The sequence below is a fragment of the Scyliorhinus canicula genome, chromosome 20 (assembly GCF_902713615.1).
Source record: "Scyliorhinus canicula chromosome 20, sScyCan1.1, whole genome shotgun sequence".
NCBI classification, from domain to species: Eukaryota; Metazoa; Chordata; class Chondrichthyes; order Carcharhiniformes; family Scyliorhinidae; genus Scyliorhinus; species Scyliorhinus canicula.
Genome location: NC_052165.1, coordinates 43,540,752 through 43,760,508, shown reverse-complemented (window position 1 = coordinate 43,760,508; position 219,757 = coordinate 43,540,752). Strand labels below are relative to the sequence as shown.

Below are 219,757 nucleotides of genomic sequence, written 5' to 3'. Positions count from 1 at the left end.
TTTGAAGAAAGGCTTTGAGAAGTGAAGTCTGACCTGACAACCCTTGTTTTCTTGAGACCACAAGTAAAGGCAGAGAGGCAGTGAGTTTGGGGAAGCTTTGAGAGAAAGAGAAGCTGAGTTCCAATTTGCCTGACTCTGAGTCCACAATTCTTTTCCAAGCAAGATAGTTCACAAAGTGATACTATTTTGAAGGCAGAGCAGCCTTGTCTGGAGTCAAGGGAAAGAACAAAACAAATCAAGTGAAGCAGCCATTTGAAGACCTTCAGATAGTGTAAGAAAGGGTTCTCATAAGAGCCAGAATCTGCTTTGTAATGAACGTATCACTTTATGGGCGGCACGGTGGCACTGTGGTTAGCACAGCACCAGTGACCCTGGTTCGAATCCAGCCATGTATGTGTGGAGTTTGTATGTTCTCCCCGTGTCCGCGTAGGTTTCCTCTGAGTGCTCTGGTTTCCTCCCACAGTCCAAAGATGTGCAAGTTAGGTGGATTGGCCATGCTAAATTGCTCCTTAGTGTCCAAAGATGTGCAGGTTGGGTGGGGTTATGGGGTAGGATGGATGAATGGGCCGAGGTAGTGTGCTCTTTCAAAGGGCCGGTGCAGACTCGGTGGGCCGAATCGCCTACTTCTGAAATATCGAGATTCTATGAATTCTCTAAGGACTTTAGGTCTTAATTGTTTAAGCTGGATTGAGAGCTGTATGTGTATTTTCTTGTTGTTTAATGGGAAATTGAATAGTAGTTTTAAGGTGTATGTATAAGTGGTTCTTTTTGGGTTTGAAGTCAAAGAGTTTAAGATTGTAGTTGTAATAAAATTTTGTTTTAAAATAACCAACGCAATCATTCCTGGAATGAAACGATCTTTCCACACAGTCTTAAAAAAGAAACTAAAATATTGGGGTTTCTGGTCCAGATTCTTAGCTACTATTGAGGTCTGGTCAGAGATCATAATAGGGGTTCCATTATCCTCAGAGAAACACCCTGTTTTCATTCCTGTCAGTGGCTAACTGCACATTCCCAACCAGCTTCTAGGTTTGGATCCATTTTAAAATATGAAACTCGGGTCTGTTTAAAGTCCAATACTTCTTTGTATAATTTCATGGTTTTCTTTCTCCATCATCATAACATGGGTACAGATGTTAAAATGGAGGATCACCTGTCCATTTATCTAAGATGCAAAGCTGTGAGCAATGTATAGAATTTAAAACACGCGTGCCCATGACAGGAATGTGGCAGGTGGGTTCCCAATGCATTTCCAGCACTACCCACTTATACCACCTTTACTAACATCAATTCAGGCAGGGGAATAGGTCTACTTCACCTTGATATGTCATGGCCCAATAATGTAATGTAATGTTCTTGTTGGATGGCCTGATTTATAGTACAAGAACACTCATAGCTATATGAACTATATACAAAACAATAGATGAATAACAGTATTAACATGCACAAACAATCTCTCTCTTCCAGCTCCTGAGTCAGTCTGAGGTCACCTGACTCTAACATTCACTTATCTACTAATGAGTCTCCTAGTGATCAGGCGGTGAATTATAACACAACCATGATATCACCACAATGTCATCAATAATTCAGCCGAATTTTTACTTCTGGAATTGGAAATGCTGAAAACCAGTCTCAGGTGTTGTAGATTTGACAGAGCTGGGAAATTTAATCTGGAGACTCCTTGTGAGTGAGGAGCAGCAGAAGTGTTCACCCTGCACCCTCTAAGGACTTCAGAGATTTCTCAGCCCCATCCCTTGAATCTCTTTCTCAGTGCTGGAAGCCTTGGCTCCTCTTGCTATTGCCCCAGCATGGTCCGATCACAACCCCAGTTTAAATCAACCCTGAACTCGCAAATCCCATTAAACAGCTTGCCATGTTTTGCCACAAGAGTCACATTCTCCAATCATTTCAATAAATCTAAAACAATCCCTTATTTTAATTGCTCCACCATTGGTGGCTGTGCCTGGCCCCTAAGCTCAGTACTTTCCTCCGTAAATTTTCTAACTTACTATCCTCCTTTAAACTGCTCTTTAAAGCCGATATCTTTGACCAAGGTTTAGGTCATCTGTCTGAGATCTCATTATGTGTCCTGGTGTCAAATTCCTTTGATATTGGCTCCTGCGAAGTGCTTTGGGATGTTTTACTATCTTAAAGATGCCAAATGCAGGTGAGAGTGACTATCCTTGATATCAAGCTGCATTGACTGAGTATGGCATCAAGGAGCCCGAGCAAAACAGGATTTGATGGGAATTAACGCACAGACACTCTGCTGGTTGGAGTCATACCTCGCACAAAGGAAGATGGTTGTAGTTGTTGGAGGTCAATCATCTCGGCTCCAGGACATCACTGCAGGAGTTCCTTCAGGGAGTGTCCAAGGTCCAACCATCTCCTGTTGTTTCATCATTGACGCTCCTTCGATCATAAGATCAGAAGTAAGAATAATGTTCAGCACCAATTGTGACTCCTCAGATAATGAAGCAGTCCATGTCCAAATGCAGGAAGACTTGGACAACAACGGGAAGTAACATTCATGCCATACAAATGTCAGGCAAAGACCATCTCCTACAAGAGACGATCTAACTATCTTCTCTTGACACTCAGTGGCATTACTGAATCCCCCAACATCAACATCATGGAGGTTATCAGTGACCAGAAACTGAACTGGACTAGCTATATAAATAGTGTGGCTACAAAAGCAGGTAAAAGGCTAGGAATCCTGCAGTAAATAACTCACCTGACTCTCCAAAGCATATCCGACATCTACAAGACAAAGTCAAGAGTGTGATGGAATACTCTGCACTTGCCTGGATGGGTGCAGTTCCAACAACACTCAAGAAGCTTTAAACCATCCAGGACAAAGGAGCCTGATTTGTTGGCACCATATCCACAAACATTCAGTCCTTCCCCATTGGCGTCTACAAAATGCACTACAGGCATTCACTAGGCTCCTTTGGCAGCACCTTCCAAACCCACAACCTCTATCACCTAGAAAGACAATGATAGGCGATACCTGGGAACGCCACCACCTCTAAGTCACTCACCATTTTGACTTGTAAATATATCGCTGTTTCTTCGCTGTCACTGGGACTCCCTCTCTAACAGCACTGTGGGTGTATCTACACCACATGGACTGCAGCAGTTCAACAGATAGCTCACCACAACCTTGTGCAATGAATGCTGGCCAAGCCTGCGATGCCCACATCCTGTAAATTAATTTTTAAAAATAATTCAACTGGTCCAATAAACCCAAGTGAAAGTAGAGAAAAATTTGAATTGTAAATAATATACAGGCTCCAAAGTCCAGGGTGCATATTTAAATGGCATGCAGTCACTGCAGGCCAAGACCACTGGACTGTATTTCAAAGATATTCAGGAGATGACTAGTACCTCCAGGCCCCACGGTTCAGCAATGCCTCCGTGGAGATTCTCCTCCAGACCATAGAAGGAAGACAGGAAGTTCTCTTTCCAAAGAATAAAAGCAGAGGTCCTCCGATCTGACCACATCAGCCTGGGAGGAGGTTGCCAGAGAGGTAAGCATCCGTGAGTTCCAAAGACAGACCTCTCTGCAATGCAAGAAACGGATAAATTATCTCATCTTCTCCACCAGGGTTACTCAAACCTTCACTCATTACAAACTCACACTCTCATAGCGGCATCAGGTTGTCAAAGAGTTAGAGTCCACAGTGATGTCGTACATGATCAGCACTCAGTGTGTCATAGCTATTTCATGGGTAAGGACAGCAGCCCTCATGGTAGAGTCACATGAGTGTGAGTACACTTAGTAAAATTGTATTTTCAAAACTCAAACAATAGCCACTGAAAGCTTATCATCTCATGTAAGCCCTGACACAAACATCATCTTGATCCCTTACTGGGGAGAGCTTAGTGCCCACACTCAGTTTTAATGCAGGAAAAGAATGCCCATAACAAGTGAGAGAGAAACAAGGCCAAAGTGGGTTCAGGGTCCTCATCCAAGTGAGGAGCAGACTGCAGAGCTGGCAGGAAAAAACACCGATGGAGCCTTCACGGAAGGAGAGGCCAACTTTCTCGGAAGCATCCATTTTCCAGCAACAATATATGGAAAATGAATGTGAGTGATCTGTAAAGTTTGAGCCTACCTAGCCAATCACTAATTCTCTCTCTCTCCTTTCCAGCTACCAGCAAGAAGAGAAGGACATCGGCCTCCACAAGAGGTCCAGCCACCGATTCCCACAATTATTTCAAATAATGTCACCCAAACTGTAGTACTTTCTCACAAACCTTATCGCTACTGCAGATATCTTTCTGGCCCCTCAAGCTCCAATGCCTTTTCAACTCTCTGTGACTTTACTGAACAGTAACTTGTTCAGGTCCTCAGTTTCCTCTGTGCTCTTAATCCAGTCTTTTTGCAAACTTCTCTTAATTCCTCTACTTTCTGTAACTAGCTCCACTTTAGGTTCCCGGCATTTGTTGTCTTAACCATTAATCCACAGTATGACTTTTCTACTAGCAATACTGAGACTGGTGTTCCCTGTTTAGCTTTCTAAAACCAGCTGTCTATAGCAGAGCTGTGAGACCTGCTTTCGCTCTCTCTCATCTATCTTCAACTGCAATCAAATTAATTACACTGAAACATAAAAGCTTCTCTGCCTTACAACGTCCCAGTTGCTAAACAACCAAGTACTGGTTTATTTACCCTTCATGCCATAGCCCTCTCTTAGCACAATAGAATAATATTTGGAATTGAAACTATCCCCCATGCATACAAATATGTTTGTTCTGTTTTTTATTTGTTCAAGGGATGTGGGCATCGCTGACCAGGTCAGCATTTGTTGCCCATTCCTGAGGGCATTTAAGTGTCAACCACATTGGTCTGGAGTCACATGGAGGCCAGACCACATAAGGATAACAGATTTCCTTCCCTAAAGGACATTAGTGAATCAGATGGGTTCAATCGACCATGGTTTCATGGTCATCATTAGACTTTTGATTCCAGACATTTTTTTTTAATTATTGAATCAAATTCCACCATTTTCCCTGGTGGGATTGGAACCCAGGTCCCCAGAGCATTACCTTGGGTCTCTGGATTACAAGTCCTGTGACAATACCACTACGCCACTACCTCCCCTCTAACCCTCCAGGCTTAGAAACATTTTTTTAAACTTTTAAACTTTATATCTAATGTTTACCAATACAAATTTAAATCCCTTAAAATTACCTTTATTTGCCTAACACTCATCAAGCAAATTGATTATCCTGCTGATGTCACATTAATCACTGTTTTTCCGTGGCTGCCACGTCTAATGATACTATTGGCTCCCCTCATTCATAGGTTGCAATTGCGTTTACTTTATGAGAGTAAGTGTTTGGCAAAAGTAGTATCAAACATCAAACACCTCAGGTTTCCATGCCTCTCTGCAGCTTGTGATCATCCCCATTTTAAAGCTAAATGTCCTCCATTCTTCATCCTCACCTCCCTCCATTCAGGATTCTTGATCCCTTGTCAATCATGAACATTCACCCAGTTGGATGGAGGTTTGGTGTCACGAGTTGGCTTTCCTCCACAGCTGTGCTCCTTGGAGCCACCCGCCTCTTTCTCTCCTTCCTCCCCTTCATCCCAGCCTCTGACTGCAGCTGATGCCAAATGGCACAGAATGAATGAGAGCTTGGCTCTCAATGTTATCTGTCACGTGAGTCAGGAACAAACCTGTTTGCAATTCGGCCTCCACCACAGAGAAAAGAACATAAATAAACATGGTTAACATTCAGTTGACTACGACTTCAGGTGCGGCGGCATGGAGTGACGGCCGCATCTCGGGTGGCTCCCGTGCAGGCTCAGGCACTTTGGGCTTATCTGCCCAATCGAAGGGGAACTTTTTATTTAAAAAAAAAATCGGATGTCCTCAGCAGAAAAACTGGCCGTTTTTGGGGCCCAAGCCCTGCGGCGAGGGACCAGAGGTGCCGATAAGTGGGGCTCAGGCAAGTTCAAGCAGGGCACAAGGCGGGCCAGTGTGGAGCTCAGGCAGCCAGATCAGGAACACCAAGTTCACCAACCTCCCCGAGAGAAAGAGAAGAAAAGTATTTAAGTAAACTAAATAAGACTTTCGGTGGCGGCCACGCGTGGGTAGGTTGCATTTCCAGCAGCTCCCGCTGCTAACGGACTAATGGGCCCTTTCAAGGAGCTTTGACAGCCCCCTTTCAATGCAAACCGGCGGGCAAACAGCGCTAGAAGGATCTCCACAGCAGTTTATGGAGGGGACCGTAAGCAGCGCGGCCAAAAAAACGACCAGCGAGAAGCGGCAGGAACGGGCGCGGGATTAGAAAATGGCGGGCGGCTTGGATCAGGCAGCGTGGGTCCAGGGGTTCCGGGAACACCAGGAGTTTCTTAGCAGCTGCTTTGCTGATGTGAAAACGATGATGCTGGTTCCAATGAAGGCCTCTATGGAGAAAATGGTTGAGACCCAGAAAATGCAGCAGAAGGCGATCAAGGAGATTGAGAAAAAGGTCTCGGATAACGAAGACGAGACACTGGGTGATGCACGATCAATTGCACAAAAGACTCAGATTGGTACAACTGTGGCTTTATCACAGTCAGATGCGTGGCCTCCTGCTGCAGCTGGTGAAATGGCTGGTCAGGAGGAGGTCGTGCATATTTATATGGCTCCTTGTGGGCGGAGCTAGCTGGCAGGGGCTACTGGCGAACCTATAGTGCAGGTCCTACCTTATATCCCCTAATACAGATGCACACAGTGGATCACCACATTCACCCCCTGTTAAAAACGAGTCCGGCGGGGTTGGCGTGGAACTATATACAGATTTACACATAATTTACAGAGGGGAGGGAAAAAAATATATGTCCATCTTGTAGTCTGGTGCCCGTCAGAGGTTAAGTCTGTCCAGTGGTTTGATGGTTCGCTGGGAGCGACGTAGCGGTGGTGGCGATGTCGGTGCTGGCGGTGTCGGCATCGATGACTTTGGTGCTGGCGGTGTTGGTGCTGGCCAGCAGTTGGATGACTCCGGAAGCATGCCAAAATCTTCCTCGTCCTCTAGCGTGGGCAGGGGAAGGGGGGATGGACCTGGTGGGGCTAATGCTGGGAGCGCCGGGGGAGGGGAGGGTGGCGCGTGGGTGGGGAAGTGTGTGGGAGTGGAACCTGAGGGAGCCAGGTCCCTGAGTGAGACTGTATCCTGGCGGCTGTCGGGGAACTCCACATAGGCGTACTGGGGGTTGACGTGGAGCAGGTGTACCCTGTCCGCCTTGTGGAGTCGGACATGCCTACGTAGAAGAACTGGTCCTGGAGCTGCGAGCCAAGTCGGGAGCGACACCCCTCTGGACAGCCCATGTGGACTTCCTAGGGAAAATAAAAACGTTCATGGGGTGTATTATTTGTGGCGGTGCACAGTAGAGACCGGATGGAGTGCAGTGCATCTGGGAGGACCTGCTCCTAGCGAGTGGCTGCGATGTTTCTGGACCGTAAGGCCAGCTGGACGGCCCTCCAAACCGTCCCGTTCTCCCTCTCTACCTGCCCGTTGATTATAACTGGTCGTCCTGCTGGAGGCGATACCGCTGCTGAGCAGGAACTGACGCAGCTCATCGCTCATGAATGAGGATCCCCGGTCGCTGTGGATGTAGTCGGGGAAACCGAACAGAGCGAAGATGGAATTGAGGGCCTTGATGATGGTGGCAGACGTCATATCGGGTCATAGGTTGGCGAAGGGGAGTGGCCCTTTGAAATCCACGCTGAGGCGTTCAAAGGGGCGGGACGCTTTCACCAGGCACGCACGGTCCGGCCGGTAGAAGTGCGGCTTGCACTCCGCACAGGACTGGCAGTCCCTGGTGACTGTCCGTACTTCCTCGACGGAGTAGGGCAGATGCGGGCTTTGACGAGGTGGTACAATCGAGTGACCCCCGGGTGACAAAGGCTGTCGTGCAGGACACGGAGTTGGTTTACTTGTGCGCTGGCACATGTACCTCGAGAGAGGGCGTCTAGGGGCTCGTTGAGTTTGCCGGGGCGATACAAAATCTCGTAATTGTAGGTGGAGAGCTCGATTCTCCACCGCAAGATTTTATCATTTTTGATCTTGCCCCACTGTGTGTTGTTAAACATGAAAGCTACCGACCGTTGGTCAGTGAGGAGAGTGAATCTCCTGCCGGCCAGGTAATGCCTCCAGTGCCGCACCGCTTCAACGATAGCCTGGGCCTCCTTTTCAACAGACGAGTGTCGAATTTCAGAGGCATGAAGAGTGCGGGAAAAGAATGCCCCGGGTCTGCCTGCCTGGTTTCGAGTGGCGGCAAGGGCGACATCTGAAGCGTCGCTCTCTACTTGAAAGGGCAGTGTCTCATCTACTGCATGCATCCCGGCCTTGGCTACGTCTGCTCTATTACGGGTAAAGGCATGTTGTACCTCGGCCGTGAGGGGAAATTGAGTGGACTGTATAAGGGGCGGGCCTTGTCCGCGTAGTTTGGGATCCACTGGGCGTAGTAGGCGAAGAACCCAAGACAACGTTTGAGGGCCTTGGGGCAGTGGGGAAGGGGGAGCTCCATGAGGGGGCGCATGCGGTCGGGATCGGGCCCCAGGAGTCCGTTTTAGACAACGTAGCCGAGGATGGCTAAGCAGTTGGTGCTGAACATGCACTTCTCCTTATTGTAGGTGAGGTTGAGGAGAGTGGCGGTGTAGAGAAATTTGGCACGGTTGGGGTCGTGGTCCTGCTGATCGTGGCCGCAGATGGTGACGTTGTCCAGGTACCGAAACGTGGCCCGCAATCCGTACCAGTCAACCATTCGGTCCATTTCTCTTTGGAATACCGAGACCCCGTTAGTGAAGCCGAAGGGAACCCTAAGAAATTGATAGAGGCGACCGTCCGAATTGAAGGCAGTGTATGGACGGTCCGATTTACGGATGAGGAGTTGGTGGTAGGCGGATTTAAGGTCAATCGTTGAGAAGACCCGGTACTGTGCAATCTGATTGACCATATCAGATATGCGAGGGAGGGGATATGCGTCGAGCTGCGTGTACCGATTGATGGTCTGGCTGTCGTCCACGACCATTCTGTGTTTCTCCCCAGTTTTAACCACTACCACTTGGGCTCTCCAGGGGCTGTTGCTGGCCTCGATGATACCCTCCCGAAGTAGCCGCTGGACTTCGGACCTGATGAAGGCCTTGTCCTGGGCGCTGTACCGTCTGCTCCTGGTGGCGACGGGCTTGCAATCCGCAGTTAGATTGGCAAAGAGGGAGGGGGGGTTAACCTTGAGGGTCGTGAGGCCTCAAACGGTGAGTGGAAGAGTGAGCTGAATTTGAGGGTGAGGCTCTGGAGATTACACTGAAAATCCAGACCCAGCAATTGTGCAGCACAGAGGTTGGGTAGGACGTAGAGGCGGAAACTGGTGAATTCTACACCCTGGACAGTGAGATTGACCACACAGAAACCTCGGATCGAGACAGAGTGGGATCCGGAGGCCAGGGAGAGCCATTGATTGGCGGGGTGAACTGCGAGGGAGTAGTCCCTTACAGTGTCCGGGTGGATGAAGCTTTCGGTGCTCCCGGAGTTCAGTAGGCAAGAGGTCGCGTGACGGTTGATTTCCACTGTCGTCGAGGCGGTGGCCAGGTTGTGAGGACGGGACTGGTCCAGTGTCATTGAGGCAAGCTGCGGGTGGTCGTCCGAGGATTCAGATGGGGTGTGTCGGCGACCTGGATCCAGCGTTCCAGTCCCGTGGGGGAGACAAAATGGTGGCGGCCGGAGGATCTGTTGATGAGAAGATGGCGGCGCCCATGCAGCGCACGTTGTAGGGACGGGGCAAGATGGTGGCGTCCATGGAGTGCACGTTGCGGGGGTGAGGCAAGGTGGTGGCGCCCATGGTGCGCACGTTGTGGGGGCGGGGCAAGATGGCGGTGCCCACGGGCCGCACGTAGACCTGGGGGGAGAAGATGGCGGTGCCCATTGTGGGATCGGCTGGGGAAAGGGGGCGATTGCAGGTGTGATAGCGGCGACTGCGCGGGCCTGGCACACTGCCGCAGAGTGGCCCTTCCTACCGCAGGATTTGCAAGTGGCAGCGCGGGTTGCGCAGCGCTGGCGGGGGTGCTTCTGCTGGCCACAGAAGTAGCAGCGGGGACCCCCAGGGTGCGTGGTGTGGCGGGCGGTGCAGGCATATTGAGAAGGAGAGGCCCCAGCCGGGGGGGTCGGTTGCAGGATCCAGGAGGGGCAGAAGGGGTGGGCCGCGCGGCAAGTGGCGTAGGATTGGATGTTGCGAGATGCGACCGTCATGGAGAGTGCTAAACCTTTCGTCTCTGCTAGGTCGAGCGTGGCCCCTTCCAGCAGTCATTGTCGGATGGGGCCCCACGCAATCCCCGTCACAAATGCATCACGCATGAGGAGATTGGAATGTTCAGTGGCCATGACGGCCCGACAGTCACAGTCCCGTACGAGTGGGATAAGAGCCCGCCAGAAGTCTTCGATCGACTCACCAGGTAGTTGTGTGTGAGTGGCGAGTACGTGCCTTGCGAAGAGTGTGTTTGTCTTCTGAACGTAGTTCTCTTTAAGGAGTGCCATCGCTTCCGCGTAACTCGGGGCATCCTGGATCAACGGGAACACGCTGGAACTCAACCTGGAGTATAGAACTTGCATCTTCTGAGCTTCCGTCGGCGTGGGGGTCGCAGCGTTGATGTAGGCATCAAAACAAGCCAGCCAGTGATTAAAGTCCTTTCTGGCGTCTGACGAGTGCGGATCCAGCTGCAGGCGATCTGGTTTGATCCTGATGTCCATAATGTAGAAAAATCTGACTGTAATAAATTGATGCACTATCAATTGCATGAAAGACTCAGATTGGTACAACTGTGGCTTTATTACAGTCAGATGCGTGGCCTCCTGCTGCAGCTGGCGAAATGGCTGATCAGGAGGAGGACACGCATATTTATATGGCTCCTTATGGGCGGAGCTAGCCGGCAGGGGCTACCGGTGAACCTGTAGTGCAGGTCCTACCTTACATCCCCTGATACAGGTGCTCACAGAGGTTCACCACACTGGGCCTGACCGTCAGGGTGGAGGCACACAACGCCGTACACAAGAGGTGGCAGGAAAGCCTGGAAGACCTTGAAAACAGGTCCAGGAGGCAGAACCTGCACATTCTGAGCCTGCAGAGGGGTCGCATGCAAGCACATTTGTGACCACGTTACCGGGGTCCCTGATGGGGCCAGAGGCATTCCTTCCGCCTCTGGAACTGGATGGAGCGCACAGAGTCCTTGCAAGGAAGCACAAAACGAATGAACTGCCGAGAGTCGTGGTGGTACGGTTCCATCGCTTCTCAGATAAGGAACGAATCCTGCGATGGCTAAAAAGGAGCCGAGCAGCAGGTGGGAGAACAGCATCTACCAAGGCTGGGGAGCAGAACTGGCCAAGTGGTGCGCTGGAGTCAACCGGGCTAAGGCGGATCTCCACAGCTAAAGGGGTGAAGTTCGGACTGCTGCATACGTATCAAGATCGCCACCATTACTTTGATACACCGGATGAGGCGTGGAATTTCATCAAGCAAGAAACGTTGGACTCGAACTAAAGGACAGCCACACTGGGACGGTACTCTGGTGGGGATGGTAATTTCCGTGTAGTCGGAGGCAGCGACATTATGCTCTTGTTTTTAATTGTTCCCTGTTTCTTTGGCCATGTTTTCTACTTTTGTAGAGCTCGGCCGCAGAGGGAGGAGGGGGCCCTACACGTGGCACTGCTCTCCTGGCAGCTAGGGCCGTGTCTTTGAAGGGGCCAGGTTTGCACCTGGGGTTGGCTGTTTGTTTTGCTGGGGGGAGGGGGAGGAAAATGTTCTTTGGGGGCCGCTGAAGCAGATAAGTTGGGCTTTCCATAGGGCGTGGCCCGCAAAATGAGCCATCTGAGTAATCGGAGGCAGAGGCGGGAGCGGCCGGGGTCAGCATGGGTCAGCTGACTCACGGAAGCATAATGGGGGGAGAGCCAGTGTCAAGCGGGTGCTTGACTTGGGGGTTTGGAGCACGGGGCTGCTGGGGGGGAAGGGGGGATGGGATGCTGCTTGGCTGGCAGAAAAGGTGCCAACTTGGGGGATCAGAGGGAGAGTCGGGGGGGGGCCTCCAATGGGAGGGCTCGAGTAAGCGGGGGACGCGGGCTTGTGGCTGGCCGAAAAAGGAAGATGGCTAATCAGCAGGTGAGGGGTGGGGCTAGGCCCCCATCCAGACTGATTACGTTGAATGTGCGGGGCCTGAATGGGCCGGTGAAGAGGGCTCGTGTGTTCTCGCACTGAAAGGGGCTAAAATCAGACATAGCCATGCTATAGGATATGCACTTAAAACATGCTGACTAAACAAGATTGAGAAAAGGGTGGGTGGGCCAGGTGTTCCATTTGGGGCTGGATTCAAAGACCAGTGGAGTAGCAATCCCACTATGGAGGCTAAATGTGGGGCTGCTGGCAGATGACGAGGTTTGTGGGCAGATAAGGAGGACCATCAAGAATTACCTGGAAACTAATGATATGGGGGAGGTAGCGGCGTCCACGGTGTGGGAGGCCCTGAAAGCAGTTATCAGAGGGGAGTTGATCTCTATCAGGTCTCATAGAGAGAAGAAAGAAAGTGCGGAGGGAGAAAGGCTAGTCGGGGAGATACTCCGAGTAGACAGGTGCTACGTGGAGACCCCCGAAACGGGGCTACTGAAAGAGCGCCGGAGGCTGCAAGCGGAATTCGACCTGCTGACCACTAGGAAGACAGTAGCACAGCTGAGGAAGGCCAAAGGGGCTGTCTACGAATACGGGAAGAAAGCAAGTAGAATGCTGGCGCACCAACTTCGCAAGAGGGAAGTGACCAGGAAAATTAGGGAAGTACGGGATAAGGAGGGCAACACGGTCATAGACCCAGAGGGGGTGAACAAAGTCTTTAGGGCGTTTTATGGTTAATTGTATGAGTCAGAGCCCCCGCCCGGGAGGGGGAATGAAACAATTCATGGACCAACTGAGGTTCCCAAAGGTGGAAGAGGATCTGGTGGAGGGACTGGGGGCCCCGATAGAGCTGGAGGAGATGGTAAAGAGTTTAGCGGACATGCAGTCGGGCAAAGCCCCGGGGCCAGATGACTACCCTGTAGAATTCTATAAGAAATTTTCGGAACTGCTGTGTCCACTCCTGCTAAGGACCTTCAATGAGGCCAAAGAGAGAGGGACCCTCCCCCAACAATGTCACAGGCTTCGATTTCACTCGTCCTCAAACGAGAGAAAGATCCGCTACAGTGTAGATTTTATAGACCGATATCGCTCCTGAATGTAGACGCCAAACTGCTGGCTGCTAAGATTGAGGACTGTGTCCCTGGGGTGATAGGGGAGGATCAGAGAGGCTTTGTCAAGGGCAGGCAATTGATATCCAATGTACGGAGGGGCCTAAACCATCATGATGCCCTCAGAGGGAGGGGAGGCAGAAGTGGTGGCGGCAATGGATGCGGAGAAAGCCTTTGACCAGGTGGAATGGGAGAACCTGTGGGAAGCGCTAAGAAGGTTCTGATTCAGTGAGGGGTTCATAGGTTGGGTCCATCTACTCTACCAGGCCCCAGAGGCAAGTGTGTGCACAAACAGGGTGAGATCGGAATACTTTAGGCTCCACCGGGGGGGCAAGGCAGGGGTGCCCCCTCTCCCCCTTACTATTCGCCCTTGCGATAGAGCCACTGGCTATAGCGCTGCGGACTTGGAAGAACTGGCGGGGGTTGGTTCGGGGGGGGGGGGGGGGGGGGGGTGGAGCATCGGGTCTTGCTTTATGCGGATGATCTGCTCCTGTATATTTTGGACCCACTAGAGGGGATGGGAGAGGTCACGCAGATTCTGAGGGACTTTTGCAATTTCTCGGGGTACAAACTAAACGAGACGAAAAGCGAGATGTTCGTGATCCAACCTAAGGGAAAAGGAACTGGGAGAGCTTCCGCTGAAATTGGTGGAGAAGAGCTTTCGGTATCTAGAGATACTGGTGGCTCGAAAGTGGGATGCCCTCCACAAGCTTAATCTATCACGGCTGGTAGAGCAGATGGAGGGGGACTTCATCTAGACTATCTCTAGTGGGGAGGGTGCAGACCATTAAGATGACGGTCCTCCCCAGATTTCTGTTCATCTTCCAGTGCCTTCCCATCTTCATCCCCAAATCCTTTAAGCAGGTGAACAAGATCATTTCGGGATTCGTACGGGCAAATAAGGCCCCGCGAGTAAAGAGACTGTACCTGAAAGTGCAGTCAGGAGGGAGGGGATGAAGGTTGCTGGCGCTGCCGAACTTTTGCAGCTACTATTGAGCGGCTAACATAGCCATGATTAGGAAATGGGTATTGGGGGAAGGGTTGACGTGGGAGTGGTTAGAGGCGGCCTCATGTAAAGGTACCAGCCTAGGGGCACTTGCAACGGCACCTCTGCCGTTCTCGCTGGCTCGCTACTCCTCTAGTCCGGTGGTGGTGGCGGCATTAAAGATCTGGGGTCAGTTGAGAAGGCACGGGGGGTGGAGGGAGCCTCAGTCTGGACCCCGATACACAACAATCACAGATTTGTCCCGGGTAGGATAGACGGAGGGTTTCAAAGCTGGCATAGACCAGGCATTAAAAGGATGGGGGACCTGTTCATAGACGGGACCTTCCCCAGCTTGAAAACGCTAGAGGAGAAATTCAGTCTGCCCCCTGGAAACGCTGTCAGATACCTTAAGGTACGCGCCTTTCTGAAAAAGCAGGTGGTATCATTTCCGCTGCTACCCCCACGCAGGATACATGACAGGGTTGTCTCCGGCACCTGGGTAGGGGAGGGGAAGGTTTCGGACATGTACCGGCAACTTCAAGAGGCGGAGGAATCTCCAGTGGAGGAGCTTAAGGGCAAATGGGAGGAGGAGCTACGTGGGGAGATGGATGCGGGCCTGTGGGCGGACACTCTAAACAGGGTCAATTCCTCCTCATCATGTGCCAGGCTTAGCTTAATCCAGTTTAAGGTGGTCCACCGGGCACACATGATGGCAACCAGGATGAGCAAACTGCTCGGGGTTGAGAATAAATGTGTGAGGTGTGCGTAAAGCCATGCAGATCATGTCCATATGTTCTGGGCATGCCTGGCTCTTAAGGGATTATGGCAGGGATTTACTAAGGCAATGTCCAAGATCTTAGGCACGCAGGTGGTGCCGAGTCCTGAGATAGCGATCTTTGATGTGTCAGACGATCCGGGAGTTCAGGAAGCGAAAGAGGCCAATGTTTTGGCCTTTGCTTCCCTGGTAGCCCGGTCGGATCCTTTTAATGTGGAGAGACTCGAAACCCCCGAGTGTAGAGACTTGGGTTAGTGACATGGCTAGGTTTCTCAGTCTTGAGAAAATAAAGTTTGCCTTGAGAGGGTCCATGAGTTCTCTCGGAGGTGGCAGCCGTTCCTCGACTTTCTAGGAGAGCAGTAAAGGTCAGCAGCAGCAGCAGTATCCCGGGGCGGGGGGGGGGGGGGGGGGGGGGGGTAATCGGTACGTTATATTGTTCCTTTCTTTGTACATATGGTCAACATTTTTTTCTCTTTGTTCTGCTAATTGTTGCACACGGTTATGCAAAACTTGTTTTTTTGACAAAAATTTTAATAAAAATTTTTTAATAAACTTTCAGTTTACTCAATTATTAGGGTGTCCCCTTTAGTCAGCCACTGTGCTGACCTTGACCTGCACCCACATGAAATGATCCTCCTCCTATTTCAAGGAATCTCAGTTACTGACAGGCTCCGGGGTCAAGGTCAATTCAGAAAAATAGTGCATTCAAACTCAATCCACCACCTTCTACCCACCCCCTGTCACCCACCAACCTCCACCCCATCACCCTTGACCCACTCAATATTACCATTCCTCTTCCCTCTTTCTCCCTTGGACCTCCCCCCATTACCCTGAACCCTACCACAATTCACACCCACATGCCTCCTCTCCCCTCAGAGTCTACACCTGTTACCATCCACATGCCCACCCTGACCCTGCCCCCTTGCATTGCATGAGCCACCCATCTTGTTCCACTCTGTGACTCACCCGATGATACCTTCAACTGTCAGACCCACACCCCTAACCTGCCACCTTACCACATCCCACTCCCCCTTTGACTGTGACTGTTCTTCCCTACCACCAGTATCCTGAGTTCTCCCCACAAAAAACTTACCATTCACCCCACCCATCTTGTCCTCTAAGACATCCAACTCTCCCCATTCCGTTTCCCTGGACCCATGCTGTTCCCCTTCCTTGTACACTCTCCCCTCCTCTTCCCCTTTTTGCCTGCATCCTGTGTCTAGCCTCTGCTTCACTCTTCCACCCCACTTCCAACCATTACCGGCCTCCTGGTCACAGCCTTGGCACAGCTTTGGCTACCATACAATATGAAGCAAAAGCAGCATCTGCTGACCTGAACGTCCAGGAAGAAGTTTCCCTCCCCAGGTGAATACCACTGATGTATAGTCGTGAAACTGAATGTTGTAAATTCCCAATGACTGAGAGCTTAATTTGGAGAGGGATTAAGATTCTGATGCGTTCACATTTAACAAGCAGTCACTTTGGGAGAACAAGATTCTCAACTAATTTTCTGCCATTGGGAAACAGACCTCCAACCAAATCCCGCTGTCACTCCCGCCACGATTCCCACTGCTGGTGGAAGTGGAAGATTCTGCCCTTGACGTACATCCTTAATTGCCCTTGAAAAGATGGTGATCAGACGCCTTCTTGAAATGCTGCAGGAGGTCTGTGGTGTCTGGTACGAGGAGGATTATTAGGGGTCAAGGGTTGGGTGGGAGGAGGGCGATGGGTTGGCACTGAATTGGAATGGAGGGAACATAAAGACATGGAAGGAGAATAGTGGCATTGGTAAGACATTTTGAACTCATTAAGGTCCCTGAACCACTCTGTTTTTATTCATTTAAAGGATGCAGGCATCGCTGGCTAGGCAAGCATTTATTGCCCATCCCTAGTTGCTACCTTAGGTTTAGCTATACCCACAGTGTTGCTAGGGAGGGAGTTCCAGGATTTTGACCCGGCGACGGTGAAGGAACAGCGATATATTTGCAAGTCAGGATGGTGAGTGATGAGGGAGGGTATCCTCAATGTGAAGATGGGACTTTGTCTCCACAAGGACTGCAGTGGTCACTTGTACCAATACTGTTGTGGACAGATCTGTGGCAGGCAGGTTGGTGAGGATGAGGTCAAGTATTTATTTCCCTCTTTTTGGTTTCCTCGCGACTTGCGGTGGTGGTACTATTGAGCCAATCTTGGTGATGGATATTGGAGTCCCCCACCCACAGTACATCCTCAGTGCTTCCTCCAGGTAGCGTTCAACACGGAGGAATACTGATTCATCAGCTGGGGGAGGGGAATGGGTGGCAGGTGTACGTGGCAATCAGCAGGAGGTTTTCCTGTTGACTTTTGACCTGTTGCCATGAGACTTCATGGGGTCCAGAGTCGATGTTTAGGACTCCCAGGGCAAATCCCTCCTTACTATGTACAAACGGGGACCAAGTGGAACAGCATTTGTGGGGGGATATCCCAGGCGGTTTGAAGCCTTGGGTGGTTGGCCTCGTGCCAACCTGGCACCCTGACATGGCTGGTGCCACCTGGGCACTGCCAACCCAGCACCCTGGCAATGCCACCTGAGGGGGGGGAGGGTCCACACCAGGGACCAAAACAGCAACAAAGTGCCAATAGATAGTGGGGTCCTTCCCAGCAATGACCCCACTAAACCCGCTCAGAACGGACTCTGATTTTTAAAAATTAAATCATGCCCAATGGCTTGGTGTCAAACTTTGCTCCACAACTGTGAAGCACCTTGGGATATTTCATCCTGATAAATGCGCTATAAAAATATAAGTTGTTATTGTTGCAAGAAGGGAGGTCTTTTGGCGCAGTGGGTAGCGTCCCTGCATCTGAGCCATAAGCTCCGGGTTTGAGTCCTACCGCAGGACTTATTGGCCAAGGAAGGTGCCTTCATAATGTGGCCAAACAGGTTGTGTGTCAACCTGTAAATTTTTCCAACCCGCCAATGGCTGGCAGTAAGTGTGGGAGAGTGCCCTGGTGAGCCATGCTGATATGGAGTGGCGCCCTTCAAACTATGAGCCCCTGGAGACAGATTAGCAACCTGTTCCGGGAATTGCTAGCTATGAGCAGGTGGAAGTCTGCCTTAGTGCACCACTGTTGGAATTGTTGCCAGATATAACCAACACAAGAAATGACAGCATGTAGAATGTGAAGCTGTTTATTTCGCATTTGTAAAGCACATCTTCATGCAATAAAGATATCGCAGCACTTTACAGCAGTTTGTAAACTCTCTCATTTGTAATCTGATTTCTTTAAAGAAATGCAATGGTACATTATAACAACATGATTTGTAAATGTCAGCCACTGACAGTTCACTGAACAGAAGCAGAGGTCTCCAATAGGGTGTGTGCACAGCAAAAAAATCTTTTCGACAAATTACCATAGAAATATCAAACTAGGGCCAAGATAAACAGGTTTGTTAAACAGTTCCTCAAATATCAGTGCCGATCTTCACATTTAATTTTTTAAAAAATCAGTGATTGCCAATATGTAACTCAAATGCATGGTTATTGGATTGTGACATTGTCAGGCAGAGAAAAATTTGTAACTTTGGACTATTGAAGTGAATAGAGAATAGGTTGTGGGGGCATTGCAATCACATCTCACTTACAATCATTGATAATCAGCACTCAACCTGATGTTTGGTATCACATTAATGGCTGCATTGATTTTCAATTAGAAATTACTGGCGTACAAACAAACTTACGCCCAAGAAGAAATCATCCAGTTTTGGTTAAGTGTGTCGTTGTTGATATGTTCAAACCCTGCTCAGAGCATCAAATAACTTTATAGATCATTCAGGTTCATTGCAAGCCCGGAGCATTGCAAAGTGGTATTGCCTGCACATTGGAAAGCAGTTGTCAAACTCTAACAATAATCTACAATCACATTCTGATCTGAGAACAGAAACAAACACAACTCATGTTGCACATTGCGATGACCACCCTTATTTTGGGGGTAAAATAGGCTTCAAGTTCCTGTATGAGTCAATGATAGTCAGAGGCACTCCCTGCATCAAAAGTTCCTGCAATGAAAGGCCACCTAAATGATATGAAAAGAAGGATTAATCTTTCCAAAATGGACAGGGATATGTGTGACAAATAGTTTATTCAGAAATTATCCCCCAAAAATGAAATGTTACGGCAAATATGCTCAGAATAACAATGCGTATTTTCCAAAGAATTACATACTATTTGCAGCACAGGAATTGTCCATTCGGCCCATCAGGTCTATCATGGTGTTCATGCTCCACACGAGCCTCCTCTCAGCCACTCTTCATCACTCCCTCTCAGAGCAAACCCTTTTATTTAATATTTTCTCCCCCAGTTCTAAAGAAAAATCTTTCATTGAAGGGCGAGTTATAATTATTTTGTAATCCAACACCTTTGTAATATTTTAATGTTTTAGAACCTCACACAATTTTTTCCCATTATTTGAACTTCACTAGATTTTCATCAAATGAAACAATGCCAGCCGTGTTTACTATCTCCAAGATGCACTGCAGTAACTCACCAAGGTTTCTTAGGCAGCATCTTCCAAACCCACGACCACTACCATCTAGAAGGACTAGAGCAGCATATACCTGGGAACCCCCTGGAGGTTGCCCTCCAAGTCATTCACAACCCTGACTTAGAAATGTATTGCCGTTGCTTCACTGTTGCTGGGTCAAAATCCTGGAACTCCCTCCCTAACAGCACAGTGAGTGTACCTACACCTCAAGGACTGCAGCGATTCAAGAAAGCAGCTCACCACCACCTTCTGAAAGGCAATAAATGCTGGCCTAACCAGCGACGCCCACATCCCGTAAATGAATATTTAAAAAAATTTAAAGCAGCGATTATAAACTTCATCACTAAAAGATTTGATCAAAACTCGCTGATAAGTAAATCCGTGAGATTTACTACTTAACCTCGAATAATTTTCCAATGATGGACATATTTTTAATCGGATGGTTTGGCATGGGAGAACAATTATGAATTTGGCGAGGAATTTGTGGTACAGAAGTGGACAGGAAAGAACTTGCATTTATATAGAAACTTGCACATCCTCAGTACATCGCTAAGTTCTTCAGAGCAAATTAAATATTTCTGAAGTGTAGTCTCTGTTGTAATGCAGAGAATGCTGCCGCCTGCTTGGTCCTACAAACAGCCATGAGGTAATGACCAAATAATCATCAGTTTAACGTCTCAGTTGAAAGACAGTACCTCTGACAATGCAGCACTCCCTCCGTACTGCATTGGGGGGTGTCAGCTTGGATTGTGTGCCCATCTCTGGTGCAGGGATTTGAACCCACAAACTTCAGACTCAGACGGGGTTCAGCCAGTTTTAATATATCAATGAATGGACATATTCAAAGTACTCCAACACAGGAGTTTTAGCTGAACTGATACATATTTTTCTATGGCAAGATTCATTTTAATGGGTGTTATATTTAGCTATTATAAGCTATAAATTGATGCGGCAGCTATTGTTTGGGATTCCTGCGTATTATTTTAATTGGAGCATCAGCTTATTTTCAACATTTGTCATGAGGATGCAAGCATTTTGCCTATTCCTAATTGCCCTTGGGAAGGTGGTGGAGCGCCACTTTCCACAGTGCTGTTCAGGAGGGAATTCCAGGGTTTTAACCCAGTGACAGTGAAGGAACAGTGACACAGTTCCAAGACAGTGATTTTGGAGTGTGGACTGGATGTGGATTTGGAACTTGGAGGTGATGGTGTTGCCATGCCATTATTACTCACTGTAATGGGGGTCGCAGGGATGAGAAATGCTGTTACCCTGATGTTTGATGCGATACATCCTATAGACAGTGGTTATTGGAACTAGTGTGCTGGTGATGGAAGGAGTGGCTATACCGGAGGTCACACTAATCAATTTATTTTGAACAGGTTAATTAGCTCTATTAAAATATCGGATGGAAGATTACTCACAAACATGTTAAGCATTTGTCACCTCATGCTGCCAAATGACATGTCTGGCCTTGCGTCTTTGAAGGATATGGTTTCATATTATAGAAATTCAGTTTGGTCAGTAGAGCAAGTTGAGATGAATAAATTGGGAAGAAAAATGTCATCCGTGTGGAACTGCGTGGAGATATGTATTTGAGTGGCTATTCCTCATCACCCTCAGGGATGTAACCCTCGGGGCAGCACGGCAGCACAAGTGGCTAGCACTGTGGCTTCATAGCACCAGGGTCCCAGGTTCGATTCCCCGCTGAGTCACTGTCTGTGTGGAATTTGCACGTTCTCCCTGTGTCTGCGTGGGTTTCCTCCGGGTGCTCCGGTTTCCTCCCACAGTCCAAAGACGTGCAGGTTAGGTAGATTGACCATGATAAATTGCCCTTAGTGACCAAAAAAGGTTAGGAGGGGTTATTGGGTTAAGGGGATAGGGTGGAAGTGAGGGCTTAAATGGGTCAGTGCAGACTCGATGGGCCGAATGGCCTCCTTCTGCACTGTATGTTTTATGTTCTATGTTCTATGTAAGAGTGTGTGTGCCAATTGGCATCAAACCTGCGCCGGCCAAAGTTGAGAGGTCTCTGAATGCTTGGCCTGAGTGCACTGAAGGGTAAAGTGGACATGCGTCCATGACCTGGTTCTCAGGGATGGTAGTCCAGGCTGGAATGGTGCTTCAGGGAGAGGGAGCACCAATGATGAAATCAGTTCTTCCCTTTCAGGAGTGAAGCGATATTGTGCTGGAGTACTGAAGAATGGCCTCAGGGGATTCCAATCTCCTCGTTCTAAGCCACTACGAGATGGATGCACCCGAGCTCAAAGGCCACCATGGAGCTCTTCCAACTAGTCATGGTGAGCAGATGTCTTGGAGGAAGGTGCACAGTGCACAGATATGAGAATGACAGGAAGTGCAAACATCACAGGGTCTTCTCACCTGAAATGGAAATACCAATGCAGCAGTGCACATTAATCCCTCAATCTAGATGGTGCCAAGTTGCAGTTTGCCATTGATCTCATCAGCCCGCCTAGCAAGCACGTTGACTGTGATGATTGAATGTATTAACATACTGCAAATTTGCCATCCGCAAGAGGTTACAGGGACCCCTTTAACCCCAGAGAGGAAACACTGACAACTGCACTCTCATCACACTCTCTCGTGCTAACAGACACCAGCACAGATACAAGCACATCGGTGTGCATTAGGCCATCAGGCCAGGTGGTAATGCACAGTGGGGAGGGCCTGACCTGCTTGAACCAGGAGCTGGCAGAGGCAGAGAGTGCCTCTGGTGCTGGAAGCTGGAGGACTGCAGGAGATCAGACCCATACTGAGTCCACAGCTTCTGGAGTTCTCAATCAGCTGATGGATGCTATTTGTCCAGTGGGATGTGTGGGGAGATACGGTGGAGATCCCTGAGAATCTGTGTGCTATGGCCTCTGTCATGGAGGAGTCCATGTGGAGTGTGAACACTGCATTGATCCCAGGAACCGAGCACACAGCCTCCTCCACTGACAGTGTGGCAACTCTCATGGAGAGACAGCTGCAGAAACAGAATGGAGTTGCCTCGGACTTGCAAACCCTCACACAGGCAATGACCTCAGGAGGTCACTGCCAATGTGAGATGGATGAGGCACATGGGACTGAATTCACCGATTTTGAGGCTATGACCGGAGGAAGTGTCTGGTTTTATGCCAAAAAGGTTGGCGTCTCCCCCGCACCGATGCTCCGACTGGCGAGGGGCGCGCAACCGTGCCACGTAAAATGCACTGCCTTTCTGATATAAACGGCTGGAGAATTGCCGGGTGTGTGGCTGCACACAGCGATGACTTGTAGCGGTTGCACCGTACTACATGGCACCGGCCACTTGCGGATCGGATCTACCAGATAGTGCTTCCCTGGACACACCCTCGCCACCCCCCAGCCCTCGCTGAAGACCCCTGGCCAGCAGCATGGCTCCACCATCACTTCCCCCCCCCCACCCCCCCCCCCCCCATCCCCAGCCCCGCCCCGACTGTGGCAGCGCTGGACACAATCTGCAGCCACCACGCCAGGTTCACGAAAACTGAGAGCATACATGTATTGCGCCGTCAGGAACTAGGCCCTTCAGGGGTGGCACATCGGGGAAGGGCCTTCAGGTAATGTCCTGAGGCCGTCCCAATGGCATGCGGCGTACTCCACAACAATACCGTTTTGAAGGGGGCATCCGAAAACAGGCGCCTCCCCCGATTCGGTCATAAACAGGGATTCTCCGCCTGATCGCACATTACAGATGTCTTGTAAGAAGGCAGTGCCTTTAGCATGATCTCTAAATCGATGTCTTGGCAGCTGAGGTGTGCATCATCAAGGCCCCTCAGGTGTCCCTGAAGATTTCTGACATTTGCCTTCATGTTCTCACCTTGTGCCTCCCCTCATCAGACCCATCAGTAGTCATCCTCCTTGGCATCTGGAGCTGCTTCATGATTCTCTGCTTGAAGTGGGTCCTGCCTTGCAAGGGCCAGATTGTGTGAGGTGCAGTGCACTATGACAATAAACAACACGCATTCTGGAGGCTATTGCAATGCTCCTCATGATGATTCCAGGCATCTGAAACATATCTTCAGCAGTCCAATGGTCCGCTCTGTTACTGCCCTTGTGGAGGCACGACTCCTGTTTTACTTCTCCTCCACCTTTGTTATTGATTGCCGGAGAGCCACCTTTTCTGGGGATAGGCCTTGTCACCTAGGAGCCATCCATCCAAATGAGCAGGATGAAGAACTGCCTTGGCAACTGTGAGTGTCACAGGATGCAAGCATCATGTGAGGCGTCAGGTTAAATGGACAGACTTGCAAGATCTGTGTCTTGTAGCCATAGAAGATTTGAATGTCCAATGAATGGAAGTATTTTCTGTTCGTGAGAACTCCTGGTTCACCTGCAGCTTGATGGCCTTAATGTCATTGATGATGCAGCCAATGGCATCCTGGATATGGGAAAGCCTGCAATTACTGTGAAGCCTCCGGCTTTCTCAGCTTGGCTGTCCTCGATGGTTTGGTAATGGGTGAATATCATGGCCCATCTGAGAGACCGTCAGCTATGAGCTTGACATAACTGTAGACATTTCCCCCACTGACCCCTGGAAAGACACGGGCAGAAGGTGTACACCCACGCTGTTGGAGGTGATCTTCGGCCCAACCACCTTGCAGATGGTGGTGACAGTGTCAATAGAGAAGAGGAGCCTCTCTCGGTACTGGACCTCGGACATGTTGAGGAATTTGGAGCGCTGCCTGTACACTTTGATTGCAGGGTGGTAGTATCTTCTGCAGACCCTCTACCACCTAAAAACGTATTCCAAAAGGAAGCCATCCATCTTGGAGTGCACTATGAATCATAGAGAAACCCCTCAAATCATGTAGATTTCCAACTAGAAATCTCTAATCTAAACAGGCAGCACCTTTGCTTCAGACGCCTTTTTCTCTTGGATGACAACTCGAAGGAAACATGTTGACCACCTACCAGTGTTGTCTGTGCAAGAACAATAAATTATGAGCAATGTAAAATTGCATTGATTCGGGGAATAAATGACCATAATTGGGCACGTTCCCGACTTCTGTGCATGTCCATTGGCCGTGTTATCATTTGTGGCACCATTGGATTGGATTGGATTGGATTGGATTTGTTTATTGTCACGTGTACTGAGGTACAGTGAAAAGTATTTTTCTGCAAGCAGCTCAACAGATCATTCAGTACATGGAAGAAAAGGGAATTAAACAAAATTCAAGAAAATACATGAGAATACATAATAGGGCAACACAAGATATACAATGTAACTACATAAGCATTGGCATTGGTTGAAGCATACAGTGTAGTGTTAATGAGGTCAGTCAATGAGGGTCATTTAGGAGTCTGGTGACAGTGGGGAAGAAGCTGTTTTTGAGTCTGTTTGTGCGTGTTCTCAGACTTCTGAATCTCCTGCCCGATGGAAGAAGTTGGAAAAGTGAGTAAGCCGGGTGGGAGGGATCCTTGATTATGCTGCCTGCTTTCCCCCGGCAGCGGGAGGTGTAGATGGAGTCCATGGATGGGAGGCAGGTTCGTGTGATGGACTGGGCGGTATTCACGACTCTCTGAAGTTCCTTGCGGTCCTGGGCCGAGCAGTTGCCATACCAGGCTGTGATGCAGCCCGATAGGATGCTTTCTATAGTGCATCTGTAAAAGTTGGTAAGGGTTAATGTGGACATGCCGAATTTCCTTAGTTTTCTGAGGAAGTATAGGCGCTGTTGTGCTTTCTTGGTGATAGCGTCGACATGAGTGGACCAGGACAGATTTTTGGTGATGTGCACCCCTAGGAATTTGAAACTGCTAACCATCTCCACCTCGGCCCCGTTGATGCTGACAGGGGTATGTACAGTACTTTGCTTCCTGAAGTCGATGACCAGCTCTTTAGTTTTGCTGGCATTGAGGGAGAGATTGTTGTCGTTACACCACTCCACTAGGTTCTCTATCTCCCTCCTGTATTCGGACTCGTCGTTATTCGAGATCCGGCCCACTATGGTCGTATCATCAGCAAACTTGTAGATGGAGTTGGAACCAAGTTTTGCCATGCAGTCGTGTGTGTACAGGGAGTAGAGTAGGGGGCTAAGTACGCAGCCTTGCGGGGCACCGGTATTGAGGACTATTGTGGAGGAGGTGTTGGTGTTCATTCTTAATGATGCTCACCTAACATCTTCTTGGGCGATATCACATAAGTTCAGGCCAAGGGCATACCCATTTTCATCACGTAAACTTCTAGCCATAGAACCTAGAATCTAATTGTGCATCAAGTAAAGTTGCCAACTTTTAAATGTATTCTGGAGGTTTCATCACATGACTTCACTCACACACCAGCCATTAGTTGGCCAGCTCACAGATCCTTGTGACGCACTGCCTTCCAAGGCCAAATGGAAAGCAAAAAGACTCAATGTCGGTCAGACAAACAGCACTTTCCCCATTTTCAATGAAGATGAAATGCTCAAAGAAAATGACAAAATAAACAATAATTTTTAATGTCTGGAATTTTTCTCCAGGGTTACACACAGTACTGTGCTGGAGGTTGATCTTCAATTCCTAGAGGCTCCAGGCCAATCCTGGAGGGTTGGCAACCCTAGCATCAACTCAAGGGAACAAAGCTATGAGCTCCTCTGCACTTCAGTGTGGCGAAAATTTGCAGTGCTAGTGACTTTTACAGAGTTAAGAAAGATGCTTCCACTCATCCACTCCACAGAGTCAATGTATGGCCAGAGTTTGCAGCTGGATTGCAGTCGACATAACAATTTACAGCAGCAAGTGTCAGCCACAAAAGATGAAGGGGCTATTTGATAGAGATGTTCAAAATTATGCAGAAACATGATAGAGTTGTTTTTAATTATTGGGCCGTAAGTTGCGAGTTCCCCAGGGTTGGAATTTGGGGTTACGCCAAAGAGGCGCTTGGGAATTCCTCTCAGAGCTTCCCAGGATTTTCACGGCAAACTGCCTCTGGACAATTGTCCTGCACTGGGAACCATCCAAAAATTAGAATTAAATCGCAGAACCAGAGATGCTTCCAACAAGGTTTCACAACAGTTGATCAGGAAAAGTTAGAAGAATTAAAACCACTTCTAACCCATGGATAACGTTTGTAAAGACACAGGCTGACGTCACCCCTCCCACACCCAAAACCCTTTCAGCGGACTCCCCAAGCCTCCCCTGGCTATCCACCCTCTCAACCGTATTTAACCCTCCATCAACCCCCACATGCAATTCACTATCACTCGCACAGGACTCCTCCCCCACACCCTCCGAGGTCCGACCCCACCCGACTTGACCCCTCCCTCGAACTGACCCACACACCCAATCTGAACCCCCCATCATACCGGGCTGACCCCACCTCCCCCACACGACTCCCCCCCCTCCCATGTCCGATCCCCCCATCAGGATCCGATCCCACTCCCAGACCTCCAATCCCCCGAACCTTATAACTAGCATGTCCATCTCAATGGACATTGAAACCTATCGGGTTTATAGCAGCTATTGATACACCACAGAAGGGTGTGCTCCTTCAATCCAAGGGAGCTGGACCTCGATGCCGGGCCTCAAGGACGAGCTGGATCTGGCAAGGGCAGCATTTGTTGTACATTCCCAATTCCTCTTGAGAAAGTGCTGATGAGTCCCTTCTTGAACCGCTGTCATCCATCTGCACCATGTGATAGAGTGAAATGGGAGAAACCGTTTCCCAGTGGCTGGAGGGTCAGCAGCCAGAGGGATACAGATTGACGAGAACCAGACGTAAAACGAGATTTTGTTTTTTACACAGCAAGTTGTTGTGATCTGGAACGTGCTGTCTGAAAGGTCAGTGGAAGCAGATTCAATAATAACTTTCAAAGGGAAATTGGGTAAGTACCTGAAGGGGAAAATTTGCAGAGTTGTGGGACTAATTGGATTGCTCTTTCAAAGGCACAAGGAGCTGAATGCTGTATTTATCATTCCAGGATCTATGAAAAGCTTGACCAATCATGATGGTAACAGATATATGGAGAGGAAGTGTGCACCTTGTATAAGGTTTCTAATTACATTTAATGATGTAGAGGAAGGAAAGCTCAGGTCAATGTACAGAATCATTTTTCTTCTGCTTTCCCATGTATTTGAACAATGAGTTTTGAACAAAATGCATAAACAAATTCACCATAGACTAAGAACTGCAAAACATCGGAGTCCAATTCCTGTCAGTTATGCATAGTTTCCATGTTGTTTAAGTTAAGCTAAAAGTGCTAATGATTGATATTAGTTCCAATGAAATGTTAAAAGATGATGTAGATGATGATATTACAATGTCATCTCGCTCCATCATTGGTTACCTCATTAGCTGTGACAATGATGGGCTGGCCATACTCAATAATGTAACAGTTTAACCAATTCTCCTCTCATTTCACAGGTGCAGTTACTACTTAAGCCAATGTTAAGTGCCAACAAATGGGTGCAAATAGAGATGTTCGTCTCTGCACAGGGTATATTCTGGCCAAGAGCCCTATGTGATTGCTATTGGCTATAAAATGGGGTGCTAAGTCACCATGCATTAGCATCTTGTATAACTAACACATGATCTGGCAAAGCAACACATTTTAACTTTTTGGCATTTGTGAATAAGATCAACCAAGAGTTGATCTCCATAAATGTTTGGCAAACCGTTTTTAAAAATTGTTTCTTTACAACAACATCTGGATGTAAGGAAATAAACAGCTGGCACTCCCAGTTCGTCCAACCTACCAAAATGGTAAATGGGACTGAGTGACTGGTCCTTTAAGAGACTCGCATAGGTACGATGGGCTGAATAGTCTCCTGCTGCATGTCAACAAATGGCTTCCTTCTGCACTATAGAGATTCTATGATTTCCATTAAAATGAAGAAGTACTTCCTGACATTATCCTCGAATGGATAAGTTCAAATTTTAAGGTTATGTTCTTGTTCTGTACTTTCCCCCACCAGAGGAAGTAGTTTCTTTCTGCCTACCAGATTAAATCCATGAAAACTCATTGGATCACCCCTTCATATCCACATTCAAAGGTATTTTAGCCCAGTCTATACAGCGTGTCCTGATAATTTGACCCTTTAAGATCTGATATGATTCTGGCGACTCTGCTCTGCAGTGCTTCCAAGGCCGATATATACCTCCCGAGTTGCAGCACCCAGAACTTAGTGCAATTACTCAGGTTCGGGTCTGGCCAGAGGTTTATATAACTGAAGCATAACTTTCCCCTTTTTGTACTCTAGCACTCTAATGAAAAAGGTTAAAATTCCATTAGCCTTTTTATTATTTTATTGTCTATCCACTAGTTTTTAGTGATAGCAGTCCAGGTTTAATACATTGCTATCATTGTCTGTGAAAGTTGAGGTGTACTTTAGCCTGAAACAGGTAGGGATGAATTTGGAATTGGTTTGTTATAGGAGAACTTTGGCAACAATAACCTCCACAATATACATTTCGGGACATATGATGAGGAAACATGTGTTTTTACAACCACAAAGGCAGGTTTTTGCCCCTGCGAAATCTCTTATCACACTTCAGAACACTGCACCCTGCTTTGCCTGAACAAGAGGAAAATCAGACTAAGTATGGCAATGAGGTAACTCATAAGCTTCATATGCTTTGGTTCATATGAAAGCTTACCTGGATGAACATATATAAATCACAAATCCTTACTGCGAAACTAAGGAGAAAAAGAGATAAGCAGTGAGACTCTTGCAGCATTGAAAAGTCAGAACACATGAGCATAGAAACAGAATGCTACAGTTTCGTTATTAAACAGAGCAGCGTGATTCTACAGAACAATTGACTAACATGAAATATGAACAGAAGCAGCAAGCAGAAAGAACAACTGCCCAGGAGAATAATGCATTCAGGCAGTAAGTTAAGGAATAAGTGGAGATTTTGGTTAAAGCATGCAACTGTAATCAAGAGAAGCCAGGGACAAATTGTATTTGTCAGTTAGTGAAGATACTGAAGTACAAACCTCTGGAAAGTCAGTGGATATACAGCACAAGGAAGTACTGTAATTATCTTTAAGGACCAATTTTCTGCATGAACCCTCCCAGAAGGCAGCTTTACCCAGAGAGAGCATATGTCAGAAGGTTGTGAGTTCGTTCTGGACATTGGTGTCAGCCCTCCTGCCCATACTGAGAATAACTAAAACATTTTGGAAGCATTAAAATGTGATTTTCACTTTATGGGGTATCAACTCACCATTAATACAACTAGGAACAAGAGGAGGCCATTCAAACCTGAGAGCCTGTTCCACCATTCACTGAGATCATGGCTGATTTGTATCTTAACTCCGTCTATACACTGGCCTTGCTCCTTGGACATTAAACAATTCTAAGTACTCACGATTGCTTCACTGTCCCTTCTTTTCCCTTGTACGCAGTTAGAGACTTTCAAAAAGATATTCCAACAATTCTGTATGACAGAAATCAGGTGTACATTAAATTGGTTCGCAGTGATGTGAGGGAGCTGACCTAACAGATGTAAGTGGACTGTGCCCACTTACCCCTGAGGAAAAACTGTCCTGCACAGTGGCCAAAGCTCCTTACTCAAGGAATTATATCAAATTTTCTTTTAATTTTTTCCAATTAAGGGGCAATTTAGCATGGCCAATCCACATACCCTGCACATCTTTGGGTTGTGGGGGTGAGACCCATGCAGGCATGGGGAGAATGTACAAACTCCACATGGACAGTGACCCAGAGCCGGGATCGGACCTGGGACCTCAGCGCTGTGAAGCAGCAGGGCTAACCACTGCGCCACCCTGCTGCCCTTGAACTGAGAAAGTTGACTCCTATGCCCAAATATAGGCCCCCAATAATTGCAAACTCGCACTAGGATTTATGAATACCTACACAATGACAACAGATAAAGTCCACGTCTGTTCCCCACAGTTGTGGTACTTTATGCATCTGGACAAAACTATATGGGGGAAGAGAATAACCAGGTAAAAAACCTGGCTAATTTGTGTTGAAAAACAAATCTGTAAAATTTCTCTCCAGAATTTCTTCGGCATTGGAAACAAGTCCAGGAGATGATTGTGGTCCTGATTAGTGTTCAGAATTCCTTCCTCCTGTAAAAGGTGATGACCTCCCCATAAGTGTTCATTACACAAGAAGACAACCTGTTCCAGAGATTCATTATTCCCCAGGGAAAGAACAAATGCCTGACATCTCAACTAGGTCTACCTTCCACCAGTGACTCCTTCATCGTAACTAATCCATTTAATTGTAATAAAGTGTCGACTTGAACACAACCTCCTCCTTTTATTATCATATAAAAGGTCTTAATTTGGGAACTTTTATCCTTCACAGATCAAATTTTCATGAAGATCATTTGTGTTCCAGTTTAAAACAAATCTAAATAGGGACATTATAATGCTATATTCCCCAGATTGAACTGGTTGCTGTAAAACCTGATTGGGATCTTTCATATTAATTGAACCATTCCTTGTAACAGTGCCGTTGATTCTAAGCACATGGTCAATAAGTCTATTATTGACACCACTGTCTAAATTACTAGTACTGTTTACGTTACACCAATGCTTAAACATACCTAGAGTATACAAGAAAGCTTCCATAAAGCCTTACAGTAACAATGAACTTTGGACCTGCTACAGTTCCAGAGGTTTAGCACAGACACACACATGTTCATTAGAATTTATTAGCAAGCATGAGTGGAAACCATGAAGAGAGTCCAATGCAGCATCACTTGTCATTCGTTTTTGCCACAAGTTTATTTATCTCAATGCGTGCTCATAGGTTCAGCTAACTCAGTGACCAATTCACTTCTAAGCAAGTGCTGTCCCACAGGTGCTCCGATGCATGCAGTACAGTGTAAACGTTGCAACTTCCAACGTGTGGGGTGGTATCCATGCCAGAACCAAGCAAGGGACCATCACATTCATAACAGTTTCCAAATCTTCAGCTTAACATTTCCAAATCAAAACACACATCGAGGAAAGCACTTCAGAACACGGTGCCCCAACACACTGTCCACCACAACATATCCATTGCATTTCAACAGAAATATTCCATTTTATGTTCTTACCTTATTTCGAGTGATGTCAGTGGATATAAACAAAAGGTACAATATAGAGGAGGGGGCAAAGCTCACTATCTAATGGGCTGGAATGACAGGACTGGAGGCCAGATAACACAGAGCAGATGTTGGTGGAACTTTACTTGATGTTATTGTTCGTTGAGAAAGTCAAGTGTGTGACATTCCAGAGCCACCTGAGCCAACAAATCTGTACAAGTTTATAAACTAAGTCACTGACTAAAATTGGTTTTCTGTTAGATCTTTTCAAATAACCTATTTGCTACAGAAATCTATACCCCAGCCTGAGAGCAGAATGGGGTGAAGAGAATATGGGTTGTCAGTAGGGCTGAGAGAGAGATTGACGGACGAGTGAGGGAAGAGTGAAAGTGCATGGGGGGTGGGGGGGGTGGGGGTGGGGGGGGGGGGGGGGGGGGTGAGTGCATGGGGGGGGGAGATTCCTTGGGGAGGGGGACGAGTGCTTGCGGGGGGGGGGGCGGGTGCATGGGGGGGGCGGGTGTATGGGGGTGGGTGATTGGGGGGGCTAATGAGTGAGGGGGTGAGTGAGATGGGGGGAAAGTGAGTGGGGGGCAGGTGAATGAAGCAGCGAGTGAGCGGAGAGTGAGTAGGGTCGAGTGAGTGTGGGGGCAAGTGAGTGTGGCGGCAAGTGAGTGTGGTGGCAAGTGAGTGTGGGGGGAAGTGAGTGGGAGAGAGGGAGTGAGGAAAAAGTAAATGAGGGGAGCGTCAGTGGGGTGGAGGGTGAGTGGGGAGATGAGTGAGGGGAGGAGTGAGGGGAAAGTGAATGTGGGGAGCGTGAGTTGGGGAGAGATTGGGAGGAGAGGGAGTGGGAGCAGAGGGATTCAGGGTGAGAGTGAGTGGGGGGAGAGTGAGTGGGGGGAGAGAGTGGGGGAGAGTGAGTGGGGGAGAGTGAATGGGGGGAGAGTGTGGGGGAGAGTGTGTGGGGGAGAGTGAGTGGGGGGAGTGAATGGGGGGAGAGTGTGGGGGAGAGTGTGTGGGGGAGAGTGAGTGGGGGGAGAGTGAGTGGGGGAGAGTGAGTGGGGGGAGAGTGAGTGGGGGAGATTGAATGGGGGAAGAGCGTGGGGGGAGAGTGAGTGGGGGGAGAGTGAGTGGGGGAGAGTGTGTATGGAAATGGGAGGCGAGTGGGCTGATAGTGAGTGGGGTGATAGTGGGTGAGGTGATAGTGAGTGGGGGGAGAGTGAGCGGAGGGAAGAGTGAGCGGGGGGAAGAGTGAGCGGGGGGAAGAGTGAGCGGGGTGATAGTGAGCGGGGGAGAGTGAGTGGGGGGAGAGTGAGTGGGAGCATGTTGAGCAGGGGAATAGTGAGGTGGTATTTATGATTGCTGAGGTAATGGGTAATATGTATACAAGGATGGTATAATGTTGTTGGGCTGAGAGCAGTTTGAATGGCGAGTTTCAATGCAAGGATTGAGATGGTGAGAATCTCTCTTTGCAGCTCTATATCTGGAGAATGACACATTGTTGAACTCACTATTGTCTCTCTCTCTCTATTTTGAGCGCAGTGTCCCCAGTTATTGGAATCTTGCTGCATAATTATTTAAGTTAGGATAATACATAGATTTGATAAAGATCATCACATGAAGAACAAAATAGAACTAATTTACATTTTGAAAAGATATAGCTCTTAACTAGTCATCAAGCCATTGGAGAGTCACGCGTGCTAATTTTGTTAATCTAACCTTCTGAATTATCGGATTATTGAAATGTGAAACTATTTTCTCTTGCACTTTTGTGATAACCTGATTGTCCGGGGACATCGGATAAGTTTTGAAAAATCACACACATTCTATCAGGTGAAGCAAATGAAAACTATTTGTTTAAATATGTACTCCAGCTACCAAGAAGATGCACAATGTAACTTAGGCCTTACTTTAAAAGAATTGCTGCTTCATCTTGCAGTCTCATAGCACAGTGCCCGTGTATGCAGTTATTTTATTTATCATACTTCTTCAATTAAAAATAATGATTATTAAAATTATGAAATTAAAGGAAGATTTTTTTTGTGAATCTGAGTTCTTGGTTCTAATAGATATAAGGAGGTAATGGTGGTGTATTGGTAATGTCACTGGGCTAGTATTCCGGAGAGCCATGCTAATGCTCTGTGGGTTCAAATTCCATCACGGCAGCTATTCAATGTTATTCAATTAAATTTGGAATTGAGAAGTTAATCTCAAGAATAATGGCTATGACTATGACATCCACCAATGATTGTTGTAAAAATTTATCTGGTTCACTAATTTCCTTTAATGAAGGAAATCTGCTGTCCTTTCCTGGTTTGGCCGAAAAGTGGCTCCCTACCCATGACAATGTGGTTGATTCTTAACTGCCCCTCTGAAATAGCCGAGTGAGCCGCTCAATTCAAGGGCAAGGAATGCTGCCCTGCCACCGACATCCACATCACATGAAATAATTAAAACGTGGGATGGGTGTTCAACAGACACATTACCCCTACTATCCTAATTTATAACTCCAATCTTCATCGCTCAGCTGTTAGGAGAGGGGTGGGGAAGGAGGAGGACCTCCTCGTGAAGCTGTTTTTCGGCCTGACCGAATTTGCTGTCACCAATCCCCGGCAGCGGGCAACCGAGGGGGCTCATCCGACCTGACTGTCTACCCCTCTACCGCACCTACATTCACGGCCGGGTGTCCCTAAAGAGGGAGTATGTGACGTCCACTGACATCATCGAGGCTTTTGTTTCCCTCTGGGCACCGCAGGGGCTGGGGTGGCTTATTGACCTTTTAAATCACATTTTAATTTGATGTTTTAAATTTCATTTGGGAATTGTTTCTGTTTAAGGCAGTGTCCCTTTAAGGGGCTGCCCCTTTTAATTTGTCCCTCAGCTCTTTTAATTTAGTTTATTGTTTTTCATATAAAATAGTTGGGGACTTCCCAGTGCAAATGGATAGCATTGCCTCTAATAGGGACAGATAGGGATTACTGAGATGAAGTTGGGGGGGGGGGGGGGCTAATTCCTGACGTTATCTAGTTTTACTTGAAAAGTTGTCATGGATGTAATAGGGGGCCATGAAATGTTACACAGAGGAATAAGCACGTTGACTCTGCTCTGTCATGGCAGACATGCATCCGAACTTTACTGGTCCATTCTCAGTTCTCAAATTTTCAACTGACCCCGCAGCCTCAAGCTTTTTGGGGAGAGCATTCCAAACGTCCACCATCCATTAGGGACCATTAAAGTCTCAAGTATTGAGCAGCGACTTTATCTTGTGGAATGATTTTTTAAATCCTGTCAATCATTCAATCATCGGCAGCATTGAGATCCTGTGAAATCCTTCGGATGACTGAAGCCCACATATGCTACTGGAAAGGATTGCAACAATGTGTAGGCCACGCTTATTTTAGTTTACGATCCAAAACAAGAAGTGATGATTTAAACAAAAGCATGATTGAGGGACTTGCCTGTTGGGGCCTGTTGGCAGCAAAGTTGGTCAGGCCAAGAACAGGTTTGTGAGGATGTCCGCCTCCTTCCCCTGTTTAAAAGGAATCGGGGACTACCTGAATTAAAATAGTGGACGGAATGATGCAGAATGGAGAGGGCCCTTAAAGGGGAGCCCCCTCATTCAGTCTTTTTCCAGGTGAGCTCCCTCAGAGTAATACTCCCCTTTGGGAGCAGCAGATTGCACAGCTACCCTGCCTGCCATTTGCTAATATCACCCAATTGTAATTTTTATTCTAATGTGATTTCACGCTGTGAAAGATAATAGGTAGATGTATTAATATACTTATTTTTAAAGGAAGCGAGTGCAACAGCCAATATCCAAGCTGGTGTCTGGATCACCTTACCTCTGACTTCCATTTTACACTCCACCTCGTCCTCACCAAGAGCATTGATTGCTTTACAACTATACAGCCCACCATCATATGGACTGGGCTTGCGAATCTCCAGAGTGCAGACTCCCTGATTGGAGAACATCCGATATCGAGGGTCATTTTCGATGATCATTCTGTTCTTCATCCAACTTATTTTAGGCTAAATGGGGAAACAGATAAAATGAAGTGTAAAGCACCTGTTCAAGAACAAGCAGCAACATTGATCTGTATGTTAAAGCGGCTCCCACCTTCGATACATGGCCAATGCAGCAGCCAAACCAGACCAAATAGCCACTGATTGATTGGTCTGATGTCTGTAGCAATATTCTCAACCTCAGATGCCCCAAAGCACTTTACAGCCAATGAAGCTTAATTTTGAAGTGCAGTCATTGTTGCAGTGCAGAAAACATGGCAGACACTTTTTTCTTTTTTTATTCTTTCATGGAATGTGGTCCTTGCTGGTTGGCTATCATTTTTTGCCCATCCCTGATGCACTATCAATTTTGCAAAGACGAGAGTAGGATGTAATCGAGGCTTTATTACACTGAGATGTGTGGCCTCCTACAGCAGCTGACGAAATGGCTGCTGTACGGGGAGCACACATATTTATACTCCACCTACTGGACGGAGCCAGTGGGCAGGGATCTACCCCCGTACCTGTAGTACAGGGGCCTTACCATAAAACACATATATATACAGTATATATATCAGTGGTGACTACCACAATCCCTAATTGCCCTTGAGGGGCATTTAAGAGTTGTTGGAGTGGATTCTCCATTCCTGAGACTACAGGCAGGTTTCTCCGTGTGCGGCTCACTGTCGGGAAACCCCCGGGCTGCCGGCAAATGGAGAATCCCGACGACGGAGAATTCAGCCCTACATGTCGACACCGGGGCAGGATTCGTGGGGTTTCACAACAACAAAACTGCCGCCGAACCTGGACCGATTCTGTGACTGTGGAGGGGCTAGCACCAATGCCACGTGGAACATAATCGATTCCAATGAAAACGGTGTTGGATTCGCCGGGTCCGTGATTGACACTCGGGAGGCTGACAAGCTGCAGCCGCACATACACATTACACTCCCCACGCACACTTATCCCAGCCAACAAAAAAGCACTGGTTGTGCTGGAGCGCACCCATACAACTGATTTCATTTCATAGAATTTACAGTGCAGAAGGAGGTCATTCGGCCCATCGAGTCTGCACCGGCTCTTGGAAAGAGCACCCTACCCAAGCCCACACTACCCTATCCCCATAACCCAGTAACCCCACTCAACCAACACTAAGGGCAATTTGGACCCTAAGGGCAATTTAGCATGGCCGATCCACCTAACCCGCACATCTTTGGACTGTGGGAGGAAACCGAGCACCCGGAGGAAACCCACGCACACACTGGGAGGACGTGCAGACTCCACACAGACAGTGACCCAGCCGGGAATCGAACCTGGGACCCTGGAGCTGTGAAGCCTTTGTGATAACTTCTATGCTGCCGTGCTGCCGTGATGGGTCGGCTGGGGCCAGTGGGCACCTAGGATGGCCTGGGGGGGGGACACTTATACGACCCATGGCCCTAGGCACATTGCAGGCTGTTAGCACCGTGCTCAGCTGCATGGCTGCATTTCCAGCAGTGGCAATGGTGTTATGTGCCTGTCTACCCCAACCCCACAGCCCACCTCCTGGCCACTCCCTGCTACTCCCCCGGCCCTGGCGGAGACCCCTAGCCAATGGAACAACTGTCCGCAAACTACAGCGATGTTGGACACTTTCCGTACACGCCCTGTCTCCCTAACCAGTCACGACACCGGTTTCATGATTTTTAAAGCACAAGTGAACCGTCGTAATTTTGGCGTCAGAACCTATTCTCCGCCCAATTGTGTTTCCCGATTTCGGGGTCAGCCAATGGAGAATATCGGCCGTTATGTTTTAAGGGGTTTTGCTTTTACTTCACAGTACAATAAAGGATAACCAGGTTGCCACGCCACAGACTACTTAACCAGTTGACAGACATATTTACAGAGGTGTTACTTGTTCATTGTCTAAGGTGGAAGAGAGGGAAAATCTCTCAAGTGCCTCTGATGATGCCAATCGTAATTATAGAACATAGAACAGTACAGCACAGAACAGGCCCTTCAGCCCTCAATGTTGTGCCGAGCCATGATCACCCTACTCAAACCCACGTATCCACCCTATACCCGTAACCCAACAACATCCCCCTTAACCTTACTTTTATTAGGACACTACGGGCAATTTAGCATGGCCAATCCACCTAACCCGCACATCTTTGGACTGTGGGAGGAAACCGGAGCACCCGGAGGAAACCCACGCACACAGGGGGAGGACGTGCAGACTCCACACAGACAGTGACCCAGCCGGGAATCAAACCTGGGACCCTGGAGCTGTGAAGCATTTATGCTAACCACCATGCTACCCTGCTGCCCCAATTATGTGACATACTATATAGAGAGGCATTAATTACAATACATGACACCCCTTTACTCCTGTAGTCTGACAATAAATGGCAACTTATACTTTTATTTATGGTAAAAAGTGATTATTTCACCAAGTATTATTATTATTATCCAACTATATATATATCCGAGAGACTTTTAGTTGGAAGTCAGTTCGGCTTAGGCAGAATCCATCGTTCAGGAGTCTTTGTTTCCACACTCTTGGTAGTCTGTTCCACACTTGGCTCAGTCACATCATCTGATAAAGTTGGTTCTTCTTCAGCTTCTACAGATGCTGTTGGTTCAACTGGTGTAGAGTCTTGAATTCAACTCTGTCATAATCAAGGTTCAGGGATTTCCAAACCTCGAGTGTCAGAGGTTGGCCTTTCAGATACTACTCTGCAAATTCTCTTTTTGAAGGGAGGATTTAATCTGTGTGCTCCTACCAAATTATCTCATCATCAGTTTGCGAGTAATGTCGCAGGTACCCACTTCTCACTTGAAGAGTACGTTCTTGCTAAAACGCTTTCTCCTTGCTCAAAACCTCTTGGTTTTGATGTCTGTTCTGGGTGAGTAACTTGGTTTTGTTGCTGTCACTCTACAATGTAGAAGTGTCAGGTGGTGAGAGAAAATCAAACTTGGTCCTTAACTTCCTTTAAAAACAATATTGTCGGTGGGTGTTTCTATAGGATATGAGGAAATTGTTTACTCTTTTAGTTAAGGGTTTCATCCTTTGATGACATTCTTTAATGACTGTACCAGCCTCTCCGCCAATCTGTTTGTGGAAGGATGATAAGGCACAGTTTTTAGTTGCTGTCTGGCATTGTTTCAAAACTAGGCAATTGATTTCTTTGAGGTGAACTGGGCTTTGTTATCACTAACTGGTTGTTCCGGTTGCCAAACCGAGCAAATACCCGATTCTAATAATAATAATAATCGCTTATTGTCACAAGTAGACTTCAATGAAGTTACTGTGAAAAGCCCCTTGTCGCCACGTTCTGGTGCCTGTTCAGGGAGGCTGGAACAGGAATTGACCCCGCGTTGCTGGTCTTGTTCTGCATTACAAGCCAGCTGTCTTAGCCCACTGTGCTAAACCAGCCCCTAGTTTCTCAGCCTGATTGCGTTTCCAGCATTGCGAGACAGAGAATTCAGTCCTACGTCAAACAGTTTTAATGGTATGCTCTTGAGCTTCTGGTGGCACAGATTTTCAGTGATGAGAGATACAGCGGCTCCTGTATCTGCTTCCATTTTAATTTTATTCCCATTCGATTTTGGACAGACTCAAAATCTTTTGCATCGATAAGACAGTTTAGTTCTTTGATCTCTGTAAACAATGTGGCTTCCTGGGAATTTTCTTCGTCTTTGGTCATTCTGTAGACTTTTTTGTGGATTTGGAAGCGTTCTTGCATTTACCCATCTTCGAAGTTTGAGGATTCTGTCTGGCCCAAAATCTTTTGTTATGTGACCTTTATTGCCACACTTCTGACATTTTATTATCTGGACACAAACATTCATGTGGGGCAGCACGGTAGCATTGTGGGTAGCACAATTGCTTCACAGCTCCAAAAAAATTTTTTCCACAGCTTACACCTTTTATTTCTTTACTTTGTTTGTTTTCTAAGAGGGTTTGAGCCCACCGATTGTTTTAATTGACTAGTAATATCGTCAACGTTTTGCCAAAAATAATAGTTTTTTCTTTCAACTGTTATAACCAGCACGAGACCTACTGGGCTGGAGCGATTATTCTCCCTGTGAGCCTCATTGAGTACAAGCTCCTCCGCTGAGGGGTGGGGAACCCATGGACAGAGTAATAGACTTTGATATAAAAGTCAGCCAGACTTGGAACCGACACGTCAGACCCAGCTGGGATCTGAAGAGTATCGTACATATTATTACTTTGTGATAAAACAAATTCCTCTTTATCCAGTCGAAACCGTCTGTGGTCACTAAAGTCTTAAAAACCCACCCTGTTCAGTACTGTTCTTCAGGGAAGGAAATCTACCATCCTTGCCTGGTCTGGCTTACATGTGACTCCAGGTCCACAGACTTAAAAAAGCCCACTGAGATGGCCTAGCAAGCCAGGGAAATTAGGAATGGGCAATAAATGTTGGCCTAGCCAGCGACACCCACATCCCATGAATGGATTTTTTTAAAAATTGAAAATATTCAAATGTAGGAAGCTTTTGCAGATAGCCAACATTGTTGAGAGTAATATTTAATATTGAGCAAGGATTAAGACTGAAGACATGTTTAATATTGAGCGAGGATTGATTAGATTAGGCAATAGAAATTAGAACAATATAATATTAAAGGAATTTTGATTTGAGTAAAATTTGAACATTTTTCCACCACAAAATGTGTCAGTACCTTGGGGTTGCCCCTAACACTGCAGTTCAAGGTCGCATTGTATCCAGCCACAGCTACAGTATTGATCAGAGGATGAGTAAACTTTGGAATCTCCTGAAAATCAAAGTCATTGTACTTGGGAGGTTTTAATGCCAAACCTACAAGAGAGAATATCAGTTAGAACATGGCACCTATTGGAGCTGCGTTGCCTCAGCACCAAAGTTCAGTGACATTACAGCAATAACTTGTTTGTACAGAACACCTCTAGGCCCTTCACAGGGTCAATTATCAAGGAAAGTTTGACACTGAGCCACATAAGGAGATATTAGGAGAGGTGACCAAAAGCTTGGTCAAAGAGGTGGGGAGGTAGGTTTGAAGGAAAGTCTTAAGGGAGGAAAGAGGTGGAGATCTGGAGAGGTTTAGTGAGGGAATTCCGGAGCTTAGTTTCCAGGCAACTGATGGCACGGCTGCTAATGGTAGAGTGAAGAAAATCGTGGGGTGGGGGGGGGGGGGGGGGGGGGGGGGCGGCGGCTAGTTGCATTACACAGATATTGTCCTGTTTTACTGGCCAGAAAATCAGGAGCAGAGCCCTGACAAGTGGGAGGAGTCCAGGAAAGGGGGCAGCATCTTCAGGAGGAAAATCAGGATGGACCATTTCACACCAAGGTGAATGACGCTACGGAATTCTTTCCTCCCGAATGTTGTGGATACTGGAGGTCAACTGAAATCTTTCCGACAGGATTGATAAGTTTGTTTTGTCGGGTAAGGTTAACAAACGGCTTGGAGCAAAGGCAGAAAAAAGGAGTTTGGTCTAACAGAGCGGTGAAACGAGCCTGAGAAGCTGAGTGGTCTCCTTTCTTAAATTATTCTTTTGAAGGAAATGAGCATTGCTGGCAAGGCCAGCATTTATTTCTCATTCCCAATTGCCCTTGTGAAGGTGGTGGTGAGCTGCCTTCTTGAACCACTGCTGTACATTCAGTGTAGGTGCACCCACAGTACTATTAGAGAGGGAGTTCCAGTATTTTGACCCAACGACAATGGTATATTTCCAAGGTAAGATGATGTGTGACTTGGAGGGGATCTTGCTGATGGTGGTGTTCCCATGCGTCTGCTGCTCTTGTCCTTCTAGTAGAGGTTGTGTGTTTGGAAGGTGCTGTCGAAGGAGCCTTGTTGAGTTGTTGCAGTGTATTTTGTAGGTGGTACACACTGGTTACTGTCTGTCAGTGGTAAAGGGAGCGAATATTCAAAGTGGTGGTTGGGGTGCCAATCAAATGGGCTGCTTTGTCCTAGATGGTGTAAAGCTTTTTGAGTGTTACTGGAGCTGCCCTCATCCAAGTAAGTGGAGAGTACTGCACACTCCTGATTTGAACCTTGAAGGTGATGGACAGGATTTTGGGAATCAGAAGATGATTTACTCTTTGCAGAATTCCCAGCCTTTGACCAGTTCTTGTGGCCACTATATTTATATGGACAGTCCAGTTCAATTTCTGGTCAATGTTAACCCCAAGATATTGATATTCCTGGAGTGATGTCCTGTGATGTCTTCCTGTTCCTATATTGCAACTAGTGTAGAGACTTAACAATAATGAGAATTAATGATAGGTCAATATAAATGTAGAATGGACAAATGATTATGATGAGAAATTCCGGGCTGGAATCTCCGTTTCAGGGACTAACAGTGTCGTAAAAACTGTGGTCTTTTACTCCAGAAAAACTGGCGTCAAAAGGCCACATATTCACAGCGCTGCAGGGGGCTAGCAGGGACCTGTCGTGAAGCTTGCAGCTTTAGCAACAGATACGGACTCCCGTACTTCAGACCAGAGGCGCATGCGCACGGCAGCGGCCTCCAGCGGTCTCATGGTGCTCCATGGCTGAATCAGACCGCGGAGCTAGACCTTGTAGATAGTGTCCCCGATCGGCCGCGCACCCGACCAGGATCACCCGCCCAAAAATAGCCCGGTCCCTTATGAGGCCACCCGCCCTCCGATTGGCCCGCCCCCGACCATGGCGGCCGCGGACTGAGCTCGCAGCCGCCACGCGAGTATCCCAAAAAGCTGAGACCATATTATAAATATGCTGTCAGGACTTCGGCCGGTCAGGGGTGGAGAATAGCAGGGGGGGGGCCTCGGGCAATGGCTGCTGGTGGGTGATATGCGGCACAGCGTACTTCCCGGGTACGCCGCTTTTCGGGGGCTGGAGAATCGAGGAACCAGCGCCGGTCCCGATTCCAAAAGTGGATTTTCCGCCCCGGCACCGGATGCGATTTCGGCTTCGGGGTGTGGAGAATCCAGCCCTTCATCCTTCAATTAATTGATTAATAAAAGGCAATTGTCATCTCTTCCAGACTATGGGTATTTTTTGCGAGCTAAAGGAGAACCTCTTTAAATGGGACCGTGGACCAGAGATAAGGGAGGGGTCAAATTTTCATGCTCAGAGCAGCCTCTTACGAAACGATTATGAAAGGAATCATTGCATGAAAGCATTTAAACAGACCTTCCTTCTGAATCAGAGCACTGTTCTTTGTTACTGTCGCATCATCACTCAGTCCACACATATTCTCGGAAAAGACCCTGAAGTAATACTCGTTTCCGATGATAAGTTCAGTTATGACGCAGTTGGTTCTGTGGTAGTGCTCGATCACTGTGTACCAATCCTAGAGAGGGAAAGGAATTATCACAGCATTAAATATATTGCTGACTTGTCTGTTCTGTAACGGTCCAGGCGTATTAAACTTTTGCATTAAAGGATGCGGCAAAATGAGGATCATGGACGCGATCGGCACATTGTGCCCGAAAAGCAGCGCGCCACGGCACAATGTGGTCGACAGAAGTCAGGAGACCCCGCTCCCGCGATCTACCGGCTTGAATTGCTTCATGAGATCTAATGCAATCTTGTGAGACGTTGCGATGTGGGCGGGATTAATTTTTGGCAAATCTGCATATTAGAGCGAGACAGCGAGCCTCACTCTAATATGCAGTTCCCCAAGGCACCCAACACATTGGGATCTATCCCCTTCAGAGACCGCGGGCGAGTGCAGTTCAGTACTGGTCCACAAATGGGGACCAGCTGGAATGGAACTCGAGGGGGTCTCGCGAAGTATTGGAGGCCCTCAGGTACATGCCTTTTTGGAAGGTGCTACACTGGCACTTCTGGTGTCACCTGGGCACCCTGGTACTGCCAGCCTGGGGGTGTGGAGCAGTGTCCATGTGTGCGGGGGGTGATATTGCCCATGGATGGGGGTTGCGGGGGACCCACAAGCTCACTTAGAGACCGAGGCACCGTTTCAAAACGCTGCCCCGACCTCTGAGTTCAGCTTCCCAATGCTAAAAAAATTCGAAGTGTGGCTTAAACCGGTGAGAAACTCCCCAGTGGTGGGGAAACTCACCGGCAGAGCCAGCAGGAAACTCCCTGAGAAACCCGCCATAAATTAGCCAAGAACGATTTTGGGAGAATCGCGCTGGTAGAGACATCTTTCTTTCAACAGGTTTATGAGTGTTTGGAATTCTCTTTCCCAAAAGGCAGTTGAAACAAAGGGCGGAATTCTCCATCCGCAGGATCCTCCGCTCCGCTGGCCTCGCCAAAGTCTATGGGCATTTACATGGCTCACACGCCCTGCCAATGGGAACCGGCCACAAGGTGCGACTTTGCCAGATCCAGATGATCCCGCTAGGGGTCAGGAATATTGTTAAAGCAGAATTAAATAAATTCTTGATTATCAAGGGAGTGAAAGGTTATCGGGGTTAGGCGGAAGGTTGCAATTAAATCAACCATGATTCTATTAAATGGTGAAGCAAGCTCGAAGGACCAAGTAGCCGCCTCCTAATTTGTATGTTTTGCAAAACAATTATAATATTTGTAAGACAAACCCTTGACTCCCCTTGCGTCTGCTCATTTAATCAATATGATCATAGTTGATCATCTCTGCTTCATTTTTCTGCCCTACCCCATATCCTTTCAGGAACTGGGGGCGAGATTCTCCGCAAATGCGGAGAATCGTAAAGGCTGCCGTGGGACAGTCCGTGGCCCACGGCAGCCTTCACGCCCTCTTCCGGGGCCGATTCTCCCCCCCTCGGGCAGGGCTACGTGCGCGGCCCTGTGTATCACGGCGGCGCGGCCTTGACGATGGTCGTCAGGGCCGCACGCCAAGCGTCATGCCGGCTGACGTGGCCGATGACGTCAGCTGCACATGCGCAGGTTGGACAACGGCAACCTGTGCATGCGCAGTTGCCGTCTTTTCCCTCAGCCGCCCCGCAAGACATGGCGGCTTGATCTTGCGGGGTGGCGGAGGGAAAAGAGTGCGTCCGTTGCGGACGCACGGCCCGTGATCGGTGGGCACCGATCGCGAGCCTATGCCCCCCTTGGCACGGCCGTGGTACTGCCGTGCCAATCGGGCCCCCAGATGCACCAAACAGGCATTTGCCGCCCGTTTCACGACGGCAGCAAGCAGGTGTGTTTGCTGCCGTGTTGAAACGGGTGTGAAGGCCCGGCCGCTTGGCCCATCTGCTTCGGAGAATCGTCGCTCGCCGTAAAAAACGGCGAGCGGCGATTCGAGGAGTGGGTCTGGCGTGGGGGGGAGAATAGCGGGAGGGCGTGAAAAATGTCAGGAGGCCCTCCCGCTATTCTCCCACCCGGCCTGGGGGGCGGAGAATCGCGCCCGTCTTCTACTTTCATGAGTCACCTGGAGTCTCACAGGATCCCATAACCTGAAAAATCCTCCAATTGTTGATATCAACAGATCTTGAAATGCTGATTTAGGGATGTAGCTGTCATTTAACAGCTCTACAAACATCTCAGCCCAAGAAATTCAAACCAGACAAATCTGAGTGTGAGAATCTGAATGTGTATTCGGGACTGAGTTGCTATGCATTTTCTGGGATGAATCTCCTTTCATCTTAAAGCACTTTGTGTAACCGGTAGTTTGAACATTTTTGTTTATCATTAATTGTAGGGTGAGATTTAGTAAGCACTCAGGAATTTGCTTATAATTCAATGTTGGTTGTGGGCGTCACTGGCATGGCTGGCACTTATTGGCCATTCCTTAACTCCTTAGAGGGAGCCAAGGGCAAAGAGGAGATTTAAACAAGGTTTTCAAAATCACGAGTGGTTTTGACAGAGTAGATGGAGAGATACAGCAGAGAATGGAAATGAGGGATGGGCAACAATGGCTGGCATTGTCGGCGAGGCTCACGACTCATGAGAAACAAAATTGAAAGCAGTCATGTGGTTGTAATAATTTTTCTGAAATGAAGGGCGGGATTCTCCAATCCCGCGGCAGAGTGCCCAGACCGTCCGACGGCGTGAACGGGCCGCTCCCACGACTAATTCTGGCCCATCCAACGGTTCACGCTGCTCCAGCAGCAGATCCCGGCGCGAACTGTGCGCTGCGGGATCCACACATGCGCAGTTGCACCAGCGCCAACGAGGACATGCGCAGTGGCCTCCTTCAACGCACCAGCCCCGACGCAAAACGCGCAGGACTATAGGGGCCGGCGCGTAGGAAAGGAGGCCCCTAGCCACAGAGGCCGGCCCGCCGATTCGTGAGCCCCGATCGCGGGCCAGGCCACATCGGTGGCCCCCCCAGGGTTGGACCTCTCCCCCCACCCCCCAAAGGCCACCACCCGACCCTTAAACGGCGAGGTCCTGCCGGCCCAGAGTAGGTTAGAACGGCGCCACGGGACTCGGCTCTTTTCTTACGGCTGCTCGGCCCATCCGGGTTGGAGAATCGGTGGGACGGCCGCGTAGAGTGGCCCGCGACCAGCGCCATGCCAACCATGCCGGCACCAATGGCGCTGATTCTCCGCTCTGTGGAGAATCCCGCCCAAAACGTTTGGAGGCATGTGGGGCGGGATTCTCCGACCCCCCGCCGGGCCGGTGAATTGCCGGGGGGTGGCTTGAATCCTGCCCCGCCGCCCGACTCAGGCTGCTGGATTCTCCGACGCCGGTTTTTCGGCGGGGGCGGTAATCGCGTCACGCCAGTCGGGGGCCGTTAGCAGTGGGCCCCCCGATGAACCTCTGCTCCGATGGGCCGAGTGGCCGTCCGTTTTCGGCCAGTCCCGCCGGCGTAAATAAAACAAGGTCCTTACCGGCGGGATCTGGCTCTGCTGGTGGCTTGCGGAGTCCTCGGGGGGGATCTGGCCACGGGGGGTGCCCCCACGGTGGCCTGGCCCGCGTTTAGGGCCCACCGATCCGTGGGAGGGCCAGTGCCGTGGGGGCACTCTTTCCCTCCGCACCGGCCGCTGTAAATGTCCGCCATGGCCGGCGCGGAGAAGAACCTCTCTGCGCATGCGCTGGGATGATGCCAGCACACGCTAGCGCTCCCGCGCATGTGCCAATTCACACCGTCCGGTGGAGGCCCTTCAGCGCTGGCTGGCACAGCGCCAAGCCCTTGAGCACTAGTTGGTTCGGCGCCAACCCCGCCGGCGCCGGCCTAGCTGCTGAAGGTGCGGAGGATTCACCAGAGTGGTTCACACCATACCTCGGCGCCGGTACGGCCCACCCCGCGGTTAGGGGAGAATCCCGACCGTGGTGATTCATGTCAAATAGATAGTGTGCGACAGAGAGTGTGCGACAGACAAACAGCGATTTACTGAGAGTGACAGAGAGAAAGTGACAGCAGTGAGACAGTTACAGATCAAATGACAGAGAATGACATGCAGAGTGACAGACAGACAGAGAGAGATTGACAGAGTGAAAGACAGAGAGAGAGTGACAGAGAGAAAGACAGAGAGATAGAAAGAATTATAGACAGTGACAGTCTGACAGACTTTGACAGAGGGACAGAGACAGAATGGGAGACAGAGAGAAAGACAGATGAGGGAGCGAGAGTGTGAGAGATAGAGAGAAACAGAGAGAGACTGAGCCAGCTCTCATTTCACACTCACCATGGTCTTTTTATCAGCTTTTTGAATCGTGTATCCCGTAATAGCAGCATTCCCATCATCCTTTGGTGGTGACCACTCCAAAGCCACATTAGTGTCCCAAGTATCGACAATTTTCACTGTCATAGGTGGACCAGGTTTCTCTGTGGAAAAATCACTAAATATAAACTTTTCGATTTTTTTCAGGAATCATACATTTCTCGTTTACCTGCTTATCCGACCATAATTTCTCCGTCTTACTTTCTCCCTTCAGTTGTGATGTAACTCATATTCTTATCCATTGTCACAGCCACTCATTAGAATATCATTCACTAAATAAAAATCGTACTTTTCATAGAATCCCTACAGTGCATAAGGAGGCCACTCGGCCCATCGAGTCTGTACCGACCCTTCGAATGAGCTCTCAATCCATGTCCACTCCCAGGAACACCCCTACCCCTGCACATCCCTGGACACTAAGGGGCAATTTATCACGGCCAATCCACCTAACGTGCACATCTTTGGACTGTGGGAGGAAACCGGAGCACCCGTAGGAAACCCACGCAGACAAGGGGAGAACGTACAGACTCCGCACAGTCATCCAAGGCTGGAATTGAACTCAGGTTCCTGGTGCAATATTGCTAACCACCCACGCATCCAAAGACCCTGGAGATTTCTTCTAGCTTCTTGCACCACATCTCCAAAATATAGATTGTCTTCCACAAGGGATGTAAGATAAAGCCTATATCCATCTCAAGACTAGCTCCCACCCTATATTTTTATTATTCATTCACAGGAATGGGGCAGCATTTGCTGCCTATGTCTAATTGCACTTTAGGAGGTGTATAGCCAAATATAACCAAATGGCTTTCTCGGCCCTTTCAGAGGGCATTTCAGAGTTAACCACATTGCTATGTGTCTAGAGTCACATGTAGACCAGAGCAGGTAAGAACAGCAGATTTCCTTCCCTGAAGGGCATTAGTGAATCAGATGGGTTTTTATGACAATCAATGACAGTTTCATGGTCACCATTATTGAGACTAGCTTTCAATTCCAGATTTAATAATTAATTGAATGCTGTGGTGGGATTTGATCTCGTGGCCCCAGAGCATTAGCCTGGGCCTCAGGATTCCTAGTACCGTGACATACCCCACTATGGCTAAAGATAAACAAATTTCAGCTTATTGCCCAAGATACCACTTTCTGGGATATGGGAGATCCATGCATGTCTACCTTCTACTAATATAATAGATCCAGATCCTGCTACCAGCTCTGATAAGGAGAAAATCAGGTGGAAATTCACTGCACTAAATTTACTCTTCTATTGCTAATATAATCACATTCAAAAGAGGAAATAAATCTTTACATAATTTGTCCAATTAATTCATGTTAACAACATGGCTTCTTCCAGAGACATTTCGAAGGATTCACAATCTGAGTAACAATCTGACAGGGTGTGAGGTAAACAAAGCTTCATCAGTGCATCGGTCAAGTGTGGATAGCGGGGGAGTAGTTATGAAATGGGAGAGTTTCAGGGGCTCCATCATTTGGATATAACCTCCCAATTGTTTCCTATTGATCAGAAAAATCACAGGTTTGTGTGAGTGTGAAATTCTCTAGCTCACCGTTCACATACCAACTATTTGAATGACAATTGTGGCTTTGTCCTGAATCTTCTCCACTTGGACTGTCAGCTCATAATTGCCTGAGTGTTTGCGTTCAGTCTTGCGGATGAACAGCACTGTGTCGGCATCCGTGTTGCGGATGTTGACTGTATTTGTATCCAAAGGATCTCCATCCTTTGTCCAGCTAACCTTTGGCCGAGGTTTACCCTAGCAAAAAATGTTAATTATATTAACAGTGCATTACCCAACTCTGATTTAACACTCATTTTGTAGCGATGGACAGAATCAGCTCCTTCACGTTGTGACTGCTGGAAGGTCATAACACAAAAGGAAGGAACATTTTTAATTTGTTCTTAGGACGAGCGTGTTGCAAGCTGGGTCAGCATTTATTGCACATTCCTAATTGCCCTTGAGGGGGCAGTTAAGAGTCAACCACATTGCTGTGGGTCTGGCGTCACATGTTGACCAGACCAGGTAAGGACCACAGATTTCCTTCCCTCACATTAGTGAACCAGATGGAGTTTTACAAATAAACAATTGACAATGGTTTAATTAGATGTTCATCATTAGACTTTTAATTCCAGATTTTTATTAAATTTAAACTTCATCATGTGCAGTGGCAGGATTTGAACCTGGGTCCCCAGAGCATTACTCTGGGTTTCTGGTTTACTAATCCAGTGACAATACCTGTAATTGAAAATACAGAAAAATGTGTCATTTGAAACATGGAAGTATGGCAATATCTGGTCTGAGAGGGTACAGGGAAAGAACCCACAAAAGGTTAATAGCAGCTGCAAAGTGCAGGATTATAAAATGCAGATTCTTGCTCACAAGCAGGCTTAGCAAACACACAGGTTTCCTGTGGTAAGCTAAAACAATGGCTCACACCTTCATGGGATGTAACTATCTCAGGAAGTATCTGAAAAAGCATGGATGAGAGTTTCAATTGAATTAAGTGACGAATGTTTAAAGCAGGAAGGTCTTTCAAGTCATAACCAAGTTAAATTTTAGCATACAGCTAAAAGCAAAGTTTCACACCTTAATTGAAATAAACTCTCTTAGTAAACAGCTGGAAAGGATCGATGATGCTCAGTCGAATTTGGTGTCAATTCTAAAGTGTAAAATTCTACGAACATCAAGTCAATTAAAAGAAAATTGGAGATCACCTGTCTACGAGAGACATCATTTAAAGTCAAAATCAAAGGCAAAGTTATGAGCTGGGGACAATTGGAAAATTAAACGATTCGAAATCACAGAAATAAAAGTTAACTATTGAAACTAAAGCATTTTTTAATCAGATCTGAGAGGAGACATTATGCCCAAAATGAATAATTAGTGGTATTAAAATGTTTTACATCAAAGATACTTTTTAACTATCAAAGTGAAACAAGCTCATTTACGATAAAGTCGTTAAAACTTAATAACTATTCGAAAGAGAATATAAACCCGAAGAAAGGGGACAGCCAGCAGAGCCAGAGCCAGCTCTCACAGCTCGGTACATGGGAAGGATAGGACACAGCAACCGAGTTCACCAGCGAATGCATCTAAAGAAGACCAGACTTTAAAGAAGATTGATTGTCAAGGTGGGCCTGAAGGTCCCTTCAACCAACAGGAAGGATCCAGAAGCAAGATCTTTTTACTTTTCTATTAAGAAAGTGTTTACAGCTTTAAAAAAAAATTATAATAATAAAATAACTTAAAAGTTTTAGCCTGAAACAGTGGTTATCAGCCTACTTTACTTACTTAATAACGCAGGACCCAGGACATCGATGCTACTAAGGGGTAAGTAGGTAAAATTCTTCGATGAAGATATGGTTTATACCGGGGGATAACTTGAAAATATAATTTGACCTGAATAGCACCCACCGAAGCCTGCATCGGAGTCAGGGAGTGAGAATCCCTGTTCACCATTTAGAATATCGACCCTTTTTTGGTATAGAGGGAATTCTAAGAATAGTGGTGAGTTTTAACTTCAACCGCTGTGCCAACGCATCTATATCGGACTTTCCAAAACTCGGGGCACCGCCACAGCCAATTAAGTGCTTTTTGAAATGTTGTAATGAAGGAAACATGGCTGCAAATCTCCACATAGCAAGCTCTAATAAACAGCAATAACTCGAGAACCTGTTTCTCATGATCTTGGTTGAGGAATAAATAACGGACAAGACTAAAATTCTTCCAGATTTCTCTTCACTGCATGCAGTTTATTTGTCGGATTATGTGAAGCTTTAAGATTACTACAGTCAATCGTAAAGAAAAAATTGGTTGTGTGTGGCCTGTTCCCCACACAGTTAAATTCCAGATTATCGTGGGGGCATATTACCCAAGACACTGGGGAGAACTCCCCTTGCTCTTCTCTGAACAGCACCAAGGGGATCATTGACACCCACCCGAGAGGACAGACAGGGGCCTCAATGTTAGTCTGTATATATCCTGTCACTTATTTGTTCTTCATTTTCAAATGAACATGACACTTGACCAAGAAGAACTCATTTTCAATAAGGCAATCATTTCACTATGCTCCAATATTCACATATTGCCGCGTTTAATAGAAAGCATTTGCGAACATTTTGTGGATCAACAGCTCAGGCAGAATCCGCAGTTTTCTCATTCTTTCACAGAATTTGGGCACCGCTGGCAAGGCCAGCATTTGTTGCCCATCCCTAATTGCCCTTGAGCAAGTGGTGGTTAGCTGCCACCCTGAACCTCTGAAGGCCATTTAACCAGCACCTTCATACACTCGGGGTGCTTGGCATCACCTATGGGTGGTTTGGTCAGAGGAGGGGGTGGATGGGCTGGGGGGGATCTTAGTTTGCTTTCTCAGAGGTTATGTAGGGCCCAGACTCTGAATTTTTACAGCAACATTAAGGCTGGTGTGATATGCAAACACTTTAACGATGCTAAAGCTCTCTCAGAATGCCACCTCAGGTGACAGGCCGGGGCTCCAGCCCAAATATTCCAAAAATTCATTTTTGTGGTTATTTTCTTCACCGGGGCATGGAATTAATCACAAGCAAGGTTTATTTGGAAGGACAGTAATACGCTGAATGCTGGCTGTACATTTATAGGTTTTGTGTTGATTTATACTTTTTAAAAAATTTTTAAAAATAAATTTAGATTACCCAATTATATTTTCCAATTAAGGGGCAATTTAGCATGGCCAATACATCTACTCTGCACATTTTTGGGTTGTGGGGGCGAAACCCACGCAGACACGGGGAGAATGTGCAAACTCCACACGGACAGTGACCCAGAACCGGGATCGAACCTGGGACCTCAGTGCTGTGAGGCGGTTGTGCTAATCACTAGGCCACCGTGCTGTCCGTGGTTGATTTATACTTTAAGTGTTTGGTTGGAAATCTGCAGGAACAGAAAGCCTACTCCTCAAAATCATGGAAACAATGTATGTTTATTGAGCACATTTCACATCCTTCGAGCACTTCAAAGTCAATTCAGTTTTTTATTTTTTAAATGTAGTCACTGTTATAGGAAAACAGCAACCCAATTAGTGCACAGCAAGCTCCCTCAATACTTTTTTAAAAAATTATAAATTTAGAGTACCCAATTCATTTTTTCCAATTAAGGGCCAATTTAGTGTGGCCAATCCACCTAGACTGCACATCTTTGGGATGTGGGGGGGAGGCGAAACCCATGCAAACACGGGGAGAATGTGCAATGCGCCCTCAATACTGACCCTCCAACACTGCAGCTCTCTTTCAACACTGAGCCTCATATACTGTAATGCTCCCTCAGTACTGATCTTCTGACACTCAGAGCTCCCTCAATACTGGCCCCCTGACTGTTGAACACTCCCTCAGTATTGACCTTCTGACAGTGCAACTCTCACTCAGTCCTGACCCCATGACTGTGCGACACTCCCTCTGTACTGACCCTCTGACAGTGCAGCGCTCCCTCATTACTGACTGACCCCATGACTGTGCAACACTCCCTCAGTACTGACCTCGGACAGTGCAGCACTCCCTTAGTACTGACGGTCTGGCACTGCAGCACTCCCCTCAGTACTGACCTCGGACAGTGCAGCATTCCCTCAGTACTGACGTTCTGAGAGTGTAGCACTCCCTCAGTACTGACCCTCTGATAGTGCAGCACTCAGTCAATGCTGCATGATGTGTTTAAGTATTTGGAGCGGGCTTTGAACCCATAAACCTCTAATTCAGAGGTGAGAGTGCCACCCACTTAGCCACAGCTGACAGCACAGGATAGAATGCACATGGATCCTACAACAAGTGGCTGAACCACCAGGTTTGTTCCTGAGTGGTAAAGACAAGGATTATTCTCAGTCCCTTTCTTTTGCAACTTGTTATATTTGAAATAAAGTGAAGCCATGTTGGAAAAAGGGGCTGTTTAGCACAGGGCTAAATCGCTGGATTTGAAAGCAGACCAAGCAGGCCAGCAGCACGGTTTGGTTCCCGTAACAGCCTCCCTGAATAGGTGCCGGAATGTGGCGACTAGGGGCTTTTCACAGTAACTTCATTTGAAGCCTACTCGTGACAATAAGCGATTTTCATTTCATTTCATTTCAAAAATGGAAAATAGTGGTAGATCCTGACTTTGAGAGATTGTGTGGAATGAAAAGTGACTTTTCTCTGTCAAAGTCAATACGTATAAAATCGGTGTGAGGGGTGAAGTAATTGTTTGACAAAGACTCATTCAGACTCAAAACATTAGTTCCCTTCTCTCTCCACAGATGCTGTTGGACCTGTTGCGATTGTCCAGATATTCTGTTTTGTTTCAGATTCCAGCATTCACAGTAATTCACATTTATCTCTGTGAAGTGATTCTCTATCATTTGTCCAATCCTATTGCACAATCATCTCTATCAAGGACGGTCACCGCAGCACTTTGCTTTACCGCAAGCCCACGGATAACCTCATGATGCTCCACTTCTCCAGCTTCCACCCTAAACACATTAAAGAAGCCATTGCCTGTGGACAAGCCCTCCGCATACACAGGATTTGCTGAGGTGAGGAGGAACATAACAGACACCTACAGATGCTGAAAGATACCTTCGTCCGAACAAGATATGGCGCTCGACTCATCGGTCGACAGTTCCAACGCGCCACAGCAAAAAACTTCACCGACCTCCTCAGAAGACAAACAGGGGCACAACCAACAGAGTACCCTTCGTCGTCCAGTACTTTGTACTTCTCCCGAGCGGAGAAACTACGACATCTTCTTCGCAGTCTTCAACACGTCATCGATGAAGACGTACATCTTGCCAAGGTCATCCCCACACCACCCACTACTTGCCTTTAAACAACCGCGCAACCTCAAACAAACCATTGTTTGCAGCAAACTACCCAGCCTTCAGAACAGCGACCACGACACCACACAACCTTGCCATGGCAATCTCTGCAAGACGTGCCAGATCATCGACATGGGGACCACCATTACATGTGAGAACACCACCCAACAGATACATGGTACATACTCGTGTGACTCGGCCAACGTTGTCTACCTCATAAGCTGCAGGAAAGTATGTCCTGAAGCCTGATACATTGGCGAGACCATGCAGACCCTGCGACAACGGATGAACGGACATCACGTGACAATTGGCAGGCAGGAATGTTCCCTTCCAGTCGGGGAACACTTCAGCAGTCAAGGGCATTCAGCCTCTGATCTTCAGGCAAGCGTTCTCCAAGGCAGCCTTCAGGTTGAGCGACAACACAGAATTGCTGAGCAGAAACTTATAGCCAAGTTCGGCACACATGAGTGTGGCCTCAACCGGGACCTTGGATTCATGTTGCATTACATTCATCCCCCCCACCATCTGGCCTGGGCTTGCGAAATTCTACCAACTGTCCTGGCTTGAGACAATTCACACCTCTTTAACCAGTGATTATCCTTCTCTCTGGATCTGGAAAGACTTAATTACCTGCAAAGACTTGCATTCAAAGTATTGTCTTGCATCTTTGACTTTGTCTATAGATATGTTTCTGGAACCTACCTCTTCTTTCACCTTAGGAAAGAGCAGTGTTCCGAAAGCTAGTGATTCAAAACACACCTGTTGGACTTTAACCTAGTGTCGTAAGACTTCTCACTGGAAATATATCGGCATTCCTTCACACTCACAAGGTCAAAATCCTGGAACTCCCTCCCAAATAGAACTGTGGGTATTCCTACCTCAGGGACTGCAGCGGTTCAAGAAGACACCTCAAGGGCAATAATGGATGGACAATAAATGTTGGCCTCGCACCACATCCTGAGATCGAATACATTTTTAAAAATTGAATCCTCAGCACTGAAATGCATTGCCTACCTGGAAAGGGATTAAAAGATTCAACGGCTCACCAACTTTGCGAATGTATGTTTGCTTCAGCTGCCGAGGGATACGGATCTTTGGGGGTTCTGAGAGATGAGGGTTAGAGAACAGATTAATTAGTAAGTTATAGTAATATCTGTGTATGTGAGGATCACACACAAACAGGCATACATACACAAAAACAAACACAGACCCACAGGCACACACATACACAAACACATATGCACTGGCAGCACTACACATGCAAACACTTATGCACAGGCACGACATACACATAAACACATATGTACACAAACACACATGAAAAATTATAAAAATTCACATAATTGCATACATATGGACACCTAAATATACACTCAGAGACATCCAACATTACCTCAACAGCCTAATATAGACTAAGACATATAGCATGACTAGCCCTTTCCATGATCAGTAATTCCTGGTTCCTGGCAGCGAACACCAAAATAAACTGGCCGGGTTCTCCCAGCCTTGCTGCCCAGAAGGTCGAATTTTTCAATGGAATCTCCTCCTCATCGGGGCTGGGTTACCCTTGGCCTTGACTCCAGGATAGCTAACGGTTGATGATTCATTGTCAGACGGAAAGAACAGCTCACCTACAACTTCTTTGACTAGAATGGCCGTTGTCATGCTGATCGGAGGGCTTTCACCAGCCACATTCACAGCCTTTACCCTCACATAGATTTTCTCCCCAGTTGGGAGGCCGTTAATCGTGTATTTGGTTTTATCAGTCAGCTCACTGTTCGACACAATCCACTCGTTTGCTGGGTTGCAAGAAAAAAGAAAAAATAACTCTTTGTTATGCAGAATGAAGACTGTGATTAAATAAAATGAGCGGCACACCTCAAGAAGGATATTTTGACCTGAGAGAGAGAGTGCAGCACAGATTGATCAGAACGATAGCAGCTCAGGGGATTACATATTGATGCACTATCAATTACAACGAGACGAGAGTAGAATGTAATGGAGGCTTTATTACACAGAGATGTGTGGCCTCCTACAGCAGCTGGCGAAATGGCTGCTGTTCGGAGAGCACACACATTTATACTCCGCCTAATGGGCGGAGCCAGCAGGTAGGAATCTACCCCCGTACCTGTAGCACAGGAGCCTTACCGTAATACCCATATATACAATATAATACAACAGTGGTGACTACCACACATATTACAGCTAGATTTGCACAGACTAGGTTTGTATTCCCCTTAGTATAGAATAAATGATCTAATTGAGGTGGTTAACGAGATTAAAGGAGTTAATGGGGTAGATGGTGATAAACGATTTATTTCCATTGATGGGACAAGTCCAGAAAAAGGGGCAGAACAATATTAGAAATAAAACAAAAAATTGCCGGGCCAAAATTCAGGTCAGGCTGTTCAGGGGTGATGTCAGGAAGCACTTCTTCACACAAAGGGGAGCGGAAATCTTGAACTCTCTCACAAAAAGCTGTTGAGGCTGGGGTGGGGGTTAAAAATTCTCATCCTTATTTAAAAAAAAAAAAATTTGGAGTACGCAATTCATTTTTTCCAATTAAGGGGCAATTTAGCGTGGCCAATCTATCTCGCCTACACATCTTTGGGTTGTGAGGGCGAGACCCACGCAAACACGGGGAGAATGTGCAAACTCCACACAGACAGTGACCCAGAGCCGGGATCGAACCTGGGACCTCGGCGACGTGAGGCACCAATGCTAACCACTGCGTCACCGCGCTGCCCTCTCATCCTGATTTTTAAGTCCCTTATTGATCTCACCCCTCCAGCCTCTATAACCCTCATGAGAGGTTTGCACTCCTCCATTTCTGGCCTTCAGTATTTACGATTTTAGTCATCCCACCATTGGTGGCTGTATCTGGAGCTGTCCAGGCTCCCAGCTCTGGAATTCCCTTCCTACACCCACCATCTTGCTTTCCTCCTTTAAAATAACCCTTAAAACCTACCTGTTTGATTAAGCATTTGGCTGCCTGTCCTAATATGTCATTTGGTGCTCAGTATCACACAGCTATGTTGTGGAGGGGATGCCATGTTAAGGATGATATTTAAATACAAGTTGTCATTGTTGTTCATACTCAAGCATTCTAATGGTCCTGCAATTCCAATGAAGTCAAATGGAAGATGTTTAAATTGAACCATCCAAATAGACCGAAATCTGCCGTTGAAAACTAACCAAACGTCACACATAATGGTAAAGATCGAAAATGGTTTAAAACATCCATCAAGGCTGAACTGATTCAGATAATTTACTATTTTGGGACGCAATAATTGAAAACATCGGCTGATGTGCTCCGGCTCCCCCCCCCCCCCCCCCCCCCCCCCCCCACCCCCGTGGAGGGGTTGAGTCATTGACCACTGGCGAGATCTTTTGGTCCTGTCGAAGTCAATGGCTGTTTCCATGTATTGCTGACCCCGCCACTGGGGAACGCCATGGGTGTCACCCTCAGAGGGATCGGAAGAGGGTGGGAAGGGCTGGAAAATCCCACCCAAATCAAATCTTCCTACCACTGGGATTTTTTCTTACCATGTCTGGATCTGTTACAGATTCATTAATACCGATTGACCACTGTGATTGGTCAATGACTCCTTTATATCATGTGACTACCAGGATGGTAAAAGCTAAACTTGATTAACCTTGGTCTATTTTTGTCTAGAAATTCTTATATACATTATTTATCATAAAGTGCTTTGTTCTCTTTGAAACATTTATGGAAAAGACGGGCTTACATCCTTCAAGGCAGTACTCAATGCGGTAACCGTTTAGCCCTGCTGCTCCAATACGTTCAGGAGGCCTCCACTTGAGGGATACGCTGGTGTCTGTCACGCCATCGCAAGAAAGGAGCGTGGGTTCACTGGTTGGTGCTGGAAAAAAGAAACACAAGACAATTACAGTATTGAGGTATTATCAATGTAAAATCATCCCGGAAACTGAGGACAGAGATTAAGAGACTGTCTTTTTGATGTTGGAAAACTGGTGAATTAGAGACCTATGTGAGGCTTTTCAAATTCGGCACATGAGCAGAACAGGTATGGCCATGCCATCTATCTGACAATATGGAAAATTAGCCAGGTGACGCCAATCCTTAAAGAACAAGATAAATCTAGCTCCCAGAATTCCTATCAGCTGCCTCCTTGTCTGTAAAGTGATGGATGGCAGGAGTCATCAACGATGCCATCAAGAACACCTCGCTAACCAGTAACCTCCTCAACAATGCTTAGCTGGGGTTCTGTTTGGGCCACTTAGCTCCAGAACACTTCACAGCTTTGACCCAGATATAGACAAAGCAGCTGGAGACCAGGAAGTGAAAACACTCCCAGCTGGAATCATACCTGACACAAAGGAAGATGTTGAGGTTCTTGGAGTTCAATTATCGTAACCGTAGTACATCACTTTGAGAATCTTCTTCAACCCAGCAATATTTAGCACTGCATTGTTACCCACTGCCCTTCCATCAGAAAATCAGGAGTGAGGTTGATTTAATTGGCCTGAATGTTCAGGATGGCGGGGGCTCTGTGGGGAGTCAGTGAGGAATACATTTTCTCTGAGAACGCCGCTGCCATTTTACACTCTAACGATCACTGATCGGCAAAGGGAGGGACGTCCCCCACCCAACTTAAGAGGACATCCCGCCTGAGAGAGCTGCCAGGCAATCTGATTGGCTGGAAGATCTCCAATTCCTGGATGAGGTTTTCTGAGTCTTAAGTAGCGGAAACTGGAGAAAAAGGTGTTAGAGGTCCAGGTTGGGGAGTGTAGGGAAGGTCAGGGGGTTTGTGAGCTGGGTAATGTGGGATAGGTTAGGGTGGTGGGTGGAAGGAAAGTCTGGAGATCAACAGGCCTTAAGGGGAGGGTGGCCCAGTCAGAAGGGCGCTTCTGATGGAGGCGGATCCCCCCCTTCCCGAGATCTAACTATTCGTTTCCGGTTTTCCTCCTGTGAGCTATCATCTTCCAACCAGTCTAAAAATTGAAGCTGCACAAAAAACGGCCATAATTGGCACTTAAGGGCCCTAACTGAAGCAAGGGTGGGCTTCCGGGCTGAGGCTTTGCCGGCCCCCCCATGCAGAATCACTGCAAGGTTGAGGGAGCCAAAGGGAATCCTGTCAATACAATTTCATGCTGCGCCTCGCCCAACATCAGAACCCACTGGGGATGCGGAGGAGTGGGGGTGGATGTGGAGGGTGTAAAATTCTGTCCATAATATTCAGCTCCACTCACAGCACTTGCAATAAGCAAGCAGCTCCTTCCATACTACAGCAGCTGTGGATAACATCCAAGCTTGAGCTGGCATAGTAATGCCACATAATGATAATCTCGAATAAGAGAAATTGACGAGAAACTGGATAAGGTATGTCAATAAAATCAGGGTAGAAACTGGGTACTCCAGTGACAACTGATTCACTTCTGAACCTCTTGAAGTCTTTCTACCATCTGCAAGGCTCAACTCAGTAATGTGATGGAATACTCACAATGGTCTGGAGCCCCAGCAACACCATCCAACACAGAGCAGCTTAGTAGCTCTACCACTGGACTCAATATCCACCTTCTCACCACTGACACACAGCGGCAGCAGAGCATACCACCTGATCCACTGCAAAACGTACCAAGGTTCCCGTGACAGCACCTTTCAAACTCACAACCTCTACCAGCTGGTAGGACAAGAGCAACAGATGCACAGGAACATCACCACCTTTAGGTTTCTATGCACACCATCCTGACTTTGACATTTATCACTGCTCCTGGGCACTTTCCTGAAAATTTATCTATCACCAGGAGTTCCATCACCATCCGAATTGATGGAGAAAATTCGCCATTAACTTTTCTGGGGCAACTAGAGAAGGAGAATGTAAATTCCACCTTTGCCAACATTACCCGCATCCTGGAAACAATAAAAATAAAGCCAGAAAACCAAACTTTACTTAATCTTACCAAGAGGGACGAATGCCTTTGATGGCTCACTGGGTTTAGACATTCCAATGGCATTGATAGCAAACACTCGGACTTCATAGGGAATCCCTTCAATCATGTTCTTGGGTTCAAAGGTCATTTCTTTGCATACGTCAAAGTTGAGTCGCATCCATCGAGAGCTTTGCTTCTTTTTTCTCTCGATGACATAACCTGAATATAATGGAGAATCGCACCCGAAAAAAAACATGATTAAATAGCAGCAACTCACCACTCAACTGATTAACGGAACCCTGTCCTTCTCACATAGCCCCACCCCATTTACAACGCCCCACACCCATACGAAAGTGCAACTCCGGTAAATTTATTGAATTCATGTCAGAAATTATTGAGACAGAAAGCAGAAGGTCTTCAGTGAGGTTGAAAGAAAGATAATAAGATGTTAAGACTAGTTACAGAAGTAAGCTGTTCGGCCCATCAATTCTGCTCCGCCATTCAATGAAACCATGACTGTCCTGATATGATAATCCTCAGCTCCACTTTCCTGCCCATAAGCCGTGATTCCCTTACTGATTAAAAATCTGACTATCCCAGCCTTAAACATACTTCAACATAATGACCCAGCCTCTGCAGCTCTCTGTAGTAAAGAATTCAACAGATTTGCTACCGTCAGAGAAAAACTTCCTCCTCATCTCTGTCTTAAGTGGGTAACCCTTACTCTGAGCTTATGCCCTCTAGTCCTAGACTCTCCCAAAGGGGAGACAACCTTTCAGCATCTACCCTGTCAAACCCCCTGAGAATCCCATATGTCTCAATAAGGTAATAATAATAATAATATTTATTAGTATCACAAGTAGGCTTATGCATTAACATACAGCTATTTATGTGCTGTTTTAAAGTAGCCAATTTTCAGATCTCAAATATGTTTTCGAGTCCGCAAAATATTTTCTTCTCATTATAACGTTGCTGTTTGCGGGAGTTTGCTATGCACAGATTGGCTCTGCACATTCTAAACAATACATACTTCAATACATACCTCATTGGCTGTAAGGCACTTGGGTGCAGCCTGAAGCTTGAAAAGGAGCTAAAGGGTAGCACGGGAGGCACAGTGGTTAGCACAGTTGCTTCACAGCTCCAGGGTCCCAGGTTCGATTCCCGGCTTGGGTCACTGTCTGTGCGGAGTCTGCATGGGTTTCCTCCCACAATCCAAAGATGTGCAGGTTAGGTGGATTGGCCATGCTAAATTGCCCTTAGTGTCCAAAAGATGGGGTGGGGTTACTGGGTTACGGGGATAGGGTGGAGGTGTGGGCTTTGGTAGGGTGCTCTTTCCAAGGGCCGGTGCAGACGATGGGCCTAATGGCCTCCTTCTACACTGTAAATTCTATGAAATCTGTAAATATTATGAAATATACGAAATCAACTTCACTCTAGGTATCATAAGACCAAAGGACCAGGTTATAAGAGCAAAATTAGGCCATTCGGCCCATTGAGTCTGCTCTGCAATTTGACCATGGCTGATATATTTTTCATCCCCATCTCCTGCCTTCTCCCTGTATCGGCAACTTGCTGTGTATTTCCATTTTCCCCTAGTTTCAAATGGAACTTTACCTAGAATTGGGGAGCTTCCATCGTAATCGGGAGGATTCCACATCATCGAACACCAGTCACCTCCAACTTCAGTAACTATCGGTGGGGCAGGTGGATCTGGGACGTCTATTGCAAAACAAAAACAGATCCGATATTACTGCTATGTTCTCGCAAACTATGCCCTCTCAACATTCTGCAGGATGATTTTATACTGGGCTCATCATCAAGACACTGAAAGTTCCCAGACACTAGCCACAATGAGCAGATTCTTATGGAGGCCGCCAGCTGCAGACCGCCAGCCGCCAGCTGCAGACCAGGCAATAAACACACTGGAAAGCTTGTTGCATCATGTGTCACTCAGGCACTTAACAGGCCTGTGGCCCAGGATCAGGGAGCCCGGGGTTGAAAGTACTGCCTGCTGAGAGGTCCACAGTTCTATTGAAAGGCAGTGCCAGCAGGGAGGCAGTCCTTGCTGCCGGTATGACACCCACATGATGCCGAAGGTCAGAGCTGATTCCAGGCCATTGGTGAGCAATTGCAGGAGAGAGGTTACATGGTAGGAGCTGTGGGCGAATGGGGTTGGCACAACACGGGCAGATGGTAGCTCTCAACAGGCCCCTTTCCCCATCTCCTGATTCCAGATCCCTCAATCAGGCGCTGAGTGCCTTTGAATGAGCCCCCACCCTCCCCCCACCATTCCCACCACCCCTCCCCACACACAACCCAGGAGCCCACACACAATCCTAAAAGGTTTTACCTGTTGTACATACGACACAGTGAGTCTCCGCTGGCAGGATTCTCCGTTGCACCAGCCGTGCATCCAAACCCCTGGATTTCCCGGCGGCATGGGGTGGCCACAATGAGAAATCCCATTGGCAGGTGATGGGAACAGAGAATCCCGCTTCCAGCAAGGACGCGCCACCCAAGAAAACATGGCTGGCAGACCGGAGAATCATGCCCTTGAAGTTGGGCTAATACTAACAGCTGTGGGATGGGCCCTTAAGTGGGCATTAATTGCATTCAGGGCATCAATTCATGGTGGGATGGGAAGGCCGTCCATAAGCCCTCCTGCCATTAACCTAACTGGGGTGGAAGTGGTGGGATCCCCTCCTGCCACCTTCCCAAATGATTAAATGTCTCCCACCATCAAATTCGACATGAGGAGAGGCACACGATTCCACTGCATCCTCCTGACTTGGAAATATTTCACCATTCCTTCACTGGGATAAAATCCTGGAATTCCCTGCCTAATAGCACTGTGGGTGTACCTACACCAGATGGACTGCAGTGGTTTAAGGTGGTGGATCACCACCACCTTCTCAAGGGCAATTAGGGATGGGCAATAAACAAAATAATATAAAACAGTACAGCACATTAAGTCTATTGAACACATCTCTGACAGAGAGCAATCCTTTTCTCCATATCTTGGCAACATTTTGTCCTTCAAATATTTATGCACTTTCCCTTTGAAATCTATCGCTGAATAGAAAACCACCATCCTATCAAGCAGTGCATTCTAAATCCTAACCACACAATGGGGTAAATTCCCTGGTCCTGCCTGCCTCGGGAATTGTCATGGGCAGGATGGGAAATTTGAAACACCATTTAAAGGTCCGTAGCCCTTAGGTGGGAATTTCCAGTTTGGGAGCCGGCATGATCAGAAAATCCTATCCAAGTAGGTTTGTCCTGATGCTGCCTCTTATTCCATCATTTGATCCTTCAGAAAATGGAGACAGTTTCCCGTTATTTAACCACCTAAACCCGTTAAGATCCTTCGAAGTAATGACTAAAAACACAGTGGTCACTTACCGACTACCTTTATTTTCAACTGAGCACTGTCCTCCCCGGCTTCATTTTGTACCACAATCTTATAAGGTCCAGAATCATCTTTCTCAGCCATCTCAATGACCAATGAGGTGTGATCGGGGAATGATTCAGCTTTCACCCGGCCCCCTGTATCCATAATAACCTACAGAAATGAACAGAATGGGCGTAAATGATCCCTTACCATGCAATAACCCTTTAAAACATAATTCATGTGATTCGCCGGCTGGCCCAGCATTTATTGCCCATCCCTGAGGGCATTTTAAGTGTCAACCACATTGCTATGGCTCTGGAGTCATACGTAAGCCAGACCAGGTAAGGACGGCAGATTGCCTTCCCTAAAGAGACATTAGTAAACCAAATGGGTTTTTACGACAGCTGACAATGGTGTCATGGTCACCTTTCGACTTTTAATTCCAGGTTTTTATTGAATTCAAATTTCACTATCTGTACTCCCAGTAATTTGGGGGATGTCATAGGCTGTGAAAAGTTTGAAGAGGAGGGGGATGATGCAATGGCCATTGTGACAGATGGTATGGTATTTGTGAATTTAGGGTAGTTTCACCAAGTGTGACACAGGTGGGGAACTGATTGGACAGTTCTGAATGTGGATTTAAGGTCAGATTTGGGTGATGACGACACATGCAAAGACTTTGGAGAGGAAAGTGGGGTTAGTTATGGCATGATGGTTTACAATGACAGAATGAGAATGGGGCTTCTTTTCTGAGTTTGGCTGGGTGTTGTTGAGCCAGGGGGACTGCACCCAAAGAGTGAGAACCATTTAAATTCAGGAAAGAGAAAATTGGATGGCCCTCAGCCTAATGTGAATGGAGTCAAGGGAATCTCATGGGAAAAGTGAGCTTGGAGATGGCATGAAGGAGGTGGTACAGAAAGTGGGAAAAGATGTCAGCACTCAGAATGCCTCTAATTCTTCCTAGCACATTATCAGCTGAACATGGCACGTGTTTACAGCCCCCCATATTGAGGCATCAGCTGGCCTAGTAGCACCATTTAAAGAAATATTCGTTCATGGCATGTGGGCATCCTTGCAAGGCCGGCATTTGTGTCCCATCCCCGAGAGGAGCAAAGAGTGGACCACATTGCAGTGGGCTCGTGTCACATGTAGGCCAGACCAGGTAAGTGGAGTGGATGGGGTGACATAGGTGGTGGGGAAAGTGAATGTTTATGGATGGGTTGACAATCATGCGGGCTGTTTTGTCCTGAATAGTGTCAAGCTTTTTTGGGTGTGGTTGGAGTTGCACTCATCCAGGCCAGTGGAGAGTCTCATTTGCACTCCTGACTTGTGCCTTATGGTGGACAAGCTTTGGGGCGTCAGGAGGTGAATTCTTCTAAAAGTGACTCGCAGCCTCTGACATGCTCTTCTAGCCACAGTATTTACATACATAGAGGGCGCGATTCTCTGCTCCCCACGCCGGGTGGGAGAATCGCGGGAGGGTCGGGCGAATCACGACACGCTGCCCTGGCACCCCCCCGCGATTCTCCTACCCCCCCAAAAATGGCGTGTCGCGGAATCGCCGCTTGCCGTTTTTCACGGCGACCGCCGATTCTCCGGCCCAGATGTGCCGAGCGGCCTGACGAACCCGACCGGTTCACGACGGCCCCAACCACACCTGGTCGCTGCCGGCGTGAACATCGCGCGACAGGTAAGTGTGGGGCCTGTGGGGGGCGGAGGGAGGATCGAGCACCACGGACGTGCTCAGGAGGTGACTGGCCCACGATCGGTGCCCACCGATTGTTGGGCCGGCGTCTCTAAGAGACGCACTCTTTCCCCTCCGCCGCCCCGCAAGATCAAGCCGCCATGTCTTGCGGGGCAGCGGAAGGGAAGATGGCAACCGTGCATGCGCGGGTTGGAGCCGGCCAACCTGCGCATACGCGGCTGACGTCACTTAGGCGCCGCCGTCGCATCATTCTCGGCGCGCCACTTTGACGCAAGCGTCAAGGCCCGGTGGCCAAGTTTTTCACAATGCCGCTCCTAGCCCCCTTGGGGGCAGGGGGCTGAATAGGGTGCGAGGAGCGGCCTCCGACACCGTCGTGAAACTCGGCCGAGTTCACGGCGGCTTTCCCGATGCCGCGCGGCATCGGAGAATCGCGCCCAGAAAATAGCAGGAGGAGGCCATTTGGCCCTTCAAACCTAGCCCGCCATTCATTATGATCATGGCTGACCATCAAATTCAATACCCTGATCCTGCCTTCCCCATATCCCTTTAGCCTCAAGAGCGATGTAACGGGGCAGCACAGTGGCATAGGGGTTAGCACTGGGACTGGGGTCGGGTTCGAACCTTGGCCCTGGGTCACTGAACGTGTGGAGTTTGCATATTCTCCCAGTGTCTGCGTGGGTTACATCCCCACAACCCAAAGATGTGCAGGTTAGGTGAATTGGCTGCGCTAAATTGCCCCTTAATTGGAAAAAAAAATAATTGGGTACTCTAAATTAAAAAAATATATAAATAAAAAGAGCGATATAACAAATTCCTTTTTGAAATCACGCAACGTTTTTGCCTCAACTACTTTTTGTGCTAGTGAATTCCACAGATTCACCACTCACTGGGCGAAGAACTTTCTCCTCAGTCCTAAAAAGTTTAACCCTGATCCTCAAACTAGATCCCTAGTTATGGACTACCCCACCATCAGGAACATTCTTTCTGAATCTACCCTGTCCAATCCTTTTAGAATTTTGTAAGTTTCTAAGAGATCCCCTCTCACTCTTCTAAATTCCAATGATCATAATCCTAATTCCTAATTGACTTAGTCTCTCCTCAGTCCCGCCATCCCAGAAATCAGCCTGGTGAACCTTTGCTGCACTCCCTCTACAGGAAGATCATTCTACCTCAGATAAAGACACCAAAACTGCGCACGTTACTCCAGGTGTGGCCTCACCCTATACAATTGCAGTAAAACATTCCGTTAAAATTTTTTTTTAAGAGTACCCAGTTTTTTTTTCCAATTAAAGGACAGTTTAGCGTGGCCAATCCAGTGTGCAATTAATGTGCAAATTCCACATGGATAGTGACCCAGGTCTGTGATTCAAACCCAGGTCCTCAGTGCTGTAGGCAGTAGTGCTAACCACTACGCCACGTGTCGCCCTGCAGTAAAACATTCCTAATCCTATACTCAAATATTCTTGCTATGTAGGCCAACATACCTTTTTCCTTCTTTACTGCCTGCTGCATCTACTTTCAGTGAATGATGCATGAGGACACCAAGGTGTCGCTGAGTATCCACTTCTCTCAATTTACATCCATTCAAATAATAATCTGCCTTCCTACTTTTGCTACCGAAATGGATAACCTCACATTTATCCACATTGTACTGCATCTACCCACCCACTCTGCCTGGTCCAAATCACCGCCGCCTCCTGATGTCAGCACTCCGACCCAGGAAAAGATTTTTTTAAATTCAGTTCAGTCTTCCTGCATCTGTCCTGAATATTCTCAATGGCTGATCCTGCAGAACTCTCTTTGATAGTGAATTTTAGAGATTAAAATGATTCACAATCCTTTGAGTTAAGTAATTCCTCCTCATCAATGTCTAAAGTTGTCGCATTATAATTTGAAGTCTATATCCCAAGGCTGTAAACTGCCTATCTGAGGAAAACTTACATTCTGCATCTGCTCTGTAGAGTCCTGAGAGAATAATGCCTGTTTCAATGAGGTCATTTCTCATTCTTCGCTACTCTAGACTATAGAATATAAGCCCAGGCTCACCTCTCACATTAAAGTTAAGAGAAAATGGTGGGCCACGAAGATCAGTGGGCATGCGCTGCGAAGGTCGGCTGGCGTGGGCTGCGAAGGTCGGCTGGCGTGGGCCGCGAAGGTCAGCGGGTGTGGGCTGCGAAGGTCAGCGGGCGTGGGCTGCGAAGGTCGGCTGGCGTGGGCTGCGAAGGTCGGCTGGCGTGGGCCGCGAAGGTCAGCGGGCGTGAGGGCTGCGAAGGTCAGCTGGCATGGGCTGTGAAGGTCAGCTGGTGTGGGCTGCGAAGGTCAGCTGGCGTGGGCCGCGAAGGTCAGCTGGCGTGGGCTGCAAAGGTCGGCTGGCATGGGTCCTGAAGGTCGGCGGGTGGGTCCCGAAGGTTGGCTGGCGTGGGTCCCGAAGGATCGCTGGTTGGTAAAAATGGGTCCCGGGCAAACAAGTTTGAAAAACACTGGCGGGATTCTCCGACCCCACGCGCCGAGTTGGAGAATCGGCAGCGGGCTGCGCGAATCGCGCCACGCTGCCCGACGTCGGGATGCGATTCTCCGCTTTGGTTCCATTGGGGCCGGCGTGGTGGGCGCGGCGCCGGTCCGGGGCTGCTCTACGGGGCAACCCCTCAATTCTCCGGCCCGGATGGGCCGAGCGGCTGAAAAAAACCCCAAGTCCCGCCAGCGCCGTTCTAACCTTCTCTGAGCCGGCGGGACCTCGGCGTTGAAGGGTCGGGTGACGGCCTGTGGGGTTGGCGATGAGGGTCTGACCCCGGGGGGGCCTCCGATGTGGTCTGGCCCGCGATCTGGACCCACTGCGCATGCGTGCATCCCTTGGCGCCCATTCCACAGCTGGATCAGCAATTGGAGCGGAGTAAACCCCTCCAGCGCCCTGCTGAACCCCCTGTAGGGGCCAGAATTGCTGATCCTAGGACCGTGTTGACACTGTTGGGAAACATGACGCCGTTTCCGATGGCGTAAACACTTAGCCTCAGGATCAAGGAATCCCGCCCAACGTTCTAGATGGTATTAGTCATGGGTTAGGGAGGTGCTACAGAAGGAACCTTGCTGAATTCCTGCAGTGCATCTTGTGGATGGTACACATAGCTCCCTCAGGTTGTCGGTGTAGAGATTGCATGTTTGTGGAAGTGGGAGCAATCAAGCAGGCTGCTTGAATGTTGTCGGAGTTGCACTCATCCAAGCAAGTGAAGATTATTCCATTACACTCCTGACTTGTACCTTGTAGATGGTGGACAGGCTTTGGGGAGACAGGAGGTGAATAACTCACTGCAGGATCCCTGGTCTTTGACCTGCAAACAGTATTTATATGGATAGTCCAGTTCAGTATCTAGTCCATTTGGTAACCCCCAGGGTGCTGATAGTGGGGGATTCAGCGATGGTAATGCCACTGAATGTCAAGGGGCGATGGTTATATCCTCTCATGTTGGAGATAGTCACTGCTTGGCACTTGTATGGTGTGAAACTAATGTGGCAGGGGGATGGGAACCGATGCAGAAAGTCGGAAGGAAGTAAAACGGGGCCAGAGACAAAAAGCAGTTAGGGGGAAAGTGTAAGGCAGTCAAAAATCAAAAAGGGCCAAAGTATAGGGTACAGTGACTGAGGAGAGTGTGAAAAGGGAGGTGGCCAATGCAGGATTGAGGGAGTTGTACATAAATGTGCGCAGTATATGGAACACGGTAAATGAGCTTGTTGCGCACATTGAAATTGGACGGTACGATGTTGTGGGCATCACAGAGATGTGGCTGCAAGGCAATCAGGGCTGGGATCAAAATATCCAAGGATATATGTCCTATCGAAAGGACAGGCAGATGGGCAAAGGGGCGGGCTTGCATTGTTAGTAAGGAATGAAGTTAAATCGATAGCAAGGAGCGATATAGGATCAGAAGGCATAGAATCTCTGTAGGTAGAGTTGAGGAATCGCAAAGGTAAAAAGACCCTGATGGGAGTTATGTATATGCCCCCTAGCAGTAGTCATGATGTGGGGCAGAAAATAAATCGGGAGATAGAAAAGGCATGTAAAAAACGCAACATTACAATAATCATGGGGAACTTCAATATGCAGGTGGACTGGGAAAATCAGGTTGGTAGTGGATCCCAAGAAAGGGAATTTGTGGAATGTGTAAGAGATGTTTTTTTTGGAGCAGCTTGCGACAGAGCCTACTAGGGATCAGGCAATTCTGGATTTATTGATGTGTAATGAGGCAGACTTGATGAGGGAACTTAAGGTGAAGGAACCCTTAGGGAGCAGTGACCACAATATGATAGAATTTACCCTGCGGTTTGAGAGGGAGAAGCTGCAATCAGATGTAACGGTATTACAATTAAATAAGGGTAACTGCAAAGACATGAGGGAGGAGCTGTCCAGAGGTGATTGGAAAAGGTGCCGAGCAGGGATGACAGTGGAACAGCAATGGCAGGAGTTTTTGGGGGTTATTAGGGAGGCACAACAGAAATTCATCCCAAGGAGGAGGAAACATGCTAAGGGGAGGACAAGGCATCCGTGGCTGACAAGGGATGACAAGGACTAAAGAAAAAGCATACAAACTGGTGAGGATTATTGGGAAACCAGAGGATTGGGAAGCCTTTAAAAGCGAGCAGAGGACAACTAGAATAGCAATAAGGAGGGAGAAGATGAAGTATGAGTGCAAGCTAGCTAGTAATATAAAGGAAGATAGGAAGAGATTTTTTCAATATATAAAAGGTAAGACAGAGAGGCAAAAATAGACATTGGACCACTAGAAAATGTGGCTGGAGAAGTAATAATAGGAAACAAAGAAATGGTAGATGAACTGAATAGTTACTTGGACCGGATGGACTACACCCCAGGGTCCAAAAAGAAACAGCTGAGGAAATTGTGGAGACATTAGTGATGATCTTTCAGGATTCACTGGAGGCAGGAAGGGTCCCAGAGGACTGGATGATGGCTAATGCAACACCACTGTTTAAGAAGGGAGGGAGGCAGAAGACGGGAAATTATAGGCCGGTTAGCCTGACTTTGGTCACTGGTAAGATTTTAGAGTCTGTTATTAAAAGATGAGATTGCGAAGCACTTGGAAGTGCATGTTAAATAGGACTTATTCAGCACGGCTTTGTCAAAGGGAGGTCGTGTTTGACAAATCTGTTTGAGTTCTTTGAGGAGGTAAGGAGAACCAGTGGACGTGATTTATTTAGATTTTCAGAAGGCCTTTGGCAAGGTGCCGCATAGGAGACTGTTAAATAAGTTAAGAGCTAATGGTGTTCAGGGTAAGATCCTGGCATGGGTAGAGGATTGGCTGACTGGCAGAAGGCAAAGAGTGGGGATAAAGGGGTCTTTTTCAGGATGGCAGCCGGAGACTAGTGGTGTGCCTCAGGAGTCTGTGCTGGGACCACAACTTTTTACAGTATACATTAATGATCTGGAAGAAGGTACTGAGGGCACTGTTGCTAAGTCTGCAGATGATACAAAGATCTGTGGAGGGACAGGTAGTATTGAGGAAGCAAGGGGGCTTCAGAAGGACTTGGATAAGCTAGGAGAGTGGGCAATGAAGTGGCAAATGAAATACAATGTGGAAAAGTGTGAGGTTATGCCCTTTGGAAGGAGGAATTTAGACATAGACTATTTTATAAATGGGGAAATGCTTCGGAAAGCAGAAGCCCAAAGGGACTTGGGAGTCCTTGTTCACGATTCTCTTAAGGTTAATGTGCAGGTTCAGTCGGCAGTTAAGAAGGCAAATGCAATGTTAGCATTCATGTCAAGAAGGCTAGACCAGGGATGTACCTCTGAGGCTGTATAAGGCTCTGGTCAGACCCCATTTGGAGTATTGTTAGCAGTTTTGGACCCTGTATCTAAGGAAGGATGTGCTGGCCTTGAAAAGGGTCCAGAGGAGTTTCACAAGAATGATCCCTGGAATTAAGAACTTGTCGTATGAGGAACTTTTGAGGACTCTGGGTCTGTACTCATTGGAGTTTAGAAGGATGAGAGGGGATCTTATTGAAACTTACAGGATACTGCGAGGCCTGGATAGAGTGGACGTGGAGAAGATGTTTCCACTTGTCGGACAAACTAGAGCCAGAGGACAATCTCAGACTAAAGGGACGATCCTTTAAAACAGAGATGAGGAGGAATTTCTTCAGCCAGAGGATGGTGAATCTGTGGAACTCTTTGCCGCAGAAGGCTGTGGAGGCCAAATCACTGAGTGATTAATAAGGGGATCAGGGGTTATGGGGAGAAGGCAGGAGAATGGGGATGAGAAAATATCAGCCATGATTGAATGGCGGAGCAGACTCGATGGGCCAAGTGGCCTAATTCTCCTCCTATGTCTTGTGGTCTTATGGTGAATGTTACTTGGCACTTGTCAGCCCAAGACTGGATATTGTCCAGATCTTGCAGCACTTGGATATGAACTGCTTCAGTATCGGAGAAGTTGCGAGTGGGCCTGAACATCCCCACTTCTGACCTTATGATGGAATGAATGTCATTGATGAAACAGCTGAAAATGGTTGGGCCTAGAACACTACCCTGAGTAATTCCTGCAGTGATGTCCTGGAGCTGAGATGTTTGACCTCCAACTACCGTAACCATTTTCCTATGTGTCAGGTATGACTCCAATCAGCAGAGAGTTTTCCCCCTGATTCCCATTGACTCTAGTTTTGCCATAGCTTCATAATGCTATACTTGGTCAAATGCTGCCTTGATATCGTGCAGTCACTCTCACCTCACTTCTGGCATTCAGTTCTTTTCTCCATACTTTTACTAAGGCTGTAATGATGTAAGGAATTGAATGACCCTGGCGCACCTAAACTGAGCACGTGTGAGGAGGTTACTGCAGAGTAAATGCCGCTTGATAGCACTGTTGATGACCGCTTCCATTACTTTGCAGATGATCGAGAGTGCGGTAATTGGCTGGGTTGGGTTTGTCCTTTTTGTTGTGTACAGGATATACCTAGGTAATTTTCCACATTGTCAGGTAGATGCTAGTGTTGTAGTTGTACCGGCACAACTTGGCTAGGTTTGCAGCAAGTTCTGGAGTACAAGTCTTCAAGATTATTGGGGTGGCAGGTGGCACAGTGGTTAGCATATCTCCCTCAAAGTGCGAGGGACCCGGGTTCAATTCTGGCCTTGGGTGACTGTGTGGAGTTTGCACTTTCTCGCCATTTCTGCGTGGGTTTCTTCTGGATGTTCCCATTATCCAAAGATATGCAGGTTAGGTGGATTGGCCGTGCTAAATTTCCCCTTAATGACCAAAGATGTGGAGGTTAGGCGAGGTTACAATGATAGGGCAGAGGAGTGTACCAGGGTAGGATGCTCTTTAGGAGGGTTGGTGCAGACTCAATGGGCCAAATGTTTACACGCATCAAAGAGAATTAAGTGCATTCAATTTCCAGCTTAGCACTTCAGCATCACTCAAGCATGAAAAGGCGTGATTGGGGGAGGTGGGGGAGGTCTCCCTAGTTGGGACATCCTGTGGGATCCATTTAGCTAGGGGTCTCTGATTAATAAGGGGGGGGCTCCCAGTTCGGAGCTCCTTAGAGGGCCTCACTATTAAGCTGGTTCTGGGGGGAAGGTCTCCCTAGTTAGATGGTCCCTGTGAGGGGGGGTCTCCCTTGTTATGGGGTCACTGGGAAGGTCTTCCTAATTGGGGGGTGCTTGGGGAGGGGTCTCCCCATTAAGGGTGTCCCTGGGGGTTCTCCCATTTTAAGGGGTCTCTGGGAGGAGTGGTGGGCAGGGTGCATTGTGAGGAGGTGGCCCTCGGATGGCCTTTTGGGGCAACTCCCTTAAGGAGTTACCCGCTTGGCCCACCGCAAGGTCCTCTGCATCAGGCTCACGTTTGGTTGACACCTGTTGTAAATCCCGCCCACGTGCTTCCTGGTCCAGGGGACCGGAGAATAACGCAGGGCCAGAGAATACGGTGCCCTGTCTACTCAGTGGATGTAAATGACTCATTAGCATCCACCTGCTGGCATGTGGGCGTGAACCCCAATCCCAGCTGCCAGTGGGGGCCGGAGCATAGCGGTCGGTTCGGCACCTGGCGCAAACTTCAATTTCAGCCGGGTGCCCAATTTTCCGCCTATCGTGATTCACAATCCTAGCGCTGATGTGTGGAGCACTTAGCCCTTTATCTTAACTCAAGAATGCCTGGTTAAATTAGCCATGATGTGGAGATGCCGGCGTTGGACTGGGGTGAGCACAGTAAGAAGTCTTACAACACCAGGTTAAAGTCCAACAGGTTTGTTTCAAACACGAGCTTTCGGAGCACGGCTCCTTCTTCAGGTGAATGGAAAGGCTTGTTCCAGAAATGTTTATATAGACACAGTCAGAGATGCCCCGGAATGCGAGCACCTGCAGGCAATCAAATCATCAAAGATGCAGAGAGAGAGGTAACTCCAGGTTAAAGAGGTGTGAATTGTCCCAAGCCAGTTCAGTCGGTAGGCCTCTGCAAGTCCAGGCTTGTTGGTGGGGGCCGAATGTAATGCGACATGAATCCCAGATCCCGGTTGAGTCCGCATTCATGCGTGCGGAACTTAGCTATAAGTTTTTGCTCAGCAATTTTGCGTTGTCGCGTCTCCTGAAGGCCTCCTTGTAGAATGCTGACCCGGAGATCAGAGGCTGAATGTCCTTGACTGCTGAAGTGTTCCCCAACTGGAAGGGAACAGTCCTGCCTGTTGATAGTCGCACGATGCCCGTTTATTCGTTGTCGCAGTGTCTGCATGGTCTCGCCAATGTACCACGCTTCGGGACATCCTTTCCTGCAGCGTATGAGGTAGACTACATTGGTCGAGTCGCACGAGTATGCGCCGCGTACCTGGTGGGTGGTGTTTCCACGTGTAATGGTGGTGTCCATGTCGATGATCTGGCATGTCTTGCAGAGATTACCCTGGCAGGGTTTTGTGGTGTTGTGGTTGCTGTTCTGAAGGCTGGGTAATTTGCTGCAAACAATGGTTTGTTTGAGGTTGTGCGGTTGTTTGAAGGCCAGTAGTGGGGGTGTGGGGATGACCTTGGCAAGATGTCCATCCTCGCTGATGATGTGTTGGAGGCTGCGAAGAAGATGTCGTAGTTTCTCCGCCCCAGGAAAGTACTGGACGACGAAGGGTACTCTGTCAGTGGTGTCCCGTGTTTGTCTTCTGAGGAGGTCGGTGCGGTTTTTTGCTGTGGCGCGGTGGAACTGTCGATCAATGAGTCGAGCGCCATATCCCGTTCGTACGAACACACCTGGAGTTACCTCTCTCTCTGCATCTTTGATGATTTGATTGCCTGCAGGTGCTCGCATTCCGGGGCATCTCTGACTGTGTCTATATAGTAAGAAGTCTTACAACACCAGGTTAAAGTCCAACAGGTTTGTTTCAAACACGAGCTTTCGGAGCACGGCTCCTTCTTCAGGTCTTAGTCACCTGAAGAAGGAGCCGTGCTCCGAAAGCTCGTGTTTGAAACAAACCTGTTGGACTTTAACCTGGTGTTGTAAGACTTCTTACTGTGCTCACCCCAGTCCAACGCCGGCATCTCCACATTGTGTCTATATAAACATTTCTGGAACAAGCCTTTCCATTCACCTGAAGAAGGAGCCGTGCTCCGAAAGCTCGTGTTTGAAACAAACCTGTTGGACTTTAACCTGGTGTTGTAAGACTTCTTACTGTGGTTAAATTAGCACCTTTTAAAACATAGCTATTGGGTCTAGAAAGTATCCAAGAGAAAGGGAACCTTCTTAGATTGAACCTTGTTGCTACCAGCATTGGGTCGTTTGAATAAAGACATATGGAGCCAGTTATCACCCGTGTTTGTAACTATTTGGGGGTACCCCATCAGATGGTGACCAATTGAGGGGTCTCACCCAGATCAATAACTTTTAGGGAACTCACTTGGGGCTCATCATAGCAAGCAAATGCCTTTTTGAAAAATGTAACTTAACATGCTTCTTTCAGGCAAGGCAATTGAATTCTGATTTTAACATTCAATCCAAGTAAACACAAACCATTGCCTACCAAGAGAGTCTACTGGAGAAATTAGTCACGCGCACCCTTAAATCATCCATCCATTTAACAGCAAAAACTCCCATTTACTTGCTGCCTTTAACATCCCTAAGTGTCTTCAACTAATTGATGGATGAGAAATTCCAGAACAAGCACATCAGTTCCTGAAGTGTGTTGGGAAATCGGATATTGCGGAATTTATCCTGTCCTCACCTCTCCTTCCTCTGAAATTGAAACACTGGTGCCATTCCACCGATCAACAATCTAGAACCTCCCAGGTGGAAGTGTTGGAGCTTTTAACCCAGGGGTGGGCAAACTACGGCCCGCGGGCCGCATGCGGCCCGCCAAAGGTATTTCTGCGGCCCACCAAGTCATTAAAAAAAAAAAAAAAAAATTTTTTTTAAAAATTTTTTTTTTTTTTTTTTTTAATTTTTTTTTAAAGGTTAATGGGTGGGGGGGCTGTTGGGTTACTTACTGGTATAGGGTGGATACGTTGACTTGAGTAGGGTGATCATTGCTTGGCACAACATCGAGGGCCGAAGGGCCTGTTCTGTGCTGTACTGTTCTATGTTCTATATGAGGCGCCCAGAATCATAACCGGGTGACGTAATTATTTTACTTAATATACTATGCGGCCCTTTGTGAATTGTGAATTTCTGAATGCGGCCCTTGCACGGAAAAGTTTGCCCACCCCTGTTTTAACCCTTTCAAGTATTTTTCTAAGACGATGAAGGGATTGTGTTTGAATTGCTCCAATTACTGGTTGGTTTGTGAATGATTGGGAAAATTTGGACAGGCTGGGCCTTTATCTGCTAGAGCTCAGACGAAGATCCTGAGGGGACTTGATGGGGTGGATTCTGAAAGGATGTTTTTCCTAATGGGAGAAACTGGAGCTAGGGGACACGGTTTAAGGGGTCTCCCATTTGAGATGGAGATGAGAAGATTTTTTTCTCTCCCAAGGGTGGTGGATCTTTCTCAGAGTCAAGTGGGGGCAGAGTCAATGAATATTTCTCAGGCAGGGGTAAATAGACACTTGATTAACAAAGGTCAAAGGTTATCAGGGGTGGCCGGATATGAAGTTGAGGCCACAATTGGACCAGCCATGATCTTATTGGCGGAGCAGGCTTGAGAGGCTGAATGATCCACTCCTACTCCTGTTTGTATTTTTAATATGTATTATTAGGACATTGTGATAACATGGGAACATAAAACATACAATAATTGTGTTCTGGTGGCTGTAAGTTTAAAGGCAAAACAAGCTATTTTTTAAGATGGAAAAGAGACAGATTGTCTGAGTTGATTGATATGCTGAGTAGCATAGCATTATTGAAAACAAATTTTACCTCAGGCAAGTTTGGTAACAATGGAAGATGGGGGTGAATTTCATATTTAAATTCTGAAGGGTTAGCTCATGTAATAAAGGTAATTAAGAGTAACTTATGAGAAGATTAGTTCAGATAAAGGAAGACCAAAAGAAAAGACAGTACATCAATGGCAAATTCACACCACATTCCCTATGGAGGGAGCTGTTTTTAGATCGCAGCCCACATGGCAAGAAGATGTGACCACTCCTGACAAGTTCTGTCTAATGAAAGCCTATTTTGAGAAATCAGGGGCGGGATTCTCTCAGCCTGGGGCCAGGCAGGAGAATCCCCCCGACTGGCTCTACGCGGCTGGCCCGCCGATTCTCGGCCCGGGATGGGCCGAGCAGCCGTCGTAAAAACGGCGAGTCCCTCCGACCCCCCATCCACACCTGCTCTCAGACAGCGGGACCTCAGCGTGGAAGGGTCGGGGGGGCGGCCTGTAAGGGGGAATGGGGGGGTCCGGCCCCGTGGGGGGCCTCCGATGTGGCCTGGCTCGCGATCGGGACCCACCAATTGGCAGGCTGGCCTCTGTGGCTGGGCCCTCGCTTCTTCCGCGCCGGCCCCCTGTAGTCTTGCGCCATGTTGCATCGGGGCCGGCACGTTGAAGGAAGCCACTGCGCATGCGCGGATTGGCTCCGGTGCCACTGCGCATGCGCGGATCCCGCGACGCCCAGTTCACGCCAGGATCAGCAGCTGGAGTGGCTTGAACCGCTCCAGTGCTGTGCTGGCCCCCTGTAGGGGCCAGAATTGCTGATCCTGAGGCCGTGTTGACGCCATGGAGAAATGCGATGCCGTTTCCGATGGCGTCAACACTTAGCCTCAGGGTCACAATTGTCTCTATTCTAAATCGGAAGCAACACTGAAAGATATAGGTACTGAGTGTGGTAACTATTGCTGGGATTTGCTAATAGTTTTAAAACCTATAGGATGTTGTTTGGGGAGTTTTAGCTCTGAGGTTGGGACAGAGAGGGTGTGGAACTGGGTAAATTTATAAGTATTGCAAATAGCCATTCACTGTATTTTGAATTTAATTTATTGTGTGTTTTACTGTTTAATAAATATTTATTTTGTTTAAAATTATCAAAAAAGAGTCTGGATTATCCTCCACTGGTCTTTACATATTTCCTTACATTATAACAAATTGCAAAAGTATAGTTGGGAGCAGGCATTCCAAAGTTCCCTTTTGGATTTTTGGAATATCCTAGTATTCAACATGACGTGTGCTCTTAACAGTGTGTTGGTAAATGGGTTAGGGAGGTCACATTTTAAAATTATGCTAGGTTGAAAGGAGGTCTTATAGTGCAGTGTGCAGTGACCCTGTCTCTGAGCAGGTTTCCAGTCCCACCCAGGACTTTATGGCCAAGGAAGGTGTGTTCATAACACAGCCAAACAGGTTGAATGTCAATATGAAAATCCTTCCAACATGCCAATGGCAGGTGGTAAGAGTGGGAGAGATTCCTGGTCAGTCATGTGATGGAAAAAGTATTTGAGGCTCTACCATCACTAACAATAGCTCCAGACTACAGCATGCTTGTAAAAGTATCATCCCTTGAAACCCGGACTCCTGAGTGACTCACCACCACCATATCTAGGTTAATTGCCATGAGGCGATTTCTTTATGAAAAGAATAGTGAACCTCTGGAACAGGCTGATGATTCTGAAGTGGATGGTGATTCCTTACTTTAGAGCTGGACCTGTTTCTGTTTCAGGCATAAATCACCATGTGCAAGTGGTCAGCAATGCAAGGAATCGAAGGGGAGTGTTAACCCGGACAAATTTCCATCACTAACTGGGATTGGAGAGGTATTTTTCAGATATCCGCTGTAATTTTTTTTTTTTGCATCTCCACATGGTTACTGGAAGGGGTGAGGAGTGCCTATTGTGATATACAAGGCGGGACAGGTTGGCTGAACCAGAGGGTCTGTTCCGGTCTGTCATCATCTGTATATATTCGATAAGATGCACTTCAACAACTTGCCAGGCTTCCTTTTATACTGCCTCCCAAGGCAGTGATACCACCATCTAAACGGACAAAGGCAGCAGATACATGGGAACACCATCACCTGGAAGTTCCCCTCCAAGCCACCTGACTTGGAAATTTATTGGCCATTCCTTCAATGTCACAGGGTCAAAATTCGGGAACTCCCTCACTAAGAGCACTGCAGGTACACCTACACCGCTCCAGTGGCTCTCGAAGACCATCACCACCACCTTCTCAAGGGCAATTAGGGATGAGCAAGAAATACTGGCCTATCCATTGACACCCACATCCTGTGAATGAATAAATATTTGCTTTTATGTAAAATGTTGAACATTTAATTAGATGAACAGGAAGCCCACACCTGCCCCCTGAGAGCTGATGCCTCAGGGGCGGGATTCTCAGAAATGGAGGCAGAATGTCCGTGCCATCGTGAACGCCATTGCATTTCATGACGGCGCAAAACGGGCTTGGGCACTAATGATTCTGGCCGCCACAGGGGGCCAGCATGGCGCTGGAGCGGTTCACGCTGCTCCAGCCTTCCTTCCCAGCGCCAACCTGCGCATGCACAGTGGTGTTGTGCCAACCTGCGCATGCACAGTGGTGTTGTGCCAACCTGCGCATGCGCGGGGGACTTCCTCAATGCACTGGCCCCGATGCAACAGAGCCCCGATCGCGGGCCAGACCCCATCGGAGCCCCCCCCCCCCCCGGTGAAGGAGCCCCACCCCCCCCCCCCCCCCCCCCCTGCTGTGCGCAGAGTTCCCGCCGGTTGCATCATGGCCGCAGAATTGGCGGCCCGGTGCGGACAGAGGCCTGCGACTGGCACCGCGCCAAATGTGCCAACGCAAGTGGCGCTGATTCTCTGCTCCTCGGTGAATCGCGTGCCGGCGTCAGGGCGGCTTGGCGCGGTTGCGGCAATTCTCTGGCCTGGCGCGCGGCTCGGAGAATCCCACCCCTTTTATGTTGGATCCAATCTCAAACATATGCAACTGGAAAGAGCACTTTGAAATTGCTGGATATATGGATTACCTTGTCGCTAAGGGAAATGACTTACTTTTTCACCTTTCATCCACACAATTTTTGGCATTGGTTCTCCTGTGACAGGGATGTCCAGTCGCAGTTTGTTTCCAGCCACAACCACAATTTCAGGCGTCTTGGAAAGATGGTCAAGGTGGAGTTTGGGAGAATCTAAAAAGACGGTTGAAAAGAGGAAAATTAGACACAGAAACCTCTACCTGAGTAAATGCTGACATGCAAGTGTGGATTCAGTAACATCTGTAATGTGTCTTGGTTTACTACCAGAAAGCCTCATTTCTGAGGGTCTGATTGGAAAGGGAGAAGATTCTTTGTTACTCAATTGATGATTCTTGACTCTCAATCAAACAATTTATCTTCCCTATCTCCACCTCCATTATTTTATGACCAATAAACAAAGGGCGCAATCCATGCTTTGCCACTAAAGTAGCTCGCTGCGGCACAGCGTAACCGATGAAAGCTGGGGGACCCCGCATCTGGGATCTACCCGGATTGCCACGCCTCGCGAGATCCAATGCGATCTTGTGAGATGTTGCGATGTAAATCACACCCATTGTGGGTGGGATCACTTTTTGGAAAATCTGCATCTTAGGCCGAGGCAGTTAGCCTCACTCTAATGTACAGATTCCCGAGGTACCTGGGCTTTGTCTCAGAGACCTCGGGCGAGTGCCGTTCAGCACTGATACCCATAAATGAAGGGGATTGGAGGTCCCCAGCTGCATACCTTTTAGGCAGGGTGGTGCCCTGGCACTGCTGGTGTTACCTGGGCACCCTGACAGTGCCACCTGGGTGCCAGCTTGGCACTGCCAAAATCAGGCCTCAGAGATCAGGATGGCATTTAGAAATGGCATCTCGATCTCTCGCTACACTGGGGAGTTCTGGCGAGCAGAGCTCCCCACTGTACAAAACGCGGCTATGTGTGGCCTTGACCATGCGTTCCCCGTTGGGACCCCTAACACAATGTAAGTCGTGCTGAATAGCCATGTGATTCTTGGAAATGCGAGTGCAAGGAAACGCGGCTAAATGCACTCGCTAGTGGGCTTTGTTCCCTTTTGGGAGAATCGCGTCCAAAGTGTTTGAAATAGCCCATGTTATTTTTCTCCCAGGAATTTGCTGTCAGCTTAGTCCTGGACATCGATCACTTCACAACTTGAAGATTTCATGATAAAATAGGGGATAACCAACTCTTGATGCACTGTGTGTGCCACAGAGGAGATTCTGCTCTCCTTGTGGAATCACTGTTGGTCAGTGGGAATGGGAGGCTGAGATTGGCTGGTGGAGGTTAATGAAGTGGGGAAGAGAGGAGTGAGAGTAAATACCTTCTCTTGGGACGGTTCACACTGGATCTGCAGCTGCCAATTCTTCATTCCCTACAGCTTGCCAGTTCGCAAATTGCCAACTTACCCAATGGCACGCAGAAGAGGCAAGGCTAGGGTGTGAGAATCACAGAATGGTTACAACACAGAAGGAGGCCATTCAGCATGTTGTGTCCATGCTGGCTTGCCGAAGGGGCAATTCACATAGTGTGACGCCCTGACCGTCTCCGTAGTCCTATACTTTTTTCTTCTCCAGATAACAATCTGATCTCTCTTGAAATCCTCGATTGAATCTACCTCCACCACACTTGCAGGACAAGCATTTAATATTAGTAATAATCTTTATTAGTGTCACAAGTAGGATTACATTAACACGCAATCAAGTTACGTGAAATCCCCTGGTTGCCACACTCTGGCGCCTGTTTGGGTACACTGAAGGAAAATTCAGAATGTCCAATTCACCAAACAAGTACGTCTTTCCATGCTTGTGAGAGGAAACCGGAGCACCCGGAGGAAATTCACGCAGACATGGGGAGAACGTGCACACTCTGCACAGTGACCCAAGCCGGGTGTCAAACCCGAGTCCCTGGCGCTGTGAAGCAGCAGTGCTAACCACTGTGCTACCATACTGCCCTTTGGATCCGAACCACTTGCTTTGTGAAAGGATTTTTCCTCATGTCACTGCTGATTTTTTTAACCACTTACCTTAAATCAAAGCCCTCTCATTCTCAATCCTTCCACCAAAGAGAAGAGTTTTTCCTGTAATCAGGGTAAGGGTGCAAGATTGTTTTGTGGAAAATCGCTTTCAATTTATGACTTTACAAATGATGAAATGTTTCTGAGTTCGTTTTGGTCATTCATGGGTCAGTTTGCTGCATGACAGGGCAGCACGGTGGCGCAGTGGGTTGGCCCTGCTGCCTCACGGCGCCGAGGTCCCAGGTTCGATCCCAGCTCTGGGTCATTGTCCGTGTGGAGTTTGCACATTCTCCCTGTGTTTCGCCCCCACAACCCAAAGATGTGCAGGGTAGGTGAATGGGCCACGCTAAATTGCCCCTTAATTGGAAAAAATTAAATGGGTATTCTAAATTTATTTTAAAAAAGAGGTTGCTAGATGACTGGAAAATTGCAGTCACAGGGTGTGGTTTTCTGACCCACCCCTTCCACAGCAACATGCCTTCCAGCAGCAGAGGCCGCCAGAGTGATCTTCCAGTCCCGCCGAAGCCAATGCCATTTTGCGTTGTTCGCCAGCCGTGTTGCCAGCGAACTCACCGCGGTGGGTTGCCATTAATGGGGCCAGTTTGTGCATCTTGAGTCCCGACTGGCCTACCACTCATCAACTTATGAGCCCAAGTATGAACTAAGCTCAAGTCAAGAGCTCACTATCACTGCATTCCTATCAGGCAGCTGCCAGGGCCACCTATTAAAAAGGCCACAGAACAATTTACCATTGGCTGGAATTCCAGTGTGTGTAGGCCTCAGCCCTGCTAAATTGGTCATTGTTACATCTGGTTTGACCTATAAAAAGGGGGAATAATCATATTTGTGGAGTCCAATCATTGACGAGCTCGGCCATTCAGCAGATCTCCACTCATCGAACCAGAGACAGTTGACACGTTGCAGCATCCAATCGGGTTTAAATGATTCCAGTTTTTCTTTTTAGGTCAAACTGCTCAATCGGGGATCCTCTACCAATGTGTCTGTCCCGCTGTGTGTGAAGGAATCATAGAATCATCGAATTTACAGTGCAGAAGGAGGCCATTCGGCCCATCGAGTCTGCACCAGCCCTTGGACAGCACGCTACCTAAGCCCACACCCTAACCTATCCCCACACCACCACCCTATCCTCGTAACCCCACCTAACCTTTTTGGACACAAAGGGCAATTTAGCATGGCCAATTCACCTAACCTTCACATCTTTGGACTCTGGGAGGAGGAAACTGGAGCACCCAGAGGAAACCCACACAGACATGGCGAGAACATGCAGATGCTGCACAGACCCAAGCTGGGAATCGAACCTGGGACCGTTGAGCTGTGAATCAACTGTGGTAACCATTGTGCTACTGTGCTGCCCTTCTGATGTCAGGGCAAAGTTGAGCTGGGACAAATAAAGAGTGCTCAAACCTCTTTGAACAGAGGGATCAGGATAAACAAAATTTATAAATCAGAGACACCGGTTAATAAAAAACAGACAAAGCACTGGGAATCTACATCGTTGGTGCAGTTCAAGAAGGTGACTCACAACCACCTTGTCAAGGACAATTAGGAATGGACAATAAGTGTTGACCTGGCCAGTGAGGCTCACATCTCAGAAACAAATAGAAAGAGTGTACTCCAGGTGGCAGGTTGCGGCAAATGATGCTTTCCAGGAATCTGTACTGGGACTCTGGTTTTTCACAGTACATACGACTTCGATAAAGGAATAGAAAGTTGGTAGATGAAGCTCACCTGGAGGTGCAAGGACCCCAAGGAAAATGACTCTTATTTCGGTCTAAGTGCTCAATTGGCTGCCCGCCTTGTTGGTGCGGATTGCTAATGTTTTCCTCTATCCTTCCCTGGGAAAATCCTCTGGAGGCAGGGCCCTGTCAGGGAGCTGTCCCGACATCCCCCCTTCCACCACAATATCCCATCCCCCTACCCCATCCGCATGGGGGGGTGGGCAGAAATATTCAGCCCAATGAATCTAATGTCTGCTTTATTGTTGTTAACCTCCATGGTTCAACAGGTGTGCACAGTTGCCATGGTTTCACTTACCAATCATGCGAACTTTAGCTCCCAATTGCATTGAGTAACCATCTGGGACGAAAGTGTATTCTCCATCATCATCCAAAGCCATCTTTTCTACCACCAACTTGTGTACTCTTCGAATACAAAACACAATTCATTACGTTTTTGCCAAGTTCTCACACAAATTAACTAATTGAGAAACTATAAAGCAGCAAATGTTCCTATCATTTAACATAAAAGTTATGTTAAATTTTTGAAGAACCTTGGTTCACTCCTGCAGAAGCTTGGTTAAGCCACATTGAGAGCGCTCTGCATAGATCTGGTTCCCGAATTACGACAAAGAAGAAGAGGCTGTGCAAAGGTTTCAGAAAACATTACTTGAATAATACCAGAATTAAGACCTATCATGAAAGACTTAACAGGCTGGGGATCTTTATCAGGCCATCTTCATCCTTCAGAGCAAAAATGGACCGGGCACGATTCTCCTCTCCCCACGCGGCGTGGGAGAATCGCGGGAGGGCCCCCCGACAAAATTCACAACCCCCTCGCTTCTACCCCCCCCCCCCCCCCCCCCCCCCCCCGCTCAGAAGAATCGCCGCTCGCCGTTTTTCACAGCGAACGGATGGGCCGAGCGGCCTGCCGTTCGCGGCTGTTTCACGGCGGTGGCAAACACACCTGGTCGCTGCCGTCGTGAAACGAGAGTGAGAAGCCCGTTTGGGGCTTGTCGGTGGCCTAGAAAGGAAAGAGCACCACGACTGTGCTCGGGAGGGGACAGGCCCGCGATCGGTGCCCACCGATCGTCGGGCCGGCGTCCAAATCGGATGCACTATTTCCCCTCCGCCGCCCCGCAAGATCAAGCCGCCACGCCTTGCGGGGCGGCTGAGGGGAAAGACGGCCACCGCGCATGCGCGGATTCGTGCCGTCAGCGTCATGACGTCGGCAGCGCATGCGCGGCTTGGAGCCGCCCAACCTGTGCATGCGCGGCTGACGTCATTAGGCGTGCCGGCCGCGTCATTCTCGGCGCGAAGCCCCCACGGCTGTGATTTACGGAGTGCCGCTCCTAGCCCCACCGGGAGGGGAGAATAGGGGGCGAGGAGCGGCCTCCGAGGCCGTCGTGAAACTCAGCCGAGTTCACGACGGCCCTCCCGATTTTCCCCGGGAGCGGGGTATTCCGCCCCGAGGTTTAAAATTATGATCGGGTTTGATAGTGTGGACAAAGAAGATATTTCCAATTGCTAACAAAGGAGACAAGTTGTCAAATCTTTTCAATTTGCACTCGTCAGTACAATTCACACGAGAACCCTTGGGGATGATTGACCATTTTATGATAGAATTATTTATCAAGGTGAATAGTGAGTTAGTTGATTCTGAGACTAGCATCCACCAATTCCTTTTTATTTCCAGATTTTTGAACCTGAATCCAAATTCTAAAACTGCTGTGGTGAGATATGGACTTAACCCCTGTTTAAAATGCTGGGGTGATGGATTTGAAATTTCCTAACATCCAACTCAACGATGAGCATTTTGCCATTTAAACTGACAATAAATAAAGCTTAACACAGCTACAAAACTGGAATGTGCAACTTGAAAGCGCAATGGAAACAGATTTAATAGTATCTTTCAAAATGGCATTGGATAAAGACTTAAAAAGGAAAGTTTCTGCAGGGCTATTAGGAAAGGGCAGGAGGAGTGGGACTAATTGGTCTTTCAAAATGGCAATATATGCATGATGGGTTGAAAGGCCTCCTTCCGTGCTATCTGTTTCTTTGATTTCAGAATGAAGATTCGTTAAATGGTTGTAAGTGGCCGTGAATCTCACTTTTTCCGGTGAGTTATTTTGACGCGTTCACTTGCGTAGATCATTTGACCATTCTTGTACCACTTTCCACCCACATTTGCTTCCGACAATTCACACTCAAGCACTGCCTGTTGACCAGCTCGGACGACTTGGTCAGTTAGATTCTGCAATATCTTCAGAGGTTTCACTGGGAAGCAAAGGGACAATGTCAGTTCATTTCAAGTATTTTGTAGAGCACAAAACACTACTTGTTTCCTGAACTACTTGTTCACAAACCTTAAAAACCTTAATTGCGTTCAATTATGCTGAGTCAGTTGGAACCAATTTTCCTGGGATCAATTATCATCCTGATGGTTTCCGGTTCAAATCTGAGCTCAAGCACCAAGCTTACTGGTGTGCGACTTGAGCCATGTGTAGGCCCAGGCTTGGTAAAATGGAAGGTTTCCTTTTCCGAAGGAAAGAGGAAGTTTTCACGGGCTGGGAATTTTCCTGCATCTACTCAGTGTAACTTGACTGGAAGTGCAGCAGAAAGTGAATTTACAACCAGACTCCCACGGCCCAGGCTGGCATGGGAGCAACTCCAAGGAAAGTAATGGTCAAGGCTGGTAGTTTATGATGGTAGAATGAACAAATTGGTTGCATTCAACGATTTGCCATGACAGGGTCTGAATGAGGGGCCTCTCCATTTTTTTTAAGATGTGGAGATGCTGGCATTGGACTGGGGTGAGCACGGTAAGAAGTCTTACAACACCAGGTTAAAGTCCAACACTCTGGACTTTTTCAAACACTAGCTTCCGGAGCACTGCTCCTTCCTCAGGTGAATGAAGAGGTTTTTTTTAAAAGTTATTCATTCTTGTGATGTGGTGTCCTGGGGGAAGACTAGGGTGTTTATTATTCCTCTCCCAGCTGTGATCCAGAAGGCAGTGGTGAACTGCTGTCTTTTGTTTCCAACAACTGACTGATTTGCAAGGCCATGTCAGAAGGCAGTAAAGAATCAATCACATTGGTGTGGAGGCTAGGCCCAGGGAGGTAATAATGGCAAGTTTCCTTTCCTGAAGGTACATTAATAACCCAGTTAGGTTTTTAATAATAATCCGACAGTCATGGTCACTTTTACTAATATTTTTAATTTACTTTTATAACTGAATTCAAACTACACCAACTGCCTGCTTTTTATTTTTATTTATTTATTTTTTTAAAATAAATTTAGATTACCCAATTATTTTTTCCAATTAAGGGGCAATTTAGCATGGCCAATCCACCTACTCTGTACGTTTTTGGGTTGTGGGGGCGAAACCCACGCAGACACGGGGAGAATGTGCAAACTCCACACGGACAGTGACCCAGAGCTGGGATCGAACCTGGGACCTCAGCGCCGTGAGGCAGCTGTGCTAACCACTAGGCCACCGTGCTGCCCGAACTGCCTGCTTTTTCAAGGTAAATGTGCTGGTCTGTTTTTAAATACAGCAGCTTTTATTATCTCACCCCAAAAAACCTTGTATAAAAAAATGAGACATACTATCAACTTTCATCACTGCTTGAGATTGCCCTCCGGTAGTCTTCACTGAGTATGTTCCGGAGTCAGTCTTGGATGCTTCTGGAATGATAAGGCAATGTTTCTTTCCTTCAGTCCTAAATCGGTGCTTGGGTGAAGCACCAAGTTCAATCCCATTCTTGTACCTGAGGGAGGGATGGATATCTCTGATTAAAATGGCAAACCAGATGGTTTATTTTAAGACACCTAACATGCCACAAACCATAGAATGATGCAAGGGCCATTCTCTCTATCATGCCTGTGTGTGTTCAAATATTCTGTGTTGGATTATGTCAGTCTGTTTACTATTGATGCTTACTGTGCTTGATTGGTTCAACCTGGGTGTGGACTCAAGAAAAAATAAAGTAAACAAACTGCAGAAAGAGCTGGAAGCCTGAAGTGAAGCATCGAGCAGACGTTTTAAACCACTATAAATAAAATCTGTTCCACACATGCGGGGTAAAATTTCTGGTCACGGTCATCTTGGGAATCACCGCGGGAATAATCGCTGGCGGGATGGAATATTTGACCAACCATTTAAAGGCCCATTGTTCTCGGGAGGGAATTTCCAGGTGGGCCACCATGGGAGGGTGGGGGGGGGGGGGGGGGGGGGGGGGGTGGGGGAGGAGGTATTGTGGGAGCAACTGGGGGGCAAACGCTCATGGCACCACCAGGTCAACCCTTGTCCCCACCATGCCAACCCTTGTCCCTACCTGCTTTCCCCAATGACCACCGGTAACTCCCACCGACTGCTGAGGCCTCTGGCCATGCAGCTGAAGACTATTGCTGATAAGGAATTGGCAGTCGTGGTTAAGTGAGCACTTCACAAATGCCAAGTGGATTCCCATGGGTGGGCGGACCAGGTAGCAGTTGAGAATCATTGCCTAGCATCCCAATCACACCTTAATGCCTGGACGTTGCGCTTGAACAAAGTGGGGGCAACACCACTAAGGAAGTTGAAGCACTTGTCAAGAGGAAGAAGAAGGCTTATGTTAGGATGAGACATGAAGGCTCAGTTAGGGCACTTGAGAGTTACAAGTTAGCCAGGAAGGACCTAAAGGGAGAGTTAAGAAGAGCGAGGAGAGGACACGAAAAGTCGTTGGCGGATAGGATCAAGGAAAACCCTAAGGCTTTCTATAGGTATATCAGGAACAAAAGAATGACTCGGGTAAGATTAGGGCCAATCAAGGATAGTAGTGGAAAGTTGTGTGTGGAATCAGAGGAGATAGGGGAAGCATTAAATGGATATTTTTCGTCAGTGTTTACACTGGAGAAAGACAATGTTGTCGAGGAGAACACTCAGGTTCAGTCGACCAGGCTAGATGGAATTGAGGTTCAAAAGGAGGAGGTGTTAGCAATTTTAGAAAATGTCAAAATAGATAAGTCCCCTGGGCCAGATGGGATTTATCCTAGGATTCTCTGGGAAGCCAGGGAGGAGATTGCTGAGCCTTTGTCCTTGATCTTTATGTCGTCTTTGTCGACAGGAATAGTGCCGGAAGACTGGAGGATAGCAAATGTTGTCCCCTTGTTCAAGAAGGGGAGTAGAGACAACCCTGGTAATTATAGACCTGTGAGCCTTACTTCGGTTGTGGGTAAAATGTTGGAAAAGGTTATAAGAGATAGGGTTTATAATCATCTTGAAAAGAACAAGTTGATTAGCGATACTCAACACGGTTTTGTGAAGGGTAGGTCATGTCTCACAAACCTTATTGAGTTTTTTGAGAAGGTGACCAAACAGGTGGATCAGGGTAAAGCTGTTGATGTGGTGTATATGGATTTCAGTAAGGCGTTTGATAAGGTTCCCCACGGTAGGCTATTGCAGAAAATAAGGAAGTATGGAATTGAAGGTGATTTAGCGGTTTGGATCAGTAATTGGCTAGCTGAAAGAAGACAGAGGGTGGTGGTTGATGGCAAATGTTCATCCTGGAGTTCAGTTACTAGTGGTGTACCGCAAGGATCTGTTTTGGGGCCACTGCTGTTTGTCATTTTTATAAATGACCTGGAAGAGGGTGTAGAACGATGGCTTAGTAAATTTGCAGATGACACGAAGGTGGGTGGAGTTGTGGATAGTGCTGAAGGATGTTATAGGATACAGAGGGACATAGATAAGCTGCAGAGCTGGGCTGAGAGGTGGCAGATGGAGTTTAATGCGGAAAAGTGTGAGGTGGTTCACTTTGGAAGGAGTAACAGGAATGCAGAGTACTGGGCTAATGGCAAGATTCTTGGTAGTGTAGATGAACAGAGAGATCTCGGCATCCAGGTACATAAATCCCTGAAAGTTGCCACCCAGGTTAATAGGGCTGTTAAGAAGGCATATGGTGTGCTAGCCTTTATAAGCAGGGGGATTGAGTTTCGGAACCACAAGGTCATGCTGCAGCTGTACATAACTCTGGTGCGGCCACACCTGGAGTACTGCGTGCAGTTCTGGTCACCACATTATAGGAAGGATGTGGAAGCTTTGGAAAGGGTTCAGAGGAGATTTACTAGGATGTTGCCTGGTATGGAGGGAAGGTCTTACGAGGAAAGGCTCAGGGAATTGAGGTTGTTTTCGTTAGAGAGGAGAAGGCTGAGAGGTGACTTAATAGAGACATATAAGATAGTCAGAGGGTTAGATCGGGTGGACAGTGAGAGTCTTTTTCCTCGGATGGTGATGACCAACACGAGGGGACATAGCTTTAAATTGAGGGGTGAGAGATATAGGACAGATGTCAGAGGCAGTTTCTTTACTCAGAGAGTAGTAGGGGTGTGGAACGCCCTGCCTGCAATAGTAGTAGACGCGCCAACTTTAAGGGTATTTAAGTGGTCACTGGATAGACATATGGATGAATATGGAATAGTGTAGGTCAGATAGGCTTCAGATGGTTTCACAGGTCGGCGCAACATCGAGGGCCGAAGGGCCCGTACTGCGCTGTAGTGTTCTATGTTCTATGTTCTATGCAATATCTGAACATCCAGGGGATGGGACACAGCTCCGGGGACATGTCCATGGCCAGAGGGTGGGTGAGCGCCAAGGGGAGGGAGGGAGAATGCTGAAGAGATGGGCAATGGATCCGGAGGTCGGTCCGCATTGCGGAAGTAACTTACAGAGGCATCATAATGGTTGTGCAAAAAGGTGTTTAATGACGGCACGATTCCCGCCCCCGGCAAATCCCCAGCGCCGGAGAATTAGGCGGCCGGCGGGAGCGGGATTCACACCGCCCCCCGGCGATTCTCCGACCCGGCAGGGAGTCAGAGAATCCCGCCATAGTGTTGTATAATGGAACAGCCTTCACGAGTATTGAATTTTAAAAATTCACCTCCTTAAATGTTATCAAGCACATCAGGACTGCGCTGAATGTGCAGTCCAAATTTTCAAGCTGGGCCTTAAGAAGCAGTGAGAGGGCGATGCTAGAGACCAGAATCACATGATTTCTTCTGGACTATAGAAGCACCCCACACTCTTTAAGGGGAGTGCCGCCAAGAGATGTCTTAGGACCAGGCCAAGCCTGGTTTTCCTGAATTTTCCAGGTAGGGTAGAGGCCAGTCAGTGCAGTCACAAGAAACATCATGATTCAGGCAAATCTACAAGGTTGTTTTCAGTGGAGGAAGCTGTGCGTGTCATAAATTTTGCGAGTGGCTCAAGTTGTATCCCGTGATTTGTTGTAAGTGGATGTACAAGAAAGAATCGTCTGTAAGCATGTTGAACATTTATGTGGACGAGAGTTGTCCCAGCAGCCATGTTGCCAGCAGGAAATGTTGTTGACTATCCAAACAGTGAAGTACCAAGCCAGCCTGTGACAGGTAAATCTGTTGTCTCCATGGAAACAGATGAAGCTAAGTTACTGGTACCTGAGGAGATGCCGGGTGTAGTGGTTTCTGCAGAAAGCACCCCAGTGGAAGCACCCCTAACAGAGGAGTTACACCGCTCCACTAGAAAACGGAAACCACCTGAGAGACTCAATTTATAATGGACTGATTGCATATGTTTACTTTTCTAATTAATGGGGACTAAGCAACTTAATTATTATCAATGTATAAAAGAAATTAGAGAGGGAGGAACGTTAGGCTGATTCTCCGATTTGCAGACTAAGTGCTGTGCCGGTGTGGCAACAGTGGCGTTTTACACCAGCAACAGCTGCATCGATCCTCCATCCGGTGGGGGGCGAGCAGCCGCGCAGCGTAAAGCCCCCGACTTTACCTGCGGTTATGGCTGGAGAATTGCCAGGACCGTGGCCGCGCATGCAAACGACGGCGACCTGCGGTGGCCGCACCGTGCAAAATGGCGCTGCCGCACGTGCTCCTGGCCTGCCAAATAATGTCCCGCAGTAACCCCCCTCGCCACCCTTGGACCCCCCCACCAGTTCCCCCAGCTCCCACTGAAGCCGTTCCTGCCCGCAGAACGGCTCCCCCTCCGACTGTGGAGGCGCTGGTCATAGTCCGCAGACGCCACGCGGGGTCCACGGAAATAAAAATGTGTTCCCGCCACCAGGAACTCAGCCCATCGGGGGCGCAGCATCGGGAGAGGACCTCAGGTGATGTCCTGAGGCCATCCATGCGGTGTGTAGTGTACACCTCGAGTACGCTGCTTTTGCGATGCGCAGCCCCCAATTTTGGGGCAAACGGGGATTCTCCGGCCGATCACCGAACGCGATTGAGCTTCGCTGACTGGAGAATCCCGCCCGTGGTGTTTTTCACCTTTAACGTGTGATCTGCAAAGAGGTTCAAGTGGCCCGTGCAACCAATCAGGGACCAAGGTGGGGAAATCGCCCTAGTAAGCGCAGGTTTCTGTATCAGTTTGATCTTGGAAGTTGATTTACAGACACAAGGCTGCAGGCTTCTGCATTGTAGTTATATATTAATAAACATTGCAGTTGTTATATGCCTCACTGGTGAACCGGAAGTACAATCTTTCTTTTGCTTTCTCGTTGCTTCTTTCTTTCTTACCATGGTCCATATCTTAAAGGTGCAGTCCGCTTTAGATCATAGAATTTACAGTGCAGAAGGAGGCCATTCGACCTATCGAGTCTGCACCGGCCCCTGGAAAGAGCATCCCACCTAAGTTCAACACATCCACCCTATCCCGATAACCCAGCAACCCCACCCAACACTAAGGGCAATCCTGGACACTAAGGGCAATTTATCATGGCCAATCCACCTAACTTGCACATCTTTGGACTGTGGGAGGAAACCGGAGCACCCGGAGGAAACCCACGCACACACGGGGAGGACGTGCAGACTCCGCACAGACAGTGACCCAAGCTGGAATTGAACCTGGGACCCTGGAGCTGTGAAGCCATTGTGCTATCCACAATGCTACCGTGCTGCCCGTGCTTTGAAGGTGGCCTCCCTATCTCTGCAACCTCTTCCAGCTGCATGAACTCTGTGCCCTAATTGTTGACCTCTTCAGCATCTCCAGTTTTCATCACCCCACAATTGACGCTGCTCCTTCACGTCCCAGGTTCTAAGCCTCCCCAGCTCTTTATCTCTCGTTGTTCATTTATGGTGTCCGTTATATGTAGCTTTTGAGCAAGATTTTACCATTTGTCCAAACATCCCTTATATGTGTCAAAGTGTATTTGAATACGCTTCCCAGTAGTGCCTGAGGATATTGTACAACATTAGATGTGCTAGAGAAATACAGGTTGTTGCTGTGGACTGCAGAATTAATGGATTAAGCTAGCACCTTCCCTGTCTTCATAAAGAATAGCTACCATGAATGTTATGCATTAAAACAAGGAGGTACTTTCTTATTGAAGCAAAATGTCCACAACAGATGAAAAATATTTGTTTTTAAAAGTTTCAGTAAACTAAACATCATAAACGTCTGTGGCGAGGACGATACATTCGTTCATAATTCTAACACCTGGTATTATTATTGTATAGTTTCTCAGGAAAATGTCCGGGCCCAACCATCTTCAGCTGCTTCACCAATGAACTTCCTCTCATTATAAGGTCAGGTGTGGATTTTCATTGATAATTGTACAACATTCAGCACCATTTGCGACTCCTCAGGGACTGAAGCAGTCCATGTCCAAATGTAGCAAGACCTGGACAATATCCAGGCTTGACTGACAAGTGGCGAGTAACGTTCGTGCCAAACAAGTGGCAGGTAATGACCATCTTCAAAAAGAGAGAACCTAACCATCACCGCTTCACTTTAAATGGCATTACCATCACTGAATCCCCCAATGTCAATATCCTGGATGTTACCATTGACCAGAAGCTGAACTGGACTAGCCATTTAAATTCTGTGGTGACCAGGTCATGTCAGAGGTTAGGAATCCTTTGGCAAGTAAATCACCTCCTGACTCCCCAAAGACCACAATCTACAAGACACGGGTCAGGATTGTGATAGAAAATCCTCGCTTGCCTAGATGAGTGCAGCTCCAATAACACTCAAGAAGCACAACACCTCCAGGACGCAGCCCACATGATTGGCAACCCTTCCACAAACATTCACTCCCTCCACCACCAACACACATGCAGCCGTGTGTACCGTCTGCAAGATGCACTGCAGGAACTCAGCGAAGCTCCTTAGACAGCACCTTCCAAACCCACGATCACTCTCATCTAGAAGGACAAGGGCAGCAGATACAGGGGAACACCACCAGCAAGTTCTCTTCCACATCACTCACCATCCTAACTTGGAACCAAATCGCTGTTCCTTCACTGTCGCTGAATCAAAATCCTGGAACTCCCTCCCTAACAGCACAGTAGATGTACCTACACCACATGGATTTTATCGGTTCAAGTAGGCAGCTCATTAGTACCTTCTCATGGGCAATTAGAGATGGGAAATAAATGTTGGCCTAACCAACGATGCTCACACCCCATGAATGAACAATAGAATAATTGAATGATTGAACATTACAGCACAGAAGTAGACCATTCGACCCATTGTGTCCTTGGTCACCCTTTGGCAGGGCTATCCAATTAATAACATTGCCTTACTCTCCATCCAATCCCCTGCAAAACTCTTCCCTTCAAGTATTTATCCAATTAGACTATGTCTTTGCAGGATTCACACAATGTAACTCGCCAGTTCTGCTTCTCCTCGATTTATAATGAATGTGTTCAGTTTAATCTGTATCATACTCTCAGTATTAAGCTTAATTATTATACTCTTTCATTCCTATGACAGATATTTGTAGAACTTTCTTTTTTAACAGACAGGGTCCGGGGATTCCCATACCATTTCACTTGTGCATTTTCTTCTGACACTTCGCATTCCAATTCCACCCTCTCACCAACCAGCTCATTTCGATCTTCCAGCGCGCGAGTGATTAAAACAGCAGGCTCTGCAAGAAAACAGCACAAGGTAGAAGAATGAAAGGGTCATTCAATAGCCAATCTGGCTATTCCGACTCAACCCTACCATCTCAGAGACACATCTTTTAAGTTATACTGTCACCCTTAAATCCCCCATGGGGAAGGGATTTCAGACAATATCAGTGCTGTGCACAAAAAAATGCAGTGAGCATTTTGGCCACTCAAGAGTACCATATGCATATATACCAGCAGAGGGTGTCTGCTAGAAAGAGAGGAGGGATCATGTTTAACAGCTCATGCAGTTCTTGTACTAAATGTCTCTTACTGAACAGATAATCATTTCTGTAACAGGAACTTTAAAACCTGGTTCCTAGTATTCAATGAGATACTCCAGCTATGACGCATGCTTAGCGAAGAAAAGATTAATTTGTTGATAATTCATGACATAGCTATGGACAATCATTTAAATAAAAATAAATCATGAAATAACAAAAGCAGTTAATTTCCTAAATATGAACTTTTCGGTATGCAAATAATGGTAATGATTACAAAATTCAGGTCTCCATAATTTATTGAATAGAAGTGAAAGATCTTCGGCACTCTGCATTCTGTATTGAATTCCACAGATCATGGGTGGGATTCTCCGGCCTCCTAATTGTGGGTTTTTCGGCAGTGGGAGATGGCGCACTGTTCGTTGGTGGCGTGATTCTCTGCTCCCACCACTGTCAATGTGATTTCTCATTGGGCAGCACGGTAGCATGGGGGAGGGGGAGGGGGAGGGGGAGGGGGAGGGGGAGGGGGGGATTGTTGGGTTACGGGTATAGGGTGGATACGTGGGTTTGAGTAGGGTGATCATTGCTCGGCACAACATCGAGGGCCGAAGGGCCTGTTCTGTGCTGTACTGTTCTATGTTCTATGTTCTATGAAGCCGCCCTATGCCGACGGGAGATCCGCATTCGTGAGTGTGTTCCTGGCAGGAGCAGAGAATCCCTGGACCAGCCAGGAACGCACTCATGATTGAGGCCTCCATCAAACGGCCAAAAATCTCTGGCCCATATGTTATCAGATTGGGTTAATTGAATTCTCAAACATTTATATATTATTCATGAGTTTAATAAAGTTTGGGATTGGGCTGTCTTGTTGTCTATTTGTTCTGTATCTTATTTGCAGAATATATTTTCTCCTTAATTCAATCGCACATTTACCTTTCTATGGTTGTGAAACTGAAGGTGGGATTCAGGATTACAAATCAGAAACCAGAGAGTCGGGAGTTAAAGGTAGTTACTTAGATTGACAGCCTGAAGATATCTGACCCCGAGGTGAACTTGTGGTCACATGTCTACTCCATTGCCAAGTTTCACAGGAAACCGTGCTGGGACTCCACTGTCATTCACTTGCAATTGCAATTTCATAATTTGCAGATTACACCAAATTGGGAGACTGTATTTAATGTTGAGGACAACACGACAAAGTACAGGACAACACTAATGAAGTTGCATAATGGGCCCAAACGTCCTGGTAAGAAATAAATTCCAACTTCTGGGGGCTTGTGCCAAAATTGGGAGAGCTGCCTACGACCACAGCCTGAGATGATCATACTGACAGAGTCATATCTGTAATACGGACACCACCACCCACATGGTAGGTAGGCTAGCTTTATAATTCCAGATTTATTAATTGACTTTCAATTCCAACAGCAGTTTTTCCGGGATTTGATTTTCTGCCCTTAGAGCATTAACCAAAACTGCCAGATTACCAGCCCAGTGGCAGTGCCACTAAACCATCTTCTCCCCCCATACTTTGTACCGTTCTGATCTTATTCCATAAAGGACATGGAAGCTCTAGAGAACATCGAACATTTGTCACAGGGAAAATGTTAGGAGATATTAGTAAAGACTTTATAGAAGGAAACGTAGAAAACTTCAAGCCAATCAGGCAGAATCAACGTGGTTTTGTGCAAGGGAAGTCACGTTTATCCAATTTGATATTTTAAAAATTAATTTATGGGATACGGGCATCACTGGCTAAGCCAGCATTTATTACCCTTCAGACAGTGGTGGTGAGATGACTTCATGGCTCAGTTCATGTGGTGCAGGTGCATCCACTGTGCTGTTAGGGAGGGACTTCCAAGGTTTTGACCCAGCGACAGTGATGGAATATTAATATATTTCCAAGTCAGGATGGTGAGTGACTTTGAGGGGAACTTGCAGATGGTGGACTTCCCAGGTATCTGCTGCTTTGAGGGGAACTTGCAGGAGGTGGACTTCCCAGGTATCTGCTGCTTTGTTTATTGATATCACATGGGGTGAACCGATTGGCTGAAGATTGACATTGCAGATGCTAGGAACCTCCAAAGAGGCCAAGATAGATCATAAAAGCAAATTACTGCGGATGCTGGAATCTGAAACGAAAGGGAAAATGCTGGAAAATCTCAGCAAGTCTGGCAGCATCTGTAGGGAGAGAAAAGAGCTAACGTTTCGAGTCCGATGACTCTTTGTGAAAGCTAACAGACAGAGAGAGTGGGAAATATTTATACTGTGGAGTGAGAATGAAAGATGAGTCATAGCCACAGAAACCTAGGGAAACTGGGTGCTAATGGCCACAGATACCAAGAGGAAAGAGTGTTAATGGCGGTCCTCAGAGAGGACAAAAGATGTGAAAGGTCAAACAGCAGGGAAACTAACATCAGAGGATGAACGGTAGGTGTGGGGGGGGGGGGGGGGGGGGGGAGGGGGGGGAAGCAAAGAGGGGAAAGGTGGATAAGATTGGGGGGGGGAATTAAATGTATATTAAGAAAGAAAGAAATGGTAAAAGACAGTTAAAATGAAATTAAAACAAATGGGTCGAGGTGGGGTTGATCAAGATAGATCATCCACCTTATCTTTTGCATTAATATGCTACCCCATATTTGTGGTGCCTCTTCATCCCGTGAATTGTTTAATTGTCCACCACCATTCACAACTGGATGTGGCAGGACTGCAGAGTTTAGATCTGATCCATTGGTTGTGGCATCTCTTAGCTCTGTCTATTACTTGCTGCTTTAGTTATTTAGCACGCTAGTTGTCCTGCGTTTCAGCTTCACCTGGTTGGCACCTAATGTTTAGGTATGCCTGGTACTGCTTCTGGCAGTATGGTGGCGGTATGGGCAGCACGGTGTGGAGATTGTACGTTCTCCCTGTGTCTGCATGAGTTTCTTCTGGGTGCTCCAGTTTCCTCCCACAGTCCAAAAATGTACAGGTTAGGTAGGTTGACCATGCTTAATTGCCACTTAGTATCCAGGGAAGTGCAAGTTAGGTTATGGGGATGAGGGGGGGGGGGGGGGGGGGGGGGGGGGGGAGAGTGGGCATGGGTAGAGTGCTCATGCAAAGGGTTGGTGGGAACTCGATGGGCTGAATGGCCTCCTCCTGCACTGTAAAGATTCTGTGCTCTCCTGTACTCTTCATTGTACTGGGGTTGACACTCTGGCTTGGTGGTAATTGCAGAGTAGGCGATATGCTGGACCAATGGGTTACAAATTGTAGTTGAGTACAATTCTGCTGCTGTTGATCATCATCATAGTCACAGAATGTACAGAACAGAAGGGGGCATTTCGGCCCATTGAATCTATACCGGCCCTTGAAGTGCACCCTACTTAAGTCCGCACCTCCACCCTATTACCATGACCCAGTAACTCCACCTAACCGTTGGACACTAAGGGGCAATTTAGTGTGGCCAATTCACCTAACCTGAAACTTTTTGAACAGTGGGAGGAAACCTGAGCACCCGGAGGAAACCACGCAAACACGGGGAGAAAGTGCACACAGACATTGACCCGAGGCCAGAATTGAACCCGGGTCCCTGGATCTGTGAGGCAGCAGTGCTAATCACTGTGCCACCATGATGGCCCACAGCACCTTATTGATGCCCAGTCTGACATTGCTAGATCTGTTCAAAGTCTATCCCATTTAGCGCGATGGTAGTGCCACACAAGATGGAGGGTATCCTCAATGTGAAGACAGGATTTTGTCTCCACAAGGACTGTGCGATGATCACTCCTACTGATATTTTCATGGACAAATGCACCTGTGACAGGCAGTTTGGTTGAGAATGAAGTCAAGTATGTTTTTCCCTTTTGTTGGTTCCCTCACCACCTGCCGCAATCCAAGTTTAGCAGCTTTATGACCTGGCCAGCTCGGTCTGTGAGGTACTACTGAGCCACTCTTGGTGATGGACATTGCAATCTCCTACCAAAATTACATTCAGCACCCCTGCTACCCTCAATACTTCCTCCAAGTAGTGTTCAACATGGAGGAGTACTGATTCCTCAGCTGAGGGGAGGGGGGTGGTGGTATCTTATAATCAGCAGGAAGCTTCCTTGCTTATGCTTGACCTGATGCCATGAAACTTCATGGGGTACAGAATTGATGTATACCACTTTTCCACCAGCTCTGCTGGGTCTCTGCTGCCGTTGGGACAGGCTATATCCATGAATCGTGATGATAGTGTCTGAGACATTATCTGTAAGGTATGAGTTTCAGGTTCTTTGAAGAAGTAACATGCGCTTCAGACAAAGGGGAACCAGTGGATATACTGTATTTAGATTTCCAGAAGGCATTTGATAAAGTGGCACATCAAAGGTTATTACGGAAAATAAAAGCTCATTGTGTAGTGAGTTAACATATTGGCAGGGATAGAAGGTTGGCTAGCCAACAGGAAACAAAGTATAAACATGTATTTTTTCTGGTTGACAGGGTGTGCCACAGAGATCAGTGCAGGGGTCTCAACTTTTTATAATTTATATCAATTATTTGGATGAAGGTACCGAATGAATAGTTGCTAAATCTGCTGATGACACAAAAATAGGTAGGAAAGTAAATTGTGAAGAGGATATAAGGAGGCTACAAAGGCATATAAATGGGATAAGTGAGTAGGCAAAGATCTGGCAAATGGAATATAATATCGGCAGGAAGATTAAAAAAAGCATACTATCTAAATGGTGAGAGATTGCAGAATTCTAAGATGCAGAAGGATCTGGATGTCATTGTGCATGAATCGTGAAAGTTTAGTTTGCAGATATAGCAAATAATTAGGAAAGCTAATAGAATGTTATCATTGATTGTGAGGGGAATTGAATACAAGAGTAGTGAGGTGATGCTTAATTTATAGAGAGCAGTAATGAGGCCATATCTGGAATACTGTGTGCAATATTGGTCTCCTTATTGAAAGCAGTTCAGTCAAGGTTTACTGGATTATTACCAGGAATGGGTGTGTTGCCTTATGAGAAAAGATTGGACAGGCTAGGCTTGTATCCACTGGAGTTTAGAAGAGTAAGAGGTGACTTGATTGAAACATATAAGACCTTGAGGGGTCTTGACAGGGTGGAAGTGGAGAAGATGTTTCCTCTTATGGGAGAATCGAGAACTAAGGGCCACTGTTTAAAAATAAGTGGTGTCAGCAGCACTGCCCAGAGCTGCAGACTGGCTGTCCGACCTCTCGGAATCTCTCCAAATGGAGAAAATCAAATTCGCCATCCGAGGGTCAGACGACAGCTTCCACAGAACATGAGAGCCATTCACCCAATTGTTCCGGGACCTGTTTGTGGCCAACATACAAGAGGAAAAATAGTCGGGTGGCCAAAAATCAGGGGAAAATGGACGGGAATCGGGGGAAGGTAGCCGGGAAGGGGGGGAAGAGGGCTACGGGTTCGTTATGGGTGTTTGATGGCTAGCTAAGGCCCAAAACCAAACTGTAAATAAATGCCTATAAACATGTGCCTCGGCCATATTGGGGAATGTAAAATATGTATGCCGGCTAAAGGGGGCAGCCACAGTTGTTACTATGAAGATGCTTACCTGTAAATATACATGTTAATTTTTGATTGTTTTTTTTTTCTCTCTCACAATTTGTAATTTGTTGGATATAAAATATGAAAACTCAATAAAAAACATTTTATAAAAAAAAAATAAGTGGTTGCCCATTTAAGACTAAGATGAGGAGAATTTCTTTCTCTTAGAGGGCAGTGAGTCTTTGAAACTCTTTTCCTCAATAGGTGGTGGAAGCAGAGTTTTTGAATCATTTTCAGGCAAAGATAGATAGATTCTTGATAAGCAAGAGGGTGAAAGATTTTCAGGGGTATGCAGGAATGAGGAGATGAGATTAGAATCAGATCAGCCATGATCTTATAGAATGGTGCAGCAGGCTGAAGGGCCGAATAGCCTACTCCTGCTCCAAATTCATCTGTTTGTAATGCAAAAAAAGGTTGGCTAGAATTGAGAGGTTATACCATCAGGAAACAACAGATTCGGACTCCTCTGGGGAAGAGCTCCTCTGGGGAAGAGCTCCTCTGGGGAAGAGTTGGACGAGGAACGGCCTGATCAGGATTTCATGCAAAAATGTTAAAAATGTATTTGATGGATTTGACAAATGGAAGATGTTTACAGTTTCCTGAAGCAGGTGGCCATAAATATGAGATGGTCACTAAAAGATCCATTAGGGAATTCAGGAGAAACGTCTTTACATAGAGAGCGATGAGAATGTGGAACTTGCTACCACAGGCAATGGTTGAGAGGAATAGCATCAATACATTGAGGACAAAGTTAGATAAATGCATGACTGAAAAGGAATGGAAGGATATGTTGGTGGTGTGAGATAAAGAAGGGTTCAAGTGGATCATAAACATCGGCATAGACCAGAAAGAGTGAATATCCCATCTTCATGCTGTAAATTCTATGCCACTTAAAATCTAGGAAAGCAGCAAACATGACTGAGAAAGAACACAGAGGAATAGTACAGAATAGGTTTTCTGATTTATTTACCTTTGACAAACAATTCTGTCGTACACTTCTCATCCCCGGCCGATACCTGATAAGCTGCGTCGTCGGCCATTGTGCAATTTTTGATTGTCAACATACGCAAGGTTCCCTTGTGTTCAAAGATGTATCTGTTAAAAATTACAAAAGGTGACTTCACTGAACATGAACTCAACAGTCGAGTTCGCTGTGAGTTCATTTGGAACATTGGCGTTTCAATTTCATCCCTCTCCTGAGCTTCCCACTCACGTTGAAGTCAAAAGTGCTGAACCTTGCTTAACTCTCAAACTCTGCATCCTATCCATCAGCAAGATTTCCCTTCTCACCTGGGCAACATCCCACCGCCTTATGTTCCTTTTCTGCCATCATTACTGAAATCATTGTCTCATTCACACTTGGTCACTTTCACTTATTCTTGGAATGTGGAAAACACTGAGAATGCCTCAATAAAGCATACGGAAAGTTTGCCTTCATTAGACGGGGCATCGAGTATAAAAACTGGCAATACATGCTACAGTTGTATAGAACATTGGTAAGGCCGCACATGGAATATTGCGCACAATTCTGGTCGCCACACTACCAGAAGGGTGTGGAGGCTTTGGAGAGGGTACATAGCAGGTTTACCAGGATGTTGCCTGGTCTGGAGTGTGTTAGCTATGCGGAGACGCTGAATAGACTCGGACTGTTTTCATTAGAAAGACGGAGGTTGAGGAGTGACCTGATAGAGGTCTACAAGATTATGAGGGGCATGGATAGAGTGGATGGGCAGGCACTCTTTCCCAGGGTGGAGAGGTCAGTCACCAGAGGGCATAGGTTTATAGTCCGTGGGGCAAAGTTTAGAGGAGATGTGCGAGGCAGGTTTTTTACACAGTAGGTGGTGAGTACCTGGAACGTGTTGCTAGGGGAGGTTGTGGAAGCAGATACATTAACGACATTCAAAAGGCATCTCAACAAATACATGGATAGGATGGATATAGAGGGATACGGCACGAGGAAGTGCTGAGGATTTTGGCCAAGGGTGATATCATGACAGGTACAGGCTTGGAGGGTCAAAGGGCCTGTTCCTGTGCTGTATTGTTCTTTGGTCTCTTTGTTCGTTGTAGTTTCCCAAGTGAAGGTGACAATGGGCCTTTCTGAACCACTGCAGTAGAGGTTTAATAGAATGAAATGTTGAACTAGACCACTCTCGACAGCTGCAGTCTGTGAGGTGATGTTGTTAGGTCGGGAATTCCATTATATGGGCCCAGGGATGGCAGAAAAGCAGCGCCCAAGGCAGCGCGGGGTGTAGTGTAAATGGAGAACTGGAGCTGGTAGCATTCCCATGCAATTGCTGCTGTTGATGGTTGAGGTTGTAGGGGAGGGAGATTCTGTGGAAATAAACTTCCAAACCAAATTCAACACATCCTTTCGCAGCATCACAACATCTACCTTACTTAATCTGCAATTCACCCAAAATTCATGTTACTTGCATTTTATCCCACAGTACTGAGGGAGTGCTGCATTGTCAAGGGGTTCAGTCTTTCCAAAAAGACATTAAACTGAGGCCCCCCCCCCCCCCCCCCTCCCCCCCACTTGCCGGCTCCTTAAAAGATCCCATAGCATAATTTCAAAGAAGATCATGTGTGGTCTCTCCAGTGATCTGGCCAATATTAAACTCTGAACCAACACCACTAATAAACACAAATCTGGTCATTGTCTCATTGTTTTTTAATGGGTGCTTGCCTACGAATTGGTTGCTGCATTTCCTACAAGTCTTTCTTTATATTCTGACTGAAAGTGAGATGGTTCAACATTAGCGCAGGAATAGAATGTTAAGACAAAATACTTACTTTGGACTTGGCCGGAGTTCTTGACCATTGCGATACCATTTTAGATCAACGGTTGGATCTGCCAAATCCACAACAAACCTTATCTTGTCACCTTTCTCCGCTTGGTACGCAGGCTCCAGGATCTTCGCAAAAGCTTTGTGCATAATTGATAGAAAAATTGATTTAAAAAACAAATGCGAAGCAAAGAGGTGATTTGGATTGTTATCTAGATTTTATTTATGAGGGAAGACAATTAAATAAAATTTGATATGATCCAGTAGATCAAGCCATAATCAATCTGGAGTACTGCATCTAGTGCGGGGCACCACACTTTAGGAAACATGTGATGGCATTAGAAAAATGTTGAAAGAATTCACAAATTTTACATTTACTTTTACACTTTTTATTGCTGTTATTTAGGTGGGCTCTTCAGCTGCCTGCAAGACCCCACAGATTGACATCTAAAAGTGTTCCAGAACTTCAATTATGTAGATTGGAGAGGTTGAAATTGTTTCTCTTGGCCAGGTGAGGGTTGAGAGGAAGTTTAATAGAGGCATCCAAAATCATGAGGGGTCTGGACAGAATAAATAGGGAGAAATTGTTCCCATTGGTGAAAGGATTGAAAATCAGAGGAGTCAGATTTAAGATAATTGTCAAGAGAAGCAAGAGTAAAAGACATTAGGCCATGATTGAAGTACGATTTTGGGCTTCTTATAGAAAGAATACTTTTCATTTCTATTGTTAAATTGGGCTGTTAATTTGCCAGCAGGACACCATAGATTAACATTGTAAATGGCTAGCTTCTGAGAGGGCAAGTAACCTATTCATTCTTAACTGACTACCGACCCGGTTTCCAATGGGCGGTCAGGATTAATTGATCCTGATGGTTCCAATTAATACCAGAACTGAAACTCAATACCTCGCTACGCATACTCTCTGCAAAACTATGAAGGAACTGTGTTACAGTGAAAGACATTTAAGAAGGGAATATTATGGTCAGGATCCGATTATTCTTGGTTAAGGTGTGAAAGAAATTGTCCAGCGATGAAGGACTTTAGTTATGTGGGAGAATTTGGCAGCAGAGGCAGTTCAGGGAGGATCTAACAGAGATTTGAAAGTTCCGAGGTGTTTTGATAGGGTAAATAAGGAGAAGGTATTTTCATTGGCAGGTGGGTTGTAACCAGAAGATACATATTTAAAGTGATTGACAAAAGAACCAGAGGAGGAGATGAGGAGAAGTTTTATTTTTATGCAGTGAACTTTTGTCATTGTAACATGTGCTGCCTGAAAGGAAGGTGGATGTAGATTCAAAAGGGAATTGGAAAGGTGATTGAAAAAAAACTGCAGGGTTTTAGGGAAACAGCAGGGTGTGGGGGGGAGAAGGGGTTGGGGAGTGGGGACTAAATTTGATAGCTTTTTCAAAGAGGTCATGATGGGCTGAATGGTCTCCTTCAGAGTTGTATTGTTCTATGATTCATTCATAGTGCATAAGTTCATAAGATATAGGAGCAGAATTAGGCCACTCGGCCCATTGAGTCTGCTTCGCCACTCTACCATGGCTGATAGGTTTCTCATCTGCTCATCATAGTGGCAATGAAAAAATGAAGCTGAGCCTCTTACATCTGAGCTTTAACGATACTTGCCGGCACTTTTTTTCTCTTCCCTCTTTATCCTCTTCAAGCGTTTCAGTAAACCCCTGAGGTCAGTGATTCCATGTTCAAAAGCTATTTTTTCATACTGGCTGGGTTGAGCATTTTTCAGCAGTTCCCAAACATCAAAATCAGGTTCTGTGCTTTCTTCCTTCATTTCCCTAACAATAAAAACAGGGTAAAAATACTAGTTTCAAATCCTTTGTTTCAGAGCTCTCCATGGCCTCGCTCCCTCTGTTTCTCTGTAACCACCTCCAGCTGCACAACCTTCTGAGATCTCTGCACTCCTCCCATTCTAGCCTCTTGGGGATATATGATTATCATCGCTCCACCAGTAGAGGCTGCACCTTAAGCTGCCTGAGCCCAAGACTGGCATTCCTGCCTAAACCTCTCTCCCCCCTCTCTGGTTCTCTACGATGCTCCAAACCATCAGTCACCTATTGTAATGTTTCCACACATGACTCTGTGTAAAACGTATTTGAGAACACTCCTATGAATATTTTGGCACTATGCAAAAATTCTTGTGCATGGATCTCCAAAGGATCACCGCCAGATTTGAAGGGCTGCACGGACTATACTTAGTCGACATTCTTTCTTGGCTATACGGCACTTTAGGAAAGCCCTAGCCTGTGCAAGATACTATATGTGAGATGTTCTTTCCAGATCCAGTTCGGTGCTAAGGTGTATTTATAGGAAAATCCATTGCAAGACAAATCCAGATTGTCCTTATAAAAGACCTTGGTGAGACTTCAGTTAGAATACTGTGTTCACTTTTGGTCTCTTCATACGTTGGGTGATATCGAGGTTTTCGAAAGGGGTACAGAGGAAGGCCACCAGACTAATCATCAGGTTGAAGCAAATTGTTAGCCAGATAGGTTCAGTGGGCTGGAATCATAACCATCAGAGATGTGTAGATATTTTGCCATTCGTTCCTCTCTCTCAAATTGGCAGGACTATTTAAATGAGGCTGGGTGATGTAGTGACTGGATTTCTATCATTGATGTCACGTTAATGCTGATGGAATATGATGGGCAAAATTCTCCACCTCACGACACCGCAAACACAAACCGCGGTCGGGAGACTGTTTAAAACTGAGGTCCATGCCCAGCGACAATTCGGACACCATGTTCCAGTCCCACGCTGGTAGCGATGACAAGGTTTGGCCCTGCGCCGGCGGTGGCATGCAAAACCGGCATTTTGCATGCATTTACATATGATTAGCATGTTTGACCCAGTATGCTCTGGGCCTCCGTGATGTAGCGGGGGGCTACTTGCTGACGGCTCCGTGGATTCGGGGTGTTCCCCCTCAGGATCAGGGTGGCCTGGCATGCGCCAGGTTCAGGAGGTGATTGATGGCCCACAAGCCCCCCTACAAGCACTGGCTCTTCAGGGGGTGCCCTTCATCAATTGGAAGAAGTGCTTCCAATCCCTGGATGTGCAGTTGGTGTGCAATCACAAGCTACACATCATGCACGTCTGTGCCCGATACCCAGTTGGGTGCTGAAGGGAGGGTAGAAGGCCGCTTGGAGAGCTGGGGGGGTGGATGTTCGTGTGGGGGCGGAAATGTCTCGGGGGTGCATTTGTGTCAGCTTTCCCGTGCTGTCCCATGTAGGTCATTGGCCTTCTTGCGACACTAGAGGCGAGTCCTCCTGGCCACGCTTTCCGAGCTGACGGTCGCTGCCACTTGGTTTCAGGTGGCACTGGTTGCCCTGTGGCTGGCTGCCTTGTGGCTCACCCTCCGGGACCTTCCGGGACCCTCCGGGGAACAGGGCATCCTTTCTGGCCTCCACAGCATCTAGAAGCATCCACAGGTCCACGTCTCCAAATCTTGGGACCGGTTTTCACGGCACCATGGCTGTGAGCTGAGTGTGGCTGGCTATGTAAGTGCTGTTTAAGTGCTGTCTGACCTTGTTAATGGGAGGCCGATACACAGTTCTGGTAAATTGTCTGGTGACCCTTCATTTGCGGCATGAAGACCTTGGGGCCTCATTAAGTGGACCAATTAATAAGCCGAGCGCCGGGAAGCTCGCGGCAGTTCCAGCTCGCTACCACACTCAGAAATCCTTCCGGAGAATAGCAGTCTAGGTGTCATTGAATAGTGGTGGGGAGCTCGCGGCAAAGTGGTTAGCACTGCTGCCTACGTGCTGAGGACCCGGTTTGATCCCGGCCCTGGGTCACTGTCTGTGTGGAGTTTGCAGATTCTCCCCCACAACCCAGAGATGTACAGGTTAGGTGGATTGGCCTGCTAAATTGCCCCTTAATTGGAAAAAATAATTGGATACACTAAATTTATTTTTAAAAAACAAATGAACTTAGAAATTTTCCACTGAATTCCAGCCTTTAGTTTCCCAAATGGAGAATCTCGTCCGATGTATTAAAACTGACCCTTAACTTTACTAAAGGTAGAGAGGTGCATTAACAAAGCGTTCTCCAAAAGGATATTTCCTCAGTTGATTTCAATCAACTTTTTCTTTCTTAGTTCAATTCTGGTGATGGGTTCACTGTCTGTCTTTCGACAATCTGTAACTTCTTTACTTTTCATTTCTCTGAAGGCTCCCAGCGGAACTCCACGCAGGTCTTTGGGTGAGCTTGTACTTGCTAATAATTAGATTTTATCTACAACGGTGGTATCATAGTCATTTACACCACTGAGACACAAGGCCCCAGGGCTTGGACCCTGCTCCAGTTAGTCCCAAAGATCCAGCTTGGAATTTTGGGGTTACAACCATAAGACCATTAGACCATAGGATGGCAGCAGACTCATGTCCAGTTGGTGTGGATGCCCCCTCCACCTGCCATTGTATGTGTACTGGGATCCCATTAAACCCTCGCTAAATTCCCTTTCAATTGTTGTGGTTTCTTATGGCCACAGAAGGTGTGTTCACATTGCCGACTGTTAAATCAGCTCACAAATCCTTCCATAGCTTCACACCATTCTTCAAATTAAAAAAAAATTCCAAAATATTAGGGTCACCAAAGTAACACCTATAATTTACTGAAACTGAAATATCTTACCGGTGTTTTAGCAATCCGCTGAAATCAAGTTCTCCTGCATCATCTTGACCATCACCGCCACTTTTAACAGAGAAAGGAAAAAGATTGAGGCTTTTTAGAATCAGGTCAAAGAGAAATCGAAATAAGAATAAATAAAAGGTTGACTGATTTCCATCTGCTCCGTTCCATCTCAGTTGGTACGCACTTGGCGTGCTAAAGAGAAAATTAAATAGCAGATTCGAAAGTTAACGTGTCTACCAACATCTTCAAGTTCACACAATGCAAAAATCACAAAACAAAAAGAGCATGTGACTGATTAATTATTCAAATTGAAATTAAATTCTAAATTAGACAAGCTGCCTGCTCCCAAAACCATCTTGAGTCTAAAGGTGTTCATCAACTCTTGAAATCCAGTCGTTTAAATAAAATAACTTTCCAAAACATAAATGAAAGTATTTTTAACCACCGTGCATTCCACATGTTGTGCATGTTCAGATTTTGAGAATTAGCTTGGCATGCACATTTACAGAAATTTGGAACATCATTATCCTACACCTCACGTAGTTCATGGAACATTCATTTGATACTTGTGAACTCTCTTTTGTTTTGAGGGACTAATTGTTTCTGGTAATGTGATGGACCATACATTTTAATTGTGGTAATCAATGGTCCAGGAATTGAGAAGGTGCCTGAATCAGTCAAGCCAAGGTTTGAATCCATGAACCACTTGGGTGGATTGTCATGATGTCCATTTGCAGATCACCCACGGAAATTCATGACATTTTCACTGACGATCATGAATGATCTTTGATCGATTCAAAGACCCAACACCCGCAACCAAGAAATACCTTAAAGCAATCAAGAACAGCATTCAGCAAACTGGCCACAGCATCACACTGTGTCCCATGTGTTAATTGGTATAGTATGATAATTGGTCATAAGAGTGACGAGACAATAATTACCATAAATTCTGGTGCATAAGTTACATCTGTTTTTCAGAACTTCCACATATCAGAAGAAAGTAATATGCAAGAGCTTATCGTGTGAACGAGTGTGGGGCAGTTGCTTAGAATTCAGACTTTCTAAGGATTAAACTTTTTAAAAAGATATTAGTGAGATTAGTGAACCAACCCACATACTGACCAATGAAGATTTACGATCAGAAAGCTGCTCAGAACAACACTGCTTGAAGTCGAAATTCACCAATACAAGGAATTGGAGCACATGTGTTCAATATTGCAGTCAATGATCAAAGATTGCTGAGCGACAAGACAGGCAGCAAAATCTTGTCATTTTAAGAATCAAGAGTTGAGAAGATTTGACGTCTGCTCAGGACAGCAGCCGACAATTTTGGGTTAATCTCCACACGGTGCGGCTAAGAATTCATTCAATTACACAGTGGTGGAAAGATCAGTTTGAACAAACAGTCCCTTTTGCCACCAATCCATTGAAAGGCAAGACACAAGATGCTGGTGGAATTATTAAGTAAACTGAAGATTACATATAAAGTATATGTAGGTCTCTCTCATGCGATCCAGGCAAATAAGAGGGATAAGGAGTTTCTGTCCTCCGAGGGTACCGTAACAGAATGCTGAAAGACCTCCTTACCTTACTGGTGCAGCCCTATGATTGAAAGAAGACAAAATAATAGATATTTCAGAGATGAACTTTATGTAGGTAACCAAAGAAATAAAGTTATTCGAGGCCAATAAAGGCCAGGCACATGGGCCAGCACTGTTAAACAAGAACAACCACTCAGCAGCCAAAACCTATACAGATACTGTGTAACAATGGATGAAGTAAACATTGTAAACATTGTAAGGGAGGAAATGTTAGAGTGTTTGACATCTGATAATTGCCCGACTTGGATGAAATATAACCCAGTTGCTAAAAGAAGCACGCGAGGAAATTGTGGAGGCTTGGACCATCATATTTCAATCCCCCCTGACTACAGGAGTGGTGCCATCGAATTGGAGGGCTGCCAACATCGTACATGGTTTAAAAAGGGAGGAAGGGATAATCTGTATAATTATACACCAGTATCTTAACTTTTCTTGCGGGCACATTATTGCAATTCTGAGGGACAGTATAAACAGTCACTTACAAACACATAGTGCAGAATCTTACCATATTTCTTCAAACTGTCGATTCCAGTAAGAAAACCAGTGTGAATCCAGTGGGAAATCCCCTGGAATATTGAGCCTCTGTAAATATTTTTTTCTAACCATGTAAATCACATCACGCTTGTGGCAGCCTGCCAATGATTTGCTCCAGGACAACTTAATCTCTACAGTCAGTAGGGCGCTCTTTATAAAAGCCTTCCCAACACTCCCCAGTGCATGTTCCAGATCCAGTCCGGGGGATGGTTGCCAGGAAGCCAGCACCAAGATTCTGTGACGAGTCCTGGCCAAACTCCTGGATGGTGTGCAGCAGAGGCCGCACATCACATACCCGTGTTCCTGCAGACGTCCACCTGCCAAGGTCACCAACCCCGTTTGAGATATAGTTGCAGCCTTAGTGAGTGCCAGCTTACTGCAGAAGAGGATGGAGCAACAATGCCTCAAGAAGATGAATGACCTCCTTCGCACACCAGGGTAAATGTGCCGCCTCATGTCTCTCGCTGCACCCCTTCAAAGACCCTTCACAGCTCTACAGTGATCTCATACCCAGCCATATCACAGTTTCCCGACACCTATCATGCAGCCCTCACTCCCCCGCAACCCTCTCCCTCCAATCCCCTTGCTCCACCGAGTAGCTAATCTGCTCCTCACATCCCCACTCCCACGCAAGACCCACGCATGCCAGACTTCATCAGCATCTGTGATGGCAGGACCCCCACCTACACTCTCCCCATCTGCCTCTTTGCAGGATAAACTTCAGCATAACCACCATGAATGGTCACAGCCAGCCAGAGACATGCCCGAACTGAGATGCCTCATACCTTTTGAGAAAAGAGCCATTGAATTAGCCAGTGATCGCAGGATCCCAAGTATTGTTAGGACACCCTGGGCTAGTACGCGATCAACCTCAGCCCCACTTGACCTGCAGTCGCAATGCAGGTGAAATTAGATTTTATATTAATATCCGTGGCTTTGGTTGAGTTAAATTGACCATAGCCACCAGATTTGTAAAGTTTAAATACAAGTAACCTTTTATTATTGACAGTAATTCTAAATTAAACAGACAGAAAAATGTAACTGCCTACATAATACCTGATTCCTAACCCCCCCCCCCCCCCCCCCCTTTTAACTATCCTCCTATCTCTCTATACACACACAGACAAACAACGCAGGAAAAAAGGTGGTTTCAAGAAAATTATAATAAGATAAAAGGATAAGGATCTTTGATTCAGATGGATATCTTCCAGTTAGTTTCTTTCTCAAGTTTTGACCTTCAGTTAGGCAATTTCTTTTCCTTCAGCTGGTAATTCACTGCAGACCCACGGAGACGGCAGGCAACCAACAACAGAGAGAGGGAGAGGCACTGCTCCTCTTCCTTCGAGGGTCCAGAGGCTTCTCTGCCAAAGTTGTCCATTTTCTCTGTACATTCAGGATTATTTCATGTTTACAGCAAAGATATGCCAGGCATTCACTGTTTTTAGAACAATAAAGCAGTTCTTTCAGCAAGGGAGAGAGTGTGTTCTTTCTCTTTCGAAGATCTAATCACTTCCGATTATTGTCAGGCAGAACACTGTCCCCAGCCAACCCATCAGTTTCCAGTGAGCCAATCTAACTAGCAGCCCACAATGATGTGGGACACCCTCTGTGAGCTGTGTTAGAGGGACTAGTCCAGGCACTGGAACTGCATCTTCAGCAGTTTAATTGCCTGCTTGACCAGCATGCACATTTATGCATGCGCCTTGTTACAGCGAGTCTCAGCGGGTGTTTGTGGCCTCTGAACTGGCATCATCAGCTACCTGTTGAGGGGATACGTCCTGCACCCACGGAGCCATGCCTCCAGCTAGGATCTGCGAGTGCCCCAAGATGTTACTGTCATGAGAAATGGCACATACCTGTGTGATGCATATAATGTGCTCACAGGTGATTTGGACATTGAGCGAGTGGTATCCCTTGTGGTTCATGAATGGCATGCATGCGGCCATGGAGACCACAGAGCCACGTGGGTGTAGTTGATGACACCTTGTATGGATCGTAGCAAGCCTTTTGGCAATGTCACATAATTGGCTGGTCAAAAAGGTAAAATCCCTTGTGCTTCCAAGGAAAGTGGCAAATTGAATCCAAAATTGCCTTACTGGCAGGAAGCAAAGGATAAAGGTTGGCGGAACCTTTTGCTAGTGGATGGCTGTTACCAGTGGGGTTCCGTAGGATTTGGTACTTTGTCCTTTGTTGTTTTATAGTCTAGTTTAATGATCTGTAGGGGGCACCATTATTCCCCCCACCCAACAACCAATGAAAATCTCTTCAGATCTTGCTGTAGATGGTTGCTCATCTCATTCTCACCCACTTTAGTAGCTGTTCTGTACCCAGTTGCCTTTCATTGCTTTAGTGGAAGAGATGGAAACATCCTCACAACCAGCCTCATTGATTGGAAAGGATTCCTCATTTAACTTTCACTTGGTCCTTCCTGATTCCTCCTGCATTTGTTCAGCTTCACACCAAGAACATTTGGGAATTATTTTCTACTTCCTAGATCATCATATAATCCCTTTTCCAAAGTATCCCAGCAACTCAGTTGCCAATGGGCAGTGACCCTGAGATACTGCATAGACGACCAATATGTTGCTTCTAATTCAAATGCATTCATACCACATGTCATGGTCTGGACATACCTGGGGAGGTGGTGGCTTAGTGGTATTGTCACTGGACCAGTAAAGCCCAGAGTACTGTGGGGTCCCAGGTTCAAATCCCGCCACTGCAGATGTTGAAATTTGAATTTAATAAAAATCTGGAATTAAAAGTCTAGTGATGACCATGAATTGTCAATTGTTGTAAAAACCCATCTGGTTCACTAATGTCCTTTAGGGAACGAAATCTGTCATTTTTTACCTGGTCTAGTCTACATGTGAATCCAGACCCACAGCAATGTGGTTGACTCTTAACTGCCCAATCAATTGGGGATGGGCAATAAATGCTGGCACAACCTGCAATGAACGAATTTTAAAAACCCTCTCCGTTTGCAATGTCAAAGAATTAGTGGTTGAATTCTCCATTTCAGCGGCTAAGTGCCGGCTCAAATGGAGAATTTCCGCCGAAAAAGTTGGCGATTCCAGGTCTGGTGAGGGGCGAGCAGCTGCGACGGGTGAAACTCCTGTGCCGAAAGGGGAGTGAGAATGGCGGTGTCCTTGGACGCACATGCGCATGTCTGACGACCTGCAGCAGTTGCACTGTACAACATGGTGCCGGCCCTGCCTGGACACGACCCGCCATTCGTGACCCCATAGGCCACCCCGACCACCCCACACCAGTGCCCCCAGTCCTCACAGAAGCCCCCCCACCGGCACGGATCCCAGCCAGGTGTGGTGGCACTAGACCCAGTCCGCTGCCGCAATGCCGGATTCCCGACTAGTGAGACCACGAGTGTCCCGCGCCGTTGGAACTCAATCCAATCAGGGGTGGAGCATCACAGAAAGGCCTGTCGATGACTCGCCAATGCCATTGCAATGCCGTGTGGTGCCTGATGCGATTGCACCATTTCCAAGGGTGAGGAGCATGGCTGATCGCCGTCAAACCAACGCAAGTGCCGATTTGAGCGTCAGAGTCAATTCTCTGCCTGATCGCCGATCACAGTATCTGCTGGCGTCGGGCAACAGAGAATCCAGCCCTAGATTTTTCTGAATGATTTCCAATCCCATTTTGTTGCATTTTGACCGTAAGAAATCATATATCCTCCAACATCACCTGGCAAGACTGAAGTTCTAGTTGGGCACTGACATCTTTGTCATGCTGCAGTACTTGCTTCAGACATCTCTTCAGGTCTTGAGTCTACATCTTTGTGCCTGTCTACTTTACCAGATAATGTATCCCAGAATGCCACACCTTCCAAGGAGACATCGATTTGTGCAATAGCTGGAATCTTCATTTCTACATTAATTGCACCTACTTCTTGAAACAATTAACTCAACACTTGTGAGTAAAACCATTAGCTTTGGACCCTTTTCAGTGGCCATTACTGCTCTTGTAGATAGATTTGTTCCACTAGAGATCCACGTATTCTGCTGTCGTCCCTATGGTTACTATGTCACTTCCGGGTACTAAGATGCATCCAATATTTACTCCACCCTCTCTGATGGCCATCAGACCGTGTCTGTGACTGATTCTCCAGAGCTGAAGCCAGTGAGGACTGAAATTGGGAAGCCGAGGACGATATGAAATCTTGGGCTCTCTCTCAAAAGACTGTGGTCAATTGAAATTTTCAAGACTGTGCTTGATAGAGTAATGGGTATTGAAGCATAAGAATATAAGAATTAGGAGTAGACCAGATGCTCTGTTGAGCCCGCTCTACCATTTCATAGGATCATGGCTGATCTTCTTCCCCAACTCTTCTTTCCTGCCCACTCCCCAGATCTCTTGATTACCTGAGAGAAGAAAAATCTGTCTATTTCATCCTTGACAATATTCAACAATGAGGTATTCACAAGCCTTTGGAGTAGACAATTCCAAATATTCACAACCCTCCGAGTGAAGAAATTTCTTCTCATCTATATGATCGACCTATTATCCTGAGACTTTGACTCAATATTCAAGATTTTCCAACCAGGGGAAACAACCTCTCAATTTCTATTGTGTGAATCCCCAATGGATCAATTTGAAATGAAGGTGGCTAACTTGAATTGAGCTACAGATCAGCCATGATCTAATGGAATGGTGGAACTGGCCTTTGGGGCAGAATGGGCTCCTTCTGTTCCTACATGCTTGTATAAGGACTCGTACACAAGTTTGGTGACTTTGTTGACTCACTCTTTTTTTCAGATGTTACAGGAACTTAAACATCAAGACCTCTTTCCCTCAACGGTTGCTTGACAATCTAGGTGCTAACTACTGTGATATTTATGTGGCTGTCAATCACGAAACAATATATACCAAACTCAAAACTTTCACAATAAAGCTGCCTTTAGTGTATCCGAGCATGGAATCTCTTAAAGGAAACATTCCCTCACATCTGCTTCACCCAGCATACAATTTTGTTTTAAACTTACGAGGGTTTCTGCTGGAGGCAGAGAGATCCGGATGACATACAGTGTGCACAGTCATCTGCAAGGTTTTTTGATAAAGGAGAAACTGTATCCACTTGTGGGTACCCGAGGACACAGATTTAAGATGAAAAGAACCAGAGGAAATACGAGGACATTTAATTCTAACGCAGTGAGATGTTGTGATCTAGAATGTGCTGCCTGACAGGGCGCTGGAAGCAAATTCAATAATAACCTTCAAAGGGGAATTAGATAAATACTTGAAAAATATATAGAGGTGAATAGTATAGATACATTAAAGACGAAGTTGAATGTGAGGGAGAAAGAAGTAGAACGATATGTTGATGGGGTGAGATGAAGCAAGGAGGGAGGAAGCTCATGTGGAACATAAACACCAACACGGTATGTTTGACTAAATGGCTTATTCTGTGCTCAAACATCTATGCTATACAACGCATGGATGGAAAAAGTTGCAAGGCTATGGGAGAAGAACAGGGAAGTGAGATCAATTAGAACAAAACAAAATGCTGGGTCCAATAACCTTCTTCTGTGTGCTGCATGATTCAAAGATTTATGAAGTGGTCTGAATAGTATTGATGAATAAGGGTCGGGACACAGGAAACTCCCGGGTGCAACAGAAGTTTTATTGTAGTTACCTGCGTTTAAAGGCAGCACGGATATCAATCTGCTGAACTTCTGGGGCCTCTGCAAAAAGAATTCAAATAAAATTTCCATAAACACTTTAATCACAGAAAGTGGTTCATCTTCAAAGACTGTGAACATTTGATCGGAAAACAATGGCAGGTTTAAGGGAATTAGATTTATATTGGTGAACATTAGAAATAAAGAACAGTTTTAGGTGTGTTTACGTTAATGTTTCTGTGCCTGGGAGGGTAAAACCTATATTTAGATTTATGGTGGAAAAAGGGTTTTGTATATGTGGGGATGTGTGTGGTTAAGTTCCATCTGTGATCCTATTGTGCTGAGAGAGGGCTACGGCGTGAAGAATAAATAGGTCAGCAGAGGTATGTGGGCATTGCTTAGCAACTGGGGCTTGCAAGGTAGAGAAGCTTTAAATTTTAGTTTAGCTAATTTGATTGCAGTTGAAGGTAACTAGTGAGACAGAAGGCAGCTCTCACAGCTCATCTAGAAGTAGTGATTTAAAAGGCTAAAGAGGAAATAAATCTCCAAGCTTTACTAGAAGAAAAGCCATGGAAAATGGTTAAGGAAACAAGTGCAGAGACCTGAAAATCAGCTTGTTAAGGAAACTAGAGGAATAAAGAGGTTTCCAGGAGGTCTGAGCTTAAAGGTATTAGAATAGAGGACTGTTCAGTAAAGGCAGACAAAGATGAGATTTTCAGGTTTGTGAAGTCTTACTACAGCCTGTAGAATGTGAGTTGAAATAACTATGGAAATTGATAATAATAATAACCTTTTATTGTCACAAGTGTGAAGTTACTGTGAAAAGCCCCTAGTCGCCACATTCTGGCGCCAGTTCGAGTAAACTGGTACTGGAACTGAAGCCGCACTGCTGGCCTTGTTCTGCATCACAAACCAGCTGTCCAGCCCACTAATAGGTGGATCTCGGAGTTTGTGTAAAAGCATTTAAGATACCTAAAAGTTGCTGGTGTAAAATTCTGGACTTGATTCGCTGTTTAAAATGGAGCAGAAGTTTGGGTTAAAAGAGCCATTTGTAAAACCTGGACTGGCTTTCGGAATGCAAGCCGCAAAGGAAAAGCATAATTATGAGTGAAGATTTCAAAGCGTATTTTTGGACGTGGTGTTTGGAAACTCTCATGTGACAATCACCCAGGGTGATTCTGAGGAGACAGCCACAAACATTCACTTGGGGTGGAGTGGAGAGTGTATTTTCCCACAGTCATCCTGTGTGCTTAAAAGGGACTTTGTGTTAATGAGACCATTGTCATTTAAATTGTCCTCTGTAATCCGTGTTAATCCTAAAACATGTCTGTAATTGTTAAGCCAAGGGGGAGTAAAGGTGTATTGTATCATAAACTAACTTTTTATTTTGATGAATTTTTTTTCTTGACGTTAAAACAAATTAGCGGTCCTCTGTTCTTCCATGTTGATTAAAAAAAATTCACGGGGTGAGATTTTGTGACTGTTCCCATCAACGTGATGCTCTGGTCCTGCTGACAGCGCACCCCCACAGCAAGTTTCCTGAAATGCGAGGGTTCCATTCTGGGATCTTCCTGTCCAGTTATATCTTCCTGTCCGGTGGTAGTGGGGAAAATTCTTGAATCCATTATGAAATGAAAATGAAATGAAAGTCGCTTAGGGCAGCACGGTAGCATGGTGGTTAGCATAAATGCTTCACAGCTCCAGGGTCCCAGGTTCAGTTCCCGGCTGGGTCACTGTCTGTGCGGAGTCTGCACGTCCTCCCCGTGTGTGCGTGGGTTTCCTCCGGGTGCTCCGGTTTCCTCCCACAGTCCAAAGATGTGCAGGTTAGGTGGATTGGCCGTGATACATTGCCCGTAGTGTCCTAAAAAGTAAGGTTAAGGGGGGGGTTGTTGGGTTACGGGTATAGGGTGGATACGTGGGTTTGAGTAGGGTGATCATTGCTCGGCACAACATCGAGGGCCGAAGGGCCTGTTCTGTGCTGTACTGTTCTATGTTCTATGTATTGTCACATGTAGGCTTCAAATGAAGTTACTGTGAAAAGCCCCTAGTCGCCACATTCCGGCGCCTATTTGGGGAGGCTGGTACGGGAATTGAAATGTGCTGCTGGCCTGCCTTGGTCTGCTTTCAAAGCCTCAAGGACTTTATAGCGGAACATTTAGAATACAGTGGCAGGATCAGTCAGAGTCAACATGGATTTATGAAGGGAAAATCATGCTTGACAAATCTGTTGGAATTCTTTGGAGATTAAACCAGTACAGTTGACAAGGGGGAGCCAGTTGTGGTATATTTGGACTTACTGAAGGCGTTTGACAAAGTCCTGCATAAGAGATTATTGTGCAAAATCAAAACTCATGGGATTAGTGGAAGTGTATTGAGGTGGATAGAAAACTGGTTGGCAGAGAGGAAACAAAGATTAGGAATTAATGGATCCTTTTCAAATTGGCAGGCAGTAACTAGTGGGGTGCCACAGGAATCGGTGCTGGGACCCCAGCTATTCACAATATATATTAATGATTTGGATGAGGGAACAAAATGCAACATCTCAAAGTTTGCAGATGATACCAAGTTGGGTGGGAGGGTGAACTGTCACGAAGATGCAGAGATCCTACAGCATGTTCTGGACAGGTTGGGCGAGTGGGAAAACCAATGGCAGATGCAGTGTAATTTGGATAAGTGTGAGGTTATTCACTTTAGAAGCAAAAACAGGAAGGGAGGTTACCACCTGAATGGTTGTAAATTGGGAGAGGGAGGTGCGACTGTCCTTGTGCACCAATTGCTGAAGGTAAGCATGCAGGTGCAGCAGGAGGTAAAGAAGGCTAATGGTATGTTGGCCTTCATTGCGAGAGATTTTGAGTACAGAAGCAGGGATGTGTTGCTGCAATTATACAAGGCCATGGTGAGGCCGCATCGAGAATATTGTGAGCAGTTTTGGTTTCCTTTTCTGAGGAAGGATGTATTTGCTCCAGAGAGAGTGCAGCAAAGGTTTACCAGACTGATTCCAGGGATGGCAGGACTGTCATATGAGGAAAGATTGACGAGGTTAGGATTGCTCTCGCTGGAGTTCAGAAGAATGAGGGGAGATCTCATAGATATATAATATTCTAACAGGACTAGACAGGGTAGATATAGGGAAGATGTTCCCAATGGTTAATGTGTCCAGAACCAGGTGTCACAGTCTGAGGATTCAGGGTAAACCAAAGAGTGGTGAGTTTGTGGAATTCATTACTGCAGGAAGTAGTTGATGCTAAAACATTGCATGTATTCAAGAGGCGGTTATGGGGAGAAGGCAGGAGAATGGGGTGAGAAAAATATCAGTGATGACTGAATGGCGGAACAGACTCGATGGGACGAGTGGCTTAATTCAGCTCCTATTTCTTATGGTCTATAGCACTTGGGGAGAATGGGATCAAAGGCTATTGGGAGAAAACAGGATTAGGCTAATGAATTGGATGATCAGCCATGATCGTGATAAATGGCGGAGCAGATTCAAGGGGCCAATATGCCTCCTCTTGCTCCTATCTTCTATGTGTCTATGTATCTAACAACAACTGTGATTATAACACATTCCAGGAAAACGTTTTTCTTAAATCACTGTCCCCCAGCAAGGACTCCGATTGCTCCTGTTCATGGATAAGACAGCATTTTCCAAGAAAATGTGATCCAGTGTATTGCTGTGATACCTCCTTCATATTTGTGAATTGGGCACTGAGATTATCATATGTGTTTGTTCTGAGCATACTGGAGAAGTTTTATTTCCCATTTGTGCATCAGGTATCTGCATCTGTCATGGTTTATGTGAATAGAGATTGCTAGGCATTTAGGTTCTAAGGGAATTCAGGGATAAGGGAATAGTTTGGGATGGTGAAGTTGAGTCAAATAGCTCCCATTTCTTATGCTTCTATGGATATGGTTTAGGGTTGCCCATGAGCTGCCCAGAAGATGGGAACCAGGGATCACCGACAAGTTTATTTCATGTGAATTCCATTCAGCTTTCCAAGATTTATCAGGGCTGAAGTCGCACTGTCGAAGGATAAGCTCACGGTCCAAAAGCATGTGTGTTCACAAGGGCTTGTGTGACTTCAAGCAATGTTCTGGGACATTGCTGAGGTCCTGGTGCCTGGAAAGATATTTGCTTTCCTTGATGTACTGGATGCCCCAGAGGATTACAGCATCTTGGATAATGTATATGCGAATGGTATGCAACAGCACAGCAGCCAGAGCATTGAGGTCAACTTGAGACTTCCTGTGACACACAGTATGGCAATGTTCATTTGGACATCAACCATTCGGCTGTGACTACTTCTGGTCCATATTAGTGCACAGTATTCAGCTAGAGAGTAAACTCTTTTTAATTGATTACCATTGGCTGATCTGCCCTTCGTACAGAAGACCTGTGACCAGGAGTAAACTGAAGTCCGACAATGGTCCCTGTGAACCGTTGGTGTGGTGAACACCCCCGAATGGGCACAGTTGGCACAAATTCGCCAATCAGACCTGGGGTTGGACAACTCTCTGGACAGAAACTTCAGCGAGTGAACTGGAGTATGAACTAGTGTAAAGAAAATAGTCATGGCACCAAACTCGCTTATGTTTAAAAATCAATGGCAATACGATGTGAAAACTCCATGTTAGAGGCTCAAACATACCTTTGCATCCCTGGATTTAGTGGTGCCCATAGGAATTCAATTATAAAATACTTGTAACTTTCAGAGAACAGAAAATCTGAAAGTAAAAAAAACTCTCACCTATGACTTCCAGGTCAAAAGTACAACTGTCAAATTTGTCCTTCCATGTTACTTCACAGCGATAGTTCCCGGCATAATTATCCTTTGCTTTGATAATTTGCATTTCAAAGGTGTGGATCTGCAAAAAAAGGAGAATAACCCATGGGAAAAGATAGTGAAAGGTGGATCTTGCACAGCCAGTTAACGACACCAAGGAAAACCAGGAACTCAAATTTTACGGATGCCAACTTTCCAGCATTTCTCTGAACTGTCCAGGAATTAAAAAGTAATAATAAAAACAGAAGGACATCGAAAATGATGTATTTTTTAAAAATTCTTTGAACACATTCAGTGATAAAAATTCCCTTGCCCAGAGGGCAGTGGAGGCTTGATCATTGAACTTACACAAGGCTGAGTTAGACAGATTTTGATAGGCCAATAGAGTCAAGGGTGATTGGGGGGGGGGGGGGGGAGAAACAGGAGTGGAATTGAAGCTGCAGTCAGATCAGACATGATCTTAACAAACGGCAAAGCAAGCTCGAAGGGCTGTATGGCCTACTCCTGCTCCTAAGTCCTATGTTCTATGGCAGTCTTTTTCAAACTTTTTTTCCGGGGACCCATTTTTACCAACCGGCCAACCTTCGGGACCCAACGTGGCTGAGCTTCGCGACCCACGCCGCCCGACCTTTGCGACCCACGCCAGCCGACCTTGGCGACCCACGCCGGCTGACCTTGGCGACCCACGCCGGTGGCACCATTTTCTCTCATCTTGTTTGCTGCTGACAAAACCTGGGAAATGGTTTTAGGTCTCTTTGGTCCTCATACATGCTCCTCCAATGGAACCTGTTGGATGAAGGTGAAGCTTTCCGGTGTCGGAAAGTATGGAGTCTCCATCTGTCCAAAGTTAAGCTCCACAGCACAATTGTGGCACAGAACATGCGGCAATAAGGCTCTGTCAACGAGACCATCTTTCCCAATCTTAAATGCGACTCCCAGATACTGACAATTCTTGGAGTAAGAGACTTCCACTTCAACGGCATCAAAGTTCAGAAAGCAACCAATCACATCATTCTCCCCAAACCTTTTGCAGGCAGCTTTTAACAATGCCGGCTGCTGCGGCCTTCAAAAAGACTGGTAGCATATAAAAAATGCGGCTGCACTGCGTATGCGTACCCGCCCATCGGTGTGCATGCGCAGTGCGGACGCATTTTAAAAATATGCTCCCAGCCTATTTGAAGGCCGCAGCAGCCAGCATTGTTAAAACCCGGCTGCTGCGGCTATGGTGCGTGGATGTGCGCAATTGTCACCCGCCCGACACCCACCCGCGACCCACCCGTGGGCCATGCCCCCAACGTTGGCAATGCCTGTTCTATGGTTTCTTGAAGATATGTGAACGGCGAGGCGTCCGGTTGAAAATCACTTTGACTGGCCAGGGACGTTGGAGGTGTAGAATGAATCATAAAATCATACAATGGCTACAGCGTAGAAGGAGGCCATTCAGCTCCTCATATCCATGCTGGCTCTCTGCTTGAGCAATTATCTAGTTCTACTCCCCCACCTTTTCGGCGTGGCCTTACAAAACCTTTTCTCTTCAGATAATTATTGGATTTCCTTTTAAAAGCCAAAATTGAATCTGCCTCAGGCAATTCATTCCAGTTCCTAACCTTTTTCCTCATACCAGTTCAGAGAAGGTTTACTAGACTGAATTTACTGAAAAGGGGGCAAAAACAGAAAATACTTTGTCAAACATTTTATAATCCAGACTCGAAACGTTAGCTCCCATTTCTCTCCACGGAGGAACATAGAACATAGAACAGTACAGCACAGAACAGGCCCTTCGGCCCTCGATGTTGTGCCGAGCAATAATCACCCTACTCAAACCCACGTATCCACCCTATACCCGTAACCCAACAACCCCCCCTTAACCTTACTTTTTAGGACACTGCAGGCAATTTAGCATGGCCAATCCACCTAACCCGCACATCTTTGGACTGTGGGAGGAAACCGGAGCACCCGGAGGAAACCCACGCACACACGGGGAGGACGTGCAGACTCCGCACAGACAGTGACCCAGTTGGGAATCGAACCTGGGACCCTGGAGCTGTGAAGCATTTATGCTAACCACCATGCTACCGTGCTGCCCCAGATGCTGTCAGACTTGCTGAGATTGTCCGGTATTTTCTGTCCAGGAATTAAAAAGTAATAGTAAAAACGGAAGGACATCGAAAATGATTCCATCATTCGCAACAATTTGCTTTTACCTTGAGTTGACTTATGAGGATAGGAAGAACGGGTTAGGTTTGTATCATCTGGCATTTAGATGAGTAACAGGTGACTTGATTGAAACAATTGATTGAAACAGGGCAGCGTGGTAGCATTGTGGATAGCACAATTGCTTCACAGCTCCAGGGTCCCAGGTTCGATTCCGGTTTGGGTCACTGTCTGTGCGGAGTCTGCACATCCTCCCTGTGCGTGGGTGTCCTCCGGGTGCTCCGGTTTCCTCCCACAGTCCAAAGATGTGCAGGTTAGGTGGATTGGCCATGATAAATTGCCCTTAGTGACCAAAATTGCCCTTAGTGTTGGGTGGGGTTATTGGGGTATGGGGATAGGGTGGAGGTGACCTTGGGTAGGGTGCTCTTTCCAAGAGCCGGTGCAGACTCGATGGGCTGAATGGCCTCCTTCTGCACTGTAAATTCTATGATATATGATCCTGAGGGGTGTTGACAGGATGGATGTAGAGGATGTTTCCTCTTGTGGGAGAATCTAGAACTCAGGATTACTGTTTAAAAATAAGGGGTCACCCATTTAGAATAGAGATTAGGAGAAATATTTTCCCTCAGACAATCATGAGTCTTTGGAACTCTCCTCCTGAAACGGCACTGGAAGCAGAGTCTTTGAATATTTTGAAGACAGAGATAGATTCGTGATAAACAAGGAGGTGAAAGGTTATCGGGGGTAAGTGGGAATATGGAGTTGGTCAGTCATGACCTTATTAAATGGTGGAGCAGGCTTGAGGGGCTCAAGTGGACTACTCCTGCTCTTAATTCATATGTTTGTATGTTCATATGTCACCTTGTTTCTTTTGCCAATCATCTTAAGATGTGTTCTCTGGTTCTTAACCCTTCTGCCAATGGGAAAAGTTTCTTCCTATCTATCAAGACCCTGCATGATTTTGAAAACCTCTATTAAATCTCCTCTTGATCTCCTCTTCTCTAAAGCAAACAACCCTAGCTTCTCTAATCTATCCTCACAACTGAGGTCCCTCATCCTGGGGACCATTCTCTTGGGCGATCTTATAACGAATCTTATCGGAATACTTCCAACAAGAGGTGGCACCCACATCACAGTTCCATCATTTTATGAATTGGTGTTTTGCCTTTATGCAATTCATCAGCTATCTGAATCCAGCATTAAGCTAAGTTCAAATTAATAAGGGCGTCATCTATTTAAAATTATTATTACGAGAGTCAGGAGGCAGGTTACTAGAGATTACAGAGCGCTGTTCGACTGTAGAATACTTTACCCTAGAGAGATGCTGAGGCAGAGACCAGTGAAATTTTACAGGAAAACTGAAATTGGAACAGTTGAAGCAGATTATTAAATTTGAAAGACTTTAGCAGAATGACACGGGGGCTAAAAGGGCAGGTTGCATAGACAAGGCCTGTATTCCCTTGAGTAAATATTAAGGGGTGATCTAATTGAGGTGTTTCAGGTTATTACAAGAATTGAATTGGGTAGACAGAGTGACACTATTTGTTCTGGTAGGGGCAGAACTTTAAAAATAGAGCCAGAGCAACGCCACAAAGCACTTTTTCACACAAAGGGCAATGGAAATCTGCAACACTTTCCCGCAAAAAAACTATTGAGGTTGATAGATTTTCTTTCGATGAGGATATTATGGGTTATGAAATCAAAGACAACTGGATGGAGTAAAAGATATAATGATCTAACTGAATGATGGAACAGGTTCACTGGGCTGAATGGCCTCCTCCTGTTCCTATGTTGAAATAATTAAATAGTGGGCAGGTGTGGTGAAGGAACAATCATTTTTTTTAAATAACTGTTATAGGATGATAACTGGAAAATGCTCTACAATATATATGGAAGATAATTGGCACATGAGTCGCTGATGACCAGGGCCACAGCTAATATAAAAATAGCTCAGTATGTCTGAAATTCATCCCTTGGTCAAATAATTCCAAAGGTCCTTTTATGGTCTGTCACATCAACAGCTGAGATTAATACACAACAGCATGAGCCTAGTAAAGATTATTCAGAGAATAGCGAAGTGCCATAAATAGCTAAAGGTACAACCTCTTAAAAACTGTGCTGTACTAATATGATACACAATTAGAATCCATGGCATCCCCACCGGATCAAGGGATCTGCATGGAATGGCCTGGAAGATAACTGATACTGTCCCTTTGGCGGTCATTGAGGTGAGGGAGCATTGTTGGTTTACTGGAACCCACTGGGTTACTCCAGGCCCTGAGGGGATAAACTCATAAATTAATTGGGTACAATAAATTTATTTAAAAAACCTTGTAAGGCCATCTCTGGAAGCTACAAATCAACAAGCAAGTGCCTGCTGAGAAGACAACAAAATGAAAACTGAAAACTATTTCAGGAAAATGTGTGTTCCTCACCCTGGTGATTCTGTCAAAGGATTCCTTAAGCTGCAGATGTTTTCCTGCCTTGCTTGCAAGATCCAGCCATTTCCCCTTGAACCATTTGGCATTTGGCTTCCGCAGTAGATCTTTGGCTTCAACCTTTGCCACAAAGGTAATATCCGTACCTTTAAAAAATGCATTAGAAGCCTGGTGTTATGAAGATCAGGTTTGGAGCAGGAGTTTTCTACATAGTTGTTCAAGAGAACATTGGCAATGATGAACTCTTCCAGCTATTTGATGATTGATACAGTGAGGAGTGAAGACGAGGCAAATCCCAGTCTTCATTCTTAGTCTGAACTAAGTTAGCTAAACTCATCTAGAGTGGAGCACATCTCAAGATCACAAAATGTTAGTAGTGAGGCACAGCAAGTGATGAAGAACACCAATGGAATGTTGGTGTTTATTTCAAAGGAAATGGAATATAAAAATAGGGAAGTTTTGCTGAAACTGTACAGGGCCTAGGTATGATGACATCTGGAGTGTTGTGTGCAGTTTTGGACTCCTTCTTGAAAAGGATATAAATGCACAAGAAGCAGTACAGAGAAGGTTCACTCGACTCATTCCTGGGATGAGGAGCTTTTCTTATGAAGAAATGTTGCACCAGGATGTTTGGATTTTAGAAGATTGAGTGGTGATCTTATTGAAACATGCAAGATTCTGAGCAGACTTGATAAGTTGGATATACAAAGGAATTTTCCCCTTGTGGAGGATCTAAAATTCAGGGCAGAAACTTTCCATAATTAGTCAGAGGGCAATCTAACTGAGAACACCAGCGTGTATCTTTCCAGCTGCACAGCCAGGTTTTCTCTCCAGAGTCTCTGGCGCTCTGTGCACAAAGAATCTGAGGGTGTGATTTGCAGCGCCAGTCAGGTGGGGCAGGGCGTGATAGAGCCGACAATGCTGCCTCTACAGAAATCCGGGTGCCATCTTTAAAGGGTGCCCCGATCATCGTTTGAGATAAACACACTCACCCCCTTTGCGCACATAGGGGCTCACCCAACACGCATTGAGGCACCCCCTCCCCCCCCCCTCCCCCCACCCCCACAACAAGCACTGAGGCAAATCCCCCCGAACAAACATCAGGGCAGCCCTCCCACACACCCTGTCCCCCACCCCCCCCACCCCCCAGAAAAGGGGAGCCCCCCCCAACAAGAATTGCGGCTATCATCCCAACAAGCATCGAGGAAACCCGTGCCTCCCTACACAAGAGGAACCCTGCCACAACAAACATCGGGACAAATCCTACTCCTCTTCCCCCACACACATAAGGAAACCCTCCCCTTTGGAGCTCCCCAGAGAGCCTGTCCCTGGCATTGCTAGGTTGGCACTGTCAGCCTGGAGTGCCAGGGGGCAGTGCCATGGCACTACTCAGTGTGCCCTTCTCCCCTTGGGGGCTATACTGACCTTTACACCCCCAGTGGGTTCCGCTCGACAGCTTCATGTTTTGCAGAAACTGTTGTAAATATGACCTATGTGTGATGTCTCATCAGTGAGGGGAGAATTCCCTACCTGCAAGAAACATGGCGGGGAAGCTCTTCAAATACATTTCCCACTCATTCTGGGCGGGAACCTCATTGCGCCACCACTGAGGGATGGGAAAAATCTTGGTACAAGAGCTTGCCAATGAGATTCTTGTTCTATGCTCTCGTGGGATTTTCCACCGGTGTCGCCATTTTCACCCACAGCAACTCCTGCTCAAAATGTACCCCTGTACCCCCCTTGGAGACAGGGTTTAAGAATAGGGGGTCTCTCTTTTAAGCTGGGAATGAAGAGAACATTTTTCTCTCATAGGATTGTTGGTCTGTGGAACTCTCCTTCCCAGGGAGCAGTGGAGGCTGGGTCATAGAATATATTCAAGGATGACTGAGACATATTTATGATAGACAAGGGAGTCAAGGGTTATGGGGGGCAATGACGAAAGTGGAGTTAAACCACATCCAGATCAGATAACACCTTATTGAACAGTGGAGCAGGCTCGAAGGGCCAAATGACTCATCCTGCTGCTAAGTCCTAAACTCCTACATTCCTATCAAGGGTAAATTTCAGTGCCGCTGGGTTAACGAGGGTCACTTGGGGGAGAATTGCTTTTCCTGGTTTCTGCCGGCCAAATGGATGTCAGGTGAGTGCAGGATGGGTTTTACTTTTAAACCCTCCAATATTCCATATGTTTATGTTGACTTTGGCTATCTAGTTCCACTTGAGGAATGGTCATTAGAAGCCTGGTGTTGAAGTATCAGAGAGACTATTGCATTAGGCAATTCAGGAAGGGTAAGTGGAAACACAGATCAAAGTGGCACAATTGTAAAATTAGAGCAGGACCATTTAGGATTGAAATTAAGAAGCATGGGCGGGGTTCTCTGATCCTGGCACAAAGTGTTGACGCCGTCGTAAACGCCGGAGCTTTTACGCCGGCGTCAACAGACCCCAAGATCAGCGATCCTGCGCCGCATTGGGGACCAGCATAGCACTGGAGAGCCTTGCGCTGCTCCAGCTGCCGATACGGGCGTCAGAACGGGCACCGCGGGTCTGCGCATGCACACTACGGCCGTCGCAAGTTTGCGCATGCGCGCTACGGCCGGCGCGAGTTGGCGCATGCGTGTGGGTTTCCTTCTCCACACCGGGCCCAATGCAACATGGCGGAGAGCTACAGGGAACCGGCGCAGAGGAACATAGGCCCCCATCAGGATAAGCCTGCCCGCCGATCAGTAGGCCCCGATCGCGGCCAGGCAACCATGGAGGGCCCCCCCGGGGTCAGATCCCGCTTCCTGCACACCAAGCTGCCCCCCACAACATGAACGGTGCGGTCCCGCCGGGTGGCACCATACGAGAACAGCGCCGGCGGGACTCGGCCTAACTCAGCGGACACTCGGCACATCACACGGGGAGAATCGCCGGGGGCACCGCTTTCAACGGCCCCCGCCCGCAGCGCGCCGACCGCACCGGCACCAATGGTGCCGATTCTCTGGTCACCGCAGAATTAGCGGACCGGCGTTGGATCAGCGTCGCGTGAATCACGCCCACCCCCTGCCGATTCGCCAACCCGGCGTGGGGTCGCAGAATCGCACCCCATTTCTTTCACAGAAAGGGTCATAAATGTGTTGTTCCTCGTGTCTTAATAAAGCTCGCAGTCTCAAGTGTGGAGAAGATGCTTTATTGTGGGTTCGTTCAGTTTCCAGAGCTCGACCTAGAACTACCTTCCAGTGCTAACTACCAGCTTTGCTTGCTGTGTGTCCTGCTTACCAGCCCCCCTGCTGTGAAGAGTGTGTCCTCACTTCCTGTCCTGATGTATTTATATGGCTCTCCCGTGCTCCCTCTAGTGGTCGCTCAGTTGTGTTGCATCTGGTTAACATGTGATCACCACATCCCCCTTTTTCTCTTAACATATTTTCTGAACATCGTTAAAGAAAATTGTATATCCTGTCCCAGTGTATTTATAGCTCTCCCGCTCGTGTTTGCTCTGTTGTTTTTGTATCTGGTCAATCTACGATCACCACATCCCCCTCTTTCTCATTACATAGTTTCTGTACATCATTAAGGAAAATTATACAAAACAGTAACTTATGATATGCGTATCTATACAAGTGATGATGCTATTGCCTTAGTTAACAAAGCCAATGTATTTATATGTCCAAACTTAATAAACACATTTATGAGTCCAAACTTGATGAATTTGTTCAGAGCTTTTTTTTTCTTTTTGTTGTTGATGACGTGGTGATATTGATATTGCAAGTCCGCTGTGAATGTTGTTGGTGTTCCTTGTTATCTTAAGTACCCAATGCGTCATCCCGAGGTGTTTGCATGGTCACATCACTGATGTTGACTGGCATGGACTTTTTTTTTGTGCTTGTGGTGTTGATTTATTGTCTCATCCGCCTTGGATGCTGGTGTGCTTGCTTGTTCTGGAGCAGACGTGAGTTTGTGCGATTCGTTGTCATCCCATGACATGTTTGTAGTCTTGTTATCGTTTTGCAGTGTGCTGTGGCATCGTCCATCATGTGCCAAGTAGTGCCATTGTGTACAAGTCGTTGTTTCATTGCTGTTGTTTCTGTCGTTCCTGTTTTTGTTGTTTCCGTTGCCGTACTTGTCGCTGTTTTTGTCGTTTCCGTCTTTGTTGTTGTCGCTATCTTTGCTCCTGACTTTGTTGTGTTTGTTGCCATTCTTGTTGTTTCTGCCTCTGTCGTTGTCGCTATCTTTGTGCCTGACGTTGTTGTTTGTCTTGTTGCGCGTCATGTTGCTTTTATTCTTGCTGTTGTCGTTCTCGTTTCTGCTGTGCTTCTTGCTATTGTTGTTGGTCTTGTCGCGCTTCATGTTGTTTTTGTTCTTGCTGTGTTTCTTTTGACTTTTGTTTTTCTTGTTATACTCTATGAGTGTCCCGAGTGGATAATTTGAGTCATTGAGCATTCCGTCTCGCGAGTGGTGCGAATGATCTGATGTTGCATCGGTGCAGGTGACATCAATCAGTTGTGGAGAATTGGATTCCGCATCTTTGCTTTCTTGGTGCTCGTCTTCTCGCGAGTGGTGCGAATGATCTGATGTTGCATCGGTGCAGGTGACATCAATCAGTTGTGGAGAATTGGATTCCGCATCTTTGCTTTCTTGGTGCTCGTCTTCCGGAGTCAAAGTCTTCTTGATTACATTTGACGCGGTGTCTGTGGACTCTCGGCGCTCCTCTTCTGGAGTCCAAATCTGCATGATTTCTGTTGATGTTATCTCACTGGACTCCAGGTGCTCCTCTTCTGGAGTCAAAATCTGCATGGTTTCTTTTTGTTTGATGTCTCTGGACTCCAGGTGCTCCTCTTCTGGAGTCAGAATCTGCATGGTTTCTTTCGGCATTGTCTCTGTGGACTCCAGGTGCTCCTCTTCTGGAGTCAAAATCTGCATGTTTTCTTTTGGCATCGTCTCTCTGGACTGTTGGGTGGCCCGACTCTGTGCTTCGGTACAGACAAGCTGAGAACTGTCAGTCTCACTGTGATCCTGTACGTCGAGTGCGAGCACCTTGTCACTGTTTTCGCTCTGTGCTTCGGTACAGACAAGCTGAGAACTGTCAGTCTCACTGTGATCCTGTACGTTGAGTGTGATCACCTTGTCACTGTCTTCGCATGCAGTGGGCAGAGGTGCATTGTCTTCTTCTTGTTCCTGTGAGCGTGTTGGACTTTCATAGTCTGCTCTTTCTTCTTGTTCCTGTGAGCGTGTTGGACTTTCATAGTCCGCTCTTTCTTCTTGTTCCTGTGAGCTTGGTAGACTTTCATAGTCTGCTTGCGGTTGCTCAGGTACAGCGGGTTTACCTTCATGGTCTTGTTCATGCTTGGTGTCCGCCCGGGAGTGTTTGCTTGCATCCCTGTTGGCGTCTTTCATCACTCGCACTGTGGAGCCTGTCATCGCTCGCTCCGTGGAGTCTTCCTGTGCTCTCTGTGTGGCGTCGTCTTCGTCTTGGGTATTGCTGTCATCCAATGTATCGACGAGCTGCCATGGCACCATGGTGTTGGATTCATCCACCATGAGTAGAGTCGTGTTGAGCTTTGCAACGGTGTCGCTGATGCTGTGATCAGCATGTCCAAATAACTCCTCCATGTCTGAGTAGTATTCTTTGAAACCCATTTCATCTTCGTTGGCTTCTTCTACCACGAGTTGATTCGTGTTGAACTTTGCGACCGTGTCGCTGATGCTGTGATAAGCATATCCGACTGACTCAGCTGTGTCTGAGTAGTATTCTCCGAAAACCAAATCATCCTGGTTGGATTCTTCTACCACGAGTTGATTCGTGTTGAACTTTGCGACCGTGTCGCTGATGCTGTGATAAGCATATCCGACTGACTCAGCCATGTCTGAGTAGTATTCTTTGAAAACCAAATCATCTTGGTTGGATTCATCTACCACGAGTTGGTTCGTGTTGTGCTTTGCGACCGTGTCGCTGATGCTGTGATAAGCATATCCGACTGACTCAGCTATGTCTGAGAGGTAATCGTCGAAAAACAAATCATCTTTTGTTGTTTCGGAATTCTTTTTGTTCGCTTCACTGTGTGTGGTGAAGGCAGCTTTTTCCAAGGTTTTGTGCAAGTTGTTTTTCACTGTTGGTTTAAGTTCAGGCGTTTTTTCTGTGTTCTGAGGCAAGAAAATTTGGTTTTACCACTTTAAGTGTCTTGTTTTCAATTTTCGGGCATTTCCCTTTTAAGTGGGCGTGGTCAGGATTCTCAGACGTCATGACGTCACGCGTAGGAACGACTTGCACATGCGCAAATCGGCTTTCTTTCCTTGTGCGGTTCGGTGTCCATTGCGCATGCGCGGCTTGCGCATGCGCATGACGGTCCGCGACGAAGACTTTTTTTGACTGCGCATGCGCATAACGATCGGCGCCGCGATCTTTTGTAAACTGCGCATGCGCGACTTCCGGTTCCGGCGCATGCGCGACTTCCGGTTCCGGCGCATGCGCGACTTCCGGTTCCGGCGCATGCGCAGACGCGATTTGTAGTTCTTTGTTTACCAGAGACTGCAAAATGTGCCCCGACGCCATTTTATCGCGGATTTCAGCGTTTTTTCTTTCTAAAAGTTGTAAGTTACCTTTTCTTTCCGATCTGGACTGGATTTCAGCATTTTGGCTTTGTGAAAAATTCCTGTTATTTCTTCTTTTTGATCTGTACTGTGCATTCGCGATTTCCTGATCTTTTTGTGATTTTTTAAGTCTTGCATCACTCAGTCTCTGTGCAGGTTGGACTGTGAGCATGCCTTCCTGTTCAAATTTCTCACAGTACTCTTCAAATTTGTTTAGTAACGTTTGTAAGCTGTTCCTGTCTTCACCTTTTGAGTATTTAAATCCATTATACACTTTCCTATTGACAGGCCCTTCGATGAGAATTGCTATTTTAATTTTGTCTGAGGCTTCTGCAACATCATTAGCTATGAGATAAAAATCGAACATTTGTTTAAACCTTTTCCAGACATTTATTACATTACCAGTCGTGTCCAGCTGAGGTGGGTATCCATGCCACATCCTCGAATTAGCGATGTCTTCCCCAGTCAAATGTCCAGTAGGAGATTTCCATGCCATTTTGAGCTTTCTGTATCTGCAGCTGAGTTATCCTGTCGTAAGCGTCTGAAATCACTCCTAGGTACCATGTGTTGTTCCTCGTGTCTTAATAAAGCTCGCAGTCTCAAGTGTGGAGAAGATGCTTTATTGTGGGTTCGTTCAGTTTCCAGAGCTCGACCTAGAACTACCTTCCAGTGCTAACTACCAGCTTTGCTTGCTGTGTGTCCTGCTTACCAGCCCCCCTGCTGTGAAGAGTGTGTCCTCACTTCCTGTCCTGATGTATTTATATGGCTCTCCCGTGCTCCCTCTAGTGGTCGCTCAGTTGTGTTGCATCTGGTTAACTTGTGATCACCACAATAAAAATGAGGAATACTCTCCCTTAAAAGGCTCTGGATGTTGGGGTCAACTGGAGTTTTGAAGACAAAGATTGATAGATTTTTGATAAGTAAGGGCATCAAGGGATGTGGAACAAAGATAGGTAAATGAGATTTAGGTACACTGACAACCATTTAATTGAGTTGGAGAATAGAATTAAGGGGATAAATGTTCCTCCTTCTGTTATGATTCATTGGGGCCTGTAATTTGCAAAGTTATAAAAAGATCGCATTGCTTTGTGGGCTGCAGAGTGTGATGCATACAGCATTACTGTTGTGTGGGACAGGCTGGATTCATACCTTTGTGCGTAAGTTATTACAAATGCATCAAATCCGTTAATTTACCAGGCTCTAACAGATTAGAGTAAAATATTCAGTATGAAAACAAGATAAAATGGATTGTAAATTTGATTAACTCAGGGATCATGTTTTTGGGAAAAGCATTTTGGCATTGACAAGGTTACAGTCCAGATAAACCAGAATGATACTGGTGCTTACAGTGCTGAAAAATTTAGCTCAGAGAATTAGCTCAGAGAATAAGGGAAACAAACAACATCTGGAAAGAGCAAAGCAAGTTAGGCTTTCCGATGAAGTCTCCTTGTCGAATTCATCAGGGTGCAGGCTTCCTCTTGCGAGTTATCTATCGCTGGATAATGTTTTAAACTCACCGACAGTGACAGTCCCACTCTGAGGTTTCTCAATGAATAGAGTCGACCGATTTGAATCGTCAAGTTTAGCCATCTCCTCTGTAGCTGTTTCTCCACAGGACCAAACTGCCCAGCCATAAAACAAACAAAAACATAGGTTAGAATCTGCTCTATGCACAGATTTAATGCTGAGATATTCCTTTCTGCTATTTGTGTTTTCTTCATTCTGAGCTCCTCAAATCGTGCTGTTAAAACACAGGTTAGCTTTGGGATAGGACACAATTTCAATTTGTTGCATTTAAGGTGTTGGTTATGGATTGTTGGGACACTTATAGGATTGTGGTTCAAGGGAATCAGTTTGACAAAGGACCATGTCAGGTTATGTGACGACACCCTGAATAGGACACAATGGTTCGAAGTTCACATGACAACAATCGTACAGCAACTGTCAATATATATATTGATGCGTTCTTTCATCAAAAACAAGGCAAGCGATTATGTGCTCGGAGATGAACAATTTGTTAGTGCATCATTTAATGCACATTGCTAAACATTTCAACTGGAGAAATGGCAGCTCGGTTCAGGCGATGCTATGGACTGTCAGGACATTAAGACAGAGGTGACAATTCAGAAACTCAGAAGTTGGAGGAATATGGAATCAAGAGTAGATGGAATTAAAAACAAGGGGTGTGATCTTCTGGCCACACTGCGCCGGAAAAACAGCTCGCCGTGGCACAGTGTGGCCAGTGAAAGCCAGGAGACCCCGCTCCCGGGATCTACCTGGCTCACAACGTCTCGTGAGATTGTGCAAGGGGAATCCCATCCACAATGAGCAGGATAATGTTTTGACAAATCTACATATTAGAGTGAGGCAGTAAGACTTACTCTAATGTGCAGATTCCTAAGGTACCTGAGGCTTTAGGATTCAATCCCTTCACCTCGGGGAGCTCAGGCGAGCACCATTTGGTACTGGTTCCCACAATCGGGGACCAGATGGAATGGCACTCCTGGGGTCCCCAATGGAAACAGAGGCCCCCAGTTGCATTCCCTTTGGGAAGGGTGGTGTCCTGGCAATGCTGCTGCCACCTGGGCAACCTGGCAGTGCCACCTGGATGCCAGGCACTGTCAAAGTGCCCAGGTGGCACTGTCAGGGTGCCGAGCTGACATTTCTGTACATGTTGGATTGGGCCGGGGTTACTGGGTGTGGAGGAGTGGGGGCTAAGGGATCCTCACGTGTTGCATTTGGGCTGGGGGGGAAGTTGAGGACTTTTTGGGGAGCCTCGGAGATTGGGATGCCATTTAGAAATGTCATCCCGATCTCTCGCTACAACCGGGAGTTTTGGTGAGCGGAGCTCCCAATTATGAAAAACGGGGCCATGTGCAGCCTCAGCGGCACGTTCCCTGTTTAGGCCCCTTATTCAATAAGAGTCGTGTTGAAATGCCACGTGTTTCTCGGCACTGCAAGTGCCAGGAAACATGTGGCTAAACATGCTCACTTGGGGACTTTGTTCCCTTTTGGAAAGATCACGCACAATGCAACCATAATCAAATCGAATGGTGGTGCAGGCTTTTCTTTTCTTGATTCATTTAGGGGATGTGGGTGTCGCTGTCTGGGCCAGCATTTACTATCCATCCCGAATCCTCCATTTCAGTGGGCAGCTCAGACTCAACAACATTGCTGTGGATCTGGAGTCACATGAAGGCCAGACCAGGTAAGGATAGCAGATTTTCTTCTCTAAAATAAATTAGCAAGTCAGATTGGTTTTTAGAACAATTGACAATGGTTTCATGATTATCATTGGACTTTTCATTCCAGATTTCTATTGAATTTAAATATCACCATCTGCCATCGTGGAATTTGAACCTGGGTCCCCAGATCTTGCCCTGGATCTCTAGGTCACGTCCACTGAAAATACCACTATGTCACTGTCTACCCCTCCACCCTTGAGGGACTAAATTGTCTACTGGTCTCATCCTGGGTTGGGGAGGGTGCGAACCCAAGAGTAATTATGGTTATCCGTCATATACTATTTTAGGGGCTCTTCTGATCGGCCCGCCCTGATTTACAAACTGTGTTCATTCCATAGATGTTTGAGTATGTCATCCAACATCACATTTTTTTATTAATTCACTGGATATGTGAGTATCAGCTGCATTTGTTGCCTATTCCTGTACAACTGAAAGGTTTGGTGGACCATTTCAATACTTGATGCTGTTGCCGTTGTGGACAGCAGTAGCCTCTCCCTCCAAGACTGATGGCACATCAGTTCAGGAAACAGCAGAAGGAGGTTCTTCCAGGGAAGAGTCAAGCCGGATAGTGCAACTCGTGGAGTGGGAAAAGGGGGTTGGGTAGATATTGGGGAAAAGCGATTCCTACTCTGTGAGAGGGAAACAAGTGTCAGTGCCTTCGGGCTTAAGAGACCTTGACAGATTCCCACAGCACTAGCACAACTTGGAATTGTCTGCCATCTACAATTCCTCCCAACATATTTCAACAGCAATGCCACCAAAGAGAATTAAAATTGCATCATTAAGAACTCTTGAATGCATCAATGTACATATTGGAATTGCGGCGAAGTGTCGTCTCAGCTGGTTCAGAAGCAGACATACCCGAATCTTTCCTGGCCATTGCAGAATCGGAAGGCTTTTCGTCTATTTTGGAAACAGATACTGGTCAAACCAAGGTTTTGAGATACACAGGAAGTTTCAGCATTAACATGGGGTTAACAGTAAGGTTGCACACTCTGGGTTGGACTTGACTGGAGGTTTCATCACTCGATCCGTCGATCCCCAATCACCTCGACCCCTCACGCACACGGCATCAATTCTCCTGCATGTCCGTCTTTGCAAAGGCCCCGATTTCCCATAATGAATCTAAAGTGAACAGACTCTACAATTCGACGATTCTAGGTTCTCAAGCAAACAGCCAATTTTTTGTCATCTCTGATTTGTTAACAGTTGATAAATGAAAGTGCTCTAAGAAAATATAAACAACATGCAATAAAATGCTGCTATGATTTCATTTTTCTCCAAGGTGCAGTGTTTCCAAAGGTAAATCTTTAAATCCTGGAGATTCCCGAACAATCCTGGAGGATTGGCAAGTCCTCAGTTGTGCGAAGGTTTCTTCTGGTTGTTAACATCTTAGCAACAAGACTGAAGTATTATTAACTCAAATGCCCCCCCGATGGGACACAACAAACCACCCAATGATATCAACCCTGTACAAAAGATTCTACTTGCGGTGTAATAAAGCTGGTCATGATGGAGATGGTCACATCGAATGCAAATAACACAAGAAAGCTGGGAAGATTTTGCATATGTGCTAACTCTTGCAAAATTGCAACTGGGTTTATTGCAAAAGAAAGTGACTGCGTTTATACAGTATCTTTCATGTCATCAGAACATCGCAAAGCACTTGTCAGCCAATTAATTAATTTTGAAGTGTAGTCACTGATATAATGTAGGGCATACGACAGCCAAATGTACAGTAGGATCCCACAAACAGCAATGAGATAATGACCAGGTGATCTGTCTTCAGTATTGTTGGTTGGGTAAATATTAGGCAGAGCACTAGAGATCGGTCAAGTGCTGTTCTTCAAAATAGTGCTGTGGGATCCTACATATCTGAGAGGTGGATGGGACTTTGGTTTAATGTCCCATTTGAAAGATAACATGGTGGATCCAGGACATGGTAATGCAGTGGTTATGTTACTGGATCATTGACCCAGAAGCTTTGTCCAGCAATCAAGTAGATTGCGGAGTCAAATCTCACCATGGGAATTTGAGATTGGTTTAAAAATTCTCGAGATAAAAAAAGCTGGCATCAGTAACTTGGCCATGGAGATGTTGGATTATTGTAATGACACTGCTAGTGTTCTTTAAGGAAAGAAATCTATTGCCTTTACCCTGTCTAGTCTATCCATTATATAGCTACTTAAAAAGGGTTTGGAAGGCACTGAAGAACATACAGGGAAAATTTACAAACATGATATAAGAAATGCATCTCTTTGTCTGGAAAAAAAGAAAACAAAGCGGTGACCTGTTAGTGGTCTTTAAAATTATGAAAGGTTTTGATAGAGTATATACAGAGAGAATGCATCCTCTTGTGGGGAAGAACATAACTGGAGAATGTCAATATAAGATAGTCACCAAGAAATCCAATCGGGAATTCAAAAGAAACTTCCATTCTCAGAGAACGTGGAACTTGCTACCATCAGGAGTTGATGAAGTGAATACAATTGAGGGAAAGTTAGGGAGGCATACGAGGATGAAGGAGATAGAGGATTACAGTGCTAGATTTAGATGAGAAAAGATGGGAGGTGCCTCAAGTGGAGCATGTACAACAGCCTGGAGTGGAGTGGACGGATGGCCTGTTTCTGTGTCATATATCCAAAGTAATCTTTGGATGTCTCCACTTCATGTATCCAAAGTAATCCGATGTGTGGTCAACAAAGTTGGTTCTAACGTATCCTCTAAAGTGGCCTAGCAAGCCACTCAACAAAATGCTACAAAGAATTTAGTGCAATTAGGGATGAGCAATAAATGCCAGCCTTGCCAGTGAAGCTCACATCCTGAGAGAATGAGAATGACCCCACCATGGAGAGGGCATGGCATCATCCTAGCCACTGAATGAGAGTTTCTGGGTTCACTCCAGAACTTATGAGCACAAAACCAATGCCGTGCTGAGGGAGGTGCTAACTTTCAGAGGGAGACATTACACTGATAGGCCGAAGGGCCTATTTTTGTGCTGTAAAAACTCGGTGACTCTATGGCGCCCTGTCTGCGATCTCAAACTATGCAAAAGATTCCATGGCACTATTTTATAGAAGAGATCTCTCCTTGCTGTACTGGCCAATATTTGTCCCTCAATCAGCATTAATCAAAAACAGATGATCTGGTTTTATCACATTGCTATTTGAAGGAGCTAGTTATGGGCAAATTGGCTACCAACCCTTCCATTGGCTGCCTACATCACATCAATGAATACACTTCAAAGGTACTTCATTAACTATAAAGTACTGTAAAAGTAGAAAATGCTGGAAATACACAGGAGGTCTGGCAGTATCTGTGAGAGAGAAACAGTTAATGTCTCGAGCCTGTATGATCCTTCTTCAAATTTCTTCTTCAAGTACTTTTGGATTTTCTGTTGTAATTTATAACAGGAAATAAATGACAACATAAAAATATGATGGACAAGATTTCCAATAGGACAAAAGTGTTATCAATCCTTTTCTCCCCAAGTAGTTACGTTTATTACAAAGCAACTTCACAATGGTCACAATCATCAGTGATTTCCGATTGCTGGTAATGAATTACAACCTGCATTAGTGGAACAATCATCATTTCGCAAAAGACCAACAGTTCCCCAATAAGGAGATGAGCTTCTCACAAGGCGAGGTATGGGATAAGGGAGGCCACTCAGCCCATCTAGCTCAATCTTACCATCTCCTAGTAAAGTGTCTAACTTCGTGTTGAATGACTCCAGGATTTTTGCCTCATTCAACATATCCAGAGAGCTATCTGATGTCTTCAGCTTTTCGGTGAAGAAATCCCTCAATCTTGAACTGGTCTTCAAACGTAATTGGCTTTGATTAGCCTGTTTAATCCCCCTCTGACTGAGCAGACCGGAGGCTCCTGGTGATTGGCCTCTGGGCAGAGTGGCACCCTGACACTGCTGGTGCCACCTGGGCACTCTGGCTCTGCCAACCTGGCATCCTGGCATTGCCAACCTGGCACCTTGGCATTGCCAGCCCAGCACCCTGGCACTGGCACCCAGGTGACAGCCAGGCACTGCCAAGGTGGCCAGAAACGGGACTAAGTGCGGCTTCGGCAGGGCGTTCCTCGTTGTGAGCACCGGAAATCACTTGGCTAAACGCGCTCGACACTGTTGCCATTCGGTTAGACCGCGATCCTATTGTCTATCCAAATAGTCCCCTCCTATCCTATGCTATCCTAAATTCTCCTGTCTTTCCCCATCACTCCCTTTGTTGGCCTGTATTGTGTTTTCCCACCACTGCCTATAACATCCTATCCTGGTCTCTTCCCATTACATCCCGTAACAGCATGTCCTAGGCTGTTTTTTTTTCCATTACTACCATCCTCCTAATTTGAGATTCAGAAATCATGGGCTAGACTCTCCACCGGCGGTTGTTCTGTTTTTCCGGCACCCTGAAGGTTTCCCGACGGCGTGGGGCAGCCCCACAACGGGAAACCCCATTGAGCGGCTGGCATAACGGAGCAACCCGCCAGCGGGGTAAAACAGAAATGTGGCACGGCGGGGCAGAGAATCCAGCCTCATATTTTTATTTTCATTTACGCGAAGTGTGGCAACTTCTTATTTGTAACAAGTTGGTGGTGATGTGTTTGAAAAATGTTGACAAGTCAACAAATGGTGTTAGGCCTACATTTTAGCACAGGTTAGTATTGTTTGGAACTGCATTTACCAAGCACTGACAATGGCTTTGGGGGGAGTCCATCACTTTTTGGAGCTTAAAAAAACAACAAAATAGAATAAAAAGTCTGCCTTTCATATCACATTTCTAAGTTATATGGAAAATATTTTTAAAAACCTGTTCTTTTTCGCTGATTTTATCTATTCTAACAGACTCTGTCACTCGTTTATACAGTAAGGGCTTGAGTCCTGATAACAATACTTACCCTGGGTATCATTAGGCAGTTGGATAGTTGGAAGTTCCTCTGCTAAAAGAAAAGAATTATCATTGGGAAAACACATCATTAATGTAATTAGATTTAAGATCAAATAGAGTTCTTTTAAAATAAAAAACAGATAGATCCTTTAAGTAATGTATTAATTGCAGTATAATTTAATAACTCAGTATCAGACTTATTCACACTCTCTCTCTCTTTCTTACACTCACTGTCTCCCTCAGACATTCTTTCTCGCTCTCTCACTCACTGTCTCTCTTATACATTCTTTTTCTCTCTTTTACACATTCTCTCTCTTTATCATCTCTCTTTTGTCTTTCTCTTTCACCTTTCTTTTAGACATAGGCACCATTGCTCTCTCACTCTTTCTCTCTCTCTCTCTCACATTACTCAGTCTGCAAACATTACCTGGCCGGGGAACAGTTGCTGGGACCTCTGCCTCTCTCTCTGCAAACACACAGTGCGCAAGATACAACAACAGTTGAATGAAAACTTTGCACAATCTACAGACGTCGACACAAAACAGGCCACACACATGAGGATTGAAAGATGAAAATGGGAGTGATGAATATTACATAAAATGCGGCGCACGTGGTCAAATTCTTTTTTTCAAATGTGAAGATTAGATGAGGTGCTATGGTTCAATACTTCAGCTCACACCATGAATCGACCAACCAAACTCAAGCCAAGTCACAATTCAAAATGTGTACTATTTTCCTCTTTTCCCATTTCTATAGTAGGTATCAAGATGGCATGTCTGAATGTTTAATAATGAAACATTTGCTCGTCGCTTCACATTTCTGTTACTCCAGCATTCTTCAGACACCACGGGGGAAGTTTTTCAAGTCCTTGGATGTAGGTTTTGAGGAGAGGGAGCTCGGAAAATAGCAGAAATCCCGGCTGGGATAGCATCCTGATATGGTCCCATCTCGAAGTGGGCTTCTGAAAAGCAGGTTGCTGCTGGAATCGGTAACTCACGCGAGAGAGACTGGCAGCCAAACAACACAACTAAGACTTCAATCAAGGCTATTTTCTGACAGGGATTGATATTTCCCAGGTTTGATCCCAGCTCCAGGTCACTGTCCTTGTGGAGTTTGCACATTCTCCCCATGTCTGCTTGGGTTTCATCCCCACAACCCAAAGATGTGCAGGTTAGGTGGATTGGCCACGCTAAATTGCCCCTTAATTGGAAAAAAATAATTGAGTACCCTAAATTTATTTTTTAAAATCCCTCGTCATTTCAATGCCCCTCAAAAGTCTGGCCTTGTTTTCTCAAACTGAAATTGAGCTTTTTGTGAGTACCTCCATTTTGAGGTGCCCCGTGTCTTTCTTCTTCTTCAGCAGCATTCACCCCCTCCCGATGTAGCTGCCAGGAGGATATTCCTCCTCGCCCTCCCATTGGCCCCCCTGCCTTTTAGTTGCACCAGTGATCCTTAAGTGGATGGTGAATGCAGAGGTAGGCAATTAGTAAGCCGATTCTCATAAAACCTGCACCAGTGGAGGCACTGTTGTGAAACATGTTAATTCTTAATGACTGTGAGAAAATTCAGCCCCGACACTCCCACTTCAAACATTTGTCAAGAAGCTGACTCCTTTCTGACAGTGCAGCCAACTACATTGTAACCTTATATAGTTCCGAACGTCTAGATTACAGCTTCCAAAATTATAAACAATGTGCAGTGCAAACACCAGAAGAAGCTGGTTGGGCCAAATGGCTTTTTTCTGCACTGTAAAGTTGATGTGATAGTTTAACTATTCCACTGCACTGAAAGAGCATTTCTCATTTCCAATTGATTACATTGGAAATGGCTAATCACATTCAAATTTATTTGATGTGTTCTAACATCATTCTTTATGATCTGTGAGTGGGGAAACTTAATCTCCTCCCAACCCACTGTCACTAAGTATTCTTAGCCTATTCAATGTGAAACTATTGTACTGTCGCTAACTGTAGAATCCATCTGTCTTGCCAATCAGTGAGAATGCAGCTGTGCACCAGAGATAGATTTATCACTCGAAGATTTGATGCAGTGAACCAACGATTTCCAACTCCTCGATGTGGAGGTTGATTTACTTTAAAAGAATTCAAGTTCTAGAGGAAAGTTCTTCAGTGACCTTCCATTCTGTATGGCTCAGGGTCTAACCCTTCTCTAGATTAGCAAGCTTTATCAATGACTCAGGTACAGCCGTGGCAACTCTTCTGCCTCCTCAGACTTGATCTTCCTCAGAGGACCTGCTCGTCCTCATGTCCACTTTCCTCAGTGTGATATCCAGCTACAAATCTTCAAACCTTTTCCTCCATCTCCTCTTACGGGCTGGTCTCAGAGAGAGGCGCTCGACTTAGAGAGGTCACTAATCTCTTAACTCCGGCTGATGGAGATCTTGGATTTGTCTTGAGAAATTGATAACTGAGTTTATGAAACTCCACCAAGAGAAGACAAACAATTCGCCAGTTCAGCATATTTCAGTTTTTGTATGAATTATTTCTGCTTATTGGTCCCTCGAGGTCACTTTCAGCCAACCATTAAGTCGGGGATCAGAGAGCAGATACTAATTGGGTAATGAACCCCCAATGTCTTTCTTACCCGAGTACAAATGCATTAATCCTTCTGATGAAATGGTTAATTTTCTTGTGAAGGTTATCGAGGTCCAGGTTTTAACCCAGCAAATAACTACTTCAATCTGGTAGGAATGAGCTGCTAATGAGATGGTGAACGAATTCAATTCAATTACGAAAGTAAGTAGCTAACATGGTCATCTCTACTACAATACTTAGTTAATCACACTGCAGTTATTGGTTAATCCACAAGGTCAGTCAGGATTGTGACACCGACACATACAGATACTGATCAAGCAGGCCGCCTAACCTCCTTTCGGTAACGGTGTTGCTTTTGTTGATTGTTCTTCACCTTTTTCAGCAACAGGACCACGTTCTGAAGATATTGAAAATCCCTTGGAAAGTTAACACAACATACACAGGACGCATACAGATATACACATACACAGGTAAGGACATGCACGCACACACACACATACATACATACAAACATACAGCAACAGACAGTCAAAATGCAAAACGGAAGACACTGAATGACAACTTTGTAAAAGACAAGATTAAACTGTTGTTCAATTCCAAAACTATGCATTGTCAGGGACAGATTAATACAGTGGCCTCTTCCTAGGGGTGTTAGCCAAATATAACCTCCCCATCCCCCATTCAACCCCGACATGTGACTATGTGCACTTGAAAGTAACCTCTTCACATTCAAACCGAAAACAGAGCAAATATGTCCTCACTCGGGTCCTGACAGGTCATATGCTTCCCACCCAACACATAATTTCTCTAACGCAAAGATAAAAGCAAATTACTGTGGATGTTGGAATCTGAAACAATAACAGAAAATACTGGACAATCTCAGCAGGTCTGATAGCATCTGTGGAGAGAGAATGGAGCTTATGTTTCAAGTTTGGATGACTCTTGGTCAACGCGAGGGAGAACTGGAAATAGGGTCAGATTTATACTGTTGTGGGGGGGGGAGGGGGGGGAGGAGGTGATGCGAGGAGCAGTGGGGCTGTATAGAGGGCCCGCCATTGCTGGAGACTGACAAAGATGTCTTGGACAGAATGACAAAAGGAATGTAAGTGGAGGTGATCCAGGTTAAGAAGGGTGTTGATGGTGGCACATTAAGAGATTAGAATGTGTTAATAGCAGAACAAAGGTAATCTGTGCACCAAAGGACAGCTAGAAACAGGGAGCAGATAGCCCAAGTGGGGTGGCAGGGGTGGGGGGGGGGGGGGGGGGGGGGGGGGGGGGGGACAATGCTGAGGGTAAAACAAATCAATGGAAGAAATTAAAATAAATTGATAGAAATAAAAATAGGGTGAAGGTGGAGGAGAGAGTTCTTTACACTGCCAGCCAAACCTTGGGCGGGATTCTCTGCCCCGACGCAGTCTGCACCACACTGTCGCAATCTGGCGGAATTTACATCCTGCCAGATTTTCATTCTATTCATTAGAAGTGAAATGAAAATTGCTTATTGTCACAAGTAGGCTTCAAATTGTCACATGAGAGTACCTTTAAGAAATGGGTGTTTAAGAAATGTACCTTTAAGAAATGGACGTTTAAGAAATGTACCTTTAAGAAATGGGTGTTTAAGAAATGTACCTTTAAGAAATGGAGCTGTTCATGTTACTGATGTCAGAGTGGGTGGAGCTGAGCTCTACTTCTGCTTTTTAGTTTCAGTTTGAGAAAAAACTTGGGGGTGTCTGTGTTTTTCAGTGAGCTGCATCTGACGTTTAAACCAAGAGATGTACTGTTGATCTCTGACATCCAAAGACTATCTATGGATCATTTGGTGAACCCAGAATTGTAAAAGGTCTCAGTATTGAATGTAAACCTAATGTGCTCCTGTTTGAAGGTTTGTTAAGTCTTTTGGATGTTAAAAGGACAGTTTACAGGGTTATTTAGGGTTGTAATCTTTAGGGTTGTATTTGAATTCATGGTTGCTTAGATGTTCACTGTTTGTTTTAAAAAGGTTAACTTGCGTTCATAGAATAAACATTGCTTTGCTTTAAAAAATACTTGTCCTTTTCTGCTGTACCACACCTGTAGAGTGGGCCGTGTGCTCCCCATACTTCAATCTATTACAAATTGTGGGTCAGGTGAACTCCATGATACACTTTGGGGTTCTCGAAACACTGACCCATAACAAAATGAAGTTACTGTGAAAAGCCCCTCGTCGCCACATTCCGGCGCCTGTTCGGGGAGCTGGTACGGGCTGGTACTGGTGCATTTCAGGTGGGTAGGTTCTGGAACAGATTGGAAATCCCGTCTGCCAGATTAGCAAATAAAGGGGCAACACTAATGGGCAGGCCTCATCCACACTTTTTTTTATCTGTTCATGGCTCTGACAGCATTTATTGCCCATCCATAATTGCCCTTGAGAGGGCAGATAAGAAGCTATGAGTCAACCATATTGCCGTGGGTCTGGAGCCATAGGTAGGTCAGACCAGGTAAGGACGGCAACTTTCCTTCCCTAAAGGGCATTATTGAACCAGATTATTGAACCAATTAGACTTATTCAACTTTTATTTCCAGATTTTATTCAATTCACATTTCACCATCTTCAATGGCGGGATTTGAACCTGGGTCTCCAAAGCGTTACTCTGGTTCTCTGATCCAGCGACAATGCCACTATGCCACTGCATAAAGAACAGTGTTCCACAGTACATTATTCGGCACTTCACTAAAGATAGTTTCAGAAAAGACCAATCTCCCAAATTTAGCTGCCCTTTTCAACTCAAAATGTTTTTGATGGGGTAATATGTTGGAAGTGTGAGCTGACAACAGCATGAAGAGGATAATGAGAAATCTGGGACCTCAATGAACCATGGGATCAATAATTTATCTCCTTAAGCAACAAGATTTAAGGATTGAGAATGAAACAGAAACGAGGGAGAAGGAAATTTGGTGATTTAGAGTCAAATCAGGTCCAGAAGTGAAATAAAAAGAGAGGTAAAGAAAGATTGGATTGAGGGAGAAAGAAAGAAGAAACAGAAAAGAAAAATAGGATAAAAATGTAAACATTAAAAATCTCAAAGAGCAAACATGGAAATAAGACTCCACAGTTTCAATTGTAAATTTTCTGGGCCGGAGAATTTGAGTTGCCTTTCAGGAACAGAAAGGTTTTTGTCAACAGGGTCAGGTTAGCTGCCAAGTTCTAGCCCTAACTTTCTGGTGAGTTTATTGGCTAATTAAACTGTTGGGGAGGTTGAGGCCAATGCTCATAGCGGAGTGGCTTAATTTGTTCAGCAACCTGCGATGATTCACAATTCAGTTACACATTTGTAATGTCGACTAAAATTAAACTCACCACACATTTACCAGCACATTCAGAGGCCAGGATCAACATCCAGACTACAGACAAATCACAAACAAATATTCTTAATGCATGCCCCAGCAGCAGCCTCATCGATAGCTGACAGCAAAAGGCCATTTTTGGCCGGGGAACAGCTGAAGGGTATATGTTGTGTATTCCGGGGCAATTGGGTTGCTAATTAATCAATGCACATTTTCTAAAAGAGTGTTTTGCAGCTCCTATCATTGATATAGTTGCTTCTGGGTGGCAAAGTGCTTTAGCCCAAAATGATATGTTTACTTGATTGAAGAAACGTTTATAGGTTTACTGAGCCCGGGATCCTCCAGTCCAGGTGAGGGAATTTGTATTTTTGGATTCATATGTGTTTTCGGGGTGGAGGCCAAGGGCTGCAGCTCCCAGCATGTCTGGACCTCCCCAGTATTCCCAAAGACAGACCACACATGCTCGCAATATGATTTCAAGCATTTTCTTTTCAGTGAAAACCCTACCATGGGACGAGTGTGTAGACCTGGAAGTTGCCCACATGATCGAGTGTGTAAAGTGAAGACCTGAGCCTGGGAGCTGCAAGGGGAGGGGGGGGGGGGGGGGGGGGGGGAGGGCATCAAAGACAGCCCACATGAAGGGGAATCAGGAGCAGATGAAGAGGAGGATTGGCTCCATGCAGCTGTAGTGCTGCCATTAGCACAATGCTGCTGAGGAGGCCAAGCTCAGAAAGCCCAGGAGGTATGGTTGCTCACTACGGCTGGGAGTTGGGATTCAGAAAGGCTCTCTGAGGAGCAGTGTCAATTCAAGGAAGCTGAAGTGATTGTCTGCTCAGTACATACAGCCAGGTATCTAGAATCATGCAGGTGATTGGATACTGGGGTGTAGACTAATAAATCCCGATGGGCCAGATGGCCTCCTTCTGAACTGAATGAATTCTATGAGCTTCAGTTAAGGGAGCAGTCTGAGTTCGGGAGGTTGTTGAAGAGAAATCAAAGGTTATAACCTCTATGGGGCTGGTTTAGCACAGTGGGCTAAAAAGCTGGCTTGTAATGCAGAACAATGCCAGTAGCACGGGTTCAGTTCCCGTACCGGCCTCCCCAAACAGGCGCCGGAATGAGGCGACGAGGGGCTTTTCACAGTAACTTCATTTGAAGCCTACTTGTGACAATAAGCGATTATTATTATTAAATGGAGGAGCTGAAATCCTTTGCGTGGAAGACAGAGTCTTTAAGGATATTTGTGACTCACAGTGAGTGAGTAAGTGGGTGGGTTGGTGAGAAAGGTTGTGGGATCTGTCTTGCTTGAGTCTTCCATTTGGTGTGCAGTTTGTGTTCGATCATAGCTTGCTTGTTACTTTATATTTACCTCATGTTAAATCCTGGATGTTAAAGTATCAATGTTTGCTTTGTTGACTCTTGAATAGTCGCATTTTCTGTTTGTTTAAAACCATGGAATCTTATGGCTTTATTCTCTTAGCAAATAACTGGGATTTCGAAATCCCCCTACTTTAAAACAAACACTGACTGGATCATTACAAGTTTGGAATGGACACAGAATGGTTTCTGTTTCACACCAATATTAAATGTCTGGCTCAGGCCCAAACTCCTTCACCCAGCACTTTCCAAGGAGTCTCACCCGTTTTGTTTTTGGTTTTTTAAAATAATTTTTATTGAAAAATTTTGTATTTATACAACAGCAACGAACCGTAAAAAAATACCAACAATAACAATAATGATAGCAATCATAAACATTCGCCCATCCTCAATGAACAACAAAACATATTAACAACTTAAATTAACACAATGTTAAGTTACATAACCATAGAAAACAAATAGAAACAATAATAAGGAACACCCCGCCTTTCCCCCCCCTCTCCCCCCCTCCCCACCTCCCCCCCTCTCCCCTCCCCCCTCTCCCCTCCCCCCTCTCCCCTCTCCTCCCCCCCTCCCCTCCCCTCCCCTCCCTCCCCCCCTCCTCCCCCCTCCCCTTCCCCCTCCCTCCCCCTCCCCTCCCCCCTCCCTCCCCCCCTCCCCCTCCCCTCCCCTCCCCCCACCCCCTCCCTCTCCTCCCCCCCCCTCCCCTCCCCTCCCCCCACCCCCTCCCTCTCCTCCCCTCCCCCTCCCTCCCTCCCCCCCCCCGGGTTGCTGCTGCTATTGACCAAGATACCTATCTTTGAGCCAGCAAGTCCAGAAAAGGCTTATAGAACCCTTGTATTGATCCTCTCAGAGCAAATTTGACCCTCTCCAATTTTATAAATCCCACCATGTCACTGATCCAGGTCTCCACACTTGGGGGCCTCGCATCTTTTCACTGCATCAAGATCCTCCGCCGGGCTACTAGGGATGCAAAGGCCAGGACACCGGCCTCTTTTGCCTCCTGCACTCCCGGCTCCACCGCAACTCCAAAAATCACGAGTCCCCACCCTGGTTTGACCCTGGATCCAACCACCCTCGACACCGTCCCCGCCACCCCCTTCCAGAATTCTTCCAGTGCTGGGCGTGCCCAGAACATATGAGCATGATTCGCTGGACTCCCCGAACACCTGGTGCACCTGTCCTCACCCCCAAAGAATCTACTCATCCTAGTCCCGGACATGTGGGCCCGGTGCAGCACCTTGAATTGGATGAGACTAAGCCTCGCACATGAAGAGGAAGAGTTGACTCTCTCCAAGGCACCCGCCCAAGTCCCGTCCTCTATCTGCTCCCCAAGTTCCCCCTCCCATTTAGCCTTCAGCTCCTCCACTGACGACTCCTCCACCTCCTGCATTACCTTATAAATGTCAGACACCTTCCCCTCTCCGACCCACACCCCCGAAAGCATTCTGTCCATCGCCCCCCGCGAGGGCAGCAAAGGGAACTCCTCTACCTGTCGCCTAACAAACGCCTTTACCTGTAAGTATCTGAACATGTTCCCTTGGGGGAGCCCAAATTTATCTTCCAGTTCCCCCAGGCCCGCAAACCTCCCGCCAATAAACAGGTCCCTCGGTTTACTGATGCCCACCCTAAGCCACCCCCTAAATCCCCCATCAGTGTTCCCCGGGATGAACTGATGATTTCCACCTAATGGAGCCTCCATCGAGCCCCCTGTTTCCCCCCTATGCCGTCTCCACTGTCCCCAGATTCTTAGGGTCGCCGCCACCACCGGGCTCGTGGTATACCTCTTAGGAGAAAGCGGCAACGGCGCCGTTACCAAGGCACCCAGGCTCGTACCTCTGCAAGACGCTGTCTCCATTCTTTTCCACGCCGCCCCCCCCCCCCCACCCTCCATCACCCATTTACACACCATTGACATATTGGCCGCCCAATAGTATCCCAAAAGGTTGGGCAGCGCCAGCCCGCCTCTATCCCTCCCTCGCTCCAGGAAAACCCTCTTCACTCTCGGAGTCCCATATGCCCACACAAAGCTCAAAATACTGCTAGTCACCCTCCTAAGAAGGCCCTGGGGATGAAGATGGGCAGGCACTGAAAGAGGAACAAGAACCTCGGAAGCACCGTCATTTTGACGGACTGCACCCTCCCCGCCAACGGCAGTGGCAGCATGTCCCACCTCTTGAACTCCTCCTCCATCTGATCCACAAGCCTGGTGAAATTATGCTTGTGAAGAGTCCCCCAGTCCCTGGCCACCTGCACCCCCAGGTACCTAAAACTCTCCCCTGCCCTCCTAAGCGGGAGCCTACCAATTCCTTCCTCCTGGTCCCCAGGGTGCACCACAAACACCTCACTCTTGCCTGGATTTAGTTTATAGCCTGAAAAGGTCCCAAACTCAGCTAGCAGCTCCATCACCCCCGGCATCCCTCCCACCGGGTCCGCCACATACAGTAGCAGGTCATCGGCATACAACGACACCCTATGTTCCTCCCCACCCCGCACCAAACCCCTCCACCTCCCTGAATCCCTCAACGCCATCGCCAACGGCTCGATTTCCAATGCAAACAACAAGGGGGACAGGGGGCAACCCTGCCTGGTCCCAAGGTAAAGCTGGAAGTACTCCGACCTCCTCCCATTCGTGGCCACACACGCCATCGGGGCCTCATATAGCAGCCTCACCCATCTAATAAACCCTTCACCAAATCCAAACCTCCCCAACACCTCCCATAAGTACCCCACTCCACTCTATCGAAGGCCTTCTCCGCATTCAGCGCCACCACTATCTCAGCCTCCCCCTCAATCGCCGGCATCATGATGACATTCAACAACCTCCGCACATTCGTGTTCAGCTGCCTTCCCTTAACAAAATCTGTCTGGTCCTCGTGTACAACCCCTGGCACACAGTCCTCTATCCTGGTGGCCAGGATTTTTGCCAGCACCTTGGCATCCACATTAAGGAGAGATATGGGCCTGTATGAACCACACTGCTGGGGGTCCTTGTCCCTCTTTAAGATTAACGAAATCAGCGATCGCGACATCGTCGGGGGCAAAGTACTCCCTTCCCACGCCTCATTAAGTGTCCGCACCAGCAAGGGGCCCACTAGGTCCACAAACTTTTTATAAAACTCCACCGGGAACCCATCCAGCCCCGGCGCCTTCCCTGACTGCATCTGCCCGATCCCCTTAACCAGCTCCTCCAGCTCAATCGGCGCCCCCAACCCCTCCACCTGCTCCTCCTGCACCTTCGGGAAAGATAGCCCGTCGAGAAACCTCTCCATTCCCCTCCTCTCCACCGTTGGCTCCGACCGGTACAGCTCCCCGTAAAAGTCCTTGAAGACCTCATTCACCTCTACCCCCTTCCGCACCACATTCCCATTCTTGTCCCTCACTCCAGCAATTTGCCTAGCCGCATCCCGCTTGCGGAGCTGATGAGCCAGCATCCTACTCGCCTTTTCACCACGTTCACTGCCCCTTGTACCTTCCTCCACTGTGCCTCCGCCTTTCTAGTGGTCAGCAAATCAAATTTAGCCTGTAGGCTGCGCCTCTCCTCCAACAGTCCCTCCTCTGGTGCCTCCGCGTACCTCCTATCTACCTCCAGCATCTTCCTCCCCAGCCTATCCCTCTCACTCCTCTCGCTCCTCTTCCTGTGTGCCCGGATGGATATCAGCTCCCCACGAATTACTGCCTTCAGGGCTTCCCAGACCATCCCCACCTGGACCTCCCCCGTATCATTCACCTCGAGGTACTCCTCAATACTTGCCCGGACCCTCCTACACACCTCCTCCTCCGCCAACAACCCCACATCCAACCACCACAACGGGCGCTGGTCCCGCACCTCCCCCATCTCCAACTCCATCCAATGCGGAGTGTGGTCGGAGATTGCAATGGCCGAATATTCGGCATCCTCCACCCTCGGAATCAGTCCCCTACTCACCACGAAGAAGTCTATCCGAGAATAAACCCTATGTACGTGGGAGAAGAAAGAGTACTCCCGTGCCCTCGGCCTCACAAACCTCCATGGGTCCACCCCTCCCATCTGGTCCATAAACCCTCTCAGTACCTTGGCCGCCGCCGGCCTCCTACCCGTCCTTGAACTGGACCGATCCAGTGAAGGATCCAACACCGTATTGAAGTCCCCCCCCATAATCAGACCTCCCGCCTCTAGATCCGGGACCCGTCCCAGCATACGCCTCATAAAGCCCGCATCGCCCCAATTTGGGGCATACACACTAGCAAGTACCACCTTCTCTCCTTGTAGCCTGCCTCTAACCATAACATACCTACCCCCCTTATCCGCCACCACCTCCGATGCCTCAAACAACACATTTTTCCCCACCAGAATCGGCACTCCCCGGTTCTTCACATCCAACCCAGAGTGGGAAACCTGCCCCACCCATCCCTTCCTCAGACGGACCTGGTCCGCCACCTTCAGGTGGGTCTCCTGAAGCATTGCCACATCTGCCTTTAGCCCCCTCAGATGAGCAAGTACCCTCGACCGCTTCACCGGCCCATTCAATCCTCTCGCATTTCAGGTGACCAACCGGATCAGAGGGCGTCCCGCCCCCCTCGACTAGCCATAGCCCGTCGACTGCCCACCCCAGGCCAGCACCCCCGCCCAACACTGTCCCCACAGCGACAACACCTCACCTCTGTGCCCCGGCCCACACCAGCTCCTTCCTGACCCTGCCAGCAGCAACCCGGTATTCCCCTCCCCCCCCCCCCCCCCCCCCCCCAGGCTAGGAACCCTCCTAGCCGCGAACCGTCCTCCATTGTACTTCCGTGGGTCAGCTAACTCTTGCTGACCCCGGAAACTCCCGCCAAAACCCGACCCCTCCCAAAGTGGGATCATCCCCCATCCTGTCCCTTCTCCAGGCACCGCTCCAGCGCGGGAAGGAACCCGTTAAGGCCCCGCCCCCCCATCATCATCTCCACCCCCCAGCCCCGCAACGCGGGAAACCAGAGGAAAGCCCGCGCTTTCGCACTGCCCCACCACACCCTTCTGACGCAGCTCCCAAATACCAGCCCCATTCCATACCCCCAACCCGTCATAGAATACAACAAACCCCCCAAGATACAAAACTCAAACAATGCCCCCCAACAAAAAACAGAACAACACCCCAATAAATAACCATATCAAAATTACAAAAGTACAGAAAAAGAGAACACAGCAACTGCAGAAACCAGCAATAAAACATTACAACTGACCCCGCAACCCCCAACCCCTAGTTTGAGCCCAGTTTCTCCGTCCGCACGAAGGCCCACGCCTCCTCCGGGGAATCAAATAATGCCGTTCCAAATAAGTTACCCACAGGCGCGGAGGCTGCAACATTCTGAACTTTATCTTCTTCTTATAGAGCACCTCCTTCGTCCGATTAAACCCGGACCGCCGCTTAGCCACCTCCGCACTCCAATCCTGGTAGATCCGTACTACCCCATTCTCCCAATTGCTGCTCTTCACCTTCTTGGCCCAGCGCAGCACACGCTCCCGATCACTGAACAGGTGGAACCTCACCAGCACCGCACGCGGGGTTTCTTTCTCCTTAGGCCTCTTGGCCAGTACTCTGTGAGCTCCCTCCAGCTCCAGGGGCAGATGGAAAGATCCTGCCCCCACTAGCGAGTTCAGCATCGTGGCCACGTAGGTTGTCAGATCCTACCCCTCCAGCCCCTCCGCAAGGCCCAAGATCCTCAGATTCTTCCGCCTCATGCGGTGATCAAGCTCCTCGAAGCATTCCTGCCACTTCTTGTGGGGTGCCTCATGCCCCTCCACCTTACTCACGAGGACCACGGCCTCCTCCTCTCGTTCAGTGGCCTGCGCCTGCAGCGCCTGGATGGCAGCACCCTGGGTCGTCTGAATCTCCGAGAGCTTTTTATTTGTTTCCTGCAGAGAGCTCAGCACCTCAGCCTTGAACTCTGCAAAACAGCGCAGGAGAGCAGCTTGCTGCTCCTGGGCCCACAGCTTCCACTCCTCTAGTGCTCCGCCGGCCGCCATCTTGGAATCCTTCCCCCGTTTTTTCCCCCTTTCCACTCCGAGTTCGAGTTATGAAATGCGGAGAAAGTCGATCAGCACACCTTCTCCCACCGGGAGACGTCGAAAAAATTCAGTTTTGGGCTCTAAAAAGAGACCGAAAAGTCCGTTTGAATCGGGAGCTCCCAAATGTGCGGCTTCCTACGTAATCGCCACCACCGGAAGTCTCTCACCCGTTTCTTTTTTAGCTACAGATCTTGCTCTCATTCTGGGTTTAATCTGCAATTATGGTAGAACCAGGGTGTGGATGGGAACCGAAACCTCTTGCAATTGGATTTGATTTTAGCCATTAACTGGTTATCTATCCGGCTGCCAGCTGTAAAACATGTCCAATTTCCATCCAATTGGAGTGAGCCACCTGACCAGTTCCTCACCCAGCAGCTGAAAACAGTAACTTGCTGCGCCACATGGACTGCAGCAGTTCAAGATGGCAGCTCACCACCACAGGAATAGAAAACAATCTCTCAGAATTAACTAAGCTCTGTTCAGGAAAACCTGTTCTGGCCATTATTGCCCTGCAGAAACCGTCTCCCATTCTATCATTTCACATATCTTATGTCTGGAGCCCAATTTTAACTCTGAGTAAATAAATAGATTTTGTATGGGTTAAAATATGAACATATGAATAAAACTTGCAACATGAAGCCAAAACCGGATACAAGTTTGCAAACCTCAAATTAACCTGCGAAAGATAAACATAACAAAAGATAACATGGTTAGACACAACCAACAGCGGTGACCTGCGCATTCAGCCCCTTCACGAAATGAAAGGGTCAATTTCCACAGTTTCAAGGTCTGATGAATGCTGTGAGGCGCAAAGACACATTAGAAGGAGAAACAAAGGAATGGCAGAAAATTACTAATGTTATGTGCTGAGGAAAGTAACTCGTTAGTTAAACATATCTGCAAGGAGTGGAGCCAACATGGTATTCTACTCCAGTCCAAATGTATTTTACCGTAGGTTAATAGGTTGAGTAGGTATACCACCAGAACAGTATTGCACTAACCTGCACTGTTTGCTGAGCCATCTTCCTTTTGTTCTGAAAACAAATTAGGCACCGAAGAAAATTTTTTTTATCATCTCATAAACCCATATATATTCAAATTGTACTAAATGCACATTTATAAAATATATACGACCTACAATGTTACCTCCAGATAAATAGGAATGTACAAGGGCAGAAAAGGTAATTTTGCTCCAACTCAGAACACATAGTTCTCCACTGATATGTTGGTTTCATCACCAAATTCCTCCCCAAACTCCTCTTAAAATCTCTGATGGAAGCTCATAGAATTCATTCAGTTCAGAAGGAGGCCATCTGGCACATCGAGTCTGCACTGACCCTCTGAAAGAACACCCTACCTCAGCCCACTCCCTCACCCTATCCCCATCTAACCTGCACATCTTTAGATGCTGCGCTCCGAAAGCTAGTGTTCTAAACAAACATGTTGGACTTTAACCTGGTGTTGTAAGACTTCTTACTGTGCTCACCCCGTCCAACGCCGGCATCTCCACATCCGACATCTCCACATCATCTTTAGACAATAAGGGACAATTTTAGCATGACCAATCCACCTAACCTGCACATCTTTGGACTGTGGGAGGGAACTAGAACATCGGAGGAAACCCACACAGACAGGGCGAGAACTGCAAACTCCACACAGGCAGTCGCCCAAGGCCGGAATTGAACCTGGGACCCTCGTGCGTGAGGCAGCAGTGCTAGCCACTGTGCCACCGTGCCGCCCTTATGTTATCATCCTGATCTTCCTGGGAAGAACATTCTCTGTGTGACAACAGTTACAGTTTTACAACGTGTTGGTAGCCATTGCAATCCAAGATGGCGCCGGAGCATGGCGACTCTGCGAGCTCTCTCACCCAGACCCTTTTCTTTTATCACGTATCACCGTCCTGACGTACTCCGCACTGTAACCAATCACTATTTGTCAATATACTATTTGTCCATGTACTCTGTCATTTATTATTTTTGTCTACTATGTACATTCCCTTGATCGCAGAAAAATACTTTTCACTGCACTCTGAAGTGCTGGTTCCGATCTTGACTAACTTTTCAACAAGCCCCAGCTGTTCGGCATCTGCCCCTCAGCAGGGGAGCTCATACTCCACAAGCTCCATGGGGAGATCAATTGGGTCATCTCCATGGGTCTTGTGAGGATTATTACCAACAGTGGCCATTCTTCAAAAGTACTTTGTTGGTTGTAAACCTTATAAGTCACGAAAGGTACAATATAAATGCAAGTTTCTCCTTTCCAAACCACTTATATTAAATTCTTCTTCATGTGATGTTAACCCAGTCAATAACCTCCAAAGTAAGTACTTATTTAAAAAACTGTGACCATTTCATCTGAGTTTCATTTCACATTGGTTCCATTGTTTGAAATAAATGAAAAGAACTGAAAATGCCTGAAAACTCTGTCAAACAGAAGGAAAACACTTGAAGTGATAAAGCAGGTCAGTCAGGAGCTGAGGTTTTCCGCTCATGTGGCTATAGTTTAGGAATGTTTGCCACTCGTTCCGTTCAGCAGACAGGAAAGTTCCAGGTGGGTGAGATCAGAAAACCCCAGCTGACTGCTAGAGAGAGAAACGTCAGGTTAACATTGTGGTGAACGTATTGCTACTGCAATTCACCACTCTATTGTACTGTATTATGTTGATGCCCCTGTGGGCTCCGCCTGTGGCTCCGCCTCCTCGGGGGTGGTATATAAACCTGCAGCCTGTAGCTGGCACGCAGTACAGAGCAGTCGCAGGCAGGCACAGATCTAGCTTATTAAAACCACTGTTCACTTCTACTAATCGTCTCGTGTGAATTTTTTTTTATAAATGTTTTTATTCAGTTTTCGTATTTTATATTGAACAAATTACAAATTGTTAGGAGAGAGAAAAAAAAAACAAACAAAAACAAACACGCAAAAATTAACACACATATTTACAGGTAAGCATCTTCGTAGTAGTAACTGCGCCCCCCCCCCCCCCCCCCCCCCCTCCCCCCCTCAACATGTTTATTTAGTTTGGTTTTGGGCCTTAGCTAGCCATCGAACCCCCGTAACGAACCTGTAGCCCCCCCCCCCCCTCCCGCTACCTTCCCCCGACTATTCTTCCTCTTGTACATTGGCCACAAATAGGTCCCGGAACAGTCGCATGAATGGCTCCCACGTTCTGTGGAAGCCGTCGTCCGACCCTCGGATGGCAAATTTGATTTTCTCCATTTGGAGAGATTCCGAGAGGTCGGACAGCCAGTCCGCAGCTCTGGGCGGTGCTGCTGACCGCCAGCCAAACAGGATTCTACGGCGGGCGATCAGGGAGGCAAAGGCAAGGGCATCCGCCCTCCTCCCCAGGAATAGATCTGGCTGTTCTGAAACCCCGAAGACCGCCACTATCGGGCATGGCTCCACCCTCACTCCCACCACTTTGGACATTACCTCGAAGAAGGCTGTCCAGTACTCCACGAGTCTGGGGCAGGACCAGAACATGTGGGCGTGGTTGGCCGGGCCTCTTTGGCACCGTTCACATCTGTCTTCCACCTCCGGGAAGAACCTACTCATACGGGTTCTTGTTAAGTGGGCTCTATGTACCACTTTTAGTTGCGTCAGGCTGAGCCTTGCGCACGTGGAGGTGGAGTTGACCCTATGCAGTGCTTCGCTCCAGAGTCCCCACCCGATCTCCATCCCCAGGTCGTCCTCCCATTTCCTCCTTGTTGCGTCCAGTACGGTGTCGTCCCTATCTACCAGTCGGTCATACATGTCACTACAGTTCCCTTTCTCTAGGATGCTTGCGTCCAGTAGGTCTTCCAGTAGTGTCTGTCGTGGCGGTTGTGGGTACGTCCTTGTCTCCTTTCGTAGGAAGTTTTTGAGCTGCAGGTACCGTAGCTCGTTCCCCCCAGCTAGCTGAAATTTCTCTGTCAGTTCGTCCAGTGTTGCGATCCTGTCGTCCGTGTATAGGTCCCTGACTGTCAGTGTCCCCCCGTCCTGCCTCCACCTTTTGAAGGTGGCGTCGGTCAGTGCTGGTTTGAACCTATGGTTGTTGCAGATGGGAGCCCTGTTCGACATTTTGGTCAGGCCAAGTTGCTGCCGCAGTTGGTTCCAGGATTGGAGGGTGGCTGTCACCACTGGGCTGCTGGAGTGTTTTTTGGGTGGGGATGGGAGTGCTGCCGTGGCGAGGGCCCGGAGGGAGGTTCCCATGCAGGAGGCCTCCTCCGCACGCACCCACTCAGCTTCTGGCTCCTGGATCCATCCCCTTACTCGCTCGGCTGTTGCTGCCCAGTGGTAGAATTGTAGATTCGGGAGGGCTAACCCTCCCCTGGTTTTTGTTTTTTGTAAGACCTTCTTTGGGATCCTAGCATTTTTACCCCCCCATACGAACGCCATGATGAGTTTGTCCAGCGCTTTGAAAAAGGCCTTGGGGATGTAGATCGGAATGGATCTAAACAGGAAGAGGAACCTGGGCAGTACGTTCATTTTGATCGTCTGAACTCTCCCCGCGAGGGAGAGCGGGAGTGTGTTCCATCTTTGCAGGTCCTTTTTAACTTCCTCCGTCAGGCTGGTGAGGTTCCATTTGTGGATCCCTTTCCAGTCATGGGCTATTTGGATCCCCAGGTAGCGGAATTTATGTCGGGCTTGTTTGAACGGCAGCCCCTTTAGTGCTGCCCCCCCCCCCCCTTGCGGGTGTAATGGGAAGATCTCACTTTTGCTCATGTTGAGTTTGTAGCCCGAGAAGGCTCCAAACTCTTTCAGGAGCGCGATGATTCCGTCCATGCTGCTTTGTGGGTCCGAGATATAGAGGAGCAGATCATCCGCATAGAGTGAGACTCTGTGCTCTCTACCTCCCCTTCGGATCCCCCTCCAATTTTTGCTGCCCTGAGCGCGATTGCTAGCGGTTCGATTGCTAGTGCGAACAGCAGCGGGGACAGTGGGCATCCTTGTCTGGTGCCCCTGTGCAGCTGGAAGTATTGGGAGTTGGTATTGTTGGTCTGTACACTCGCCATGGGAGCGTTGTACAGGAGCTTTACCCAAGCGGTGAACCCTGTTCCAAGCCCGAACCGCTCCAGTACCTCTATGAGGTATTTCCATTCGACTCTGTCGAAGGCCTTTTCTGCGTCCAGGGAGACGATCACCTCTTGTGTTCTCTCCCCGGAGGGGGTCATTATCACGTTCAGCAGGCGCCTGATGTTCGCGGTCAGCTGTCTACCTTTGACAAAGCCCGTCTGGTCCTCTGTGACCACCTCAGGTACACAGTCTTCTAGCCTTTTGGCTAGGATTTTGGCCAGTATTTTGGCGTCTGCATACGTCTCGTGTGAATTGATGGTCGCATCAAACATTTTGACACAGACATGGTTCCAGAACTGGAAAACTGAAAGAGAAGTTAGTATGGTAGTAGAATTGGAATAACTGGACCAACAATTGAAAAATAACAGATAATCAAAAACAATTTGATGACCTACAAACACCTCAATAGAATTATAATCAGAAGGATCTTGGTATCCTTGAACACAAATCACAAAAAGTCAGCATGCAAGCATTTAGGAAGATAAATGGTGTGTTAGTCTTTATTACAAGGGGTTTGAAAGACAAGGGAATTTTGTTGCAGCTGAGCTTTGATCAAACCACACCCGGAGTATACAGTTTTGGCGGGATGGGGCAGGTGTTTCAGCTCCCGTTTTTGGGGGAGCAAGAAATCCCACAGGAGTATCAAATCACAGTTTACACTGGCAGGATTTCCCGTTCCAATTGTTCCCATGCCCCACTATTGACATAATGGGAATCCCGATGTTGAACGTCGGGATCCCCATTTGAATACACTTACATATAATTATCAGATCTTTACACCTGATAGTGCCCCCTCCCACCATCCTGTGTTAGATTATCCATTCACATCAGATGTCCTCACAACAGATCCCCCACAATGTGCGCCTTGCAAACAGAACCCTGCAAACAGAACCCACAGAGGCACACAGGTGAATACATTTACCGGGGAGGGGGAGGGGGTCATATCTGGGCAGCACCCTGGGGGAACTGTTGCATGGGGAGGTGCTGTTGCATGAATAGGTGTTCCACGAGCCGGGGGATGTTCCGTGGGCAGAGGTCCATACGGGGAGTTCCGTAGTGGGGGGTCCATGGTGGGAAGAGTTCCGTGGGGGGGGGGGTTTCCATGTGGGGGATCCCATTGAGAGAAAAAAATTCTTCCTCAAAGTGTGGTGAATCTTTGGAATTCTTTACCCAGGAAGCTGTGTTGGCTGAGACTTTGACCATTTTCAAGGCCATTTTGTTAGATTTTTAATCAGTAGAGGAATTAAGGGTTATGGAGATAAGGCAGGAAAGTGGACGTGGTGAGTGTTAGATCAGCCATGATCTTTTTAAATGGTGGAGCAGGTTCGAAGAGCTGAATGGTGTACTCCTCCCCATTTCGTATGGTCTTATGGCTGGGGGAGTTTCTAATTTTATATTTTTGCATCAATGGCACCTCGATCTTTTGAAAATGAAGTTGCCTGGCCTGCCTAACCAGCATGCCGTGGGACCCTCTCCTTGACTTTTTTTTAAAGTTCCTAAAATTATGGTGGAGAAAGAGTACTTTCCGCTCCTGTTTTTCCACGTACTTTCCGCTCACTGCCCCAATCTCCCTAAAAATGAGAAAACTCTGCTCTTGGCTTCCCTACCCAAGGAAGGATATGCTTGCCTATGAGGGATTGCAACAGAGGCTCACTCGACTGATTCCTGGGATCAGCCGTTTTTGAGATTGATCCGACTCCGTCTATATTCGCTGGAGTTCAAAAGCATGAGAGATTATCTGATTGTAACATGAAATTCTGAGAGCACTTGGCAGGGCAGGAAGCTGAGATGTTGTTGAGGAGAATCAAAGGGCAGAGACTCAGGGTAATTGGCCATTTGAAATGAAAAATGAAAATCGCTTATTGTCACGAGTAGGCTTCAATGAAGTTACTGTGAAAAGCCCCTAGTCGCTACATTCTGGCGCCTGTCCGGGGAGGCTGGTACGGAAATCGAACCGTGCTGCTGGCCTGCTTGGCCTGCTTTAAAAGCCAGAGATTTAGCCCAGTGAGCTAAACCAGCCCCTGGACTGAGTTGAGCAGAAATGTCTTCACCCAGAGGATTGTGCATCATTGGAATTCGCGACCGCAGAGAGCTGTGGTTGCTCATCATTGAATATATTCAAAACTGAGACTGATAGATTTTCGGACTCAGAGAGAATAGGGAATAAGGTGGGAAAATGTATTTAAAGTAGATCAGCCATGATTTTATTAAATAGTGGGGTAGACATGATGGGCAAATTGGTCTTCTTCAGCTCCTCTTTCTTTTTCTTTATAAATTTAGAGTACCCAATTCATGTTTGCCCATTAAGGGGCAATTTAGCGTGGCCAATCCACCTAGCCTGCACATATTTGGGTTGTTGGGGTGAAACCCAGGCAGAATGTGCAAACTCCACATGGACAGTGACCCAGAGCTGGATCGAACCTCTGACCCCGACGCCGTGAGGCAGCAGGGCTAACCCACTGCGCCACCATGCTGCCCTAGCTCCTCTTCCTTATATTGAAGAGTAGAGGATATCAAAAAAATCATCCCAGTGATAAATGGAAGTGCGCAGGATGGGCTAAATGGCTACCTATGGGGCGCGATTCTCCGCTGCCCACGACGGGTCGGAGAATAGCGGGAGGGCCTTCCCGACATTTTTCACGCCCTCCCGCTATTCTCCCCCCCCCCCCCCCCCCACGGCCGCCCCACGACAAGAATCGCTGCTCGCCATTTTTCACGGCGAACAGCGATTCTCCCCAGGCCGATGGGCAGAGTTCCCAGGCCTTTACGGCCGTTTTCATGAACGCGATCACACCTGCTCTCACCGTTCGTGAAAACGGCTGCAAAGTACCGTCCCGGACAACCATGGCACCGATTGGCACGGCCGTGGTGGCATGGGCCTGCGATCGGTGGGCACCGATCGCGGGCAGCGGGTCCGATACCCTCGCACTATTTGTTCTTCCGCTGCCCCGCAGTATCAGTCCGCGGGGCGGCTGAGGGGCATGACGGCCCGCGCATTCGCGGGTTTGACGCGTCTGCGTGATGACGTCATCAGCGCATGCGCGGGTTGGAGCCGTCCAACGCGCGCATGCGCGGCTGACGTCATCGTGTGCGTCAGCCGTCGTGACGCTTGGCGCACGGACTTAGCGACGGTCGCTAAGGCCGCAATGCCGTGCTTCACGGGGCCCTGCAGCTAGCCTCACCCGGGGGGAGAATCGGGTCCCGGGAGGGGGCACGGAGGCTGCCGTGAAACACGGCCAGTTTCATGGCAGCCTTTACGACTCGCCGCATTTGCGGAGAATCGCGCCCATGATTCTTCAATTTGAGTCGAAAAAAGACATTTTGTCAAAGCTTTTTGTCTCTCACTTATTAAGACCATCGAAAGAATACCAAGGTCCTGGTGAGTGTGAGACAAAACGTTTCCACAAAATGTCCTTTTTCCGTAGTACTCAAGTTCTGTACACCCAGCGACTATCTGACTCTACAGTTCTACGGTGTTAATCATGGTGAGCTACTTTGTCCTGGATGGTGTCAGGTTTCTTGAATATTGTTGGAGCTCACATTGATATTTATAACGCTGGTCCAGTTCATTTTCAGGTCAACGGCAACTCCCAGGATGTTGATTGTGGGGGGGATGGTTGATGCCATTGAATGTCAAGGGGAGATAGAACATAGAACATAGAACAGTACAGCACAGAACAGGCCCTTCGGCCCTCGATGTTGTGCCGAGCAATGATCACCCTACTTAAACCCACGTAACCCGTATACCCGTAACCCAACAATCCCCCCATGGTTAGCCACTCTCTTGTTGGAGGTGATCATTGCCTGGCACTTGTGTGGTGCGAATGTTACATAATTGCCACTTATCAACTACAACAACAACTTATATTTCTATCGCACTTTAAAAAATAATAAAACGTTCCAAGGTGCTTCACAGGAGCGTGATAAAACAAATTGTGACACTCCCGGGTCTGAATGTTGTCCAGGTCTTGCTGCATGCAAGCACAAATTTCTTGCCAGAGGAATTGCGAATGGGACTGAACATTGTGTAGCTATTTTGTTCTTAGTATTGCTCCAGTCGAGGGGTTTTCCCAAACCTCTTGACCTATATTTCAATGATTCAATGATCCAGATCAATTGATTCAATGATTATGATTCATGGGTTATGTCCTTTATTCAATGGTTTAAAAATCAATATTGACTGGATACAAATTATGGCCGGCAATTTCTAATGTGATCATTAGGTTAATTATTACTGTGTGTAAACCATGGTCTCTATTGAGAATGTTTAGCTGGGGCGGCATGGGGATACCGTGGTTAGCACTGCTGCCTCATGGCACCTCGGACCCCGGTTCAATCTTGGCCTCGGGTCACTGTCCGTGTGGAGTTTGCACATTCTCCCCGTCTGCGCGGGTCTCACCCCCACAACCCAAAGATGCGCTGGGTTGGTGGATTGGCCACGCTAAGTTGTCCGTTACTTTGGAAAAATCAGAACAAAAAAAGGAAAATGTTTAGCTGGTTCAATGTTTCACTGACCTGCTGGTGCTGCTGGTTCTGCTGGTGCCGCTGCTGGTGCGTTTGCTTGACTTCCAGCAGCCTCTTTTCTCTCTGAAAAACAAAATTAAGGATCACTTTTATGGGCTTTGCTAGAAAGGACAAAGTTCACTGGACTGGGGCTGCAAAGGAATAGTCGAAGTGTTGCTGAAAATAAAGACATGCCGCGGAAGCTTTTCACCCTGCAATCCTCAGGACAAACACGAGGAGGCGAGGGCGATTCTCTGACCACGTTGCACCCGCTGCGCTATGTTGGGAGAATAGTGGGAGAGCCCCTAAACGGGGTTCCTGCCGGGCGCCAATAAATACGCTGTACTCCCAGCACGCTGCAGCAGTCGGAAGAATCGGCATTTAAATATGCTGGGTCAATTTCAAGTTGGATACCCCAGGCTCCCGGTATTCTCACGTCCACCGATGCAAGGCAGCTTGGGGGAATCATTACTGGTCTCCACCACTGGAGACCATGCCAAAGGGGCTCGAAGGACATTGAGGCCCCTGGGTGATCACGGACATGGCAGGGCACTGCCAGGTTGGCGCTGCCAGGGTGGCAGTTTGGCATGGCCAGGATGGCTGGTTTAGCACAGAGGGCTAAACAGCTGGCTTGTAATGCAGAACAAGGCCAGCAGCGCGGGTTCAATTCCCGTACCGGCCTCCCCGAACAGGCGCCGGAATGTGGCGACTAGGGGCTTTTCACAGTAACATCATTGAAGCCTACTTGTGACAATAAGCAATTATTATTATTATGAGAGGGTGCCGGGGGCAGTATCAGGTTGACACTGCCAAGATGGTGGGGGCCTGAAATGGGGTCTGAAATGAGGAGGGCATGAAATTGAGGGGGCATGAGAGGGGGTTTCACTCACATGAGGAGGTGCTGCTACTACTTGGGGGGAGGGGGGCGGCTGATGCCAGCAGGAAGTGGGAGATGATGTTTGATGCTGGCAAGAAAGATCCGGGCGGGGAAGGAGGGGTTGCCTTTACTGTCACTTAAATGAGTACCCTGTCACTGTGAAGCTGCACTCCAAAACAAATGACTATGTGTGGGAAACTTGCTGTGCGAATCACGTTGGAACTGCTGACATGATTTGCAACAATTTTCTTGCCCGAAAAAGTCATTTTTTCTGAGAATTCCACCCAAGAATATAGAGCGGGATTCTCCCAGCCCTGGGCTGGGTCGGAGAATCCCCGCGAACGAGCCACGCCGCCCTGACGCTGGCACACGATTCTCCGCAGAGCAGAGCAGATGGGCCGAGCGGCCGTAAGAAAAGAACCGAGTCCCACCGGCGCCGTTCTAACCTGCTCTGGTGGGACCTCGGCATTGAAGGGTCGGGTGGCGGCCTGTGGGAGGGGGAAGGGGGGTCCGACCCCGGGGGGGGGGGGGGGGGGGCCATGATGTGGCCTGGCCCGCAATCAGGGCCCACCAATCGGCGGGCCGGCCTCTGTGGCTGGGGTCCTCCTTTCCTATGCGCCGGCCCCTGTAGTCCTGCACTATGTTGCGTCGGGGCCGGTGCTTTGAAGGAGGCCACTGCAGTGGCCACCGCGAATCCTGAAGGAGGCCACCGCGAATCCTGCAGCACACAGTTCACGCCGGGATTGGCAGCTGGAGCAGCGCGAACCGCTCCAGCGCCGTGCTGGCCCCCTGTAGGGGCCAAAATTAGTCCTGGGAGCGGCCCGTTCACGCCGTCGAAAAACAACGGCGTGGACACTTGGCCGTGGGATTGGAGAATCCCGCCTATAACATTTCAAATGATTACAATTTATACGTCAACCACACCGGTGCCGATTCTCTGCTCTGCGGAGAATCACCTGCCGGCGTCAGGACGGCGTGGCCCGTTCGCGGGGATTCTCCTGCCCAGCCCAGGGCTGGGAGAATCCTGCTCTATGTTCTTGGGTGGAATTCTCCCAAAAAATGACTTATTTCGGGCAAGAAAATTGTTGCACATCATGGGCGGGATTCTCAGTAGCCCTTCGTAACGCGGGTTGCCTGCGAAAAAAATCGGTGTTAATCACTCCGGCGTCGGGGCCTTCTTTAAGGCCGCTATTCTCCGTTCCCGGAGGGGCTAGCAGCTGACTGACGCGATACGCGTCAGTTTCTCCAGCTGCGGAAGTGGTGAGACCCGGCGTATTTTGGAGGAGGAGGAGGAGAGAGACAGACCCGGCAGTTGGGGGGGGGTGTGTTCCGGCATTTTTGGGGGGGGGGGGGTGTGTTCTGGCATTTTTTGGGGGGGGGGGGGGTGTGTTCCGGCATTTTTGGGGGGGGGGTGTGTTCCGGCATTTTGGGGGGGGGGGGTGTGTTCCGGCATTTTTGGGGGGGGGGGTGTGTTCCGGCATTTTTGGGGGGGGGGGTGTGTTCCGGCATTTTTGGGGGGGGTGTGTTCCGGCATTGGGGGGGGGGGGGGTGTGTGTGTGTTCCGGCATTGGGGGGGGGGTGTGTGTGTTCCGGCATTGGGGGGGGGGGGGGTGTGTTCCGGCATGGGGGGGGGGGGGGGTGTTCCGGCATTGGGGGGGGTGTGTGTGTTTTCCGGCATTTGGGGGGGGGGGGGTGTGTGTGTGTTCCGGCGTTGGGGGGGGGGGTGTGTTCCGGCATTGGGGGGGGGGGGTGTGTTCCGGCATTTTGGGGGGGGGGGGGGTGTGTGTGTTCCGGCATTGGGGGGGGGGGTGTGTTCCGGCATTGGGGGGGGGGGGGGGTGTTCCGGCATTGGGGGGGGGGGGTGTGTTCCGGCATTGGGGGGGGGGGGGTTTGGGGGCAGCGGCGGGCAGAGAGGGGGGGCGACGGATGCCCGGGGCCAACGCACCGTCGCCCCCCCTCTGTACGCCGCTGCCCCCTACCCCAACCCCCCCCTCACCACCCCTACCTCAACCCCCCCTCACCACCCCTACCTCCCTCCCCACCACCCCTACCTCCCTCCCCACCACCCCTACCTCCCTCCCCACCACCCCTACCTCCCTACCACCCCTACCTCCCTCCCCACCACCCCTACCCCCCTCCAACGCCGGGTCTCCCCCCCCCTCAACGCCGGGTTCCCCCCCCCCTCAATGCCGGTACCCCACACCCCGTCCCCCTCCCTCTGAAGGCCGGTACCCACACCCCCCCCTCTCTCCTCCTCCCCCCCCTCTCTCCTCCTCCCCCCCTCTCTCCTCCTCCCCCCCCCCTCTCCTCCTCCCCCCCTCTCTCCTCCTCCCCCCTCTCTCCTCCTCCCCCCCTCTCTCCTCCTCCCCCCCCCTCTCCTCCTCCCCCCCTCTCTCCTCCTCCCCCCCTCTCTCCCCCCCCTCTCCTCCTCCCCCCCCCTCTCCTCCTCCCCCCCTCTCTCCTCCTCCCCCCCCTCCCTCTCTCCTCCTCCCCCCCTCCCTCTCTCCTCCCCCCCCCCTCCCTCTCTCTCCTCCCCCCCCCCTTCCTTCCTCTGTTAGTGGGGGGGGGGGGGTGCGGCGTTAGTGGGGGTGTGGGGGTGTGGCGTTGGAGGGGGGTAGGGGTGGTGAAGGGGGTAGGGGTGGTGAAGGGAGGGGGTTGGGGTAGGGGCAGCTGCGTGCAGAGGGGGGGCGACGGTGCGTTGGCCCTGGGCATCCGTCGCCCCCCTCCTCTGCACGCCGCTGCCCCTACCCCAACCCCCTCCCCTCACCACCCCTACCCCCTTCACCACCCCTACCCCACTCCAACGCCGCACCCACCCCCCACTAACGCCGCACCCCCCCCCCCCCCACTAACGGAGGAAGGAAGGGGGGAGGAGGAACGAAGGGGGGGAGGAGGGGGGAGGAGGAAGGAAGGGGGGGAGGAGGAAGGAAGGGGGGGAGGAGGAAGGAAGGGGGGAGGAGGGGGGAGGAGGAAGGAAGGGGGGAGGAGGAAGGAAGGGGGGGAGGAGGAGAGAGGGGGGGGTGTGGGTACCGGCCTTCAGAGGGAGGGGGGACGGGGTGTGGGTTGCGGCGTTGAGGGTGGGGGGTTGCGGCGTTGAGGGGGGGGGGGGGGGGTTGCGGCGTTGCGAGAGATGGGGGGCGGCGTTGGAGGGGGGTAGGGGTGGTGGGGAGGGGGGTAGGGGGTGGTGGGGAGGGGGTAGGGGCGTTGGAGGGAGGTAGGGGTGGTGAGGGGGGGTGGTTAGGGTAGGGGGCAGCGGCGTACAGAGGGGGGGGGCGACGGTGCGTTGGCCCCGGGCATCCGTCGCCCCCCCCTCTCTGCCCGCCGCTGCCCCCAAACCCCCCCGATGCCGCAACCCACCCCCCCGATGGCCGCAACCCCCCGATGGCCGCAACCCCCCGATGGCCGCAACCCACCCCCCCGATGACCGCAACCCACCCCCCCGATGGCCGCAACCCACCCCCCCGATGGCCGCAACCCCCCGATGGCCGCAACCCACCCCCCCGATGGCCGCAACCCACCCCCCGATGGCCGCAACCCACCCCCCCGATGGCCGCAACCCACCCCCCCGATGGCCGCAACCCCCCCCCCCGATGCCGCAACCCACCCCCCCCATGCCCCCCCATGCCGCAACCCACTCCCCCGATGCCGCAACCCACCCCCCCCCCATGCCGCAACCCACTCCCCCGATGGCCGCAACCCCCCCGATGGCCGCAACCCCCCCGATGGCCGCAACCTACCCCCGATGGCCTCAACCCACCCCCCGCCCCCCCATGCCCCCCCATGCCGCACCCCACTCCCCCCGATGCCGCAACCCACCCCCCCGATGCCGCAACCCACTCCCCCGATGGCCGCAACCCCCCCGATGGCCGCAACCCCCCCCGATGGCCGCAACCCACCCCCCCGATGGCCGCAACCCCCCCGATGGCCGCAACCCCACCCCCCCGATGGCCGCAACCCACCCCCCCGATGGCCGCAACCACCCCCCCCATGCCCCCCGATGGCCGCAACCCCCCCGATGGGCCGCAACCCCCCCCGATGGCCGCAACCCACCCCCCCGATGGCCGCAACCCCCCCCCGATGCCGCAACCCACCCCCCCCTTTGCCGCAACCCACCCCCCCCATGCCGCAACCCACCCCCCCCATGCCGCAACCCACCCCCCCCATGCCGCAACCCCCCCCAATGCCGCAACACCCCCCCCAATGCGCAACCCACCCACCCCCCCCCCATGCCGCAACCCACCCCCGACACTGAACGGCGTCAACCATCATCAATGGTTGACGCCGTTTTAAATCAACTGTGATTTTCGCCGACGTGACCCGTGGCCACGTCGGCGGGACTTCGGCCCATCCGGGCCGGAGATTTAAGGTCAGTGCAAATAAAATGAAATCCCGCCGGCGCCAGCTGTTTTCACAGGCTGCCGGCGGGATTTGCACAACGCCGGTTTTTTACCGGCGGGAGAATTCGAAAACCTGCGGGAGCGGAAATAACGCCGCTTCCCGCCAATTCTCCGACCCTGCGTGGGGTCGGAGAATCCCGCCCCATGTCAGCAGTTCCAACGTGATTCGCACAGCAAGCTTCCCACACATAGTCATTTTTTTTGGAGTGCAGCTTCACAGTGACAGGGTAGCCATTTAAGTGATATGCATCACCTTGGCTATTCAGAGTTGATTTGCCAACCAATCAACACTCTTTTCTCCTGGGGCATAAATTGTGTGATTGTGGAAATTTGGCTTTTTCGTGTTTGTCCTGCTGAGTGCAAAATGAAAAGTTGCAGCATCATGTCCCTTTTTTCAGCAATATTCAAGTTTGGTACTACCAAGAAGCTCATAAATTAATCGTACCCAAGAGTAACTTCTTTCTTATTCATTCTCAATGGTGTCACTAACAAGGCCCTTATTTATTGCCCATCTCGAGTTGACATGTGAAGTTGTTGGTGGGTCTTTTCCTTGAACTGAGTGTTTTGATACAACTGTGTACAGTTCTGGGTACCTGAGGGCTATACTGATCTTGGAAAGAGTGCAGCGTAGATCTACCAGAACTTTACCAGAGCTCAAAGGGATAAATTCTGAAGAGATTACAAAAATTAGTCTTGTATTCACTGCATCATAGAAGGTCAAGAGGTAAATTGACTGAAGTTTTTACCATCTTGAAAAAAAATTACAGGATAGACAGAGAGAAAGTTTTTCTGCTGGTCGGGGAGTTTAGGATAAAAGAACATAACCATAAATCAGAGCCAGGCTATTCAGCAAAGAATAAAGGGTGCTCAAAGTGTAGAACACTCTCCCACAAATCGCTGTAATACATAGAAACGTGGCACAGTGGTTAGCACTGCTGTCTATGATGCTGAGGATCCAGGTTCGAATCCCGGCTCTGGTCACTGTCCGTGTGGAGCTCACCCCCACAACCCAAAGATGTGCAGGTTAGGCGGATTAGCCACGCTAAATTGCCCCTTAATTAGAAAAAAAATAATTGGGTCCTCTAAATTTATTTTTAAAAATACATAGAAACATGCATAGAAAATAGAAGCAGGAGGAGGCCATTTGGCCCTTGGAGCCTGCTCCTCCATTTGTTATGCTAATAGGTGATCATCAAATTCAATACCCTGATCCCAACCTCCCCCCCCCCCCCCCCCCCCCCCCCCCCCCCCCGATATCCCTTGATTCCTTTAGCATCAAAAGCTATATCTAATTGTTTCTTGAAATATCACAACTCTTTGGCCTCAACTAATTTCTGTGGTAGCAAATTCCTCAGTTCTCCTCATGTCAGTCTTAAAAGGCTAATCCTCAAACTATGGACGTGATACTCTGGAAAGATTTCTATGTGTGGTAGCGAGTGGGATCTGCACCGAGCTTCCTGGCACTCAGCCCGGCAAGGCCAGGAACGCTATTCTATGTTAATTGACTCACAAGGCCCCACGCACTTCAAGCCACAAATGAAGGTTCACCAGCCGATTCACCAGGACTCCGCTAGCCAGCCCCAAACCGCTAACAACATCGAGCAACAATAAAACAGCACTTGCACAGCCAACCCCACTCAGCTCTCATGGCACCAATAAGACCAGCCCCAGGATTTGGAGATGCAGACCTGGGGTGGCTCCTGGAAGCAGTGGAGGCCAGGAGGGATGTCCTGTTCCCCCAAGGGTGCCGGAGAGTGAGCCTCAGGGCAGCCAGTGCCAACAGGGATGAAGTGGCAGTGGCCGCAAGCTCAGGCAGCGTGAGGAGGAGGATTGGCCTCCAAATACTGCAAGAAGGTCAACGACCTACACCAGGCATCACGGGTAAGTTGACAGCATTACCCCGCACAGGAACCTTTGCACTCCACGACTAGCCCCCCATCCTCCCACCTGCCCAACCCCTCTAACCCTCCATCTGCCCCCCCTAACTCACCCTTCACACCCAACTCCCTTCACCACAACCCTCCTATCACCCTAACCCTCCCTTAACACCCCCCTCCCCAACCAAGCACTGTGACCCATGCATGTGGCTAAAGATGCCCTCTCTGAGTCTCCGCAGGAGAAGCACTCCCACAATCACCGGGAGAGGGCCCAGACCGGAGCAGAGGTGCCAGACATAAGATCCTCACGATATTCGAGGAATAGGCGCTGGAGATGACTGGGATGGCTGTTGACAGGGTGGTCACCAATGAGGAGGTTAGCGCACGCTGCAGAGGTAAGGATCCACCAGACCCCACCTAGATGGACTGTTACACGTTGTCATAATATCCAGTCATGTATATAATGAGATGCAGACAGGCAGTGATTGACACACAGGATGACCAATGAACACACAACTCAGAACAACCAATCACCAGACAGGACACCACCACTATAAAACCCACAGGGCATTAAGACTCTCCCTCTCAGGACCCAGCTACTGAGACAGTCAAGAGTGCACAAGCTAGTGAGCACTATTACCATGCGGTAGCTAGTAAGTCTGGACAAACCAGTAAGAGGTCATCAGTTGGATTAGTAGAGTGTCAACACACAGCTGAACATGTACAGCAGTCCACTAGTTAAATAAAACAGTGTTGGATCATCTCCTGTGTCGGACGTCTGTTTCTAGCTTCACTGCATCCAGTTGCAGCCAATGTCGAACCAACCTGCCTAACACATCACACGTGAGTTGTTATTGCCATATAGACTGACCCATCTCTCCCACTGACCACATGTTCATTCTCCCGCAGGTCCCCCAGCTGGCGGCACCGGCCCAGCTGGTGTGCCTCCCCCCTCCCGGTGGAGAGCTCCGAGGATGCCACAGTTGATGCATCACAGCTGTCATCCCCACTCTCCACCAGCGCAGATACAACACTTCAGTGGGAACCGTTTGTAGTCTGGTTTCTTGGGCACAATCTGGTGAGCACAACACAGTTGCTGATGTACATCAGGTGGAGGCAGGAACGCTCAGGTGTGACATAAGTCAGAGAGTTGCTGGATCCCAGGACCCAGCTGGATCCCAGTCAGATGTTGAGCCTCTGGAACAGGTTTACCTGGAGTTAATGGAGACATTAGGGAGAGGCCGGAACATTCAGAGGGAGATGTCAGTGACACCCCAGCAGGTACCCAGCTGATTGGAGGAGTCCAATTCATCTGACAAGCACGTCTTTCGGGACTTGGGGGAGGAAACTAGAGCACCTGGAAGATACCCACACAGACACGGGGAGAACGTGCAGACTCCACACAGACCAAGCCAGGAATCAAAGCCAGGAATCAAAGGCTCTGTGAAGCAACAATGCTAACCATTGTGTTACTGTGCCAATTGAGCAAGTCACTCTGAAGCATCTCTACATCCTCCTCACAGCTGACCCTCCCACTCAACTTTGGATCATCTGCAGATTTGGATAATACCTTTAGTTTCCTCGTCCAAATCATTAATAAATAATGTGAACAGCTGGGATCCTAGCACAGATCCCTGTGGAACCCCACTAGTCACTGCCTGCCAATCGGACAAAGACCCATTTTTTCCAACTCTTTGCTAACCAGCTTTTCATTCATCTGAAGACACCATCCGCAATCCCATGCACCTTAACGTTACATAGTAATCTGCTATGTGAGACCTTGTCAAAAGCCTTTTGAAAGTCTAAATAAACCACACCCACCAGTTTTCCCTGGTCAACTCTACCAGTTACATCTTCAAAGTATTCCAGTAGATTTGTCAAGCATGATTTCCTTTTCATGTATCCATGCTGTATTTGTCTGATTATACCAGTGCTTTCCAAATGCTGAATGCCTGCTCCCTATATTCCCAACTGAGTAATGGCCTGTGGTGATACAACCACTGTAGATATGTGTGCTTGCAGTAGGGGGATGTATGGCCGTACCTGTAATACAGGTTCCGGTAAGCCCCTGCCGGCTAGCTCCGCCCACAGGGAGCTTGTGCATAAATATGCACTAGCTTCACTGAGATACTATTCTACAGCTGCCACCGGAGGAACAGCATCTCACAGCAATAAAGCCTCTCTTGTACTTCACTCGAGTCTTTGTGTACAATTACATAGAACAGTACAGCACAGAACAGGCCCTTCGGCCCTCGATGTTGTGCCGAGCAATGATCACCCTACTTAAACCCACGTAACCCGTATACCCGTAACCCAACAATCCCCCCATTAACCTTACACTACGGGCAATTTAGCATGGCCAATCCACCTAACCCGCACATCTTTGGACTGTGGGAGGAAACCGGAGCACCCGGAGGAAACCCACGCACACACAGGGAGGACGTGCAGACTCCACACAGACAGTGACCCAGCCGGGAATCGAACCTGGGACCCTGGAGCTGTGAAGCATTGATGCTAACCACCATGCTACCGTGAGGCCCCATTGTTAGCGCCACATGGCCCCATTTGAAAGGGCAGTTCGGAGTTTGCCATAACCCCCACGAGGACCATGGGGAAACCATCATTGATCGCTCCATGGGACTCGTGGAGTACGAAGCTTCCCAGGTAGGGGGCGGAGGCCAACCAGTTGGGGCTCAATCTGAGCTAACGTAAAAGCAGGCCCAAAACAGGGCCTGGTGTGTTAGTCCTCCCAGCAAGGATAGTACTGGGAGCAATATGCTGTGTTATGTAAATAGTGTGAATAAATATATGTTTGTTCACTGCCAGCCTCCTCTGTGTTATTCACTTCATGGCAGATTAGAGTTATGTCTCGGCTCAGACTGAGAAAGGACGGCAGGTTCCCTTTGCTGAAGGGTATTTGTTAGCCAGTTGGAATTTTACAACAATATGACAACTTCTCCGCTTGTGCTTGCAGTCAGTTAGCACACCATAAAAATACCTCCCATGTGCATTGTTGATTGGACTGCTCTCAGCTGTCAATGTACATTGACCTTTTCACTCTTGAAGTACGATATTAGCTCAAAAATATATCAATGGATAACTGGGTGATGCAGACATTGCTCAGCAAGATGTCAAATTCAACACCATGGGAACAAGCTTTGGCCTTGGTGAAAGTGTGTCTTGGAGCACTCATGTCGTCGTGCAGCAATTGTGATTGTTCTAGTTTTAACGGCTGTGATTTATGGGAGCGTAAGAACAGTCAATTCTAAATCTTATTCTTGATTAGTGGTGGCAGCACATTCCGCTTCACTGGGATCACATTGATGTTTTTAAACAGTCTCCAGTGTTGCTTTAATTCTCGGTATACTCTCAATAGGTGACTTTCAAATGATTATTGGATTAGTACTCCATAGACCTAGCCTAACGCTCTGGGAAATATAGGAATTTAAATTCAATTAATAAATCTGGAATATAAAGCTAGCCTCAGTAATGATGACCATGAAACTATCATTGATTGTTGTAAAAACCCGTCTTGTTTATTAAAGAAAAGAACAATTTCTTTTTTGTGGAAAGAAATTTGCAACTCTTACCCCCTCTGGTTTACATGTGACTCCAGACCCACAACAATGTGACTCTTAACTGCCCTATATAATTAAGGGGCAGCATGGTAGCATTGTGGATAGCACAATTGCTTCACAGCTCCAGGGTCCCAGGTTCGATTCCGGCTTGGGTCACTGTCTGTGCGGAGTCTGCACTTCCTCCCCGTGTCTGCGTGGGTTTCCTCCGGGTGCTCCGGTTTCCTCCCACAGTCCAAAGATGTGCAGGTTAGGTGGATTGGCCATGATAAATTGCCCTTAGTTTCCAAAATTGCCCTTAGTGTTGGGTGGGGTTACTGGGTTATGGGGATAGGGTGGAGGTGTTAACCTTGGGTAGGGTGCTCTTTCCAGGAGCCGGTGCAGACTCGATGGGCCGAATGGCCTCCTTCTGCACTGTAAATTCTATGTAATAATTGCCCAAGAAGCCATTCAGTTCAAGGGCAATTAGGGATGGTCAACAAATGCTGGCCTTGATAGTGACATTTACATCCCATGAAAGAATAAAGGAAAAAAAAAACCCTGTGATAATTACAGAGCTATTATAGTGCCCCTTCCTTGACACAAAATCTGGGATATGAGTGAGGTTGTTTCTCACTAATTAAGATCTGTTAGAGGTAGCACAGTGGTGCACTGGTTAGCACTGCTGCCTCACAGCACCGAGGTCCCAGTTTCGATCCCGGCTCTAGGTCACTGTCCGTGTGGAGTTTGCACATTCTCCCCGTGTTCACATGGGTTTCGTCCCCACAACCCAAAGATAAAAATAATTTTTTTAAATATAAATTTCGAGTACCCAATTATTATTTTTTTCCCAATTAAAGGGCAATTTAGCATGGCCAATCCACCTAACCTGCACATTTTTGGCTTGTGGAGGTGAAACCTATGCAGACATGGGGAGAATGTGCAAACTCCACACAGTGACCCACGACCGGGATTCGAACCTGGATCCTCAGCGCCAAAGTCCCAGTGCTAACCAGTGCGCCACATGCCACCCCCCAAAAGATAATAATAATCTTTATTGTCACAAGTAGGCTTACATTAACACTGTAATGAAGTTACTGTGAAAAGCCCCTCATCAGCACATTCCAGCGCCTGTTCTGGTTAGCAGTGCCCGCCCCGGCGATCCTCCGCTCCGCGATGGGCCGAATGGCCGCCCGTTTTCGGCCAGTCCCGCCGGCGTGAATCAAACAAGGTCCTTACCAGCGGGACCTGGCTCTGCGGGCGGCCTGCGATGTCCTTGGGGGGGCACGGGGGGATCTGGCCCCGGGGGGGGGGCCCCACGGTGGCCTGGCCCGCGATCGGCGCTCACCGATTTGCAGGCGAGCCTGTGCCATGGAGGCACTCTTTCCCTCCGCTCTGGCCACTGTAACGGTCTGCCATGCCCGGCGCGGAGAAGAACCCCCCTGCGCATACGCTGGGATCACGACAGAACACGCTGGTGCTCCCGCGCATGCGCCATCTCGTGCTGGCCGACGGAGGCGCTTCGGCGCCAACCCCGCCACCGCCGGCCTAGCCCCCGAAGGTGCGGAGGATTCCGCACCTTACGGGCGGCCCGACGCCGGAGTTGTTCACGCCACTCCTCGGCGTCGGTACGGCCCACCCCGCCGGATAGCGGAGAAATCCGGCCCACATCTTTTGGGAAGAAACTGGAGCATCCGGAGGAAGACCCATGCAGACACGGGGAGACAGTGAACCAATACAGGAATCGAACCCGAGACCCTGGCGCTGTGAAGCAACACTGCTAACCACTGTGCTATCGTGCAGCCAAAGATGTGCAGGGTAGGTGGTTTGGCCTTGCTAAATTGCCACTTCATTGGAATAAATTAATTGGGGAATATAAAAAAACTTAAGATCTGTCAGAAATGTACTTATACAGAAATGAATAGTTCCTAATCTTTCCTGACAAGTTAAATGGGCAGCAGTAATGCAAGTATGGGAATTTCATGCTGTTCCATGTGTTTCAAAGTCTAGTCTCTTGGCGAGATATTGGTGTAGCAAAACTTATGGATAAGCACGGCAACTTGCCGATCTTCCCGTTTAACTATAAATGTGCAGTCACTGGAAGTAGCTGTCTGACTGCTATTTTAATAACAGTGAGCACTCTTAGCCTCATTATTATTTCAACAGAAATTTCTGGCCTATTTTCTCCCTTAGGCTAATAAGTCACATTAACAGCTGTCAAACTAGAATTATATGACCAATCAATTCAGAGCATTCCATTTTGTATTTCCAAATGACGTGGCCAAGATTTCCAATCTCAATGCACAGGCCACAATTCCAAACGATGAGAAATGGTGGCTGGTATGTGTCCAATTCCCCAATATACCCGAGTCTGTGCATGAAATTCACAAACATACTCTGCAATCGTTTGTAAGAGGGTGAGCAGACGGAAGACAAATTACCAAGTGGATAAAAATTAAACACTTGTAATTCTCATCTTCATTTGTTCCTGAAGAGCTACTTTCATGATTCTAGAGGGAGTTGAACTATGCCCTCCCACTGGATATTTGATCATCCAAGTCTACAATCTTTAAGCAACATGCTTAGGAAATGCCCCACTTGCTCCTCCCTAAAGGAACCCACTGCTTCAATATCTTCAAATCTGATTCTTTCGTCTGTTAACCGCGTTCCCTGTGTCTTGAGTTGTCAATGTGGTCTGTGGGCTATTGTTGTCCTCTTTGTAATGAACACAATCCAGGTTCTTAAAGTACTCAGTGGAGTGCTTGCTTTAACATGATATAATAGTTGGTGACAGGAGTAGTGGGAGAGAGTGCACACCAAGCCTGCAATGACATAGTGTCTGGTACCTACTCAATCTGGGGCTGTCAACATCACACATGTTGGTTCCAATAATAGAAAAAAAACACCAGCCAGAAGTTTAAATCTGACATTGAATAATTACAGATTAAATTTCCAGATAGATGGGAACTTTAAACCAGGGATCATCATTAACGGCAGTTGGGCTTTATCCATATTCTCAGCTGAACTTCAAAAGGCTAGGCATGCAGGGGCTCAGTTTTCCTTATGGATACCAACTGAATGGAATAAGCAATTTTTGAGGAACAATTTTTTTTCCACCCCATTAGCAGTTTCTCTCTCTCCCGGCACCTACAGGAACAGGGTCCGGGAATGATGTTGCATGCTGGAAACATGGAATCCAATCGTTCCATAACCCAGGGCTTCTGCATGAAACACAATCACTACCAATTATTAATTTAATGAAAGCCGCGTCTCATGAGGATATGGGTCATGGGAACATAGTTTTGTCCCTGGTGATAATAAGGAGAGGTTGAAAAAGTTAGTACTGTTCTCCTTGGAAAGGGGAAGGCTAAGTGGTGATTTAATAGAAGTCTTCAAGATGATGAGAGGTTTTGACAGAGGAAAATAATTTCCTCTGACAAGTGGATCAATAACCAGAGATGCAGTGCGTAGCATCTCTGCCTGTGAACTAGAGCTTTGGGTCCAAGGACTTGATGGCCAAGGAAGGTAAGGAAGGTGCATTCATAATGCTGCCAAACAGGTTGAGTGTCAACCTGCAAATCCTTCCAAAGATGCCAATTGCTGGCAGTAAGAGTGGGAGAGAGTCCTGGTCAGCCATGCTTGATGTGGAGTGGCGCCCGTCAAGTTATAAGTGTGTGGCGATAGACTAGCGACCTGTTCCAGGAGTTACTAACTGTGGAAATGGTCAAAAAGCTGTCTTCGTGCACTAGGTGTGGAAAGCGAATTGGAATAGATTTAAAGTCATTGGCAAAAGATCTAGTGGGGAGTTGAGGAGAAATGTATTAATATTTTGTGCCGCTCCCAGCTCCTGATGTAGTTTAATGTCACACAGCATCACAACACTTTTGCCATCATGTTAAACAGGATCAGCAGTGTTCAGTCAATCAACCACAGTATAAAAATAAAGGGCAGAAAGCTTGATTGAGTTATCCTCAAAAACACGAAGAGCCATCAGTTCCATTCCTACCTTCCTGTTTGACTTTCAGTTCAAATTTCACTTTGGATGTCCCACAAATGACTGCATATACCACTTCGTCCTCCTTTGTTGCATTGTTCACTGTGAGCACGTGTTGCACTCCTTCCGATTTAATCGCATATTTGTCGCTTGCTTGAATGTCTTTGCCATCGCTTTGCCATTTCACTTTGGCATCTGCTTTGCCTGTTTCAGCCACAAACTCTGCGGCACTCCCAGCAGTCACCTCAAGTGTTTTCGGTTTCTTGGTAAATGCCGATGCTGTGGGACAGAAAGCATTATTTTTTTAACGATGGCAAGCTGCATCACATTCAACCAAATTCCATTCACTGTATCAAATTACTTGTAAACATTGGAAAATGATTGGTCTCCTAGCCAAGTTTCAAATGCCAAGGGCGGGGGGCTCTAAATGAGTTGAGTTGCTCTGTCTTTTTTTTGCCTTTCCTGGGAGATAACGTGGATTGGAGTGGGGTGAGGTGTGTGTATATTATGAAATATAGCACATTATTTGCAGTACAGAATCAGTTTAATTGAATCAGCCAGTTTAATTGAATCAATATTCTTATGTGGGGACTAACCATTTATTTTCCTTGTTTATTATCTTCCATTGCATTTACATCACCAACACACTGATGCAAAGAGCTGATGTGTAGTGAGTGCAGTGAACTCAGCAGGAACAAGTAACTTTGGGTCTCTGGTTCCCAAATCTCTCCAGCATTGGGGGTTTCCTCACCTCGGGCGCGATTCTCCCAAACCGGGAGAAATCCGCCCGGGTTTGACGCCAGCCCCCCCTTCCCGACCGGGAACCGATTCTGGTCCCCGGTCGGGGCTAGCAGCCCGACGCCGTAAGCTCCAGCATCACGGGCTTAACGAATTTCGTTAAGCCCGCTTGCCCGAGTTAGCGCCGGCTGACGCGTCATATGACGTCAGCCGCGCATGCGCGGATTGGAAGACTCCAACCCGCGCATGCGCGGATGACGTCATCGCGTATTTGCGCGAAACCCGCGCATGCGCGGGCCAGGATGCCCCTCAGCCGCCCCGCGAATGGATACTGCGGGGCGGCGGAAGGACAAATAGTGTGAGGGCATCGGGCCCGCTGTCCGTGATCGGTGCCCACTGATCGCGGGCCCATGGCACCCTTGGCACGGCCGTGGTACTGCCGTGCCAATCGGTGCCATGGTTATAAAATGCGAGAGTTTACGGCCGTTTTTACGAACGGCCAGATCAGGTGTGTTTGCCGTTCGTAAAAACAGCCGTAAGGGCTGGGAACTCGGCCCATCGATCAGCTGAGAATCGCTGCCGGCTGTAAAAAAACGGCGGCAGCGATTCGTATCGGGAGTCGGGCGTGGGGAGGGGGGGGGAGAATAGCGGGAGGGCGTCGGAACAGCGTGGCCGTAAAATTTTACGAGCCACGCTATTCTCCGCACCGTCGGGAGTGCGGAGAATCTCGCCCCTCATGTCTGGGTCTGCTGTAGGCTCATTGATAGAGATTGAGTGCAATTAGTCAACAATCTATCATCATTGTGCTCTGTGACTAGCAAGATGAATCGTGGTCTTAACAGAATACTACAGTGCAGAAGAGGCCCTTCAGCCCATCGAGCCTGCACCAATGCATGGAAGACCCTGACCTGCCCACCTAATCCCACTTGGCCCATAGCCTTGAATATTATGGTGTGCCAAGTACTCATTTTAAAAGGATGTGAGGCATCCCGCCTCTACCACCCTCCCAGGCAGTGCATTCCAGACTAACTCTGGGTAAAAAGGTTTTTTTCTCAAATTCCCCCATAACCTCCCACACCTCACTTTGAACTTGTGTCCCCTCGTAACTGACCCTTGAACTGAGGGGAACAGCTGCTCCCTAGCCATCCTGTCCAGTTGAAAGTTGGATTGTAGTGACAGCCTTTTGTTAACGGACATTCCGGTCAAGGGTGAAGCCGAACTCTTACCCCCCTTCCCCCCCATTAAACTGAAATACATAATCTGAGCGTAAGAATAAGGCCCGTTGCTGGATTGCACTACCAGAGTGAAGTAGAGACCATGTTAATGCTTATGAATAGGTTAAGGAAATGTGGTTGAAGAAAAGGAGCATAAAGGAGCACAAATATGGGCTTAGGATACTGTTCATGTGAAACTTAAATATCATCAGAGACTGGCTGGGCCGAATAGCCTGTTTTGGTGCTTTAATTTCATGTAATCCTACCGAGACAATGCATCGAAATGCATCAATTTGACAATCGATATGCATCAATATGACAATTGGGAAAATTTTGCCCTACACATTAATGAGGTGCACGAGAAACATTGGTGACACAGAGTTTCCACTCTCTACAGCCTATTGTTTCCTCACATTGGGGACAACTTGTGTGAGCATCCACTATTACCTATTGATTTTACTGGACGGGTCAGGAGAGTCATTAATGCCTGAGTTTTTTGGCTATGTCAAATCCTCCCATGACCCAATGCACATTGCAGCTTACATTATTCCAGCCTGACACAACTGCATTCCACATGTGACATTTTCCTGACCCAATAGCATCGGAAGCCCTGAGTTCCATCGAACACTGCTCATCCCTATCTATATTTACTCTCCTAACCTTCAAACCGTTTCGTAACCTGATGGTCACTCAACACTTTTCATACTGCATTTTCCACAGCCATCTATCCTACATGTGTGACTACATTTCTGCCACAGCCCTCCTACTGGGCTGGCTTCTCAGATATTGCTCTCACATTTCGCCAGTTCTGTGGTCACATTTCGAATCGAGAAACTTGCTTTGTGATTCTGTATTAAATTATCAGATCAACTTTTTGTTTCTTTTCCCAAATAAATCAGCTTTTGTCCTGCAAGGTTCGCTGATGATTTAAGGTTTTGAGCCTCATGGTCATTCTGGTCGCTGCTTTTCGAAATTATCCCCCATCCTTCAGACCTACATTTTGACAGCATTGCAGAAAATCAAAAGGAATAAAGACAGAGGGAAAGCAGTAGAAGTAAAATCAGTTCAAGTTAGTCTAGGTGTTCTGGTACTGGACTAGTAACCGGAATACTCTGGGGACTGGGATTCAAATCCTATCACAGCAGGTGCCAACATTTGAATTCAGTAAAATCTCTGGAATTAAAAGTCTAATGATGACCATGAAACCATTGCCGATTGTCATAAAGACCCATCTGGTTCACTAATCTCCTCGGGGCAAAGAAATCTGCCGTCCTTACCCGGTCTGGCCTACACGTGACTCCAGACCCACAGCACATGGTTGACTCTAAACTGCCCTCTGAACTAGCCTAACAAACTGCTCAGTTCAAGGGCAATTAGGGGTAGGGCAATAAATGCTGGCTCATCAGCAATGCCCATACCCCATTAATGAATTTTTAAAAACTCAGCTCATAATCTCCTCAATCTGGCCATTTATGGGTAAGCACCAACAAAGATGAACATGAAACTGGTCGATTTCGACACGGGGTTGCGGAGAATCCAGCACAAGAAGCCTCCCATTTTAAGACTGAGATGAGGAGAACTCTTTTCTCTCAGAGGATCGTCAGTCTCTGGAAATCTCTTCCTCAGAGAACGGTGGAGGCTCGCTCATTCAATATATTCACTTAAAATAAGCAAAATGCTGCAGATCCTGGAATGTGAAATAAGAACAGAGGGTGCGGGAATAAATCATTCTAAGTCTGGCAGCATCTGTAAGATGAGAAGGCAGAGTTAATGCTTCGAGTCCGTTTTGGTTCTGGTGAAGGCTGAGTTGCACATATTTTTGGTCAATAAGGAAATTGAGGATTATTGGAGGCAAGCAGGGACATGGAGACCACAATCAGGTCAGTCATGATCTTATTTAATGGTGGAGCTGGCTTGAGGGACTGAAGGGCCTACCTTTGCTCCTAATTCATGTATTTGCGTGCTGTTTATAGCAACCTAGACTCAGGTTGTCAGTTTTCTTGTTTTTGGAATGGCTGTTAGTGCACAGAATATTAAAGATCAATAGATCAATCCAAATAAAACCAATAACAAATGTAATCAGTCAATAGTTCATATTAAGTGTCTCAAAACCTCCGACAAATGACAATTTAACTATCAAAAATTAGGTTAACCGTGGCTCTATCTGAAGAGGGTGAAACTGTTCCCTGCGTATCTTGGCCAATACATCAACTCTGTCAAAAAGAGGAAACAATTAGATTAATCAGACACCAATCTGATTTTAGTTTATGCGACAATTGCCTGTGAGCTTGTCCATATATAAGGCGACATCTCTTCAAACCAGAGAATGTTTGACATGTAATTGTAAGTGTAGTGAGACAGCTTAGAGTGCCAAATACAATGCGTGGGATTCTTCATCCCGCCGCATCTGTTTTCTGGTGTGGCGGGCCCCCGTCGGCATCGGATCTTCTGTCCCAGCAACCGGTCAATGGGATTTCCCATTGTGGGCACCACCACACCGTCGGGAAATCTGTGGGCATGCGTGCGCTGCAAGCGAAGTGGAGCATCCCGCTGACGGAGACTCCAGCTCTATATATTTGTTTTCCATTTAAGAGGCAATTTAGCATCTTCCACCTACTCTCCACATCTTTGGATTGTAGGGGTGAGACCCACGCAGACACTGGGAAAATGTGCAAGCTCCACACGGACATTGACCTGGAGCCGGGATCGAGCCCGTTTCCATGGCGCCGTGAGACAGCAGTGCTAACCATTGCACCACCGTGCCACCCCCAAATACTGTATTGAAAGAAATGACAATGTATGTGAATTATTAATGTCCAATTTAAGCTGTTATGCAAAGTCCATTTACAAATTGTATGAGAAAAATATATTTTGGAGAAGAAATAGTACATGTTATTATGACTATCAACTATTATTGTACGAGTATCAATTCAGTGAAAGAAGCTCTTTTATCTGTCTGAAGATTTCTAGTCTTCCAGTTCAAAGCATTGTCCATGACTGAATGTCATAGACTGGCACATTCCAAAGTCCAGGATGGCGTGCTGAGGGGGGACACACTTGGGATAGTCATCTCAAAGGCTCAATGAGGGAATGCCTCACCATCTAAGGCCCTCCTGCAATAGTACATAGAAACTGTGTCAAACTCCTTGGGCTGTATGCACCAGACAATTTTTGCCATTAAATATAAATGTACATTGTAAATATAAAACGCAATTACATATGTAGTGAGGCAAGCATAGAACTACTGCCGTGCTGAAGGAGGTCATTCAGCCCATCGAGTCCGCACCGACCCTCTGAAAGAGCACCCTACTTAGGGCCACTCCCCTGCCCTATCCTCGTAACCTCACAGCATCATTATCCCAACTAACTTGCAAATCTTTGAGAAGCTAAGGAGCAATTTAGCATGGCCAATCCACCTAACTTGCACTTCTTTGGATTGTGGGAGGAAACCAGAGCACCCGGAGGAAACCCACGCAGACGCAGTGAGACTGTGCAAACTCCACACAGTCACCCAAGGCTGGAATTGAACCCGGTAGCCAAGGACTGTGAGGCCACAGTGCTAACCACTGTGCCACCATGCCACTCCTGTACACACTGTATTGAAAGAAGTTGAACTGTAATGCATTTTATGTAACCTCAAATTTTAACCTTTATGTAATGTCCATTTAAAACTTTTATGAATAATGCATATTTTTGGGGGGAATGAGTGCTGTATCAATACCAGCTACAGTAATTTCTGTGGTGTTTTCCTGGTCACTGCACTCTGGGAGGCCCTGTTGAAACTAAGAAGAGCTTGAATCTCAAAATTAATGTAACGTATATTGCCCCTGAATCCTATCAGAAAACTTCAATTTGCATGACTCTCACTCCATCTTTCCAAGTTGACAGACAACATCTTTCAATTGGCTCCTACGTTGGATTCAGAATGCGATTTCCGTCTTGGGAAAGAACTACAAATCACTAGGCATAAAAATTAGTTCACCTTCTGCCATGCTGATAGTCAGATGATACAGCGATAATGGAGTTGTTGACTAAACACATCAATCAATCTCTATCAATGAGCCGAGGATAGACCCAGACATGGCACAAGGAAACTCCAGTGATGGAGAGTTTTTAGATCCACATTCACCTGTTCCTCCTAAGCAGATCACACGTGTCTCATATTACTCAGATACGTTGTCCCAAAATGGTGCTTACGTTTGAACACAAGGGCTGGGATTCTCCGATCCCCCGCCAGGTCGGAGAATCGGCGGCGGCGGGGGGGGGGATGAGAATCGTGCCACACCGCTCCGACGCCAGCCCGCTCCCCGGTGACTCTCCACGCCTTAGAGTATGTCCGGGTCCCGCTGGTGTACGTTACGTATTGTCCTACCCGGCGGGACCTCGCAGTTCTGTCCTGGTTTGGGGGGGGGGGGGGGGGGGGGGGGGACTCCACGGTGGCTTGGCCCATGATCAGGGCCTACCGGAGGGCGGGCTATTTCTATAGGGAGCCTATGTTCATCCGCGCCGGGCTCCTGTAGGACTCCGCCATATTGCCCGGTGGCTGGCGCGGAGACGGGAATCCATGTGTATGTGCGAACGTGCGTTGGCCGTGGTGCGCCAGCTTTCGAGCGCCGGAGCAGCGGACACCACTCCAGCGCCGTACTAGCCCCCTGGGAAGGGGTGAATACCTGGGCCTGGAGGCCAGTTGATGCCGGAGTGTCCCATGCCGTTTTAGATGCTGGAGAATCCCGGCCAATAAAACCGATCTGAAACCAGCCAGAACAAAGAACCAAGGGCTGGATTCTCTGTTTTTTGGACTATGTCCCCATGCTGTTGTGAAAACTGTGGTCTTTTACGCCAGGAAAACTGGCGTCAAAAGGCCACAGATTCACCGTTTTGCTTGGGGCTAGCAGGCAGCCGTTATCGAGGTCACAGCTCTAGCTGCGGGTGTGGCCTCCAGCACTTCCAGGTCAGGGACCATGCATGCGCATGGTGGTGGTCTGCAGTGGCTGCGCCGTGCTCCATGGCGGACTCAGCCGTGGACCTGGGCCGGCAAAGTAGTGCTCCGCATTGGCCGTTTGCCCGCCCACCGATCTGCCCTCCCCCGTATGTGGCGACCCCAGACTGAGTCCGCAGCCGCCACACGAGGATCCAGGACAGAGAGGCCACACGAGTGTCGAGAATTCGGCCAGTCGACAACAGAGCATCGTGAGTGGGCCTCAGGCAATGGCCTGAGGCAATGGATACTTGGCGCGGTGTACTCCACAAGTACAGCGATTTTCGGGGGGGGGGGGGGAGAATTTGAAAACCTGCTGAAAACGGATTCCCGCCCCGTCGCCGAACGCAATTTCGGCATTGGGGAGCGGAGAATCCAGCCTCAAATCTCCCTATTTTCTAAACACTTTCAGCACATGAACATGAAGCACCACATGGCACGATGTGGCACCCTATCGTGTATAACTGACAGTCCCTGTGAATAACGCCTGAGAACTTAGAAGGAAGGTCACCTTCGACTAATGTCTGTTAATAGCTGCAACAGAGAGCAATGCTCTCAGCTGTTGTCGCGCAGTGGGATGCCTGCAATTCAGAAGGGACCCTGTCAACAGCTGGAGATGAGCCAAGGTATCAATGAATATAGGAGAAATTGTTTCATGAGCCAGGGGAACAGACCACACATCGGTACAGGGACAAGTGAAGTTGGGCCCAGCACTGGATCTCACTTGGCAGGGAAAGAGAAATGAAGTATTTCACATTGCCTTTCCTCCTCTCTCTATCTATTCCTCTATCTAGCACGTATCTTTGAAGGTCATCAATATAAGAAAGTAGGAACTTTTATTTAAAACTCAGCTCTCATGGCCGTAGGAAGCATTTTACAGCCAATGGAGTACTTTCTGAAGTGTAACCATTGCTGTAATGTAGGAAACACAGCAATCAATTTGCACACAGCAAATCCCACAAAGAGTAATGAGATAAATGAGCAGAGTCTTTTCAAGGTGAAGTTGGTTGAGAGATATGCATTGACCACAACACTGGGAAGAACTTTCTCCCCTTCTTTGGAATGGGTGATCTCAGATCTCTGACATGGTGTGCACGCTCGAAACATTGCCCTCCTTGGAACTGATTAAATTACGGTAGGTTTTAGACTGTTATGAATTGACTGATCTTCCAGTGTAATCCTGAGCCATACTGAAAGCTGACATTGGATGGACTTGGGAAATTAATCAAACATTTTACAGATTCTGGGAGGGTAGTTTAAACTTCCACAATGAACATTTAGAATTCTCCACTTTTTCAGGTGCAGAGGGTTAGGAATGCCATTAGAAGAAACTAGAAGCCACAGAAATGGGCAATTACGTGCATGATGGCACATGCCCTGCCATCATATCTGGGAGCCATATTGAAAAGGTGCCAAACATCACTAGTTAGTGAAAGAAGGTAGACCTCCTGAAAATAACTGGAGTTCTGGATGGAGGCCTTCAGCAACCTTGAACCAACCCCACCCCCACCACCACCACCACCACAACGACCATTGAACCTGCCGGCTCGGCCATGGGAGAATTTCTCCTCTAGTGTTTTCCCACACTCAAGCCTCCTCCCATTTTCTCACCTTCTCAGCATCTCCTTCTATTCATTTCTCCCTCACATGTTTATCCAGCTTCCCCTTAAATGTATCTATGCTATTCACCTCAACCATACCTTGTGGTAGTGAAACGTAACTCCACCATTTAAAAAGGGAGGTCAGGAAAAAACAGGAAATAATATACCAGTAAGCCTGACATTGGTAGCGGGGAAAGTTCTAGAATCCATTATCAAGGATTTTATAGCAGAGCACTTAGAAAATAGAGACAGGATTGGACAGTCAGCATGGATTTCTGAAGGGGAAATCATGCTTGGCAAATCTACTGGAAATCTTCGAGGATTTAACTAGTAGAGTTGAATGGGAGCCAGTGGATCAGGTATATTTGGACTTTCAGAAGGCTTTTGACAAATTCGTCCGTAAGAGATTAGTGTGTAAAATTAAAGTGCATGGGGTTAGGGGTAGTGTGTTGAGATGGATAGAAAACTGGTTGGCAGACAGGAAGCAAAGAATAGGAATTAACGGGTCTTTTTCAAATTGGCAGGCAGTGATTTATAAGCTCATAAATTCATAAAATATAGGAGCAGAATTAGGCCATTTGGCCCATCAAGTCTGCTCCGCCATTCGATCATGGCTAATCTCATCCTGGCCTTAACGCCACTGCCCTGCCCATTCTCCATAATCCTTCAACCTGTTACCAATTAAAAATCTGTCTACCTCCTCATTAAATTTACTCACTGAGGAAGCAAATTCCACAGATTCACAATCCTTTGGGTGAAGTAGTGTTCTGGAATTGGGTACCGCAGGGATCGGTGCTAGGAACCCAGCTATTCATAATATATATTAATGATTTTGATGAGGGAACAAAATGTAATATCTACAAATTTTCAGATGACTGACTCCAAGTTGGGTGGGAGTGTGAGTTGGGAGGAGCTTGCAGAGGTCCTTCAGTACGATGTGGATAAGATGAGTGAGTGGGCAAATGAACGGCAGGTGCAATATAATTTAGATAAATGTGAGTTTTCCACTTTGGTATCAAAAATCAGAATGGCCATAAATTAGGAGAGTGGATTGTGCAATAAGACCTGGGTATCCTGGTACACCAGTCACTGAAGGTAAGCATGCAGGTACAGCAGGCAGTAAAGAAGGCAAATGGGTGTTGGCCTTCATAACAAGAGGATTCGAGTACAAGAGCTGCTGTCTTGCTGTAATTATGCAGGGCCTTGCTGAGGCAACACCTGGAATATTGTACACAGTTTTGGTTTCCTTATCTGAGGAAGGATGTTCTTGCTATAGAGAGAGTGCAGTGAAGGTTTACCCAACTGATTCATTGAATGGCAGGACTGACGTATGAGAGATAGAATCAGTCAGGATTGTTTTTGCTGGAGTTCAGAAGAATGAGGGGGGTTCTCATAGAAACCTATACAATTCTAACAGTACTAGACAGGGTAATTGCAAGAAGGATGTTCCCAATGTTTGGTGTGTCCAAAACCAGGGGTCGTAGTCTGACTGTATGGGTAGACCATTTTGGACAGAGATAAGGAGCAATTTCTTCACCCAGAGAGTGGCCAGCCTGTGGAATTTGATACCACAGGAAGTATTTGAGGCCAAGATATTGGATGTTTTCAAGAAGCAGTTAGAAATAACACTTAGGGCAAAGGGGATCAATGGATCTGGGGGAAAGCAAGATTAGGCTATTGAGTTGGATGATCAGCCATGATCATAATGAATGGCAGAGCAGGCTTGAAGGGCCGAATGGCCTCCTTCTGCTCCTATTTTCTATGTTTCTATGTTCCACATTCTCACCTCTCTCTGAGTAAAGAAGTTGCTCTCAAATTCCTGACTGGATATATTAGTGCTCTCTTATATTTGCAGCCACTCTTCCATAGTTTTAAAAGACCTCAATCAGATTATCCCTTAACCCTCTCTCTTGTGGAAATAATAACCTCATCCTGTTCAGTCTTCCCTGAGACCAATAGCGTCTCAGAGCTGTTACAGAGCTGTTTTTTATGGCACCTTCCACCTCTACGTCCTTGTATGATGAGCAGAACTGCCCACAGTGCTGCAAGTGTTTTAGAATCAATGTTTTACCCTTCTAGAAATGAACCCCAGGCACTTTTCTTTGTATTTTTATTACCCTACTTTTAAATGGGATTATTGTACAGTAGTGCCAAACAAGGTGAATAATTTTTAAAATCAACATCGCAAGAGTATTGAACGGGGGTTGTAAATTATTTAACTGGAGAAGTAAAACAGGTTTGTAATATGGGTTAGGGTTTCGGGCAAACTTCATAATCCCTTGACAAAGAACTCACAGGGAATCAGTGCTGCAGTACTGCAGCCCATCTCTGACCCCTGGGCTAACCTCCCCAACTAAGAGAGTGTGGCATGGCTTATTTAATTTCTGAATCAAGAAAGGCGATTTTAACCCACTCAACAGTTAAAATTAGCCTGCAGAAAGGACCCAGCAACTCAATGTGCTGCAATTGAATCCGTTGTATATAATTTGGTTTTCCTCAGAGAAATGCAGTTTCTAAGTATGCAGCAACTTTATTTACAACGGTTTTTAAACAGTGTTTCAAAATGTCTACCCTCTCACGTTTCTAGAAGCTTCCAGCTCCCTCTCTGGTGGATGTTTACCTTTCTCTGAGTCAACACCCAGGCTTAACCAATTAAGCACAATGACCATTGATCATTGCCAGACTAAGGTAATCAAGCACAGTACAATTGAACACCAGAGAAGCTGCTTTACTGAGCAAACAGCAGAGGGGATCCATTCTAACCCCACAGGGTATGTATCAGGGGCCTTATGATTTAATTGGGACCCCAACTGCAATTTTAACTAATGGGTGGTACAGGGTTCACCGTTGGGGCTGTTAAGTCACAGGGAAATTGAGCCTGGGCTAGAACAGATAAGGGACCTTTTGTTTAATTTAAGTAATTGCCTCATTGGGCTAGGAAGAACATAAATGCTCCACCCAAGAAGATGCAGTGACTTCCGCTGAACCCCCTTCCCTACTCCACTGCCTCCCCTTTTACAAAATGCCTTTAAGTGATTGCAGCATGACATCACTAGAAAGTGTGTCAGGTGATCCAGTTTTAGTTTCATTTTTGCCTTTCTGCAGAGCACAGATGCACAGCTCTGCAGCTCCCAGAGGCTTTTTGTCCATTTATATTTGTTCATATGTGCCTAGTCTTAATAAATGAACCTACAACCTGTTTACGGTTTACCCAATCCTTTATGAGTGATTGGTGCATTTATATCATTGTAAAAGCACAACATCCCCCACCTCCTTCCGAGACACCCCACCATCACCTCACCACCCACCCCATGAGACAACCATGGCTTGAGGTGCTCTTAATTTGCATGTTCATATGTCATGACCCTGACCTTTCATGTGGGCTTTGTTTTTAGCAGTATACAGGAGACTCTAGAGTATCCCTGGATTGCTGGCATCCCTACCCAAACCTCATTTCTTGGATAGCAAACAAGTTTCCAATACAACCTCACGACCCTCCTATCCAGAGTTAAAATTGGGGCACTTCTCTGCTAAACTGGATCACACACATTGCGCAGTACATCAAGCAGATAAACCGTGGCTTGTATTTGAAGGATTCGCTAATGTCACCTTAAGACACAGTCTCCCAAACAGGAGAGGGGAGGAGTTTGTGATGCTATTATTGGGGCGGGGTAGTATGGACTGTATGTGAGGAGGGAGCTAACTTTACCATCCAAACAGGTAATATCAACAATACAGATTCTCTCCACCATTGACACTGTAACCCTCCACACAGTCAATTGCTCTCGGGCACTTTCAACATTCCTGTATTAGAATGTCTTTCATTCCATTCAAAATACACAGTTTAGCCTTCCTTTCTGAATCTTGTGCAGCAGAGATGGATTTTTCAAAGAGCTCATATAGCCATTGAGAAATAAATGGAAAGAAAATTGAAGGAGTTTGCATTTATACAGCACCTTTCACAACCCCTCAAGACAACCCATCGCACTTTAGGTCGAAGTACTTTCTAAAATGTAGTTACTGTTGTAATGTAGGAATGTAGCAGCCAATTCTTGCACAGGAAGCTCCCATAAAAAGCAACATATTAATGACCAGATAACCTGTTTTCAGTGATGTTAGCTGTGGGATAAATATTGACCTAGAACACAAGGGGAAACTTGCTACTCTTCTTTAAACCAATGCCGTGAAATACTTTACATCCGCCTGAGTGTAAACAGTGACCCCCCCTCCCCCGTTTGCCATCTCATCTGAAAGATTGTCCCTCCGCCAGTGCTGAATTCCCTTAGTATTGCACGAGGAGTGTCAGCATGCACTTTGTGATAAAAATCTCTGATTCAAGAGCAGTCCTCAGAGAGTCATTGCTGACACCCAACAGAGATGGTAAGAGAATGCCCTCTCTTAGGGAGATTCACTCCCAGATTACCTTCTGCAGTTTATCTTTACACTCTGTCCCTGATGCAGTTGGGATTGAAAGGCCACTGTGGGATTTCACTTGTCCTGAAAAGCTGTCAACGGGCAGGGTCATAGTGATAGGCAGCAGCCGGTCAATGTACACTAGTCTGTCGCTACTCAACATGGAGTGCTGACAAGCAACAGAGGGTACGTAATCCAATCCGAATCAGTCTACTAAAATTGGATTCAGAAAAAAGGGCTTCCAAATTGACAGCGTTCTCATATTTATAACCACGAGAAGCAGGGACTCTGTCTGCCAGGCACAGCTGTGTCCTACCCCATCCTTTAAAATGTTTCAAGAATGTAGATGGGAAGATAGAGGGAGAAAGACAGGAAGATTTTGCTCAACACGCTTTACTTCAATTGAGGTGCTTTGAAAAAGGCTCTGTTGTAATGTAAAAACACAGCAAACTCCCAGGAATACTAATGACCAGGTAATCTGATTTTATTGATGTTGATTGAAGGATAAATATTGGTCAAGGCAAAAGGGAGAACACCCTGCTCTCTGAAATGGTGCCATGGGATATTTTACTACAGGCCTTGTGTTAGTCTAAGGCAAAAGATAATTCATCCAACAATGCAGGACTCCCTCAGTACTGACCCTCTGACAGTTCAGTACTCCCTCAGTACTGACCCTCTGACAGTGCAGCACTCCCTCAGTACTGACCCTCTGACAGGCAGTACTCCCACAATACTGACCCTCTGACAGTGCAGCGCTCCCTCAGTATTGACCCTCTGGCAGCGCAGCACTTCCTCAGTACTGATCCTGTGACAGTGCAGCACTCCCTCAGTACTGACCCTCTGACAGTGCAGAACACCCTCAGTACAGACCCTCTGACAGTACAGCGCTCCCTCAGTACTGACCCTCTGACAGTGCAACACTCCCTCAGTACTGACCCTCTGACAGGCAGTACTCCCACAATACTGACCCTCTGACAGTGCAGCACTCCCTCAGTACTGACCTTCTGGCAGCGCAGCACTTCCTCAGTACTGACCCTCTGACAGTAAAGCACTCCCTCAGTACTGACCCTCTGACAGGCAGTACTCCCACAATACTGACCCTCTGACAGTGCAGCGCTCCCTCAGTACTGGCCCTCTGACAGTGCAGCGCTCCCTCAGTACTGATCCTGTGACAGTGCAGCACTCCCTCAGTATTGACCCTTTGGCAGCGCAGCACTTCCTCAGTACTGATCCTGTGACAGTGCAGCACTCCCTCAGTACAGACCCTCTGACAGTACAGCGCTCCCTCAGTATTGACCCTCTTACAGTGCAGCACTCCCTCAGTGCTAGCCCTCCGACAGGGCAGGACTCCCTCAGTACTGACCCTCTTACAGTGCAGCACTCCCTCAGTGCTGACCCTCCGACAGGGTAGGACTTCCTCAGTACTGACCCTCTTACAGTGCAGCACTCCCTCAGCACTGACCCTCCGACAGGGCAGCACTCCCTCAGTAATGACCCTCTGACAGTGCAGCTCTCCCTCAGTACTGACCCTCTGACAGTGCAGCGCTCCCTCAGTACTGACCCTGTGACAGTGCAGCACTCCCTCAGTACTGACCCTGTGACAGTGCAGCATTCCCTCAGTATTGACCCTCTGACAGTGCAGCATTCCCTCAGTACTGACCCTCTGACAGTGCAGCCTCAGTATTGACCCTCTGACAGTGCAGCACTCCCTCAGTACTGACCCACTGACAGTGCAGCGCTCCCTCAGTACTGACCCTCTGACAGTGCAGCCTCAGTATTGACCCTCTGACAATGCAGCACTCCCTCAGTACTGACCCTCTGGCAGCACAGCACTTCCTCAGTACTGATCCTGTGACAGTGCAGCACTCCTTCAGTACTGATCCTGTGACAGTGCAGCACTCCCTCAGTACTGACTCTCTGACAGTGCAGAACACCCTCAGTACAGACCCTCTGACAGTACAGCGCTCCCTCAGTATTGACCCTCTTACAGTGCAACACTCCGTCAGTGCTAGCCCTCCGACAGGGCAGGACTCCCTCAGTACTGACCCTCTTACAGTGCAGCACTCCCTCAGTACTGGCCCTCTGACAGTGCAGCGCTCCCTCAGTACTGATCCTGTGACAGTGCAGCACTCCCTCAGCACTGACCCTCCGACAGGGCAGCACTCCCTCAGTAATGACCCTCTGACAGTGCAGCGCTCCCTCAGTACTGACCCTCTAACAGTGCAGTGCTCCCTCAGTACTGACCCTCTGACAGTGCAGCGCTCCCTCAGTACTGACCCTCTGACAGTGCATCACTGGCTCAGTACTGACCCTCTGACAGTGCAGCACTCCCTCAGTACTGACCCTGTGACAGTGCAGCACTCCCTCAGTACTGACCCTGTGACAGTGCAGCATTCCCTCAATATTGACCCTCCGACAGGGCAGCACTCCCTCAGTAATGACCCTCTGACAGTGCAGCTCTCCCTCAGTACTGACTCTCTGACAGTGCAGCCTCAGTATTGACCCTCTGACAGTGCAGCACTGGCTCAGTACTGACCCTCTGACAGTGCAGCCTCAGTATTGACCCTCTGACAGTGCAGCACTCCCTCAGTATTGACCCTCTGACAGTGCAGCACTCCCTCAGTATTGACCTTCTGACAGTGCCGCACTCCCTCAGTATTGATCCTCTGACAGTGCAGCACTCCCTCAGTAAAGACCCTCTGACAGTGCAGCACTCCCTCAGTATTGAACCTCTGACAGTGCAGCACCCTCAGTAAAGACCCTCTGACAGTGCAGCACCCTCAGTAAAGACCCTCTGACAGTGCAGCACTCCCTCAGTACTGAAGCAAAGGAGGAAAGGTTGGAAAGCAGTGAACACATTAGCGGAGACTGGGCAGTAGAAAAAACACCCAATGTCGCCTGCCCCTCACCTGCCTTTCTGTTCAGCTTCTTCCCGCTCCTCCCAACTTTCTCTCAGGGAATGTCAGCGGCTGCAGCTTTCAGCAAAATTCCGTGTTTTCAGATCCCTCAGGTAGTCTGCATTGAGAAATCTCTTTGGCGTTTAAGATTCACTAAACCTCACCCGGCGATTTCCCTATTACTGAGACAGTGGAACAAACGTGGGGAGAGTGAGTGACAGAGGGAGAGGCTGGATTGGAGTTGAGCTGCTCTGTAATGCTGCATTACACCGCTCAGTGCTCTCACACAGCAGGTAAGTCTGGGCAATCGGGTTAACATTGCAGTTTGCTAACTCCGCAGAGCACTGGGTCCTGGAAACTGAAATGGCTCACAATCTAGTTCTGCATTCTGATAGAAAATCTGAGGAAGCATCCGTTTCTCAAAAGATTAACCTGTCTGGATATTAGCAGCACTTAACAAAACCTGGGCTGAGAAAGTGATGCCTTCTGCACAGTACACCGGGGCTACACATGTTGCAATATGAAATGTTACTCTGAAAACATGCCAAAGCCTTAATTAATACAGGAGTTGGTGCATCTCGGCAGAAGGTTCTGTGCATTTACCCCTTTCCCCATATCTCAACCTTACCTGCTTTCTTAGCTGGTTCAGGCATGTCTGCCCCTAACTTCCCCGCGGTCCCTGCTCCAGAACTTGAACTGAACCCTTTCAAAACGTGCCGGGCTACAGAAAGATGCAGTGGTTGTGATCAAAGACAATGCCCATCCTTTTATATGGAGCTGGGAGTCCTGCCGCCTAGCACCGCCCTCTATATTGGAAGCGTTTTAGACCCTCGCTGTCAGTCATTGATAAGAGTTTAGTGTGGGACAGGGAGATTTATTTACTTACAGAAATCGAGTTTTGCAACAGAGGGAGAATTATATTTATAAACTGCAAAAGGATTCTGTATAAATAGCTCTCTCTCTGCAACGAGAACTGTGCTGAACTTGGTTATTCTTTCTTAAATCGAATTTAAATGTTTTTTTTAACGATTATTCATTTTTCAAAAAATCTCTTACCAACTGCGCCGAATTTTCACAAACTTTAGTATTTCTGGTAAAATTGCACTTTAAATGAATCAGATTTGACCTTGCTTTTTATTTCCAAAAGGACATTTTAAAGTTTTCTGTTGTCTTACCTACACGGTTTTGGAAATACGTTGGTGTAAATAATGGCACTGGCAACTTTCTGTCTGTGACAATTACTTCAATAAAACGCACGATTATTTATAATGTCGGTGTTCAGAGTGCCTTCCACATTTTCCAAATCTTCTTTATTAAATCATGTGAGTGGAGGGACGGATTTCGATGAAATAATAAACGGGCTACCCTCGATTTGTGAGCTGTGCGATGGATTACACTGTATAGTATACAGAGCTGTTCCAATCTGGCAGTAATCTCACCAGCAAGAAATTGGAGATGTGATGTTAACTGGAAAATGGAGTCAGCTCAATAACACACATTCTGTCTGTCTCACACACTCTCTCACACAGTCTGTCTCACCCCCCTCTAATACAGTCTCACACCCCCTCTCACAGTCTGTCTCACACCCCCTCTCACACAATCTGTCTCACATCCCCTCTGATACAGTCTCACACCTCCTCTCACACACAGTCTCACATCCCCTCTCTCACACACACTGTCTCACATCCTCTCTCTCACACACTGCCTCATACTCCCTCTCTCACACACTGTCTGTGTCATCCCCCCTAACACAATCTCACACCCACTCTCACACACACTGTTTCACATCCCCGTCACACACACTGTCTCATCCCCTCTCACACACACTGTCTGTCTCACATCCCCTCTCTCACACACTGCCTCATACTCCCTCTCACACACTGTCTGTGTCATCCCCCCTAACACAGTCTCACACCCACTCTCACACACACACTGTCTCACATCCCCTGTCACACACACTATCTCATCCCCTCTCTCTCACACAAAATGTCTGTCTCACACCCCCTCTAATACACTGTATCACACACAGTGTGCCTCACCCTCTCTCACACATTGTCTCACTTCCCCTCTCTCACACTGTCTCATACCTTCTCTCACGCACTGTCTCACATTCTCTGTCTCACAGACTGTCTCACATTCCCTCTCTCACACACCTTCTGCTTCACATCCCCTCTCACAGGCAATGTGTCTCACCCCCCCCCCCCCACACAAACTGTCTCACATCCCCTGTCTCACACACTGTCTCATACTCCCTCTCACACGCACTTTCTGTCTCACATTCCCTCTCTCATACACTGTCTGTCTCATACTCTCCTCTCACATGCACTGTCCCTTACACATGCACACAACCACTATCGCACACCCTTACACATCCTGTCTGTTGTTAGGCAAATAAAGATAATTTTAAGGGATTGGTGTTTGTATTGATAAAAATGTGGGCTAATGAGACCATTGTAGTTTAAGGTGTACTTTGCAATCTGTGTTAATCATAAAATATGTGTGTAATGTTAACATAAAGGCAGGGAGTAAAGGAGTACTGGATCATATTTCAATTTATTCATGTTTAATAAATGTCCGTTTTGGGCAACATAGTGGCACTGTGGGTATATCCTCTTGCCTCACAGCGCCGAGGTCGCAGGTTCGATCCCGGCTCTGGGTCACTGTCCGTGTGGAGTTTGCACATTCTCTCCGTGTCTGCGTGGGTTTCGCCCCCACAACCCAAAGATGTGCCGGCTAGGTGGATTGGCCACTCTAAATTGCCCCTTAGTTGGAAAAAATGAATTGGGTACTCTAAACTTACTAAAAAAAAAAAATGTCTGTTTTCTTGTTGTGAAAACTAATTAGTGGTCTTGTGACTCTGTTCCTCCATGTTTTATTTAAAAAAGTACAAGTAAAGGAGAGAGAATTTCAGTTTAAAATACTGGCAGTTAAAAAAGGGACACGAGCAGGTTGAGGATGGAAGTAGTTCTAGACATGAACCTATTGGGGAAATGTTTAAATTTATACAAGCTCTTCCAAATATTTTGGGAAAAAGATGTGGAAGCATTTGTTAATCAAGTTTTGCAATAAACTCAATCTCAAACTATCACTGGACCCGTCTCTTATTAGAAAATAAGAGATACTACAAAGAGGTATCTGTAGATTATGATGTAGTAAAGAAAGCTACCCTTAATGCGTATGACTTGGTTCCTCAGGTGTAAAGTCAGACATTTTTGAATGCAAGAAAACAGATGGGACAAACTCATAATGAATTTGAGAGAGTGAAGCAAAATTATTTTGACTGTTGGACATGGGCGTTAAAGATAGAGAGAACATATGAAGCCCTTAGAAAATAATTTGTTTTAGAAGAATTTAATGATTCTCTTTCTTTTGTTATTAGTATGTTGAGGAACCAAAAAGTTAAAACTGCTAGACAGGCAGCAACGTTATCTGATGATGATGAACTGGTCCATACAACAAAACCTTTTTTCCGTAATCCTTTTAAACATGAGAAAGAATAGAAGGATAGAAAGTGTGAAGGAGAAAATAAAACAAATAGTCAAGGAAGATATGGAGCAGGGAATGGTCAGGAAATTTCACCTCAGATCAAAAGGGAAGATCCTGAGGGCAGAACTGACATTCGGAGGCAATTTTCTTTGAAACAAAGTGGGGCATATTAGGGTACATTGTTAGAAATTAAATGGTTGACCAGTTGCAGTAGTAGGAAAGGAAGCATCTGGAAGGGGAATGGCTACTAAAAATTTAGCAGTGGAGCAGGTGAAACATGCTCCTTCATTATCAATGAGAAATGGGCATGGATCTCAAGGTAGTCCAGAGCAATATTTGAGTACTGGCAAAGGAATTCAGGTTATTGTAAGTTCTCACTGTTTTGTATCAAAGGGAGACATATTCCCTTAATTAACTAACAAAATAAGTAAACAAGTTAAATTCTTAAGAGATAAAGGAGTAGATCAATCATTGATCTAGCAATTTCTATTCCAGTAAGTATTATGTAGGAAAAAGTGGGCAGCATGGTAGCATAGTGGTTAGCACAATTGCTTCACAGCTCCAGGGTCCCAGGTTCGATTCCCGGCTTGGGTCACTGTCTGTGCGGAGTCTGCACGTTCTCCCCGTGTGTGCGTGGGTTTCCTCCGGGTGCTCCGGTTTCCTCCTACAGTCCAAAGATGTGCAGGTTAGATGGATTGGCCTTGCTAAATTGTCCTTAATGTCCAAAATTGCCCTCAGTGTTGGGTGGGGTTACTGAGTTATGGGGATAGGGTGGAGGTGGGGGGTTGGGTAGGGTTCTCTTTCCAAGAGCTGGTGCAGACTCGATGGGCCGAATGGCCTCCTTCTGCACTGTAAATTCTATGAAATTATTAATAGGGGATATTAATAGAGGGGTTTAACCTGTTATGTAAATGTAATTGTTACAGTAGGAATTATTCCTAAAATATTTTCTAGAGGAATAGATTTCATCCTAGGTATTAATTTGGCTTCTGGAGACCGTAATGTCATAATAACTATATTGCTGCAGGCAGTTGATCATGGTGATCTTAATAAACCTTTGAAAACTACTGTGGAGGAAAATGAGACACCTTTTGCAGATAACAAGCAATTGAAGGAAAACCTGATTGACACAAAATAAAATCAACTTTCATGTATGAAAGCATAGTTTGTGATTTAAAAATAGGGAACCAATGAGAAAAAATTAGCATCAGTCAGGGAAAGTGAAACATTTGATTGAGGACTTGACCTGTCTGAAGAATAAAATTGAAAAAGCAAACTTGGCAACGGTTGATCTTCGGTTTCAATCTCGTGAACTTCAAGCATCAGAGGTATTGGGGCAAGAAAAGGAGGTTCAAGTAAAGCAGAGTAATTGGTTGAACAGAGAATTTAAAAAAAAGCTGACAAACTGTTCGAACTTTGCCGTGAGAAGAACAATGATATTAGCAAACTTCAAAGTAAAATGGAGGAAATGAAGAAGCAGGTGGGTGATATGGAGTATCACAATTCAAAAGTTGTTCCTGTGAATAAAAACTCATTGTGCAAAACTGGAACAGTTTAAAACAACTGTAGTACCAGCAAATTGGAAATTGCAAATTGGCAATTAGAAGTTCTGACATTGTAAAATGATCTTTCTGAGTCAATGACCGGTGACACGATTATAAAATTGCATGTCAGTGATACTACAGCAGATGTAGTCGTTGGAAGAAAGACAAGTGAATAACTTGCCGAAGACAATTCAAACTCTACTGAGAACTGGACTGAGATAGTTCAGAAATTGGACAAAACAGTTGAAGGGTTAGAATGACCTCTGAAACTTCAGAGAGGAAGTGATTGGCATGGCTCAAAAAGAATTGAAAAGAACTTGGGCGAGATTCTCCCCTACCTGGCGGGGCGGGCTGTACCGGCGCCGAGGAGTGGCGTGAACCACTCCAGCATCAGGTCGTCTGGAAGGTGCGGAATCCTCCGCACTTTCAGGGGCTAGTCCGGCGCCGGCAGGGTAGGTGCCACGCCTGCCGGCGCCGAAGGGCCTCCGCCGGCAGGTGCGAGTTGCCGCATGTGCGGGAGCGCCACATGTGCTGGCGTCACCCCAGCGCATGCACAGGGGGTTTTTCTCCGTGCCGGCCATGGCAGACTGTTACACCGGCCGGCGCAGAGGGAAAGAGTGCCCCCACAGCACAGGCCCGCCCGCGGATCGGTGGGCCCCGATCATGGGCCAGGCCACCATGGGGGCCCCCCTCTAGGGCCAGATCCTCCACACTCCCACGAGGATCGCGCAGGCTGCCCGCAGAACCAGGTCCTGCCGGTACAGACCTGGTGTATTTTACGCCGGCGGGACCCGCCGATAATGGGCAGCCACTCGGCCCATCAAGGGCCAGAGAATCACCGAGGGGGCCCCGGCGCAGCGCGATTCCCGCCCCGCCGCAAAACCGGCGCCGGAGAATCCGGCAGCAGGCGGCAGGGCGGGATTCACGCCACACCCCCCGGCAATTCAGCGCCCCGGCAGGGGGGTCGGAGAATCCCGCCCCATGTTTGAAATGGGACTGGGATGAACATCAAGATCGCTAAAAGTTCAAAGAACAAACAAAGTGAGAGTAGGTAGAGTGAGCATTAGAAGCATCTTAACAGCATTCTTGAAATAGGGAAAAGAGATTTTGACAAGAGAAGAAATGAGATGTCAATGCACAAAAATGACATTTTGACTCTGTTAAATTGAAATGCAAATTTTCCAGATGTGCATTTGGAAAGTGAGCTTGAGAATCAAACTATGCCCACAAGTAACCAAAATGATAATTTCATTGTAGACGTAAATTATTCTTTTCCGAGTTGAAAACTGTCAATCAGAAGAAATAGAAACACAATACTTCAGTATTATAATGTTACCATGTATAGATTCTGGTGATGATGTTGAAGTTATTGTCTTTGTTTTCATTAATTGCCATTGTAATGATATATTATGACATATGTCATTCTGAACTAAGTAAACTGTACTTATATGATGTGATAAGTTATATGGTTAGATATTTGTCATGTTAAGTTTGTGTAAAGTGGATGTAACACCAATATAAAGAAATCACTAGATTATGAAGATTTCTTTCTTTCAAAGGCAGAGGTGTTAGGAAAACAAAAGTAGTTTTAAGGGATTTATATTAGTAAACATTAGAAATAAGGTATTGTTTTAAATTAGTTTAATTTAATGTTTCTGTGCCCAGAAGAGTTAAACTTGTAGTTAGATTCATGCTGGACAAAGGTCTTTGTATGTGTGGGGTTGGTTAAGTTCCAACTGTGTTTCTATTGTGCTTAGAGAGGGTTACAATGTGAAGAGTAAATAAACCAGCAGTAGTTGATTATCAAGGGCTTTGTGAGGTAGAGAAGATTTTAAGTTTTAGTTTCGCTAATTTGATTGCAGTTGCAGATTGCTCGTGAGAGAGAAGGCAGGATTCCAGTTCTGCTGGCATCAGTTGGTTTTAGAAGGCTAAAGAGGGAATATCTCTCTCTCTCTCACACACACACACACGCTATCCCTCACATACTCACACTCACACACTATCCCTCACATACACACACTCACACACTATCCCTCACATACACACACTCACACACTGTCCCTCACATACACACACTCACACACTATCCCTCACATACACACACTCACACTATCCCTCACATACACACACTCACACACTATCCCTCACATACACACACTCACACACTATTCCTCACATACACACACTCACACACTATCACTCACATACACACACTCACACACTATCCCTCACATACACATACTTTCTCTCACACACACACGCACCCACACACTGTCCCTCAAACTCCCACACAAACACACCCTTCCCTTTACATATACCCTCACACACAGACACTCATACACACACTGTCCCTCACATACAAACAACCTCAGACATATACCAATACACATTGTCCCTCATATTCACCCTCACACACACACACATGCTGGGGCGAATTTTCCGCCAGCGGGATTCTCCGTTCTGCCGGCAGTGCACCCCACCCACAGCGGTGTAGGGTACCTACAATGGGAAATCCCATTGACTAGTGGCAGGAACAGAGAATCCTGTTGCAGCGACGCCATGCGGCCGAGAAACACACAGCTGGGGAGGCGGAGAATTCACCCTCCTGCCTCTCTCACACACACTGACATATACCCCCGGCCACGCACATACATCCCCTGACAAATACCCGCACTTAGAATTCTGCACCTCCCCAGCTGTGTGTTCCTCGGCCGCATGGTGTAGCTGCAACAGGATTCTCCGGTCCTGCCACTTAGATATATCCCTCTCACATATGCATTCCCCCCACACATACACAGAACATAGAACATCACAGCCCAGTACAGGCCCTTCGGCCCTCGATGTTGCGCCGAGCTGTGAAACCCCTCTAAAGCCCATCTACACTATTCCCTTATCATCCATATGTCTATCCAATGACCATTTGAATGCCCTTAGTGTTCGCGAGTCCACTACTGTTGCAGGCAGGGCATTCCACGCCCTTACTACTCTCTGAGTAAAGAACCTACCTCTGACACCTGTCCTGTATCTATCTCCCCTCAATTTAAAGCTATGTCCCCTCGTGCTAGACATCACCATCCGAGGAAAAAGGCTCTCACTGTCCACCCTATCTAATCCTCTGATCATCTTGTATGTCTCAATTAAGTCACCGTTAAACCTTCTTCTCTCTAACGAAAACAGCCTCAAGTCCCTCTGTCTTCCCTCATAAGATCTTCCCTCCATACCAGGCAACATTCTGGTAAATCTCCTCTGCACCCTTTCCAATGCTTCCACATCCTTCCTATAATGCGGCGACCAGAATTGCACACAATACTCCAAATGCGGCCGCACCAGAGTTTTGTACAGCTGCAACATGACCTCATGGCTCCGAAATTCAATCCCTCTACCAATAAAAGCTAACACATCGTACGCCTTCTTAACAACCCTCTCAACCTGGGTGGCAACTTTCAGAGATCTACATACCCCAATGCATTCCCACACATTTTCCCAGAAGCACTCACTTACATGCACATATATACACATACAAATATACACTTAGATACACTGACATGTACACTCACTTTGTGTACTCATATCTACAGACACCCCCGTCCAGTCTGTTGTAGAATACTGTGCTTTGTTTTGACAAATAGTTGCCTTTAGAGGAAAATCATGCAGCTGTTGTCCAAATATAGATACTCCCACCTAAAGCCCAAATAGATTTCAATCTCTCCCTGAACAATACCGTCCCTGGTGATCCATTGAACTGTCAGGGAATTTATAGGACACTTGTTTTTAGCCAGCAAGCGTAACCACTCTGGATCTTGCATTATTTTTAGGACTGCGAGTTAAAGACTCACACCAGCCTTCCTTTCTTCCTGATGCATGTGTTTGCCAGAGGTTTTTCTTTTTAAAAAAGCAGCATCTGAAAGACAGAGCGAAGGTTAGGATAAAATTTTCTAAAATGAAATTAGGTTTGTAAACCTGAACTGAAGTTAGGGAAATGTTGTAATGGCCTTGTTGCGCCTGATGGTGATGCAACATGGCCGTTTAATCTTGCGAGAGACCTCTCACAAGATTTACAATGCTCGGAACGCCTTGTGAGATCTAACGAGATTACCATATTTAAGTGAGTCATTCGACTTATTTCAATATGTCTACATTGTGTTGTCCCAAGGCCTGGGAACTAACGGACACCTTGCCATTGCACCATTTAGTACTGGTTCACACAAAGGTGCTCCAGGCATAACAGTACCTGGGGGGTCTCTCAGACCATTGGAGGCCCCCCAGATGGTCGGGCTCTGGGCAGGGTGATACCCTGACACTCCTGCTGACATACAGGAGGTGCCCGGGTCACACTGCCAGCCTGTCTGGGGACTGACAGGGTGCCAGGTTGTCTGTGCCAGGGATCGGGCCCTGGGTCCCCTGCGCTAAAGTGGTGTGACAGGGTGGGGTGAGCTGAGCTCATCAGTGCAGGAAATGAGATGTGCAGCCTCAGTGGAATGTTCCTCCCTGAGGCCAGAAAATGGCAGACTCCTGGTAGCTAGCGTTAAATGTGTGGAAAAAACATTTTGGGCACTTTTAGCTGGGTGTTTTTCGGCACCTGAAGGTTGGCACTGCCGAGGGTCAAATCCTGAGGAGGGCCATGCCCATAAAAGGGGATGTGAAATGGAGTGTGACCGGTGGGGGTGCGAAGGAGAGGCATAAAGGAGCTTCATAAAGGTTGAAGTGTTGGCTAGACCTTGGAGAAATTCCCCAGGGCCCCAAAAAGATGACTAAGATACAGGTCTGGATCTCACCCAAAATGCCAGTGGGAAACACTCCGCCAAACCTGCCCAAAATGACACTGAGGGTGCAATCTAACAGCCGCGTCGCACCCAGCGTGGATCCTTGTGTGCTGCTCAGCTTGTGGGAAAGGCTGCAGTTGGGATCTGCACCGGGAACGATCGGTTTCCGATCTAGCTGGTCCATCCCCATTGGCAGCTTCCGGATCCCACCAAGTCGTGGCAATTAACACCAATTGTAGGTAATCGCCATATCATTAATGTAACAGATGCCATATCTAACAGCCTCCCGAGATCTAACCAGCTCCCCAATGGGAGGTCACACGGGCACCATTTTGCACACTTAGATTAAGATGGGAAGCTGGCAAAATGGCTGCTGAGGGGTTTGGAGGTGGTGAGTAGTCATCTTTGAAATTGGGCATGCAGTCCGGGGTCTCTGGAGCTGCAGCCCCAGTCCTCGGGGGGCGGGCACAGAGTTGGGGGGGCCTGATCGGATGGCTGGGCACCATTGGTGAGGGGCTTAATGCCATGGGTTCTAAAGGCTAACCCCCGGATCGTGTATACCTATAAAAGAGGCAACTTCAGCTACTGCCCATCTGTCCCACCAAACGCCCCCAGGGCAAAGCCCTGTACATGGTAATATGATGAAGGTCATTCTAACTCCCTCTGACTATGAGCGGTTTCTGTCTGAAGACTATTGCTAATCAGGAATTGGTATTTTTAGTTTTCTGAACACTTCACAGCTTCCGAGTGGAATTCTGTAGGTACACGTGCCATGTCTTAGGTGAGTGTTATTGTCTAGCATCCTAATCAAACTATGAGGCCTGGGCACTTTGTCTGAACCCTGCAGGCTTCAACACCACAGAGGCAGCAGCCAACAATCAAACATCCTAGAACTGGGCTTCAGCACTGGGGATATCCCCGTGACCAGAAGCTGAGGGTGTGGATCGAGAAGGGAACCTGAACCCGGTCCAAATAATGTTCCCGCAAGAGGTCAGGGGTCCAGGGTCTGCGGTCCGGTATCCATGCCCCTGCTGTGGCCGTTTGTTTAATGTGCAGAGCAGGGTCCCCCAGCACAACTTGCTCATTAAGTGGCCACTGAGGGAAGGTGGGGAGCCGAAGGGAGGGGGTGGTTTGGGGGACTCGAGGATCCCGGGATGCAAGCTGTAACTGATCGTTGATCTCTTACCCTCTCCAATTCCTTACAGATATCACATTATGGATGGTATTGTGGACCCGGCAGCAGCTTCCCTCGCAGTGTTGTGGCAGTCCAGACGGCCAAACGCCCAATAAGGCACCGGCAGCAGCATCGACGCAGACTTGAGGCGTCAGCCAATGTGCCCATCTCACACCCTGAGGATCCGGCAGCCCATCAGACCAGGCAGGGATCCAGAGGTGGAGGCCAGCGATGGCCACGGTGTGCAGACATTTGAGGAGATGTTGGACATCATGTGTCGGAGGACACCCCGCCTCAACAAAGCGACAGTGCCATCTGTGCCATGTCCTTGTGGCTTTGACACCATGTGGAGGAGGATACCCGCTCCCGGTTGCAGTCAAGGTCACTGTAGCCCTGAACCTCTCTGCTTCGGGTTCATTCCAGGGCGTGAGCGGGGATTTGTGCTGCATTTCCCGATCTACACCCACAAGTGCATCTGTGAAGTCATGGATGCCCTGTAAACCCTGTAATCAGACTATATAAACTTAGAGCTGGACCACTCCCATTAAGATGCTCGGGCAGCAGAATTCTCTGCCATCGCCGGGTTGGCACAGGTCCAGGGGTTAATTGATGGCACACATGTCACCTTGCCCACACCAGGGCAACAGGGAGTGTCATTCATTAACATGTAGGGGTTCCACTCCCTGAGTGTTCAATCACCTCCGGATTATAAAATCATAGAATCATAGAATTTACTGTGCAGAAGGAGGCCATTGGGCCCATCGGGTCTGCACTGGCTCTTGGAAAGAGCTCCCTACTTAAGCCCACACCTCCACCCTATCCCTGTAACCAAATAACCCCACCTACCTTTTTTGGACACTTTAGCATGGCCAATCCACGTAACCTGAACATCTTCGGACTATGAGAGGAAACCGGAGCACCTGGAGGAAACCCACACAAATACGGGGAGAACGTGTTGACCCCGCGCAGACAGTGACCCAAGCCGGGAATCGAACCTGGGAGCAGTGAAGCGACAGTGCTAACCGCTGTGCTACCGTGCCGCCCTGGATCATGTACATGTGTGCGTGCTTCCCAGGGAGTCTGCACAGCAGCTACAAAATGGGACACTCGGAAATCATCGCCGTCTTTGAGGATCACGTCAGGATGACGGGCTGGCTCTTGGGGACAAGGGGTACCCACTAGGATCATAGCTAATGATGCCAGTAGAGAGGCCGGAGGCTGATGCAGAGACTCGGTTTAACAAGAGTCATGTTGCCACCCATACTGTCGTTGAGCCGTTCAAAGGATTGCTCAAAATGCGGTTCTGATGCTGCAACCGCTCTGGTGGTGCACTGCAATACACCCCAGAGGATATCCCACTTTTTCCTAGTCTGCTGTGCCCTCTACAATCTGGCACAGCAGCGGGGCAACGTGCTGGAGGTGGAGGAGGATGGTCATGAGGCTCATTTGAGGAGGAGGTTGAGGAGGAGCCAGACCTTGAGGGGATGGAGGATAAGCCCAGGGAGGATCCGTGGAAGCAGCCAGAGGATGGAGGACAGGCAGTGGCGAGGGTCTAGCATGCCCAGAGGAGCAGGAAGGCGTTCAGCCTTGCCCGTTTCACATAGCACGGGGCCTTGTCCAGCATCTCGTCCTCTTTCTTCCCCCCCGCCCCCACTTCCCACTGCACCTTCCCAGCCATTCCCCCAGCACTCACACATTCCTCCTTACCCCTTCCAACCATTCCCACTCCCTCTGGTGAATGTGATTCACATCGGATTATAATCTGTATATACATGTGTCTGTATTGTAAGTGCAGTTGCACTACCTGTCCTCCAGGGGGAGTAGCTCTGGGAATGCTCGAGTTGTATGGGGCTTCTCCCTTGGCTCTGCCCAGGACTCCTACCCCGGAAGCTCCTGTATAAAAGCTCAGGGCCACATGGTCAGCCGGCCAGTTCACCGAAAGTTCAATGACTAACCGGCTGGCTCTGTTGTGAGTATATTAAAACCGCTATTCTAATCCTACAAGCACGTGACGTAGAATTGTTGGTACCAACAATAATTTAATATACTCAGGAAACAGTCGAAGAAATGGAAGCAGCCCTCAAGCCCGGACGCCTAGAACGCGACCCACAGGATGCAGAGGCTAAGGAAATTTTTTCCCACTGGCTGAGATGTTTTAAAGCCTACCTGGCAGAAGCCAGCACCGCCGGAACAACGGAGGAACAAAAACTCAGCCTACTGCACACGAGAGTAAGCCACAGAATCTCCACACAGCTAAATCCGGCCGGTTCTTACACCGCAGCGCTGGCAATATTGGACAAAATGTACGTTAGGACCATTAACGAGGTTTATGCACGCCAAGTGTTTACGACTCGCCGTCAGTGGCTTACAGAAACGCTAGCCGAATTTGTACGGGAATTGAACAATCTTTCCAATGACTGTAATTATCAAGCCGTTACTGCGGCGGAACATTGTGAGCTTGCTGTGCGGGACGTTTACGTGGCGGGCCTTAGGTCTAACTATGTGCGCCAAAGACTGCTAGAAAAGGGGGCCCAGGACTTAGACACTACTGTGGAGGCTACCACTATGGAAGTTTCCTTCCGCAGCCTCACCTTGTTTCCCGTGGACCCCGCAACCTCATCGTGGACCCCCACCAACAGTCCCCCCCAAGCCTGTGCTGCACGGCCCCCCAGCTACCGCGCTGCCAAAGCCAGTTACTCTGCTGCCCCAGCCAGCTACTCGGCTGCTCCAGCCTGCCATTTCTGTGGCCAAAGCCAGCACCCACGGCAGCACTGCCCGGCCCGTAACGCGACCTGCAGCAACTGCGGGCGAAAAGGACACTATGCCAGGGTGTGTCTGGTGAAGAAAGCCCCAGCCTCTAACCCTCCCATGGCTCAAAGCACCCGTTCCCTGAATTCACAGGCCTGCAGGCCCCAAAATGCTGCAGCCTGTATGCTGACTCCGCCCCCACCCGGCATGTGCGACTCATGGGGGTGGCCATCTTGGCAATCCTCCTCCATGCGGCCGGCCATGTGCGACTCATGGGGGCAGCCATCTTGGCAATCCTCCTCCATGCGGCCGGCCATGTGCGACTCATGGGGGCGGCCATCTTGGGATCCATCCCCTTCAAACTCTGAAACTCACCTCGACGACTACGAACTCAGAGGGCAGTCATCACGGGGCTACCCCAGCTCAGCTGATCGAGCCGCCGACTACCTGCAACTCAGCGCAGTCACCCTGGATCAATCCCGCCCCAAGCACCTACGAAGTTCGATGGCAGAGGTCCAGATCAACGGGTACAGCACGCCATGCCTCTTTGATTCCGGGAGCACCGAGAGCTTTATACATCCAGAGCTGGTAAGACGCTGTTCGCTTTCTATTTTTCCGGTGAGCCAAACTATTGCCCTCGCTTCGGGCTCCCACTCAGTCCAAATCCAAGGACGCACCGTTGCTACGCTCACAATTCGAGGCGCTAGTTATTCTAAATTTAAACTTTATGTCCTGCCCGACCTCTGCGCGCCACTCTTATTAGGCCTGGATTTCCAGTGCAACCTCAAGAGCCTCACCCTCAGCTTCGGCGGGCCCCTGTCCCCACTCACAATCTGCAGCCTAGTCACGCTGCGCATCTCCCCCCCCTCCGCTCTTCGCCAATCTCACTCCAGATTGCAAGCCAGTAGCTACTCGCAGCAGGCGATACAGCCTACAGGATAGGGTCTTTATCCGATTGGAGGTCCGACGGCTGCTCAGTGAGGGGATCATAGAGGCCAGTAATAGTCCCTGGAGAGCTCAGGTGGTGGTCGTCAAGACCGGGGGAAAATTTTGCATAGTCGTCGACTATATCCAGACCATAAATCGCTTTACGCTCCTAGACACGTATCCCCTCCCCAGAATTGCAGACATGGTTAATCAGATCGCCCAATATCGGCTATTTTCCACGGTGGATCTGAAATCTGCATACCACCAGCTCCCAATCCGCACGGAGGACCGCCACTACACGGCATTCGAGGCCGATGGCCGCCTCTTCCACTTCCTCCGGGTTCCCTTCGGCGTCACTAATGGGGTTTCGGTGTTCCAACGAGCAATGGACCGAATGGTAGACCAGTACGGGCTGCGGGCCACGTTTCCGTATCTGGACAATGTTACCATCTGCGGCTAGACAGGGCCCACCTGGTCAAGGCTTCTAGGCCCTTTGAATGCCTTGCGATCGATTTCAAAGGGCCACTCCCCTCCACTAACAAGAACATTTATTTCCTCAACATCATCGACGAGTTCTCCCGATTCCCTTTTGCCATTCCATGCCCTGATATGACCTCCCACACAGTCATTAGGGCCCTGCATAGTGTCTTCACCCTGTTCGGTTTCCCCAGCTACGTGCACAGCGACCGGGGTTCGTCCTTTATGAGCGACGAGCTGCGTCAGTCGAGCAGGACTACCAGCTACAACCCCAGGGGGAACGGGCAGGTAGAGAGGGAGAACGCGACGGTCTGGAAGACAGTCCTACTGACCCTCCGATCTAGAAAACTCCAAGTTTCCCAATGGCAAGAAGTCCTCCCAGAGGCGCTCCACGCAATCAGATCCCTCCTCTGTACAGCTACAAATCAAACCCCTCACGAGCGACTCTTCATTTTTTCTAGGGGCACTACCACGGGAGTCTCACTTCCGGCGTGGCTGAGGACACCAGGCCCGGTCCTCCTGAGGAAGCACGTCAGGGGGCACAAAACTGACCCCCTTGTTGAAAAGGTGCACCTCCTCCATTCCAACCCCCAGTACGCATTCGTGGAGTTCCCGGACGGTCGCCAGGACACAGTATCCCTTCGGGACCTGGCACCCGCTGGATCCAGCCCCTCCCCCACCCCCGCTGAGGAACCCCTTACCCCGTTCCCTATGCTGCCGCCCCCCTCGCGCCCCCGATTCCGCAAGCTCACCCCACCGGTTCCACGAGCCAGCACCAGCCCGCCCCCAGCGCTCCCAGTCTCCGGTCGAGCCAGAGGTGTATGACGTTCGGACGGGACCCACCCCGGAGTCTGCCATCGTACCCCAGCTCTCAACACCCACCCAGCCACCGCAAGAGGCTGCAACCCCGGTGCTCCGCAGATCGAAAAGAACAATTTATCCACCGGACAGACTAACTCTGTGAGCCACCACCCCCGCTGGACTCGATTTTTTCACAGGGGGTGAATGTGGTGAATGTGATTCACACCGGATTATAATCTGTATATACATGTGTCTGTATTGTAAGTGCAGTTGCACTACCTGTCCTCCAGGGGGAGTAGCTCTGGGAATGCTCGAGTTGTATGGGGCTTCTCCCTTGGCTCTGCCCAGGACTCCTCCCCCGGAAGCTCGGTATAAAAGCTCAGTGCCACATGGTCAGCCGGCCAGTTCACCGAAAGTTCAATGGCTAACCGGCTGGCTCTGTTGTGAGTATATTAAAACCGCTATTCTAATCCTACAAGCACGTGTCCGTAGAATTGTTGGTAGCAACACTCCCCACCCATTTCCCCCTCCCTCACTCCCTAACTACCCTGTTCCTCCATCCCAGTGTCTATGTAACATCACCCCAGGGTGAAGGGCCTGTGTCGGCACTGTCAGAGGGTCAATATACAATGGAGAAGTGTGATGACAAACTGCTGTGAGGTCAGCCCTGGAGCTCCTCCATCTATGCCATAGTCTGTCTCCTGTCATTCTGATGACAGCATGCGCACATCCAATACCTGCACCTTGTATGACTCAGGGTGCCCCAGATCTAGGACCACTCTGCCTGGGGACCAGAGGGTGGAGGAGTGCAGAAGGCAACATGGGGTGGGGGTGCATGCCAGCCTGCAATCCAGAATCACGTGAAAGAGGCTTCACAGGTCTCAGGTGTAACATGTTTTAAGTGTGAACAATCAAAACCCTAACTGTCCCTAACTAACAGTGGTGCCCCCCCCCCCCCCCCCAGTCTGCCCTCCGCCCTCCCCCTCTCCAACAGTGCCCACTCAGTGACCCTCAATCTACTTAGTCCTCCGTGCTCTACTGCTATGTTTGATTGTGTGCCCAGGATGCATATCGGAGATGGTGGCAGCCTGCTTTTTGCACCTGTGGTCTTTGATGCCTCTGACGTGCATCTTCTGGAGGGCTTGGGGCTGGAGTGCTAAAACCGCCTTACCAGTGGCACTTGCCTCGCTGTGCTACCCTGTTCCACCCGCTGACCTTGAGATGTGCCGTTGTCATGATGGGGGACTTGGGAGAGCTGGAGGCCACCGTGATCTCCCAGTTGGAAGACTCCGGATCAGTCGCCGGTGGTCCCTCCTCCTGGGTAGTGCCCATAGGGCCTTGGAGGTCACCTTGGGTGGGAGGGACAGCTGGAGTGATGGAATACTCTCCACTTGCCTGGATGAGTGCAGCTCCGGCAACACTCAAGAAGCTCGACACCATCCAGGACAAAGCAGCTCGCTTGATTGCTCCCCCTTCCACAAACATTCAAACCCTTCACCACCAATGAACAGTGGCAGCCGTGTGTACCATCTACAAGATGCACTGCAGTAACTTGTCAAGATTCCTTAGACAGCACCTTCAAAACCCATGACCTCTACCATCTAGAAGTACAAGAGCAGCAAATGTCTGAGAACCCCACTACCTGGAGGTTCCCCTCCAAGTCACTAACCACCCTGACTTGGAAATTTATCGACGTTCCTTCACTGTCACTGAGCAAAAGCCTGGAACTCCTTCCCTCACAGCACAGTGGGTGTACCTACACCTGAAGCCCTGCAGCAGTTCAAGAAGGCAGGTCACCACCACCTTCTGAACGGCAGTTAGGGATGGGCAATAAATGCTGGGCTAACCAGCGATGCCCACCTCCTATAAACGAATAAAAACTTTTTTTTAAAAATGAAACCAGTGTTAAAAAACATCTGTTTGATTAATGGGAAATCTGCCAGCCTTACCTGGTCTGGACTACATGTGACCCCAGGCCAACAGAAATGTGGTTTTCTCTTAACTGCCCTTAACAGCCTGGCAAGTCACTCAAATCAAGGGCAATAGGGATGGGCAATAAATGCTGTCCCAGCCATAGGCACCCATATCCCATGAATAATAAAAAAGAAACATTGGAGCATCAAGGTGAAAATTGGCTTCAGGAAGTGGGAAAGTAGAAGGGGTTTGACTCTTGAGTGACCTTCTCTCAGTTAACCATGCGTAGAGGGAACTTCAGATGGTTTACTGCATTAAAGATTTTCTCCCCTTGTTCTTGACACCCTCCACCAGAGGAAATAGTTCCTCTCCATCTAGTCGTCACCTCAATTTGACCACTCCCGCAATCTGATAAACTCAAGGGAATACAGGTCAAGACCCTTAGTAAAAAGGCTGCAGAAAGCTTCCTGCTCTGATATGTATGAATGTTGGACTATGTTCTTTATTTTAATAGGGTGAATTATTGCGGTATGTGTGAGAGCAGGTGTGCTGAAAATAGCTAACCAGCGCCACTCACTGGCCAAAGGGAAATAGCGCACGTTTTATTTGCAAGCAAAGAAATCCTTGATTATGGATTCCACTTGTCGGATTACTTCCTGTGAATGGATGGTACATTTATAATAGAGACATGTTTTTATCTTTAAACTTTGCCTCTCAGTTGATTCAATAACAAGTTTATTTCACAGTGTTATGATGATGGAGAAAAAAACATGGAATTATACACAGAAATCTTAGACTTTAAGAAGACCTGAGTTTTATATTTCAAAATGCACACACACCCGGAAGCTGGCTGAGAATCTGCAACTAGCCACTGACAGGAATGGCGGGGGCGATTCTACGATATGGAGCCCAAGTGTTCACGCCGCTCCAGCCTCCTTTTGCGGCGCTAAATTGGCGCCACGTCAACCCACGCATGCGCAGTTGGGCAACCTGCGCACGTGCGGGGGAACTTCTTCCGTGTGCCTGCCCCGACCAACGTGGCGTCGGTGTTCAGAGGCTGGCCGCGCCAGAAAGTAGGCCCGGGGGGAAGAAGCCGGCCCGCTGATCGGTGGGCCCCGATCGTGGGCCAGACCCCATCGGAGACCACCCCAGTGAAGGAGCCCCCCCCCCCACAGGTCGCCCCACGACCGTTCATGCAGAGTTCCTGCCGGCAGCGACCAGGGGTGAATGGCGTCGGCGGGACTCTGTCGCATCGGCGCGGCCGCTTGGCCCATCCAGGCCGGAGAACCACCCCGCCGATTCCAGCGGCCTGCGGTCGGTGCTGCGCCAAACGCGCCGGCGCAAATGGCGCCGATTGTCCGCACCTCAGAGAATCGCGCGCCGGCATCGGGGTGTCATGGCACGGTTGCAGCGATTCTCCGGCCCGACGCGGGGCTCAGAGAATCGTCCCCGGTGTTTCTCTGAGGGACAATGGAACCCCTCCCTGTGATTCCAGACAAGCTGCTTCTAAAAGCGTCCAAAGACTGATTACCACCAAGTGGCCATACAGAAGTTTCCTTGAATTGCGGGGAGTAGATGATTGATTTCAGTATAACATTAACACAGTCCCATTCCTGACTCCCCAGCGGTGGATTTGGGGGTACCTCAATGATGCACTGGGGAATTTCTCTCAGAGGTTCCCAGGTAAGGCCTTTCCCGACAATAGCCCAGGTGGGTTGTCTCCCGCTCTATAATTGAGTAGCGCTGAGAACCATCCGACAAAGTGAGTTAAATCACTAACTTCGGATGGGTTAAACCAGTTCTACACTTAGTTACTCTGAAAGAGTCGGATGGAATACAGCCACATTTGACTTCAGCATAATTATTATAATTAATTAATTAAACACTTAGACCGAGTCATGTGTAGGACATCCCCCTCACTCTGGACACCCTCCTCGACTCAACAACATGGGGGTCTCCCAGAAGATCAGAGGTCCCCAGCTGCAAGACCTTTGGGCAGGGTAGTGCCCTGGCACTTCTGGTGCCACCTGGGTACCCTGGCAGTACCAGCCTGGCACACTGGCAGTGCCAACTGGTTGCCCCGTGTGGGTGTTGGGGGGGAATGTGGAGGTGGGCCGGGGTCTCTCACATAATGTGTTTGGGCTGGGGGTAGCTTGGGGATTGTTTTGGGGGCCTCGGAGATTGGAGATCTAAAAATGGCGTTCCGATCTCTCACTATACAAAACGTGGCTATGTGCGGCCTCGGACACGCATTCCCCTTTCAGGCCCCTTATTCAGTGTGAGCCGCGATGAATAGCCATGTGTTTCTTTGCAGGGCGAGTGCTGGGAGCGGCTAAACGCGCTCGCTGGGGTCTTTATTCCCATTTGGGAGAATAGCGTCCTCTGTTTTTTTAGTGATATTGGTTGAAGGATTTATATTGGTTAGGACATAGGGGACAACTTCCTTCCCTTCTTTGAATTAGAATCTCTGCAGAGCAGGATGAGGCCAATCGACCCTTTGAGTCTGCACCCACCTCCTGAAAGAGCACTCTACGTATGCCCACTCCCACGCATCCCTGCAACCCCCTAACCACACCTAAAATGTGCATCCCTGGACTCTAAGAAGCAATTTAGCATAGCCGATCCACCTAACCTAAACGTCTTTGGACAGTGGGAGGAAAGCGGAGCACTCGGAAGAAACCCATGCAGACACGGGGAGAAAATGCAAACTCCATACAGTCTCTCGAGGCCGGAATTGAACCCGGGTCCCTGGCGCTGTGAGGTAGCGGTGCTAACCATTGTGCCGCCATGTCTAGATCATGGGATCCTTGAACATCCACTTGAGAGAGAGCAGATGGTTCCTCAATTTAATGTCCCATCTGAAATCCGGCACCTCCAATAATGATCCCTCAGTCGCTGGCTGTGAGTGTCAGTCTGCATAATGGCCTCAAGATTCTGGAATGGAACTGAAGTAACAATCCTCTAACTCAGAGGCGTGGGAGAGTGCTACCACTAACACATTGACAAGATTTGTGGCATTGTTCTCATCTGGGTTAGCAGCTCTTGTTAATCTTGTCAGGTTAGGTCTGTTTCCACACAAACTTCAACACTCATATTTTGAAAAGGAATTTATTATTTTACCATTGGGTTTTAAATCAGTACAAGTATATACAATTAAATCAGTGGTATATTTTACAGCACTCAGTCAATTAGAAAGTCCAAAGTTAATAGTTTAGATCTGCAAAGCTGGAATGTAGCTGAATTTTTCAAAATGACACAAGCCTTAATTCCTCTTTTTCGGATGAACATTGCCCTGACTGGCAGAAGCAAATGATTTGGATTCAGTTTGCAGCTCTGGTGATAGTGAAGGTGGCTACAATTTAAATCTGGATTTCAGGGCTGCCTTAACTCCAGGATGAGGAGTGTTTAGATTCCCTAGAGTTGGTCTCAACATGCTGTTTGGGTTTGATACTGTGAGATGTCAAGGACGCTACTAGTCTGGTGTGTGGGGTGGGGCCGGGGGGGGGGGGGAGGCGCGCAACTGCGAAAGTTCTGTTTTGGGACCCCAACATGTTACTGCACAGCCAATCATTGGATCAAGTCTGTCTATGTTCGTCAAGCAATTACCTAATTACCCCCTGGCCCCTGGATAGTGCACAGATCTAATACGATGTAAAACCAGATGTAAAAGTCTATCCTCTGGGCTCTATTTAAATGTATTTGCAGCTAATTTAAATGTTTGGGTAGCATTTATCCTGCATCAGCGAGAGGGGTTTTCTCATACAAAATAATAACCTGAACCCACTTGTATCCTCTTTGGTAACAGATGAAGCTATCAGCCAAGCAGTGTGCACTCCAAAATAGAGCATCCCACTTCTTTGGCAACCCATTCACTCCCTCCCTCCGTACTATTATAAGGTGCACTGCAATGAGTTTGAGTTTCCTTCACCAGCACCTTCCAAATTTGTGGCTTCTACCACCTAGATGGACAAGGGCAGCAGATACCTGGGAACACCACCACCAACAAGTTTCCCTCCAAGCCAAACAACATTCTGACTTGGAAATATATCACCATTCCTTTACTATCGCTGGGTCAAAATCCTGGAACTCCCAAACAGCACTGTGGGCGTACCTACTCGACATGGACTGCAGCGGCTCAAGAAGGCAGCTCACCACCATCTTCTCAAGGGCAATTAGAAATGGGCAATAAATGCCAGTGATGCTCACATCCCAAGAATTATTTTTAGAAATATGTGTTAAACAGCTAACCGAATCCTGAGTACCCGAAAAGTATCACTTGTGTCTTGACATCAGCCCATTCTGATTTCATCCTTTTGCCAAACAACAGAAATTCTGCAATTTCAAACCTAATTTCCGATTATATTTGTGCATCATGTCTCATATTTGCCGAGCCCCAGGCACACGGGCTGAAGACATGTGGTGCAAAATGCCGACAGCAGTAATTGTACAAGACGTCAATCCTGTTGCAGATTAGGAGGGGTTATTGGGTTACGGGGATAGGGTGGAAGTGAGGGCTTAGGTGGGTGGGTGCAGACTCGATGGGCCGAACGGCCTCCTTCTGCACTGTATGTTCTATGTTCAGATCCCCGGTGGGAACACACTTCAGGACTTCAATTCCGTTTCACTGCAGTCATTTTCAGGGGGGTGTCACCCAAGGGGGGGGGCTCAAGGCTGCATTGAGAATAACTCTCACAATTAGTTGAAGTTCCTGCCTCTGAGCATCAGTTTGTAATTACCCTTCTTCACATTTTGGAGGAACAAAACACAGAAAAATGCTGAAAATGCATCAGTAGTTTAAGATTGAGTAGACCAGGCCTAAATTCCTTAGAGATCAGAAGAATTTTATTGAAGCATATAAAATTCTTAAAGGGCTTGACAAGGTTGATGCTAAGAGGATGCTTTCCCCATGCTGGGAATCTACAGCACGGGGAGGGGGAAAATTTTTGGACACAAAGGGAATTAAGGAATATGGAGGAGGATGGAGTTGAGGTGAAAACCAGCCTTGATCATACTGGATGGTAGAGCAGGATCAAAGGGCCAACTGGCCGCCTCCAGCTCCTAATTCTAATGTTCTTATGTTTTTTTGCATCCTCAACATTCATTCCTCTTTTCAGATCTCTTTTGACATTTGCATTTTTTTAAACTCATGATCGCTGACAGTGAAATTTGCCTTTGCAAAGGTGACGTCTGTGTTTTTACATTGAGCTGTACTTGTACTTGTCCAAATGAAATGGACAATTAGACACAAGTCACTTTGCTCCTGAGAGCTCATTTCCTTATAACAATATTCAAAGTAAATTAAACTGGGGGACAAATTCTGCAATGCATCAAACTCAGCTTTATACAGCAGGACACAGGCTCTGAGGTCAGTCAGTTAAAATTGGTTTTGATGTGTTAATCATGATTGTCAGCAAACATCTGGGCTAATTCCTAAAACTTTTTACCTCAGCAATTATATTTTTTAGCAACAAGTTGAAAAATCTCTCCTCTCTTAAAGATCAAATTCCATGGAGTAAAACAAGTGCCAGAGCATCCAATCTAGTTGGTACGCTCCCCTCTTGTCTGTGCTGCCTATCATATTGGTACAGTCTTCTCGACACACGTCCGAAACAGTGGCTAGGCCTCCCTTCAATACTGACCCTTTAACAGTGCAGCACTCCCTCACTACTGACCCTCTGATAGTGCAGCACTCCCTCACTACTGACCCTCTGACAGTGCAGCATTCCCTCACTACTGACCCTCTGACAGTGCAGCACTCCCTCACTACTGACCCTCTGACAGTGCAGCACTCCCTCAGTACTGTCCCTGTGACAGTGCTGCACACCCTCAGTACTGACCCTCTGACAGTGCAGCACCCCCTCATTACTGACCCTCTGACAGTGCAGCACTCCCTCAGTACTGGCCCTTTGACAGTGCAGCACTCCCTCACTACTGACCCTTTGATAGTGCAGCACTCCCTCAGTACTGTCCCTCTGATAGTGCAGCACTCCCTCAGTACTGAACCTTTGACAGTGCAGCACTCCCTCACTACTGACCCTCTGACAGTGCAGCACTCCTTCAGTACTGGCCCTTTGACGGTGCAGCACTCCCTTAACACTGATCCTCTGACAGTACAGCACTCCCTCAGTACTGACCCTCTGACAAAGCAGCACTCCCTCAGTACTGACCCTCTGACAAAGCAGCACTCCCTCAGTACTGACCCTCTGACAAGGCAGTACTCCCTCAGTACTGACCCTCTGACAGTGCAGCGCTCCCTCAGTACTGACCCTCTGACAAAGCAGCACTCCCTCAGTACTGACCCTCTGACAGTGCAGCACTCCCTCAGTGCTGACCCTCTGACAGTGCAGCACTCCCTCAGTACTGACCCTCTGACAGTGCAGCACTCCCTCAGTACTGATCCTCTGACAGTACAGCACTCCCTCAGTACTGACCCTCTGACAAAGCAGCACTCCCTCAGTACTGACCCTCTGACAGTACAGCACTCCCTCAGTACTGACCCTCTGGGGTAGGACGGGAGAGGAGGGCCGGTGGGGTGGGGCAGGAGCAGGGAAGCGGGAGCCGGAAGGAGGGCACGGGATGCTAAAACGTGCATGACACCTCCAGGAGCGGGGAATGAGGAAAAGGGAGATGGAGGAAGGGAGGAGCGGCAGAAGCGGGGGCGAGCATGGGACGGCAGCGAGACCCGTCCGGGAGGGGCGGGCGACACCAACACAGAGCACAGCCAAATATCGCACACTGATTTTCTCCCCGGCACCCAAATGTGTGTGTGCCCCCCCCCCCCCCCCCCCCCCCCCCCCCCCCCCCCACCCCTGCTGGCAGTCGCCTACTTACGTGGTGTGGGTAATTTTGCCAGATGTACAGAGCTGCCGCTGTCGAACTGGTGCACATTACCCCACCAGTTATTCTATTTCATATTTTATTATATTTTTTTTATGTTGGGGTGTGCCCTTCTCCTCTAAATATGTGTGTGTATATATATATATATGTTTCTTATGCTGTGTAAATAACGGTAATTATACCTTGTGCAAAAACCCAATAAAAACATTTAGAAAAAAAAAACTTCAGCAGCAACTCGGGATGGGGGGAGGGGGGGGGGGGGGGGGGGGCTACGGGTTCGTTATGGGGGTTTGTTCTCATGGTTTTATGCTTATTTCTTTTTCTTGTTAATTTATTGTTTTTGTATTGGAGGGGAGGGGTTACTGTTTTTCTCTGTTGTGATAAAATTTGTTGTTGAAAATTTGAATAAAAATTATTTCAAAAAAAAGTACTGACCCTCTGACAGTGTAGCACTCCCTCAGTACTGACCCTCTGACAGTTTAGCACTCCCTCAGTACTGACTCTCTGACAGAGCAGCACTCCCTCAGTACTGACTCTCTGACAGAGCAGCACTCCCTTGGTACTGACCCTCTGACAGTGCAGCACTCCCTCAGTATTGACCCTATGAATGTGTAGCACTCCCTCAGTGCTTACCCTCTGACAGTTTAGCACTCCCTCAGTATAGACCATCTGACAGTGTAGCACTGCCTCAGTAATGACTCTCTGACAGAGCAGCACTCCCTCAGTACTGACTCTCTGACAGTGCAACACTCCCTCAGTACTGACTATCTGACAGAGCAGCACTCCCTTGGTACTGACCCTCTGACAGTGCAGCACTCCCTCAGTACTGACCCTATGAATGTGTAGCAGTCCCTCAGTATAGACCATCTGGCAGTGCAGCACTCCCTCAGTGCTTACCCTCTGACAGTTTAGCACTCCCTCAGTATAGACCATCTGACAGTGTAGCTCTGCCTCAGTACTGAACCTCCAAAAGTGCAGCACTCTCTCAATGCTGACCCTCTGACAGTGCAGCGATCACTCAGTACTGATCTTCCAATTGTGCAACGTTCCCTATGTACTGTCCCTCTGACACTGCAGCACTCGCTCAGTGCTGACCCATTTACAGTGCAGTGCACCCTCAGTACTCACCCTCTAATTGGTAACATTCCCCTTAGGACAAGGCCAGCACCTGGTATCAGCCTTGCAAAGGAATTGCAATGCTGTCAAGAAAGTGGGTTCGGAAGAGGGCTGAGCCAATTTCCACACAAATTCTTGTGCTCCTGCAATCATCTCAGACCCTCCCACTCTCCATCACCCACCAGTCATGCACCTTACCATGGATCATTTCCTTTTGACTTCCTGCTCTAACCCCAGCCTACTACCCCAATGATTAGCAGTGTATTTATTTGGGGTTCATGGCTAACCTATTTAATCGAGGTCTGGAGTTAAAATGTCTCCTGCCTCAAGTTGATGTTTTGGATTGAGCTTCAACCTTCTGCTGCCTCCTTGCCTTCCTCCCCCAATTCTGCCCCAGTTAACATCAGAACTCTGGAGTGGAGCTTGAACCCACACCTTTCTAACAAAGGCCCTTCCCACTGAGCCATGGTTGAGGCCTAAACCATATACAAAGTAACCATTGGCTGGAGAAACAATGACCCCCATCTTTGACCCTTGCCTTTTTGAATGCAGTGCTCTGGTGGGATGTACAGTTGCTAAAGGTTGATGTGCGTATTTGACTAGAGTGTAAACATTTGTAGCTGAGGTCTGCATCCAAAGCCTCCGAGGTTCTGTTATCCTGAAAATTCCCTGTCAATGTGAGGGAGTGCTCCAAATCAACAGACATTCTTGGCACAAGAGGCCATTTGACCTGTTAAGTCTGTGTCAACCCACCTGTCAGAACAACCCGATAAGAAAACAAATTCCCCTTGAATAAACTTGGGACATCTTGTGACTTAATATGAGCAATTCCATGACTGGTTCATTAGTAGAAAGAAAGAAAAAGAACACATTTTGAAGTTGTAAGCACAGAAACCAATATCTGATCAATCAGTTGCCACAAACAGCAATGCGATAAATGACCAGATAATCTGTTTGTGTGATGTTAGTTGATAAATTTTGACTAGTACCTTCAAACTAGTGGCTTTTCAAATGTATTCTTCTATGGGATGTGGGTGTCACTGGCTGAGCCAGGATTTGTTGTCCATCCCTAATTGCACTTGAACTTAGTGGCTTGCTCAGCCATTCAGAGAATTGTTAAGAGTTAATCAGGAATCACATGTAGGCCAGACTAGGTAAGGGCAGCAGATTTTCTTCCCTAAAGGGACATCAGTGAACCAGATAGTTTTTTACCAACAATCCTGGTCACCATTACTGAGACTGGCTTTTCCAAATTTTAATAATTGAATTTAAATTGTACCAGCTGCTGTGGTGGGATTTGAACCCGTGTCCTCAGAGCATTGACCTGGGCCTCTGGATTACAAGTACAGTGACATTATTCATAGAATTTACAGTGCAGAAGGAGGCCATTCAGCCCATCGAGTCTGCACCGGCTCTTGGAAAGAGCACCCTACCCAAGGTCAACAACTCCACCCTATCCCCATAACCCCACCCAACGCTAAGGGCAATTTTGGACTCTAAGGGCAATTTAGCATGGCCAATCCACCTAACCTGCACATCTT

The 219,757-nt window shown here is 47.8% G+C and overlaps 1 protein-coding gene across 15 annotated transcripts; it reads right to left on the bottom strand.

Annotated features, from left to right (window-relative positions):
- Window positions 1–18,164: 18,164 nt before the first annotated feature.
- Window positions 18,165–193,184, bottom strand: mybpc1 (myosin binding protein C1). 15 transcript variants are annotated; one of them, XM_038781127.1, is made up of 35 exons: window positions 193,058–193,184; window positions 176,601–176,867; window positions 161,902–161,973; window positions 153,333–153,365; window positions 141,937–142,002; window positions 139,478–139,516; window positions 139,061–139,102; window positions 138,847–138,891; window positions 135,014–135,055; window positions 132,425–132,529; window positions 124,335–124,483; window positions 119,710–119,827; window positions 114,979–115,027; window positions 108,781–108,795; window positions 107,194–107,253; window positions 104,173–104,339; window positions 102,551–102,683; window positions 100,728–100,852; window positions 93,857–93,962; window positions 86,671–86,831; window positions 85,173–85,338; window positions 83,381–83,487; window positions 79,333–79,466; window positions 63,261–63,420; window positions 61,473–61,577; window positions 59,889–60,077; window positions 57,692–57,826; window positions 55,574–55,741; window positions 54,957–55,045; window positions 48,688–48,883; window positions 47,076–47,215; window positions 42,688–42,847; window positions 40,216–40,352; window positions 35,373–35,559; window positions 18,165–19,064 (listed from the first exon to the last, which is right to left on the bottom strand). In XM_038781127.1, the coding sequence occupies exons 1-35, from the start codon at window positions 193,080–193,082 to the stop codon at window positions 18,970–18,972; spliced, it is 3,987 nt and encodes a 1,328-aa protein (XP_038637055.1). In that variant the 5' UTR covers window positions 193,083–193,184; the 3' UTR covers window positions 18,165–18,969. The 15 variants fall into 15 exon arrangements, with proteins under 15 accessions (XP_038637055.1, XP_038637056.1, XP_038637058.1 ...); XM_038781128.1 differs by having other exon boundaries at window positions 139,061–139,099; XM_038781130.1 differs by lacking the exon at window positions 138,847–138,891.
- Between the last annotated feature and the right edge of the window lie 26,573 nt (window positions 193,185–219,757).

Bases quoted from the DNA above. Each gene is read 5' to 3' on its own strand.
- mybpc1 (XM_038781127.1), bottom strand. From the start codon at position 193,082: ATGCCTGAACCAGCTAAGAAAGCAG. The intron at 57,827-59,888 runs GTAAGATTAAGT...TCTTTTTTCCAG, and splicing joins AAAGGCATTCGTCCCTCTTG to CACCAACCAGTGAACCCACG. The intron at 19,065-35,372 runs GTAAGGTGATCC...CATATCATTTAG, and splicing joins GTGTAAAATGGAAGTCAGAG to GTGGCCTTTCATTGCAGGAA.